A 202274-nucleotide genomic window follows, 5' to 3' on the forward strand; every position below is an offset into this window, starting at 1 on the left:
CCCCATCTCCAGGCAACCCCTCCATCAGCACTCACGTCACCGTGCGCCCGAGCCGCGCGGTTGCCCGGCAACCCGTGCCTTGCGCTCGGGCCCGGCCTCGCCTTGCACCCGGCTCGGAGCTCTGACGCGGGTGTGACGTAAATAAGGTGGGTATCAATTTGTTATGGTGGCGGAGGGAGGAGGAGGAGGAGCAGGAGCAGGAGGGAGGAGGAGGAGGAGTTCCCCCTGTGAGTGCCGAAGCCCTGTGGTCTGCATTCCGGCGGAGCTCACAGGCACACACCGGCCGCAGCCTCAGTCCCGGGCCGAGAGACTTGTTGTAAAAAGTCACCACAAAGTTGCGCCTCACGGGTTTTTCTACAGTTTTCCCTCCGCGTTGTGTTGGTGAAGCGTCGCTCCGGTCGTGTAATGGTTTACTTTCCCTCTGAGAGCTGTGTGAACAGAGAGAGACGGTGGTTTATGTCCGCTCTTTGAGGTAAGACGAGCCTCTTCTCTCCACCGGACTCACGTCTCCTTTACATCTCCTTTACGGCAATGTTGTAATTATCTCAGGGCGATCTTTGGGTTTTAGTCCAGCCGATTTATCGTGTATTTTACTTTCTATTTAATCGGTTCTGTTAACAGTCAAAATACCTACATTTTATAATTGAATTATTGCTATGGAATTAAAATTATGATTATTAAAATGTAATTCAGTTTTCAAGCCTTACTAAGATTTTGATTGCATCGCACTCAGTCCAGACTAGTAAGCTTGCACTTTCCCTGAACTGAACTCATTTGTTGAAAGAGAAAGTTTTCACACTGCTGCACCATACTGTACATATATACACAAAAGCACCTGTCAAATTAATGTCATGTAAATGTAAAGTATATCTGTTGATACAGACTGAAATTTAAAGCGGTTACATATTCGGCTGTCTTTCTCTCTGCAGGTATCAGCCTTAAACTATTCCGTCGCTGTCACTCCAGACTGTTGCTGCACCATGGTGATCATGACTGAGAACTGCAGGGGGGCTCAGTCCAGCCCTACCCAGGGGAGGCCCCTGCAGGTCGGCTTCTACGAGATCATCCGCACCCTGGGGAAGGGAAACTTTGCAGTGGTGAAACTGGCTAAACATAAAGTCACCAAAACACAGGTCAGCAGCTCTCCTCCTAATTATGTGACTCTATTTGCAGGCTTTTTCAGATGCATATCTTAAAAATTATATTTTTTATATTTTTTTCAATTAACACCCTACCTTTGGTTTCCCAGGTGGCCATTAAAATCATTGACAAGACCAGACTGAACCCCTCCAACCTGGAGAAAATTTACAGAGAGGTGCAGATTATGAAGCTGCTAAACCACCCCCATATCATCAAACTTTACCAGGTGTGTATTATCTGTCATCTCCCTGCAGAGTTGCTGTTGGCCGTGCATGTGTTTGTATGTGTGCAGAGTGGTGTGTGTGTGTGTGTGTAGCAGTGGGTTATTCAGAGTGTATTACGGCTTCACTGTGCAGCCTGCTCTGTGCAGGGAGCCAGTCTGAACACATGCATGAATCCACAAGTAAAATGCAATGGCGTGGAAAACCTTGCAAAACACGGACGCATTTATTTCCCTCAGTAACAATGTTGTGGTGCAGAGCATTGTGCCTTATTATTGTTGATATGTGGATGCAGCAGTGCCATTATATGTGGAAAAAATAAGGGGAATTTGTTATCTAAGTGGTTTGTACCAGCTTGAGGTGAGCTGCTGACTCTCAGAACACATTGAGTCATAAGTACAGCACAACAGCATTAGTGCAATCCCTTTTGACCTCCTTCTGTGTTTGTCTGCATGTGTGTGCGTTTATGAGACTGAGAATAATCACGGGTGCCAGTCAGTGCCGGGAACGGTGCATTTCTCAGATATTTTCAGTTATATAATGGTAGAAGTGGTTGCAGAGATGTGGCAAACAGAGAACAGGTTAAAGCTGCACCCACAGGTCAGAACGTTAAGCCCAATTAGCATCTGTTGAAGCCATGTGCAATGTGTCTGCGCTTCACGTGAAGGCTGCCCCTGCAAAGCGCTGCTTTACTCCTAATCAAATTGAAGACTTAGTGGAAAGAATCCGCTTTTTTCCCCTCAGCTGGCCTTTGGAGGGCTGTGGCACGCGTCTGGCAACCAACACACAAACACACACCCACGCAAACAAACACACAATGCCCTTTCTTTTTCCTTTACTGTGAACTTTCTCCGCCCTTTGTTTAGCTTTGTGCTGTTTTGCTACTTTTGTAGATTACTTCACGTCCGGTTTTAAGCAGCTGAGCGGCGTTTTCTGAGAAATCAACTGCATGAATAAGGGCATGACATTATTGCTAGAAAGCCCCTACAGTGTCACCTATCAGAAACTGTAGAGTGAGAAAAGATGACATATTCCAACAACTCCGAAGATAATCAGCATTTCCAATCGGGGTTTACAGCCTTGTTAGAACAAACCACCGTGGAAATTGAGTGATAGTAATATTTAATTTTACACTTGGACACCAAGTTTGATTAAGGAACCATTGAAATGTTTCTCCCACAGAGTCAAATGTCAAATATATTTGTTGAATAGAAATAATTTTCAAAAACAAATATAGAAGATCGCACATTGTAACAGCTTTTTCACAGTTTTATCTTAATATAAAAACTGGATAATGTGCTTTAAGGTCTAACTTGGATGACCTTTGTCTGCATCCTGCATGTGATGTATCCTCCTTAATTTTTCCATGCCCTTGAGGTGCTGCTAGTCAGATGGTTGGTACTCGATGATGGTGAGCAACCATCTTCAGCGCTGCAGCCCCTCTTCCCCTCTTTGCTGTACAAAGGGAGGATAGTGGCGTAACCGTCTTGTGATTCAAGGGGTTACATCCTCCGAGACTTCTGGCCTGACAGATCTGCTGCTGCTGCTGCTGCTGCTGCTGCTTGTGTTGTTTTTGTTCATGAGATCAAAATGCGTTTCTCCCATAGTCGAGGATCATTGACGGCTCGTCCTTTCTCTTTGTCTCAGCCTCTCTTTGACCTTGTATCAGTCACACATCCCCCTCTTACTCTCCCACCGTCAATACAAACCCTGCTCATCTGCCATGCTGTGAGGACCAAATTTATTGAAACCCAAAGAAATGCTTTTTAAATTTTAGGTCCATAGTTACCAAATATGTCAGGCTGAATTTAAGGAAATGTATATAAAATGCTGCATAAGATATCAAAAATATTTGGATTTGATGGAAAAGGTGCAACCATAAAATGCATGGAGTGTTGAATTGAAATATTTCCGTATGTTTAAACATCATTAAGCTTCAACAACCTTTAAGCTACTTTATGACAAATAAAAGGGGAAATATGAATGTTAAGCGGTTAATCTTCCTTCTGGGATGGTTTGAGGGCCCTTGATGTGTCGTGCTTGTTCTTCAAAGCCGTGACGTCAGCTGCACCTGAAGGTGACAGAGCCCCGGAGAGCTGCCCTATCTCACAGATAAAGACTACTCCCCACTCTGAGGCATCTGTGTATTGAATCTGTCTTTTCTTGGTTTTCTAAAGGGGAAAAGAAATGAAAAGAGTTAAGCTCCACCATACAGTGGAATTTAGTGACATTTAATTCAAAGCCAGCCAGCAGTGTTACCCAGACAGGGCTTTGTCATCTGACGAAAATGGCTTTGTTGTGCAACTTTTCTGCGCTGTCCCCGAGGGCTCCGCTGGGAAATGGAAACTTTCTATGAGCTTCAGGAAAGGATTGGGAATTGCGTCTTTCCGGCCCACATAGCGCACTGGGCATTGAGTGATTGCACTTATGGTGTTTTTGATACACTAGGTGGGACCGTGTGAATTTGTCTCTTTGTTTCCCAGCAATAAAGAGATAGAGGTAGCTTGAAATTCAACACTTGCATCTGTTGCCAACTTGTGGCAGCCTCAGGGAGAATATTTCCAACCACTAGATATTTGTTTGTGTGTGAATGTTTTGCACTTAACACGTTTCCCCTTGGGTTTGTGTTATGTGTAGAAATCTGTTTAAAAAAGATTATATAAATACAAGCAGGAAGTCATTGATGGCTGGCTTATGCAACAGGCCGTATCATGGAAAGCCAGGGTGTTGGTGTTTTGTGTTTGTGGAACATGTATATGGAGAAGTATGAGCAGGGGATTTTTGTGGTTAGAAAATGTCTCTTGCCTGGAGGTGCCTGGAGCGGGCTGCACTGAAGGACTTGGAACAGGTTTTACTCCTTCGTCATCACCAGCTGCTCGTGACCCAGTTGGTTTAAATGCTGTCTTTCTTTCTCTTAGGTCATGGAGACCAAAGACATGCTCTACATTGTGACAGAGTATGCAAAGAACGGAGAAATGTTTGGTGAGTTCAGCTTTTGAATTTGTTTTTAATCTGAAAAATAAATGTAGGCTAAATCTGTTGATCTTGATACTAAAATATCGTCCCTCCCTCCAGACCATCTGACCTCAAATGGCCGTATGAGTGAAGATGAGGCACGGAAGAAGTTTTGGCAGATTCTTACAGCCGTGGACTACTGCCATCGACACCACATCGTTCATCGTGACCTAAAAACCGAGAACCTGCTGCTGGATGCCAATATGAATATCAAACTGGCTGGTAAGTCTGCCATATGCCGTTTATTGTCACCATGAGCTGGTTTCCCAGCAGGAAGATGTTGTACAATGTGAGATAAGAGTGTTTATTTATTTTAATCAAAAATGAATGTTTTGAATCTTTACCTCCCTGCTGTTTTTGTATTCTGTTCATTTTTCCCTAAAGGAAGTATTCACAGCTTTGGGATTCTTAAACCACTCTAATTAAATCACTGTTGTGCTGTCTCTGTGCTAATTAAGTGTGAATAATTCAGTCATTTACCAAGGCTAATATCAACCAGAGGACATGACTTCAGCCCACAAACAGACACACATTATCGCACAAGTGTCAGACTCCAGAGCAAGACAACTAGTCTTTTGTGTGAGAGATGATGTGTTAATGTTAGTTTGATACGATCTGGTCTAGGAATGTCATATTACATAGATACAGTTCCTGAACTCCTCAGGCTTGAATGTAGAGAAAACAAACAAGTTTTAATAACAGTTTCATTGTGTGTGTGTGTCTCCATGTGTCTTGCAGACTTTGGATTTGGAAACTTCTACAATGCAGGGGAGCCTCTGTCTACCTGGTGTGGCAGCCCGCCTTACGCTGCCCCTGAAGTGTTTGAAGGGAAAGAGTATGAGGGGCCTCAGCTGGACATTTGGGTAAGATTATACAAGGAAAATATAGATTGAATTATTTAATCTGGCATTATTTTTCTGTGCTTATGTTCTCATATTTGCTATTTTCTCCACAGAGCCTTGGTGTAGTGCTTTATGTTCTCGTCTGCGGCTCTCTTCCATTTGATGGACCAAGCCTTCCTGCACTCCGACAGAGAGTCACAGAGGGACGATTCAGAATCCCTTTCTTCATGTCCCAAGGTATAATGACAACAAATCATGACAATTACTGCTAGTTACCAGCTCTGTCTGAATATTGAGTGCTCAAAATCAAAGACTCACTCCTTGTTTACATCCTCCAGACTGTGAAAACCTGATCCGTAAGATGCTGGTGGTGGACCCAGCCAGGAGGATCAGCGTGGCCCAGATCAAGCAGCACCGCTGGATGCTGGCAGACCCGACAGCAGCCCACCAGACCCTTAGCCATTCCCTGACAGAGTACAACTCAAACCTGGGGGACTACAGTGAACCTGTGCTGGGCATCATGAACACACTGGGCATCGACCGCCAGAGGACTATCGAGGTGAGTGAACACGAAACATTTTTTTGGTGAAGTTGTATGTTATTTGTCAGATGTGAGTAGATAAAATACATTAAAACTACATAGTTTACAGTTTAAGGAGGTTTATATTTAAGGTGTAGTAGCGTGGAAGTGGCAGCTCAAGACAATTACTCGTGTTTAGCATCACATTCCAGTTTGTCGGGAGAATTAGAGTTTAATTCTAGCTCTGTCGTCTCCAAAGAGATTATACTTAACAGGAGCAGTAAGACTGAACACATAGTCACATCTCTTTCATTCAAAGACGTATATAGAGAGGAAGAGCTAAAGAAAGCTACAGAGAGAGGAGGAGATGGATGTAAGCTGGCCTTAAGAGCCACACAGGTAAACAAATCGGCAAAACGGCTAATCTACTGTCTGCCCTTTTGCTCAGTCTCTGCAGAGTAGCAGCTACAATCATTTCTCTGCTATCTACTACCTGCTGCTGGAGAGAGTGAGAGAGCATCGTACCCAGCAGCTGAGCCGCCAGTGTGGATCCTGGAGCCAGAGATCAAGGAGCACTTCCGACTCCACCGGCCCAGAGGTGAGCACTCCAGCTGAGTGTCTTGACCCTAATGTTGCACTTCGTCCTGATCTGACGTGCAGCTTGTACTATAACACTAAAACGCAGGGTGCTTCCTTCTTGTTTTTAGGTGATCATGGAGTCCACCGACAGCTTTAGAACCACAACATTTCCAATTCAAGCCAAAAGCACTCCTCCGGTGTACTCAGAGAAGGAGTATGACCAAGGTGGATTGTTCCAGGTAAACATTTTGATCAAACATGACAGACTTCACCCTCCACCCTGACAGTTATGTTTGATAGATCAGAAGCAAATCCTACACCCCCTGTGTCTGCTGTCAGTCAGTGGCTAACAGTCCAACTCCTTCTGTTTCAGCGGGTGGTGTTTCCAGTGGAGGCCAGTCTGAACAGACTGCTCTGGAACCGCTCCATTTCACCCAACAGCCTGCTGGAGACGAGCATCAGTGAAGAGGTGCGGCCCAGGGACCTGGAGGAGGAGGAGGCAACACAAACCCTCGGGCCCCTCCTCCCTCCATCCACCACTTCCCGTAGACACACTCTGGCTGAAGTTTCGGCCCGTTTCCACCAGTGCAACCCTCCATGTTAGTATGCCATGCACATGCAAAATAGCACATGCTAGTCCACTCTCTGACGCATATACAGAGTCTAACGCCGTCCGTGTTCTGTTTCTCCAGGTATTGTGGTCAGTCCCTCAGATGGTGCCTCCTCTGACAGCTGTCTGAAGTCCTCGTCCAGTCCAGCCCCCAGTTTGCAGGCTGCTATGGGTGAAATGTCAACACTTCTGGCCTCTGGGGCTGAAGGTGGAGCTCTGCCGCCTGCCGGAGCCCCCCTGGCCCTCTCCTCCCATCTCCTGCCTCAGGCTCAGGGCAGCCTCCCCCCTGCCAGTTTCCAGGAGGGCCGCAGAGCCTCTGACACTTCCCTCACACAAGGTACAGGGGCATGACCATAAAATCAAGTGTCATTCATCCACTCTGATTTTCATTCTTGTCATGTCTAATGTGTCACATTATAGCATCAAAGGAGTATTGTGTAACATTTTCCCATGCCTTTCCACAGGCCTCAAAGCTTTCCGCCAGCAGCTGAGGAAAAACACACGCACTAAAGGGCTTCTGGGATTAAATAAGATCAAGGGTCTGACGAGGCAGGTTGTTCCTCCACCCTCCTGCAACCGCGGCAGCCGTGGGTCATTGGGTCCAGCCCTGTCTGAGCACCGCAGCATGCTGGAGGAGGTGCTGCACCAGCAAAGGTGAGACACACAGTTACATGAAAACACACTGTTATTAAAATCCATTTATTACATCATCTAGATCGTAAATTTTCAAATTGAGATGTGAAAATACCGCATGAGGTGAATAGGATTCATAATTCAGTCAAGTTAAAACACACAGGCAAGATACAAATATTGTTAGATTCAATGTGACTTCGATTTTCTGTCACTTATGTCCAACATGAGTAAACAGCCATAATTCCACTCAATCACAGAGAACACTAGAACATGGTGTACATTCATGGGTGAACTGCTAATAACATGGCTCAAGTCGTAGCCCACAGCTAACTAACTGACTCCATGGCAGCATTATACTTCTGTTTACATCCCACATTGCATTATTGGTACTGTTGATCCAAAACTTAGAGCATGTTTATTCCCCAAATAGACATAAGATATGATGCCATATACATTATTATTTATGTGGACCTAGAGGCAAAACGCTCCTCATGTGAATGAAGAGTCTGATCTTCTGTCTCTGTTTTCCAGGATGCTACAGATCCAACACCAACCCCAGCCTCAGGTCCAAGCTGCTCAGACAGGACCTACTCAGAATCCCCTGCTCTTTCTGGCCCAGCAGCAGTCGCCCTCTCCTCCACCTACTACCGTGTTTGCTTCCTCCTCCATGTTTGACACCCCCACCCCCTCCGTCCTGCCTCCTCAGCAAACTTCAGTGGGTCTACAGCACGGCTCCTGGCAACAAACCCTGGAGACGTCCTCCTCTGGATGCTCCTCATCCTGCTACTCCTCCCTGTCCCCCGTGGCCTCCGCTGCTTACCTTCTTGAGGCTCGTCTGCACATCAGCCAGCAAACACATCCCCACACCGGCCTCCAACAGCAGCCCCAGTCTGCAACACATGGTACCTTCCCCATCATGTCCAAACCAGCGGTATGGAACATGGGCTCGGCCTCCAGCACAGATCCTGACATCCAGGAGTTGGGCCTGGCTGCACAGCAGCAGCGCAGCAGCTGTGTGATGGTGAAGTAAAACATCAGCCATGGAGACCAGCGACTGCTCTCTGTAGAAGAAGCTCACAGCCAAAATCTTTACTAGATTTTGAGCTGAGACGAGAGAAGTGTGGACAAAGAACAAAAAGAAGATGCAAGCAACAATTTTACACTTTAACGACATGCGGTACACATGTAAGAATGTGTCCACAAACATGCGCATGTTGTGTATGCTTTTGATATCATATAAGCTAAAGACCGAGCAATAACCAAACTCTGGACAAGGTGTTAAACCCGTATCAGCCAGCCAGAGAAGCAATAATAGACTGAAAGACTCTCATCCAGCTCCCTGATGGACTCACTTGAATGAAATGAGACCTGATGTTAGCTGGTACAATTATCTCACGTTTTTGCTGTCTAAGTAAACTTTTTGAGGTTTTTTTTTAAATACAGGAATGATCCCTCTTCCTCATTCTTTTTATGTAATTTCCTGTTTTTCACATGACTGGACAGAAGACCAAAATTCTCTTTTTGTTTTCATTTTTCCCACTTTGGTCGCCTTTTTAAAGAGACATTTCTCTGTAGCAGTGCAATGGACATACAGTATAGTGCCCTAAGCTTACAAACGTTCACTGAAGGAGTTGACTTTGATTTGTATGGAAACTGTGATTTTTTTTTTTTTTTTCTGTGCAAGATTATTATAGCTACGCAAAAGCTGCTTTTACCTCAAGCTGCAAAAAGACTGCTACATCCTCATCAGCCAAAAACTGAAGAAAGATAGTGTTTTGCTGATTGAGTAAAGCACAACAGGTACATCAGTCAGCTTGGTAGCACTTTACATGTGTGGATACATCGATCCGTATTCCCTTCCTTTGATGAGCACCTTCTTGTTAGATGCTTTTACTACCTCCTTAGGCAAGAATTTGGAAACAGAAAAACCTGTAAAAATCCAACAACAGCACGTCGGCAAACCCAGAATATCAGAAGACTGACAATTTTCACATGGACAGAGCAAAGACTGTGGGAACAGTGCAATATTTCACATTGAAATATAAAGGAAAGGCTCCACGTAGGATGATCAAAATGTACATGCATATTTGCCTGAGGTTTTTTTGTTCTTACTTTCAATTTGTCTGTTTGCTGTGTTCGCTAGCTGACTAGAACAGGTACTAGTTGCGTGACATAATAACATGATACTGTAGTAATCGAGAGGAAAGACTCAAGGCATTTCAAAATGTTGTTTCTTCACACAGCATGCTTGTAGTTCTTTAACTGAAAGGAAGAATTTGGGTTTTACCAAAGAGCGAACAGCATACAGTGAGAGATGGGTGATCTATCACAGATACACTACTGACGTTTGACTTTGAACGCTGTCTCACAATGTAGCACCGCGGTAGGCTAGCATTTTTCACACGATCTCCTTAGCTTTTTCTGTGAGAAAACACCCGCTACTACCAAATCCTAATGCTACATGTGTTGTTGATATCACAAGCTTTTACTATCAGGGCCATGGTGGTATTCATTTTTGTACTTTTCTAGAAAAGAAGAAGAAAAAAAGAAAACCAAAAAAATCAACATAGCAATACCATGTTGTGCTGGAAGTTGAACTTTCTCCAGTTAGTGGCTAGAAATTGGTAGAAATTACCTGCAACAAGCTGATTTGTTAGTGCAGTCAGTTGAGGCGACGTATTAGAAAGCTGCACGAGACGTGTAATACTGTAAGCTTAGTTAGTTCTCTCATATCTGTGAAACATCTTGTAGAAGAGCAGTGTTTTTCCAAACCCAGTTCTATGTTGGAAACATGCAGTGTTGATATTTCTATCCAACGATTTTTGGTTGGTTGCACTCTCTACCAACACTTGTGCCTTTATCTGAACAAACCCACGATCAGACGGCTCCACCTCTGATCGCTAAACTGAAGAAAGAAAGAGGAATGCCTCCGTTACTGGCCATTCACTCAGAAGCCCCGTTTGTAATCTTCCTTGACCTCCCTCCACTCTCTGAATCTGACCTTTGAACTTGCTGTGTAAACAGAGGCAAGAATTGCACTTTATTCATATTTCTTATTACTGATTTTTTTTTTTTCTCATGATGAAAAACTTCACAAAACTATCCAAACACTAAGACGAGCGGTTTTGATAAACTTGGGATAATATGACGTATTTCTTTTTTTTTTCTGATTTGTTACTTGACTGTGTGAGCATGTGTGTGTGTGTGTGTGTGTGTGTGTGTGTGTGTGTGTGTGTGTGTGTGCATGTGTGAGTGTGAGTGTGTGTGGAGGGGGGAAGAGAAAGGAAAGAGGAGAGAACATTAGTTCAAGAAAGTTTGTTTATTTATGTGGCTATTTATTTAAATAAAGTTCACTTCCTAAACTGTCTGTTGCTTGTTTTTTTTATATCAGAAGTTGGATAATTTACTGACATGATAACTGGCTTTACTTGACTTTAACAACTTTTTCATGTGCAATTTCACATCAGCGTTCACATCATCAAGATGGTTGTATGATTACAGATGACAGTTCACTGTATGTGGATTAAGCAATATAACACCATACCCCTTAGATTAGGACTGAATTACACTGAATGACTGATGTCTCCGGCTGATCCACATTTGTTTTGTTCACACACGCTCCCACATCAGTAAGTGCCAAGTCACATATATCTAAGCTTAGCTGAGTCGTAATTGGATGTTTTATATTTGACAAGCTGGGAAGTCATAACTACAACACCCCAAATGTGACTTGAATCCTTCATCAGCAAACACCTTGTCCAACACACAAAGACTCAGAGCGTTTCTTCCCTCATCAGGATGGTGACCTCTGACCTCTGACCTCTGCATATCCTCGTCCAGCACATTGTTCTCTGCGAATCCTTTGCATTGCCCTGCAAAATGCATGTTTGCATATCAGTGTGTACAAACTTGCTTTACAACTGCTATTTATGTACATATTTAATTTTCACTGCATTGTTTTCCTTTAGCGTAATTATTATTTTTCGTCATTCAGCACAGTCTTGTGCAAATCTGCATTTCTCTGCTTCATGTGCTGAATCTGCAGTATATAAGTCTACAACACTACAGTGGCTGTCTAGTAATGAACATACTAATGCTGTCTACTAAATGGGCATTAACATATGTCAGTATTACTGTAATCATCAATGACGAGAGATTACTGCCATACTGTTTTATTCATCATGCAATCTGCGGTCCAGATTTTATAATGAACATAAGAACTGGCTAGTCTTATGAAAAGTCTATAGAAGCAGAAAATACTGGCACTAACGGACAGTATTTTCATGGACAAAACATTTTTTATTACTCATCATCTTCTACTAGCTGATGACGAGGCTGATGATGATGATGATGATGATGATGATGCACTGGCACCCTATGATAATGCCGTGATGCAGAGTGATGATGCGTCAGACCCCGATGACCCCCCTGCTGGCCGGTTACTCATAAAACTGAGAACGGACAGGTGTCTGACGTTCGACAGGAAAGGGTATGTGGGAGTCAAGTGACGCAATGGCAGAGTGAGGAGAGAAGTGAACTGCTCTGTTCTCCTCTCGCTGCTCGCTCATCATCTCCAGTTAGACAAGAGAAAGACGTCAAACTCCATTTAAACTCCCACGGGACTGAACGGAGAGCTACCTGCTTCAAACATGTAAATGTGCTCATTTGCTGCTTGCTACATGTGCACTGTGAATGGGCACTTTATTAACTCACACACACACACACACACAGATATTTACATATGTAAACATATGGCTTGATATTTGGCTCATGACCTTTGGGGAGTTGTTCATGAGGGTTCAGTATGAGAGGAACACTGTGCATTTGACATCCAGCCGCTACAAACGCCTGCTGCAGACATGACCTTCCATTACAACCAGCAAGCTCTCTGTAACATGCTCTCAACAAGACGGAGTGACCATCTGATTTATAGACTCCTGTACAGTTTAAATGCAGGGAAACTTAATTTACTTTACATACAGATTAAAGTTCCCATATTCTGCTTCACATTTGTGTTTGGAGGTCCTACAAGAACAGGTTTACATGGTTTAATGTTCGAAAAATTATTCTTCTCATAGAGACACACGGCTGCTGCTGCAGCTGTTTTCAGCCTCTGTCTGAACGCTTCGTTTTAGAATAAACAGAAACAATCTGCTGCTCCACTCTCAACGTCGACATCTTCGTGTTACCAGGAGCTGGAGTTGGTGAGGAACAGCGAGGTGCATTCAGATCCCAACAGATCCCCTTATGACATCATAAAGGGAGCCAAATCTTAACGGAGCGTTTTCACACATATTTACAGACAGATGAGAGAGAGGGTGGTCCTTTTAAATTCAAACGTGGATATTGATATCAGCCTCATCAGTCAGGCTGTAGTATTTACAGCAGAGCTTTTTCAAGGTGAGCTGAGAATTGAAACCAGCTCGGCTGTCCGCTTTTTAATTCTACTACCAACTAAAACTTCAGAAAATTGTTTTGTCCCCACTCTTACTCTATGAAAACACACATGGCGTGATCTTTAATTTGCTCTGGTTAACACTATCAGCTCTGTGAGTGATTGTTTTACAAACTGTTCAACAGACCTGAGAACGGTGCAGTAAAGTGATCTAAGTCTATCTCCATGTTCCTGCGTATCATTTTCCATTTCATTTTTATTCCTTGCATGTACATTTCTTCACCATGACTCTCTGTTTGCTTCATTGAGCCAAAACTTGACTAAAAAGGTTTATGCACACCTTGAGTTTTTTGTGGACAGGTGCGTAGGAGAAAATGTTCAAACGCAAGAGAGGAAAAAAGAAGAAAACTCCCACACACTGTCTTCTTACTTGCAAAAACCTTAATTGAGAAAATAATTTTCCTCTTTCTTCTTCTTAGTTTTTCTTGTTTTTCCTCTTTTGCTTCCTTGAGTCAGTAATTACCTGTGACATGTTGTGACATGCAATGAAGCAAACTTTACATATAAGTGGCTTGGGGAGCATTTATACACTGACACCTGCAGAGACATCATCATACTTGGAGGGGGCTGGTATACTGCTGTGTCTAATCACATAGTAGAGACAATCCTTCCCACTGTACTTCCTCTTGGGCTCCAGCCTTACTTAATCGCCCTTGGACAAGTCAGTATCAGCCCGTGGTGGACTCAGTATCCATCTCAGCGACAAATATAGAAGCAAATCTGTTTATAACTCTGCGAGGTTTGTTGTGTATCTGTCCGTGTAAACTGAGCTTGACAGTCTGGATAGTTGTGTGCGGGTCACCCAGTGCAGAGACACACAGGACTCCGTGTGGGCAGTACAGGTTGTCCCTGATTTCCCAGTATGGTACAGCGTGCATGAACAGAACAGGAGGAGCAGAGAGGAGGAAATTAAGGCTCAGAGATGGTATGAGCGGTGAAGGAAGAAGTATTAAGATTGTTTACTTTAACAGGAGCAGCAATACAACAAAAGTATTATCAGGAAAATTTACTTAAAGCACCAAAAATAAAAATACTATCGTAGAAAAACAGCTAATATGAGTGTTACTATACTGTAAGATATCAAATAATTGGATTGTTTTCAATGATGAATGAATGTAGCATTTTAGTGTTAGCTAATTGTAACCATTTTATATGCGAGTGTGGGTAACAATATACTTTGAACTCCATTTAGCATTTATAACCACTATTAACAATTAATAAATGGTTTATAACACATCATAATGCAGTTGTGTGCAGACATAAGGACATTTTAAGTGCTTATCAACATTGGTGTCTAACTTCTCCAATTAAGTAATTTTACATTATTACAACTGTACTGTGCCACTATATTACTATATTCATTATCTGTGTATACACCAGCCTCCACTCATGGATGCCCACATGCTCACAAATATGTTAATATCTACTAATATCTAGATTATGGTGTGCCACAAACTATTTAAGTTTTAATATAGTGCTACTAAATGCTAAATAGGAGGTTAAAGTAAAGTACTAATCAGTTGGGATGTTTAATCTGTAACAATACCTCTTATTTTAATTCACTGTTTGATTGGATGTTTTGTGTGGAAAACCTTAATCTACAAAGTAACTACAGCTGTCAGATAAATGTAGTAAACATTTTATACTAAGCACAAGTACCTGGTGTCATTCTGTGTTTTCCTTGTAGCCAAATTAGTTGTATAAACAATTATTCTGTTCTGTTTTTCTCACAGTCAACAAATACCATGAAAATAAGCCACGTTTGTCCGTCTCTCAGCATTTTACAACTTCCTGACCCTATTCTTGGCACTCAGCCCCAAGCACGTTCATTTCCACTGAAGACATATATATTTGGAAATGTTACTCAGATTTATCCAAAAGTGAATGTATAATGTCCTAAAACAGCTGGGCACTGTCATTTTTAATAAACAGTTCTCAAATATAAATAGTAAATATTGCATCTGTTGGGGACTTTTTTTCACCTGTGAATGAATACACTGATTTACAGCAGCAGGAAGGTGTATGTGAAATAGTTTTTAATCGTTTTTGGACAACAATGGAGCTCTAAGACTCATGTGTTATCAGGATCTGGATACACATGCAAAATGTTGTTGGTTGTGGACATTTCATGGGATTTTTTTCTGGTAAGAACACATTTTAGTATTTCCAGCCTTGTATTTGAGGTAAAGTACCTGTACTTGTATTTGTACTTTCACCGCAGTGCAAGAGGAAAGTTCCCATCCAGAGCTCAGAGTAAAGTGGAACGTGCAAGGCATTTTGGGAAGTGAAAAGAATCCACGGTTCCACACAGAGACAGCTCGCCATAAAACATTCAGTGTTTTGAATAAGTAACTCAGATATCAAAAGGGAAAGTGCATTGAGCAGAGAGGTTTGCCAGAATCTCTTTGTGTGAACAAAAGCAGAACGAAGAGAAGATTTAAAAAAAAAAGAAGAAAAACAAAAGCAGATGCTGGAGATAAAAGTGTAATTGCAACAGATGAGAGAGAAACTTAAAGCCTGATGACGACAAGGAAGTTGAGACTCATAAGGTCAATTATACTGTATCAGCCACGAGGACTGTTGCATCTGAAACTATAAAGTGACACAGTGGCTGCACACAAAAAGCCCACTGTCCTGAATGTGACTCAAAGCATAATAAAACTCTCAGGAATATTCTCAGAAGGCGGCCGTTGGATCCCTCTCCTCTCTGTGAGATTAGCACCCTCCTAATTGTGTGTACGTGAGTGAGAAACTGTGCACATGCGTCACTGCCAATAATCAAGCTCTCTGGCAGGACGAGCATGAATACCAGAGGATTTGTGGAGCTCGTGGGGGTTCAGAGCAAAGTAAATAAACAACTTTCGGAAGTGCACGACAGGACTCTGCCTGGCGGAGTTTGCTGTTACATCAGTCGGCTCACTGATCCGTCTGGGAGCAGCAGCGGCTACAGGACGACATTACCACAACTGAGTTACTGCTGCTCAAGAGTCACCTAGAAAAAAAAACCTACAACGAAAAAGTATCGTAAAAGTCGTATTAGTGCTAGATTGTAGCTGTAAAAACCCACTGTACACTACCTGCTGTGCACCAAACAACAGACAGACACCATTAGCATTTAGCTGGTGAACACAGTGGATCATGTAGCAGCTAAAGAGCCAAATTTTCCTTCAAGAGTTGGTGGAGACCAAAAACAGAGTATATTAGTCTAACATTCTTCAGGTGGCCTGAAACATGATTCCAAATGAACGATAATGTTGCTCCGTAACTGCTGGATGTTTAAATAAGCAACTGTTTGCCACATCGTCTTAAAAGGTGACATGTCAGTGTTGTTCACAACTTGTTTCCGCTGTCCACAAATTGCAGACAAAATCAGTTGTGGCAGGTTTAAAGTCACATTTAATGGATCCAAAGTATCATGTGACTCAATCATATTTGGCAGGCGCCTGAGCTCATTCACTGGTGTCTCACATGAACTGAGATTTTCTTATTTAAATCAAAAGATTAAGGAAAGAAAAATAGTGTAAGAACTGAGTATCGAATGCTGTTGACATGAAAAAAGTGAATAATAAAGGCGAGGAATTATCCCCTCTGTTTGTTTTAGTTAACAGCCTGAACATGTTGTTAATCATGTGGCATTACAGAGAAATGGAAGTGTGACACTATTTGTCAGTTGTCATGAGCTGAAACAAAATGTCACAACTCGCTCTGTAAACTCAGAGTATCAGGGAACTTGGCAAAGTTTTTCGCAGGGTGACTTAGCCGTCAGGTGTTTGAGCAACTTTCTGGTAATTTTGTAGTTCCTTTCTTGATGAGGGACAGATGAACACACAAGTAGTTTTGGTTTCTGTGGAGCAGGTTCAGCCTGACCTTTAGATCAGCACACACCGTTAACGACTGTAGCTGGGCAGCATCATGGTGTTGGAGTTGGAACAAAGCATTAATAAACACTACTGGAAACAGCAGAAAAACTATGAGCTGTAAGCTAAATCAAGTCTTATACAGATGGCCATTTTTGTCTAGCCACCAACCAAACTCCATTCAATTTTCTGCATATTTAAGAAAAAGAAAATATAATTTTTTTTTTTACTTGTTTCACTGCTCAGTTGTATTGCCAGTAAAATTATCTCCCTATATCATTGTCAGATGTCAGGTATGTAATTTTAGTGGGGAATACCTAAAAATTTCCATTTTAATCAATTGTTTCCCTTTTTCTTTTCTTTTTTTTTGGTGAAAACACAATCAAATATTGACATGAAGATGTAACCTCCTTTTCATGTTACTATCCCCAACCCCATCAAACATTCTCAGTGTGTGCCTGTGGCCCTGGTGGTGATAACCTGAATAAGTGTGAAGAAATAAGAACGAGTAATAAATTGTCATATAGTTAAAAATTAACTAGAAGCTCTTACCTGCTAAATTAGGCCTGAGGAGCAGAAGCACAGTTCACTACCTCACGCTGCATTCATAGCTCTAATCTCTTCACATAGCACTCACACTCGCGCTGCCATTGTTCTGTCACTGTGGCGACACCACCCAGGACTTTAATTTGAAAGCTCATACATCAGCACAAGGCTGGTGTGGCACTACAGTAGACAGAGATTAAAGGGAAGCGCATAACACAGATACACAGTCAGTCGAACACAAACGCTGTCAGCTGTGAGAGCTATGACGCACTTGGGGCTCTGTTAATATTGTACAGCAGGCTCTGGCGTCTGTGTGAGCATTCCATTACAGGCATTACATTCCATTACTCGCTCATACTGAGTCCGCTAAGCCGCTGTGGGCTGAATTAGACTCTCAGCCTCTCTGTCACAAACACACATGCAAACCAAAACTCTCCATTGCTCAACTCTTAGTTATCCCTGTCATCTTTTTCAAGTTCTTGGGAAAGTAATGTTGTGTTGTGTGCTCTCTTTCTCTGACGGATGTGTCGAGTGATATCTTGTGTTTTTCTGGATGAGCGAATCGGGTTATTGACAAATAAAAGCATTGTCTGTGCAGCCAAAGCCAAATAACTGTGCCATTGTTGTCCAATGACACTAAGAGTCTAGAGCCAACTCTGCGAGGCTGCACTTTGGTACAGTACAATGCTAATATCAAGGTATTGAGGTTTATATATAGGTTTGCACAACAAAATTAAAGTTGTAGCCCTTCATGCTACACAAACACAAGGAATAATTGCATTTAGAATATAATAAGATTTCTTGAAACATAAACAGCAGCAACAAGGTAGAGATGATGATATGATCTTCGCCTTCTCATTAAAAGGTCAACATCTAGGGAACACTGTCCATTATCTTTGCACTGAGCGTCATTGATGTAAACACAGTGTTTGGCTCTTGTGTTCTGTCGGCTTTGAACACAGTCCACCTTACGAGTGCAATACCTTAATCCAGGACGTTGTGATGGAGCCGTGTATCTCTAAAGATGTGGGCACAAACAGTTTCTGATTTCCCGTTGCTGGGCCAACCTGGGTCCCATTTCATCCTTTTAATTTTCCTGTGACCGGACATTAGCCAGGACCGGCCATTTGTCCAAGTTGGCTTAGCTTAGCTTAGCTTCTATCCCGGCTCGCTTCCCTCTCCTTCTGGGATGGTCGCACCACCTGTTGCACCATTTGGTCCTGCTGGTCTGGCTGGATGGTCAAAAGATGTCATGGGCAGTGATCATTTCAAGGTCCGCTGCTCTGAAAAGTTCACTGAGTAGAACTTAGGGGGGCCTATTAGCAAATGTGGAATATAATATACCAAACTATGTTTTCAGTATTGTATAATAACCTGAAATTAGGAGTGGTTGTGTTTTTGTCACCTTAGAATGAGCATATCTGCATGGGGAGATTTTTACAGAGAATGCAATATTGCAACACCATGTTTTGACAGCAGTCCAGAACAGACAAACAAGACATTTGTCAGTGCCTGTGGTGTTGCATGTTAACAAGCTCACAATAACAATGTCACATTCTCTTGTTAATCAGTTATAATGTTTACCATTTTCTCCATCTTAGTTTAGCATGCTAACATCTGCTAACAAGCACTAAACACAAACTAGAGCTAAGGCTGATGGGAATGTTATCAGTATTTCACCAAAAACTCAAACTGCTCAAATTCAATTGATAAATTTCAGATCAAAAAATGTTAGTCAGTGAACTTAAAGTAGGGCTGAGGCTGCGGGGAATGCTATTAGTTTTGCAGATATTAGTCATAAACCAAAATATTGGACAACTGAAAATTTTGATGAAGATGCTAGAACAAATGTAAGAGTCATCTCGTCATCATCATCTGAGAACTATGAATGTCTGTACAAATTTTTGTGGCAATCCATCCAATAGCGGTTGAGATATTTCCATCTGGACCAAAATGATAGACGTCTGGCCAACATTTCCATCCGTGGAGCCATGACACAAGCATCGCCAAAAAAATGCCAACCACAGCATTGTAGCCTGTTTCCAGACCTCTGGATCACCAACCAACATTCAGTGATTCAGATTGGTGAGGTGCCGTGCCTGTTGATGGATGTTTCTGTTTCCTGTAGGTGAGATTACGTCCGGGGATGTCACCTTCCCATATAGTTAGCCAGCTACTTCAGCTTCTAACGTAGCTGTAGAAGTTGAAAGTCTATTCAACTCCTAAATCTGACATATTCCTTGATCAATGAGAAAACCGGTAACTGTTGGCTCAGAGCACCAATATTCATACATACAATCTGAGAGAGCCGCTGCTGAGGCTGAAATCTCTTGGCCTCTATTTTGTGCTTGTTCCAACAACCAGCTGCAGGTATATGAATATGCATACATGACATGAATTTTTAAACTTGTGCAACTTTTTATGCTCACTCACCCCAAGTTCCACTGAGCAATTGCTACCACAGCTTCTGTGCTGACAGAAAATGATGGGATGGATATAAACCTTGCTACTGATTTGTTACGGCAAAATAAATTACTTTGAAGAAGAGCATTGTCCTGCTGCTGTGAATACTCACTAGCACACAAAATTTGTGTCTGAAAATATTCTCCAACAATTTCTTGAAGTCATTTAATCTACTTTAAACATGAAGCATGTGTTTGTGGAACCTCCCCCTTTTTTAAAAATGATTTATATCTCCACTGGGAAGACTCTGGACTTGGGAAGCTGGAAAGTATTGACAGACCAACTAACACTGTTAGTTTTTGTCTTTTTATGGGGTTTTTTGGACATAAATACAGAGTATTGCTGGCGTTACTCTTCAACTCTCTATGTCCTCCTTACAAGTGTTGTAATGGAGCTAGATTGGCAGCAGAGCAGCCCCACTCTGTCTTCTTCCTATCTAATCTCTCAGTTTATCACATCTTTGTCTGCAGGGACTTTGTACAAATGCATAAAAGAACTGATGAAGCAAAAGAGGAACAATAATCAGAGGGAGAGTCAGAGTTCCTCGTTGCACCACGTGGTCGGATCATGACACAGGAGTGTCAGAAGTTGTGTCTCTGTGGAAACTTGGAGGACTTGAAGTTAGACGAGGGAGTGCGTCAGTGAGCCTGACTCCTGGGCCTCCAGCTCCTGTTACAGTTGGCTTGTGACACCAGAGATAGTGCTACTACTTTGTTGCTACGTGACCACATGTTGCAGGTGGGTATCATGGGTATCACAAACGCCTGTCACCTGGCTCCTTCCTGAACCACAAAGAGGAATGAGTTTAGTAACTGGGACTTTCTAAGAGGAAATTCTCTGATATCACTGATGCCTCTAACTTATAACTGAGAAGCCTTAAACCTCTCAAACCTTCCCTTAATATTTCTTAAAAATTATTTGTTTTTAAACCACGCCACCAGAGTGGTTGTAGTTCGTCTGTCGGTTGGTTGGTCCACCTCAACTACTGGACCTGAAATTTTTTACAAACGTTCATGGATCCCAAACAATGTGGCCTAATGGCTTTTCTGACTTTTCCTCTGGTGCCACCATGAGGTTGATATTTGTGATATTGAGAGAGGTGTCGACGGCTGCACCATTACATCAAATTAAAATATTAATGTCTTATACGATAGACATTTCTACCCGACTTATTAGAGGGTTTTTTTTAGAAAATTGGGGATCTCCAGAAGGATTTAAAATAAATTTATGTGGGTTAGAACGATGTCCGGCCAGGTAAAGTTTTTGAAAAGGTTAATAGAGCTGCTAAGGAGGCAAAACATGAACAGTTTCTATCAGGTGTCATTGGTACAGACACACTGAATGCACATACAGGCAGCCTCATCCCTCACACGGTGGTTTGTGTGTCCGTGTGTGAGGTAAGAGTGCCGCAGCTGAGTTGTGATGTAATGGTGTGTTTTAGCACTCTTAACAGCATTAATAACACAACAATGAGCATTTGCCCTTTCCAGGATACACACACACACAGGCACATAAACTGCTGCTTGTTTGTTTATCTGTGTCACCTTTCTGTCTGTCTGTCACTTCTCCATCCTGCAGTGGACACATGAAGTCATCAGCCTGCATTGACGTCAGTCAGCCACTCCAGCACCACAATACAGCCGACAGTCTGCAAGATGTTTACAAGTCTGTTTTCAATCCTCAGAACTGTTGGTTATACAAGATTGCCAAGAGATTGTGTGCATGTGTGTGTGTGTGTGTGTGTGTGTGTGTGTGTGTGTGTGTGTGTGCGCGCGCTTGTCTAAATGGGTCATGTGTGTTGGCACAACCCGGCAGGGAAATGGGTTGAGTATGAGGGCAAGGGCTGGCATCAGTGGAGCAGATTGTTTGAGACAAGAAGCAATATTTTGTTCCAGCCCAGCAGTCATGAGGCTCTGTTGACTTTGTCAAGGTAATTAAGTGTCTCGTCTAAGTGATTTGTGCTTCTTGCTCTTTTTTTCCTTTCTTTTGCTCCGTTGTTTCCACTGCTGTTATCTATAATGTTCTGAGTCACATACTTACTCCCTTTCAGGCTCTTCGTCCGTCACTCTGTAAATCCTCTGCTTGGCCGTGTATCTGTTAATTTACGAGACTCGGCCTGCACTCCCAAGCCGCTCGGTTATATCAGTCATTTCCCTTTTCTGTTGCACAAAGTTTTTGCATGACCTTAAGTCAAACAGCAGGAACAAGCACTCTGTTCAAAGGAAGTGAGCGCACATCCTGTTGACGTCATGATCTTGTGTTCATTTCACAGACGGAAAAAATTGCAAATTGGTTTACTATGTCGCTGGACAAACACCTGTTTGGAAAATACAGGGGAACTAACAAAGCAGACAAGGAAGTTGGGGGATTAGCCAGGAAGTTTATTCAGTATTTCCACTGAAGTTTTCTCTCCAGTTTGGACGGAAACCCATCGGCCTGTAAAAGTGCAGGGCCTACAATAATAAAGCAGGGCTGGCAGCCGCTCTCAGGGGGCATTGAGCGGGAAAACCCTTTCAGTCACTGACAGTGTGGAGGCACTGACGTAAGAGATGTAAAAAACAGACGGGAGGACGGGAGCTCCCAGAATGGAAAAGCTCCTGAATCAGAACAACAATATGCATCCCTCCCATCATCTGGCACAAACACATAAACAAACACCTTCACTCGATCACTAAAACGTACACTTGAGCACGTACGCACTTTTCATGGGGTCGTCTGTTTGTCTCTCGCTGGTATTTGAAAATTTGCTGCATTAAATCAAACACACACACCACATAATTTTCCACCTAGCTGCTCTAAACTGATCGAAACGCTGTGTTTGATAGCAGCTGTGTGAGAAGCAACACATGCTTCGGAGTGATCTCACTCACAAACACTATATGGTGCGTATGAGCTCCTGTGTCGGAGCTCGTGTTCCACGCCTGTGAAAACAGAGAGCGTTATAGTTACATAAGCCTGTGGTATGTGAGGTCACTGGAGTACGTAAGATGGTACAAAATTAGGTCTGTGATAAGAATTAAGAGCCACTGGAGCCAATACCAAGGCTGCTGATATTTTAATGTCAGCGTCCAGCAAATGTTATGACATAAAGTCCACTGCAGACAACAGCACAAGCAATAAAGAGTCGTTATCTTCAAAAGCTATCGTTTTCTTCTAAACTTTATGAGTTTATTCTCCCTGTAAAAAGGTCCTGTGGTACCCATTTAGCTGGAGAACAAATGCCAGGAACATATTTTTAGAAATATTACAAAGAAAAAATCAATCCTTAGACTAGTTAGACACTTCTCTGAGGGATTATAAAAAGATCTATTTACTGTATTGTGTTTTGAATATTAGTAAGAACTTGCTGATATTTGAACAGTAATTTGCTAATAATATAGCTAAACTAAATGAATTAGGATGCTGCAGATCTATTAGGACAAGCTCTCCACTCAACAGTTTGACCAAAGGACTGCAGATGAAAATGAGCCTTTCGGCCCAATGTGACACATTTACGTCACATTGATGTTAATTAATGTGTGTTGCCAAATACTTATCATGACTCGGGGATATATTGGACTTTGCAGAAATTTGATGGTTACAGCTTTGTCTGCCCGTCTAATTTTAATGGAAAGCCAGGAGGTTGGCACTGAAGAGGACTTAGCTCAGCCATTGCTGACTCACTGATCGTTACAATTAGAAATCCAATAAATTATGCACAAATCATTGATGTTTCAGGGGGCAAACATCAGCAGGTTGCATTAAACGGTGTCTGTGCAAAGACCTAATGACTGAACAAAATAATCTATGAATCCAAACTAATTAACTAACACAGACTAAAATGCTTATTGTTGATGTATCCTGTAATGAGTCCTTCTAAAGCAGCGAGGGCCACAGATAATCTGTTAATGGATGCTCTGATTTAAAAACATTTTATTCTGAAGCGCTGTGACCCTCAGATGAAGTGCTCCGCTGTGTTACTAGGCTTGCATGTCATGAAGTATTGAAAAGCTGCAGCGCCTACTGGCCTGAGCTGCGGGTTTCGTAACAGAAAAGCCCGACTGTCCCCTGAGAGACACCTACACACAGCCTGGAGAGCAGTGTCTGTCTGGACGAGCTGACACGGCAGCACAGCCTGACTCACAGCAGCTCTACACGCCATCTAATGCACCACCTCTGCCTTTCACTGCACATCAGCATCAAACTCTTCTCAGAGGCACGAGTGTGTTTGCGTGTTTGTGTATGTGTGGGTCTGTGTGCGATCTTATTGTGCACTTGTTGTTTCTTTGCCCCAGTAATCTTTTTTCTTTAGGCTCTCAGTACACTCCTCACACTGTTGGATTATTAGCACACGAAAAGTGCCGTAAATTTCCAGATCCCTGTCTGTCTGGCAGCTGGTGGCTGTGTGCTTGACCTCAAAGAACATGACAGTACAGGTTTGTGTGTGCGTGGCTGCTTCCTCCTTTTGGCTCACAATGTTAATACTGGCTGCGTCCAGAGAAGAGCAGGTCAGGAGAGGTTTTCCTCTCCTGACGTGCAGGCGCTCCCTACATTAGTGTTCTCCAGGGGGCTTGAATTTTAACAGATCGACGGTGTTGGTGCTGTAAGTTGAATGGTGCAGAATTTGTGGCCGCACACTGACAGTAGTTGTCAAAGGCAGTGCCTTTAACCTGCTTCCTAGCTTGTTAGGAGCAACTCTTGCCAGTGCTGTGAAAGTGCAGTGAGTGTTCCTGCAGAGTCCACACAGGCACGTTAATTCAGCCCGCATGAAAGGATTCGACAGGTTTACCACAGATACCAATTTTTTTTTCTATGTCATACCATTTGATTGCTGTTGGGCTATTATGAGGATTTCATATGGCAAATATGCCATTTAATATCTGCCTTTAATATCATATCAATTTCAACAGTGACATCAGTCACATCTGTGATGTGAGGACTCAATATGTTACTCTGTGTCATGATTTGAATAATGAATTACTTACTAGTCGTAGAAAAAGTATGTTAGTAATTACTTAGCAGGCTCCTATAATCACGTGCATGTTCATGTTAATACATGTATAAATTTAATAGAAACACTGGTTTAACGAGCAGCCAGCCTTCGTTTTGGAGCAATTTATTGATCAGCAGGTTGGAACCCTCCATCAAGAAAGAGCAAACAAGCTGACCTCCAAACTGTCAAAGTAACTGAACGGGATGACTGGGATTTATCACTGAACCTTTAAATGTTACTGTACCAGTTACCAAGTGATGCGTCTTGTGTGATGAGGTTACACGAGATTACACTAGCTATTTTTTAATGCAAAATGGTGGATGAATCTTGTTGAGCGTCACAACCCCAGCGAAATGACTCGTTTTACTGATCCATTCAGTCCAATAACATTTGGAAAGTCTAGAAGAGCTGCACAATTAAATCTTTTCATCCCCAGTCAAGTTAGCGGAGGGCTAAACTGGATGTTAGCCAGCTATGCTAACTCTATGGGGCCCACTGAGCATGCACAGTATGTTTCATTGGCTTTTTTGGCTTTGTGGGCCACTGAGCTTAAATCATTAATACATACTAATCTTGTATGAATGTGTGCTCCAGTCAGTAGAGCAGCACAGACATCTCCTTGCAACATCAGTCCAGCTGCAGTATTATTATGACTTCTATTTACACAAAAGAGAATTAGAATTTCAGTTTGACTTAATTTTAACACCGAAGGTCTTACTGAAAGCTCCTCAACAGGCCGAGACAACCCAGCGTGTGTTTTCCATTAGAGCAGTTTAACACTTGGCTGACATCTGGAGTGAAGACAGAGATCAGAGCAAAAATAAAGACATGAGTATTCAGCATTCGGCCTCTCCAGAGGGACACTCTAAGAAAATGTGGGAAACAATAAACACATTTTGGCAACCAACACAAGTGTAGACTGTGCCCCCCTCCGCCCCTCCCAATAAAGTGCAAAGGTTAGTTTCAAACTGCTGTGCTCCCCCTGAGGGGCCTGAGAATGACGCAAAAGAGAAATCAGAGCAAACAGCTGCTTTGCCCTCCGTCCGTCTGACTTTTTTCTGTCTCTAATTCAATAATTTAATCACATACTCTCTTTGCACGCGTGTCTGTCAATCTGTATTCACTCCATCCATCTGTGTCTGCTGCTGACAAAAATTACTTTTCTTTTATCTATATTGTTGTGTAACTACCGGGGAACACTGTGATAAAAGCCGCAGAGGACATGAAGCAGAGAGGAGATGAGAGCTGACAGGGGCCGGACTCTCTTCGTTTCATGATACGACATGCTTGTGATTTATACGTTTTGAAGGAGAAATGACGCAAAATGAGAAAATTAAAACCAGGACGCGTTCCTCCTCTCCGCTGCCTCCTGCCCCCACATCTCAGCCCTATAAAACCCTGTGATTCCTCACAATGTTCTCCATTGTGCTGTGTTCCTGTCGGCTAAAGAGGCATTTCCTATCACGAATCAACCCAGGACCCCCTGGACTCCTTCTCAGAGACTGTATGTTCTTTAGGGAAAAGTCATCTGAGCGACAATCAGAGTCGATCTGGGATCTGACCAGCACCAGATGTAGTTACGCAGAGAAAAATTACTCACTCCGTTCAAAAGGAAAGCAGTTGAGTGCAAACGCACAAAAAGCTCTTTCTTGATGTGATGCACCTTTGGAAAGAGGTAATAGAGGGTGTGGGGTGGGAACATGGTGAAAAGGTCAAGATAATAACAGAAGAGTTGTTTCGCTTTCACTCTCCACTAAGATCACTTAAATATTTAAGTCTTCATGGAGCACACAGCTGCGTATGTGTTCACTGTGGTCACACAGGAGCCCCACAAGAAGAGAAAGACCAGAAAAGTTGGTAAGTGGGTCAAATAGAAGAGGATGCTGCAGGATCTCCTCTACTTACACTCTTATAATATATGTATGAAAGCAAAGACAGACTGCAATGACTGAATAAACTACAAACTTCGCTGCAGAAATTTAAATAATACAAAAAGTAGATCATTTTGAATTTGTGTAATTGCAAAAATCTGCTTTAAAGCACAAATTAAAATAAAGAACTCAACATTGTACCAAGCTGCCAGGAACAGCGCTGTCCAAAAATCACATGCACATACTGTCACGTACACAGTGATCACACAGATACAACTGTGAAATGATGACTACATGTTTCTGAGTGTCACCAAACTGCCTGAACGACTCTTTGTATGATACAAATCTGATCCATTTGATCCAATAAAATTAGAAAAGTGCAGAGGAATCAGATCAGTAAATTATCCCGTGCCATTCATGTGCACAAGGAGCTAACAGGAAGCAGATCATGAACTTCATGCTCTTAATGGGTGATCCAAACACATCCAAAAGTTCCAATTAGCTTTGAGCTAAATGCTAACATTAGCATGCTAGATGCAAGATGATGGGGTGTCATTAGTTTTCCAAAGCAACTTAAAATATGGTGGTGCAACAGGAAGAGTCGGGATCAACAAAGACAGGAGTTCATCCTCTGGGAACCATGAACCATTTATGGCAAGCCACCTAAAATTTCTTGGCATATTTCAATCTGGACATAAATGGTGGGCTGACCAGCCGACACTAGCTTAGCCGCACAACTATATTCAGTTTCTTAGTAAAATCCAGACACCAAATTTGTCAGAAAAATCCAAACAATGTGAATGGAACCAGTCAGATCGATCGATCAGGTCAGGTTTTGATCCATGAAAAGAGACGTCACACTAGAAACTTCAAAAAGGGGAATTCAAGCCACTTAACTTAAGACTTTTCTAAGTAAAACATTTGACATTTGTTGTGTTGTAAATGTTTGAATTGTGTGTCTCTACATTAGATAGATATTGTATTGTGAGGGGTTTAATGGTGCTGTTTGTGTGTGGATGGATGTGAACGTGTGACTTGAGTCATCTTCCTGTGATCGCACAAATAATAAGAGAAAAGGTTCAGTTTTCAGCTTCGAACTGGAACAACTTGATGATTAAAAAAAGGTGGAAACTTAATAGTTCCTCAGAGAACATTTCATAAAAAGCTTCTTTCAACCATTAACGACATAGTTTATAAACTGTTCTCTTTATCTCCTTTAATGACTCCTCAGGGCAAAACCAGTTCGTCTACAGCCGACACACAAACACATCAAAGGCTCCATTCACAAAACATTTCTTCTTTTCTTTGAAATTTTCCAAGAAAGATTTTGTTTACATTCTGCAGTTTTTTGTTCACAGCCTTTAAAGCCGTTTTTATGCGGCACTAAAAACCTGTGGGAATTTCAGTCCAGAACAACACAGTTTATTGTTCAGTACGCAGATGATACAGACGCTGTAGGCCCACTGGACAGAGTGTATTCTTCGTCATTGAACTCTGGACTGTGCTATTTTCTACCCTATTGATTTCCCAGAGAGGAATGGCAATGATAATAGCTCAGAGCTTGAACCATTTAGAGTGCTGACGCAAGTGTAACTTTCTAGGCAAAGGGTTGTGACTGCAGGTGCTATGACCCAGTGACTCGACTCAAGTGAGTTAGATAATGGTGGCCGGGAGGCGTGATGGGCTGCACCAGCAGGGCTGTTACTGACACCAGCAGTGGCACCGAGGGATAAGAGGCCTCAGTCCAACTCGGTGGCACAAACGAAGGCAACATCCCAGTGACGAGGGTCCTCTGTCACTGCCAGTAGCTGTGCACTGGCTTGGAAACCGATGGGGTTCAATTTGTGCCACTTAGGCAGGGACATGTCATTCACACCACAGTGTGTGTGTGTGTGTGTGTGTGTGTCAGTGTCCATCGAGCGTTGACAGGCACATCTATTACGTCTTTCCTGCGGATCTCAGCAGCCGTCATCTGATTTCATGCACACTAACAGGAACTGTTTTCTAACAACTGTACAATCTTTTCGCAAGTTAGGACTTTTTGTCATGAAGCATTAAAACTGAGTCACAATGCAGGAAGAAAATGTCACATCCAGTATAAAGAATTAAGTGTGACCTCACACGTGTAAATATCCTGTATGTTTATGTTATCGTGACTCAATGAGATTACCGAACAGTGTTTTGTGGAACAATTCCAGAGCGTGTGTTTACACTGTGAGGTCTGTCTGTTTAAAGCATACAGACTACGGTTCAAACAGGGTCGTGTGTATTAATGTTGTCACTTGAAGACTGAACGGTGGCTGCATGTGCTGGTTATGTGGTCGGGCAGCCGTAAGGGTCAGACTCAGGGTTTCCCACAGTACATGGACTGAGGGTTGATGGCCAAACAAGGAGGAGGAGGAGAAAGAAAGACCGGGATGGAAAATGAGAAAAGAGATAAAGGCACTGCAGACATGTTACAGCTATGGGAAAACTGAATGTGGTGTTTTCCAAAAACAGAGAGTCCTGCGTAAATGTCACGAGGTGATTTGGTCATATTTAGAAATGTTAAGTGAAGCTGAGCTAAGTTTCCATGAGCATATTTTTCTATTGTATTCTTATTGTTTTTTTTGGGCTCCACTGAAGTAAAAACTACAATTCGTCATTTTATAAAAGGGATTCTGTCACATCCTGGAAACAAAAAACAAACAAAACTCATAAGCCCACAATGTGTGTTTTTCCAGTTTGGTTTTTGTACAGATTTAACAAAACAGAAATATAATACGTTGCCTATTGAGCTTTAGAGGAGCTGGTAGGAGTACAGTCAGGCTAGCTCTTTCCTCCTGTTCCCAGTCTTTGTGCTAAGCTAAGCTAAGCTAAGCTAAGCTAAGCTAAGCTAGCAGGCTGCTGGTTGCGGCGTCTCATTAATCAATCTTCAGCGGTGGAAAGTCACCTTTACTTAAGTTTGTACTGTATTTTATGCCACTTTATACTTGTGCACGACCACATTGCCGATGTAAGTATGCAGTAACTCATTTACGGGTCTGAGAGACCCCTCTGCCTGTGCTGTGACATTCAATCACTGGTTGGTTTTAAACTGCTTTTTTAGTGCTCAAACATTCACCCTCCTTGATTCGTATGTTCAGGGCCTCGGGCCTGTGGCTAACAATTAACCTCTAATTTTGCTGTTATTCTCAGTAGGCAAGAGAAGCATTAAAAGGGCTCAGAAAACTGAACTGGATGTGCGTCATACTTAATTTTCACCCCCCCTCCTCCCTCCCCACTGTTTTCAGTTGCCAGTCACATATTGGCAGCAATTTGAAACTGAAAACAGTTTTATTCTCTCATTACGACAAGAAGCAGCCAGAGCTGAGGATTTGTCCGGCCAAACTAAAACAGACCTGATCACTGACCAAATGAGAACAATTATTCTGTATTCATGTACCTTTTCGATAATTACACATTAAAGTAGATACAAGAAACTCACCAGGTTATTGTTTACAGTAATATTATTTTTTTCATTATATTATAATTCTAGTTTTAGGTATTTCCTTAAAATGTCTGAAGAATGCCCTCATCTGTTTGCTATGTCTGATGGATGTAGACTCCAGTGCCAAAGTGTTTCACCAAGCTCAGTTTGTGTGTTTGTGCATCCAAGGGTGCTTTATGTTTGGTGTGTTAAAGGCACAGTCGGCACCTCAGTTATGTTTAGTAGCTGTGATGTATAAAGGAAGAGGACTGTATTCACATTTGGTTTGACACTGACATGTTATTTCTCGTTTGTAGTGTTCTGCAGCCTTTGGTGCGCTACACTTGGAAAAATAAATGACCTGCTTTCTATTCACTGTACAGAAACAATCTGAAAAGTCAACATCTCTCTTTGGTTGCAACATTATTCAGCCTGCGACACATTAAAGGGGTAAAGGGGTCGTCACTTATTCAAAAGGTCTCAATAATAAGATTTTATGCAACTTATCAGGAGCACCCGATGAAAAGAGGCATACTCGAGATTTTCCTCGCTGATTTTTTTATTATTTATGTCATATGCCAGTTATACTAAAAATCAAATCATGACTAATGTATCGTTTCAGGACTTTAAATACCAAAAGGTTTCCAAAGCAGTGGTCATGTGAGCGTCACAATTCATGTGATTGTTGCCACAACAAAGGAAACAGTTGCCTACTGAGTTGTGTACTGTTGTTTCCCCCCCTCAGACAGAAAAGTACCATTAAAGGCCTGTACATATTCCACAAACACAGAGAAATTTGTTCTGTCTTTCAGGGCTGCGAGAAAAAAATGACGTCATTCTTTTCTCGCGGCTCTGGTTTGGGAGTTCTTGCTGCTTGTTCTCGACACATCATCTGGGCAGAACTTTGTTCTTGTGTGGTGTCCAAGAACTATTGTGTGATTGGTCAGAAATTTTAAGGGGGCGTGGTTAATGCAGAAAAGCAGAAATGTTGTCATTCCCTATGAGGACTTCCCAGGAGTTCTGCACTCGAGTTTCTCGTGAAGTATGAAATGTCCTGGCCAGAACGAACTTTGTTCTTGTTCTTTCCACCTCGAGAAAATGAACACATTCCTCTGTGTTAATAAAATCTCCAGGCCTCTCTTGGCGTTTGTGGTCTGTGTAGGATCTTTGTCAGATCAACACATGCTTGGATGGGAAGCTTCAAGGAGATGTGACTAATCTGCATTTCAAATTTTATCTGAAGATTTTAAGATAATTTCTAAATCTAAACATTCACTGTGACAGATCTAGTAGATGTTTGGACTCAGGATTTATGGGACAGAGTGGGAAATGTTAAAATGCTCAGACTCTATATAAACAGATGGACAGGAAACCACCAAAGACAAACTAATCCAAGAAGGCAGGAAACAAGCAGGTTTACAAGAACTGAGGCTGAGCCGCTGAGGGAACAAGGGCGCAGCAGACAAACCGGGCAGATGACTGCTGCTTATGAGCAGGTACATGCAGGACATGTACACGCCACGTGGCTGATTAGGAAATGAGGGGCAGGTGATTGCAGGTGAGGATCTGCTGAGTGGAAAGTTAGAGGCAGACAGAGACCACCGCAGATGTAGAAGCAACAAGAACAGGAGAAAAATGTTATTTATTCTCCAGACTTTGGTTACAGGCAGATGAAGGTAAAAACATAACTGGCTGACTTGAAACACGATGAGCAGAAACAAGAGTTGCAAATATCAGGATACACTGACCAGACACTGGCAAGGCACCATGGGAAACACATGGGGATTCATTCAAAGATAACTAATCACAAGAACAAGACACAGCTGGAGAAGGCAGACGCGGACATAAGGGGGGAAACACAATGGGAGAGCAAACGAGACAAATATAAGACAGGTGTGCAGAGGGAAAAAACCCAGAAATAACTGAACCAAGTAGCATCGCAATGTCCACAGACAAAACATACCTGTATTAAATCTATTATATCTATAATAAAAAAAAAATTTGTACACAGATCTAGAAAAAAAAATCAAGGGTTTTGCTCGCAGCCAATCACTGCAAGTGTTCTTGATTTAAAAAAGAATAAATGAAAAAAAAAAAGCAAAATCTTCCTATTAAGTGACAAAAATCAGTTATTGGACAATATTATGTCGGTTTGTCAATATGGGGAACATCTTTCCTATACAAGTAATCATGTGATCCATTTCTCACCTACAAATATGGACTACAGCTGCGTTAATTTACACATTTGATGTTTTCTTTCCACCACAGGAGTCTACTCAACAGCATCTAAAAAAAAACAATGTGTCAGATGATGAAAGCCCTGCGTTGACGACTGGGACAGACCGGTGTCATCCTTGGATGTTGTCTCCGCCTGCTGATGTTGACAGATTAGATGTCTACGCGCAGAGGACAGTCAAGGACAGTGTGACGTGTTCGTACTGTCTGTGGTTTTCCATCTGCTGTTATGGTGGTTGTGCTATATGACGAGTTTGCCCCTTTGGAGTGGACCTGTTTAATAATGGAGTTGATGGTTCCAGTTTCCAGTTCAGTGTCACCTCCACGAGAGGTCAATATTCAGTGACACTGGAGCTGTGGCGGTTGCCATTTTTTCCTCATCAGTAGTGATGGTGTAACGAAAAAACAATCTTCTCAAACCTCATGTATTTGCGGCAAGGAATAACTGAGCAATGTAAACCAATGGACACAGAGAAAACGCTGTTTAGTTAATAGATTTAGAGAAATCTCAACGATCAGTGAGGGGGTTATTTTCTTAATCTTTATTTTCGTATATGCATCATAAAGAAAACACAACTACAGTGATTTTTAAAAAACCAGGTGAGGCTGAAGCAGCAGCAGTGAATTGAATAAGCGTTTGTGTTATTGCTCACTTTCCATTTATACAAGGAATATATGTTCACTACTTCGTCAACAGTTACATAAACTCTAAATTCCCTAACGAACACGCGTTATCTGTGTCTTGTTAACAGGGTTTAATGTGAAAACAGCATAATTAAGAAAAAGTAAAAGGTTTGTGGAAGGAAAATAAAATATTGCCATATAAAAGGACCAATAAAGGAAACCAAATTGCAGATATTTTGGATATTTTGTGCCTGAAAAAGTTTAACACTGAGCTAAATTGACAGATGTTCACAGGAAGAGGAATTTTTACAAAATCTTCAAAAACTACATTTGGCGAAATATTCACAAAAAATAAACAACAAAATCAACAAATCTAGTTCACCAAATCATCTAATGATATGTTATGAGGCCATGCTGGGATGTGACAGTATAGGTGAGGTATTTTGTATTTGCGATAAGACCAGAAAACAAATTAAGAAACTTTTTTTTTTAACATTTTTGTTCATTAAATGTGTTTTCTTGTGGGAATATTTTAAGGCTTTGTGTCTGTTTTATTTATTTGGACAATAAGACTTTAAGAATCTCCATAGTTATATAAAGTTTTATGAAGAATCTTTGATTTTAGTTTCTGTATCGGCTTCGAGTTGTCGGCTATTTGAATGAAGAATAACTGTGATCACTGTCTGAAGATAATGAGGCTCTTTAAGTGCCACTGAACCAAGTAGACACACACACACACACACACACACTTATGTCCGTCTAGTGTGACAGTACTGCCTCCCTCTGGTCTATTGAGACACTACACAGACTATATGAGTCAATGAGAACAAGTGATCGGGATTTTAGGGCATTTAAGGGCATTTTTGAACATATTACTTTTCTGTCATACTGCATTTACATACAAATCCACTCCAGATGTTTTTAAGGCATAAAAAAGCTTCTGCTTTAAATGATAATTTGGGTCTGATGTCTCCCTCTCTCTGAAAATATTCCAGATTTTTTACAGTTGGACTAAAATGTCTCCTACTTCACTGAGAAGTTCAGGTTTCCACATCACAGTCATGTGCGTGAGCTGCATGTTGAATAATGATTGACTTGATTTAAGGTGAGAGCACATGGAAACTTTCTCCCTTCAGCAGATGAATGTAAAAAAAAGGGGGTTAGGGTTAGGGTACGATACGACAGTCTGCACGGTGAAGGTCAAACATCCCTGTGAAGTTTTTGAGTGAAGGGTGACTTTAAATGAAAAAGTCTGACCCAAAATTGTCCACATGCAGATTTTTTAAAAAGACGCAAATATTTTCTGCAACAAAATTGGGGCAACAGTTTCCCGTGATTTGAAAAAGAGTTACAGGTTTGTGTGGTTTCAGATTTTCAGCCACTAGGTGGAGGGCTTCATCTGTACTGAGCTGCAGAAAAGCAACAAGCTAAAGCATAAAATATAAAAATGAAAAACTAGGTTTCCAGCAAATCCATAAAAAAGCGGTAAATGTAAAGCTCATGGACAAACATCAGACCAAAACCAATCGCGGCATTGACTGGGAAGGGATCAAAATCATCGATCGCAGATCAGTAACAGCTGCAGTGAGATCACATTTTACACTGGAGGCCATCCGCTAAAAGTTAGTAAGAGGACGCTACTAGAGTTAAGATTTTAATAAGTCAAATCTTCCTTCAGTTTGGCCTTACTTTACCCATTAGAGCTACCTGGTTAACAGAATGTAAAACCATAACACTTACAAGGCATTTTTAATGATCAATAACCAAAAATTCATGTACTTGTGGTAACCTAATTACATTGAGTAAGAATAATCATGTCTGGAGAAAGTAGGTCTATAAAAGGGTAAAGCTGGTGTTTTTCTATATTGTCTTGATATAATATGGTCAACAAATCCTGCTGGTCTCTGTTCATCTTTCACATGTACAGTAGGCCTATTGATATACTCTGTTAACTGTGTCAAAATAGAATCATTCAGTTATGTTTAATGCAGTGAAGCAAAGTAAGTTTGTCGTGTAATTTCAGCTAATTTAGACTAAACCGCAGGTGTTCACGTGCTGCCTCTTGGTGTTTTCTTCCACTTCTTCGAAGGGAGTCGGTCACAAAGACTTTGGGTCGGACTGCGGACATTCGGACGATGAGCGACGCCGCCTCTCATCTGTGGTGATGTAGTTGAGGAGGTCAATCGCTGTGGCGACTCCGAACACCGTCTGCCTCCGACAAGCCGACCCATCTGCCTTATCTGGACAGAGACAGGAGACTGTGGTTACACTGAAGGAGATCAGGATGAACATTCACGACAGCTCTTTTCAGAGACTGTAATTCACTGTAATTCATGGACAAAGAGAAAAATGTGTTTATCTTGATTTGTTAGAATGAGTTTCCTAAAGATAAAAGATCTTTTTGCACTATAATGAAACAGCTGAAATGCTTTAAATTAGGCCAGTGTTTCCTGGAGCCCCACTGCCCTTCCTGGTTTAGACGTTTCACTGCTCCAGCACACCTGATTCAAATGAATGCGTCATCATCAGGCCTCTGTGGAGCTGGATGACGAGCTGTTCGTGTGAATCAGGTGTGTTGGAGCAGGGAAACATCTAACACATGCAGAGCGCTGGGCCTCCAGGACCAGGGTTGGGAAGCAGTGATTGATGCTGCGTTCACACGGATTCAGGCAGATGGTAGATGGCTTATCATTTCAGTGGACGAGAGCAGGACGGTAAAATTGTGCAAGACCGTCAGAGAATATCGGCAATGGTGATGGTAGAAGGCATTACTGCCCTAAATTAAGATATTTTAACTTTTTGCCGTCCTATGTGACAGAATTCCCAGCTGGATGTTAAATAGTCCCTCAAAGAGAAAACATAAATAATGAATAATATACTGAAAAACAGCTAATGTGATTTTATTTCACATATTTTACTCCATTTTTTGTCAAACTGTCAGTTTGTTTGATGTTAGATTGCCTGAATCCATGTGAATGCAGCACTGAGATTTTTAGCAACATGCGTGGCTACCACAGCAATGATTTATGTCCTTCATTACTTTAAGTTTAAATTTCAAATGTCTACTACCAGAAATGATATATTATTACAAAAATATTACAAAAGTATTGTTGTTTTTAAGCACAGATAAGGCTAAGAAGTTAGATCAGCAGAGCATCTATGATCCCGACCACGTTCCCTCTCCTCACTTCCTGACACATAAGTCCTGTCTTCAGTTAAATAAATAAAAATAGCCAAAGAAAAAAAGTAGTTTCTTACACTGGGTGTGATCGTGCACCACCAGGGCAAAGTTTTCTGCTTCGAGGATCCGTGACAGCTTCCCCAGGTTGTCTCTCAGGTGAACCTTAGAGCATTAGATTAGATTAGACAAGCGTGTAAACATCCTAACTTTGAATCCACATACAGTTTGTATATATTCTGTACATGCGACCAAGCACTGTGTCTGTTTCTACTGACTGACCTGTTTGAAATGCTTGCAGAGCACCTTGACGACAGCATCTGAGGGTTCGACCTTCGCCGCCAGTACAGAGGACAGAATGGTTCCCAGAGTCACCATCCCCAGGATCTCACTGTGAAAACACACACAGAGGCAGCAAACACCTCATCACCTGCTGATCCTCTACTATCCGTACTAAAGTATCTATGTTTGGATAGTGGAAATGTCACTGCTTGTCCCTCCACTGTCATTCATCCTCCTCATGCACATATATACAACAAAATATACAAAAGAACACAACATTTTAACTATGCACTACTAAACAATTAACAATAAAGTTTAAACTGAGTCTAAAGAAAAACTGTAAAACTGTTAATGATAGAAATGAACAGCACACATAAACCTGGAAAATACAAGTCAGTCATATTATCTGTCTTTAAAAAAGAAAGGTTCTGTGTATAATTGGAGGGGGTCCAAGTGAAACTAAAACTGTTCTGAACAAAATCTGAAAAGTTCTGTCGGCCATTTTGCATGCACTTTTGAGACGGTCTTTAACTTCAGCTCCTTAGTTTCTTGTCTTCTATCAAACGAGGCTTCAGTGTCGGATTATGAGGTAGAAATAACACCTGCCGAGCTTTAACCCACACAACAAATTTGGTGACACCAGGCACAGACAGTTACAGATACTGAAGATGTACTAATAGACATGATTTCCTGTGGAGATATACCCCGACTCGTCGACGACTGGGGCCTGGTCGAACGCTTTCTCCTTCAGGATCTCGATGGTTTTCTGGCAGGACACGGACGGAGACACAGTGAGGGGGGCAGACAGGCGCAGACACTGCACAGTCATGTCCCACCACCTTAAAGACAGAGTGAGCCATTAGGTCATTTAACTCTAATCTATGGTCCGGATTAGATGCCCTGTTACACCCTCAGGGACTTTCTCACCATGGTTTGACGTCCATCGGCTCCTCCAGGCTGAGGAAGCCCTTCTCACACATCCACTTGTCATTCAGGAACTTTGACCTGGAGGAAAAATAGACAGAAATGAGCTTGTACAGATGACAAAACAGAGAGGGGGTGTCAACATTTGTCAGCTTCTACAAATTTGTGGAGATAATCACTTGGCAAAAAAAAAACATTTGAGCCCGAGAGCAAAAAGCGAGACAGCCGCAATTTGTCCATTCACGCCTGTTTCAGTCACGCAGTATAAATGATGATAAATTCACTTTCGGGCCAACGTGGATGTGGTGGCTGAATGTTTATGGTAATGTGCTTTTACACATGAGAGGTAAAAATAATCAAGATTATTTTTCTTATATATTTCAGTTTTCTTTTATTATTAGCAGTTTTTGGTCACAGGTTGGTTAGACTCAGGTACCTAAACTACGTTGTTAGGCTTAGGAAAGGATAGTGGTTTGGTTTAAAATGATTAGTCACATATAAATATAAGCGGCACGGTATATTAGACACAAAATACACTCTTTGAACATACACCCAGGTGCAAAAAGCATCTACAAAAAAATAAATTGGAGAATATTTGAAGTCAAAGCAAAGTGGTTGATGTATAGTATTTTTTTCAACTTCTATTTTTTATCTTAAATATTGATAATAATAATAATAATAATATATTAAATATTGTTTGAATAGTTCAGCAGATCTGTCTCTTACATGTAGTTGCGGACAGAGTCGGCCAGGATGATCACACAGCGCTGTCCCTCCTCAAGCGTCTGAGCCATCTTCATTGCTGCCGCCACGGCTGAGCCAGAGCTGCCGCCTGCGGTGAAACAGGCAAATTATTAGACACAGAATTCCAGTGAAGTAATACAGACGCTGTTCAAACAACCGCATGACCGGCGCGTTAAAATTTACAATATAAAGAAAACCTGAACTGTAACACTTGGTAAGTGAACTCACCGCACAGAAGACCCTCCTCTCTGATCAGCTTGCGTGACATGGTGAACGTCTCCATATCAGTTGATTTGTACCACATGTCAACGAGCTGCATGGATTTGTAACAAATGATTATGGATCAATCACAACAGGCTCTGTGCGCAGATAAAAACTTATTTTACATGTTCAAATGTACGCATGCACAAACGCACTCACAGATCTGTCCAACACTGTGGGGATGAAGTCATATCCGATGCCCTCCACTTCGAACGGAGTCTTCTTTTCGTTCGTCTCTTTTGATTCAAGCAGAACGGAGCCCTCAGGGTCTACGGCAACTATCTAAAAACAAACAGCACAACAGAGTTAAGACTGGAAACGCTGCTGCATGAGGATTAAAACAGCACCACCAAGCTTAGTAATGTTTGAATGAGCAGAAAATACATGCATGGCTGCTGTTAGGAAGAAACACTAATAGTTTATGAGCTGGAGGTGAAATAATCCACTCCCTGACTTCAAATAGACTGCCCTGAAACACAAGTACCTTCACCTGTACATTGCATGTTCTCTCTCTCTCTAACCATGTCCACAGACTCATCAAAATAAAACACATTCACAGAGGTTCTTTATCCCAATCGGGTGTGTGTCTTGCCTTGACATTGGGGCACCTCTCCTTCAACTTCCGAGCAACGCCGGTAAGTGTACCGCCTGTGCCAGCTCCAGCCACAAACATGTCCAGTTTACCTGCAAGGAGGAGCACATTTTCTTTTCTCATCTGGAAACGGAGATTCATTATTGGATAGCAGCAAACAGTTATTGGATGCACACAGCACGCACTTTGGAGTCAAGCCATGAATATAAATGTAAGTAAAAGTAAAATATTGCAGACAAAAACACAGTTCCTACAGCTGCTCATCTTCTCTAATTAGCACATTATCATGCTTACGTGCTAAACTAAGTCAGCGAACATGGTGAACATCTGTAAAACATGTTGGCATTGTTATTGTGGCAACAAGCCAATAATTTCAAATAACTTTAGTTAATTAACTAACTAAAGGGATGCTTCAGGGATTTGCTGTGCTTCAAATTCAAACTGAAACTTCCTCTCAAGTCAGTGTAACCACCTTCCAATAAAAGCTTAAAATATAGTACTTTAACTTCATTCTTACTGTTTTATTTCTACTCTAATGTGCAGGAGTAAAGAAGCTACAGTACATCGTATGGACAGCACTGTGTGTCAACAAATACACTTGAAATGTCAAAAAGAAAAAGAACCTTGAGCACAAACCATCACACTGCTCCAGTATCTCCTCTGCTGTGGTATCGTAGTGAGCCAGGGGGTTGCTGGCGTTACGATACTGGTCGAGGATGTGCGAGTTGGGGATCTCACTCTTCAGACGCCAAGCCACACGTACGTGAGATTCTGGTGAATCGAAAGCTGCAGAAGTGGGTGTGCGCACTATTTCTGCCCCGAGAGCTCTCAACACATCCACCTAAAAACACACACCAAAGATTTGACTTGGACAAGTGCTTCACGATAAACTGATGAGAAGGTGTGATCACTAAAGGAGCTGCGTACCTTCTCCATGCTCATCTTCTCAGGCATGGTAATGATGCAGCGGTAGCCTTTCACTGCAGCTGTCAGGGCGAGGCCGATCCCTGCAGGCAGCCACAGGAGGAGGATTTATGCAACTTACCATGTTTCTTTTTTCTGTTATTTTTATATATATATATATATTTCTCAGGGTGAAATTGCTCTGTGTTTCCCCCCCCCCCCCAAATGATTCCCTGTGAGGTACCTGTGTTGCCAGAGGTGGGCTCGATGATCGTGTCTCCTGGTTTGAGGATCCCGGCTCTCTCAGCATCCTCCACCATCCGCAGGCCAATCCTGTCTTTCACGCTTCCTCCTGCATTGAAGAACTCGCACTTGGCCACTGAACACAGTTGCACATCAGAAAATACTGTTAGTCACTGCTAGTTTTGTAAATAATAAATGTCATGACTTTCAGAGTCCTGGTGTTGTGCATGTTGGCTCACTGTCACACTGCCATGACTTAACTGGGACACTTGAATAGATCAGAGCCACTCTTAATGTTATTAGATACATCTGAGCTTTTCTTACAATGACAAGTCAAAATGTCTGCTGTGTTCAGGGTTATATAATGTGTGCACTGAACTACATTTTGGCAATTTCAGCCAATTAAAAGTGAAAGTGAAAAGAGACATGTGTAAAGTAGATTAGAAAAGAGGACCGAAATGAACTAATTGTGGACGTTTCATTTGGGAAGTGCAGGGTCGTCCAAAGGGCGTCCATACACAAACCCACAACTCTGCAGGTGCACCAACACACCTGCCAGCTACTACAAATTTAGGGCGGCTACAGTTAAATCTGGAGCGATTTAAGGGGGTAATCCCTGCCACGTGAAAACCGTGAAAGTATTGAGTATAAGGTCCTTTGTCTCATTAAGCCATGGGAACAACCCAGAATTTCTCTTTCATCGGCTGAAGTGCAAGAGGGCTTTTCTTAAAAAGCTTAAACTGATGCCTCTGACAGGTTTCATCCTCACTGAACCCAAAAACCTCACTGGGCTGCCAATACGAGACTGGAGGAAACACTGGGCAGAAATTAAATGAATGCTAAATGTAGCAGCACCCTAAATTATTTCATTTTCAAATGTTTCAAATGTTTAATTTTTCATTTTCATTTTAACTGTGATTTTGCTTTGCTCTGTTGGCAAAAAGAACAACAAGTCTTTCACCGTCCATGGGAGCCCAATGCCTGAGACAAAACCCCAATAGTCACACAGTTGGCAACATAAGGTCACAAGCTACACGATACCTTAATGTTCCCTTCTGAACAGCGTGTTTCTTTTTTGTAAGGAGGAAACCAATAGGGACACAGCCGGATCAACAGCCCTTAATAAAAGAAAAGACACCTCTTCCACTTGCACATATCAGTTTAATATGTTTGTCTGCATGCCTTATTCCTTGAAAGAAGTCTTTCTTAGCCTTGCACCCAAAGATGGTGTACCAGGTAAGACTTAGCTGCAGTCACATCCAGCCAACACTTTTCTCTGTCCCACTGAACACTGAACACTTCTCAACTTTCTGGCTTTTCCAGGAAGGCGAACAATAATGCTGTTGTTAGGATTGTCCCTCTTTTCCTGAAAGGGGGAAAACAAAATTTTACACTCAAGTCTCCTGTTCATCTTCACTGTGCCATTTGCGTCTTTAGTTTTCAGCATTAGAAGTATGCAGGCAAGATTCAATTTAGGATTAGTGTGTGACAGCTAGTCGCGCTTCTGCACAACCTGTGTGAGCAAAAGGTAGCAAACCATGTGCAGCTCAGAGCTGCAGGTGCCCTGTCCAACTCATGTCCACTATTACTATAAGTGCATGACACACAGATTAATACAAACTCATGGACAGTGAATTAGAAATAATGCCATAAGGAAAGCAAAAGCATTTCCTTTTTCAACTAGTTAGCAACTATAGTACCAACTTCCCATTTCTTTTTTGCAGGTCTTGAACTTCTCAAGGGTGTACCAAGCTCCCAAGAGGTGTGCTGGGATTTTAGGCCAATTTAACATAGTGGCCAAACCATGTAATTAAAATAATGGCATCATTCATGTGACATGGATATTTTTGTGTCACAGCCCTGGTGAAATGACCTGTTTCACCATCAAAATTTGATCCATTAGGTCTGGTAACATTTAGAAGGTATATTACACAATACATTATTAAATCGTAGTGGATGTTAGAGGTGCTAGTTTGTTTGCTCTATATGTCCAACAGTGCGGCAGGACGGACGCCCATGTCCAGAAAATCGGAGTCATTCTAAACCCACAAAGTGAACCTTTTTTGGCGTCATGCGCCATCGAGCAGCTTTTATAGGAAGGAACCAACCAACCACCAACCCTGTGTCAGACAGACAGTTGTCTGTCTACATCCATGGGGTGAATGTTCAAAAAGGCACAAAGCTAAAATAATTTTGTACAAAGATGTCGTTTCTCAACGATGCATCTTACTGTTGCTGATGTGAATATGATGTGTGGGCGTGTGTGTGTCACATATTAGCTTTGCAGGAATTACATGAAAGCTTTTACTCACATATTTCACACTTGAGTCCGAACTCCTTTGGGATTTTGTTCAAACGAACCAGAGGTGTGTGTCCAATTTTCCCAAGGATGTTGGGGAGGATGCTGGTGACCTTGGTGCTGTGATGGACGGAAGAAAAAAACACCCAAGAACAAACTCAACATCTGTAAATACAATACATGGTTACTTTTACCTCATAACAGTTTGGTCAAAACATGACTATTTACGCTAAAAGTTTCCTGTGAAGACTTTTTTTTAACCACGATTAAGGTTATGGAGCAATGTGTCTATGTTTCGATGTTTTATTTGCTCTTGTGCATGAGGGCTCGTGCAGGTGATACAACACACACTCCAGCTAAAGGTTCTGCACTATTTCACTGATCAACAGGTGGCGGCAACATGACACACAAATGCACCAGCACAGGCAGCGAAGAAGGAGAGTGCAATGAGTCTGACAGAAACCTCCACTACAGGATAGTTTTCTTGCACTCGATGCTTTCAGGCTTAACTGGAACACACATCAGACATGATGCATACTGAACAAATCATTGCTCACTCAACTGCATTTGTATTATCTGCTATTCAACCCTAACCCTAACCCAAAAGCACTTATAATGAGCCACAAATTAGTCAGTGCACTCTTTTTGGTAATTGATGTATGCAAATAAGGCAAGCTACTGAGTCCCAGCAAAGTGAATTCAAGGTGATGTTTTACTCCATCACCCTGATCTTTTAGGCTCGACCAGGTGGTGTAAGGTAATAAAATTTCTTGTTTAAATGTCACAGCTCAGTTAAAAGTAGAGACGTCCTGGGTGTGTTTGTTTTATATTTAACATCTGCAGCCACGTTATTTGTTGTCATTTGTGTCTCCCTCAGTTTAAATGCTGTCTGTGTCCAGGGGCCTATTGTCTCATAATTTGTTCAGACGTACATGTCACTGCTTCCGGCATTAATTAATTCAACAACAACCACTGATTAACTTTCCGAGCTGTCATTAAATTGACTCTTACCGTGCTGGGTGGCTATGAGGTGACTCTGAAATAGGTGCACCCAGCCTCCAGGTACATCTGCTGGGCAAATCAGGACGGATCCAGTTCATCTGATCAGCACTCACTTCTTCGTTCTCCAGATCCCTGTCACCGGTTTCACCACTCTCCACCTTGAGACAGTCATGTTTTCCATTTGCAGATAACCTGTGACCACTGGTGACAGCTACAGCGTCCCCAATCACACTGGAAGACTTTTGACACTGACCGATGTCGGCACTTATCGGGGTAGCTGTGTGCGGGCAAAGAGTAGGAACATCTTCCAAATGTGTTGTTTCAGAAACAGAAGGCATGGCTCACCTGCAGGGAGATGAGACAGGAAAACATAATAGAAACCATCAAATGGTCATTTCCAAGTGGTTATGTTCAATTTTCACTGTTGGTTAAAAAAAGAGGAAATTGCAAAAGCAACAGAAAAAAACATGTTGTGGCTAAAACTGGATTTTTATTGATGTTTTGCCGATTTGGGGGCCACAGGGCAATTCTTAAGCACAACATGGCCATGTTAGCGTCATATAAAACAGGCAACGGGCACTGAGCAACATTATCATTCATTTGAAGCCTTTTTCCTGTCCAAATCCAATATTCACTCTTGTTTAAGCTCTGTTTTGGTCTCTTTGCTGTGTATATATGACTGTGGCATTTAACATAGTTATTTATTTGTTAGACTGAAAGGAACAAACAATAGGCCGCAGAGCCGGTCTCCTCATCACCATCATGAACTCACCCTCCAGCACTAACGTTAGTCAAGCAGCGAGATCATGTGCTGTGGGGGAGTTGCCCTGGAGCAAAGCTTTAAGGGAGGGCGTGGGGTATTTAGGGTTGGCTACTAATCTAGCTTCTCCTGCTAATTTCTTCTGTGTTACAGACACTGCCTTTAAGTAAAAGTGCTAATACCACAATGTGAAAATACTCAGTTACAAGTAAAAGTATCATAGGTCAGTGCTGTCCCCACCAGGGGGGTCACAAGATAAATCTAAAAGGTCACAAGAGGATAAATGGAAGAAGAAACAAGTAAAAACTCAAATCAGTTTTCATTCTTCTGACTTTTGTGTAATCTCTACTTCTTTGTGAAATATTGGATAATTTTAGACCTCGAACAGAAACGTCTCTTTGCTGGAACTGCCAACATCTGAAATGTGACGAGGAGCTGCGACTTCACACTGGTTTCTCATGAGAGGCCACAAGCCAGAAAGGTTTGAATCCATCTTTGGAAATGGATTCTATGAGCTTATCAGCTGTTTTTAATGAAAAATTCTAATATAATAAAGTAATTACTGACTACTGCTGTTGAATAAATGTAGTGGAGTAAAAAGCAGAATGTTTTCCTTTAAGTTGTGGTGGGGTAGATGTATGAGGTAGCCAAAAATGGAAATATTCAAGGAAAATACCTTGAAATTGTATTTAATTGTATTGTTGTGACTGCACGATCTTTGTCTTTGGGTGCCAAACTGGCAGGCCATCACACAGCGCCCACTAACGGCAGCAGCTGCCTCCAGTCTGGTGGGACGTATGTGCAAACAGACTGAGATACCATTTACGAGTCTAGTAATGAAAGAAGCAGCTGATTTCATGCAGCAGCGTCGGTTTATAGCCACTATTCATCAGCCACGGTCCTTTTCCTTACATGAGGTGCTCACAGATATCACAGCTCGTCACTCAGGGTGGGTGAGTCCTGCTACAGATAAGCTACCTCATAAACGTGGCTGATCAGCGCTGCCTGAAACGCTCAAGGCTTGGTGGGCGAATCACTCAGGAGCCACAGAGGGGATCCACTGTGGTGAGATAAAATGAGATGCGTTATCTGTCAGTCTAGCACTCGGACAGATAACACGATAAAGACTCACAGAGGCAGGGCTACTGAAAGACATTAAATAATCAGGAGATAGGAACCCACTTACCAATGAACAACAAACAATGGGTGAATAATAATGATCAAAAATAATCAAATAAAAAGTTACCAGCTCTGGCAGAACGAACGCTGAACAGAATTTAAAGTTTTTTGTTTGGTGTCCTGTAGGTAGGTTAACTTTGATGGAACCAGTATCTAATGAATGTGTCAGGAGATTAGTACAATGACACTATCTGGTTCAGAGGTACTGCTAAAGTACATTATTACTCATTAGTTCTTGTTCTTATCTTCTCACAGAGAGAGCTGGTGTTCAGAGGTCTTAAATGCAGGAGCACAGCTGCTCTTTTTTCTCTCTGTCTTTATTTTTCCACTGGATTTGTTACCAGACGTTAGCGGACCGCCTTCAACAGGGCAGGGAGACACGAGGGAGTCCCAGTAATATCCTGTTTTAGAGGTCTTGTGCCTGATATACAGGGAAATATAATGGGCTGTTTTCACAGCAGACTTTTTGACTTGTCACCAGTAGGAAAAGCACAGGTGTAAGTGTCCCGCACACTAAACAGAAATGGCACTAAATAGCACTCAAATTAGTTAGTAGTATCAAAGGGGAAGCACTTTTGGTGCTATGCAGAACCTTTATTTAAAGTAATACATTTAAAGGTGCTATATAGTACCTTTGTCCAATGAAAACCAACTAAACTTAACTAAGCTGAAGAACCAGTACGGATTCTCCTAAGAACCATATGAGGGATTAACATGTTCTCTGTATGCAGTGGTGCCATAAAGAACCTCAGCCATCGCTAACAACCACTGAAGCTCGGCTGAAGAACCACCATTCTTTGTCCAGCCATCATAAATTCAATTTAATCATTTACATCTGTGATTTTCTAATCGTGACAAAATGTCATTGATGTTGATCAATCAATTTGGTTATCACCAAGAATTAATCAGCAACTATTTAACTACAAGATCAATCACCTTTAATTATCAACAAATACCAAAAACTGTCCAGTTTCAGCTTTGAATCAAACTATTTGAGTTTGTCACCTTTATGGACCAAACGACAAATCAAGTAAATAATTCTAATTAGTTTACCTGTACAGTCATTACATTCAGCCCCAGAGTGAACATGGGAGTCATTAAAGCCCACGAATGATTATTTTATTCGGTAAATTATTACTTTTATGTAAATTAACATTGTTTGACAGATGGAACTAATCCAAGCAAACTTCCTGTTCATTAGTTCCTTATGTAACACGTTTTTAATTTCATATGCATTCGGAAAAGTCAGTCATAACTGAACTGCGACATTGATGAATAGAAATTTAATTAAAAGCGAATGAACAGGTCTGTCGGTGGGTCAATACTGACGCACTTTACAGCCGCTCAGCCCTTATTTCCGCTTCTTTAAACACAATAAAAGTTAGTTATAAAAGACTTATAAATAAATAAAATAACAACAATTTGAATTCACATTAGAATCCAAGCGACGCAGCAAAGGTGAATTTCTTTTGACTCACCTGTCTGTCAGACAGCAGCAGCTGAGCTCAGCACCGACCTGGATCCCACCCGGACAGACAGACAGACCGGACCAGCCCACTCCTCAGTTTAAATAACCTGTGCCAGGCCCCCACCTCCGGACCAGCTCTCTTTAATAAGAGCCTGAGTTACAGACAAACCGTCCGTTTGTTCCTTCACTGAATAAACACCAACTACAGAGTAAAACAGTACTCACAGCGCATAATGTTTTCTACATGTGTCAACTGGTTCATTATCACAGAGGGATTTACATGTATGCAGCTTTTTAATGTAGCTGATTAAGGTCCAGCCAGTTGGAGGTATTTTTCTATATCTGCTACTGGGCAGTGTAGGAGCTATTTATTTTCTTTATTTAGATGGTATTCATTACTGCTAGTGCTTGGTTTTGTTCTGTAAGAATTGGACAGCACCTCAGGTGCTTATAGGTGGGCGGTATAGGACCAGCATGCACCTTGTCTGACCTTTGGTAACTTTTTTTTCTCTCTGTGGACAGTGGGCGTCTTCTGCCTGCTTACAGTTAATTACCAAAAGTGCATCTGTGGCCTTTTGACTTCAAGTTTTAGCTGTAGGATTAATAAAACGAGGTTAAAAGTGAAACGTGTACGTCTGAAACATGAAGGTGCAGATAATTAAAGTAGTAGTACACTTGTTATTTGAACCTGGATTGTGTCGTGTTAACAAAAAAAAATACGTGGTTGTTTCCAAAAGTGCAAAGACCGACAGAAATTAATCTTTTTGTTCCCTTCTGTTTCGGGTGACCGTGTGGTCAAAGTCCAGGAAGGCTTCCTGCTGTTATCTGTATCTGCTGAAGTAGTCAAGATGTTCCTCTGTAATAGCAACCTGTGACAACTGTTAAACTTAATGTGGAGTTTGTTATTCAACTAATTTCAGTGCTCAGTGTGTGCGTTTAGTTCTTACGGTATTTCATCAGGAGAAGGAAGCCCGAGGGTGACAAAAGCTAATGCTATGTAATAAGACAGATTCAGTCACGTTAAGTAAAAATGTTAAATTTAATGAGGTGAGTCACTTTCAGAAATCAAGAAAAAAAAACAAGTTCATCAATGCTGTCACAGCTTCAACATCGGGTACCTTAACAATATGTCCTAGAATAGATCTGAAGGGTACGAACTTAAAAAAAGACTGGGGGTGGTTACAGGGAAGGAAGGACAAGTAGTCATGGCTTGTGTTTCAGAATCGTCCTGAACGCTCTCTGTCTCTGGAGCGACGTCTCTCGTGGTCACGGCCGCCTCCGCCTCCGCCACCTCCTCCTCCTCCTCCTCCGCCTCCTCGACCTCTGTCCCTCGAGCGAGATCGCCTGTCTCTCGATCGAGACCGAGACCTGTGACGGCTGTGGAGGCGAGGAAGGAGAGATGGTGAATCGTTATAAAACACTTAAAACACTGGCAGGCTTGGTCGAGCACCAGAGTGTAAAGGTAGCGGATGTGTGTCTGTACCTCTTCCTCCGACGCCCGTAGAGCTCTCTCCTCAGCTCACGCGAGATGGGCTTCAGATGCATGAAGTTGCAGAAGCCACCACGGGTGCATTCCCTGCGGAGAGAGAGAGGGCGACTCAGGGCAGTTAGAGCAGAGCGAGAGAAGACAGAGTGGCAGAAGAATCACATCACACACAGCTGCAACAGCCAAGCTTAGGTGTACTCATATGGAGAGATCATCTTAGAAACAAAGATGTGCAACATACTGTAGATACTGTTAACAGCTGAGACTTTGGTCAAAAGCTTTACGTTGGAACCTATAAATCACAGGAGATATGATAACAGCCGTGTTTGAGCCTGGGCTGAGTCTGGGACAAAAAACAATATTGTATAAGCTGTAAAACCGGCGAGTGCTACATAATAATGTTAAGACAATATAAGATTTGATAATTAACATATTAGACATGGCTTATGTTTGTTTTTGATTACACATAACATTCATTAAGGTATTATAAAATCATATGAAAGAAAGTGATGAGTATTTCATCAGTATTTTAAGTCAACTTCAAAGTTCATCTGTACATAGACTGTATATAAAGATGGCTGACATGATGGCTCCCCAAAAGTGAAGCCAAAACCATAAACTGTGGAGGCCAAAACGTCTCCATCGCCCCCTGGTGTCTGGGTGCAGGATAGGTCGTCAAACCAACCCCCTCTATATTAGCCAATGGGACATGGGCCAAGCAAAAAATACAAAGTAGCTCCTATGACACTGATGGATGTTCAAGTGTTCATTTTTCTGATCAGTTTGGATTTAATTTGTTATTGGATGCAATAAAAAGAGGCTCCAAATCCAAACCAGCAAAAGATGGCAGCAGCTGTATCTGGGATATTCTGGCTTCATTCATGTACTGTGGAAGGAAGCGAAGACGCGTCGTTCATCTTTATACACAGTCGGTGGTAAAAAAAAAAAAACAGACCGATTTCCTGCAGATTCCATTTAACGACAATAACTTCATCATTGGAATATTTAAAATTACCCCCCCTCCTTTATTCTAACCATAACCATCAAAAGTAGCATATTAAGTAAGACTGTGTAGTTTTCTAACAAACTGCTGGTAAGTCACAGCTGACTGCTGCAAATATCAGACACCATCTAAAATGACCGTTAGCAGCTCTGTCTCCCTTTGGATAACATCAGAATTTAAATATACAGTATACACAATGTTAGCTGTGAGAAATCATTTTGGAGATTGACAAGCTGCTGCTGAATCCCTGACTAAAATGAATAAAATGTTAATTATCTATTATTATGTTGTGTGTTTTAAGTTTATATGCTCCATCCTATCCCGCAGCACTCACCCCATTTCATACTGGCGACAGCAGGCTTCTCTAAAGTCTGTGACGGGGGAAAGCTCCGCGTGGATGGGCTGTCCGTTAAACCACCGGTTGTTCAGGTCTATCACAGCCTTCTCAGCATCCTCTTCATAACGGAACTGCAAGGAGCCATCAAGAGACAGACAGAGCGTATTGGAAGAGAAAATCTCAGGCTCGGGATCCAGGCTGGAAACTATGGGATGTAAGTAGCAGTGACGCATGCGGCTTTTAGACCTGAGACCCACCTTCACATACACATTCCCTACTAGGTGGTCCCCGAGGTTGTCGCATACGTTCATTTCCTCCACCTCACCGTACTTTTCTTCCATCTCTGTGAAGACCTCCTGTGAGGATGGGAGAGGAAAACGAAGAGTGCTGTCATGTATTTGAGTACTCATTGCAATGTTATGTTATAGTCAATTATAATAATTGTTTCACATTTTGGGAAATTTGCTTACCTGCTTTCTGTTGTACAGTTATATGAGAATATTGATATCGCTCACAATAAATATGAAGGTACAGCCAGCAGCCAGTTAGCTTAGCACAAAGACTGGAAACGGGGGGAAACAGCTAGCCTGGCTCTGCTAAATGGTCACAAAATCCATCTACAGTACCACCACCTTTAAAGCTCGCTAATCATTGGTTAATTATTCATTATTACAATCTATTCATCTAATTCTCTACCTGTTAGGAAATCAGCATATTTCCCAAAATGTCAAACTATTCATTTAGCTATGTATATTGTGAGAAATTGCTTTTGGAGAATAAAGCACAAATCAACACAGTGGACTAGCAGTGACAAACACAGGCACTTTTACCCACATGCTGATTAGCTAGAGACTTCAAAAGCAAAAGCCATGCCATGGGCAACACGCCGTTCATTGATCTTGACTGATTAAACCACATCTGATTACATATATTATTCTTATTTCGTTTCTACCACTTCATGGCTGACATTTCCTTGAATCTTTTTAGTACTCACGTTAAAGAAAAGTAAATAACATTTGGTGCATTCACATACACAAAATAGCACCACCACCTAAATGTGTTGTTTTAAAAGACACAATATGTACGTATGTATGTATATATATGTTAAATTACCCAATTTTTATCATATCATCAACAGCTATGTTCGTTTTATCTGATTTTGAGGAGGAATTCTTGAACTATTTTCTCAAAATGTACCAGTGGCAAAGTGGTGTGGTTGTGGTTTGAGGCAGAGCAGCACTACATAAGACAATCCTCAGAGAGGCATGAGTTACCTCAAAAAACTCATCATAGTGCTCCTGCATCTCCATGTCACTGATGGCACCTGGTGGTTAAAACAGAGAATGATGTCAGGAAAAACAAGACAACTGTCATGGATACAGTTCATCACTTCTGCACTGAATTCTCAAATACAGCTTCAAATACAGTTTTTTTTGCTTTCAGTAGGCAACATTTACATTTTTTACTGTACAATAAATAAAAAAGCCCCCACTCCGTTTAAGCTCTGATGCTGCCTAAACAGGGGGCTGATGGGGGAAAGAAAACACTTACAGGTCAGGCCATCAGCAGACTGGGCGCTGTTCTGAGGGTTACGGTAAATGTTCAGCAGGGCAATTGTCTGAAACACAAAAATGTTAATTTTAGGGGTGATTTGTTTTGATTTGACCTGGGTATTCAACCTTAGCGCTTTCTGATAGACCAACATGCATCAATGGCACAGATAATGAACACCTGTCAAATACCAATAATTACAAGAAAATAACTTTGTACGGTACAAAATTCAGATTTCAAATTCAGACATTCAACAGATAACACGCTAATTACATGTTTATCTGTACATTATGTCACAATGGTATACAGTAACTTTCTAAAATAAGCAGGAAACCTAATAATAAAACCCCACCTATGTCATTTATTTCTTAAATTAGCATCTACTTTCTTGAAACTATATTTGCAGACCCAACACAAACTAGTACACACAAATTGTAAATAATAAAGGTAACCAGAAAAAGCACAAAGTTTTCAGTGATTATTTTATTGTAAATGCTACTGTGATGTGAAATCTGAGTTTCTTCCCTGCACTACTGTCTGTGTGGTATTATTAATCGGATTCAAAGATGGGTATGAGATATAACCAGGGTGTGTGGATCAGTTAAACCTACAGCTAGTTCAAGTGAGGTCAAGTAAAATTTAATTGCAGAGCCCAAACACAGAACATTAAATGGCAGACGTAAAATATATCGTCTTCCAGCATCTTTATTAGGAATCTTTGGAACAAACAAAAAAAATCATTCAAATCATCATCATTACCTGACTGAATGTCGGCTTATTGTGTAGTCTGGAGCAGCGGTCGCCATGTCGACAGGCACCAATTTTAAAATAAAAAGAGCAGTTGACCCTGGAGAAAAAGAGATAATAAAGCAGATGTGATACACATAAAGTTCTGTAGTTCTGTCTAAGGTCTCCTCCTATTGTAATAAACAATTATTTTCAGAATTGATTCCCCCTCTAGGCATTTTCTCAATTAAATCAATTACCAGTTTTGTTAATAAAATGTTAAAAGATGGTGAAATATGCTGATCAAAACTCTCCATGGCATATTCCTTTTGCAGAAATAGTTGGGTTGAGCTAGACCAACATTTATGCTTTTTAAACCAGTGAAGCAAAGAAAAATAACTATAATAATTTAATTAAAAGGATGACCAGTACAATAAAGCACTATACTATGACCCAGACTAGGGCGTTAGGTAGTTAGTTTTAAGGTTTAGTGTCTAGATTTATAGTGTAAACTAGACTTTAGTGGGAACACATTATGAACTGTTGCCTAGATTGAGCTGGAGTTAGTGAAAGGATAATGAAAAGTCCAGGTGTTAAAGTAGTAACAGCACAACGAGTTTACCGGATGTACTGAGCTACAGATGGTCTCATTCATTACCGTTACTTTGAATTCACTTCTCCACACTATAATTATTTCATTGATATTAAACGTTTTGGGTTAGGGGACAGCTTCCTTATTTAATCACAAAGAGCTGAGCTTGTCTCGCCGTCTATCCGAGCATTTCCCACTGAAACAAAGACTTCTGTGGGTCTCGGAGAATAACTAGCATTAGCTAACTCGAGGGTGGATGGTAGTTAGTTTGTAAATCATGGGTTTGATTAGGCAAGCGGTTCTGTTTAAGTCCGAAAAATAAGAGGTTGTGACTGTGATTTTCTGGCCACCCCCGTACTGTTGAGCAGCCAGACACATGCATGAGCTAGCATCGCAGCGCGGTATTTCAGAGCCGTTAGCTAGCTAGCATTAGCATTAGCTGTTAGCCAGTTGCTAAAGCCAGTGTAACGTTACCAGCTACAGACTTAAAGACCCCGGTATCTGTGCTACACGTTAAAGCGGAGTTCAGGGTGACATTGGTGACTACAAATGCTTAACAATCGACTGAATTACGTTAACTACTTACTTATCTTTCTCTGTCCCAAAAATGGACGCCAGGTACTCTGCCATCTTGGCTCGCCTGTGTTGAACCAGCAGCAGCAACAACGACTACACTTCCGCCCAACTCCTTCACAATAAATGTATAATCCTCACATCAAACCTGCAGCTACTAACACAATCTGAATATTTGCACAAAAACTGCACGAATTACATTAATATTTGACAGTTAATTAGATTGGGCATTCTAATGTTATCAAATACGATAACCTTGGAGTAAACATGTAAATTAATTATATCTAACATACAGTACTGAAACATTGTTAACAATGAAGCTTTTGTTGCCACTATTGAAATTATGTATTCAGCTGTGTTGAGTCCATAGTTTGCTGTTATCCTGTGCTGTAAAAATACTTATGTTAGTGTACTGTTGCCCATTTACACTGTCATTAATTTTTTTTTTTAAATAAAGGCCCTGAAAATCAACCATACCTTGTACAGTGGTGAAATCTTATATGGTTAATTAAAATATTTCTATTAGCCTGCTCTGCCCTACTATTATCATTTTAGCTGTAATTATTTTAGAAAATAAGCTATCAAAGCTAAACTTTAAATTCATCTATGAAAGTTGTTCTGCGTCAGTTATTCCCAAACTATCATTAAGATTATGACAATTTAGAAGAAGATATCGATTGATATTCTTTCATGTGCAGACTAATGGGTTAAAGGTGTCAAGTATTTCTCAGATATCCTATTCAACTTTTTAAATAATGCTTTAAAAATTCCTTTATTTTGAAGGCAGAGAAAGCGGAAATAATCGATCAATCCGGTCATTTCCGCCGCGACACTTTAGAAATAAGAGCCTTTCATACTGTACACACTTTCGGTCAAACAGCACACACAATTACATTTGACCAAAGGCCTGTTTGCTCAAGTTAAAAGGAGAGCCAAGAAAATCTAACTTTTAATTAATCCACGTTGAAATATATTTTAATATAAGTGTATAATTAAGTTACACCATGCAGGAAATTATTGGTTATAATTCTGCATTTTAACATGGTTATTTGTCCGAGATGAAGTATTTATGTTGGCTGCTGCCATTCATTGACTGTAGGGGTGTGCTGTAAAGGAGTGGCACCAAAACAAGGTCCATTTTCTTATTACATTAATTGTTCCTTTGTTAAACTGAGAAAACTGTAACCTGAGTGACGTGGCAGCTACACTGTCAGCATTTTTTCATTAAAACATTAATTACACACATTTTCTTAAGATCAACATGGTATTTCTAAAATTACTTTAAATTTTCATTTCATGAGTGTAGTTTGTTTTATTAAAAAAATAAAACTAGTGATCTCCATTAGCAACATTTTGAAAGAGAAGTCATACCTGACATGCAGTTATTAAAGACACAAACAAGACCACTTTGGTTTCACTGAGATATGTTTATTTAGTAAACTTGACATATTTGTGTATTCAATTCAAAGGAAATGTGCTTAAGAGTTAGAAAAATGACTGCAAATCATTTACAAAATAACATCATCACATGTACAGACATTGGTTTGTGCTTCAGATGACATTTAATATCAGATTAACAGAAATGCGACAATACAAACCTACCAATAAGTTCAGCAGTCGGAATAGAGCAAGTCAAGAGAAATGAAGAGCTTCGTGGCAGACAAGCAATGCTTGTTTTGTCTTTATTAAGAACTTGTTTCACTGAATATCACTGTTTGCTTAGGCTATCCTTTAGAAATGACCGGCCACAATAAAGTGCATTAACATAACCATCACATAGTCTTTACTCAACACAATTAGCCTTATTGCAAACCAGGGCTCCACACCTTCACCCCATAGGGACCAGGCTGTCTGTGTCTGACAGGCATGCACTGAAATAGTAGGGGTCCTGCTGCATTTTCAACGTATACTAAGGTTCTGTATTGTTTTAATACCTTTAAAATGTTATGCACGCATGGTGCATATTCTTTAATAAGAGGAAAACCGGCTGCTTGAATAGAGCAACACAGCCTGATTTTGGTCCAGGACCCCTTTACAGTTCTCTGGTAAATATCTAAAATTGCTTGTTTCAAACTACTTACCTAGTTTTACACATCTTTCTCACGTTGGTTTTTACTCATTTACTGGGCTTTCATTAGACTTCCAAAGCTTGGAGGAAACACAAAATAAAAATCACTTGTTACTTGAGATTTTTTTTTTTCCACAATAAAGAACTTGAGTGTGGATGATCAACTTAGATGGATGGCTAACACGACATTTACAGCTGATGGGAAGCCACGTAGGCCTTACGTTGTTAAAACACCAAAGTCAATCTGCTGGACACGCATTTGCACTGAGAATAAGACTATTACACCAAAGACATCAAGTCCAGGCTAAAATAATGACAAAGTGTCGCAGGGATCTAAATCTTCCTGTATTTTCCAAACAAGTTTCAGTGTTACTGTCTTGCCAGTTAGTCTCCGCCCCTCCTGAGTGAGTCTAGTTGACCAAAAACTTGCATGATACGACTCGACTGTGTGTGAAATTTGGCTGCTTGTCTACCACAGTTGAACATACCCCAGCATCTTTCGAGGCCTGGCTTTAAAGAGGTACGGATATTTAGTAGATAGACGCGTTTAAACACTAGAAAACTGACTAGATTGTGGTTATAGTAGGGGTCTGGTTTGTCGTGCTTGGACTCTTCCCGCTATTTTGTAGCTCACCAGCTAGCTAGCTAGCTTAGTGGGAAGAGGCCGCCTACCTTGAAGCCAGCCATAAAAACACACTCAGAGCATTAGCCAGCTTCCGCTAAAGCTAGGCTAACGCTGGCTAGCACAGCTCCGATAGCCACTTCTCTGGAAAGTAGAAATAACAATTAGTTTTTACGGGACAAACTCGGTTAAAATAATACTATTAGCAGTGCAGTGTTAGCTTGGTTGCTAACAGTAAAGCTGGAGAGGAGAGACTGTCGCGGCGCTGATCACCGTCCAGCCACGAAAACACAGTGCGTATACATCCAAGAGCGATAAAAATGCATTTTTTTAAAAGTCTATACTTATCTGTGGAGCTGCAGTTTGGGTTTAACCGAGCGTTTTTCCGGTGTATATGCTTCACCGGAGCCGCTGTGTGGTGTTTATTTGCTCCTCTAGCTTGTGTCGTATTTAATCGCGGCTGCTCTCGGAAGTCTTGCAGCGCTGTAAACCTTTAGCCAGGATTTCCGGCTCCTTTCCATTTGCCCTATGCTGTTTTGTTTCCGTTTATTCTATTTCCGTTTTAAAAGTTTTCTACGCGCAGAGTTAAAGTGTGCTTTAACAAATAATTGTTTGAGTTATGACGCGCGGTGCGTTTGTGGGATATTTTTACCGTTGTTTAGCACCGCGGGGACCAACCGTTGTGTAACCGGCTGCCTCGCCCCGCGGTGCATTCACGGACTAAATTTGTAGCTAACTTGCTTCACTGTTGACCAGCTTCAGTGTATCGATGCGCTCAGTCTGGCGTGTAAATCTTACTCTTTTGTGTTTCCCTAACATGTGTGGTAATGTTTGGTCCCCGTTTTCATCACTAATGGCCTACCATTTGGCCTTTAGACGCCAAAGCCTCGCCCTCGAGTTAGCTAACGTTAGCATTTGGGGCAGTCAGTGAACTGTTCCAGGCGGCCAATGAGGAGTCGAGGCTGAGAGGCCTTTCTATGATGAACCCCCAGACTGCTGTCTGATGTTCACACATGGACCCTCAACCTGCTGCTGCTGCACATGCTGCAACACAAATGCTCCACATCACTGGGACGGCACTTATCAAAACTTATCGCCTTTCAGTTGTTTGTGCTACTAAACTTTCAAATCACAGAATAATAAATGAAAACATGCAGCTTGTCTGTAGCGGTGAGCTGCACTCCTTAGAGTCCATAGTTTGGTGCTGTCAAAATGGTCTGTGCTGTAAAATCTTGATGATGAAAAGAGCTGCAACAATTCGTTAATTGATTAGTTGATCATGTTTGTCTTTTTTTTTTTTTCAACCAGAAATGTCTTTGCAGGCATTTCAAATAAGCTTTTCTTACATTATTTAAATGTAATGTTTCAGGGTTTTGAGATGTTGGTTGGACAACACAAGAAACAACATTTGATGGTGCCAATTTTGAAAAATATGAAACTTTTATGGGAGAGAAGAAACACATACTCTATTATTGAGACATCTGTTATTAAAACTTTTTGTCTTGTAGTTATTTGTGCTATTACACTTTCAACTCGTATAAGAATAATAATAATAATAATAAATGAAAAGTCACAAACGTTTTGCCTGTTTCAGTGAGCTATAGTGTATCTGTACTATTTAGTTAAACTACACTGTTACCATTTTAAAGACTAAGGCATTATGAAAAGAGCTGCAACAATTAGTTAATTGATTAGTTTCAGCAGTTTTTTCAAGAAAAAAATGCCTTTGATGCCATCTAAAATTTGACAGTTTCCTTAAATTATTGTAGATGTAATAACAAGAAACATTTGATGATGTGACATACTTTTATGGTAAATAAAATGTATTGTAATACTAAGTATTAAAGAGATAAAGGGGGCTGTATTTTCATCCACCTGTAAACAGCGCAGTACAGTGCAGTTGAACTGAGTTTCTCCTGGTTCTGACAGACAAAGCGACAAAAGGATGAATCGTGAAGCAAACATTCAGACTACATATAAGGTGCAGAGTACTAACTTACTAAAAGGGTACACACAGTTTCAAGCAAACTCTACATCTAAACAGCCCTACAATTTTGGACTGAAACTAACATTTATCATTTAGAATCATTACAAGTTAATCCATTGTTTAACTTTAATATTTTTTTATTAATCGCTTGGGCTCATTAATAGTCTGAATATAGTGAAAATCGTCACAAAAATATAAAACATATATGACAGACAAGAACACGATAATGTATGGTATTGTTTGATAAATTGCTTAAATGATCAATTGATAGACAAGATAGATATTGACTCATTTCAACACCACTGCAATTAATGCTGCCTTTATGAATGTGTTGTCCAATGTTTTGATCATGTTTTTTCAGGCCATTTTTATTGTGTTTCCTTTTTTGTGAAGCATTTAATGAAGTTATACAGTGTATTTGTTTCTGTCTTGTATGTATTTGGCCCTTTTAATATGTTGTATCATATGTGTGAATTATAGCATCAGTTTGTTTACTTTCCTGCAGCTTGGCTCTCTTTGCATTGAACAGAATGTCTAAAAGTGAATCAGAAGAGATGATAGAGATTGAGATCGATGAGCGGGAGAAGCAGGCATGTCTGGAGGAAGGGTAAGAAAAATGATGCTAATTTGAGCTGCGTTCTCTAACACATGCAGCAGCTACACACTGACAGTTCTCATTTCTCTCTCTCCAGCGTTGAGGAGCAGACCATCACCGCATCCGATCTGATTCAACAAGATATCGACATCAATGAGCCCATTGGCAATTTGAAGAAGCTTTTGGAGCCACGTCTTCAGATAGCACTGGATCCATATGAGATCTGCTTGCAGGACATTCAGGTAACAATGTACATAAATAGAGCACATCAAGGTGTCTTTATGCTTCTGTAATTGTATTTCTGTGATTCTAGTGTGCTTATCGCTTGTGCTCTTCTTGTTAGCTTCACCCTGATCACAGCCTCTTCGATCAGGGAGTAAAGACGGATGGCACCGTGCAGCTCAGCCTGCAGATTGTAACCAAACCAGGTATTGATGAGATGCTTCAAAGATCAGAAAATATTCAGTCAAATTTTTGCACATCACACACATCAACCTCGTTGTCTCGTGTTTTTTCTGCTCAGGCGAGGAGAAGTTGAACATTTTGGAGATTGTGAAGCCGGTAGAAACTGTAGAGGTGGTGATCGATCCAGATGCCGCAGGAGAGGAGGGAGCTCTGGTGGAGGAGGGTCAGCTCATCGCCGTGGAGCGATCTGCTCTATCTGATGAGACGTCGGAGCAGGTTACACGCTGGGCCGCAGCACTTGAGGGCTACCGCAAAGAGCAGGTCCGCCTGGGAATTCCATACGGTGAGGAACACTTTGATAAGATAAAATACACGCTGTGGGAAAACCATCCGTAATGTGGTGACAAATTATTGTGGTTTTAAGTGTATGAAGTTTCTCTCTCTCTCCACAGACCCTGTGCTCTGGACAGCTGACCAGGTGATCCACTGGGCTGTGTGGGTAATGAAAGAGTTTAACATCGATGAGATGGAAATAGGCAGCATTCACATCCCAGGACGAGACCTCTGCTCATTCAGCCAGGAGGAGTTCCTTCAGAAAGTGCCCAATGGAGAAATACTCTGGAGTCACCTGGAACTCCTACGCAAATGTAAGTTAGATGGAGTTGATGGAGGAAGGGCTGTGATGATAACGGCATTATAGACCATTACTGTCTTTGGCTTTTTCACTGTACTTTACTTTTTCACAGTACAAAAAACATGCCATCACAGCCCCATTAGTAGTTGTAGGTTGAAGGAGTGCACGTGTCCAGTTTGAACCCACAGGTTGACAATATGTTTTGAGGAGTCAACACAGAATTTGCTTTAATGCCTTGATGTATTTCAGATGTGTTGGCAAGCCAAGACCAGTCTGGAGCTGATGCCACTGTCACCATCGATCAGCGTAAGTGTTTCGTTAAAAAATCTGCCAAAAGGGCATTTAAAAGTCTTGAAACTGTTTACACCTAACTGCGTTAAGGCTGAAAATTATCCTCGGCTATGAAGAAGATAATTTGTTGCTCTGGTTATCTGGTCTAATGACGTAGTTGACGCGGTCACTTGCACACAGGGCAGCGAGGTGATCTAAAAGTCTAGTTAGAACAAAGTGTATTCAAAAGGGGAAATGGTCCTTTTCTTTCACACAGAATAGAGCTACTCACAACATAGTGGACAACCTCTGTGTATTTTACAAGAAATGAAAAATCATTCTGGTCGTTCTGATCATCAATAATCTGTTAATCTCTAATTTTTCTGTCTGTCTCTCCAGCTGTGCAGATAATCCCGGCTCAAGTGAGCACACCCACCGCCATCAAGGTACTGAAGCAGAGCCGCGGCCCCAGAACTCCCCGTATCTCAGGAGGGGAGGAGCGCAGCTCACCTGGCAACCGCACAGGTAGTGCTCACCACAACAGTAATGTCTGACAGTAATGCTGCTTTGCATAACGATTGGCCAGGTGTGTTCACAGGTGAAAATAGGCAGAGCTCAGAACTGTAACAGTTCATCTATTAATTGCATTTAGAATATCTATTAATAGAATTTAGAATAGCATTTAGAAGATGTCTAGAGTTTATGAATATTGTAAGACTTTTCACAGAATTTTCTGACATTTTATAGACCTAACAATCGATTTATTGACAAAATGACAGAGATTAATCAATAATGAAATTGTTTGTTGCAGATGTATTCCATGTGCTCCATAAATGTCTGATTCCACATTCTTCAGTGCTTTTGTATGTAAATGCTTCTATTGTTAAATCATTGTTTTTCCTCTGGCACCAGGCAACAACGGGCAGATCCAGCTGTGGCAGTTCCTGCTCGAGCTGCTGACAGACAAGGATGCTAGAGACTGCATCTCCTGGGTGGGCGAGGAGGGCGAGTTCAAACTCAACCAGCCAGAGCTTGTGGCACAGAAATGGGGCCAGCGCAAGAACAAGCCCACCATGAACTATGAGAAACTTAGCAGAGCCCTCAGGTTTGTTTCTTCTGTTTCTCTTTTTAAAGGGTTAAATGGCTTAGTGACAAACTTCCATTAAATTGTGAAAAAATGGTCCAGCAGAGGCAGAAGGTTCCTACTTTGTAGTTCCTCGTGGGATTAAGCTCCAGAAACAGTCCTACATTTCCCACAAAGCATCTGTCAACCTTGGTGAACACCCTCATCTTTCAACCTGCACTTTTAACACTTTCTGTTAAAAATCAAGCCCAGACCAACATGATGATGATGATGATGAAGAAGATGGTGGTGATGATGATGATGATGATGATAAAAACAAAGCTCCTTCAGGGCCACAAAAGACATTAAAGTGTTTACCCAGGTTTTGTGGTACTGAATAAGATATTGATGTGTTAAAACGGCGCTATGCCCCTTTTAATGCGTGTGTGTGTATAATGGTATTGTTGGAAACACGACAGCTTATTTTTATTTGACTTTTTCAGGTATTACTACGATGGGGACATGATCAGCAAAGTGCAGGGCAAGCGCTTTGTCTACAAGTTTGTGTGCGACCTGAGAACTCTGATCGGCTACAGCGCAGCCGAGCTCAACAACCTGGTGACCGAGTGTGAGCAGAAGAAACTGGCCCGTATGCAGATGCACGGCATCGGCCAGCCCATCACTACAGTGACCCTGGCCGCCACGACACTAGACAAAGACAGCTGAAGGAGGCCACATTACGGCGCTCCGCAGCTGCCACGGGAAAACTTTGCTCTCCACAGCTGATTGGAAATCAAATCAACTTCCTTCTTTTTTTTTTGTGACACGACTGTGTTCATTAGACACAGAAATGCAAGGCTGACTGCTGATCAGTGTGGCTTAACTTGTTGTTGTCTTAACCGTTTGAATCAAGTTAGGCTGAGCCAGGAAAGGTTTCTTTTTTGCTTTTCTTTAGCTCTAACCAAGAGAAGCTCGTTCAGGATGAGAAGGTGAATGTCTGTGTGATTATTGAGAAATGCTGTTTGTGCGTGTGTGAATGCTTGACTGTGACTGAAAACCCACTTACGAGCTTAAAGTGTTCCTCATCTGTAGTTTAGGATCATTTCCACTGTATATACCGGTACTTCATGTTTTTGATAGCCACAAGGTCAAGTGTATTTTCATATTTTCCATTTATAGAGGACCTGTTTTGTATTTTATTTAGTGTTTGCTTCCTAAATTGTTGGACCATTTTTCGTCCAGCAGGGGGAATAAAGTGGCAAGCATTTTTTTCAACGTTTGTGCTTCAGTCATTTCATCTCTGAGCTTCAAAATGTAAATATTTATATTTTCATTGCTGTATGAAAGACAAAACACCCAGAAACTTCTATGTACATTCAAAATTTTATTCATGGTATAGTGAATGTAGAAAGCTTTTTCTTACTCTAAGCAAATGGTTCATTTAACTACACACAGAAGAAGGTCACCGAATCGATTAGGAGAAAGAAAAAAAAAAAAAGCATAATTTAAACACGAGCCTCTGAAGACACCCAGAGTGAGCATCAATACAAATTTTAAACATTCACCTGATTAAGAGCTTCAGTTGGTGTGTTTGTGCATGTGTGGATACAATGTGTAGAGGTGTGTGATATGTGTTGTATTTCTATGGTATAAATGCACAATATGCATGTCACATTCATGTTTACTGGAGGTGGCGTTAACGACTTAACAGAGAGGGAACGGTGTCTCTATGCTGATGTGAGTTGTGGTCGTCCTCCCAGTGTTGACGGGGAAAATCTTCACCTCGAGGATTAGAGGCGTCTCGACCAACAGACATGCAAGCAAAGCAATATCCACCACAAATGGAAGCATTATACATGTATACACAGGAAATGTAGAAAAATAGAACATGTGTGTATGTGAGATCTGGTGAAGGAATGTGTGGAGACGAGGGAGAAAACTGTCCAACAAATACTCCCAAAGTGCTGCACTGTACAGTATTGCTGACACAGCCGGAAAGAGAGGGTAAACAGAACAAATGGGGACAGAAAAAAAACGACAGAAGAACACATGAACAACGGGAAAAGACTGAGAAGTGGAGCTTGATAATGAAACTGGGCTATTAAGAGCCGGATCTCTATCTTCCAATATTTACAATCGAGAGAGCGGAATGATAAACCTGGAATGATACACTATCAGAAAACCTCCTTCCTTAGGTTTGACCTATAAGCTCATTTTAATAAAAACCCAATGTGCAGCGACAGTGTTATTGGCATCAGGGACTCAACAGCAATAATATTTGGTGATGATAATCAAGACTTCCAAAATGACAGAGTGCATAGAACGCAAACAGTAACAAATCGTCTTCCTTTCGGATACTATTACACTTCATATATTACATATAGAGCATTTTGCCCATGCAGCTAACACAACAGTGAAGCATGGAGATGAGCGTAACGAGCCAAGATTCAGTTAAAGCAAGTCTGTGTGACAACAAAGCAGACCAGAATCTGAATACTCTTTTTCTTCTTCATATCACAAGATCACAAAGAAGACACTAGAAATGTACAATCCTGCTAAAATATCTAGTAAGAGGACCGCTCCCGAGGACCTCAACATACAGTTTACTGTATCTGTCATCAATATTGCCATGCACTACATATACTTACAGCTAATCTCTGTCTTAATATATTACACATAAAAAAATCAGAAATCAAAACATTCAGTATTTTTCAACTTTTACATATTTTGATTATGTATAATTTTTCTGCGCTTTTTTTCTCCTTTTTTGAAAAACAAACCTGAAACACTTTAATCGTGCGGAGAGGCGCTCTGAGAGCCCCTCCTCCCATCGGCAGCTCTAAGAGCTGTTATGTCATCAAACACAGCACAGCTGTCATTGGAGAGCGGGGGAGCGGGGACGTTGTGGGGCAGTTTGATGGAGAATGGAAAAACAGGGTGGCTTCAGTACTGCAGAGACTTCATTTAAATCGTCAACAGGGTTTTTTGGTACAAACACTATGAAGTTTTGGTTGTGATTGGCTGAAATGTGCAGGTGAAACCCTTGTCTGACAAATTGCAGATAAAATCTAAGCTCAAGTGTGGGACTAAGAAGGCTTTGTTCCATGTCATTTTCCTTTGGCCCAACCCCCCTGACCGATACATAAACTTTCGCTTTCTCTTATGTGTTCTTAACTTTCAAACAAGCCTTTGCAGGACCTTTCCTTTTCCTTCCCCCTCAGCAGGGTGAGAAAGTGAGGGTGACGGGGCTGAGGGCAAGGGACCAGAATGGAACAGACCTTACGAGTGAGAGTGTGGGGTCGGGATGCGCCTGAAGTAAAATGTTGGTGAGCAGTTCTTTAGTTCTGCATCTGCTCAAAGAATTTGTAGGTGGGGTTCTCGTAGCCGTTCTGCTGCATCTTAGCCAGGTGACGCTCCTCTGGTGTCACTGCTGCATCCACCTGCCAACACGGACAAACATGGTTAGTAAAACAAAACCTAAAAAAGGTGTTTAATGTAGAAAAACAAACAACCACACATACTGGGAAACACTGGGATTTTCGCGCTGCATCTTAGCCTTTCTTTACCTCAATTACACCGTGATGGATAGAAGTGTACTGTTTCTTCCTCAGCATCACCAAGGTAATGACGATGACAGTTGCTATGACGACCCCTCCAACCATAAGTCCAATGATGGCACCTTTATTGGACCCCACATCCTCAGCGAAAAATACCTGCCATTAAAAAAAAGGACACTATTTGTGTGCAGAGGCCTCTGCAGGACAAAAATACACACGTCACTACATGATAGTGTGTGTGTGTGTGTGTGTGTGTGTGTGTGTGTGTGTGGTGTTATTTTCGTACCAGTTTTTGATGGTAAACTTCATAACCAGCACTTTGCCTCTCTTCAGTCTCCATCCGCACCTCTGGCATCTCCTCTGGCTTCAGAGCAGACACTGAGACATAAAGGAGCATAAGCAGAATAAGAATGTAATAAAGACACATACATGTGTAAAGACATACGGTAACTCTTTGTCTGACATACAATGCCATATTAAGTGTTTGTATAATACACCAGGGATTTCAAACTTCAAATTAATACTGCAGTAATGATCACAGCCTTATCTTGGTATCAAGATTTACTTACTATTCAAAATCACATTGTAAAAGTTAAAGTGCTGTTATGCTCCATTGAGTCAGATTGGTTTTTACAGTTTTACTGAACAAAATCCTTTCAACATTCATTACACGCTCCACTGATTAAAAGTATCCAATGGAGTTTTATAACTAATAGTAGCAGTAAAGTGAAACCATAGACTGCATAAAAAAAGTGGACGTAGCTTCCAAGTCTGAAAAGTGAAGCCAATTCCTAAGAGCCTTAAACCTGCATTGTTCCTAATGGGGATGACTCCACTGGCTCAAATATAAATCCAATTATATGGAAGTCTGTGAGAAAATGCTCTCTCACTAGATTTATCACTTCAGTAAACATTTTCCTAATGAGTTTATGGTCTTAATTGCTTGTTTCAAGTCTTCTTCAACACAGCAGGATGTCCATTTAGTAAATTATGGTCCCATTTAGAGGAAAATAAGGGTATGCTTTCAGGGAATACTACCTTATGACTAACAGTCTTCTGGCTCCAAAGAAACTAGTGACGGCCAAAATACCAAACTTGAGGCTTAAAAATGACGGTCGACAAAACAAAAGGTGATGTCACTGTGGCCACGTCCAATTCGACACTTTTTTATACTGTATATGTTCATTTTTATGAGAAAGAAAATGCATTCAGCACATTTGTTACAGCTCAGTAATTCAGTGCACTAAATATGATTTGACCTTTAAGATCTCTTGCTCCAACAGTTAATTAATTATTATTCTTGTATGAGAATTGTGTTATTAAGCAATTACATGCAGACATGATCAAATTAAATACTTATTAAGCGCTCAGTCCTTTGTGAAGTACTTCTTAGCAGCCGTACCGGACTAAGAAATGAACACAAACACACACTCACCAGGCCGTGTGGGGAGTCCTCTGTCCGGAATCGGACGAGCATCAACAGGCTCGACTGCACATAAAAAATAAAGGGAAATAAAAAAAGGGGATAAAATGTCGAACAGTAAAGTCAAATCCACGCGTATTATCTTATGAGTGACTCAGTTTCTCACATTATAGCTTACAACAACTTTACAATTTAAGGGGTAACTACATCTGAGCATCTGAGTGAGGGAGCAACGGACTGAAGGAGGTGTGACCTCATGCCACATGTAATGGAGCTGCAACCGTCACTGGAGCCACATTTATGGCCCTTTGAGAGAGCCACTGTGTGGGCAACTGTGTTGTGGGGGCTACAGGATTCAACTGAACCAAACATTTGAACAGGAGCAGACACATACAAGCTGATTTTGAGGAGAAAATACGTTTTTTAAATGGAGATCTTGTGTCTGTGGAGTTCCTCTTTGAGACGTAATAGTTGTTGCTGTTCCACTACTGGTAGTATCTTATTTTCTGGTGTTAATAAAATGATGTTTGTCTATACGATGTTGTGGTGTGTGTGTGTGAATTACCGTGGTTCTCTGTGTTGGGCTGATTGAAGCTCTCAGGGTGGATGAAGCCCAGTCCGTCCAGGCCGGCGTCCATAGGAGCAGAGCTGTAGGCCTGATCAGGCATCAGCGCGTCGTTACCATAACTCACCCTGCCGTCCACCTGCAAACACAGAGGGATATTAATCTGGACGAGTCGGTGTGGGCGGTCGGGGAGGCTGTAATCCAATCCCAATAATTATCTGCCAAAAGGTCAAAGGTCTGACATCACACACAGACTTCAACTCAGTGATATAATTAGATGGCCAAAATTAATCATCCCTACAACAGGGTGTCTACATGTATCAGCAAGTTCAATTTATGGCTTTAAGACTTTTAATACCACTGTTTAGTTAGATATGAGGCAACGAAAATTAAACATTACATGGAAATATAGGCGTACACTTCTGAATAAATACAAATACGTAAATATAAGTGTAAATATATGTGTTAATTTTATTTTATCCAAATATTGGTGGAGTTGGACACTTATTTACCGGACAGAGGAACACTAAATAATGTTTCATATACATTATTTAGTGTTCCTCTTATTCATATTTTGAATGTGCGAGGGATCGTGCGATGCAAATCCCCAGTTCAAGCTGACGGGTGCAACAACATGAACTACACTCCGTTTGAAATAATGGATGAACTAAAGAGCTGGAGAAAGGGTTAAATGTATGGAGAAATTAGACCAAGACAAAGTAGAGAGTCTGCAAGTTAGCTAACTAGCTGGCTCCTCCATGCCATCCAGACAGACCCCACAGTGGTCACAAGGGGACAAACTTTTGTGAATATGAATAGAAAAAAATGTTTTAAAAAGCCACACATTCTGCGGCACATCAGCTTTGTGAGCGGACTGCATACATTACATGTTCAATACAGCCAAACCATAGCAGGATAACAGGCATTAAACATGTAATCTGAACTGATTTCATCAGTGGTTAAATGCTCAGGCATACAGCTTCACACTAATAAATATTCAAGACCTTCCCAAACATAATGTCAGACAATTGAATACTTTCAGTTTTTACTTTTTTATCAGTTAATGTGAATTTAATACTTTTTAAAAAGTCCACTCTGCTACAACTTCAGTCTCATGATGATTTCTCTACTTTCATTCAGTTCCTGTGATAAGCTTACTGTGCTCTTTCTGCAGTACCACCACCATTCCCCCACCAACACTGCATCTAAATATCTCTCCGTGCATGGCTATGTTGTGTGTGACTGTATCATGGTGCAGAGGTGATTCTATTTATATATGTGAGGGCGCAGTTTCTACAGGACAGACTCCATGCATATGTGAGTGGGTGCAGCTCGACTCACCCGCCCATCGCTCTGCAGGGAGGAGACTTGCTGAGACAGCTCCGACTGAACCCTCTGCACTATAATGGCTGGGAAGAAAAAGGAGAAAGAGAGCATGAGAGAGAGAAGGACACACACACACACACACACACACTTTCTATCATACACTTGATTTTATGAATACGCCTTTGTACAATGATAAGTGGGAGGGAGTTTGGTTTAAAAATGCACGTCTGGTTAAGTCCATACAGCGTCCTCAGTCCTGATTACTTAGGACAAACTAACAGTAGAGATGATGCGGTATCAGCACACCATGCAACACTGGACTTCAGACATGCTGTTAAACTCGTTTTCACCCCCACTCAGCACTACAAGAGGCTGTGGGGCTACTTAATTAAGTCTGTCTGTAGTCCCACTGCATGTAGAGGGTGGTAACATTTAGGCCGCTTTAGTTAGACGTTATTCCAGTGTGAGCTCATCTCTCTTGATTTGAAACATTAGCTATCTAGAAGTTAGGAGAAATTTAAAAATGTGGGAAAAATGGGACACTTACAGACTTGGTTCTGGATCTCATTAGCCACACTGGGCACTTTGTAGAGCAGACCCAAAGACTGATTCGTCCTCTCATCAATCACGCGAAGGTGGGTCAAAACCTACAGGGCAGAGAAAAGTGAAGAATTCCCAGTCCAAAGATTAATATGGTAAAACCTACAAGAATATATCATTTCAGTTTTCACCATACTGGTACTGGTTTTGATTGTATGTGTGTGTGAAGTAGAGTACCTGAGGTCGGATCTGTGCAGCCTTCTTGGGGTCGACTGTGCGGACGTGCTCGTAGTGTTTGAGCGTGTGCTGCCTGTCCTTCTGCTCTGCACGGACATACTTCCTCAGCAGGCTCAACACCTGACGAGGCTGTCAGTGGCAGCGTAGTGTGGTGTTAGTGACATTATCAGAAAACATATGTGCTGTTCTCTTTTAACTTTATATACACTCCATTGTATTTCTTGACGGTTACACTTGCATAATACTTTGACACTTAGTAGCTTTGTCAGTATATTTCACCTATTTCAACTAAACTCTAAACTCTGTGAACACATCCATGATTTCATGTAACAGCTCTGCTTTTGTTGAAAAGTGCAGCGAAAGGTGTGTGTGGACATGTGTGAGTATGTGCGTACCCGTGGAGGGTTGGCCTGGAGGGCACTGAGGTAATTTTCCAGAGCGAGGCGTCGGCGGCTGTTGAGCAGAGCCTCCACCCGGGCCATGTGGGTTTCCACCAACTGCTGCCTCTCTCCCGCTGCCTCCCGCTCTAGAGCCTCCACCTTCTCCTGGAAGTGCTGCACATATGGCACATTTTACATGCTAGAGTTTGGCCAGTAGCCCGCTTTTACTATATATCTGATCATAAATACCCTCAGTTATAGTATAGTTATAGTTTTTATAGGGGTTCCTCACCACATATAGCAACGTGCTGGAAATACACATTTACCACCAAGGACGGTGGAGTCAGTCATGCTGCTATTATCATTCAAGTGTTTCTTTTTTGTTTTTTACTCAAGTAAGTTTAACATTTCCTTTCTGCCACATTATTCTGGTATCCTTTTAATGTTTTTCTTTAATAGAAAAAAAAAAAAGTGATTTTTTTTTGTTGTCATGTTGTCCTTTTAGGTTTTTAGGTCTTGTTTTAGTAATTATCAAGTTGTGATATAGTATGAAGTAAAAAATACAAGTTTAATCACAAAAGCCTTTGACAATTACATATGATGTTACATAAATATAAAAGAACTGGTGTGTGTCCTACCTGGATGACAGCTTTCTTGTCAGCCCGAGGAAGGCTCTTAGCCTGTATCTCAGCCTCTTCCCACTCCCTCATCACCTGGACATAAGGAGTGTCACGTCAGGGACAAAAGCTACCATTACACACTGACAAAGTGAGCCTTTGTCTTGTCAGATCAGACATTTGGACACCTTGGCAGGACAAAGCCGCAGACAGAATCGCTTAGGATGTACAACCTGACACATAAATGTACCTGGGACATCCGTTCACGGTGTTTGGCTTCCAGGCTTTCCTTGGCCTTCTGGAAGTCAGCGTGTTCATTGTCATCTCCAGGAGATTCGAGGTACCGATCCACTGCGTCTGGAGGACTGGGGGCCATGGTGGGCACTGGAGGAGAATGAAGAGGGAGGAATCAAATGTAAAGCGGGGGGGACACAGCATGAAACGAGGCGGAGCAACTCAGAGGATGAAGAGAGTACAACTACAGAGGATGCGTGAAAGGTAAATGCTGGAAAAACACTGATCCCACTGTGACACACACACAGTGCTTTACATAGAGGCAACGTTCAGGTTTTCAGTATTTCAGCTTAAAACAAACACACACATAAGAGTCATCAATGAAATTTAAAAGACAGCAAGAACAAGTTTAAAGAGGTGTGTTAAAGACATTCAGCAGGTTAGGTAAATACAGGGAATTGTTTCAATACAAACGTAAATAATGGTTGTTACAGCTCTATGTGTCCCCTGTGCTGTTTGTCCCTTTTCAGGAAGTGGATAAATGTTACAGGGTCAGTTAGCAGAGAGGAGGACTCTGGTTTGTGGACTGCTGGTCTCGCTTCCTCTGTGCCTGGGACCGTCTTTAGGTTTTAATCTCAGTCTTGGTTATTTTATGTCATGGTCTCAGTAAATCTCATAGCTTAGGTCTTTTTAAAGGTGGTGTTGGAGTAATATTACGGGTCAGTGGTGAAGTGTTGGTCCCATTGGGCTGATCTAGAGTGGGGCGGGACAGCGGTATAAAATACACACAGGTTATCAAGGGACAGAGGGTGATTGGTTTCCCAGCACAAGTGCTGTGCGTATGTCTTTATTTGATGTGGGAGCCTGAAGATAAGAGGAAATGTGCAGAGTCAGGGTGAGGGCAAACGCTGCACCACTGATGAATGCGTAGCTTCACTGCGTGGAAACAACAAATAAACCCATTAACCTTTAAAAACACCACCCCACCATTCACACACATAGGGACACACTATGACTACAACACACTGCAACACTCAGCTGGTTGAGACGTATTGATGACACTGTTAGAGACCCACAACTGCCAGGTCAGACTGCTACGGAGCTGCAGCAGCAAACATAAGACCTTGCAACTGCTGGGCATGCAAACACACGTGTGTAGAAATGCATGCAGACATTCAGAGTTCAGTATTCACGCGGGCTCGTCCACATGCTGTAAAAAGTATCAGTTAGTGTGACTGGTTAGAAAATGATGAGTAATTAAATGGCATGAATGAAATGAGAGACTATTAAAGCGTCATGGCTGCTTTCCAACAGGGACACTCATTTGATCCGCTTGCCTTTACATTATTTCCTTTAATCATCCTTTCATTAAAATGTTCAATCTTCATCGATTAAACTACTGACTGATGTAAAATGGCTGGACCTAAATTTTCTTAGAAGCATTCACCTGATTGTATTCTAGATGTATCCTATTGTCAACAAATCACAAGAGACTAAAACCATCAATGCATTAATCTGAATAACGAGTACCATCTGTGTAGTCAAAGTCTTATATCTAATATAGCTTATTCCTCTGTGTCATAGGCCTCCATTGTTTTCCAAAAACACATCAATGAGCCACACGTTCCTTTTTCATGTTGAACATGAGCTCTGTTGTTACTAACTAGAGAACCAAATGTGCTTTAATCTGTGGCTGAAAATAGCCCCCAACAGATGCTCTGTTTACTCCTGTTTGAGTAACATTAGCTAAAAACTACAGTGTAAACATGTTTTAGGAAAGCATTTTAAAACAATAAAACTATATATTTTAAGGATTTACATCTTCTGCAGGAAGAAATGGTCATCTCTGGGCCACAGACAGGGTAGGATTTGAAAGTATTAAGAGACAGACTAATACATTATTGGTTTTAGTCCGCTCATTTGATTTGTTGACAATAAGACAAATATAGAAAGTCATTGGCCTCATCATCTAAGCCAAGGACCACCAGTTTGCTTCATCTTTACTACAAATGTAAAAATGTTTTCTGCTTTGCTTTCTACAGAAACAAAAATATGTTACTCCAGGGAGATGGGTGATTTAATTATCTTTTTCACATTTTCACATCTCTACTTTTCCTTTCCAATTAAAGACATCTTTTTATCTTGCTGAGAAAATAATCATACAACACTCAAACTAGAGGACGAGCAACCGAATCCACTTGTCAGTGCTCCGAGTGGTTAAGCGCCATCAGACACTCAGGACAGGGAGAGACAGAGACGTTCGATGAGACAGACAGACAATCTGCAGCAGCCTGAGGACAGGAATCAGGCTCGTGGTGTGGACACTTCAGGTTTTAGGCGGCTCCGATCCTCGGACTTACACGAGCTGCTGCAGACGGCTAGGCAGTACTCCTCCGAATCAAAGTTATTCCTGTTGCCCCCACAGCCCCCAAACAAGAAGGGAACACAGCTGCCCTTCTCAGGCACGAAGTACCAGCGCTCCAGCATGGCATGACATGGGCCCGACTCAGCCTGAGCCCAACAAACGGCTGAGATGTGTACACACAGGCAGACGTGAATTAAATATCAAATAAATATGATAATCTAAATTTGATGGAAAACATAAAAGTCAACACTTGTGTGATCAACAAAAACAAATGATGAAAAACGACCAAGAATTGAATACATGAAATCAGGAAGTGTGTATATTACCTCGCACGACTTCCTCAACTGATTCGGTGGTGGTGGTGGTGGTGGTTGTCATGGCAATGTTGGCACTGCGCTCATCGCTATCCCGTTCATCCGTCACGTCGTCTTCATCCTCCTCTTCCTCCTCCTCCTCATCGTCTTCGCCATCTCCGTTCTCATCCCTTTCAAAATTGTCCGCCTCTTCATCCTCGTCTTCGTCATCCTCAGTGGTGACGGGCTCAGTGTCCGCCGGACGGGACATGCTGCGGGGAGAACAGTTGGTTCAGATTATGTATCAATGTGTGTGTGTGTGTGTGTGTGTGTGTGTGTGCGCGCGTGTGTGTGCGTTATCAGACTGGACATGACACCTGTTGTCAGAGTATTCGGCCTCAGCTCCGCCCCACCAGACATCTGACTCCTCCCCTTCAAGCTCCATGCTGTCTGACTCTCGTTCCGCCTCAGCCGGACAGCAGACAAACTCCACTCCTCGGAAACGGTCGATACCACATGGCAACAGCATCCCGTAGTCATGGAGATTCATGGAGCGGTCTCCGCAGGACTAGTTTTAATAACAAAACATTAATCATAACATCCTACGGCGCTCGAGTGGCTTCTTACACTCGTGTATAAACAACCGTAATGAAACCAGACAGCATTCAATTGTTTAATAAGAATAAGCTCATAAGGATATGAGAGCTTATTGTGGTACACCTTTATGACTGGAGATAAACAGCGCAGCCAAACACTCATAATTCAGCTCTGACGCAGAGATAATTCATTATAACAGAGGTTAGAGAAATCAGCGTTTGTCAAACAATTGTCTCTGTGGTTGACTGCACAATAATGAACAATCAGAAAGGAACGAAGATAAAAGCAACACAAATCAGGAAAAGGTGGCAGAGAAGGTTGACAGCAGAGTGGGGAGAGGATGAGATGAAATGAGTGCCGAGTCATGCGGCAGGAGCCAACAGAAGACCAGACAGAGAAGGAAGAAGTACAAAAGGAAAAAGTCACCAACAAATATCACGACAAAAGGAGCATAACATACAGTATGAGGCTCATACAGTGACACTGAATGCTGTCTAATTGGCTGCACTCACCTCTTTGGCTACAGTGTGCCAGTGCAGGTGGCTCTCACACTGGTCCATACGCTCCTGGTGAAGGAACTTACACTTGTCGGGAACGAGCAGGGCATCACTCACAAACTCCCCAACTGCAACATAGAAACGCCTTCGGTCATCACAGGTAGTCAGTATATCCAGTCACACACGCAACCGTGCACAAACACGCTAAATAACGTACGCCTGTGTCGTTAAAACTGCTTACCGAGGCAGCGGTATGGCACCACAATATGTGTGTGGCTGCGGCATTGCTTGCGGCCTTTCTTGCACCAGTTCTGGATGCTGACGGGCTGGTTGGCCTCCACAACATTTGTGATCTGCAACTCTGGGTACACCTGGAGAGAAATGACAGATTGGTATGTTCTTTCTTACGACATTAGTCTTCTGTCTTCCTGCTGTCTCTTCCCTTGTCTGTTTCTCTGTCTTTGTACTGCTGTCTCACTCTGTTTAAATACCTCTTGGCAGTACTGCAGGATGCCCTCCTTGGTGCCAATGCAGCTCTTGGTGCCGGAGGGGTCAGACTCCCATTTGCCACTCTGCACATTGATGTGCATGTTGAGCTTCCCGCAGAACATGGCGACCTGGGGCTCAGTTAGCAAACCCACAGAATCATCAGCGGGCACCTGAACAAACAAGGGGAAAAAGAGGACCAACAATAAAGACTGAGTATATCACACTGGTTAAAGTATAGCTTAGCCATAAATATCTCCTGATGCAGCTTATGTGCATTTAGTTCTATCTGCTACTCTATGCAGTACTGGGATTAATGAAGCATACAAATAAAGGCCTCTTTAAATGAATCTATAACATCACTGTGTATTTGTTATATAAATAAATAAATAAATAAAGTTACAACAGGTTTAAGCCTAAGCCAAGTAAGATACTCTGTTTCATCCCTTTGAGCCCATAAGCCAGAGAGCTAAGCATTACAGCCACAGGGCAGCACATGTGCCCTTCGTTAGCCAGGCTTATGAGTTTCTGTTCATTTCCTATATTAGAGAAAGTGTCATGAGAGCATAGGGAAGGCCGCAAAGCCTATCATATCAAAGAGAAGAGAAACCTATTGAACCACAGGCCACCAATATCAAGCTGTGAGCAAATATGAAGTGCAAGCAACCTCTTTTTTCAACTGAGCCAGCTTTCCGCTGTCCAATAGGACATAGCTATGTGCACTTAATGATTTTCCTGTCTTTGTTTTTGGGGAAACAATTGGAGGAAGTCTGTTTCGTATTCTGGGCCCTCTATGTTTCTGGTAGACATCAGAAAAGACTGATGCTGCAAGCTGTCAATACTCTAGTCACTAAGCCATCTGCTGCTGGTCTTTAAAGACTAATTCCAACTTGATGCCAGGTTTGCTTGAGAAGACCTGCATATTAGTCCCCCTTGAGTCAGGGTGGGAGAGCCTATTGTTCCTTTCTTCTCACCGTATCAGCCCGCTGCACAATGTTATCCATCATTTATTTAGATGTACAATTTATTACGTCCTATTTGGTTGCCTTGCACAATATGACACACTCGCTCATTTTATTTGAACCAAAACAGGAAAATACAAACTGCAACAGTAGGCAGTAGATACATGAACCAACGCCCAGCTGAACAGAGGGGGTGTTACAGGCTGCAGAATAGGAAACAAAAGGGTGTTAATATATACAATAAGTGGATGGAATGAGATGCCAACTCAGAAAGGTAGACCAAACATCTGACATGTGTGCTTCAAATCACCAAGTCTTACTGTATTAGCACGTGTGCAGTTGTTTGCCGCACATATCAATGGCTAAATGTCCTTGAAATCATGTTTATTCTAAAAACATCTAAGCCACAAGGCATGGTTATATCAAGTAATGAGCTACATGTAAATTGTTCCTGTGCCTAACAGTCTGGGATTACACCAAGATAACCAGTCTAACCTGGTCTTACATCAAAGACAAGGCTCAACAACACTCCTGTGTGACTGTAGGTGGACAGATAGGGAGTGTGGCAGCAGGCCATGACGGTGCACATAGGTTATCAGATTTAGGTATCACTGCTCCAGGGTCTGTGTGACCCTTTCTACCATGACTCAGCCTGCAAGCTAAAAAAACATGCAACACAGACATGGAAAACATTGCAACACAATGCGTGGATTTAACAGCATTGAAAAGGCTATAAAACAAATCCCACCGGGGATAGTTTATAAACCCTGTGACAAAATATTTCAAACATATGCCATAAGATATAGTGATACCTATAATCACATGATAAGATTTCCCACCCAAATAGTACTACAGCTATAGCATCTCAGGGTGGAGGTACGGCATATTAGTTGAGGAAGGTTCTTGAATGCAACATGAAATAGTGTGCACTGTATAATTCCTCTACATTTTTCACTGCAGCACACAGAGGTTTACTTTGAGTGGAAAGCTACAGTAGGTGTGTTATTATATAGTCTGTAAAAACACTCCCAAAGTTACTTGCACCCATAAATGCAGGATGTTAATGAGAAAACAGCAGATTTGCATAAAGTAATTTGCCAGGCCCTGCTCGTCCTATTTCCAGCTGTGCACTTCTCTGTGGTCCAACAGCAGCAGCAGCAGCAGCAGGAGCAGGAGCAGGCTGCAGGCGCCATCTTGCTTGTGTCTAACTAAAAAAAGCTGCATCCTTTTTCCATTCTCCTCAGCAATAACACCACCCTGCAGCTGCAGCGCTGCTGGACTGGACCGACCGGGCAACGCCGACGCAGCAGCAGCACCACCACCACCACCACCACCACCACGTACCGCTGCACATTAGCATCCATAACAACCTCAGGCTGCACTGATTGTTAAAGCTTATAAAGAGCTGCTGTATCCGTCAGGTACAGCTGGTGACCTGATGGGTTTGTCTGAAAGATTTTAATCAGGACAGACGGACCGGACAGAAACACGACGCTATGTTAGCTCACAGTGGTTGCCATGCCAATCCGTGTATTTTTCTGGAAAAAGCTAGCTAACGTTAGCTCTCTATTCACAGCACTAGCTAGGCACATTAACATAGCTATCTACTTAACTAGAAATAAAAACATAACAGTGACTGACTGCATTAAACAGAGCAGAGTAAAAAAAACAGACACACCAAAACATGTCCAACATGGCAGGACCAAGCTGTCAATCACTGACATCTAACGGTAGGCCTCGGCTGCATTACTGACTTTATTTGCTTTGCTAATTCTACGCAGTAAATCTATGTACAATATAAAGCTGGAATATCGATGGAAACACAACACAAGATGTTAAAACACACAACAATGTACCGAGTTTGACAAAGGGTGGGCCTCAGCAGAGCGCACTAAGTGTTATGTTGTAGCTGCAATAACCTCCATTTACAGTTTAAACCGTTTTAATGCGTCGTTAGTGACGCGGCGGTTGAAGCCGTGGTGCGTTTTGGGTCCGCTGTAACGTTAGCCCCGGGCCCGACGAGCAGAACCGGGAGACGGGCTCACCGACGCTTTCCCCCGGCCTGAGATTTCTCCCCCGTTGTGCACTCACCTCGGATGAAAGCGTCAAGGTCGCCACCAGTAACACCAGAAACGCCGTGTGCTCTCCCATGCCGTCTCTCCGGTATCCAGCACCCCCGTTATGCTCGCGTTTTTGGCGTCCGTCGGGAGAAATGTTAGCTGAGGCAGGCGGTGGGTTATGGCGACGCCGCGGCGGCTGAAGTGTTGATCCCGATCCCGGTGATCCCTCCCCGTTTGGCTCCCGATGGTGGCGGTGTGAGGCTGGAGGGATGTGTGTGTGTGTGTGGATAGAGTGGGGGCGGGGGAGCGGGTCTGACCCCGTGCGTGCGTGTGTGTGTGTGTGTGTGTGTGCTTTAAAAACAAGGAAAACACTTATTTGACATGCAGCCTCCACTGATCTGACTGATAAGATTGTGCACATAGAAACTCCTAACAAAATGCATGCTCCATACTACGTAAAATACTACGGATTAACACCTATTTATGCTCTGTGATACATTCGCCATGCAGTGGTAGTTTAACTCTGGTGAATGTGGTCTGAAGTGACCTCAGTGGGAGGTCGATTTCTCCATATCTGTGAAGTCATTTCCTTACTTTTGCACTTTGGTTTCACTCAGACTCTATGCAGATTGGAGACGGACGGGATCTCTGGATCTCTGACGTGTGCTGGGATTTTAACCACCTACATTAGGCCGATTTAATCACAAACGCGGAATAGAGTAACAACCCTCTTAGAGGTCGTTTCACCGGTTTAGCAGCGTGTTCATTAGACAGTTTTACCTTTTTCAACCGTAACATGAGGACTTTCCTGGGAGTGTTGATGGTACTAATTGTCTCTGGTAAGCTTTCAGATCACTCACCAGTAGTCTAATGTGGGAATAATGTAATGGTGTGGGTGCTAAAATAATGCATAATAATAATTACACATATAACTGCTTGTTACTCTTATACATGAGCCTTTGTGGGATTAACAGTGTCAATCACTCTCCACAAAAGCTTCACTCCTCAGTCACATAGCTGAGAGGACAACGCTCTATGTTTGAATGCTCTGTCATGCTTTTAGATTATAGAAAGCCTTCTTTACAAATAGATGTCATTTGTGCATGAATGGTTTACAATTAAGAAGTGCATTTTTGTAGAATGGTTAAAAGAGACAGACAGACAGACAGACTACTGACAGGGCAGACAGATCCTTCACAGCAACAATTTAATAAGAAGAAATCACCAGAAATTGGAAGCCCTGCAGCAAAATTTGTGCAGTTTTAAATAGGAACAAGTTCCTGTGTCAGTGTCCAGCTCCCTATAGTACCTCAAACAGTTGCTTTAGCAAAGCTATTCTCAAACTTCAGATTAGAAATTGGAGGTAAGGCGAGGGTTAGCACCTTTAGTCATATATCATATAAGTGAGGGTACTTGGGGAAAAATATTCACAATAGTATTTTCCCCTGTCTTGCAACACTGCACCAAATTGAAGTTTTAATGATTTAATTATTCTTCTTTTGGGGCCAAAGATTTGTATGTAATACATGCGGTGTTTGAATTTTACTGTTAAATACCCATTAATGATGGAAAGAAAAGAAACATCAATATAACAGGTGGTACATTTACTCAGGTGCTGTACTTCAGTACAGATTTGAGGTATTTGTAGTTGAGTCTTTGGTTTCGTGCCATATTCTACCTCTGCTCTGCTACATCTCAGAGGGAAATATTATTAATTATATAAGCGTGCGTTTTACTTCTCCACAGTTCCCAGCTTTAGTTACTCGTTACTTTACAGATTAAGATGTTTGCATGAAAAACACAACAGGCTCATAAAATATTATCTTTTGTTACAAGTTAAACTACCCAAAAGTCATACAGCTGAAATGTTTGGTCGATTAATTGATTAGATAGATGACAGAAAATGAATTTGTATCTCTTTAGATGATAATTTGAGTCATTTTTAAGCAAAAATGCCAAAACATTTTGTAGTTCTTTTGTGAGGATTTTTGCTTTTCCCTTTTAGTTATTTGAATGTATTTTTTTTTTAATATTTTAGTTTGGACTAAACAAGAATTGTGAAGGTGCCACTTTGGGCTCTGGGTCATGATCTCATGATATGTAATAGTATAAGAGTCACTGGAGACACTTTTCTGCATTTAGTACATAAACTTTAACACTTCAGACACACTTTCCACTTTACCTGTATTTTTAGTGGGGTTTTTTTTATAGGTCTAGTAGTACTTTTACTTAAGGGATCCAACTGCTTCCTCCTCCACCGGTTGTACTGCCAGTATGTGGACTCTGTTGCAATGAAGTTGTTCTGTGACTAACATTCCTGTCTGATTGATCACTTGCATATGGAGCCAAACCACCAACATTTACAATAGAATAGGGACTTTTAGAAGTCAGGTCAGAGCTTATCTGTGAGGTAAGGTAAGTGAAAGTTATTTGATACAACACTTGACTACTTATTGGTCGCAATTTTCCTGTAAAACACAGCTTTGGTTACAAGCTGAATCATAATTCAGGACATTTATGTTAATACATGTAGAAAATTGATTTATATTTCTTATTTTAATCTACTTAAACGTGCTTGGCAGAGTTTTTTTTTTCAGTGCAAAGTTTCAGTCACAAAGCCTGTAGAGGATCATTATACATGATTATTATGAATTATTTACTTAATGACACCAAAACATGACTTTCCCTGTAGTGTGAAACCAAACCACTGTATTTGTTGGAGTTCAGCGGGTCTGGAGAAGCATGTAGCTGAATACTTTGACTGTGGTCTTGGTCTCGATGATAAACAACCCTCTTCATTTGGTTTCTGTCTTCACACACTTGGAGAGAAATATAAACAAACACTGTTCAGCGTGGCGGAACAGTCGTGTTTGAATGAGAACAAAGAATACGTTGGGAGTTATTACAGATAACAGACATACAGAAAGGTGAGATGGAAAGATAAGGGGAAGATGAGGCATACAACGAAAAACTTTTTTAGTTTCATGAATTTCAAGTTTATTGAATTTAAAATGTCTGGTTCACTTCAGATCATGTAAACGTAAGTTCCTCTGACTCTCAAGTCTTCAAGTTCTCTCAACTATTTCTACAGATTGATTTTTTTATTTTCGTGTACCCTCACACCAGAACTACAGTTGCAGCATTTGAATACTTTTCATTTATTTATTTAAGTGCAACTCAGTCTTAAACATTACCTTATTAGACCATTGATGCTGTGTAAAAGAAGCATTTTACTACAGCAGGTGACGCTGGAGTCACAGTTTTCCCAACCTGCAGGTCACAAGATAAATCGTGGGAGGAAACAAGTAAAAGCAAAGTTCTGATACACAAATCTGTTTTTCATTAGCAGGACTTTTATCTAATCTTTGCTTTTTTGTGAAATATTGGATAATTTTACCCATTTGAGCCTCAAACAGTTATTTAAATGAGACCATGTGAGATGTTTAAAGGGGAAATGTGTCTTTGGTGGAAGTGATAAGAACTCATAGACGTCAGCTGTGACAGTTTCAGGTCCTTTTGTGCATGACCTCGAAGACGGGGGCAGCATATAAAACTGAAATGTAAGCTTTTTTTCAGTTCTTATTCTGGGAACCAATATCTGCAAAATAAAAAAAAAATGTATCAAATAAAAAAAGAATAATACGTATATATAAAGAAAAAATGTAAGAATAAGTCAAACTATATGAAGAATATGAGGTAATGAGGTATGACAGTGATGAAAGGTATAAATGTAATAAACATATGTGTGTGTATGTCTATGAATATGAAAATATAAAACAGCCTAACATCATAGATAAAACAAATTTTGGGGACCAACGTCTACAGGATATTGTGAGAGTGTAGGCTGTATTGACTTTGATTTTTACACATGAAGGTACACAGGGACACCTGGAAATTGTACTAAATTGTACATGAGTAAATATACCTAGTTACTTTCAAACACTGGGATCATTATATTAGCAGATGATAACTCTCCAGAGACAACATACATTATGGAAACTTGCTGTGTGTCTTTAATACCTGTCCAGTCACGGTTGTGTCTTGTTTTCTGAAATTTGGTGAACTTTCAGTAACAAATTTTTTATATTGTGTTTGTGTTTTATGTTTTATATTTCATATATTTAACTGAGGAGCCCATTTTTTAACTTAGCATTCAAGTCCTACTTAATTAACTCACATTTTTAAGGTTTCAGAGAAGCTTGCGTTTTTAATGTTTTGTAATCTATGTGCTGAGAAATTGTCAATAAAAACAAATATCTTGATGAGAGTTTGAGTAACTGGACAAATCCCAATATAACTTTTTCTATCGTAGGTGACGACAGGACTATTAGAGGTGTCTTAAAAGGCAGTGTCCTTCTGCCCTGCAACTGCTCAGGGAGAGATTTGGAGTTTAAGTGGCAGATGGACAAACCTGAGCTGGTGTTAAGATACAACAGGACCTTCTTGAACTATGGCAGATTCAAGGGCAGGACCAAAATATTTGTGGAGGAGGACAGCAACAACTGCTCTTTTCTGCTAACCAACATCACAGCGGATGACCATGGGGAATACAAATGCATTTTTCACAGTAAAGACATATACCAGAGATTAGCATGGAATCTAAACGTTTCTGGTGAGTCATTCATTCTTTATCTAGAGTATTTGATCACTCATTCACTCATCAATTTGCTGTAGAAGTGGTAAAATCTTTAACTTGAGTCTTCCCTCACCAGTGATCTACAGTGTTTGTCAGAAGAACAGCAGTTCTTCAGTGTTCCAGTGTGAAGTACAAGGACGCTACGCAGATGCCGAAATACAGTGGAAGCTGGATGAGCGGCTTCTTACAAATTCACCCACAATTCAAATAAACCACTCATCCTCCCTGGACACTCCTCCTGACATCTACCTTTTCAAGAGCGAACTCATCAGTAAACTCAACATGACCTCAGTGCCTACATGTTACATCGAGGCCAAAGGAATATCAGCTATCATGAACTATGAGTGCGGGGGAGTGACTGGTAACTACTGGTCTTAAAGGTCCCATATTATGCAAAATGCACTGTCTAGAAACTGGCAAACGCTGAGAAAAGACCGCCCTCTGTCTTCTTCTCCTACTCCATATTTCTGTAAATTTGTGTAAAAACACTCCGTTTAGATTTGGCTCCCCTTATGATGTCATGAGGGGATCTGTTGATCATGTGACTTCCTCCTGCCCTTCAGCAGGCTGACTGTCCTCGTCCGCTGAAAACTTCCTGAATCCACCTTCTCGAAGTTCAGAATGAAGCAGCAGATTGTTTCTGTGCCTCTAAAACGAAGCGTTCAGACAGAGGCTGAAAACAGCTGCAGCAGCAGCCGTGTCTGTTATGAGGGAAATGTTTTTGAACATTAAACCATGCAAACCTTTTCTTGTACGACCTCCAAATACAAGGATGAATTTTAAAATGAGCATAATATGGGATCTTCAATATATTTCACAAAAGGATGGGACTTTACTGCTTAACACCAAAATGTTGTTATGTAATGTAAAGCATCCTTAAAAGTCTTGTTTAGGATGTGACATCATTATGTAAAGCAAATAGTTTTTTACACACTGATTTTTTTATATTTTTCATTTTCCACAGACTCTATCAAAACAGACCCCCGCCGTGATTGCTCCATGAGGTACCTGAAAATCATTCCCGTTGTGTTGGCGCTTGGATTGTTCCTGGTCTTGTGGCGCCATCGGAAATTCTCACAGTAGGTTCTACAAGAATTTTCATAAAAAGATTCCAAAGATCTTTATTCATGGGTGACTTGTCACGCTGTATGTGAGCTCTACTGGTTACACTAGAGTTGCACAACACTTGTGGCGGTTGCTGAATCATGCCGTTACCAGGATTCAAGAGGCAAGATGTTTACTGCGGTTACTCCGGTTGTGCCAGTACACTGGCACTGCTACATTCTTTGGTTGAGAGCCCCATTACAAAAAGATGCATATAAAGAAAAAAAAATCTAAACCTAAACTTAGACATATGAAGATATAGAGAGCAACCATAAAAACACTGAATATGAGATGATTTAAAAGGTGCCAGTTGTTTCTGGGTCTCTCAGTGGAATTTGTCTTTCCATATCTTTTGTCTTTGATAAAGGGGCAAGAAGACAAGAGATCCGATTGATGAGAGACCAGAAGGGGAGGCTATGATGCCAAACGGTGGTTAATCACGAACGGCGTCATGCCAACACAGAAACTGTTAACAGGCAGGGTACATCTTGTGCTCATGCCACACATGGAGTTTTTTGTTTATGAAAAGGTTGTTCATTTTGTGAGCTTGTATGGATGTTTTCAGGTGGGTGATCATATTCTTTCCTTTGAATTCAAGAACTGTGAAAGATGAAGAGGTAAATTTACACCTCAGTGTGAATACATGATGAAGATAAACTGATTCAGATATACTCATATATGCTTAAAGCAGGTTATGACCACCCTGAGCAAAGTTAGTTCCTATAAACTATAAATCCCACAAGAATAAAGCCTAGTTTTTAAAGGTCCTTCTTTATAGAAATACAGCATAAAACTGAGCCTTTTATTAATTTAATATATTCTACCTTGTTGGTTTGGTTCATATACTGCAAGTCAGTTAATTTCAGTGTAACAAAAGAATGTAATTGAGAAAGACAGTTTGATATGTATATAACACAATAGTACTATCCACTATTAATGTCCATTTTCCACTCCAATTTAATGCATGTGATGCAGATATTTATGGGAGGTGTATAAAATGTTTGATAAAATGTTAAAATGACTTTCTTGTAAAGGTCCTTGTAAAGGTCCTGATATTCGAGTGTGTTGAATGTATCTGTTCTTCTGTAATTGCCTGTGTGATACAGCGGTTTACTGATTGTGTTAGTTTACCAGATTTGTTTTACTGATGTAAACAAACAGGTTAAGGTCATCGTATGTAATATCCAGGTTTGGAGGGAAACCCGAGTTTTCTGGCATTCAAGAGGTGTAACAGTGTAACGTGATGCCTCCGAATGATCCTTACCTCGACAACCTGAGAGTTTTTACTCTTTCCAGTCTAAAATGGCCCGTCCACCACTGGTCCGGGCTGGTTTTGTCTGCGGCCTTACGTTTGGAGCTGCAAACGGGAGCACAAAAAATCTGAAGTGAGTCGGAGGAGAGGGAATTGCAGTAATATGCTTTGAGTCAGAAGGTTGAAACCTACCCTGAAAATACATTGCTGAAGGAATACTGAACAACCCTTTAACCCGCATACTCCAAATTAGCCCATGTGTCTTCAAGTACCATTGTTTTTTTTATGTTGTTTTTTTATCCTACCATCTCTGTCACTTGGTACACCACATTCTTGGCTACAGGGTACCAGTATTAATAACAAGATTTCCAGCATGTTGAGACTGGTTAATGGAGCTCAGGCAGATAAAAGTAAAATGCAATGTTGCTTTAGGGAGAGCTGGCAGTTAGAAATACCTTAAGGAAATGTGTTTGTTTAAGTCCTCCTTATCAGACATTTTGCAGTGCATTTCTACATTTGTCAACATTTTCAAGTTTGAGTAAATGCAGAACACATTTTGAAATGTCTCGTTTCCCCTTTTTGAACCGTAAAAAACACATTGCAGACCTTTTTTTTTAGCACATTTGGTTCATCCTGTCTATTCTTGATGTTAAATTATATCCAAAAGCCATTTATGTTGAAGGAAGACATGAAAACGGTCCTTTGTCTGTGATAAACCCTGACAGAGTATAAGATTTACAATAAAACACAGAGTTCATGTTTGATTCACATTTCTAAATCACGTCTTTGTCCGCCACAAAAGCCAACAGATGGCTCCATTGTGCGTCATTGCGTCACTGTGACGTATCACCAGGAAGTGATATAGGCTAACTGGCTAGCTCAGGGCTATCGGGTAGAAATGAACCCACATCTGAAAAATAGTTCTGTGTTTCTCCACCGGCTGAAACAAGACTGACATTTTGTCCAAGGTAAGGCAATTCGGACAGGGAAAACTATCTGCTCAATTGTCTGTCAATTGGTTAAATATGAACAAAGTTTGTTAGCTTGATGCTAATGAATAATGAAATGGATTGGCTTGGAAAGCGTGAATGTAGCTTGTAAGAATTGGCCAAAAGTCGCCTTATATTTTCCTACCAGCCTGTCCCCGAAGGGTTTGTAAATACTTGGTTTGATCCTGACAGTCCCACCACAGTTAAACGGGTGGCAGCGGCACGTTAAAGGGACAACTCGCTCTAAAATGTGTGTAGGGACGTCAGATGAGACAGGTGCAGCACTATGACAGTACCAAAGGTGGTTTTACTGAGATGAGGCGAGGCTTACTACTGGTACTTAAAACATAAAAAGACGTAAAATGTTCATGATTAATTAAAAAGGTTATTAAAACTCATGACAGTTTGTTCGGCTGGAACATTATTCAACAACACTTTAGATGAATACCTGAGTGTCATGTCAAAGCTGAGTAGTTGGTGCCGGCTGATGTTTGTATATGAGACCAAATACTGTCCATGAAGTATCATGCTAAGGTGAAATATATAGCTGATTTAGCCACAGTTTTGTACTCATTGAGATGAGAGATCATTGGCAAATATTTTGGCTATTGATTAACAATTTAAGTCCTTCATCAAACAATAAAACCAACAGTTTGCTGATTCCATGTTCTGAAATGTGACGTTTGTTGAAATGTGACTAATTTTTATCTAATATTTGTAATCTAACTATTTTAGAGGCTTAGAGTTCTGGTTGAATAAGAGGAAGAAATTGAAGATGTCACCTTGAGCTCTGAGGAAACTTGACGAGCACCAAATTTGAATAGCTAATGTAAAGGTTTTTTTACTATAATATTATTTAACTCTTCCTGATTATTGAAATACTTTAACCAATTATTAACCATTATTTCAGCACTAGTGAGGCACACAGCCGCGCAAAGAACCCCACAATGGGCCAACGAAGGAGAGCGGCCGTGAATAACCCTCCACCTCCAAGAGTCTCTGGAGCTCCTGCAGAGGCTACCAGGGTCCCCGGCAGGAAGCACAACATCTGCATGGTGTCCGACTTCTTCTATCCAAACATGGGAGGAGTAGAAAGTCACATTTACCAGCTTTCGCAGTGTTTGATTGAAAAGGGACACAAAGTGGTCATTGCGACCCATGCCTATGGCAGGAGGAAGGGTGTGAGGTACCTGACCAACGGACTGAAGGTCTACTACCTCCCCCTGCAGGTGATGTACAACCAGTCCACAATCACCTCTTTCTTCCACAGCCTCCCGCTGCTGCGCTGTGTGTTTGTGAGGGAGCGCATCACCGTGGTGCATGCACACAGCTCGTTCTCTGCCATGGCCCACGATGCACTGTTCCACGCTAAGACTATGGGCCTCAACACGGTATATGTCTAATTATAGTCTCAAAATCATAAAATGCGTTCATGCAACTTGCTAGCATGAACCTAAAGTGTATCATCATTTACAGGTGTTCACTGACCACTCACTCTTCGGCTTTGCTGACGTGAGCTCCGTGCTGACCAACAAGCTCCTGACTGTGTCGCTGTGTGACACCAACCACATTGTGTGTGTGTCGTACACCAGCAAGGAGAACACAGTGCTGCGTGCAGCGCTCAACCCAGAGATAGTGTCTGTTATTCCCAATGCTGTCGACCCCACGGACTTCACCCCTGACCCCTCCCAGCGCCAAAACGAGAGAATCACTATTGTTGTGATCAGCCGCCTTGTCTACCGCAAAGGTAGGGAGAAGCTGTTGTGTCTGCTGATCAGTGTAGACGGTAATTGTATGCGGCAGGATGTCATGGTCGAATTGCTCATCAATATCACTTCTTACAGTAGTAATTCCTACATTCAAAGAAAGTTTAAGGTCTTGGGTCTCATACCTTATTTTAACAGCAAGTTGTTAACCATCAAAGATCCATTGTGACAACCAACCCCGTCACAGGGTTGGTTTTCCCCATAGTTATCAATGGGATTTCAGTAAAAATGTGTTATGAAAAAAACATTTGTAACTATTATATTTTTAAGCTAGAGACACCAAATCAGTTTAAAATCATTTCCATTGTATTTGTCCAATTATTTGAACAATGAAGTGAATCCTGATTGTTTGTTTGGAAAAATGCCTGTAATGACACTAAAAATGAAGGAATTTTTACATTGTTGAAAAACGTTCCTGCTTTTATTGAAGCCATAGTTTCAAAACTTAATATGAATGTAAGATCTAATGGATGTCACAGAGCAGTGAGACAACCAACCCCACCTGCCCCCCGACAAAGGTTTTATGCTAACTCCCACATCAGCTACTTTAGCCACTTCAGCCCATAAAAAAACACCAAACTTCTGCTCAACTCAGTCTCACAAAATGGCTGTCATAGAAATAAGCATGACATCACACCGATGTTTGATATCAACATGATATCAAATGTCAACTAAAAAAAAGTCAGCTAATACAAATATCTGACTTTTGAACACTCAAATATCAGTTTTGGTATCAGCCACACATTCTAACAAGTGGTAGGGCTATAATAAGCATTAATTGAGTATTGCATGATCTTCTTTGTCAAAGCAAGTGTTGACAACCTCTTCCTGTGTTAAGGAATTGATCTTCTTGGTGGAATAATCCCAGAGCTCTGCCTCAAACATCCAGATCTGCATTTCCTGATTGGTGGAGAGGGACCGAAGAGAATAGTGCTGGAGGAAGTGAGAGAGAAATACCAGCTACATGACAGGTACTGCCGGGTGCTCACATTTCCTCTGAATATCTGGCATTGCCTATTTGTACGATGTGATTACGATACGATTGCAATTAAGCAGTAATGAGTATGGAAATAGTGTGTGTGTGAGGGTGGTTTTACTTGGGACTTACTTCTTTGACCTGGGTCACCACAGGGTGCGTCTGCTGGGAGCTTTGGAGCATAAAGATGTTTGTGGAGTTCTGGTGCAGGGTCACATCTTCCTCAATACATCTCTGACCGAGGCGTTCTGCATGGCCATTGTGGAAGCAGCCAGCTGTGGTCTGCAGGTTAGTTGCCATTCTTACAACGATTCAAGGACAGGAGACTGTAGGCCATAAAAGCCAAAGAGTCTGCTGGATTTCAGCCCAAAGATGCAATAACCAGGTGATTTTACTGACAACGCCTCCCATTGTAGAGAAGTAAATTCATTCAAATCCCCTCATGTATCATGGTGAAGTGAAAACCGACCAACACGGTTTGTCATACATGGTGCAGCATTTCCTACATGAACGTAAAAGCAAACACATATGATATATGATATATAAAGTATAATTTGTACAATATATAATGTATAATACAAATTGAGCTACCAATGGTTATAAAACAGTTACAAATAAGACATTTCCTAGTCTCAAACAAACCAGCTTTACAAAAACAACTGTTCAAGCCTGTTGAACTGAATAGAATTGGTGGCTGCTCAACTCCATCTCATAGCAGCACATTAGTGTATAAGGAGTTTAGTTGCAGGCAGAAATCAGCTGACGAGCCAGACACTGGAATGTGACAGAGTTGGTTCTAGTGTGTCTCCAGAGGAAGAGAAAAAAGAAAGTGTTACCAAGAACTGTGTACAGAGTAATGTGACGTAATACTACGAGGACCCTTAGTGGTCAGTGTGGTGCACCATCCACTAAAGGAAGGATATATCCTATTTGAATTTATTAAGTTATTTACACGTGTTGAGCAGAGAAAATAAATAATGATAAATGTGTGTCACCCTCCTTGACAGCAGCATGAATCTCCTGCAGAACAGCTTACACACAGCATGTGAGCTAATAAGAATTAAACAAGAATCCCATTTTAATGCCTTGTCATTCAGATGCAACAGAGCGCTCACGTTTGACCACACCCAACAGTGACACAGGGTGTGGTCAGAGGTCAAGCACACTCGAAACTTTTAGCCATAAGAGTAAACTGAAGTTCTGTTGTTTTACTCTCACGCTGTGGGTGATTTATACTTGTGTGTGTTTGCATACAATGTGCGCATCCGGTGCTTTGTGTTATTTTCAAGGTGGTTAGCACTCGTGTGGGGGGCATTCCTGAGGTGTTACCTGAGGACCTGATTACCCTGTGTGAGCCCACTGTGCGGTCGTTATGTGCTGGTCTGGAGACTGTCATCGCTCGGCAGCGCTCAGGGTCTGTCCCCTCCCCCGCCTCTATCCACACCCGAGTGCAAAACCTCTACACCTGGAGAAACGTTGCAGAGAGGACTGAAAAGGTAAGTTAACCAATACCAAAACCTGCAGTTTCATTCAGCTCTGCTCAGTGAGTATGTTGTTATATTGTTATAAGACCTTCTTGTTTCAGCATTTATTCTTTTACAGACCAAAACTAGCTACAGCCGAAGCTTCAGACAGCTTCATAATATTTAATTAAAATGTGGATTTTAGGTGTAAGGGGGCCTTTTAGCTTCTTGCATCACCCGATCTGGCTTCATTTTGCAACAATGACTGGGTCACTATACGTTATCCTGTTTATTACATGGCCCCTTACTAAAGAGATCAATAACTTTGATTTAGAAATTATTTTATTGATTTAAGAATGATTTAATTGGAACTGTAAAATGCCGTAAAATTATCAGTCAGAATCAAGTATTCAACAAAGCCATGTTATGAAGTTTATACTGGATCGTTGAGGCCAGTGCCACCTCTAGAAGTCAAATAAGTTTTCACAGATTGGTAAAATTCAGAAAAAAAAATTTCTCGCTTGCAAACATCAGCCCTCCAACACACACACTCACAAAAGAAATAAAAATCAGACAGCTCTTGTCTCACTAATAGTGCTACAGTAAGGAGTAGTCTGATTACTGTCCTGATAAATCTAGACTAAAGTGCATGTACATGTTTTATGATTCCCTTTTTAACTGGTTTTCTAAATGTGAATCTACTTACAGTTCACACAGCTGGGCTGCAGTGACGGAGCTTCACACTTGCTGCTAGGTGGTGACCTGCTTGTCATCGTTGTGTCGTCCCTCTCAGGTGTACGGCCGAGTGGCTGGAGAGGAGGTGCTTCCCCTGGACAGGCGGTTACGGAGGCTGAGGGCTCACTGCGGCCCCGTGGCAGGTTCCATCTTTGCCTTTGTGGCTGTTTTGGACTTCCTCTTCCTGCTGCTTCTGCAGTGGTTGGTGCCAGATCAGGTCATGGACGTCGCCGTGGACGCCACCGGCCCTCACAGACTCTGGAGACAGGCGCCAAGCAGCAAAGTCAGTGCCATGAAACGACCAATAGAAGCAGAAATGTCATCATAGCAGTCTCTCCATACCGCTTCCTCATTTCTTGGTGCTTACATGGTGTTATATGTCGCACACTGACAAAAGGGACCTTGTGCGACAGCATTTTATGTAAAAATGAAAGAAAACTGTGGCCCTTCTTGGAGCTTTAATAGCACTTTCTTGATTTATCATGCACTGTATAGCATTACACTAAACAGAGAGAGTAAAAGGGCTGGTTGATTGCACATTTAAAGGGAAACTAAACCACAGTAACCTATTTTCAGTTAGATGCATACCTCATTTAGTATCTCACTAATTCATTTGTAAAAATTCACTGTTTGTGCAAAGGTGTACATCAGTGTCAGCTGCTTCATTTGTCTCATTTTGATATCATGAATGCCACTACTTTATTAAATAATTCTAGATGTTACATGTTTATATGAAAGCTGGGATATCGTTCCCAGAAAAACCACTCTGGGAAATAAAATGTACTTTCTAATGTTTCATCTCTTTCCGAGTCATTTAACTTTTAATGTTTACAGCGTTGTGGTGTTTTTTTTTCTTCTAGTCTTTATCTTTTCACCATTACTAGACAGTCCACCTAGACAGATATTAGAAGACTACTTCCTCAGAATTTGTTTTACAAAAGAGATGGCTTTGTGGAATCAAGAGTGCCAGACAAAACACAGAGTAGCTGTGAAACAGGAGGCGATACGGACGGGACGGCATGGCTTTTCAAGGCTAACAATGGGGATTCGTGCAGCGTCGTGATTAGAGGCTGAACATTATATCATGTCTGCAAAAAATCTTGGTACATGACGTTATGTAAAGAGAGGAGAGACTAAAAATGTAGAACTGTGTAATGTGTTTAGTGTATTTTTAGAGTATAAGATGTGGAGGAAGCAGATGTGTTTGATTTGTTTTTAAAGTAATAATTACATTTTACCCTGCAACCCTTAAGGATAAGCAGTATAGGCGATGGATGGAATTATCTTTTTATTCCTGTAACAACAGAATATTTCAAACACATAACATTTGATAGTAACATCTTCTGCACCTCCAGCAGAAAATATGGTGTCATAACAGTCGATGGTGTACTTCTACACTTAACAGAGGAAACACAGCACACTGATCCTGTAACCCTAACCCCAAATATCTACAGTGTGAAGCTCATCCAAGCCTGTGTCCCTCTGCGTGGAGCTGTCTGCATGCACATTTCTAAGTGCTGTATTCAAGGTGTATTATCAGTACAGGCCCATCCTAACCACCATTGTTATGCTCATGCTGTAGACTATATCCATGGACTGGGAAGAGGGTGGGCGTGAGGTGGCAACGTGGGGGAGGTGGCCAAAGGCCCAGATAAGAGGGGGAGGAAGGCCGACTTCAGGTTTGTGTATCCAACTGAGCGAGCTTGAGTCCTGAACAGTAGCGGAGAGGTCTTCTGCTGTTTCATTTCCATCATGGCTGCTGTTCAAACTGAGGTTTCCCTCTGCGCACAACCTTGGCAGAGGTCCTTGTACATCTATGGGGGGTTGGCATGCAACTCACTGATGGCTGGTAAGTTTCTTCTTTGTCTTTTTGGTAAATTCAATTTTTTTGTTGTGTGGTGAGACGAAAGTCATGTAGCTGGATTACATTTGTTATTTCCACAGCAAATTTAGCGAGTGATCTCACGAAGTGTGGTTTAGCTTTGTAGTAAGCAGAAATTATTTTGTCACTACAGTTTTTGGTTATTAAAAGTTACATTTTTTGTAATCAGGATTATGGGTTTGTTTAAAAACTTGACATTTAAAGATTGTTTACTGGACTGTATTAGCCAACAACACCCTGTACTTTTCACTGAGTTTGGTGTTTTGGGTTGGGATGACCCTGAAAAACCAGATAAACACGTATTCAAATCAGGTCTTCTTCACAGTACTATGGACGGGGAGCTAGATCAGTTGGCCATGACCGTATCTGTGTGTTTTCTGACTGTGGAGACCTTCCTGATCTAATTCTCTGTGTCTCAGACTCCTGGTCGGACAGGACTCCTCTCCATGAAGCTGCCTATCAAGGTAGACTGCTACACCTGAGAAGCCTCATCGCTCAGGTAAATTCAAAATAGGCCCTTTCTTTCTGTGTACAAGAAATTCACACAATGCACAGCACATAAATGGTTGTTTCTGACAGAGTTATCCTTTCTGATCCCCTCTGCAGGGCTTCCACGTGGACACACTCACCATGGACAGAGTCTCTCCTCTCCATGAAGCTTGCCTTGGCGGCCATTACGCTTGTGCCAAGTTCCTGCTGGATAATGGTGCAAATGTGAGAACAAGGAATATTTTGAGTCAAGACAGGCTTGTTATCAGAGTGTGTATGATCTATTTTTAGAAAAAATCAGATTTGTGTGTTAAAGCTGAGGTATTTGTTTAGGGAGAGAAACTAAATGTTTTACATGAGCTCACATGTTTAGAAAATCATAGAAATTCACAAACTTACTGTAAAAACTAAAAAAAAAGTATCTAATAAAAAAGTTGTGAATAGAGTAATGTGAAACTTTAGATCTATCAGAAAAAACATTTGACTACAGACGGAGAAAAATTATCCATGAGTCTCCCCTGAGAGCACGAACTAATCCTGATCACAACAACCAAAGTTAGTGAACAGCTGGTCAAATGAACAAAATGACAAATTCATTGATTTCTGGGAAACCAAGTGACATGGTATATAAGCAAGCTTTAAGGTCCAAATCATCACCTTTATTGTGACTTTTGATTAGAATATGAACTTTTAAGCTGGGATAGTAACATACTTAGTTGTTTTGTCTGTCTTGTCCTTTCATAGGTGGAGGCAGTATCAATAGATGGCGCCACACCTCTCTTTAACTCTTGCAGCAGCAGCAGTGCTGCATGTGTCAGGCTCATGTTGCAGCACAGCGCCTCCATCCACACCCCCCACCAGCTCGCCTCACCCATCCACGAGGCCGCTAAGAAAGGTGTGTGTGTGTGTGTGTGTGTGTGCAAAGTGTGTGAGTGTAAAGATGTGGTGCGTCAGTGCACAGACTCTGATGCTGAACTGTTTCCCCATCAGGTCACGTTGAGTGTGTGGAGCTGCTGCTGTCATATGGAGCTCATATCGACATGGAGCTGCCAGTGGTGGGGACGCCGCTGTATTCAGCCTGCATGGCCCGAGCTGCAGCCTGTGTGACGGTGCTGCTACACTCAGGTAACGTGATCCGCAAGCTATGCAGTGTGAGGTAACATTCAGAAGTGACAGAGAGCTGTTTAAAAAAAAAGTGAAAAAGTTGTTGGTCTTCACTCCGATTTCTAACAATAATAATACATTTCATTTATAGAGTACTTTACACAAGTTTAATAAAATATCAACACCAATAAACACACTAAAGATACAAGGTGGAATGAGACATTAAATCAGTAATAAGGAGCATTATAGAGGCTATGAATTCATGAATCATTTCAACAGAATAATTTACAGCTCTAGTAATGAGTCAATTAATCCATTTGCCAATCATCAGAACATTAAACAATGACTATTCTGATTCTTTAAAGCAAAATACTTAACATTTGCTTCTCAAATGTGAGGATTTGATGCTTTTTTTCATTTGATTGTATGATAGTAAACTAAATATCTTGAATATGTTTGAAGATGTCATGCTTGGCTGTTGGAAATTTTAACATTTTTTACACTTTTCTGACATTTTATAGACAAAACAACTAATCAGACATTTCAGAAAATTATCTGCAGATTAATCTATAATGAAAATAAACTTGAGCTGCTGTCTTCTTCAGGTACATATTTGTCTTGCCATCACTTTTTCAATCAATTTTCCATGGAAACAGGAAAACAGTATTTCACAGTTCAGAGCAGCTCTAGATTTATCCATCTAATTTATTATTCATAGCATCTTTTCACATTTGGATTGGTCCCCAGTTTTCACTCTATAGTTTCCTAATCATTGGAATTAGGGAGACTGGATCAAACAGTCTGCTAAGACACGTGAATGGTTTTGATGTCCTAATAATTTGGCTGTTTATTTGAATCATCTCAATTTTTTCCTCACGCAGGAGCAGATGTTCAAATAGGGTGTGGAAAGGACAGTCCTCTACATGCTGCAGTACGAGGTGGAGGAGCCAACATAGTGGATCTTCTGCTGGACTTTGGGGCTGATGGGTGTTGTAGGAATGCAGAAGGAAAGACTCCTCTGGATCTGTCATCACCAAACAGCGCAGTGAGAATAGCACTGCAGAAAAAAGGTGTGTTGTGGACTGTCACTTCCACACTCAGGCATGTTACACTAACACCCAAAACCTAATGTGTTTATTTACTAGAAGGTATAACCACTGTGCCCACTGTCTCTGCTGCCTGTCCAGATCCCTGCTCTCTGTCTCAGCTGTGTCGCTTCTGCATTCGCCGAAGTCTGGGAAGGAGTCGTCTCCACAGAGCCTCCAGCCTCTTCCTTCCTCACAGTATCAAAGACTTCCTCCTCTACCGATGAGACGTCTCTGCCCTGCGTCTGCGGCGCTTTGTCCTTCACGTTTGTGCCTTGTCACTGACTATTAAGGCAAGTGGAAAAAATTGACATCCACATTGAGCTAATGGGAGTAAGTCAGTCATCTGCATTTTATAACATGGTTATTTTTATATTATAACAGTTGCTATTTGCATATTACCCAAAACAAAATATTTTGGATACACGTGCAGGATGTTCAAAGATAAGTTGTTTTAATATTGCAGTGACTGAAATATATCGGGTATTGTATTTTTATATTTTAAAAGAAGTGTTTTTCATTTCTTGTCCATTATTTTTTACTTTACTCAAAAATGTCTTTAAAGGGGTATTCCACTGATTTTACTAATGAAGGTCTATTACAGGTCTTGGGGAGTACTTCTGTATATATGATGATGTTGTATAAAGTGTTTTGTGGCTCCAGAGGGAGTTTACACTGAGAGTCCTCATTACATTCAAAGAGAAGCTACAAGCTATTATTAAACTTGTACCTCAAGTTTGAGCTCCATTCACTTGCAATACTCCACGGGAAAAGGTCAGATATGCTGCAGTCTTTCACTCTGCACAGTTGTATATCTGACAAGCCCCCACCTGTGATACAAATCCACTCAGCCTAAGGTTTTATAGTTTTATTCAGTGAGTTTTAACAGTTTATAGTTCATGATCACAAAACTGTCTAATAACAACAACGAACACAGAGGGTTATACAACTCATATAAAATGTTATTGTATACAAACATTAAAATATTGTCAGCTCATATACATGGTGAACAATACAAAACGGCAACAGATTTACACTGCAGGTCTGTAAAGTTGTTTGACACCTTGTGACCACACGGTTTAACTACAAGTTAGCAAAGCAAAGAAGTAAGTTTACCAGCCCTCTGTAGCCCGCTGCCCGGCTCTGCTTAAGGCTACATCAGACGCTATTCACAAACACACCTGAATCACCGAAGTGAACGATCAGTGCCCCACTGCGTTGCATTGTGGGTAATGCAGTCACCAGGTTCTGCTTAGGTCCTCAGGCCAAAATGTATTTGTCCAGCACTCAATCATGAGACAAGATGTGGCTGCAAAATAGTGGACAAAGTTATTTGAGCATCACAACCCCCTTGAAATTACTTGTTTAACTACCTGAATGCAATACATTTGGTACAATAACTTTTAAAATGTCCAGAGGACCCCCACAATTAAATCATTTTCCCCCTCCAACTTAGCAGAGGGGTAACCAGAAGTTAGCTTCATGCACCACTGAGCAACTTCCATAGAAATGAGCAGGGCTCCTCCAACACGGTGTCCAGCTGTCTTTAGACATCCACAGTGCTGCAGCTTTGGTCTTTTAAAACTGTCGACAGTGTTTTAGATGTGCATTGATAAATCGGAGGAATACTTGTTAACAGTGATACTTAGTTATGGATATTAAGTCTCAATCTCAATATCCACTAAGAGTAAATACTGTATTTGTAGAAAAAGAAAAAGAAAGAAAAAAGGATTTTAAATAGGTGATAGTAATGTTGTTGTGTATTCTTTATCTTTTTGCAAAATGTGATATGTGAGAAAGCTGGCCAATACTGTTAGTGAGCTGTGCTGTCATGGTTGTCAGTGTCTGCTTTCACTTCATGGATTGAAAGTAGTGATTTCATCCAGCAATTATGGCTGATTATATATTTTTTTCAGAGACTCCTTTAGCCACAATTTGCTCCTTAATATCCTTAAATAGCCTTAAGTATTTGATGGACTAGAACAAGATCAGTCAGGAAAATGACCATCTTGTGTAGCAGTGTCAAAGCCGTATGATTAAGGATTAAGGGACAAGGCAAAGCTGAAAAACACACTGGTACATGGGAAATATTGAAAACTGCAGTAAGAGAGAAGGACCTGAAGAGGATGGGCTGAAATTTATAGCTGGTGTCACTCAAGGGGAGTTCATCTCCCGTATTCAAATGCCAACCTAAAAGGTCAACTCCGCAGAGACCTGAAAAATCTCGATTGAGCTGATTGAACATGACGTTTCTTTACCTAAACAACAAAGAAAAAGCCTCAACCTGAAGCAAAAGCTCTGAAAGAGGGATATATGTTGTGATTAGTGTATTTGTGTGTGTGTGCTAGTGTGCTGATGGATGTACTGCTGCTCGTGCTCAGATTCAGTTGTCTCATGCTATACCTGTGAGAAAATAATACCACTAAGGACGAAATGTCCAGTCTTTTCAGTGAAGCCGACTTCTGAAGGTGTTGAACACAGAGGGCATATTAGATTAAACAGCTTGGGTGTTTCTGTGAAACCACAGTTTGCAGCAGGTTCACAGGGTTCAGGATAAAAAGACAAGTTCCAGTACAATAAAATGAAAAATGCAAGGAATAGAATTAAATTAATACCTCAGCATTAGCTCTGTGCACTTGTGTTGCTCTGTGGGAAAAGGTCAGATTATGACTCCTTCACACTGCGCTACATATCTGACAAGCTCTCTGTGATACAAATCAGAGGTTTTATAGTTTTATTCATTAAGTTTTTACATTTAATAGTTCAGTCACAAAACTTTCTCATAAAAAGGGCAACAAGATGGGGCCATACAACTCAAATAAACTTTAATTGTGAATAAACATTAAGATATTGTCATATTCATATTCAAGACGATACAAAAACCACTACAAATTTACACTGCAGTTCTGCAAATCACATGATTATTTTCATGCCTTGTGACTACGCTGCTGAACTGTGTTCACCAGTATGTAACTAGAGCTTCAACGATTTGTCAGAACTGACAGAAAATAAATGATCAATAATGAAAATAATCTTTCAACCAATTTATTTAGAAAAAAGCCATGCTAGCTGCTCTGTGAGGGTGCATGTGCGCACAGGGGTGCTTAAGCTAAATGCTGATATCAGCATGCTGACATTCTCACATTCAATGTGTTTGCACAAACTTAAGTAACCAGGTCACTAAGATAAACAGCACTGACATACTGATGTTTAGCAGGTATGAATTTATCATGTTCATTATCTTAGATTAGCTTGTTAGCATGCTAGCATGTGAACGCGTCACCTTTGGCTTTAGGAAATTATGATTATATTTTCTGACATTTTTAGACTAAACAATTAATTCAATATTTACAAAAATCAATAGATGTATCAATAATGAAAATACTCCCTAGTTGCAGCCCTGTATGTTACACACCCACGTTAAAAAAAATTAAACACATTAAGTTTTAAAAACTAGCTTCATATATATATATATATATATATATATATATATATATATATATATATATATATATATATATATATGTACACAGATATATATTTTTTTACAGTATACAGAAATGAAGTCAACCAACACAATAACATAGAATTTAACAGAAATACCTTTATGTTCCTAATATGTCACATTAGACAATTCTAATAAATTAACATTTAACAAACATTCTTATGTGGCAATAACACTTAGTCTTCTTTCTTAGATAGTGCAGATAAAAACATGCTTTTTTAAGATGACATCTTGTTTTTCATGCATGGCTTCCAATGCAAACGACAGCTAATCAAGTGTATTCGCTCTAGTCATTTAACACCATAAGTGATACACGATCATACGTCTTTATGGCTTTACTTCTAACACCAAAACACACAACACATAGAAAAACCCACCAACCATCAAGATTTGATAGATTGTTCTGTTACATTTATTTATCAGGTAACATGCACATCTCAAGCAGTGAGAGAAGATGTTTTGAACGTTACAGTGATTCTACAGAGTCTTGGATTTTCAAGCAACAGTTAAAGCAGAGATTAAATGTTTCTCAGTTGTTTGATACCTAAGATATTAAAGATATATTTTTAAAAAACCCAATAATAGATGATAAATAATTTGGGAGTGAAATGGCTCCACAAGGACAAATCACTGCAGCAGTGTCCATTCATTAACCTGAAGTTGATGTGTGATTAAAGGGGATCAACAGTCCTGCTGAAGCACAGGTGTTATGAAGTTCATGAAGACACGCGTGCTTTCAGACGGTGGTTATATTTGTGCTCCGACTGCTCTGACTGTTCAGCCGTGTGGGAGAAGTGCAGCACGGGAGCTGCTTGTTGAAGTGTTTGCTGAAGCTTTTGCTCATCAGGTAGAGGGCGAATGGGTTCACACAGGAGTTGGTGAAGGCCAAAATTCGAGCACACACGCTGGCGATGAAGTGGCCCAGCGAGGTGTCCACCTGGTCGTAGTGGTAGGAGCGGTAGAGGTAGATCACATGACTGGGCAGCCAACAGACAGCAAACAAGCCAACAAATACCAGCACGGATTTAGCCAGACGCTTTCTGGACTTGATCTGACAGGAGGAAGACAAGAAATCAGTTTTTACAGACAAATAAAACCATGTAATAATATGACGCATCATCTGAAGCACCAGCCATCGGCAGGCCATTATTTAAATGTGCCCAGTACTTTTGTTTATTCCCATCAGCCTCAGCTTTACTTCATGTTACGTGTTAATTAACTGTTGGCTCACTAACAACGTGATACCATAGACCTATCATAAGAACTGGATACAAAAGGCATAGTTGGTGCCTACTCAGTCCAGTAAGAGTAAAGTTTCTGGTTCTGGGTTATGCAGCTCACTGAATGTGCGCAGTAGTGTTCATCCCATCATGCCTCTGGCCCAGCCGCGCTGGTGATTGGCTCATACAACAGCAGTGACATCATTCAGGAAAAATAAAAAGAATAAACCGCACAATAGAGATAAGAACAATAACAGTAATAATATAAAACCAGTAAGACATGTTGGAAAAAAACAGTGGTGGAAGTATTAATAAAAGTTTTTAAAAAGATGAGTTTTAAGAAGTGATATAAAAAGAAATCACAAATTCTGAAGGTTTAATCAGAGGGCTTTGTTCATATATCATTCACAGCCTGGTTAATATGACAATTCATCCCTAAAAACATGGTGCCAATATTGTTTTTATGGCTGTTGCTAGTATTTTCTAATTTGTGGAGTGATTAAAAAGATATCCAAACTTCCCTCTGTGAAAACGTTTGTCTACAAAAGAAAACTGGCTTCATCCAGTGTTCAGATTTCTGTCATGGAAATGAATGCAAATGAGTGAATTTTTAATTAGATAATGCATCATTTGCATATTTAAGTGATAGATGATCCTACTTCTCTATGGCTTTACTTTAAACACCAAAACAGACAACACAAAGAAAAACCTACCAACTATCAAGATTTGATAGATTTTTGCTCTATTACATTTATTTATCAGGTAACATCAAATATTTATCTCAAGCAGTGAGAGAAGATGTTTTGAACTTTACAACTGCTTTGATAACCTCAGTAATCAACTAATGAAGTTTCATGGTGACAACATTAGTTTTCTATAAATTTTTATTAGTTCTATTAATATTTTTTGCCCATTTTCCTGAAGTGGCTCTTTTTAAGTGTTTTCTTTTATGGGAAACGTGCATTTGGCAGTAAGTTAAACAAGCAGAGGACCACACCTGTTTCTGGAGGCGCACATGTCCCTCAGCAGGGATGTCCACAGAGCTCTTGACCAGACTGCGAGCGATGAAGACATAGTAGACAGATATGATGAAGAGCGGGATGATGTAGAAGATGAGGAAGGAGGCGGTGGAGTGTATTTTTGGGTGCAGCTCCCCGGCGTGGGGGTAGGGGGCACAGGTCACGAAGGTCTCATTGGTGTGGCTGGTGGTGAAGGTGTGCAGGTCAGAGAAGACGGCCTCAGGAATCGCCAGAGTCACAGAGAAGAGCCAGATCGCCCCCACTCGTAAGCAGACGCTGAGTCTAGCACTGGATCTGTGGCTGTCCAGCGGTTTGACGATGGCTTTGTACCTGAACAGGTAAAAACACGTGCAGAAATTCACTACAACCTAAATGACATCTAATTTCATCTCTTATGTGGAGGGACTGTTCCTCGAGATAGCTTCTTCATTATGCATGTAATAAAAAACAACTGCAGGTTGCACTCAATAATGTTATTTTATCTCACCACTGATTCAAAGTAGCACTCCATCACTCCCCACAGAGGGAGACTCTATTTCCTCTTTTAATCAAAGAAACATAAGCTTTGATTTATATGTCACTGTAGATTGTTGCTGGGAAAATTTAATTAGGCTGTAAAGGCAACTGGAATGAGACTGAACAGCCGCAGTAGATAGTATTAACTCTGCAGAGGATGAGTTACAGATCAAGGATGCGGTTTGTTAATCAGCGGGTATAAATGCTCCTCTGCTCCCCGGAGCAAAGACATTTGACAAAGACAAAGACAAGGTCAAAGCTGCTGAAAGAGCGGCTGGCAGCTCCCAGCACATTTTTAGACAACTTTTCCCGTGGAAAAGCTAAATCTGGACCCATAAATCGAACTAATATTTATTCTGTTTGCAGTGGTTTCCTCCAGTACTTGATATGTCAGGTCAGGCTGTTCCTGGCACTGGCAATGAAGGAATATAGTAGCGACCCAACGTCACTGGCTGCACATGTCTGGTTTGGCTAGTGAACCTAAAGAGAGATTTATTTCTTTGTGTTATATAAAGATGTAAAACCATTCTCAATCAATCTCAATCAATCAATCTTTATTTATATAGCGCCAATTCATAACAAATGTTATCTCAACACACTTTGCATAAAAGAGCAGATCAAGACCAAACGATTCATTAGAACGATTCAAGAATTCAAAACTTAATTATGACAAAATAAACATTTGACGTTGTATGACTATTTTCTGCTTTCTTGTTCTGTTAATCATCTTGCGACCCCTCAGATATCTGCCGTGACCCCATGCAGGGGTCCCGACCCACCAGTTGGGAAACACTGAATACAATCAGTTTAACTCAACAACACATGAAATCACTTTTCTGCTGCACTGTTTATCCGACATACTGTATCATTCTGATCGAACTGGTTATTTAACTGTTGGCTCTGGTTTACAGACTCATGTTGTGTGGACAAATACTGTTCAAACCCACAGAACTTTATTTAAAATTATACAGGAGGACACACATTTTTACACCAAATATATCTGCAGATACACTGAGGCTGGTGTGGTTGTGTCCTAGTTGTTCATGGGAATTTAGAGTCTTAAACCACTTGAGGGTAAAAGTACGTAGTAAATGGACTTTGAGTTTGAGATTTTTTTTTTTGCCATCTTATGTTTCAGTAGCCAAGAATGAACTTTCAAGGTCAACATACTCAGAAAATCATAAAGTTTTAAAGTCTACAGCTCCCAGACAAGTGGGAAAAGTCAGTCCATTATTCTATTATCTACTTATCTACTAATCTAATGGGTGATGTGGTCGAAAGCACCACAACAAGCGAGTAAGTGGAGCTGAGAGCATCTCGTCTGTGGCTTTACTTTCTGTAATCAGCCTTCACATATTACTCAAATTGAAGATGGTAGTAAATTGAATCATTTCTAGACCAAAAAAAAACAAAACAAGTGCTACAATAATTCAGAACTCAGAAACTGATCAGAATTTAGACCATCATGTCAGGAAATAACGTACAGAATCTAAATGTTAATGTAATGTGGAAAAATCCTATTTTTCATCATCATATTAAGTATTTTAATTAAAGTATTTAATTGAGATGGCTTTGAAACACGTTTAGACTTTTTCCTAATAATCTTTTTAAGTTTCCTTAAAATAACTACAATAATCTGTTACTATTTATTGGGGGAAAAAAATCTAAATTGTGAGACAGTTACTTTGGTTTGATTAGGAACGTATGAATATCCATTGATCTCCACAGCTATTCTAAATCAAAATACAGTCAGCAGAAAATATAATTGTGCAGCCAACTTGATTAATACTTTTACAAGCTTTCTTTTGTGGTGTCTTTTGCATAAAATGGTGCAAAACTTGAAAAACCTAAAATCCTCCAGTCATGCATTTAAAAAAACACGACTTTGCAGCCAGTTCGGCAGCAGATGAAGTGTCATTGATCCTATGTGTGTGTTTTTATTCTTCCTAAAGAAACAGAAACTGACTGCATGAGGCGCACCGGTCAGCGGAGAGAGCGGTGAGGGTGAACACGGAGACTCCCACGGAGGTGAGCTGGATGAACGGGATCAGTTTGCATCCGACGCGGCCGAAGAGCCACTCGTCCACCAGGTAGCGGCTGGCGTCCACCGGGGCGCAGGTGACCAGCAGCAGCAGGTCCCCCAGAGCCAGACTGGACAGGAACAGGTTGGGTACCGTCCGCATGGACTTCACCGACAGACACGTCTTCATCAAAGTCACATTTCCCACCAGACCCACGACGATGATGATCCCGTAGACAGCAGCGATTCCGATGCCGGGGAGCCAGAAGTTGTACTGGTGCTGCTCTGCTGTGGAGTCTCCAAACACTCCGGACACATTCAAGGCCAAAGCCCTGCTCTCCTGTGGGCTTATTACGAGTGGATCCTCCACAGACATCGCAGGGAGAAGACAGAGGTGCTCAACAGGGGAGCAGGCTGTGGTGTCCTCAGACTTTATAAACTACTTGTCCTCCTGCTGTGCCGTGCGTCATTTTACGCGCCACGGGCTGAATGCTGCTGGATGAGGGTGAACAAACAGGGAATATAATTATATAGGCTGAACTGTTTCAACACCCTGAACATACAGTAAGTCCCCTTAGTGGTGGGCTCTGGGGGGGCAGGGGCCAAAACAAGTAAAAACTGCACCAGCTGCAAGTGGTGGGGCAAAAACTACAGAAACTCATGCTGCTCTAAATCCTGGTTAAAAGTGGAATTAATTTATTATATGACTCAGATTTAAAGTAAACTACAACAATTCTGTTATAAACCTGGAGGGCACTTTTTTCAAATCATGGCGGCATTCTTTACTTGAGTAAAAACAACAACATTTATTTATTATTTGTGTGCCAATATATGTACTTCACTGTATATACTAACTAACTAACTAACTAACTAACTATATATATATATTTGTTCTTATAATAAAATGTTGAAACAGGAAAAAAAGAAACAGTGCCACGGTGTAAAAATACTTAACGTAGACAGTGTTACCAGCAAAACATTAAAAGTACTCACAATGTAAAATGGCTTCTTTCAGAAAATTAGATTGTGAAGCCTTCAAGGTCCTGAAAGATGCCAAATATTTTTCATCTTATGCACACAAGAAAAGGATTCATACACACAAGAACTTAATGTAAACCAGTATTTATTGGTGATGGACAGCTGCAGCACACGTTCTGGTCAGCTTGTTTGGATGTGTTTTGGAGTCACCTCCTGTGTGTCAAGAGGTAAAATTTTTCCCAGGTTACAGTTTATATTTGTAAAATCAGTGCATCAGTACCGATAAACGTGTGTAGGTACAAAAGAGGGGAACTATCTGGGAAGTGAAAATTCCTCGAGCTGCATGCAGGTCATTAATGAGCATCCACCACACTGAGTGGCAGCTGAGTCTTTTCTGTGCTCGATGGGTCAAAAAGTTGGAGAAAAGTCTCGGCCTGCCTGGTTGACTGAAGGGGACGGTTGAGCTGTAAATCCGCTTGTACTCATTTTTGGGGGTTGCAGGGATGTCATAAACTGTTGTTGTTTTTGCAGAATTCATCCTCATCCATGCATCGCTGACTGTGTTTAGTATCCTCTTAAATGGACCAGAGCCGCAACGATCAAGAAGCTGTAGCTTATGGGAGTTGGGCTGCCTGGTTAGCTGAGGTGGAGAGTTGGATTGCTGATGAACTGGGAGGAGGCCATCTGTCACTTGTGATGACACATATCACTACCTTGGAAAATGTGTGGAGTGAGAGGCCTGATGTCTGTACATCTAAAACTGGTATGTACCTGTAACTTGAGGTTGAAGCGCTGATGATGTCGTCCTTTTTGGGATTAGGATGTTGTAGATCTTTTTCTTTTTTTTAATTCTTGTCGCTGGCTATGTTTAAATGAACCATAGACGCTACAATCAAGGGGCTGTAGGGTTAGAACGTCACTTCTGCCAAGAAAAAACCAAGAAGGGGACGACCAAGATGGCCATAAAGCGAAACAGTGGGTGACGTCATGGTGGCCACGTCCACTTCTTACATACAGTCTTACATGCAGCATGCAGCAAGGACAAAAAGGAGTCATCATTTTCAGTCAACAGTTACAACAACCCCCATAGCTTAACTGTTTGTGCATGTCTGTTTAAAGTTAGCATGAATGCAAAGCACCAAACTGAAATAGAGAAACTGCTGCTTTTGGTTGTGTCAAAGTCAAACCATTGTGTCTACAATACAATGAACGCAAGGCAAAAATAATCTTCATAAAAAATGAGTCTTTCTCAGGAGAAAATCTTTTTTTTGTTGCTCGTAAAATACAGAATCATTCTCAGACATGCCACTTCTCCTCTGAGCTCAAAAAGGAAATAGATATTGATAACATCACTGCAGCTTTTCTCTGATTGGTCAAACTGACAGTGGTACAACTAAGCGGGTGTTACAACACTCCCCAGTCTCCTCTACTCCATAACATCAACATGAACTGCACTCTGTGCAACAACAGCGGCATCAAACACATACAGTAACGTGGAGGCTGTGACAATAAAGGACACGAGCTGGTGCCGCCGACCTTCAGTGATCAAAAAATTACAGGAAGTGAGATGAAGATCAAATCTTACAAACCTTAATGTTCTTTTATTCAAAATGCCTTTAGTCTCCTTTGAACTTTTAACCTACACATTAGTCAAGGTTCCCACATCTCATACTGGACACGCTATAGATTATTTGCTAGTGCATCAAACCATTTTCCAATATAAATGCAAATTGAGTTTTCTTGAGTGAATGCAATAGATAAGACAGATTCAAATAATTCTTCTCTGATCACGACTTGAACCATTTTGACTTTTTCACACTCTTCTGTTGTTCACATCTCAGAACGTCAGTCAAAATTGCCGAATATGTTTTTAAGGAACAAAGTGGCTGCATGCTTGATAATTCTCTAAATGTTTACCCCCCAAAATGTGTATAATTTGTTTCCTCCCATTTCTATAAGACTGACAGAATAGCTGCCATCAAAGTAGAATGGCTGCCTGGATGCGAACCAGGCTTTTATCTGAACTCACAAACAGAAGCACAACACAAAAGCTGATACTGAATCGACTGCCTGATATTTCAAGTAATAACAAGATGGACCAAATTGAACCTAATTATGTTTTTCAGAGCTCTCAGTGCAACTGCGTTCACTTCTGTTCTCACTTGATGTCAAGGCAACCTCCTAGCCAACTCCCTCTATTATCCTCAGCCTCCGTGTCGCTTCATTTCAAAATGAATACACAGAACAGTCTCTGTTCAATTTGCATTTATTTTACTTCATTTGAAGTTTTTGAAGAGGACCGTTGCCTTTTTTTTAGTGGTCAGAAATATTATTAGTTCAGAGGATAACCTTTTGCTTCCACATTCATATCTCCATGGCATTCAGTGTCTTTTCACACTCTAAGTCATTTCTAATTAAAAAGTGATTGAAAGCTTCTCTCACATAATCTGGCTACAGATAACCACTTCAGTCATCTTGGAAATGGCACGTAGTGTGATAAAGCTGTAATGACCACAGCTGACACCTGTTACCTGTGATAAATCTGAATAATTCATGTGTTTGGTGGTTTAACATAGAGCCATGTGTTATTTATTCTATGAGATTATTCTGTGGTTTGGGAGTGAAACAAATATGTATACATATACTATGACATAAACTAGGTTTAGTTTTAAGGCACTTACATTTTACTTGATTTTCTATCTCATTGCATTAAGTTGCACATTTGATTTTTAAGATTTCACACCTAAAACACACAATAATCTCCTAGATTAAAGCATGTTGCATTGCTCCACTTTAAACCACCACAAGCAGCTTTGACCCTTAACCCTGACCTACCCCTTCCCCAAGGGTCTTCCTCTAAATTCAACTATACAGGCAGAATAACTCCGAACAGTATGTTGCAAAGTAAATAAGGTGACAAAATAAGAATAAAATTGATATTATGGTTATATTATGGTGTGTTGAACGCCTCCTCAGTAGCCTCGGTTCATCCTCACAACGGAGAGTTCCTTTGATAAAATCTATCCATCCATCCATCCATCCATCCATCCATCCATCCATTGTGCGGTGAAACTTGTTTTTATCTGTACATATGGCAATAAACTATTGAATTGAATTGAATTTGCCTTCAGCACCGTGGACAGCAGCCAGTTGTGCCTGCGGGCTTCTGTCGCCATCTGGTGGCCAAAATGAGAAACTGAAAGCAGAAAAACCAAGAATGAGTTGACGTCATGTGATTGACTCTTTGATTTATTGGGGAAAATCGTAGTTGTTGTATTGGCGCAGTAGTTTTTCAGCTAAAGATAAACGGCACCAACCACTGTAACAATGAAACATAATAATAGCTGCTGAGCATGTGCACGGTCGTCGCCGTTTAAAAGTTCTGACGTCAGCAGGTGATTTCTCCCCAACGCTCTGTTGCTAGTAGCAACCATTACTGTCACCGTTCCGTGAGAGTTTAACTGACATTGTTACATCCGCCATTTTGTCAGAAACAAGTATTAACAAGTTATCTACTCCTCAAAAGCCCTTGATGGAGCACTATCAGTAGGAACTCCCTTTATCGCAGCTATTTTGTGATCGTTTATTTGTGATTTAGCAGAATTTAGTTTAACTGCTAACCAAGCTAGCCATGTAGCATTAGCTGTCTAAAGATAATGTGTTGCTAATGTTAGCCTACATTACTGTTGGGCCTCCACTGCTATTGTGGACTTTATGTGTAGGTTTATATAAGTGTAAGTCCGATTTTTCTTCCTGTTTCGTTCCATTGTCATGTTGTTTTCATAGTTTTGAACACTTTTGGCGCTGCTTTGTCAGACCATTCATGGTGACCACCTGTTTTGGTGTGCTGTTGTCCTCCTGTCCCACTTTTATTTATTCTTTTTCTTTAATTGTTTTCTTCCTATTTGTCCTTACATTTCACATTTCACACTGTACTGTGCTTTGCAGTCATAGCTGCATATTTTTGGTAATAATGGACATAGGGTGACCTGATTCTTTAAATAGTACTGAATGTGTGAAAGTAGATGACAACATGACACTGAATCCACTGTTGTTAACAAGAGAGATCAATGAATCCTTTACAGAGGGCCACTCCAACCATTGCACTGTGATGTACCCTACCAAAAAGTACCTGCACAAAACATTGAATGAAGGACTTTAACTTGTGTAGAGCAGTTTAATGTTGTGGCATCGCTACTTTTAATGAGGAAAATGATCCCTTCACCTATTCCTCTGACTACCAGACATTAAAATGCAAACTGTGCAGGTCCCATCAGCCAATATGAGGCTCAACCATCACTGCTGACATCCAATCAGCTGATGGCTGATGGGATTGGATGAGCAATCAAAGTGTGTTTTCCTCCCGCATCCTGTCTGGATCTCTGGAGGCGAACACACATAATCATTAGCGTGATCCTGCACGTCCCGCTGTTTCTGCTGTGATTTGTTCGGTGATGGAAAACACCCGCTGCTTTGCAAACCGCTTCTCCGACTACAAAGGTGCGCTGCTCCCGGGTCAGGGCGTCCAGGCCGCCGTCGTCGCCACCGTCGAGAAAGTCCTGAAAAAGGTTCCCAAAGACGTCGGGGACTATGACGGAGGGCTGTACGATGGTCCTGCCGGGGTGGCTTACATGCTGTACCATGTCAGCGAGTGTCCGCTCTTCTCCGAGTACCGGGAGGTCTACCTGAAGACGGCCAAGCAGATCATCGACGTGTCGGTCAGATACGTGGATGCTGAGCCGGACAAAAACATGCGCGCAGCCTTCCTGCTCGGCGGGGCGGGCATCTACGCGGTGGCCGCTCTGATATATAAATCCCTGGGCTTGGCTGATTTCGTCAAGCCGCTGACCAAATTTCGTAACCTGTGGGAGGTGTGTGCGCCCATCAGCTTCCTGGAGTGCGGCTCGGATGAGCTGTTTGTCGGGCGGGCCGGGTACCTGTGCGCCGCCCTGGTCCTCAAACAGAAGCTGGGCATAGAGGTGAGCTCCCGGACAAGTGCACCCCAGGGTGACCCATCTCACCTCCACTCAGACAGTTGCTGACAGGTCTTTATCTACTCTACTCTGATCTTATTAAAGGTTAATTAGCACAAGGATTAATGTTTGTTAACATGTATGCAAGTGATGATCACTTATTCATCTGTTAATGCACTAGATTATTTATTCTAAATAGAAAGTGAACTGCTCATCACAATTTTCCCACATGTCATCAAATGGTCTTAACTCTGTATGTCCCTTTCCACACACACTGGAGAAGCTGAAACCAGCAAACATTCATGTTTTAGCTCAACAGCTGACTTAAGAAATTGATTGTTAACAAATGAGTTGATCGACTGAACGTTTCAGCTTCAAAATCAAACCTGTATTTTAAAATTATGACAAGATGAGGAACGAACAAAACTGATGATGCAACAGGTTTACATCTCTTCAATCACGTGTGTGTATGTACAGCTAGTTTACAAGGTTTGTTTATATCTTAAACATGTGTGTCCTGTGACGATTAACTTAACTCTCTTTAATTCTGCAGATTCTGAGCAAGGATCAATTCAAATCTATTTGTCAGGCCATCATCGAGTCAGGAAAACAGTACGCCAGGAGGAAGAGGAAGCCTTTTCCCCTCATGTACTCGTACTATGGAACTGAGTATCTCGGTAAGTTAATTCACTGATTCAGAAGTACGTCAGCCTCCTTTCAGTCTTTAATGTCTCTCTGAGTTATCAAGTGTGAACTACCATCTGGAAATTAAGATGTTTAGTCTAACTCTCACTTTCACAGCTGCTGTCTTCTGACTATAGGAGGAGTTTCTGTTATCACACAGTGACGATATGCAGACGCAGATGTAGAGTTGGTGTGTTGACATGTGTGAAGCTAACCTTCCTTTCCTTGACTGCATCAGATGAAGGCAGCCGTCAGGGTTGGAGCTCCTCAGTAACTTTCAGACCAACACACAGTTCATAGTAAGCATAGCCTCGCTGGCCACTTCTGCATGGATACAACGGGAACTTTGAGGATAATGAGGAGGTGAAATAAATGACACGTTTTTAAACTCACACCTGGTTGCAGGTGCTGCATGTGTTACGGTTTGCCTGAAGCATTTTGCTCGTGGAGGGGATCTTTCATTTGATGAGCTCAACATGAATAAGCTGCAGAGAAAAAAAAAGGAATTCACAGACACTGGCTGCCCCGCCTCAGAGAGCTGTGTTTTCCCTGCATGTGTCCAACTTTATTTAGGACGACTCGGCCCAATGTCCCAATGAAGTATGTCCACATTTGAGGATTCTGCCGCTCACAGTTTACGTCCAATCCCAGCGTTTAGTGTTGTTTCTGGGTTGAGGAGGATGTAAGGGTGTGGAGGTCAGGGTTTGTAGTGCATTTGACTTTCATGTAGGAGTTTTTGTGTCTTCACAGACCTGAAATTAATGTTATTAGCATAACCAGCCTAATCCTTCCTGAACCATAACCAAGTGTTTCAGATCCCTAACCTTGAAGGAAATGTTTGTTTCTGCACTTCTCCTATTTGCTTTCTTGTCGAGAGTTAGATGAGAAAATTGATACCACTCTCATGTCTGTAAGCTAAAGATGAAGCTGCCACCAGCAGGTGGCTAACTTAGCTTAGCATAATGACTTGAAACAAGGGTAAACAGCTACCTTTGCTCTGTCCGAAGATGAACACAGTCGGCCTACCAACACTGATAAAGCTCACTAATTAATAAGTTATATGTCCATATGTAACAGACAGATACGAGAGTGGTATCAATCTTCTCATTTACCTTTTGGCAAGAAAGCAAATCAGCACATTTTCCAAAATCTTGATTTCTTTCCTTTAACCATAACTTAGTCATATTTGCCATAACCATGATCTTCCCCTAACCTTTCTGTAGTTACCATTCACAGATATGATAGAAAACTAGAATTTTAACAACGTTGGCATTGGACGTAAAAAAAAAAAATCACCTTAGGGTTGGGCGATATGGCTTTTGAATAATATCTCAATGTTTTTAGGCTATACCTCAATATACCATATAAATATCTATATATGCTTTTTCTCTAAAATAACATACAGCAAATTCTCAAAAAGTGGCTGATTGAGGAGCCCATGTCTTAATTTTGAGGCCTATAAAGGTAAACAAACACTAAATAATTATATGAATTAAGTTATATATATATATTAGTTAGATTATAAAGTGTTTCATTATTATTAAGTGCTTTCAGTGACTGTAGCAACCAGACAGTAAGCTAGGCTAGCACAACTGGTACGATGTAACTAATCTGTATGATGCTATAGGTGAAGCTACCCCACAGAATTTAAAGTAGCTTTAACATCTACAGCAGTAAAATTCATCCATCTGATATCTTTACCTCTGATCCTTAGAAGATGTCGGGGGGGGGCCAACCCCAGCTGACAATCACAGGGCAAACACACAGACTGATGACCATTCACACTGACATCTCACATTCACACCTACAGACAGTTTAGAGTCACCAAGTATCCTAACCTGCATGTAGGAGGACTGTGGGAGGAAGCTAGATACCCTGAGAGAACCCACACAAGCACAGAGAGCTCTCAAACTCTTGGTAAAATGCAAAATACATTTCTTTTTTATTTGTATCTTTTTAAAAAAAGACTGAACACTTATCTGCCATATCACACTCAAATTGGTAATCGAATATCGGCCAGCCCTAACACCTTTAACTTAATCTGTGGTTTTGCAGAATCATCTAATATCGACTTACTTGTCTGGGGCTAGGATTGCAAGACTACAAAAAATACTCAATTTTCTCAACTTTACGCATGTATGTTACCTGATTAGATGAATATCTCGTCTTTGACACCTCATGATTACTGGACTAAAACAGGAGCTCAACTGTGGTACAAACAATCAAGTTTAAGTTACAATTTTTTTTACATGTAGACGACTTCCTTAGTGCTGGAAATCAAAATATTTCCAAAACTGTGAAGTATGCATAGCAGGATACAGTTTATAAGGTACAGCGTACATAGAAAAAACAAGTCCTCCTGTAGTCCTTTGTGAATGTTTGTGCTTGTATGCTTCGGGTTGTGTCTGTCTGCGTGCCCGGCATGGTGCTTCCCTGCATGCCTGGCTTGTTGGGTGCTTGTGTACGATCCCCTCCCCTCCACTCCCGTCAGGTGCAGCCCACGGCCTTTCGTCGGTGCTGCAGATGCTGCTGAGCTACCAGGACATGCTCAGTGGGGCAGAGAGGGACCTGGTGTGGCAGAGCGTCAATTTCCTCATGAACCAGGAGCAGAACTGTAACTGGCCTGCCGAGCTGGGCGCCGTCATCGAGAGAGAGAACGAGCTGGTGCACTGGTGCCACGGAGCCCCAGGTACACCCCAGGTGTCACTATGAGCGTGCTCAGGTGGTCATGCATGGCTTCTCAGTTGTTGTTTGCACTGTTACACTGATGACTCCGTCCTCTCATGCAGGCGTGGCATATCTTTTTGCTAAAGCCTACCTGATCAATAAGAAGCCCCAGTATCTGGACACGTGCATCCGTAGTGGGGAGCTTGTGTGGCAGAAAGGTCTGCTGAAGAAGGGACCTGGGATTTGTCACGGAGTTGCAGGCAGCGCTTACGTCTTCCTCCTGCTTTATCGGCTCACAGGCAACTCCAAATACATCTACCGTGCTCAGAGGCAAGAAATCCCTCCCTCTGTTTCCCGCAGGGCTGCAGGCTGGGTCATGAGGTGAAACGCCACCGGTTAAACTCACACCAAGCTGCAATGTGTGACTCGCCACCACCTTCATTTTTAGCCTGCTGCGTGGCTCTAGGGGTGGCAGTTTTGGTCTGACTTCACCACTGTGGTCAAGACTGAAATATCTCAACTGGCAGACAGATCGCTGTGAAATTTTGTTCGTATATTCATGGATGGGTCACATTGTTTTGAACGATCCTCTGATGTTTCTCTCAGCAAGTAGACATTTGTGGTTTATAGTGACCTATTTCAATAACTTATTAAATTTACACGAAATTTGCAACAGGTTTGCCCTATTGTGGAAGAATTTGATTAACTTTGGTGATTGTTACACTTTTCATCTAGCGCCTTCACAAATTTGTTTTACGACCAAATACCTGCAAAACTAATATTCTCCTCAGTGTCAGCTGTATGTTTTGATTAGTGCTAATCAGCATGCTAACATTAGCTAAACTTACTGGTGACCATGGTAAGCATTACACCTGCTGCACAACAAAGCTGCTTGTGTGGCTCCCAAAAATATTGAGTCCTAAATAGTATCAGACTCAGTCTTAAATACGCCATCATGTATAATTTATCTATATTTGTTGAGGTTAAAACTCTCATCTGACCCAGAAATTCGCTGAGGAAAATCAGACATGACCTCACTGTCCTCAGTGGTGCAGTAGCCATGGCCCTGCCTCCCCATCAGCGGTAATCTGTTCACTTAAAATGTCGCTTTCCATTAATGTCTCTCAACTCTTCTTTCCTCCCCAAAGGTTCGCAGAGTTTCTCTTCACTGAGGAGTTTAAGATGGGCTCCCACTCAGTGACCAGTGTCTACAGTCTATTTGAAGGTCTGTCGGGGACCGTTTGTTTCCTGGTCGACCTGCTGCAGCCGGAGCAGTCAGAGTTCCCTCTGTTTAGTGTCTTTGTGTGAATGGACCCCGGGTTACTGCTGTTTACTGACCTGAACAAACACCACTCCTTCCCTCTGAAATCCCTCAAAAACAGGATTGGTAGAAGCAGAGTCTTTAAGAACCTGGATTAAAACTGTGGTCAAAGTGGGAGCGTAGGGAGGGACGGTGTTTGTTTGGGATTTAGAAAATCTCATTTGAGTACAGCTGCAGTAGAAAAACGGTCTGTTGTCTAGTTTTGTGTCTGTACCAAAATGGATGTTCAACTTCCAGGCTTTGCCAGACCTGTTCCACTTACTGTAACATGCCTCATCTCAATCTACAATGTAGTCAACTGCACTAGAGCAGAGGTTTTCAAACTGTGGGGGGGGCAAAACTCCTGCATGAGGTGAATTTTAGTCAAAAATTGTGCTCCTCATAACCCACTATGTCATAACTCAACATTTTAGATTCAGTGTGATTTACACTTCCTGACAAAATAATGACGAATAAAGATCCGAATAAAGATCCGCGAATCCATTTGGAAATCATACAAAAAAGACTATAACTACAGAATTTGCTTGAGAATCATGAGTTTTTTTGTCTAGTAAGTAATCTGGTGATAGTTGTCTGTAAATCTATGGGTGCATTGCAAAAAGGAACTGCTAATAGCTATTTAGGCATAGTTTTAATGGTGCCAATGTATCAAAATATTCGCCAAAAATAGTTGTAAGCCAGGGGGGCGCAGTTGTAGCAACTTTGTCTGGGGGGTTTCAGACTCTGAACACTCCTGCAGTACGCTGTTTGAAAATGCAGCATCGTCTGCAAAGATGCTGCTCTCAGGTGAGAAAACACACATGCACATCTTCCTTTGGCACACGGCAATCACACCCACGTCACACAAAAGGTGTCACATAATGCCTTTGAAATTTTTCTACCACTCCACCAGCTCAGCGTCACGTCTCGCAGACCTTTCAGTTTGTATGTAGTGTACGCAATTTCTGAAAATTATTGCTGTCACAACCTTTAATGATGAATATAATAGAGGCATTTTGAGAGAGGCACAACCAACAGATGCTGTGGGAATTAACTGTAGATTATTGTCCTATTAATAGTGTGCAATATCAGACTCACCTGTTCGAACAGAGGTTGTGTAGCAGTGTGACAGCTGTTTGTATATTTGATGTTTCAAACTGTGAAATGTTAAATATGTTGTGATTTGTTACAACTTTTACCCAGGGTGAAAAAAAAAAGTTTGTAATGGAGAACAGAAGAGTAAGTAATGTCTCAGTGTGAGACTTTCATTTTCTTTTCAATGCAATCAGATTAAGATGCTACTCAGATGTGTAAACATCCACAGTCAATGGAGGATTTCTTCACATAAATGTGATAATGAAGCCTTAAAAACAAATTTCTAGAATTTGGATATGATCACATCTCTCATAGTGAATAAGGATTGTCAACATTTGAAAGTGAAAGTGAAAATGCTTTGGGCAGCGTTCTGGACATGTGGCTCGAACCAAAGCAGTTCCCTAGTGCTAACTGTGCCTGTTGTGGAACATGTATAAGCTGCATGTATGTGTGTGTGTGTGCTGTTTTTGTATTTGCAATCCAAGCTGTCCACAAACAGTCTGAAGGATCATTGTTAGTAATAAAGTGTCCACATGAAAAAAAGAAAGTTTTAGTTGTAGTTTTATGAAACGTTGTCCTTAAGTGCCCTCACAGCGGAAACACTGACATAATGAATCACATCTGATTTGTATGAAGACAAGAAGAAAATTCATTATGATGTTTACTGTTGAGTAACTGATTACTTTTCACCACATCACACTATTTTATTGTGATTTAAATGTTTCGAGGATGGCCTTGTTTACAATGTGACACCAGAGAAGGAAGAAAACATGATCACTCACATATGAAATAGATGCCTTGCCTAAAAATCTGAGTATATAAGTAAATCCCTTAGAGGTCATGAGTCTAAAAAAAAGAAAAAGAGAGAAAATGAAAGACTCATTACAAATTCTCTAATGAATTCTCTAGTATGAAACTGACCCAATAATGTGAGTAAATTAACATTAACTTGAATTATTTTCTGGGTCTTATTTCCACTGTAACGTTCTCCACCTCCCCTCTGTGCCTCATTTTGTCTTAAGTCTTATTCACCCTTTATTTTACAGGGTACTTTGTGTAAAAAAACAAAAAACAAAACCAAAAGAATCAGGATTTGATGTCTCCTCCATCACGCTGTGGTGTCTGAGTCTGCAGGGCGTTTCTCTCTGTGGACTCTGGAGGGCGCAGCGCCTCTTGCGCCCTCCGCAGACTCTCTGCGGGACAACACTTGCGGACGTCCTGCCTTCCTCAGTAAACACACGGCGTCTCCTCCGGACCGTCCGACCGGCCGCCCGGTGGTTATGGACGTGCGGACCCTGAGCCAAGCCGCGCTCCCCTCATGGCGCAGTGAGTGAGGATGCGCCTCCCCAGTTCCATCTTTGTGTCGGTGTCTCTGTTCACGGCCGAGACCACGGCAGCGCTCTACCTCAGCTCCACGTACCGCTCCGCTGGAGACCAAATCTGGCAAGGGCTCACGCTCCTCTTCACGCTCGTGCCGTCCGTGCTCGTGCAGCTGACCCTCACCTTCATCCACCGGGACCTGAGCAGGGACAGACCTCTGGTTCTGCTGCTGCACATCCTGCAGCTCGGACCCATCGTCAGGTCAGTGGCTGGCTTGTTTATCTCAGTGTTTGGCCCCACGAAGGAGCCCTGGATGCCATTGTGCTCCTCATCTCCGCTATGTCACACCACCAAACATCTATTATTACCCACAGGTGTCGCGTGCACGGGTGGTTTTCCCCGTTAAAAACATGTCTGACCTGCCTGCACATAAGCTGCTTACGGATGGTTTGGTGAAAGCATTGCGCACATGCTGTTGTTTTCATTTTCTCCGGCCTTTTGTCTCTTGGTGGCTGCTTACATGCTGCTGCTGCTGCTGCTGCTGCTGCAGTGGTCAATGTATCTCTGTGCCATGTAGCCTGATCAATACACCCACTGCTCATCGATATGGCCCATATACGCACACAGCTGCCAGCCAAAGATCACCTCCCTGTCACAGTTTGATCATCTTCAGCCATGCTCTCACAGACCGAGCTGTGTCTAATTTATTCATGACTGCTCCATCTGAAAGGACATTAAATCCCCCACCACGAGGAAGCTGACATAACCTACAGATTGTGGCTGTTTCTCATTGATGAAGGAACCCGAAAACATCTACACGCAAGTGCTTTAAACCATAATAGGCCTGATGTTTCTCTGAGTAAACCCTGACCTGACCTGACTGGACCATCTGCCTCAGCTATAGGAATCTGAGCCTAATCCTGCATGTGTGCTGCCTCCCTACTGTACACACAGACCTACAGTATGATAGTGTTAGCACATGTACTCTATCTGACAATTAAACCAAAGCTCTTTAGGTTTATGGGATTTTAATTAAAAGAGAGCTTGGACTCCAGGAAATTTTGATGAGTAAATGATTAATCGAATAAAGGATAGATGCTTTTATGATTAAATGAAATAATCGGTAGTTCCAGCTGTGGTAGTAATGGAAAGCCATTATAAAAGTAGAAGCAATTAGGAGTTTTAGCTCCCAAAAACGGTGTCTGACTCAACGTTTCACCCTCGTCTTCGCCAGGCAAATAGGCAACAGGATAAAGAGCGAGGTATGCGCAGTATATGGATGCCAAACTGGCTGCATCGTGCTGCTGCTGATGTTTGTATAATTTCTGATACTCAGTCAAGATGAAAAACATCATCAGTGCCCGAAGATCTGACAGAAAACATCTCACAAAATATATCCAAAATACCTTTTAATTCAGTGTCAGTAATATGTCCAGTTTTCCAAATTGCCTTTTAATTTACTGAGCAGAGGATTGTGGGTTGTAATTTCTGCTCCTGCATCCTTCAAATTTGGATTTTTAGCTGTTTTAGAGTCACTTATGAAGCAAAAGGCCCTAATATTCTTTGGTTCAAGCTGCTCAAATGGAAATATTTACTGGGGAAAATGAGTATGTTTAATGTATTGATTTGTAAATAGCTTTGACTATTTTCAGACGTTTCATACTCCATGAAAATAGTAGATTCTGAAAGTCAACTAACAGAAAATGGAGCAGATGTTTTGATGATTTGATTGCTCATTTAAGTCGGATCATTTGTGTAAAATGCCACTTATTCACTTGATCCAGCTCCTCAAATGTCTGTTTCACCCTCACAGATGAAATATCTTTTTGTTACGGACTGTTGTTTGGAGACGTCACTCCAGGTTCTGGATTAATTGATCAATTGATGAATCTAGAAAACAACAGTTAGCTGCACTCATGTGTTGTAACTGTTCAGTGAACCTTCAGCTCGTCAATACAAACTAACAGAGACAGCTATATTCATGACAACCCGATAACATCCACACTTTAGTCTTTCCCTCGGTCGACCAGTTGAGCAGAGCTCGCTCACACACATGTTGATTCCCCAGCGGTGGCCTCAGTGGGTCTGACCCTGCCTGGCCCGTTTCCCCTTCAGAGTGCATTCAGATGATTACTGCTCAGACTCCCACATCTGTCCTCAGTGAAGAGCACATCTAAGAATAGCACATGTCACCGCTGGCTCCTTATCTCTGACAAGCACAACCGGAGAGGGTCCGTTTCTACTTCCTCTTCTCAGAGAGGCATCAGCCGCCCCAAAACAACACTTCTATTATCACATGCCTCTTATTGTTTTGTGGAAGAGCAGCAATGACGCTTGTTGTGCTGTTGAGCAACTTTTCATTCTAACTCCTCCTGAGTTGTACATTGTGCGCGTGTGATCATTTCTTCTTTCACTGCTGTTTACAGAAGTAGAGTTTAGTCTGTTAAGACTGCGAGTTGACTGAAGACTGAAAGTTTCTAGCCTGACTCAAGGTCCACATACTGTCCTGTTCTGCAGCTTTTATACCGCCAATGCCTTTTTAATGTTTTCATTAATCAAGAGTGAAAGTCGAAGGTTTATGTGGTGCTCCAATGGATTTCTGTAACAATACAGAGTGATGTATGTGCAGAGTTTGACACTAGAAGGCTGTTTTCACATTCATCACCTCATTTTGTCATTAATTTGGAAGTCAATGATGTAGCGTACATAAATGAAATGTGAAAACGTGAACCTCCAGGTCAGAATCCCTACAGAGACAAAAACAGTAACTTTACACAGTAGTTGCTGGCCAATCGCTGTCGCAGTTAGTTAGTTTGTTTATATTATTGTGTGAGTTTGGTGGTTTAAAGGGTTAGTTTGGGTTCAGCACAATGTTGTCTAACACACTGTAACAAAAAACAAACCAATTGACCAAGGCAGCAGTAAACCAGCAGCTCCTGTTCTCTGCAAGGTAAAAATGACTGTTTTTTCTCAATGCAGTCTGGTGGGTGATACAACAGCTGTTTCTGGTCAAACAAAAGGGATTTTACAGTTCTGTCTCTGCAGGGATCCTTTCCACGATGTTGTCAGATACTTAGAATAACAATCTCAGCCTGTTCAAGCACTTTTAGTACTCGGCTGTTGACAGAGGCAATCTATTGTACCGATTATACAGGTTTTTGTACCTACCATTTATTTAGAATCCAAAATATGTAGAAACCATATCCAGGTTTATTAATATGAGACTTATCCTTTAAAGCATCTTTAAATCTGCAATCACTGATCATTTGGCTCCCACACCATAAACAAGCTGTGAACACATCATTGACACTTTTAAGTGGACATGATGAGCTTGTTAGCATGCTGCTGCTTATTTACACCTCTAGGAGTCACAGAGCAACGTTGGCGCTCATTTGGAGTCGTGTTTCTGGCCATCAGATGAAAATTCACTGTCTTTTAGCTCTGTTTTTGGTCTCTACCGGCTCCTGAGGGAAATGTCTGGCTCTTTAGCAGCTAAATCCTCCTCTATGTTCCTCAGTTTGCTGCTAACTTCGTGTGTCTGGTGCCGGGCAGGTCGTGCATAGTGGATTTTTAGAGCTGCTTAGCCGAAAACAGTTGCCATCACGTCATCCTCCAATGAGATTTTGGTAATTTGTTTAACATCTGAAAAGCTGCTTACAGACTCAACCTGTACAGTTTTATTTATTCATATTTTTTCAATCCAATCAGTGATGTGTTCACTGGACACGCCACTCCAGTGGAGTTCAGACTGATAAACAGTCAGCACCCCTGTGGCTTAAATCTCCCTGCCTTGCTGTTTTACTGGCACCATTTATCAGCTCTGCTCTTTACCAACACAGACCTCTGAACCGCAGCCAGCGCTTCAGTGCTTTTGGTGTTTCACTGACAGGTTCCTGTCTGTTACTGACATCGCTTTACACATCCATAACAACAGAGAGCTAAATGCTGCTGCACATCCACCAATAGACATTTATCTGGGGGCTTCTCCAGCTGCTCACATTTATTGTTTTGGTTACACCGACTTAGTGCTGAATCAGTAAGTCAGCATATGGACCTTTACTAAAGCTCTGTTAGTGATCAAAGTTAGCACTGCAACGGTTTCTCTAATTACTCAATAGTCAACTGTCAAGCAAAAAATGTCAATCTGTCTCAAGTTACAGCTTCTTAAATGTGATTTGTATTTGCTTTGCTTGCTTTTATTTTCATCATAGCGTTTTACACTGAATTATCTTTTGGTTACAGACTGTTGGCTCAACAAAACAAATGATTTGAAGATGTCACATTGGGCATTTTTCACAATTTTCTATAATTTTGTTGCTAAACCATTCATAATCTAATCCACAAAAAAAAAAAAAAGAATCAGTGGACTGATCGGTAATGGGAATAAGCACGAGCTGCAGCCCTGCATTGCTTCAACTTTCTTAAATTAAAACAAGAAGAGCAGAGGACATATGTAGTTAAAAGTATGCAAGCACAGAAAACAAACAAACAAAAGAAAGATAAGAGATCCACGAATTAATAATAAAAGCACAGCCCTGCTCAGTGAACCACCACAGGCCATTCTTTAAAGGGCTGTCTGACAGAGTGAAGCTCACAAGAAAAGCCATCAAGGGAGATCAAATGTTCATGAAATCATCACGATGGAGGATACATGACACGTCATTTGGCTGCAGCTCTTCTGCTCTGCTGTATTTCAGATGCTTTGCTTGGTTTAAGTAGAAGAGGTTCTTTGCTGTTACAGGGTGAAAGAAATAAACTATCTTTGATTTGAGGGATTTGAGGGACGCTCAGTGTGTCTGACACGATGTGTGTAAATGACATTTTTCACGCTGTGCTGACACGTAGAGAAAAAAAATGCAGTGATGGTTACTTTTTCCCCTGTTTTGATGATTTAATCAATTAGAGCATTGACCAAACAACAAGAATAAGAGTCGCTTACCGAATTTTGTAGCAGATGTTCATGTTTCCCTCAGGATGCATTGCAGTTAGTAACTTTTGCTTTTACAACCTATTACCTGCAAAGCAAAAAAACATCCCCATCAGCCTCAGGTGTAGGGCTTACTACTGTGCTGATTGTTTGATGTTAGCATGCTAACACACTACACTACGATTCTGTACACAGATTACACCATTATACCTTTGAAACATCAGCAAATAAGCATTGGGAGTATGTTACTGTAGCATGCTGGTGTCAGCATTTAGATACTTCACATAGATGCTACCGTGGCAGTCCCTTTCATTTTGTCTGGTTTTGTTTATTGTGAGTTGCTGTAATGGTGTGTGTGAATGTGATTTTTGAGTTTTCAGTTAATGTGGACACCAGAAGGAAAAGTCTCTGTGTTAAATAACCCGGTGTTTCCCACCTTTAGTCCTGGTCCGAGGGCTCCACTGCTCTGCATGTGTTAGATGTTTCCCTCTTCAAAGGCGCCGGATTCAAATGAGTGGGTCGTTATCAGGCCACTGCAGACACTTGATGATGAGTTGATGATTTAAATTTGGTGTGTTTGATGAGGGAACCATCTGAAACATGCAGGGAGCAGGACCAGTGCTGGGAAACACCGGGTTAAGTGTTTGCTGTTGTTGTGTTGCAGGTGTCTGGAGGCGTTCTGTATCTACGGCAGCGTGGGCCGTGTGGAGGAGCCTTATGTCAGCATCACCAGGAAGAAGCAGATGCCTCGCGGGGGTCAGTCTGAGGAGGTGGAGCGGCAGGTGGGGCAGGCGGAGGGGAAACTGTTTACACACCGAGCAGCCTTCGCCCGCACCTCTGTCATTCAGGCCTTCCTGGGATCTGCCCCCCAGCTCACCCTGCAGCTCTACATCTGCGTCCTGCAGCAGGGGGTCTCCATCGGAAGAGGTGAGGAGGCAGGGTACAGGTACTCTACAGGTGTGCGTGTGTGTGTGTGTGTGTGAGACTGTGGACTGTTTGATTCCATGGTCACGTGTACCTTAAATCCATCCAACTCCACTGAGAGCACAGTCTGTCCTCCCCCCGTCACCAGTCCACAATCTATTATGATGTGGGATGATCAGCTAAGTGCCATATTAGAAATAAGAGGATGCTGTTTTTGTGAGTCAAAGTGGCGTTATGTAACTGCCTCTCTGGTGTCGAGGATGGAAAATGTTGATTCTCTCCGTCAGTGGGTGCAGATCTGGAGTCAGGCTGTCCTCAGAGATTTAACAAAGGTTCATGCAAAGTCAAACAAGGACATCTGGTATTTAAATCAGGCCCAACTCAACGATGCAATAAATTCACAGACCTTATTTCCTCTGCTCCTGGTGGTCTGACACTTCTATTTCACGCTCTCTGATCCAACAGCCTGAACGTGATGAACATGAGCTGAAGTTCAGGACCTTAAAGGAAAAGTCTGTCAGAAGCTCATATGGACATTGAAACAGCTTTTGCTTGTTGTAATTATTCCTTCTGTTTGTTCTGGCAATTAAAAGATCCCTTCATCATGTGTTTCCAGTGTAAGTAATGGAAGACGAACGATTTCGTACCAAGACTAAGATTGATTGATCAGACCTCATATTAACTTGAAATAATCTCTGGAATCAGTTAAACTGGGAGCATGTTTGTCAAACAGGACGAAAGATTACAGCAACAAACCTGTTCCAGTGTTCATATGAGCGCCTGAATGTTGTTTTACCCTCTGCAGCTCATGTATTCATCAGTGATTTCACACAGTGTTTTTATAGTAACATAACTTTATTTATGTATCAGAGAGACAAGCTGTTGGAAACCAGCTGAAGGGGCTGATGTGGGGCTTTCACACAGCTTCTCATGCACGTCTGTAGACCTTAGAAAAGTAAAATATATATATATGTAATGAATATTTTCAGTGATTTACTGACATGACGTGGACTTTCAGAGAAAGACACAGGCACAAAACAAGTTGGGATGAAATAATTAGATGTAAATAGATTGTTGTAATAGAGATAATTGCAGATTTGCAGTCTGAAGGCACTATTGACATTTTCCATGTATTTGGTTTCCAGACATCCTCACACTTTGATAAATTAACTAAATAAGAAGTTAGAAGTTATGTAGCTGATAACCTGCTCTTTAACTAACTCTTTGTTTTCCGATGTCAGGCACACTGATGGTGATCTCCCTCCTGTCCATTGTGTACGGAGCGCTGCGCTGCAACATCCTGGCCATTAAGATCAAATATGACGACTATGAAGTGGACGTGCGGCCCCTCGCTTATCTTTGCATTTTCCTGTGGAGAAGCTTTGAGATCGCCACTCGTGTGGTGGTTCTGGTTCTGTTCAGCTCTGTGCTGCAGCTCTGGGTCCTGCCCGTGGTTCTGCTTAACTTCCTCGTTTTCTTCCTCTACCCCTGGATCCTGTTCTGGCAGAGCCACTCACCGTTCCCGGAGAACATAGAAAAAACTCTGACCAGGGTGGGGACCACCATCGTGCTCTGCCTGCTCACGTTCCTCTACGCCGGCATCAACATGTTCTGCTGGTCAGCCGTGCAGGTGAAACTCAATGACCCAGACCTCATCAACAAGTCCCAGAACTGGTATCGCATGGCTGTGTACTACATGCTGCGTTTTGTGGAGAACGCCTCGCTGCTTCTGCTGTGGTACATCTATAAAACGGATTTCTACAAGTTCATCTGTGCCCCGCTGCTGGTGCTGCAGCTGCTGGTAGCCTACGCCATCGCCATCTTCTTCATGCTGGTCTTCTACCAGTTCTGCCATCCATGTCGGAAGCTCTTCTCCTCCAGCATGACCCATGGCCTTTGGAACTGCTCCTCTCTTCTCTGTCTCATGTGCAGCTCGACTTCGCCACAGAACAGGCCGATGGGAAAGTCTGTCCTGGAGCCACCCAGCCCCATCGCACGCAAACCGGCGGCTAAGGACAAGGCCCACGACACGGCCAGTGACGGCACAGACGACCTGCCTAACGACACAACCTATGACATGCTCAATGATACAATCTATGACACTCCTAATGAAACGGGCAATAATATAAGTGGTGGGATCAATGGTGACATTGGCCACAGTGTATCCTGCAATGCCTAAAGCATTACAATTATTCAGCGTGCCATTCGGAGGACTCTGACAGTCATCATACCCTCTGTAACCTTTGAAGTGCCACATGAATCCCTGTGTGAGTTGAGTTTACACTTAAATCTTGATTTCATACATCCATCTCAGCTCTGTTTTCTGCCACTGTCTCTTCCTCCTACATGAAGCAAATGTGTCCTTATCTGGAGCTCTGTTCCGGCTACAAACGTGTATAGCGCTCACTTGTGTTAACCAGTGTGCAGAAACACAGCAGAGGTGATGCCGTCACCTGCTTCATCAGCCAGCCTGTCGTTCTGCAGCCTTTAGTGAAGATAAAAACCAATGGACACCACCTTTAGTTCCTTAGTTTTGGAGACTGTGTCCACTTATATGCTGCATTACTGATCACAAGGAGCCATGCATTTGAATTGATTGTATTAAGTGTCTGTCTTCGGCATGGAGGTGTGCATGTGTGGAGCCTCAGATGTTAATCCTGCAGGGGGGGCTGAGTCTGTTTTGTACAGTTTTTTTGTGTGGACCCCCCCCCATAGTTTTATGGCTGCAAGCAATCAGCTTTTTTACCCCTTGATAAGAGCTTTATCATTACTACGCGCTGCTTCTGTGATGTATTTGTGCTTGACGGTGAGATGTGACATTACACACGTTGTTAAAGAGCCTGTTCGATCACCCATCACATCACTGTAGAGCACACACGTCCCCACACGTCACGGCTTTTGCACGTTTACAAAACGGATGAGAGTGGCTGATGGATAAGTGGCTTCGGTCCAGCTGTTGAGCAGCAACAGCTGTGCTGATGTGAAACACATCGTTTGGATGCATCTGCATTTTTCAAATTCACGCTTGTTACGTCTGTATCTCATTAGAATACTTACACACAAAAATTTAGTATATCCAGTTGAAAAATATTTTGATGTACAGTTGTGTGTGTGTGTGTGTGAGAGAGAGAATGTCAGTGTTGTCTGTTTTTGCACTGAACTTCTTTTTGCAATGTACCTGCAGAGGGAGAACAACCCTGCTATCACATGAATGCTCCTAATGTTTGTACAAATGAGACAAGCAACCTTTGAAGCCAAAAAAAGAAAAAAAAAATCTGAAAAGCCTGTACATCAAACAGTCTCACACAGAGAAAGAGAAAATGATTTTAACAGATGAAAATCCCACTGGAAAAGTTAAATAAATTTATATTTATGTGAAAATTGTCAGAACTGTTTGCTGAGATGTTTTGCTGAGAAGCAGTGACTACACGGTCCTGTGCTGATCTCTAGTGGACGAAGGCGCAACCTGCACTTCCCCCTCGAGTCAAACAAATCCTTTCTCACATTCTGGTTTGTAGAGATCAACAGAATCAGACACAAAAACCATGGATACTTTTTATTGACTGCACTGATCAACAAATGTCTTCACTAAACAGACTATAACTCAACAGCTTTACAGATGAAGTCCAGGATTTCTACTAAGAAAATCTAGAAAAAAAAGTGCGCTGATCGCTGGAACTGACTGGAAATACACTCATATCTGCTCAGTTACAGATATACAATTTCAGTCATTAAAATATGAATGCAGTACACTTTATACAAGTTGCCAGGCATCTATTAAAACAACAGTCAGACTTTTCTTAAATACTAAACTTTTCATTACAGAAACACTTCAGTGTGTTTCATGTGTGAATGTCTTGAAGAAGAGTTTACGACCATGCTAGCAGCTTTGGGAGGCTGTACCAAAGAGGTCTGAGCTAAATGCTAACATGCTCACATTGACGACGCTAACATACTGAAGTTCAGCAAGTATAATGTTAAATTGTATTTACCATCTTAGTGTAGCGTGTTAGCATGATAACATTTGATAATTAGCACTAAACAAGGAACAGCTGTGGTTCTTAATGTCATTATTTCTGCAGGTATCTGGTCATAAACCAAATCGTTGGACACACTGAAACTTAACCTAATGGTGGCGCTAGATGAAAAGTCAGAGATTCACCAAAGTTATTTCTATTAATCCTGAGGGGGACTTCAATGTGTGTAGCAAATTTCATGCTAATCCATTGAAAAGTTGTTGAGATATTTCAGCCTGGACCATCCTCAGAGCCTTGCTGCTAGCATGGCTAAACATGCATCAAGTTCATTATTGGGTACATTATGCACACATTACCACATTTGAGACAACTTATGGAGAGAGGATGTTTAGTTTTGTCGCAATAACATGTGTCTGATGTTTAAGTACTGCTTCAGGGTTGCATTCTGACCACGACTTTGGTCCCTACGCGGCAACATTTGCTCACAGCCGCACGTTAAAACGCAGGCCGTCGACTCACAAACCACAACTCTCATCCTGAAGTTACGTTGTTCAAGCCTGTGGGGAGAAAAGAGTTACGTGTACATGAGCTTCTACCAGAGGGTGTCGTCAGAGGATCTTCACGGCCTCTCGGTCACGGCGCCATTTCAAGCACAGCTTCAGACATGACGGTGTTCGGAGAGGGAGCGCGGCGAAGCTCCGTGCTGCCGTCACAGAGTCACGGCGACAGCGAACACGCTGACCACGCAGTACATGGTGCGATTCTCCCACCTGACTGTGCAGCTTCCTGAAAGACACAAACAAGCAGGAGAAACGATTTCCGGTTATAGAACACATTTCTGTATCATCATACTGTATCGTACATGACAAAAACATGAGATAAAAACATATGAAATAAGAAGCTTTTACAATGACAAGGGAAGAAGATAAAAAAGTATTACTGTTGCTATTAAAAAGGGAATAATAATAATACTCTTCTATCTAGAAGCTTGCGAAAAAAGACAAGCTGTAGGTCTGCTTTTAAAAGAAGAAACTGTCACACCAGATCTTAGTTCATTTGGTAGGACTACAGCGACCATAAGCTGATTTTACTGTAGGTTTAGTGAGGAGACCTTTAACTGATCATCTACAGCATTTGTTCGGTGTGTTAACTACGTGGGAAGGCAGCTGAGCCATTAATACATTTATAAACAATCAGCTGTATCTTAAAATCAGTTCTTTGTTTTACTGGGAGCCTGTGAAGTTAAAATAGGAGTGATGTGTTCAGAGTTTTTTGGTTTTAGTTCTAGTTCATACATAAAGAGTTCATTTAACAGCCTCTCTGTCAGTCCAGCAAAAAGTGCATCACAGTCATCTGGTCCAGAGGAAATAAATGCATGAACGAGCTTTTCAGAATCTGACTGTGAGGATGCATCTACAATAACAACAACAGTTTTTTGGTACTGACAGAAATGTGCCAAGTACCAAAAACTGTCAGTAAATGTCTGGTCAGGTCAATAATTTTGTCACTTGTTTTTCAAGGATTCAAGGAACTTTATTGTCATACCAGCACACATTTACACATGGGATGGTACGAAATTTCGCTCTCAGGTCCCGGACAAACAGATAGTCCCTAACTTAAATAGTAATTTTGGAAATTTAAAATAATTTTATTGAGGAAAAGTTCTGGCATGACTGCTGTGTTTAAACAAAATTTAATAGAGAATTTTGACTCCTCTTATCTAATAAACATTTTTTAAGAGGAATATCTCAGTATAATATAACAATATAATAAAATTGTAGCTCTAATTGTGCGTAATCTCTCACCGTCCGTGGCAGTGTCCCAGTAGCAGGAGTTGGCTGTGTGGAGACCGGCGCCGCTCTTCTGCATGATCGTACAGTTTACTGCAAAACATCAGAGATCAGTGATGCTCGGTCACATGTGAGCTCTACGTTTCAACATCATGTCCCGGGGCCTCATGTTACTGTGCATGACGGCTGGTCAGCTCACCGATGTATTTGAACGGCCGTCCCTGCTTCACCAGGTGAGTCAGAGAGTGCTCCACTATACTGGCCGTCCACTGGTTCACTTTACTCTGGTTATACTCTGTTCCACCAATAACACCTTCAACACACTGAGAGAGACACACACACACACACACACACACACACACACACAGTCACATTAACCATTAACTGTCCTCACATTTTATATGGATTTGCAATAAAATACAGTAAAATAATGTTTCCAGGAATTAAAAGGTACCTCTTTAATGGAGATACTGGCCTCATCAGCACTGAAGACAACCTGCAGGGACGTTAAAAATGGAAAAACGTGGTTAGTTGGTGGCATCTCTCTGGTTTACTTCCTTTTTTTTTTTTATTGCATGAGGAAACTTCCTTATAGACTCAGAGTTCGCACGGCTTTTTAAGATTAAACTCAAGCACTTTCAAAGTAGCTGAATAAAATGAAAAAGGATCATATTAACAAAATGGTCAAATTAACTTTTTTTTATGATGATGTATGTATAATGAAGTACAACAGTTTGTGTCATTAGTCTGTGCTTAGTAGTACAGTAAATTATTATTATTAGTAATTTAGGATTTTGCATGTTTATTGGTGTCCACCAGGGTGGAAATTTGTCTTCAGCTCGCCAGACACAAGCAACATCAGCATAAGAAGCAACAACAGAGTAAAAAAAGAGACAACAGCATAAAAAAAAACACAGCAGCCTAAGAAGCAAGTGGACAACTGGTAAGAAAACAAGCACATAGAAATTACACACTCAGTTCATGTCAATGTCAGCACTCAGATCTCATCAGTCACCTGCTGAACTGAGGATACTGATTGCCCTTGGGATAAAGGACCTCTTAGATATATTTTTAGTTGCTAGAGGGGCTCTACAGTGTCTCCCAGAGCTCAAGAGCTCAAACTGGCCAAAGAGGGGATGGGAGCTGCCAGGATGCTTCTCGCCTTCTTCCTCATCCTCTCTGTAAACAGCTGGGTCAAGAGCTTCTGGGGTTTGCCCAAGATTTTTCTCGCCAGTGAGACAATCCTGGATAATTTGTTCTTAGATCTACAGTTGAGGTGTCTGTACCACACAATAGTTTTATGCACTGTCTCTAAAATCTGCTGACTGACACCAAGACCACAGAGTTTCCTGATAAGATAAAGTCGCTGTGAGCATCTCTTGAAGACAACCTGAGAGTCCAGGACTACACCGAGGTATTTAAAATGTTCCACATTTTCAACATGATGGCCGCTGAGAGAAACAGGCTCTGTTTTACGATTTAAATACTATTCAGGGTTTACTTGGCTACCTTCATGTTCATAAATCAACTTCACTAAATTCCAGAGGGAAATAATGGACTTTTAACCTTGAATTAATTGCAAATTGAAATGTTAGAAATCATACAGAGTATATAAAATACTACGCAGTGTTATACAGTTACTTTGGATATCTAAAGTACATTTTTGATGACAGCTCTGTAGTTTTGATTAAGATTTTCACCATAGACTAGATAACAATAAATACAATATAATCCACAGGCTTTGATTTTTGCATGTAATGCAGTATTTAATAGATTATGTGCCTGAGGATTTCTGCCCCCACTGCTCCACAGAAAGCCACTTCATCATCAACCAAACGTAAGACAAACGTGTGGGGTTAAACTATTTAATAATACCGTTTCTGCCGTGAATATTTTAAAGTAAATCTGATGCTGTGACCACACCCCGCCGGACACACCGTTAGCCTCGGCTAACTGACCAAGCTAGCTCATTTTAGCTAACACCAGCTAACCGTGGCGCCTTTTTAGTGTTAACTTCAGACAGGTAAATTCAATGCAATTCAGAATATCATCACCTCATCTCCAGAGTTATACTCCTCCATCGTTGCTGAGCCTGACAGAGTGGTGTGTGTTTTCTTTGTTACCGCCGGTGTCTCCGTCTGTGTGTGTGTCAGTGGTGGTGGGTTGTTGTTCCGGTTTACTTCCGGTTATTTAGAGTCAAAGAGTTCACACAAGAAGGTCCTCACCGCTTGCAGCTGATCACTGCGCCGCCCTCTGTTGCCTCTCTGTGGTTTAATTTAGTCACTACAAAGCCAGAGCAGGAACATCAGAGGGCGGTTTTTTTTTTTTACAAACCAATAAATCAACTGATTAATGGAGAAAGAATACAAAACTGCTAAAATGAGCTCCAACTCAACCAACTCCAACAGTAAAATCCTGCTTTAACATTAGCAGGTGGGTAATAATGAGCTAATGTTAGTATAAGAGCCACCAGGGGCATTTTTTCTGCTTGGATGTAATACTTCCTCCATCAGTGGTGCAGCCTGTCAGAGAAGCAGAGGTCCTCACATCTTCATAAATCCAGTTTTATCCAGTTAAATCTTCTAATTATGGGCTGGGCTCAGACTTCCACATGATTGAAAATAATGTTCTTAATATCTGGAAACTTTATGTTCTACCCAACTGGTAATATTGTTAATACAAAACAAGTCATTGAGTCTAAATTCTCTCTTTGGATGAGCTCTGAAATATTTGACAACGTGAGCTGAAAACTGACATCTTAAGAATCACACAATGAATACATGTTGAATTAATTTGAGAAATAGTGTGTTACAAGTGAAATATCAGAAACAAACAAACACATGTTTATTTAGGAGCTTTAGTAAAATACTGCTGAATTAAATTTTTGACAAACTTAATGATCTTGAATGTGAAATATGTGGCTTGTGTTTGCACATATGATACCATAATGTTTTCACATTTGTTCTTCTTTTTTCTCATAATTTCTCATAAGCACACAAGTAAGTGTGACGTGTGACAGGGTTTTCCACATGTGATAATGTGTTTGCTATGATGCAATGTAAAGGACATATGTATTATATTCTTTATTTTATTGGTTTATTGGACAGATATTACTCATACAGTGACCCCAACAGAGGAAATACAGATGGAGATAAGATAAGATATTCCTTTATTCACAGTGTTACAGCAGCAAGTAAGCAAAAGTAAAAGAACAGCACAAACCGAACTTCAACAACAATAAATTCATTGTTTTTACTGCTGCTTGTCCACCATCACGACCGCAACCTCAGAGGATTAGTCACACATCAGTGGGACCAGACAACCCACTTCCCACTTCCACTAGTTTATTATAATGTATTATTTATAATAAACCAGTGGACAGAGATGTACTCTATAAAAGTATGTAACTATATAAGATATCCAACACACTATCAAAAATATAAACAGGCAAAAGGACAATAACTTTCTCAGATCTCAGTTACTGCTGTGATGGAGGACAAATAAAATAGGACATCTGCAGAGGAATAAGACAAAGGGAACATAAAGTAGGAGGAGGAGATGCAGGACGTCATTATACAACGTTGGCAGGTGCTTTACATGCAGCACAGAAGTGTTTAACACAGAGAGCAACACAAGAACAAAAATGTATGCCTAATTCAAGACAAGAGACATAAAGTCAGGTACACACTGACTGTTTCCCCCCATTTCAAGTCCAATGTGAGCAGCCCCTTTTCTTCCAGCCTCACGCAGCACTGTGAAAAAACCTGTCAGTTTGGTCCCAGAGGACCTCGGCAGGGAAATCCATAACACACAATGTAACCTGAGTGACAACACGGAGTTTCCCTGAACCTGTTCAGAGCGCAGCGCTGCAGCACGAAAACACACTTAATGACCCAGTTGTGGTGAAAATGCATGAAAACAGCAGGAGGCTGTGCAGAAACAACTGTCGCATTGTCAGAAATAAGCCTATTTGTGAGGATTGCGCACACACGCGCGCGCGCGCGCGCACACAGACACACACACACACACACACACACACACACACACACACACACACACACACACACACCACGCCCCCTCCTGTCGGGAACACCCTGGCTCTGGATGTCTGCCGTCAGACGGTGCCGAGGCGCACCGACACTCTCACGCCTGGTCCCCGATCCCCGGACCGCCTGACTCGGACTCTGCCGCCCTGCCGGTCCCCCCTCCCCGCCGCTGTCCGCAGCCTCCAGGTAAGACACCGCCGCTCTGCAGGTCAGCCGGCTCCGCTCCGGGACACCGCTCACCGCCGCGTTTCCTCCGGCATATGGCACGGTCAGCCGCCACCACTAGCCACGCCGCTCGTTTCCAGTTCACACCGTTTCTCTGGTGTCTTTTCCTTTGTGGAGGGTGGCAGGTGGAGGGAGGGGGTGTGCTTGCTGCCTGTCCACCATCACGACCGCGACCTCGGAGGATTAGTCACACATCAGTGGGACCAGACAACCCACTTCCCGGATAAAGTTAGGCGCGTTTGTGCAGGTGCAATGCAGCAAAAAGCTCCTTTTCTTGTTTCTCGGTTGCAGATTAACCTGCAGACAACTCAGGTGGATTTAATATGCTGCATTTATTAACTTGCTCCAAAAACCCAACATGCACTCAGACAAGGAGGAGTTAAAGATCGACTGATCACCTGGTCAGATGTGACATTAAACCTCTCAAGGCAATGACAAGGAGAGAAATGACTTTAGTGGTCCTACAATACCATTTGTTTTCATTGTTGATTATTTCTCGATTAATTGCTCAGTTGTTTGGTCTATAAAATGTCAGAAAATTATTAATAATGTCCTCACATGTATTGTTTTATCCACAACCATAAGACATTCAGTTCACTGCCACACAGGAGGAAAGAAACAAGAACATATTCACGTGATCAGCAGGAATCAGAGAATTTTGACTTTTTCTCCCCTAAAAATGACTCAAAACGATTCATCGATTATCAAAATAGCTGCCGATTAGTTAACTAGATAATGGATTAGTGGATGCAGCTCTTTGCCTCTGGTGATGACCTTGTCTGAGGTAGTGACCAGGATGTCCCAGGGCTTCTCTCTCAGGTCTGAGCGGCGCCCCTGAAGAGGTGACAGACGCAGTGATAGTCTCAGGATGCTGCTAAATGTCTGCAGGGCCGCTCGGTCGTCTGGCTCAGTGATCGGGAGCACGACTGGAGAGGTGTGAGGTGCTGTGGCTGATGAAGACACATGCTGACCTCAGTAGCGTATTTATTGTTTGGTCTTCAAAATGGCCAAAAAAAAAGAAAAAAAAACCCCAAAATAAGAAATCGTTTAGCTTTAAAGCAAAATTCAACATGTAATTTTGTCCAAAACTGGAGCATCTTTGGTTTATTATCAAATAAGACAAACAAGAGAAGTAAATCCTTTCAATTTAGAGGATATTTAGAGAATAATCAATTCTCAGTATAGTTGCTGAATAATCTTCTAATCAACTAATCCTCTCAGCTCTTAATCAGTTAATCGATTGGAAGTTAATGTGGGATAATTGTGGGTAAATGACGCTTAAAATCACGTGTTTTAACTGACTGCTGATTTAAAATGAAAAGATTTTCCAGTCGCACTGATATAAATGAGAGAAAAGCAGCAAATCCTCTCATTTAAGAGGCTGAAACCTGCAAAAGTTTTGGCATTTTTGTTGTCTGATAAATGACTCAGAGGGATAATCGACCTTTTTGGAAAATGCGCCTCTTTGCTTTGCTGCTGACAGTTAAGATAAAAAGATCAATACCTCTCTCGTACCCGACCAGCATCGATCTTCTCCTCGAACTGTTGAGAGCAAACGAGCTGCTTTCGATTTATTGCTTCAAACGATTATTCAGTTGTCAAAGTTACTGTCGACTACTTGCTAACGTACGTGTGATATTTAGTGAAATTCTGTTTTCTTGAAGCTCAGATTGATTTTAGGTGCAAACGTGTGGATCATTTCTAATTCCTAATCTATATTTACTGTATTTATTGGACATCAGTTGTTAGTGAGCAGGTCAAGCAGCCAGTGCAGTCTGAGGAAAGAAAAGGCCAGTTCGACTGACCAAAGTGGTGAGTAAACCTGTCAGACAGACAGCGTTTAGCTGTCAGCCGTCAGTCCTGAGCCGGGCTGGCAGACATTTAGGTCTTTGTGTGAAAGTCTGAGCTGTAAATAAGAACAAAGCAGTCGTACCAATGAGTTCATACATGATCATTAGTGTCATTATGAAGCTGTCTTATGTCGTATATGTCTCACTCTAGTGTCAAAGTGACCAAAAAAAGACAAACTTCTCTGACACTGTATATTGCACAGCTGTTTTTCCTCCATGAACAAGCAGCCTTTGCTGTGTAAGATATTTTGCCGTACTATAATTTGTCATAGCGACGCCTCCCCAAATTGGTTCATTTGGCTTCTATGAGCAATAGATGCAGTATCTGCTGAGGCGGTTTTATCATTGTCACAGGGAGAATGCCTCCCTAATGATAACCAAGCTTTTATACAGCTCACACACATACGCTCACACACACACACACAAGGCTGGAGGGGGAGTAGATGGGTGAATAAAGGAGGAGAGAAGCCAGGGAATGCAGGGATTCCCTGATTCTGTAGTCGCAGGGAGCAGAGCTCATCCAGTGGAGCAGAAAGAAGCCCTGGGGAGTGCAGTCACACAGAATTAGAGGTCTGCGCCTCCAAGATCTGGCAAGACAGAATAGAAGAGTGTGTGTGTGTGTGTGTGTGCGCACGCATGTGTGTGTGTCTGTGTGTGTGTGTGTTTGTGTGTGTGTGTGTTTGTGGAGGCACATACAATCACACATGTATTCATTACTATAGCAGGTATTTCTGTGATGAGCTGCAGCTCACGGTGCCAGACTGATGTGCTCGGCCCTATGTGACCTCCTACCACACACACACACACACACACACACACACACACACACACACACACACACACACTCACACACGCTCACACTCACACACTCGGGGGCTGGTCTTACAGGGTGTTAAAACTGGTCCATGTGCTCACTCCCCCCTGCACATGTTGGAATAGATGACGTTGGTGTAAGCTCCCTGAATAAGATATTTTCATGAATTATATAGTAATTCATTTATGAAATTGATTTGAATACAAATAGTAGTGTGGGCAGATAGATACATTTTATGCCTTTTAAACAATAAGGCTGAGAAAAAAAAGGATTTCTCCCTGTATTTTCCTAAAAAGACATACAATTACAGTTACAATTGCAGTCTTATCCGTCATCTACTTTTCCGTCCAGCCTGAAAACTTCACTGTGTCTGTGTCTGTTTATCGGGCGATACTGCTGGCACCTCTCTGCCTGTGCCCTCTCACATAAAACCCTATTTACATTGTCTACTCCCTTGTATTCTCACACACAGTGAGCAGCAACAGGACAAGTGTTATGGAGATGCACATACAGTCTGCCTTTGAAACGTGAGCCACGTTGAGTATTAGCTTGTTAAGCCTGCTGTAATTTCTGATCATCACACATGATTATATCCAGATTAACTAAATGACCTAAACTGCTGGAACAAATCTCGTCTGTGCTGCTGCGCTGGATAACGTCTGATCTCTGTTGTGCCGTGTTGTGCCGGGTTTCCCTTCCTCCCACTCACTGATGCCTCTGATATCCACGGCTCTCCAGTGCGTGCTGCCCGGCAGCTTGGTATGCAGCCTATAGCCCCAGAGATACATCCCGTCCCCATTCAATCACGGCCTCGGCGAGGCAATCAGTGGAAGCCTGTCCACACACCAACGCTGCAGATGTGGGAGGGGAGAAAACATCTCAAAAGCAGAAATGTAATTTGGAGGCAGCGCTGAGAGGAATGACTCACATGAGTAATAGATTGCTGGTCAGGGAGCGATGCCTCTTCGTCGCCCTCCCTGAACGTCTAATGTGTACGGACACATGACTCTGTGGGCGCTCTGTGTGGCGGACGTTGAACCGAACCTCTGAGGGGGACGCTGGGCTGTGATGGGATGATGGGACACTTCAACCTGCCCTTTTCATCTAAAATTACATAATTATTTTATTATTTTAGCACGTCGGCCAGGGCGTGCTGTGTGGAAAAGTCAACACAGCCGAGTGCACATCAAACACAGACATTAATTAGATTCATTGTGAACAAGTCATGCACATCACGGTGTTTGATCAATAAATATATTTGAACAGATTAAGGTCGGCTGTAATGACAAAGAATAAACTGAAACCAGAGTCACAGCCTCAATGTTATGCAATAATAAACATTGAAAATAAACCAGAAGTGTGAAAATTGACCCAGTAGAATATTTTTGCAATGATTCATATTCAACATGTATTTAAAACCTCTTACAGAAGATTTAAATGAAAATCATTTGGATTTGAATTAGAAAGTTCATTCCCAGTATTGGGAATAGTTTGACAAAACAATTTTAATTCAACATTTACTTAGTGGCTCTTTCCAGGACTGTCAAGGGTGAAATGTAAACATACCTTCAGTTAAAAATATTTAAATAATTTTGTCATCATACAGTATTATAATGATGTGTAGAAATAAAAAAGTCACTGAAAATGCTCTGAACTTTTTTCCATTTCTAATTTAGGCTTGAAAATGTAACTTATTCATTTACAAATTATAATTAACAAACAAACATGACAGTGAAGTTCCTAAAAAATCTCAAACTGCCATTTTAAGTCCATGTTTATCTTCTACTTAAGCATCAGATGATGTCAGTCAGGTGTGGGATTAAAATGTAGCTCTTAACCGCATAATCTTGAGCATTAATCATGAGTTTCAGTAGATTTTCCTCTCGACCTCACCTATATTTGTTGTAAAGGGCAAAGTCCACACTGAAATGCCTGTTTTCACTGTGTTGGTTCAAACCACATGTGACAGTTTCTCCTCCTGAGACACAGATGATCTGTTTTACTCAACTTCGTCGCCTTCGACAGGTTCTATGTGTCTGTATTTTGTTTTCTCCTCAGTGTTCTGGTTTTCGCCGCTCAAACCAAACCACCAGGACATTTCATTCATTTGAGAGCCAGTAGTTGTCTGTTTCATTCCCTCTGTTTGAGCTGAGCTGCTTTATGTACCTGAGTGTACCTGAGTCATCTGGACTGTTGCTTGAAAATGTCTCATTTGGTTGCTGCTGTTAAAGTTTCTTTGTTTATTGGGGAAAACTCAAAGTGGGTTTATAACCTACAATTATTGGTTTTGTTAATGGTTAATAAATCATTTATTAATGCTTTACAGATCCGTTATAACTCGTTATTAAGAAGGGGTTTTAGGGTTGCCAGGTTGTGAAAAAGTCTTGTGTTAATTCCTCTCTAGTGTTATGTTAGCTTTGTCTGGTTCGTCAGGAAGTCCCCTTCAGACCTGATAGATCAGTGTATGAACTCTTTATTAATGACGTTTCTAATTATGGGTGGCTTACGATGTTTTATTATTGGTTATTAGAAGTAAGTAACAGCTATGTTACCCTTATTTAATCACTCACTAACATTTATACCTGCAGACAGGACGACTTGTTAGAAAGTGGGAAACTGTGAGTATCTGTTATCGGTTTACAAATGATTCAAAGGATTGGCATGAAAGATGATGCCAGATGATGTATCTGTCCGCCTCTTCTAGCGCCACCGTGAGGTTGAAATTTGTGGTTTTGAGTGAAATGTCCCAACAACTGTTGGATGGATTGGTATGACATTTGGTTTGTTCCCCTGCAGATGAATAATCACAACTTTGGTGATGCCGCAACTTTCAATCTTGTGACTTTCAATCCAGCGATCAAAATTTAAGTGTATCCAATACTTTGACTTATGACCAAATAGCTGTAAGACTAATATCACTCCCATCAGCCTCATCTGTACTTTTATGCTAATTAGCATGTTGAGAGCTTGGCCACATAACATGACCTTCAAAGTTGTCAGATTGCTGTATTGTTCATGCTACTCAGCTTTCTGTCATGTAATCAGGAGACGTCGTGGTTTGCACATTACATGACTGGGCGTCACATGAGTAGAACTACATTTCTTGGGTCCAATATGTCTGCGGTACTTTACTTGTAGCCGTGCTGCCGTTGTTGTTGTGATGCAAGTGGTTTCTGGGCTCTGCTCCGGTGCTCTTCCATCTCTTCTTCTCGATTCCTCCCCTCCCCAAGTCCATGTCTGCTCTCATTGGCTGCAGCTCTGCTCTTGCATGACTCCCCGACCCAGACACAGCGACCATAATCTGACATCAGAAAAGTGTAGACAGGTTATAAGACTGTCTGGCGAAGCAATCTAACAGCATTAGTTTTCCTTTAACGGCAGCCAACCTTGAATTCACTATCAGTTATGGCTTGAAACTGACCTACAGAGCGTTATTAAATTGCTTGTTATCAATAGTAAAGCCTTTACTTACAGCTTTTTATAATTGTTAACGTAGTAGAGAGGAGTACTGAGGAAGCAGCTAATTGCAGAGTCGAAGTTTCTGGAGCATCTGTGACCTTTAAACAGAGACTTTTCCCTACGTGAGAATTCACTAATTGTCTCTGTCTGTGCTCAAACAAACATCAGGATGCCCCTTCTGTCAAAATGTTGTTTGCTCCAAATATTGGTCGCCTTGCGTGGTCCATTTCACAAATGTCGTCGTTTTGGATCACAGACAGGATTTTCCTCAAGTGTGTGAGGTGCTGAGAGCTCGTATGTAGACCTGGATGTGCTTTGTTGTTTGTTGAGTTTTAGTATCATAAGTACTGTATTTAAGTGTCACGACAGCTTGAAATTCACTCATCGCCATGATCCTCAGCCAATAAACTCCCTTGACATTTGAAAAGAGAAAAAAAACAGTAAAAAGAGAGATCAAAAGCGTGGCTACTGATCAGAGTGGAAAAAGGTTGTTAAGTGGACGGTGCTTTTGATGATGCTTTTTCAGGCTTGATACTGTAGATCCACTCTTTATTAATATAATGCTCTTTTTAGTGATCCAGGAGTTCTCTAAACCTGGAGGGTTCAGTCCACCTGTCTAGATCAGCAGTTCGTCTCTGCTGTGAAATCTTTATTCCTCGACTCAGACACCTTTCATTCCTCCATACGCTGAATTTTATTGTGCATTTGTCAACTGGATGTTCCTGAAATGCTGAAATGTGCCGGCATACAGAGGAATAAAACAAAAATGACACAAGGCTAATATTAAAAAGAAGTCATAATCCATTAGCATCCACTCTTTAAATTACGCATGTTGATCAGGTGTTACACTCTGATTAATTATAAAACAGCTCTGAACACACACACACGCACACACACACACACACACACACACACACACACACACACACACACACACACACACGCGCGCGCACACGCACACACACAAACAGATTTTCCTTCTCTCCATTAGCCGGTAGTGCATTGAAGAGACAAAGTGCAGTCAAAGTGGCAGGGAAGCAGCAGTTAAACAAGGATGAGTGTTATGAAATATTCAGCCATGCTGGTGAAAAGAGATGGAGCTGTTTATAACCCGAACGTCTCTCCCTGCCTCCGTCTCTGTGAAGAAGCGGCAGGCCACAGCTGAAACTGGGTTAATGAGATCCAGCCTCGATCTACAAACCTCTCATCTCTGGTTCTTTAAGTGTGCATGGAAACAACACGGAAATCTTCAACACATCTGACTGAAAAACAAAAGGGTTTCTCTGTGGAAAGTTATAACAGATCAACAGCACATACAGTCTTTAGCTATTGATTATCTCTGACAGAGTTCGTTAAAGATCTGTGTCCCCACATCTTCCCTGTTTTTCTTCAGGGGGAATCTTCATTTGATTCCCGATAGTTAGAGATTTCAGATACTCTGCTCAGAATATGCGTGTGTTTATCCAACAACCAGACTGCCTGCACTTGAATCGTCTCACAGTTTCTGTCATGAACCTAAACAGTGCCAGATCTGTGGAGCAGGCAGCAGACTGTGGCTTGAAATCTGGACCATCTCACTCCTGTTTTGAGTTTTGGCCGAGTAAATTCGGCTGTTTCACACAGCAAACATGGGAACAGCTGATTATACTGAAGACTGAGGGAGCAGGGGTCACTGCTGGTCCTTGGCACTGGTGGAGGAAGTATTCAGATCCTTTACTTCAGTAGAAGTACTAATACGACACTGTAAAAACACTCTGTTGCAAGTAAATGTCCTGCATTACTTAAGTAAAAGTATTTAAGTATAATCAGGAAAATACACCTAAAGTATTACAAGTATAAGAACTCAATGCAGAAAAATGTCCCGTGACTCTTGTACTATTTTATTGCATTAGATGACTCATGCATTAATGTCAAAGCAGGATTTTACTGTTGTAGTTTGTTTGTGCTCATTTTAATAATTAAAAGGGAAATCATCACATTTGTGGCACTGAAACCATGAAATATTTGCCAATTCACTTTCTATTAATTGATCAGTTGACACTATTAAAACAACATTTTATAAGCCCCTCATATGATTTATTTGCAAAAAACCTAATTTGTAAAGTCAGTAAGTAAAGCTGTCACATAATTATGAGATAATTTCCCAGTGAGACGTAACGGAGTAGAGGTAGAAAGTGGAAAGAACATGAAACATGTCACAATTCACAGTAGAAGGCTGAACATTAAGGCTGAAGCTAAGTTATTTGAGAATGTGCACAATGCACTACAACCAACATATTTAAGATGCTAAAAAAGATTTTGATAGAGGCCCCTTATACAAAACAGGCTCAATAGTGGGTAAAAATGTAGGAGAGTAATTGTTTGTTCACTATTTTTAGTTTATGACCAAACACCTCGAGAACCACCAACATACCCATCAGCCTCAGCTGTACTTTGTGTTTCGTGCTAATTATCAAACGTTAGTATGCAACACATTAAACTAAAACCACTGATGTAGAAAATGAACTGGATACACTGTGGGATTTCAGGTTAGCCTTCCGCTAACTTGAAAGGGAATAAAATGATTAAATCGTGAGGCTCTTCTAGACTTCCCCAAATGTTCTCAGACTGAATAGACCATTTCTGATGGTGAAACTATTCGTTTTGCAGGAGTTGTGAATGTATGTATAAATGTATGTGCTGATTTACAGACATCTCTTTCACAATGTCGATGGAAAAAAGTCTTTTTGGGCCCGAAGGCATGAGGTGACGGACGCCACTGTTGTAATTACACGGTTTGACTAAGACCATGCTAATCATCAGCGTGTTGGCATCGTCACTGTTGCCATGTTAGCATTCCCAGGTTAGCATTCAGCTCATTCAGCTGTGACTAAACCAGCTGCTAGTTGACCCCCAGTGGACTAATTTTATAACTGAGGAATTTAAGGATTTAAGCCACGTCGGTTGTTGTTTGTTTGAGGGGTGCTTGTTAGTCTTGTTTTTCTCTGAGCTCCATCCAGTGTAAGGCTACACAATGTGGAGGTTATGTTTTGAGTCAAGACATTTTGTTTGTCAGACTCCACTGGCTTCAGACTTCACAGCTCAGGAAGTCATCTGAGGCCTTTTTTTTCTCCCCCCATTTTTGGTGATGCAATTCTAACGTAATAGCTCCAAGAGCGTTTTATAAGACAGCATCAAGTAACAAAGAAATGTTCCTCAAAGAAGTCATTAAGATTTTTAATGTAATTCCAGAAAATATTCATGCAACACTGATCACAACACTGCTGCTCTGGGTCTTATCTGCTTTATGAGGAGGAGAAAAGTCTTTTTTGTATTTCTCACACGTCGAGGTTTGTTTTAAGATGCACTGTGACTTCCACATGGAGGAAAAACAAAGATTTCAAGGTCAGAGCACTTAACCTGCATTGAAGTCATCGATGCTGAGCACCTGATGTATCTGTTTTTCTGCGTTCAGAACTTTTACTTTTGATATTTTGAGAACATTTTGCTAATAACACTTGTGTACTTTTACTTAAATAACATTTTCAATGCAGGAATTATTTACAATGTATTTTTATATTGCAATGTTTCTGCCGGTACTAGTGAATGACCTCGTTATTTCCTTCATCGCTTGTTTTTAGCATACACGCCTCTGTATTTCCTAAAACAAAGTCCAGATGCTTTGCTTTGATTCCACCAGTCACACCCAACAACACAAACCAAACCAATCATCTATTTTCGACATCTGGTGGCTCTGTGCTTTCGCTGCCGGTCTGTTGGGAGGAGTGGCAGCCTTTTCCTGACCACACACTGACCCTTCCTCTTAATTAGCCGGCGGAATGACACAAACAACCCATCAATGCGAGGACAATAAGTGGAATTCAGATAAGAAAGAGGCAGGAGAGCTCAGTGAAGGTGAAAACGGGCGAGCAGGAAGTGGAAGGAGGAGTGCAGGGAGTAAAGAGAGGACAGCTGACAGGGAGGGGGGCTCTGGATAACGTTTTTAGAGGCACTAACTCTGTTGGTTTGTTTTTCTTATTTTCTGCTCCATTGAGCCCTGCAGGGAACTGTGGAGGCCTGCAGGCCTGATAGGTCATTACTGATGACGGCTCCTCTGAGAGTTTTAATGTTACGGTGGCCGTGACATGTGTGCTTCATGGCTGCAAGGGCAACATTTTAAATGTTAGTCATGGTTGGGCAAGAAGTGTGGTGGTGGTCAAACAAAGAGGCTTGTATGCTAAAAACAACTCTGAAAAGCAGCGGTGGAGGAAGTAAAAGCAGCAATACTGTAATATAGAAATACACTGCAAATAATTCCTGCATTGACATGTTAAAGTGAGTGTTATTACTTACGTTAACATTTCACAAGTGTTATTAGCAAAATAAACACAACATAATACAAACTATTGTATAAAGGCTACTGTAGATGGTAACCAGTAACTAAAGCTGTCAGATGAATGTAGTGGAACAAATACTCAAGTAAAGTGCCACAAAGCTGTTTTTAAGTATATTGAAGTTTTACCATCTCACCATTTTTCTTAAGGTGTGAGTTTGTTTTAAGTACCGGTTGGGTCGTAGAATGGCGTCTGACATTTTTGAACCTGTCAATCCTACAATTACACCCTCTCTGTGCAGTGATTGGCCACGTGGGTGAAGGTGAGAAAAAGAACCATTTCTAGTTCTGTCACTGTTCGCATCTACAGACGAGTGCAGCACCAGGAATGCCTTTGAGGAGAGACTGTCAGAAAATGTGTGATGTTTACCCCCTTTCGAGCAGTTATCGTCCCTCTCTGTGACAGCCAGCTTCCCCCCCCGGGCTTCCTGTGTGCCTGTTCAGAACAGCTCAACCCGGCCCTCACAAAGTCGTCCTTTTCTCCTGAGCTAACACTCAGTTCAAGCATGAATATTTGTAGACAGCCAGTGTAGAGATTAGATCAAAGGACTGGCTGCTGCTCTGGTGCAAGCTATCTTTCTTTCAGCTGCAATTTGACAACACCGGCCTCGCTGTAGACTTATAATCAGAGACAAAAGGTCGAATCTGGCGACGGCAGGATGCTAGTCACCGCTATGCAAAGTGTCAGGCTTGATGGAGGTGAGTTATTCATATCGTTGTCTAATGTCGCTTCATTACCTTTGAGCCAACCAAGTAATTATGGTTTCAAATTGGATTTTGATTGACAGAGCATGATGAGCTGCGCTTCAGCAGAGTTACTGACACGCAGAAAGACCAGAGGATGAAAAGGGGAGTGATGGGAATGTTTGCAGACAGGTCCCTGCTTGATTAGCAGTGACATGGACAGTGTGTCTGACAGATTTCCAGGCTGTGAGAGAGGGTCATTAGTGCACTGCAGTGGTGCGGATATGTTATCTGCCCTGAGGTGTTGTCTATGTGTGTGTGTGTGTGTGTGTGTGTGTGTGTGTATCAGAGAGAGACAAAGCAAGAGAAAGAAAAAGAGAGTCAGGCAGAGAGGTCACCACTTAAATGAAAAGTACACACAGGCAGGGATACTTTCCACTCGGACAAACACGTCATGTATCATTGAATGTGCCGTGTCTTCCTCGCCCAGACCCATCCCGCGCCTCCCCCCTGAAGCCTCTCCTCTCTCCTCCAGCATGCCAGATCTCATCTGCAGCTTTCTGTGAAGGCGATGGCTTCGTATTGATTTCACCTCGCTGTGAACACAGGTCCACATCCGGTCTCAGGAAGTGGATTACATGCAGGGAGATACACAGCTTAGATAATGTTATAAGTCTTATTTGCTTCATTTCCTCTAAGTTGAGATAAGCTGCGCGAGCTGGAAACCATTTTGCGATACAACAGCATCCATAAGGGTCTTTGACAGAATCTGCATAGCGCTCTGTTGTAACACACACAGAGTATGAGGAAGACACTGCGTGCTTGCTAACTGAGCCTCCTGACACGCTGCTATAAACTCACTTCTGCTAAACTTGATTGGCCGACTCTCTGGGTTTTATGAGCAGAAATTTATCTCAAGAGCTTTGTGCTTCATCTTGTCCTCCTACTCATACGATCAATTGTGTTTTATGTCTGCTCGCCGTGCTTTCACCATCACCACATCTGTTATGGCCGGGATATTTCCCCCCAGAATTAGTGAAGCCATTTAACACCCTGACTGGCTTTAAAGTCCTTTTTGTCCTGCTGTCTCATGTGTTTAGTCCTTCCACTGAAGGCTGCGGAGAAGTAGCGGTCACTTTTTCCTTAAGAATTAATGTTTAGACATTAAAATGGTGGCGTAGGCTCATAGATTTTTGGATTGCACACGCAAATGCAGGGGATTCTGAAGCTCTTCCAAATCCAACAACTTTATTTTGAAGGGAGGGTTTTGATTTTGCATGAAAAGGAAAATATTAGAAATCAGAATACTAGCAGTACACAAAGAATTAAATTAATAAAGTGAAGCAGGTCTTGATTATTATTATTATTGTTATTAAAGGTCTTCTAGTGGGTTCTGTGTTGGTACTCGGCTTCCTCCTTCAGTCCAAACAAATCAATATTAAAGCTGTACTAATCAATATTTATGTATTAATGATGGACCAAATGACAATGTGAAAGGTTTCACTTGCAGTCATGAACCCACAGGGAATTATTATCTGACCCTTCAGTAGCCCTCAGCTCTACGGAGCATTTTAGCTCTCTCAAGCTTTTTGTTTTGGTTTTATGATCCCACAAAAAGAATGAAAGCATTTCACATCACAATTCATGTGATGTGGGATTAATGGTAGAGATGGGAGAGGTTCCCATGTTTTATGACTTACAAGCGTTCACATCATCAAACAACTCAAAAATACTGTGCACTGACAGCACAACACTATATTCCTTGAATTTGGGTTTAAGTTATAAGTCTGGTGATATGAAACATTGAGAAGATGAAAAGCAACATGTCGGTCCTACGCTTGATACTTTCTGACTTCTCTTCCTGGTTGATGGCTCCCAGCCTGAAAGCACACATATGTAAATATGTAAATACATACTTTGATTTCTGTAAAAGGCTCAGTCATTTTCTAAAAACAGCTGGGCACTTTAGTTTAAGTAACCACTGCATTTGTTGGGGACTATTTTTACCTGCCGACTATTTTTACCTGCAATAAGAGACATAAGCCACATCAGTCTTTGGTTACACAGACAATACTCTTTGGTAGGTTCAATTATTAGGATACATAAGAAAAATATAGAGTATCACCAGAGTTTGGATGATTTATGGCTTCCAGCACTTCCATATTATTAAGCATGTAGTTGGATATATTTGGAGGTTTCCCAATCATAACCACAGCTTGGATGCTGATGAGTATATACACAAATCAGAAACTAATTGAAGTAACTCCCATATGGGTGGATGAGGCATATGCATGGATGCTGGGTGGTGATTAAAGAGGTCAGGAATCCAGAAAACAGCCCTAGCTTGTTAAAGCAGAAAGTACAAAAGCGGAGATGCAGTGTGTCATGGCCCTGGTGTAAGCAGCAGAGAACTGTGTCATTATTGACCTTTGATAATGAATAAATAATGTTTCCTACTTGGAGCATGCCTCCCATTACATATATAAATATATGTATGTGTGTGTGTGTGTGTGTTTGTGTGTGTGTGTTGGCCGGCAGAAAGAGGACGGACTTAGTTGAAGTGACGTGCTGTTTAATGGTCACCAGGGACGCTTCCTGCCAGTTATCATCACTGTCTACCACCTTCTATGTGACATCAATGATTCAGGAGGAAAACATACAGCATCCTGTAAATGACCACAACTGCATTTGGGGGCTGCGCATTAAGACAAAAGATGAGAGCTGAGCCATGGTGCATTAAAGAAAGTAGCTTCCTTTTAACGTCCACCCTGAAGAAAACCATCTAGTTAGAATAAGGCTTAATAGACTCATGCAGCTGTCTGTTACATGGAAATGGCAATTTGTCTAATTTATTAATGATGTGGCCACGCTGCCGCCACCTCTGTCAACACTGTCATAGTGTGCATGCTAGGAAACGTAGCGCCTGTGGAAATGATTTGGGAAGACCTCAGCTTTCTCAGGAGATGAGGAATCTGCTGATACAAGGTGAAAGAGGTTCTGTATGATTTATTCACTATCAAAGGAAAAAAGGATGTCTGGAGACCTGTGCTGCTCCTCGCTGAAATAACAAGGCTAAAGCTGAAGTCAAAGCTGATGAATTTCCAGTTTGAAGCGGACGGCGGATGGAAACACAGCTCATAATATATAATGTCCTCTCGACTATATTCATCCTACTTTAACTCTCACACAGAGAGCGAGAGGCGTGTGATGAATTTAGATGAAGTTCAGTGTTTTTAGCAAAACTTAATCTTACTTTTAAGCTTTTGTTTGACATATAAAGAATTCACTCTTGCACAACAATCAGACATCAGCTTAATTGAGGCTGAGTAAACAATTTCATCACTACGTCCATTGACAAGCTGTTCTGGAGCTTTTGATCATGTTACATGAACCTCATCAACAGATACCCAGCTGTCAGGAATTTTTCCATGAAGTTCTTACGGCACACTGGCCAAACCCTATCTGTCGCTGAAGTTTATGTGAAATGATCGAAAGCCCCAGAGCAGCTACTAAATTAGTTAATTGTCAATTTCTTGACTGCTAAAGATACTTAATTAGTTAGTAAAACATTTATTATTTGCCCAGATGTTATAAAGTTGTAGGTGTTCAAATGTCGAAAGGAAAAAACAAAACAAAACAGCTCAATCTGCTAATGAAGATCATGTGATTTGATAAAAAAGTATATTGAGATATAAATCCATAAAGGACAGTATCTTAAATTGTTTTTTATGTTTTTCTCATAATTTTCTAAGTAGTTTGGAACACAGAATGAAACAGAGAGAGAGTCCTCTGTTTCTCTCATTTCCTGCTTAACTTAATGAGTTAGCTCAGATGTGGGTGTAAATATTATATTATGTGCAATTTAATGCTCAACCAACCAAATCACATTCACAAAGAGTCAGGTAGTCTGACCATCACTGCGTCTACTTACATTTTATTGTATTATGTCACTGATATAATGAACAAAACAATATGACTGGAGGGGGAAACGTTTGGGTGTCACTGCTGAGACGCTGAAGTGCAGCATGATAACAGTACAATGGCCGTGAAAGGATCACAGAGGAAATTAACACCTCTGAATGAAGCTACATTTCTAAAGCACAAAGCCTGGGCTGTTTGATGTTTTTCTTATTTTAAACAAATCCTGTGAAAAACAAATGTGTTTGTCATTTTCCTGCACTGTGTGCAGTTCTAAGCTCCAAGTCCATCACTTCTCACTGAAGAATCTGCCCGAAGGCTCACAAGTGTAGTTTCCTTTTTAAAAAAAGGAAAAAATGCACAGTAACATCCTAAAGCAGCTGGACACTATTTAGCAAACTTAAACAGGAGTAAATGTGTATTTGTTGTTTTCAGCCACAGACTTGGTGCTTCAGAGAGTGTTTACAGCGGCAGCATGTGTGTGTTTGAATGAATAAAAATAAACCACAGTGCCCATGTTCATTTTAATGAAGGAACATGTCAGCCAGGCTCATTGGTGTCTTCAAGCTACGTCAGGCTTTGGATACACAGACAACACTTGGTAGTAGGATGTATTCATTGTTGGATTTAATTTGTAGAGGGGATTTGTTGACTCTGTTGTTTAAAATATCACCAGTCGTGTCTCGCTGAGCTGTTACTGACAGGCTGCTATTTGTAAAGAGCCTCAGTGGACTTTTCCCCATTAAACTATTTACATGAGGAGGTTTTCCTTTTGGAAGAATAGTCCAGTATTGAACTTCAGTTTTTGACTTCAAAGTCATATTCACCCCGGTATTTCTATTCCTGTCCACCCACTGCATGCTCACTAATAACTGTAGTTTATGTTTGTTCCATGTTCATTTCTCATCTCACGTCTATTTAGCTTCTCTGCCAACTGGAGCCCAGCTGCTCCCAGCACACCTGCGGTCTTTAATTGGCAGATTGATTCTGCTGTCTGTGAGCCCGGCCACATGCAGAAAACACCAGACTGATGGGTGGGGAAATGCCACAGAGTTGCAAAACAACAAGTAGACCACAATGTGGCTTTATGGCCAGACGTCGCCAGTGGAGCATTGACTCAGTGACAAATGATCCATTATAAGTTTGAACAATATGAATTTTGAATGGTGGAAAAGATGAAAACCTTCCTCACGCTGTGTTGTGAAAGCGATGAGTCACAACGCTTTCCTCCGAGCTACGTTGTGAGGGCAGAGCTGGGAAGTGAGTGCATTTCCTCTGCTCAGAGTTTAACTGTCTCCTCACTCGTGTTTACTCAGGACGGAGAGAGCAGCAGCGGGAATGTGTGCCGTGTGTACTCAGGGAGGGCTGCATCAGGACACCACGCCTACTGCAGCACACAATTCAAACTCCGAGATAGTGTTGTGCTTCCACGGCACGACTATGAAATGATAGAGGCTCAGATAAATATTAGTTTCGCTTTATTGTTGCTGTTGACCAAGTATTAGTCATGTGTACCCAGTACGTCAGGAGAATCATGAGGCACAGTTGCCTGGATGCCAGAATTTTTCTCTGTTGTTATAATCTGCAATTTTTCCTTCCTGCTTTACTTACAGTCATTTGCTAGTTTATTAGGACACTTAGTTAAGACCAATGCAGTCTAAAACAAAAGTCCTGCAATAAATCCCACTATGTTATAATGTTCTGTTTTGTTGAAATTGTTTAGGTCATTTTGTTGTGTTTCCAATATTTTGTCCATCACATTTATATCAATGAAGGCACGTTAAATATGAGAAACACCTCCCACCAAAACAACACAATATAGCACCACAAACTACATTTGGCTTCCAAATGGGTATACAGTTGAATCACCACCTCTGTAACACAGTACAACTGAGTGTACATTTAGAGAATAGATCTGTGGTGAAAATGCTAACCAGCAGTCTGTGCATGTGTGCGGTGTGGTGTGTGTAGTAGGTCGGAGCACAAAGTCAGCAAGTCATAAAAACAGTAAGTAAGATAAATGCGGTCGTTAAATCCACTGCTTTGGTTCAGACTTAAATATCTCTGCGACGATTGGTTGGTTTACAATGAATTTTGTTGCAGGCATTCATGATCCCCAGAGGACGAAACCTGCTGCCTTTGTTGATCCCCTGGCTTTTCGTCCAGCGGCACCATGACGTTGACCTTTGTTGCTTTGAGTGAAATGTGGACAGCTGTTGGATGGATTGCAATTAATTAGTAGATATTTTAGCATGCTGATGTTAGTATGTAGTTCAAAGCACCTCTGTGCCTAAATGCCACCTCACAGAGCTGCTAGATTAGTCTTTTTCCAAGAGAAGTCACAGTTAGTGAATATTTCACATCAACATTCAGCAGTTTGAATCTGTTAATCGTCATTTTTTTCCTCTATTAAATCCCCCCCTGGCATCTTAAAGGTCTCCTCATTGGTTGCACTGCAGCTGCAGTTTAGCTGTAGATGCTATAATCACTGATGCCGTGATGTGCCTTTGGTTTCAAATGAAGCGAGATGGCGTCTCCCATTAGTGCTAATTCATGTTAAGTGAAGGGAAGAGGCGAGAGAAGAAAGGACAGCGATGAAAGAGGCGGAAATGAATAAAGGCTGAGGGAGGCTGGTGTGGGCTTATGTAGATCCCTCCACTCCATTCAGTTTTTATTCCTCAACTTCATTTACAAGCACCGGCAAAATTTTGTCCCTCTCCTCGATGGCCCATATAACCTTGTATGTTGTATATCAGCTTCTAATCTTCTTGGCTGGTTTTATTGACAGCATGAAAAGCTATTTTTGTGCAAATCAGGTTATTCACAGCAGTTTATTTGATGAGGCACTGCAGCTAGGTTGAGACTCTGTGTGTGTGTGTGTCTGTGTGTGTTCATTTATAGAATTCAAATCACATCACTTCTCTGAGTAACAGTGACATCAGAAGAAATCTGAGCCACTTAGCATTTCCACGGCACAGTTAGGAGTGACATTCTCACTGCTTTACACTGTTCCCTGTGGACCATTCATCATAACCAAGGCAGCCGTAGCTCATGTGGCTCCTCTCGTCCCTGTTTCATAGTGTGTTTTAGCAGGATAGCGTACTCCAAACTGCTTACAATGAGTGTGTTTGCACACTGGGGAAAACAAGAGTTTACAGCCATGCTGGCTGCTTTAAGCACAGAGGTGTTTTGAGTTAGATATTCACATCAGGATGCTAATATGCAGGGAATGTCTAACATCCCCTTAATCTAGTGTGTAAACATGCTAACATTTGCTAATTATCACTTAACACAGAGCATAGCTGAGTCTGATTAATGTCATTCATTTCTCAATAATAGAGTCATAAACTAAAGCATTGGACAAATTGAAATTTTGACCTGATGGTAGCACTAGATGAAAAGGTCAGGGATCACCATCATGGATATCTGTAACATGACAACACATCTGGTAATTGTTTACATATTTTATAGTGGCACCTAAAAAAAGACTCAGGGGGACCCAAGGTTTATAGTCACCATCGTCTGAGAACAATGAATATCTGCACCAGTTTAACGAATTTTGACATAAAAGTGGTGGACAGACGAGAGCCACGGCACTCGCATGACTAAGTTTCTCTGCACAAAAGCGTCTGCAAGGTGAAGGTTTTGTAGCTAAGTACAATTCCTTTTGTGAATTTCAGGGGAAGATACAGCTTTGGTAATAGAAGTTGAGAAATGTGGGTGTTGTGCTCTGAATGTCAGGCTTGGAGCCTAATTGGGAGGTTGTTAAGCTGCTGCTGAGCTGTCAAATGTCTACCAATTACTTGTGCTTCCCCTTGTAATCCTGAAAATCATTGTCCTATTTTAATGAATGCATTTTACACTGGTCAAAAGACAAGCACATTAACCAGGACTTTTACTGCCTACGTAATTATTTTGTGTTTTTTCTAGTTATTAATGGCAGCCATATTTTACTGACGTTCCCTTTGTGTCTGTTTGACCTTATCTAGGTTTCAACTCTGTGCTCACCTTTTATCAGCTTCTCCAAGAAACAGAAGATTAGGAAACACTGGAGGGACACCGGTAAGTTCAAACTATGGTAGAGACAAAAGAACGACAACCCAATCTTTTACCAGCACATTACAGAAAGATGTTTGCAGCCTAATGCAGTTAATTCTATCTACTTCAATGCAACGTCTTTGCTTGGCTGATCTTATGGTTCGAGCGTAGACTGAGGCACCAATGGATCAGGTCGAGGAGGATTTGAACCTCTCCTTTCTGCTGGAACATGAGAGAGAGATGATCCTGAAGGTGCTGCAGAAAGACGAAAAACTGAGGAAACGAGAGGAGAAGAGGATACGGTGAGGACTTCAGTATCACAGTTTGAACTCGTTTTCATATCTCTATAAGTTTTCTTAATATCCCTTTATGTGCTTCTCTTTCTCTCCAACAGGAAGCTGAAGAATGAGCTGCTGGAGATCAAGCGAAAAGGCTCCCGTCGGCCCCGGGAGTCGGGGGAGCGACAGTGCGGTCGCTGCCTGAAGTCTTTGGGCCTGATTTTCGACCGTGGAGATCTCTGCGAGGAGTGTCAGCTGCGCGTCTGCAACGACTGCCGTGTCAAACCTCCCAACGCACGCCACTGGAGGTGTAATGTTTGTGCCAAGATGCTGTAAGTGCGATGCCTGCAGGGACTGAAACAGGAATGGTTTGGACTGATTAGTGACACCACGTCTGTCTCTGTTTGTCTGTGAGGGCCTCAGGTGTTTCACTGCTTAAAAGACTGATCCACTAAAAGTTGGATACATTTAAAAACATAAATATAAAAGAATAGATACAAAATGGAAATAAATCATTTATTATATTCATTAACTCTGTTCTGTTCTCCAGTCACCCACTTTGGGGGTCACTGGTTTATTTTCTATGAAGTGATGAAAGATATTTACAGCTCTGCTAACATGCACAGTAAGGAACTAATCAAGTAATTACTGATAAACATCATGGATTGGTTCCTCAGAATCAGTTAGCAGTGAGTTCTGTCTGCAGTCACATTCACACAATAAAAAAATCAATACCAGAGGTACCAAGTTTTCCACCGCCGCTGGTCTGAATAATCACACCGTGGCCATAAGATTGTTAGGTTGTTTTTGAATAACTGTGAGAAGTAAAACTTTTCTCAACTCTTGCTCTCTTGCTTATTGTTTGCAAATGCTTGTGCTCTCTCCACCTACACGTATAACAAAGTTCACATGCAGAGAATCACTGACTGAGACACAAGCAGACAAAGCAGAAGGAGAAAAAGTGACCATTTTTCTAACAGAGTATCTGCAGAATAGTCTTTAAATGCACTGATTTTAGTTTCCCCCAAAGGCTTCAGAAGATATTAAAATGTCGCTATAATTCATTTACAGAGATCATGAAGGCAGTTCTGATGGTTATTATAGTATTTAAGTAGTAGTATGTATGTTGAGGCACTGAGTTCCCAGTAAAATATGAACACTGTGTTTTGCAGGGAGCTGAAGGTTGTGACAGGAGAGTGGTTCTTGGAGGAGCGGTCCAAGCGCTTTGAGAAGGGAGTACCGAGCAGTGACGTGATCAAACAGACAATCATGAGTAGCCCGATCAGTGAGTTTCACGAATAATGTCCTGAAAACTGTAAAGCTGTTATCCAAACCATAATGATTGGAGGAGACGGTATGTTAGGTGGTGAAGTAGTGTAGGATATTCAGTATTCTGGTTTATTAATGGATTCTTGGTGTGTTTGATCACCAGCCACAGACAAAAAGTCTACAGAAAACATCGTCTCCGAGTCAGAGAGATCCGACACCCCGAGATCCAACAGAAGTGCAATACACAATATTGTGGATGGTGCCAGGAGGAAAGGGTAAGTAGTGGAAATAGAGCAGCTCAATTTATATTCACGCAAACACATTTGTATTAAATAGGGCTTACTCGATAAATTACACAACACGAAGACATGAAATATGCAAGATGTGCGGTAAGCAGAGAGCTGACAGGATACAATCATCTCAAACCACATTTGAAAGAAATGTGCAGCATGTTGAGCACTCACATCCGGACAAAGGCTGAGAAAAGATCGAGTGGGTTCTCATTTGATTTAGAGACCCTGAAAGCATTTTAAGACACATTTGGTAAAGCAACACGGCAGTAATTGGATTGTGCCAGCTCGCATCACTCCTCATCTTGGCTGCACTGCAGTGGTTCCTGAAGGCATCACAGTGATTCAGACAAAGAGCCACATAGACACACAGCAAACCAGCTCTGATAAACAATTGATACGAGCGCTGCTCTGTTAACAAAAAATGAGCTACTTTAATTTCAAATTCACAGAAAGCTTCGATTATTTAATCAGTGTGGTGGCTGCTGAGGACTCTCTGACTAATAAATTAAATATTCCATTATTAAAAGACACAATTTAATCAAACAAAAGACATATAAAGTTAAACTAGTTTTTATTGAATACGTGCATCATTAGCAGGGATGCTTGATGTTAGAAATTGTGTTCCTGCATCCTGTACACAAACAAGGAATTACTCAGAGAGTGAAACAGGTGGTTTGGATCGTCATGGGACTGTATGCAACAAATGCAAAAAGTAATCAAGCGAGTATAGTAGGAAAAAAAAAATCAGAAATATTAAGAAATACTTTTTTAAAATAAGACAAAACAGCCACAGGACCTCTATGAGGCTGTACTTAATGTCCGTACCTTCATTCACATGTATCCTCCCCACAAGTTTTCATCAAAATCTTTCATACTTTGGCCAATATGAATGTGGAACAGGCAACAAATTACATTCTGTATTCTGTATTTGATATTAAAAAGGTCTTAAAATGTCTTTAGCGTAGCATTCAGGTGGATTTTTCTTTTAAAGAAACCCTTGAAAATATGTTCTGCCATTGAATTCCCAGTAACTGGTGGACGATTAAAATCATCCTCTTTATCAAATTTCATGGCAATGAATGTCCAGTAAATCCAGTAAACGCTGAATTATTTCAGTCTGGACCAAAGTGGTGGACAGATGGACTGAGAGCCACTAAAATCTATCAGGAAGGTCTTTTTTTGTCCAGCCAACTAACAGAAAGAGAAACAAACAGGCAAATGATTAATCAAAGTAGTTTCAATATAATAACGTACAGAGTTGTTCATCCCTAATTAGAGCGTATTTCCACTGCAGGATGTAAACTGTACAGTTTAGGCGACTGTGAACCTCGATGAAATGACTGTAATGACACTACAGGAACAGGACAGGAAAGTCTCCAATATACAGTAGATAACAGACTCCCTGTGTGTGTGTGTGTGTGTGTGTGTAGAAGGATGAAGATGGATAAAAAAGCCAACCGACACACCTTGAAACCAGAGAACGGAGTGGACACCGCCAGTCTCAAGTCTGTTTCGGATGGAGACGCTCAGAGCGTACGAAGTGTTCGCTCTGCTCCGAGTCCTCGATCAAACAGGTGTCCGTCCACACTGCCTGTAAACACACTGAGCTATGAACTGCATACCATGTCATATGTCATAGGTATTCATATCATATCATAATTTTGGAGGCTGTTTTTAGCTCTAAAAATACTTTATTGATGGATATCCTTTCTCTCAGCTCTGCTGCTGCCCTTTATGATATCTGATATCTGATATCTACAGTTTGAAACCTCAAAATGTGAATAGAGACGTTGCTGACATTCAGCACATTTAGGCATCCAGGTTAAAACCCGGTTATATGCATCGAGGCCACATGGCTGCTTTGAAACAAACATTATCAAGTGAGATGGCAGTGACAGTTATTAAGGCACAGACACGTTGAGGCATCTATTAAACTGATATTTGAGTAAATCTTTATGCAGCCAAAGAGCTTCAGGCAGGTTGTTTGCCACAAGTGTTACTTAAGTATGCAGGACTTAAACTAATGTTATGTCATGATGAAAGATGAAGGGAATGTCATGGGTGTTGAACTGGTTTTCTGTCTGGTTTTCAGGGGCGGCGCGGTGGCCTTGGAGTCCACAGGGATGCCCACGGTCCCCAACAACCTGCGCTCCCAAACTCTGGACAGATCCTCCACTACCGGCGACAACCGGAGGGTCAGGGTCAGCAACTGATACACACAAACACAAACGCACACGTACAGCAACACTCTGGGAGGAACCGTCCTGATTAAATTGGTATTTTAACAGCTCTGGTGTGTGTGTTTGTGTTTGCAGCCGGACGGAGCCGAGAGCGTCGCCAGTTTACGCTCCAGCGACAGCGTGCCTGAGAAAAAAGCTGCCGGCCATCACAGGACAGATTCGGGCACTCCAACCATTTCTGTGTCCAGGGCCTCTGTCTCGTCAGGTACATCCATTACAACCCGCACCCCCGTGACTCCTGCTGTCGTCTTACGGCTTCACAGCTCACACACAAACATTTCGATATCTGAGCCACAGCTTGGAGACGTGGTAGCGGCAGCAGCATCAAATCAAAGGCAATGATAGGACAGCCAAAAACACTCAGCTGCTCGCCACCTCAGACTGTTAAGTACCTCGTAAAGGACAGAATTACTCCGTACTCCATATCACGTCCGCACAAATTGCACTATTAACTTGCGTCTCTGTCACTCTCTGCTGCTCTTCTTTGTATCTTGAGCTCTCTCCTTTTTTAAGTATAATCTCCTTCACTTCTCTCTCTGTGTCAAACCCTTTATCTCCGAAATTAACAGCTGCGTAGAGGTGCGTCAAGATTTTAAAATGGCTCCGATTAATGTTGTTAACTGGAGAAGAGCTGCTGGATGTGTCAGACCATATATTCAGTATACATGTATGTTACCATTTTGTGTTGTAGCATTGTATTTGCACTTTTAGGATGGATTTTTAAGGTCTTACTACTTTTATTTATTTGTATTCATAGGCTTGGGTCTGACTTTATGGTTGATGTGCTCCAAAGATACAGTGTGTCCCTGGCGACGTCTTCAGATCCTCAGACTCTGATGCTCTGATGTTGTTTCAAAATCTCAGATAAGATTTAGGGTAAAGCTGCCTCCTGATGACCCAGTTTTGCAGTGTTACCACCTAATTTACACTTCTAATCAATTTTAAATGTCAAAATCCCAACTTCCAGCTTTCTCTGTTTTGCCCGTACGTGTATTTAAAGGAATTTTTCAGTATTTTTGGAAATACTCACTTTCTCTCTAAGAGATGAAAAGATCCGTATCAATCCAGACGTCTGCTGTAAGTATTGAGCTGGAGCTGGGAAGCCATTATTCGCATAGCATGTCTTTAAGGTTCAAGTACGCCCTCCAGCTCTGAAGCTTAACAACTGACATCTATTTTTTCTCTGTACACAAAAAGTATTTGATACGTTTCTTTTAGAATCACCTTTTTGCAATGCTGTCTTAAATCAGGGACGCGATGATTGAAAAATTACTGGTAATCTGCAAGAATCAACCAAAATGGAAAGTCTGACAAGCGTGGCCACCTGACACTAGCCCCATAATTAGAAAAAAAGACATGAGAGATGGTTCCTGTCATTTCATCTTAACTCTCTGCAGGAAAACTAAAGACCATGTATTAGTGTTGAACTGTTCCTTTAAAGTATCAGCTCTTTCTTTCTAAGCATTCTCAGTTTGCTATAAATGTAAAACACTTTGAGCTGCATTTCTTGCACATTAGGTACAAAAGTCTTTTTATCAATACTACTATATGGAGGGTGAATTTCATGTCCAAGCAGATAACGTGGTGATAATCATTCGTTTCTGCTCTTTATGGTACTGTCTGCTTCTATTACTCAGCGTTTGCCTTCCAGTCCCAAACTCCCTTCAAACAGCATCTTTGAAACTACTTTTTTTCCCCTCACTCCTGTACTCCTGTATCACCCGTCTCCCTCTCCTCCCTCCCTGCACCAGATCACAGTCGTTCAGAGATGGACCTGTCAGCTCCCGCTTCTGAACCCAGTGACGAGGCCATCAGTCTCAGGAGCCGCTCAGTCCCTGGGCTCAACGAAACAGTAAGTGGCATCAGTCTGTCCCTTCCTCCTCCTCATCCTCCTCCTCCTCCTGCTCTATCCCCACATACGGATCTTTTACAAATTCACCACGGGCCACAATCACGGCAAAAGAGTGAAATTCACACTGCCGGTTAGATTTTTCAGTCCATGGCCACTTTTAAATCCATATGTCCACTATACTCTCACCACTCTCGGGATCTGTGGGCTGATGAACTCAACGTGATGCGTCAGACATGGGGCTGAATGTTAATTTCACTTCAGAGCTCACTTCAAAGAGCATGACAAGCATCTAAACTGCTGTAGGCTGAAAACAGGTGGAGGATCTGATGGTCAGTATAGAGCTGCTTTGTCTCTCTGCTTACTGGGTCTTCATTTGCATTTAAAGTGCTTCACAGAAAACCAGGCACTCAGAGACACACATCATTTTGCTTTCTACCCACTCATCCATTCATGCTCACAACTTTACTGTAAACCTAACAACATTGTATTTTTGCGTGTGAAAACCAAGTAAACAATTTACCACACTGTCCTGACTTGTCTTATTAAATTTATAGAGGTTGGCTGCAGCCGCCCACACAGAGCTGCTGTGTGGAAAACTGTGCAACGTACAAAGACACGTTGGCCAGCTTCCCAGATGCCATCTCCCTTTTGATTAAATCTGAATGCTGTCACCCGCAGGAGTTCTCTGATGAGGATGCGGAGGAAGACATCGATGCCCTGATGTCGGCTCATAGCAAGACTGCCGGCCGACGCCTCAGCAACGCAGTGTCAACGGTAACACCCATGTTAAAGCTAGTGCAAACACGACGGTATAAAAAGCAGATTCTGGGAAGTCATGTATGCTCACATAGTGTACAAACACGTACACCACCTGATGCGTGAGTCAGGTGCGTAGTGTATATTTTATTGTTGACAGTGTAAACATGGAGCTTTGGGGCCAGGGCGCAGCTTATGTCACGAACCCCTTCCAGTGCTGCACGCTTAGGAAGCCTGCTGCATTTACATAAACTAACTTGACTTGTAGTATGGTAATGTAAGCGTTATGGTTACACAATATGAAACATGTTTGAATGTAGGTTAATCTACTTTGTAGTATTGATCTTATTACAGAGTGGAGCACTGAGCAGCGAAAGAACCAGATATTCCTCTCAGTTAGTGAAGACCATAACCAGAGCTAAAAGGAGAGTGAATATTCAACTTGGATGTGTGGCTTGATAAAAATGTTAACATCTTTTCCCAGAATCAGTGTTGCTCTGGATCATCCACAGACTTCACTGTGCACAGTTTAGTTTTTACTCTTTTCCCTTTTACAGGAGAAATAGTTCCAGTCAAAACTCGTAATGGTGTTTTCTGTTTATTGTGAAGAGTAACAGGGACACTGATTCTGGAAAGAGATGAACAATGCCCTCAACACATTGAAATCTATTGTACTGGCGGGGAGGCAGAGATGATGGGTAGCTCAAAACATGGGCAAACTGGTTAAACTTAACTTTCTGAAATACTTGGCTTGTCTTCCCAGTCTATACAGTCTGGCAGACATTTCAGTCATTGAGATAAATTATAGGCTTATTGACTCACACCGTGTTCACTGCTGTGTGTGTGTGTGTGTGTGTGTGTAATGTGCTTAGGTAAACAGGCGAGGCAGACGTCCCGCCAGTCTGACATTTATCATGTCATCTCTTATATGACTAAAAGCTGTCACTGAGCTGCTGTTGGCCATATGAATGGAAGTGGAAGGAGGTGATGAGGGACATTATGCAGATAGTTGGGTCTGTCATTGAATGGAGCTTTAATATACTCTCCCCACTGTTACATGATTCGCTCATAATGAAAGCACCACTGAAGCAGCATCAGTGCCATTATATAACAGACATTTCTATTACTGGTTCGATTGTGTTTTCAAGTTTAAGAGAAAAACCTCTATGTTGATTTTATTAACTCGGTTTTGTTGATGAATCAAAATAAGCAACAAATATGCACTCACTTGGCAGTTTATTAGGTACACGTAGCTTAGACTAATGTCTAACTGTCTAATGAGTTTGTGTTTATGAAGATTAAAACATGCAGTTTTTGTTTAGAGAGGCGCTGATTCATCTGTATGGTCACTTTGCAGGATGTAGTTTGTGGTGCTGTTGAACTGTTGTTGCATTATACAGACAGTCGTTTCTATTATTTAGCCAACCCGAATTGATATGGATGAGGTGGACAAGATAATCAATCAATCGATCAATCTTTGTTGATATAGCACCAATTCATAACAAACGTTATCTCAAGACACTTTCCATAAAAAAGCAGGTCAAGGCCAAACTCTTTAATTAAGAGAGACCCAACGATTCAAGAATTCAAGAATCCCGACATGAATAGCAAACAATAATCTATCAATAATCTATTGATAATGATTATATTACTGATAATAGGAATTTGACTAATAATGAGCAATATGACAGCGGTGAATAACATGACAATAATGAATATCAACAAATATCAGTATAACACCGAGGCTGGCTTCATATTTTTCCCAGTGGAGTATTGCAACAAAAATCTGCTGCAGCCCAAAAAGCAGTTTCTCTACAGACTGTCATGTGCTGCTGAGTGTTACATTGTGAGTATGTCAGCATTTATGTATGAACCACATTTCATCCTTTCAATAGTTGTCAGTACATTTGACCTAAATCCACAAATATCAACCTGCAGGTGGCGCTAGATGAAAAGTCAGGGGATCACCAAAGTCAGTAGGACTCATCCTCAGGGAACCATGAACATCTGTACAAAATTTCATGGCAGTTGAACCAATAGTTGATGAGATATTTTAGTCTGTATGATCCCATGAGCCAGGACTACTTAATTTGAATATATAAATATGTAAAACATTTCATAGACTTGGTAAACATCACGGGGAATCTACACCTCTAACTCATTCTGACTGTTGGCCTGCGTGTGTGTGTCCACGCTGATTTCACTGCATTGTAATCTCTGTGGTTTCATCTGATAATCACCATGGTAACCGTGTGTAATGTGGTTTCTGGCTGTGCTGCTGTGGACGGGGTTTCTGCAGCTCCTCCTCGGGGGCCGGGGGTCTGTGTTGGGGGGCTGCCTCTATCACTAACACATCAAAGAGCTCAGATCTCTCTCCTTCTCCTCTTTTTCCTTCTTCCTCCCCCCGCTTATCGGCTCTTAGTCTTCCACTCCGGTCTCAGAGAGAAGGTGGGGGTACCTCAATGTCCCTGACTCGGATGCTGAGACTGTAAGTCTCCCCTATCACGCTTGTGCATGCGTTCATATTCACCACTGCATTATAGAACAGTGAAGGTGCCGCAGCAAAGCACCACAGCACAAACATTACATGTGACATTCAGTAATATATACTGTATATCCTGACTATACCTGCATGTTCAGTATGGATTTTAGCTCATATTTGCTTTTTAATTTCATGCTAACTCCGTCTATTTCCATGAAGTCTGAGCTCCTCACATTAAACCAGTCATTTATCACACTGGCTCGCTGCAGGAAGTAAGTGAGTCTCCAGTAGAAGAGGCACAGTGTGTGGTTAAATTCCTGTCGGCGCTCTTCAAACAGCAATATTATCATCAGTGGCTTATACCTCTTATATTATATATTTATATAGTTATGTCCTCTCCAAGCCTCATGTTTGCCTGCTTCCCAAGAAATGTTCCCGGCCAAAATTACCTGCTGTCGTTGTCTTTTGTTCGTGAAATTGGTTTTGCAGGTACACAATAAGGAGGCAAAATGTGGTCTTGAAGCTCTAGTTTGTCGTGTGAGACTTGTTTCTTTTTCATCTGGCAATCTATGAAACTCAGGAGGTGCAGCCACACAGATCAATACACTCACAGTGTTTAGCAGTCAGTGTAAAGGTAACTATGTGGCCACATGAGTGGCAGCTTTCACTCTTCTTACAAACACTGGAGATTATTTGACTTTTAATTTTATTCTTTATGCCTCTGGCTACACATTTACTGTCTATTCCACGTTCCAAATCTGCCTGCTATCAGGCCGAGCTTTTTGCTTGTGTTTTATTTTTTTATGACTCGCAATAGGAGCTGAAATGACTGGGCAATTAATTCAGTTGTTAATCAACAGACAATGAATAGCACTAGCTATAGCAATGTCATTTAGCTTCTCAGTTATCGGGATTTTCTGTGTCTTTTGTGATAGTAAATTGAAAGTTTTTTGGATTGTTGGTCAGGCAAAAACTTGAAGATGTCACCTTTGGCCTTTGGAAAACTGTGACAGGCATTTTCACTATTTCCTGACTTTTGTAAAGACGATTCGTCTCTGAAGTAGGTTGAAATAAATAAAAAATAATAATTTCCATGTTCAGCGGGGGATAATCGTTAGTTGCAGTTCTACTATTTTTTTGTAATATAACCAAAACATCAACAGTGGCCATTAGATGGAAAAAACTATTTTTAAATCCACAGCTTCACTGAGAGCAGCGCTCTGTTTTCCTTGATATCTCCTCCACACTTGAGTACCTTCATCTCCTCTGTGTGCCCAGCAGGCCACTGAAGCTTTTCAAGTCTGAAGCCCACTGTATTCGACCTTGTGGGAGTGCTGCTGTAGTAATGTCAAAGTGTGATTGACATGAATCTTACCCTTAACAGTTCCATGTATCGCCACAGATTTGATTCCATTCAGTTTCAGGGACTGTTTCACCTGTTTCATCAGCCTTCTGTACTGCTGTAGATGCTGCTGTTGTTTTCTTTGTCAGCCCTCCTTCTCTCTTTTATGCTTCATATGTCATGTTTTCTTTCCTGACCTCTTCATCCCTCCTGTCTCCCGTCTCTGCCCTAACCCTAACAGAGTAGCATAAACAGCATGATGAGCATGTACAGTGAGACTGGTGACTATGGCAACGCCAATGTGAGCGGCGAGATCCTGCTGAACATCAGCTACAGCTACAAAACCGGTGCTCTCAATGTCCTGGTGAAAGAGTGTCACAACCTGGCAACCGGAGACGAGAGGAGGCAACGCACAGACGCGTAAGAGGACACACACAGACACACAGATACTGACACGTGTCTGCTACATCACCAGATAATAATATTCTCCATGAATCGGCTGAAAGTTTGGTTTGAACACACACATATTCACAAAGCCTGTTCTGTCTAATAAATAGTACAAACCTCAAAATTATTGAAAATAAATAAACATTATGAAAAGAAAAAGCAGCAGATAGTCACAGTTGTAAAGATCCATGAATTGTTTGTTAAACTGCAAAATAGCTTCCTTTTAATTTTCTGTTAATCTATTAATTAATCCCCTAATCATTTCAGCTGTACTTGTATTTACTGTTGGGTAACTAAAGCTGTCAAATAATAAAAGGTAAATAAAAGGTTTCCTTCTGAGATGTAATGGAGTAGAAACAGAAAGTGACAAAAACTTAAATACTTCGATCATTATCTCATATCTTTGCTAATACATCCACGAGTCACCTGAGTTTTGAGCAAAGTCACTATGACATCAATCCTTTAAGATGTGTGCAGTCAGTGAACTCAGCGTTTATTGAACAGATTATTATTCTTTATTCTTCTCTTTATTTATGACCTTGGAAACTGTAGCTCGACAGAAACAATCCCAGCTCAACAGTGTCACTCTTTTCTCTCAGTCTGAGCAGCTGAATGCTGTTTCATCCACAGCACCGTTAGATTTGACTGGTCCATGTCAGCCTAAAGGTTCAGCATTAAAGTTCAATTGTTTTTCTTAACTGTTCTTTTATTATTTTCAGTTAAATTAGTTTATTATTTTTCAGTGTTGATTTATATGTTTACTGATGCTTTTACAAGCCATCAATAACAACAAGCCTTTGTTGTGAATCTCTCTTGCTGGTGAGTCATTTATAGTTCAGGAATTAAATGGAAAGGAATTAGATACGATTTTCTAGTAAGTCTGCAGTTGTAAATGTTACTAATGCCACTAATGAAGGATCCTCTGTTTGTCTGCAGAGGTAAATGTCAATAAGTTGTTAATAAACAAATGAGCTATTTTCTTTGTGGCGAAGAGCCAACATGGTCCTTCAGTTACAGCTTATAAAACACTTCACAAAGCAGAGGCACAATAACTGACCTGCTCATGAAATGACAAGGTCTCATTTTCTATATCTGCACATTAAATACACAAGACAGAAAGTGTAAAAAACTGGACAACATTTTGAACACACAGAGATTAAATTACATTATTAATATTAGTATTATTAATTATTTTCATCTAAATCCCATTAAAAAGACAAAAAAGCACATTTAACTCAAGTTCATTCCAGTGTTTTTTGGTTAATTAATTAATATCATATTATTTAACATTTATTCTCCAGTAATTTTACTCTTACTGTGTGTTTACTGGCCCACAGCTTTTCAGATGATTATCTGCTTTAATAAATCAGAGGCTCATATTTCATGTTTGTCTAAGCAAGGACAAATACTCTCATTTCTATGGAGCCGGAGTGAGTCAGTCTGTCTTTTTTATGGCAGTTACGTGAAGACTTACCTGCTGCCAGATACGTCACGGCAGAGCAAGAGGAAGACGAGCATCAAGGCCAACACCATTAGTCCCATTTTCAATGAGAATCTGAGGGTCAGTGGCCGAAAAACTCAACAAGCACAATCTTGTTTTGTGAGCTCAAGTTGCTGAATTCAGAAACTTTTATCATTAAGCTCATGTCCTCCCTGTGTTGCGTAGTATGTGATCAGCCACTCACAGCTGGAGACACGAACCCTGCAGGTCTCTGTGTGGCACCACGACCGGTTCGGACACAACAGCTTCCTGGGAGAGGTCGAGCTGACGTTCGACTCCTGGGAGTTTGATTCCCAAACAGAGGAGTGGTACGCTCTGCAGCCAAGGGTAGGAACCAGCATCAGCATGTCATTACGCATCTGGTCTTTTTTTCTTCTGCATTATACAAACACGCTAGACAAATGTCTGAGGGGAATGTGACTGATGTCTGTGTAGGTGGAGAGCAGTATAGACTCCACAATGCAGTACAAAGGAGAGCTGACAGTCGTGTTGAAGTACATACCTGCGGAGAAGAACCTCGTGCTGCCTCTAGACCAAGTACAAGGTACATTCATAACTCTGATGACTATTCTATAGTATATTAAACATCATGCTCTGTGATAAATGTGTTAGAGGGCAAACAAACTGCTCAAATAATCTTAAATTCTGTTAATTTTCCTCCTTTGTTTTCCTTTAAGTAACTAGAATTTTATCTATATTGCACCTTTAAAAACTTCGAAAAATTGAACTAATAGATATCACCATGAAACTTCCCAGCTTACTTGCAGTAAGACTAATGGTTTTTTGTATTCCAAGTTTTCTGAAATGTTATGTTTAGATATGAAAATGATGCAATCTCTAATTAAATATGTGCTAATTTTCACGTATTTCCAGAACAGAAATCTGAACATTGGATAAAACCAGGTTCAAAATTTTTACAGAGGACATTTTTGATATCTTCTTTTGTCACTGGATAAATCAGAATCATGAATCATACATGTTACAGAAGCACAACAGCCCATTGATCAACAACTATCAAAGGCATCACAAATCAATATGTGTGTGCAAAAACACTTAAAACACGCTTAAACAAGCGCACAGTCCCCTCTGTGTTTTCAGTCTAGACCAGCAGGCCCTGATCAGAGGACCTGAGGGGCCGAGCAGAGGTATAAGACGTTAGTGGTGAATTGAATTCTGAATTTAATCCAGTGTAGTGACAGGAGAACCGGGGTGGTGTGAGAGCGATATGAGGCTTTAGACAGTAATCCTGCTGCAGAGTTTCTGGACTGAATGTAGCAGGAGGACACAAAGGTACTGATAACCATTTCCAGCAGCTGGAAAGGTAACAGTGGGCGTAGTTTTGCATTGTTCCTTAGATAGAAGCAGCAGGACTAAACTGACTTCACTTGCTTATTAGTGCTGAATGCTGGTGCTGAACTGGAGGCTAGATGTAAAAAAATAAACCATATAATACGAAACCTTGGTTCTACGCACTTACCTCAAAGACATTTGTGCTGCAAAAATGTCTTTATCCTTTTCAGATCCTCCTATGATTTTTCTGTACTGCTCTTTAATAAGGCACGTTTCGTAAAGGCCCTTTAAGTCGCAACTAACAAATTGATTAAATTTTAACAAATGATTACTTTCCAGGTGAGCGATTAGCCATTATTGATAACAGATTTTGTCATGCCAGCTTGTGAAAAATCCCTTTGACCGGTTAAAATATTATTTCTGGAAAAATCCATTTATGAACAACTTCTCAACACTCACAACTTAATAATTTAAACCCTTTAGCAATTACTTATCAACATGTCCAAGGGCAGACTAGATGGTTTATTAGAAATGAGCATTATTTCATTATTACCAAATAGAAAGTCTAAACACTGACCAGTGGATTTTTTTCCCAACATCAAAATCCAACATTTTCTTATGAACTACTTAATGAACTTATCTATAAGCGTCAGTAAATAATTTATTGTCTAAGTTACAACTTATAAACCGTTTATAAAGGGAGACTTTTTAGGAAGTGGTATCCTTTTTTCTTCTTTTTTTTCTTTAGACCACCAAAAATATTCAGGTTAACAAACACTCACCGGTTGTTTGTTCTGATTATAATCAGTAGACATGACGAGTGATGATGAGACAAGTAGACATTGTTTTGTCTCAAGCAGGTTATTATACGATACAGTCTGCTGTAATTATCATAAATAAATGTCCCGAGTGTTTGTGCTTGGTTATGTACATACACGGTGCATGTTTATGTCTGTGAGCACTTTCCTCATGTCTAAAGCACTTTACCACAAACGTTTTACTGTTGTATAAATAAACCTGCACCTTTGAAGTGAAGATTGTTTTCTGTTCTTCTGTTCTCTGTTTGCCCCCCCACAGTGAAGAAGGGGTTCCTGAAAAACAAGAAGACGAACAGCTTCACTCTGCCCAAAGGGGGCATGGTTGAGCTTCTAGTCAAAGGAGCCAAAAATCTCACTGCTGTCAAGTCTGGAGGCACTTCTGATGCCTTTGTGAAAGGGTGAGACGCTCCCTGCGGGGGCTCAGGAACTTTTGAAAAGGAAGCGGTTTTAAAGCACATTTGAAAAATGAGTAAAATTATGTTAAGATTCACTTGTGACGCCACAATTATTGTAGATAATAAACTCAACACTATTGAACTGAGTCTCTCCAACTGAGTCTCTTGGCCCCTGGGTGTGTACCTGGTTGGCCTGTTCAGTGATCCATCCATGACACTGACAGGCCTATAACCCCCTGACTCTGACCTTTAGGGTGGTCTGTGCCACCTCTTGTCACCCTTCTGGTCCCACCACCTGACTTCCTGGTTACGTGAGATGTGATTTTGAAAAACACAGCCTGATAATCATAAAGTAAGTTATATTCTTTTCCCACAGATACCTCCTCCCTGACAGCAACAAGTCAACCAAGCACAAGACTGTGGTGGAGCGACGCACTGTGAACCCGCAGTGGAACCACACCTTCACCTACTGCGGCCTGCAGCCCGGAGACCTCAACAACGTCTGCCTGGAGCTCACTGTGTGGGACAAAGAAGCCCTGGCAAGCAATGTCTTCCTGGGGGGTGTCCGGCTCGGAGCTGGCACAGGTGTGTGTGTGTGTGAAGAAATGTGTGTGAAGAGATGTACCTGACTTTGTTAGTATGTGAGACAAGACATTTCCACGCATTTTTTTCCCTCAAAGTCTTGTGCAGTATTTTAAATAAGGTGGTTTAAACCTCTGAAACATTGCACAGTTCTCTGTGGACTAAAGAGCTTTACTGGAATTTGTGTTTTAATGCTTACTCCGTAAAGAAAGTTTTTACTCAAGTTCAAAGAAAAATGTCTGGTAAACAGCTTAAAAACCTAACTTAAGCACATATTTGGTATGCTGGTATTCTTCCTTTGGCTACTGAGGTTGGTACTTTGAAATATATTCAAAGGGAAAACAGATTGTGTGAAGTTTTTGATTTGGGAGAAAAACTGAGGATCATTTTCTTTTGTTTTGTACAAATTACGATTTAAGAGCGTCTTGTTTCCACTAAACGGCTCGACGAAATACTCTGGTGTACAGATAATGAAACATTGGCATGGCTGCTAAATTCCTCTGTGTTTGATGGAATACTTTAACATTTTTGATATCCTATCGTAATGATAAATGGATGCAAGTTATAACACTGTGCCGTGCATACAACCTGCTTGGGCTGACTAGATACAGATCCTCCTGCTTCTGCTCTTTAAGCTAAGTTGTCTTGTAGGTTGATCTGGGCTGGTTGTAGCTGACACAGTTATAAAAACTTCATCAAATGAGTGTTGAGAATGTGTTTCTGTCCTCAGGGCTCTCTAGTAGTTCTAACTAAGTAAAACAAATATTCACGTGTTTGTCTCTCTTCCCCTCAAGGAAAAAGCTACGGGAACGAGGTGGACTGGATGGACTCATTTGGGGATGAACAGCGGCTGTGGCAACGCATGATTGAAAACCCAGAAGTCCCTCAGGAGTGTACTCTGATGCTGAGATCGAGCATGAGACGCAACACATGAGCCGGACCGAAGCACAGACAGAGAGGATAAAAAAGAGAAAAACAGAGGGAGAGGGCAAAGACTTGAAGTGATGTGAAGGCGTGAGGAGAGAGCTGAAGAAGTGGGACGGTCGGGAAAAACAGAAAAAGCGAAGGGTTCAGGACATGAAGGAACAGAGACCGTCCCTCTCCCTGCGTCTTTCCCCCTGTTCAGATCCTTTCTCCTGTCCAGAGCAGCCACTCATGCCTTACACACTCATCCACATGCCCCCGTGCCCTCCAAAGCATTTGGTCTTGAACAAGCACTGCTGTTTACTGCTGTATATGGAGAAAAAAAACATGTTGTATGTATTTAACTGTACCTACAGAATAAGCACACGGTGTTTCTGTCCTCCTCTCTGTGATTTATGTACCAGAGTCATATCTGCATGTAGTTACAGCCGACGGAGACCATTTCTAACGCATTGGAGGAGGCACCGATCAATAACGTAGAGACTTAGACATTCCCTTTATAAGCAACCTCATCTGAAGCACAAGATGATGCTGAGATTCATCCCCGTATAAACAGTTGTGTGAAGAGGTGGAAAGTGACTAGTTCTTAGGCTAGGCTCTTACTCAAGTAGCAGGATTATAATCACTGGTGAGGAAATTACAATAGTAGCACTTTTGAAGACTTCTCAGGGTAGATACAAATTGTGAGATCAGTGTGGATTTTAATATCAACCACCAGCTAATTTCTGATTCTCTCCAAAGCTTTTTTTTTTTTTTTTTTTATTCAAAAGCTTTCGGTTGGATCACTTTAAGAGGGAAATTATTATAAACCTAAAATGAAATATCCTATAATTTGTTATTCTGTCCTGCCAAAAAGAAGCTGAACACAACAAAATAACACTTAATTTTAGAATAAATTAAAAAGAAGGACTGCAACTAACTTTTTGTCACTTTCTTCAATTACTCTACTGATTGTTTTGGATAATTTGTGAATCATCAGATTTCCTCGAGCTGTAGACGATGGCCTTAAATTTCAAACGCTTGTGTTGTGTGACAGTCTAAAACCCAAAGACATTTTAGCCATGCTGGCTAGTGTAAGTTTGTTTTTTGGTTGGTCCACCACTTTGATCATGACTGAAATATCTCAACAACTGTTTGATGTATCATCATGAAATTTTTTACAAACATTCATGATCCCCAGAGGATGAGCCCTTGTTAGACCAATGCTTGTGAAAATTTTCACCTTTCTGGTGAATTATCTCAACATTTACTTGATGGATTGACACAACATTTAGTACATTGACATTTATGGTCACTTAGTGGCTCTGGCTTACCTGACTTCTCTCTCAGCACTTCAAAACAGTGTAAGGTTTTCAAAAATGTACTTGCAGTAACAAAAGCACTAAGTAGTTAGTTTCTTTCCACCTCCGTTTGTCAGAAAAAAAAATCTATTACACAATTTAGACTAGCTTCAATGTAAATTTACATAGCACTGTATCAGTGGGATAATAGAACCTGCATGGTATTAGATAAAACAGAGGTAGAAGAACAAAATAAAAGTTTAGCAAAGCACTGATAACGACATTACTTTAAACGGAAAAGAAAGTGTGTTTTTAAGTGCGAACCCAGGAACCCCAAAACGGGGATTATGTGTTAAAGAATGAGTCAGCACTGAGACGAGCTGCCTTCATCTCAGGGGGAGGCTAATAATGAGTCAGTCACCTTGGCCCTGTCGCCCTGGGCTCTGCGATCCGCCGTCATGTGGTGAATCACACAAGTCACAAAAAACGATTCTCAAGCTAAACCCTGTACAACCATTTTTCCTGCTTGTCCTTGGCAAACCGTCTACTCTGAACTCCCAGAGCGAAACAGTTTCTCACTGCGCGGTTATAGTAATAATACACATTGTTCACTGTACAACATATGTTAGATGAGAGGCTTGTGCAATACCTGATTACTGAAGAAACTCTTGATGTGCAGCATGTGCTTTCTCTATTGTGTCTGGTTTCCAAGCACCAAACTCACCGTATTCAAGAATATTTTGTTCCAAATGTGTTACAGGAATATTTTGAAATAAACACATCTTTCCATAGAGTGACAGTTTGCCTTTTTGTTGGGAGAATATTTCCAATATTAAATCAGTTATATGACTGATAAAGTGCCGTCTGTGTAAGTGTGCAGGTAGAGAACAGGTTGTGCTTTTGACTGTAGATTTATAAAAGCCGGAGAAGAGAAAACTCCCACGCACTTTATTGAAAATACAACATTTCTAGACCTTCATCAGGTAAAACAGAGGAACAAAGGCCATTCCAGGTAGATATAGCAAACACCTGCTCAGGTGAGGCCAATTAGGGATGACCATTGAGACGTGACGCTTCTGGATCTTCACACTGCAGACATTGTCTCCCAAAGGTATAAATGATGAGCTGTTGTGATGATCTTATGAGATGAACGTATTCAGTTTTGTTACTAGATTTAGAGTTTTATCCAGTAATGATACATTTTCCACTGTTGTCCAGGTTTTGAAGCCCTGTTTGGATAATCACATTGTCTTTATCGTCCCTATTGCTAGATTCTATTGATCTATACATTTTTTCTTTTTTCCTGTTTCCTGTTTTTACCACCATGATTGTATGTGGCTTTGCTTTGTAGTTACATACTGGATGGATAGTTTTGAATGAATAGATTTTTAACTATTACCACCAATGTTTGTATATGAATTGTTGCTATTTGAGGTCCATTGTTATTGGTGGTCTGACCTGTTGCCATTATGGGAGGTGCCCTTTGATTGGTTAAATGCATCCAGACGGTAGGACGAAGGATTCACCTGAACAGGTCTTGGCTACATCTACCTGGAATGTTTCTCTGTTTTACCTGATGAAGTTTTCTGTTCTTTTGCTTTTTAACATTTTCTCCTATGCACCTGTCTACAAGAAACTAAAGGTTTGCATAAACTTTTTAGTCAAGTTTTGACTGTTTTAGACATACTACAAAAATATCCATCTCTACAAGCCTTTTTTTGTCCAAAAAGTCCCAAAAGTATGAATTTAATTGTTGGCATGAAAGACAGAAAAATACATTTAAAATTATTCTTAATGCAACAATATACTCTGACCTGAGTGAGTAAATCATTCATGTTATGGAACATATATTTCAATAACTGCTTAACCTTTATTTTCTGTTTCTATTTTATTATTTCCTTTGTAAATATTTGAGTTTGGGGGAAGTACTTTGTGGAGTTTTCTTCCACCTGTTGTCCCAATTATCCAATCAGGACACCTGTGAATTAACACATGAAAAGGTCAGGCTCTGATATTATGTCCTAACTGGCACACTTGGTGTAGACCTGTCAAGGTTTTTTATTGTTTCATGAACAAGCCCAGTAACCAGTGTTTTATCAAGAGTCTGCATTACATCCTGCCTCTCTACACGAGAGATTTGCTCAGAGTTGCTGAGGAGCACTGAGTTCATCCCAAGATTTACCCATTCAGCACACCGCTGTGTTATTGGCAAAACAAGAGAAAACATCTGCCAGAGAAACAAGTTTGTTTGCAGAAAACATCTGTCTCTATGTTGAAACAAGACATGTTTGACTTACAAACTGGAATTAAATGTGAAAGGCCAATCTGTGCTACATGAAGGATGAGGTCAAGATGATTGATGACGCTTCTCATATCTTTGCCTTCAGTATGAAGCTACTGCCAATGGCAAGTTAGCTTAGCTAAGCCAACCTTTAGCACAAGGGTAATAAATCCTCCTACCAGGATCTATGAGGCTTACTAACTTCACCCCCTTCTTCTGTTTCTCTCTTGACTTGTCCTCAGACAACCGAGCATGTCTCTCCCACTAAGTGACACACTGAAGATCACGTCCTCAATGACAGACATATTTAATCAGTGTCTTGTAAATTCAGATGTAGATGTACATACAGCGTACTAACAGAGCAGCGCCACTGTCCTGTACATAAAACACACACGCAGTATTACATCATTATTAGAGATGTGAGACATAAATACTAGACAGGTGAAGAGTTTTTCAGTTCATACAGTAAAAAGACTTTTTGTACAAAAAAGTAAAACATATTTCTGCTTTGAAAACATTAATAATAATAAAACATACCGATAGAGAAGACACAGGAATCAATATGATTGTGATGTACTATATGACCCATTTTCATTGTGGTAACCTCTTTCAATAAATCTGCTCTCTTCAGATCAGCACAGTGACTGACGTCTTGATCTTTGGCACACACACACACACACACACACACACACACACACACACACACACACACACACACACACACACACTCACACACACACACAGACGCACTCACACCTCCTGGCTACAGGACAGATTGGGTTCAGGTAGGAGTGTGTGACATGTGGATAGAAACAGAAGGTCTGAGTAGGTCTTGTCTGCTGTGACTCAGGAGGAAAAGGGCCAAAGATGGCGGAGAGTCTGTGGACGTGTTTTATGATTGACAGGTCTGGCCCGCTTCCTGCTGTTGCACCATCTCGTCCTTGCGGAGGGGGAAGGTGTCAATGGTGGTGAATAATTCAGCTGCTGTGATGGGGAACGGGTAGCGTTGCTTGTCCATGCCCTGCTTGTCCATCAGCACCATTTGGAAAGACCGTTGAGGAATCTGGAGCAGTAACCTAGGAAACGCAAATCAGCTCAGTAAGCTGCTGGAGCGACCCAAACACGCGTTATAAGTGTGTTTGTGTGTGTGTGTGTGTGTGTGAGTACCTAATCTGCAGGGCCAGCGCTGGGGGCAACAGCGTGTGCCGAATTCGGCCAATCTGTGCTGGGTAAGTCCCGACCACTTCAATTACTGTCACATGCCTCAGGTCCAGTCCACACTGAGCGTGCTGTTCCCACAGAAAGATACAGAGAGAGAGAGAGAGAGAGAGAGAGAGAGAGGCTGATCTATAACTTCTGTAGTTTTAACACTTTGTTATTGATTCCTATGCAGCACAGTCTATATTACAGAGGATATAAAACTCTTGCCAAAGCTGGCTTAGATAGCACTAGGGCTGCAACTACCGATTCATTTTATGGTTATTTAAAGTCCCACACCACTCAAAAATGTGTGTTTTGTTTATTTTTACTTCACTTGGATGTTTGAGTTTCACTGTGCCAAATACTTTCTGTGGGAGCGTCAGAGTTTGGCACTAAAAGGCTGTATTTTACGTCTTCAAACATGATTCATTTAATGAGCTCATTATTTTCTAATGAATTGTTTATTCAATAAAATGTCTGACTTTAGAGAAAAAAATGCCCATCAGTATTTCCCAGGTTCACACAAAAAACCCTGATTGCTGAAGACACTCGTGATGTTCAGCTTCTTTTGTCTCTTTTCGTGTCTGTCCACCATCACACTCACACTCACTGTATTCAAACGTATATTTTCTCAAATCTGTTACAGGATTGTTTTAAATGAAACACACAGTCCACAGACTGACAGTTTGCCTTCTTTGTTTGAATCTTTTCAATATTAGATCAACCACATGGGGTGCCCTGGTGGCATGTGGGGTTGAATTGAATTTTTTTATATTATTTAACACTAATATCGATATTATATATAGCATATAGTGTGTACTCTTACAATGTTTTTTCACACAAGACGTAAGTGTCCGGTGAATTTTTAGGCTTGTTTGTCTCAGTAGGTTTGGTCAAGTTTGCATTTGTAGTTTCCACACACTTGCATGTGGTGTTCAGGCGCTGTTTTCGGGCGTTAACTCAAATTGGTGGAAAGGATCCAGTCAGCCTGTTGTAGCCGGTATTTTATTGGTTCATGTGGTTTCAATATACTGGAGATCAACCTCCCACCTTCCTTCCCAGATACATTATATATTTATACTAAATCATAAAAGTCTATCATTTCAAATTAGCTGAGCTACTCCACAGTATTTCCAGAAGTACCCACTGGGGTCCACACATCCCTGGTTGTGAATCATTGATGTACAAGTGCAGCACAACCACAGTTTTCTGCTTTATTGGGCCCACGGGGGATATTTGTTTCCACACAGTGTGCTCAGCGTAAAAAAATCCTCTTTAATCAATTGTTTCTGTTTATAACTGAGTCCAAAAAGTTTTATGTTCATAAAACAAGAGAAAATAAAGTCTGCCACTGCAAGAAAATGATTTCATTTGCAGCAAATATTTTCTCTGAAAAACAAATTGCCTCAGTAAATGTAAGACACTGAATACTAGATATGCTTGAACAAGCTGTTTGAAAAAGTAAAACGCTTCAACTAATCTTATAGTGGCAGTTTTTTCTTGTTATTTTCAGAAATGAACAACAATATAGTTTCCCAGAGTTTGAGGGGATTTGTCTAAAAAAAATAGACCAAAACCCAAAAATATTCTATTGAATTGTAATAAAGCAGAGAAGAGCAGCAGATCCTCACATTGATAAAGCTCGAGCCAGAGAATATTTGGCATTTTTGCAAATTACCAAAATAATTCCACATTTTTTTGCACAAATGACACAAACTCTTCACAAACTGACCGTGTTTGAACATAATCCTGTCTTTTGGCTGATAACCGGTCATTCACACAGACAGCTCTGACCTAATGGTTTCTGACAAGTCGGGGAAACAATCCAGGACCAGAATAACCTTATCAAAGCCGGTGTCAGTATAGATCATTCATCCCCTTGACATTTTTTGTTAATCTGAGCACCCAGCCTCCTATTTATTTGTGTCACCGCTTTGTCCCACTTAGGCAGCTAAGCGAGAAACAACAGCAAGCACACAAACACACTGCGGTCCTGTTTGAGAGCAGCAGTGGAGGCACAAATCACAGCAATATTGACCCCCTTCACTTCCTCAGTCCTTCTCTTCGCCCCCACAAACAACTCATGCTCTCTCCCTGTGAGTCATGCCTCACCTGTAAGTTAGTCATCTGGAAGCGGTAATTGTGATTGGCAGCCGTTGGGGCCGAGATAATGAGGAGCCGTCTTTTCTCATAGAACTGGTCCAGCAGTGCAGCAGCTGTACGCACTCCCACGTTAATATTCATGGCTGTGATGACATTGAATATAAAATCAAGTGATGTGATGAGATACAACAGTGCAAGACTTAACACAACACAGTATTACAGTGGGATGCTGCATAAATTGAGTTATTTTGGGCTCTTGAGAAGATGGAAGCAAATAAACTCACTGAAGTTTACTGAGCAGCGAAGTGAGCATGCAGCACTGCGTATAAATTGCTGATGGTCAGTTGCACAGGAGCTGCAACTAAGTCTCTCCAATCCGCTGCTTTTTCACAGATACAGACATAGAGAGGCGTCCAGTATTGATTCTACTAATCAATGGGTGGCAGGGGAGGCCATTTTCTCCTACACTGAGATCCCTAGTGTAGGAGTCTGTGCCAATTTAGCACAGACAGAAAAACTTATTTACTCTGTTTTATTAGTGAAGTTAGGGCAACCTAGATGATCTCCAACAACATTACATTCAACGGTACAAGTTTGATGGAGACACTTTCATCATAGACCTGCATTTGAGAAGTTAAAAAAAGTTTCAGCCTAGTTGTAATTAACATAACCATCATATTTGGTTTTATCTGTCATCTCAGTCACTGTATGTTGAGGCCATTGCCCCATCAGACTTAGCGAAATCCTTGCAAATGAATCCCAAGGCTGCAGTATTGCGAATAATATCTGAAGGTTATAATATAACATTAATAATGACATTAATACTTATTATCAAATATGGTTACAGCAAAGAGGCCCCTTCCACAAGAGGATGGGCAGCTTTGAATAACATGTATAAATTGTAAAAATGTACTTACAGACTGGAATTACAGACAAAAACATTTGAACAAAAATGGCATCTTCTCATTAGAAGTTATATTTTAGATATTAGTGTTGTGTTATATTGTAACACATTTGCTCTTGTTATCTACCAACCATTCATTCTTTTTTTCCTCTTTTACCTTTTTTGTTTATTCCTCCAACCGCATTTTAAGGCTAATTTTAGCAAATTACAAAGAAATAAATAATGAGTTTTAAAAAAGAAAAGATTGTTATGTCTGTGTTACCTGCACAGGTTGTGTCTGTGCCGGACCAGGTGAGTCCGTACTGACACACTCTGGCGGCGCTGCCCCGCAGCTCGTAGCCGCCCGTGCAGGTGAACTCACAAGTGGCGCCGTAGTTGTCTCCATCACTGTCACACTTCATATAGCCGTTGTCAGGAGGAAACAGTGGGCTGCAGCGGCGCACTGCACAGAGGGAGAAGCACAAAACATCAGGAAGCAGAAAGGCGGCATGAAATAACTAATAGCTTAAACAATTCTAATTTGGTTGGAAGAAATACATTTGTTTTCAGCCATGCTAAAACAGGTATCAGTGTTATGTCTCGACAAGTTAATTAAAGTTAGTTCATGCGTTTCCTGCTCCTGTAATTATCTGGCCTGATTGTTTCTACCTGTGCTCCCTTCCCAGGTGTTTATATTATCTGAGTCTTCCCCGTTCTGTGCCAGATCGTGTTGTACCCTTGTGTCCAGCGGTCCAGCATCTTAATCAGTATCTTGTTGAGAGTGTGAGTCTAGTCAGGTTTGTATTTGTCAGTATGTATGTTTGGGATTTTTGGTCTGATTTTGGTGCCTTGTCTTTGTCGGCCTTTTTCAACAATAAACTGTACATTTTTACCATCTGTTTGCCTCGTGTTGAGCATTTGAGCCCATTTTGTCGTGTGTGTGCCTGTGGTCGTAAAAATCAGTTAATCCTGGAAAATGTGGTGCTGTTTTATTTCATGGGGCCATAATTTCTAATTTCCTTGGAAGTTTCCTTTAAAAACCCTAACCCTAACCCTAACTTGGTACTAATTACAGGGGTTTCCTTGAGAGAAAAGCTCGATTTTAAAATCTAATTTCGTACTGAAAATTGTATTCTCTATATACGTTGAATTGCACTCTTGCCTGTAGACTATTCACAGATTTGCCTGTTCTGTTGACCTGCTGTGCACCAACATACGACGGTTACACTACCAATTCATTTGATATATTTAGAACTGAGATTTATATCACAGTTTTGTGTTTTATAGTCTCTATATTTCCCATTATTAGTACAAGGTTACATAGCATATTGTAAGGATACTTCTAAATAAAACCCCTATAGAACAAAGTGTTCCTGCTCCACACAGATTTGCACAAAGCGTCGTCCCTTATTCTGCTTTAGAAGCTCACCTCGCACTCTAACAGAGAAGCGGCAGGATCCTTTGTTCCCTGCACGGTCAAACACTGTGTAGGACATCTTATGGAGCCCCTCTGGGAAGTCTGATTTTGAAGGTTTCCCTTTGAGGATAACGCTGCAAAAGACGAGCTCTGTTCAATATTTCACTGTGATCACCCTGTTCAGAGCGGAATAACCAACAGAACGAAAACAGACTGAGGTGCACTGAAGCAAAATGGCTCAAAAAGCTTAAAAGGGCTGTGGAGATGCGACTGACTCTGTAAGGATGCCATCTGCAGTGTCTACGCCCTCTGGTGTGTCCCAGGTCACCCTCGCTGTCAGTTTTCCTGGTTCGGCCCACTTATCCTTCAGAGTAGGACACTTGATTTTTGGAGCATCCATGTCTACAGACAGAGAGAGAAACAGATGGTTTGACCAAAGCAAAGACAAAGCACCACATTATCCAGATTTAAATGTACATATTAAAACACTGGCCTCAAATGAAGAATAGGAAACATCTTTATTGCCCAGAGCAGAAAGTGGAGCACTTGAGTGGCATTTTTAGTTATTGTTGAAGCCACGTGTGCTTGATTTCAGACAAGCAGCTTCCCATTTCTAGCCGGCAACTGTCACTATAATCAGCTGAAATGACAGCTGTCACTGGCAGCAACAGAACCGCCTTCAACACAATGAAGAATTACTACACAGTGGATGTGCTAGTCCTGTCGTATTAATATAAACACTAAAGTGAACTGAAGTGACCACTGTTAAAAGAACAGCCTCCCTTCAAACAGCATTCATGTGGCACCATTTTCCAACAAAACACCTGAGCTTTCTATTCTCAGATAGCGTTAAAAGTCTAATAATCAAATCACATCGGTTATAGTGACAACAAAATATGTCAAGTGAATGAAATTATGAGGGTGAACGTGAAACAGCTTTGCAAGGACCTGACAGCTGTGGTGCAGTGAAATCTGGACGAGTTTTTTGCACATTAGATGAGTCTGATTGTTCACCGTTACCGTGGTCACATGACTGTTCAGCCATTCATATGATGACCTACAGTAAGCGCAGGCTCTATAACTCAGCTTTTCATGAAAAACATTCCTTTTCAGGCTCAGACATGAAAAACATTTATCATGATGAAGGACAAACCACAATATGTTTTTGTGTGTATTGATATATGCATGTCTACGGGCAAGTTTTTCTCTAAACATCAATCATATAGGAATAATCTTTTTATTCAGTAGTGTGCAGCTGATGTTGCGCCTTAAGCAGATAATTACCTCTTTAGATATTCAGTTCACTGCAGGAGATGAAACTGAGCACAAAAGAAGAACACACAGTCTTACCAACACAGGTGGGCACTCCGGCGCTCCACACCTTGTTGTACTGGCAGGTCGCTGTCTTCTGGCCCTTTAGACTGAATCCAGGTGAGCAGAAAAACTCACAGCGAGAGTTGAAGTAGGAGCCATCTGAACACTTGTAGCCGCCATTAGCGGGCATGTTCAGCTTGGGACAGCGGATTTCTGTCGGAATGAGAGCTCAGAGTTGATGGAGGGCTTGATTTCAGTTAAGGAATGATTTGTTCTGTTTAATATGGTTCAGCTTCAAGTAAGTTTAGGCTGAGCCACCTATTAAATAATACAGTACAGTGGTCGATCCTAGCCTTTTATTAAAACTCATATATCAGCCACTCGTTGTTGGTCTTCTTTAATATGTTGCAATGTTTTTAATCACACAGGTATAATTAATTAATCAACATTAAAGTGTCATATTAATACAATTATCTCATCTCTGTCCTCCCCATAATGGTGAGCTTTTGAACAAGCCTTCAAGTAGGCCATTCAGAACAGCTATAAATATTTTTGCTTTCAGACACTGGATGAACTTGCTTTTTCGAGCACTACCCCACCTTGATTACAGTTGTAGTAGTGGTAGTAGTGATAGTATTTTCCATTAGTATTAAAGAAGCTTTCACACCGTACCCAGAATAGACTTCAGGGAGATTAAATTGATCCATGTAATTACAAATTTGCTGTACAAACATGAACCAATTTTAAAAAATCATGAACCTCAGCTAAAGGCGGTTTTAATTAATCAAAAATTTAATATCCATAGCAAAAAAAATCTGAGAAGGGGGTAAAACCTGTGGGAAAAAAGTGAACTAGGCCATGAATGAACTTGCCGAAAAATGTAAAGAATATTATCAGGAATCCACATGAGCCAAACCTATTATCCAGGTGTGTGTTCTGTGTGTGTATGTTAACGTGTGTGTTCAGATGCATGTCAGTTGTTACCTCGGCAGGCGTAGTTAGAGGACCAGTGTTTGCTGGCCATACACACCACCTCTGTGCTCTGGGCCTCGTAGCCCTGCTTGCAGCGGATTTTACAGCGCGTCCCCATCGCATTCCTGTAGTGCTCTCCCCTGGGCGTGCGACAGCTCACGTCACCATGTTTCACCTTAATGGGTGCGCACCACGGTGTCCCTAAACATGGAGGAAAGATAACTGTGCTGACCTTTACCTCACTGCATCAAAGCAATTATGTTTTTTTTATGGTGCAGCCCTGGAGTGGGAGAGACTGTTGTTAATGTCAGCATTAAATAATAAGCACTTACCTTAAGACTATTAAAGCTTAGACAGACCTCCTTCATATGTATGAAAATGTGAAAGTCCACCCATCATCTGATTTCAGACTGATGCAGTGGATTTCTCATTACCTTATATGTGCCTTCCCATAATCCAACAGTGCCTCTTGAGGGAAAAAAGATACTCTCACTTGAGGAAAAGACAGATAATGATGTGTGGAGAGAACTTAAGTTAAAGAGCAGATAAAGGTCTGTCGAGAGTGCAGCTCTTTATTGATACTTATCACACCACTCGAAGAATCATCTGTTTTTTCTGGTATCCCTGGACCCATTTCCACCTGACAAAGATTTAGTCTGTCCAAAACGTGGTGTTAATTAGAATGAAGATGTGTCTGTGCAACTCTAGAAAAATAAAATCCTAATTAAAGGAATGGATGAGATGGGAAGTTTGATACCAATTTCATGTCTGTGTGGTGAAGCCAGTTATCTTATCTTAACTTAAGGACTGGAAACAGCTTTGTCTGATGGTAACAAAAACCACCTTCTCGCCCCTCTAAACTCATCAACACTTAATAACTTGTTTATTTAATCAGTACAAAATGTGCAAAGTGTAAAATATTACATGTTACAATTTTCAGGCTAAATATTGAGTAGATTTAGAGATGCTGGAAGACAGGTTTTTCTTACCTTTGGACAGTCCCAGGCTAGTTGTTTCCCCTGTTTCCAGTCCTTATGCTGAGCTAAACTAAACTTTTGGTTGTACTAACAGATATGAGAGTGGTACTGATCTTCTCATCTAACTCTTGTCAAGAAAGCAAATAAGCACATTTCCCAAATGTCAAGCTGTTCCTTTAAGACCCATTTACTGCATTTGTTTTGAGCTTTTCTCCTCCTGTGTTGGATATCTCTACCCATCTCTACAACGCTTGCGTAAAAATTCCTTGTTTGAGGCCAAGTTTTGGGGCCGCAAGGCTCCTATTCCAATACGGGGAAATCAAAATCCGCAGTTTATTTCCTGCTGGTTCAGGACGAACACTCTGTGGACCGACACACACATGCACACACTTGGAGAGGCGAACACACACCAGATTAGGCTAATTTCCAGTTGGAATAAAAACGAGTATTCATTACAAAGCAACTCCATCTCTCTCTGCATGTGTGTCTGTTGGCAAAGTCTCCCCAACCACTGACTTAGAGAAAATAATTCTACATTTGAGCTTTTACACAAGGGGAGAGTTTGGTTTGGCCTGGACGATAATGTTCCGCGTCTAACTGACCCCAAGTCTGAAGCTGGAAGCTACTTTGACGTAACTGAGTCAATTTACAAAACTGGCTGCCATTGAATTAAGTCTATTTAAAGACACAGTGCAACAAAAGAACACATTTTTCTTATTCTAATCTCTGCTAATTCCTCACTTATCTTTTATTATACTGCAAATATATGTAAAAAAAAAAGGTGCGTTTAAGATATGTCGAAAAATCATTTTTGATAATCTAAATCCCTCTCTTTTCTGTTCCTGTAAAACATAAAAGCATTACTGATAACACAGGTTGAACTTGGAGGAAATGTACATAAATATATCCAACCGCATGTGATTTGAGGGTACCACTACACACTCACCCATTAGTTAGTGGATCATAGTAGCTAGCAGAGCAGGATAGGTCAGAGGTGTGTGTCCTGTGTGGATGTCTGGTGGTAACACTGTGTTTATGGTTTTACTCTAATTAATGTATTTCTCCTTTGCTGCTCTCCTCCTGCTGAAACATATAATCTGCAATATTCAGCATGTAATCTGAAATATATCATGTTAGATAGTGATACTCAAACAGTCATCTCTCTGTGACTAATTCAGAAAAATACATTCACTTTGATCTCAACATAAGCAGTCCCTAAATTAAAATGTGTCACCTCTGAGAACGCACTGTGTGCATGCATCTATGAATTGGAAGTGTCAAATTGAGCATGCAGTCACCTTTATGTCTACGAGAATACCAGTCCTCATCGTCTCCATAGGCATACTGTCCTGACCCTGGGGATGAAAGAAGAGAAGAAAAAGCAACTAACGACGGAAAGAGCAGCATCCAAGATGTTAGGCAATGTTTGAAAGCATCGTCCTTGGCTGACCTGTTCTGAGCGCAGAACAGCAACAAGAACAGGCTTAAAAATATTGCTTAACTTTTCATCTGAACCAGACTTTAGGGGGGATCTGGATCTTTTGGACTGACCGCATGCACAATGAATAAATCTCAAAAGATCCTTGTTTCCAGCTGGTTTGGAAAAATGAATGTTTAACACAAAGATTCATTCTGCTCAATTCCGGTGTGAATTATTTTGAAACTTTTTGTTCCAAAACAGCTCCCATAGATTTTACTTACCATTTTAAGTCAGCTTTAACAGTGAACAGGTCACGCAGACAGAGGAAAAAAACAGCAGCACCCAAGAAGAACTGAAATATTTCTGAGTGGTGGCTGCAGAGCTGGTGGAGGACACAGCTGAGTGGCACTTGTAAAAGACAAATGTGAGGGGAATTGTGATGAGCAAGGAGGATTATTTTAAGAAAGAGGAAGAAGGGACCTGGGGAGCGAGTCAGGAAACAGTAAAAACAGACAGAGGAAAGAGGAAATTGGCGACTGAGGGGTTAAAGTAAAGGGGAGGGGGTTCAACCTTGGCCCCGGGATGTTATGAACCCGGGTGTGAATGTGTCCACTGTTCGGGATCCACAAGGGAGAACTGTTCCACCCTCCTCCAGCTTCATATATCTGCAGCATGTTGGTCAATGAACCTGATACTGTGAGCACATCCTGCATCCCGTTCCCCATTCCTCATCATGGCTTTTCTGTCAGTTTAATAAAAGCTGTCTGGACCAAAATGCTGCCATCTAAGTCATCTAATACACACACACACACATAGACACACACAAACACACACAACAAGCTCTGAGGTTTTAGCAGTCAGATCACACAGCATGGATTGCACAGAGCAAACCCACATACTGAGTGAGTCAGATTTAGCTGTCTAATGGGAAAACTTAAGTGCCTGCTTCTTAATGGGGGGAAGGAGGTAGGCAGAGAAAGGTATGGAAAACTAATTACAGGTGTGTGTGTGTGTGTGTGTGTGTGTGTGTGTGTGTGTGTGTGTGTGTGTGTGTGTGTGTGTGTGTGTGTGTATGTATGTGTCTCAACTTCAAAGTGAACATTAGTTAAAGCCAGATGCACCAGAAAAATGATCAGTTCTTTAACATCAAGCAAACAGGATACAACCATTTACATCACGGCAGAGTGGAGCTACTTGTTTCTGATTGGCTAGCAGTTGTTCCTATAAACAATGATTTACTTATTCTCTCTTCTTCAGACTTAAATTATCTAGTGGAACCGAGTTTTCAAGTTATAATCCTTGAGATTTTTTGATACTATTGATGTCCTTAATGTATTTATAATCTGTACATACATGGCAGAATTCACCATTCCTGTTCTGGAGTTGCCCTAACATGCATGAGGGATTCACAGGAAAAACAGCCTCACTTTTACATTTACTGTCCAGAGTCTTTACACAGTGCAAAGCAAATATTCAGCTTCAAATTAAAAACATTCAACTAGCAAAACATGAGGTGGGTTTTTTTTGTGAAGCAGCACCACAAACAGCTACCAAGGAAGTGTAATTTCTTTCTTACTGCTGTTCGCCCTCACTGCCATCATACATCAACAAATCATTTTTAGCATCTCAAGGGAGTCATGGAGCAAGAAGTGGAGCAACAGTGAACAGTGCTGGTAACAACTTTACTGTGTCCTGCTGCTGGGTGGAAAATTACTAATGCTGTGTGTACCATAAAATCAGATCATAGTTGCTCGTGGCATGATGAAATATGGGCAATTTTTGATGGATGGATAACTTTATTACAGCAACATCAGTTGTTTGGCTGCACTGTAAACAGATACAGAAGCTGCTCTTCTGTTGTTCTTCCTGAGAAAGCAGCTATTCAAGGGGTGTTTTCCTTAGTTTTAAATATCATAGTGGAAAACCAGTAGTAACCATGGACCTGCACCAGTAGAAAACCAGCAGTAAAAACAGTAACAGCAGCAGCAGTTTACATCTGCATGTAGCTGCCTCTAACAGGCATAAAAAAGAAGAGGCTTTGAATAGTGGCTCCACCTGCAGACAAGGAGTGTAACAGCAGCATTTTCTTTCTCTATTAAAAGATGCTTGAGAGAGTGTGTTCGTGTGTTCATGTACTTATAACATAGTGAGGACCAGAACACACATTTTACCAGCACAGTGAGGACTTGTTTGGGGGTGAAGACTTAGTTTTAAGGTTAAGGATAGAATTAGGTTTAGGTTAAGGTTATAGTTTTGAAATAGCCTGTAATCACCATTTAACTTGACAACACTGTATAACCTGACAGACTTACACGAACATTCCCAATAAACACTAAAGAACCAAAATCTATCATGACTGAGACAGAGATACAGAGATAACTAACGAGACTTGAGCCTCTTTGTGCCACACGAGCCTCCAGTGGATATAATAACACAATAACAGACAGAACTTCAGACAGAACAGTGTTACAGTCATTGCTAATATGACAGTTATTGGTAACTGTCTTGAATTGTTCTCTTTTGGCCTCTGCATCCCTATTTTTTGGTTGTGGTGTTCTCCCTTTTCAAAGTAACCAGGAAGATGTACGAGGGCACTCAGAGCAGTGTGAACTGGTGTGTGAAACTAGCCTGCAGGGCAAGAAAACATGCATCTGTTACACATGTTAGTTGTTGATTGTAAATAAATAGAATATATTTTTGGTGTACGCTCTACATGTCAAGTTAGTTATGAAATGGATAATATTTCCACTTCATGGTTGCTGTTACCTTTCTGGCACAGGTTGGCCTGGATATGCAGGTCTGTAACTTCTACCACTGCAGCCTCACATTTGGATTAAACTGGCAGAGCCTGGGTCATCCTTTTTAATGAAAGCATGTGATCTGAATTCATGTCTGATAAATCTGTCAATATGATTAAGTGAGAGCAGCAGTGAGCATCACATTCCTGTTTCTCTCTCTAACTTCAAAGGAGTTCTTAGTGAGAAAGATGTCAAATTGTTGTCACAAAGTAGTGCAGGAAGCATAGAGGCTTGTCTTCCTGGCAAACCTCTTTACATTTCAGAGCCTGATATTCCAATTAGTTTCCTCTGCTGGGCTGCAATGCCGTCTTATGGAAGAATTATAGCTACAGGGTAACGGAGCAGAAAGAGCAGAAAATAAAATGGGATGCCATTTTTATATCGCTCAATTCAACACGCCATGATTAGAGAGTTACATAATCTGTTTTGGAGCACTAATGATTTCTGTCCCATTTAAACTGTGTACAACAAGTCTGCTGGTGGTTTCCTAGTCGCATCAACAGTTTCTAATTCTGAGGAACAAACTGCTGCAACTACTTTTATCTCCACCATAATATATAGTATCATATTATTATTAATAGAATGTATATTTACTAATGATATGGTTAGCATCTAGTGTGGCTGTTTTAATAATAATAACTGTTTAAATCATGATTACTGTTTAATATTCACTATATTTAATTGTAAACATGTTTTGCATAATGTTTAAAAATTGTTTTTGCAGTATCTGTTTTGCGTCATTCCTTAACTAATGATGAACTAATTTCTGTCTCAATAGCTACTTGTCAGTTGCATGAGATGCAGGGTTACATTACCTGAGAGACACAAAAATCAATAACAGTTGTTAACTGCAGAATGAATTATCAATAACTCATTTAGAAAGTGTTCAGTCTGCAGATTATATCTGAAAACTTTTGTCAATTAATCAATTAGTCAATTGACAGAAAATTATTCAGCAGCTATTTTGAAAATTACTGTTCAAGCAGATTGGGCCAAACAATTCTAGTTGCAGCTCCTTAAATGTGAGAATTTTCTGCTTTTCTATGTTTTGTATCATTGTAAATCAAATATTTTTGCACTGTTGATTGAACAAAACAAGACCACAATTTGAGCTCTGGGAATAGATAGACATTTTTTGGACCAAACAAGTAATTGACAATCAAGAAAAGAAAAAAAGAAAACTCTAAATCGCTGTCAGACAAAAACTGATTGCGTTCTGAGATTGAATTTTGGCCCCTGCTTTCCACCTCTTTTGCTCTGTTGCTCAAAGGTGACCACTCAGACTACAAATGGAAACCAGAACTCTTCCAATACCAAAGTCATGCCTCTTGCCTACAGATATCGTATTCATATTCTGTATTCATTGCACTGTTTTATTAATATGGGATTTATCCATCTGTTCTTAAAGCTGCACTAATAAATATTTTGTATCATCATTGGATCAAATGACTATGTGCCAAAAATAATCTATTAAAGGTTCTCTATATGACACATATACATCTCTATATGTCTATATGACATTCAGAACATTAACATGGCATTAAACAGCTATTTGTGATGTAATGATACAGCGGACCAATGGTGACTTGAGCAGAGAATTAAGACACATTCACTCTGTATGTGTTGTAACCTTCTCTGTCCTTTGTTTTGGTCGTCCACACGTCCACATGTCAGTGCGTGTGAGCTGCTGAATCGTTCAGAGAGCAAACCCATGAAAACGACTCAGAGCTGCTGCCCAGCGACAGACTCAGCTAAGCTACCGAGCTGACACAGTAGCACACAAGCTAAGAGATGTTGTCAGTCAGCAGTTGTGTACAGAGCGAACAAGAATGAACGAGACAGCTGGCCACATTACTGCAGCAGGAGGGAGGGTGAGGATAAGGCGGACATTTTTGTTTTAATCTGAATAATATTGTATAAAGAACCTTTATGGCTATTCAGCACCACCTGCTGGACATCGCAGGTGCAGAGCTGCATGTTCCTGAATCTTCTAGTCTTGCCTTCACCGTTCAAGTATTTTTGCTCATAACTAAGCGTAAGTAATTTGCATTTGGTGATATAATTTGTTGATTGATTGATTGATTGACTGGATAGGTGAACATTAATGTTCACTTTCATCCTATAGTATCGTATAGTATCTATAATTATAATGTTCTGAATGTTTTTGGAAAGTTTTGTGACATTTCATTTTTTATTCTAATTATGTCGTGGCTCTGGATGGATAGATTGACATAAAATGTTGTACAAACATTGATGGTCCATGGAAAATGTATCCTAATAACTTTAATGACTGACATTTCCTCTAGCGCCACCATGAGGTTAACGTGTTGTTACTTTCTCGGTGGAAAGTAACGGTGGTGAATGGACGGTGTCTCTTTTTCTGAGCAGATATGCTGTATCTGTAGTGTAAGTTTGAACCGAACACAGAACAGTAACTACTTCATAGGTATTTATTAAGTAATGTTAGTTTCCTGATTTATTTCTTGGGCTGCCCTTTGTAACTCTTCATTTTCTAGTTAAGTTTTGCTGTTTTTTTTCTGGCAGAGACACAACTGAGCTATTATTGGAGAGAGTGCTCTCCAGTGATGTTGCCTGCTGGCATTTCCCCAAGTTACTCCCTGTGCATGGAGGACGTATCTGCCCCAGACTCACATCAGCACAAGAATCATCATGGAAACTATGATCAGGCTTTTACGAATATTTCCAGTACACGAGTTTAACTGTAAGAAGTGCTGTAAAGCACAAACTTAAAGGTTTCCATTGTTAAATAGAGCCCAAAAGGTGCAAAAATAGTTTTAAAAACTCCATATCTGAAGCATTTTATTCTGGTGAACTGCAACCCAATTTTAAGGCATGCAGTCACTCAACTGATAAATGGCTTAATTGACCACCAGAACAAACAAGAACACTCCCCTGTAAAATAAACTCCTCATAAAAGCACACACACACACAAGTACAGGCCAGCGTCCTCACTGTCAGCTCGGCAGGCAGTTTTTAGTCTGTCAGTGTAAATCTGCTCTGCAGCTTGTGTTCATGTTTCAGCCTGTGTGATCATACAGCAGCGGTGAGCCACTCTCAAACCATCTACAGACACATAGCCACTGTGACTGCACACACACACACACACACACACACACACACACACACACGAACACACACACACAGACACACAAAATACTCCATCCAGACTTGAGCTTTGAAGTCCTTTCAGCTCCTCACTGCAGGCTACAGGCCCTGCTCTGTCTGGTTTAATCTATCCAGACACTCTTTTCTTATGTTGGATGCTCTGCTACAGTGTAGGGCTGTAACTAACCATTACTTTCAGTAGTAATTAATCTGCCGGTTATATTTTCCAACTAATCGGTTCATTGATTCATCTATAAAAGCTGAGAAAATGTTGAAAAACCTCCTTCACATTTTCTTAGATGGCATCAAATGTATTGTTTCAACCAACCATGAGTCCAAACCCTGAAGATACTGAAATATCAATGATATAAAGCAAAGCAAAAAGAGCAACTTATTCTGACTTAAAGTCAGAATCAGATAATATTTGGGATTCTTTCTCGAAAATGTAGTAACAACAATGTATGGGTTAATTTTCTGCCAATCTACTCATTGATTAATCAACTAATGCTGCAGCTCTGCCTCAGTATGTGTGTCATATAGAGGAGGAGAGAGTGCCTCTGTGTTTGCTCAACACCAGGTCTGAAACCCATCGGCAAAGCAGTGTGAATACTTCCACACAGACCAAGACTCACAAGATGTGGAAGTTCTTTGCAGAAGTTTAATTGAAAGATGATTAAAAAGTCGCTTTTGGTATAAAAACATAAAAATGGGGGGAGCTGGGGGGGGAAAGTGAAGTTTTAACTCACAGTGCAGTGCAGTTGCAGGGCTTTCAGTGCCACAGACTGAGCTCTGTGCAGAGAAACGTCCCCCAGATGCACACTGCACTCCCCCCGCTTTCCACCCCCTCCACGTAAACACAACCGCGGATCACCATAAATCAGGAATGAGGACAAGAAGCCTCAAATGCATGCACACAAGTTACCAACAAACCCTTCTCCCAACGCAGAGCGCTTGTTCTAAATAAAGCCTCAAACCACCCATTTATCCCTCTTTTTGACCAGTTTTAGAGATGAACTGTTCGATTATCTCATCCCTCTGGTCCCTGCAGGGTCCACGCTGCCAAAGACGTGAATGAGGGCCTTTGTCTGTCCTTACCTTCATAACCGGAGCAGAAGCAGAGCTGCACAAACACGAGCACCAGCGGCCACATGTCCATATTGAGACGCGGGACGGACGCTCTTCAGCATGTGAAGGGGAGCCTGCAGGAAAACTTCCAGCGCATTCCTGCTTTCCAAAGGCCCGCCTCTTGCTCCAGAAACAAGGAGGACTCTCCTGAAAAAAGGCCCGGCCACCGGCGTGAGGCGAGCCAGACAGAGGAGGCTGTGCCAGTCCCTGTGGGTCAGCTGTCACATGTTCAACATTTTCATCACAAGAGACTGAGAGAAACTTAGAAATCAGCACAATTCTCCTCAAAAAAAGTCTCTGACCTCATATTCTCTGCAGGGGCAACTAAGTGCATTTGTTCAAGCACAGTTTTGAGGTATTTCTACTTAACTTCTTTATGTCTATACTTTGCTATCCATGTACTCAACATACTTAACATGAACTGCTTGTAGAGTACCATGCAGTGTTAAAAATTAAACCAGTGTTCTCAACCTGGGGGCCTGGACCACTAGAAGGAGTGAGGGCTGCATATTAAAATGAAGTAATGTCTCCCTACGAAGGTGTCAGGTACACAGAGTACACAGTAGTACACAGAGTACACAGTAGTACACAGTAGTACCACTACCCAAACTACCCAACAGAATACAGTGTAGTAAAAATGAAACTGCTTCCAAGTTAATGTGTCAGTAATCTAATGCTAAAACCTGCTGACTGAGCTGCTTCATTGGCTGTACATTTACTTTTGATACTACGTGTACTATATCTATGTAATACTTTTGCGGTTGTACTTGAGTAAAACTACCAGTGCTGGACTTATAATGGAGTATTTTTACATCGAGGTGCGTTATGTGTCTTGTCCTCAAGTTTGTAAGTGTTTTATGTTTGGATATAAATCCATCTTCTCTTTGACAATCAAGTTAAAGTCTAAAATATCAAATGTATTATGGCCTTAACCCTTTAACCTTCCGCTCAACCATATGGTAGAGCACATTTTGACTCACTATATCTTATTGAAAACATGTTTTACTTATGACATCTCAACCGTTTGGTAGAGGCCAATATTTCAAAAAATGTGGGTCTGTTCATAAAAAAACATAGATTTTTGTAATTAGTGCCCCAAGGAAATAAAATATATAAAGAATACATTTTTCCATCACTTTTTTCTTGGTGCGGACCTTAAAGGGTTAAAGTCATATAAAATATAAATATATGTTGATTTTTATACGAGGGATAATGTTCAGCGAGCCGGTCATTATTGTAAAATGAACCCAAAATATTGATTTAATAATATTTTATTCATTTAAAAATGTTTTTTATTGAATGCGCTATAAGAACTGAGCCTGTAGCAACTATCTGCTATACAGACATAACAGATGGTGAAATGCCATAATTGACCAATCAGGATCGAGCATTCAACAAATCTGTGTAATAACAGCAACTGAATAATGTTGTGAAAACGAGCAGCAAAAGAAACCAGGTTGAACTTAACTGAAATAACATGATTACAAACCTAAACTGTTTCTTTTCATGCGTCTTCCTTTTCAGCTTGATGAGCATCACCACTTTTTCTTTCTTCGCCCTCTAAAGTGAATAATTCTAGCTGACCTGAATCTTGATCACCTCACGGGCATCAGAGCACTTTTGTTTCTTTGTTGTTCTCAAATTAATTAGTTGGTGAGTTGTAAAAAAGGTCCTTTGTCTCAGGGGTCATGGAGAATTACTGGACTCCAAAAGACCTTAATCTGCATTTTTTTTGTTAATCACTTTTAATCAGGAGGGAATTGGACACATTAACTAGTCATTTTGATATAAAATAACTGTGCAGGTCATTATGAGCATTTGATGCCATCAAAATACAATACATGGTCCATGCTGCACCTATCAGGGCGTCACTAATGAGTGGGTCTGCTGTATTTGGACTGACGTGCATAGAGACTCCAGTATCTACTTTCAGTGTCTTCTTTTTCACACACACACACCAATATCAATGAAAACCAGCAATAACACAGTAGATTTTCATAAAAATTTACTTCTCAGTTTCACATTTTATAGGAAGTCGAATGCTGAATCTGAGTTGTTTCCTAGCAACACTATTCAGAGGAAAAGTTTTATAGTAACCACGTTACAACCATCATTTTGTTGTTCTTTGCAGGTCTTTTTAGTGTCCTGCATCACTTGTATCAGTTCATTAAGAAGATTCAAAAGATTTGTTCACCATATTGTTCATTGACCGGAGATCCGAGTCCCACTCGCTGAACTTAAACATGGCTGACTAATGAGCTAATAGAATTGGAAGTGCTGTTGCTTTGACAAACTTGCCAAACTCCATTTACAAATCTTGATATTTTAAAATTTTCTAAGCTAAACATCAGAAATGAGCACTGGTTTTTAGGGACTTTTCAGTTTTCTTAACTGATCTACAGTTCGGCGTTACTCTTAAACTTGCTGGGCCTAATTGTGGCAGTTTGGGCTGCTCAGTGCTCACATTCACTGTGCAGTACATTCAGTGAACAAATCAACATGCACTATTCGCTCGCTGTAACAAGAGCAGACACTCTTCATCCACCTGTTTATTCATATTGCAGGTTTCACCATGCTTTGGAAACTGAACTCAGAAATGACCAGATCGTTTTAGGAAAAGATTCAGTTCAGTTTGTTCACCCAAAGGATTTGGTCGTTTGAGCGAATGGTTTGTGAACTACACAACACTGGTTTTTGCATAATACAGTGCATCAATTCTTGGTTGAGATTTGCATGTTGATTATTACTTTGCTTCGAACAAGCCACACACACACACACAGCAGGGCAGCTGGGTGAAAGTCGCTGTTGAAAGAATATAATCAGTGCTCTCCTCCGCAAACATGAGGTTTGGTGGTAGCACTTGTGTAAGTGAGCCAGAAGGCGAGTCCACACACGAAGGTGTTCAAGTGTTCTTTATCTTGGTGGGGAACAGGAAAGGGCGGCGTGCGGTGCAGCGCCTGTGAGAGGATCTCCAGAGCTGTAATTACATGTGGGTTAGGCCAGTCGTTCATATATCTCTCTCAGGTCAGGTGAAGAAAGAGTTAACCGACTCCATGTTTGTTCCCGTGGCTCTGGAGGACTGATCTGACTCTTTGGTTTTACAGCCAATGATTTTGGATTAAGACATAAGTCTCTGGGTTTGTTTTGCTGTGTTTAACTGCTGCACAGACTCACACTTAGTTTGTGTTCTCTGTATGAGTATATTTTTGATAGTTTTTTTAAGGTTTAACCATTAAAGAACTCCCAGCTACACAGTACGTTATTATTGCAGGGATTCTGTCATCATCATAAAGGCAGAGGTAGATGGAGAGAAATCTGTAATAAGGCGCTCTCAAAAATACAAATACTAACACATTTATGAGAGAATGAAAAACAGCAGTTGAGTTGTGGGTAATGCAGGCACCGGGTTTTGACAAATTTATGAAAAAGAAATGTATGTTTGGTTCTGCTAAATCGCTTTTGATCCTTTTTTATTAAACTGTATATATATGTGTGTGTGTGTGTGTGTGTGTGAGTGTAACAGTGTATAATAATATATAAAGGACCTTTTTCACAGCACACATTTTTACTTGTCATAATAGGAAAAGCACAGGTGCTACTAATAGCATAAACGATGGCTCTGTCCCAGTATTCACAGTGTCAGCACCCTGAAACTACAGCAGCTAAATGGAACTCAGCCATTATTAGATATTCGATTATTTACGCCTGTGCTCTCCCTACTGTCCGCCATGAGAAAGGCCCATGCTATTGGAGCATCATGCTGAATCGATGAGTACACATCAGGGACAGGCTCCTTCATATTATCAACATGGACACTGTCGTTTATTTTGCGTCAATCCCGCATCCACGATTCTACTGCGTGTATTAATCCACGCTGAAAATAGTCCCCAACAAATTCACTGTCTTCTATTTAGAGAGTCTATTTACAAAATGACACAGAATAATGCATCACTGGTTTTGGTCATTTAATGGGATTTACTGACAGTAAGGAGATTATATTTTAAACTGAGTCCTCTCAGTCACACGTCATGTGATAACTTCATTGCAGGTTGAGGTACTGCGGCAGGACGTCGTCCCAGAACTGCTGAGACTCGTCTGGTTTCTTCGTCCTCGGTGCTGGTTTGGGTCTTTCTTTCTGTTGTTGTTGTTGTTTCTCTTTTCTGTCTGAGGAAGAAACTTCGGGACGCAGCTTCTGTGTGTCCACTTTTTTTGTATTTGTTGATTTGACCTTTTCGTCCTCCTCCTCCTCCTCCTCCTCCCCCTCCTCTTCTTCTTCCTCCTCTTCCTCACTCTGATTTACCTTTTGTCTTGTCTCTGTTTTTGGTTTAATCTTTGTTTCATCCTCCTCTTCCTCATCTCCCTCTTCTTCTTCTTCTTCTTCCTCCTCCTCCTCCTCATCACTGTCTACCATCACCTTTTTAGCAGCCTCAATTCTCTTCTCTTTTCTCTTTATTTTTTCCTCCTCCCCCTCCTCCCCCTCCTCCTCCTCCTCCTCTTCCTCCTCCTCCGCCTCCTCCTCCTCACCTTCACTCCCTTCCTCTTCATCTTCTACGTCCTCCTCTGCAGCATCTTCCTTACCCTCGTCTTCCTCCTCCTCACCCTCCTCTTCTTTGTCCTCCTCTGCAGTGTCTCCCTCCTCCTGATTATGTTGTTCTTCCTCCTCTGCAGTCTCATCCTCAGATTCGCCCTCATCTGAAGGTGCCTCGTCCTCACCGTCTTCTTCTTCTTCCTCCTCTGCATCATCTTCCTCACCCTCTTCTTCCTCCTCTGCAGTCTCTTCCTCAATTCCTCCCTCATCCTCTTCCTCCTCACCTTCTTTTTCTTCCTCCTCTGCGGTCTCGTCCTTATCTTCCCCCTCATCTAACAAAGCTCCCTCCTTACCCTCTTCTTCCTCCTCCTCTACATCTTCCTCACCCACCTCTTCCTCTGTACTCTTCTCCTCGCTCTCTTCCTCTTCTTCCTCCTCTTCACCATGATTTCCCTCCTCCTCTGCAGTCTCATCCTCAGCTTTCCCCTCATCTAAAGATGCTTCTTCTTCACCCCCCTCTTCTTCCTCCTCATTTTCTTTATAGCTCTTTTCATCTTGTTCTTCCTCCTCTTCATCATCTTCACTCACATCTGCCTTCTCCTCATCATTCTCAACTCTTGCTTCATCCTGTGTCTCCTCTTCCTCCTCTCCTTCACTCTTGTCTGGATCTTCATCTTCTCCTGAATCTGTCTCCTCATCCTCACTTTCGGTTGAATGTTGATCATCTTTTTGTTCCTCTTCCTCTCCGTCTTCCTCGGTTTCTTCTTCTTCGTTGTCTTCTTCTTCAGAATCAGACTCTGCTGTGTCGCTTCCTTCCTCCTCCTCTGACTCTTTGCTCCCGCTGCTCACTGCACTCCCAGATTCTTCACCGCTTTCATCCTCTTCATCCTCACTCTCCCCATGTTCCTCTTCCTCTGCTGCTCCACTTACCTCAGAGTCTCTCCCTCCTTCACCTGTTCCCTCCTTGCTTTCTTCCTCCTCCTCTTCAGCCTCTGTAGCATCGCTCTTCTCTCTTCCTTCATCCTCTTCCTCACTGCTGGAGCCTGTTTCCTCCTCACCTTCTTCTTCTGAAGTTTCACTGTCTTGCTCTTCCTCACCCTCTCCAGAAAAACTCCCCTTATCCCCTTCTATGTCAATGCTACTTTCACTTCCGTCCTCTTCTTCTTTCTCTTCAACACTGCTTCCACTCTCTCCCTCTTCCTCATTTCCCTCATCTTCAGATTCTGTTTCTTCTCCCTCGTTATCCTCTTCCTCTTCGGAAGCTTTGTCGGTTTTCTCATCTTCTCCATGATCTTGTTGGGAAGTTTCCATGTCTGTGTCCATGTCTTCAACCCCGATCTGCTCAGATGTGTCACTTTTCACCTGTGACTCATCATGAGTGGCATCATTACTTTCTGTTTCTTGGGTTTCATGCTGTGACTTTGACAGAACGCTGGCCTGTTTCTCTTCACTGCCTTCTGGTGGATTTGGTGCTTCTAAGGAAATTGAGGAAAGGGAAGGTTGCATGATTGCACTCTGCTTTGTGAATTGCTTCACTCGACTGGGCGTTACAGGTGGCGTAGAGGTGACGGTGTCGCTGTCAGAACGGAAACCCTTTACACCCATCACTGCATCACTCAGGATCCCCACAGCTGCACCTGCTACCCCGACAGCAGGAAGAAGAGAGGCAGCGCTACTGAGAATTTCCCCCCACCTTGGCTTTTCTTCCTGAGGATCCTCGCTGTTTGTTTCAGAGAGCAAATTCCCATCAACAGGTTTGGGGCCTTGCAGGGATTTGGCACCGCTGACAGAAGCCACCTCTGTTCTCTTAGGGCTTTGTGAGGAAATGGGGCTACACTGCACTTTAATGGGTGTATCCTGCTGCGATATCAGCGGGCTGGAGGCTTCATTCTGCTTAGTCCTCGGCTTGGCCCTCGTTCTGCCTTCAAAGGCTACATCAGTTCCTCCTTTAACTTCCATTTCCTCTCCTCCTTCATCCCCTGGCTCTGTTTTTGCCTTCAGTTTAGATTCTTGTGCCCTCTTTTTGTCCTCCACTTTAACATCAGGTATCTTCTGCTTATCTGCAGTTCTGCCTGTCATTCTTTGCGCTTTGTTTTTGGCTAAGTTTGACTCACTTTCCACAACTTTTCCTCCGTTTTTACTTTTAACTGATGTATTTTCTGCAGATTTACTTTGATCGGATTTGGCTGGTGTGAATTTGAACTCTTGCTTTTTCCCTTTAACTTTCACAGGTGTAGATTTCACTTTCAGGGATTTCTTAGCATCAATCCGAGCAAGTGTGGTTTCTTTTGTCACTTGTGGTGAACTTACATCCAGTGCTTTGCTTTGACCTTTTCCTGGTGCAGATTTAGCGTTGTACAAATCTTTTGTTGGAGTCAATTTGATTTGCTGTGTCTCCTGTTGCATCCCTATTTCCACGGGCTTGACGTCAGTGGTTTTACTTATTTCTGCATCTTCCATGGGAGCATTTTCTAGGGATGTTGAACTTTCTCTTTGGACAGACATGTTGGTTATTTCATTTCCTTTAGTGACCTTGATAACAGGAGACGTCTTTTCCAAAGCTGGTGATTGATTTTTCTTTCTTTGTGCCCTTATCAAGTCCTTCTTAAAAGTGCTGGCTTTTATGTCCTCTGTATTACTTTCTTTCACATTTCTATTACTCCTGGCGTTTTCCTTCACTTCAATCAGTCTCTTCTGTGCTTCAGCCAGTGTCTGCTGGACAGGTTTTGGTGTTTTTTCTGACAGTTTGCTTTCATCACGTTTTGGTGACTTAAAACAGGAGGGTTCCTTTCCAGCTTGTCTGTGTTCATGAGTTTTGATTTTATTGGACTTCTTAGTAATGTTCTCTTTGCCTTTAGATGTGACTTTAGGGTTTTTCAGAGTCTTTGAGCTCTGTAGTGGAGACATTTCTTTCTTTACGGAGCCAGAGCCTTTCAGGAGCCCTGTGGGTAAGGCCTTGTGAGGATTTTGATCTGCCTTCCCACTGGACCGGAGCTGCTCGGCAAACGCCTCTGCCTCTTTAGTAGTTCTTCTAAGAACTCGGCCCTTTCTCTTTTCCTACAGTAAATCACAGAAAATGTAGGCATTTAGTCAGATGTAAAAATAAACATAAAACAGGCAGAGAAAGGTCACGTTCACAATACTATCTTGTAAAAAAAGTAAAGTTTTATAGGCACAGCAGCTGACCTGCAGTCAATATGACAGCACATGTAGTTTTATGTGTTTTTTTACTGCTAAGCGCATGTCATCACTAGCTCAAGGATGTAGTTTCTTGTTCAGTAGCACACTAAAATGACTCTCATGGGACAAACTTAATGTTTTACCAAAGCAGAATGAGGATATCCGAATTAATTTGGGGATATGTTCAGTAGTTTTTGTGGGTGTAGATTTCGTAAATTCTTTTGAAGATGATTGAAAATATACATCACTATTAGAGGATATATATTGCCAGTAGCCAGTATACAGTCTATCGTCAGCATCATGTATAAATTCTTTTTGGTACATTTTTGTACAGCTTCGTATGAAACATAAAAAAGAGAAAAATAAATAAATCATATTGAAAACGATGTTTTTTTAAGAATGGATGGTTTCTATTTCTGATACCAAGAAGATCATAGGATGTATCTGCATGGTGGGCACACATTACCAATCAGTCATTATAAAAATCTGTCATCAGGTTTAATTATAGATGCGGGTGGGAGGTAAAGAGAACAACGGTCATGACTAAGAGAAGATGAGGAATCTTTATTTTTCCATCTGTGGTGGAGATAAACAGACGGTGGTTAATTGGGGGTCAGCAAGGTGTGATTCTGAAAACAGCCTTATTTATTCACTGTCACAGCAGCCTGTCTGGCATAATAAGGCGTTCAGAGAAAGTTCAATAAAGCATAAGCGTGCTTTAGAATACGGCAAATTGATTTATTTCATATACCGTCATGTGGTGTGTGCTTAAGAGTAATGTAGTGTATTGATCTCTGTCACACTTTAAAGCCCACACACATGTGAGCGCACTCACAAACAGAAGTGGAAAGTAAATTCATTTAAGTACTTAAGTAAAGTTCTTGATTTGAGTATTTTATCTTTGAGTGATAAAATCCAAACTGTTTGCTGCTTCTTTCAAGTATTTCAAAGTACATTTGTCATTATTCTGGTGTAGGAAACAGTCTGTTTCTTTCTAGTTTCAAGCTACAGAGCATTTTAAAACAAGCTGAAATTTAGTTTAAATTGAAAACAGATTTTTTTCAGTTGCTTTAAGAAAATTAGATTTGAAGGAATCATATAATATATAAACTAAAACACCTTCAGATAAGCAGTTTGTTTGCATAATGAATATGTTTTTATACTTTAAGTACATTTTACTTGACCTTATTTCACGTTTTGAACGCAGGACTTTAACTTGTAATTAAGTACTTTTATTGTGTAGTATTAGCAGTTTTACTTATGTAAAGGCTCTGAATACTTTTTCCACCTCTACACATGAATGAACACACAGACACAAACCCCTTTAACATTACAAATAAAATAGGGACAGGTTACTGAGCAGCACATTGCACCATGACACACAACAACGTATGAGACTCCCTCACAGCTTCCTTCATCACTGGCTGTGGAAACACTGATGAAATGTGGCAGGGCTCCTGCCAAATTTCCCAGTGCATTGTATATGTGTTTGTGTATCTGAGGCTGGAGCCCAAACACATTTGTGCATTAGCAGAAGAAATGCTAATCTCTGGATGTGCTTTGAAGAGATTCATTACGCACATTCAAGCAAATTAATGCGAAAAACTAAGAGACCAAAACACAAAATTCACTTTCATGTTTGGAAGTGGAAAATGTCCTCACAGACACAGACACTCACACACATCTGCTTGCAAGAACACAGACACACACGCATACAATATGTATGCTGAGCTCTGCACATTTCCTGGAAAAGTCAGTGAGTGTTCAACATTGCTGTTTCCTGCCCTGGAGTGCACATAATCTCTAGACCACAACCAAGACGCCTAAAGCGGAAAATAACTTTCAACTATGTTTAAGACTGTGTGGACAGTGTAATGTACTGTATCTCTCTATTCAAACCACTGCAAAAGGAGCCATTAAACATCACTTTTCTCACCGTATTTGGCAAACAGTCAGAGTCGACTCTCCTCTCTGAGACACTCTCCTCCACATCTTCTGAAACATTTTCTCCTTCTGAAAGAATACACAATAATTAGGTCAAACAGATGAAAACTAGAGCACATGCTGCTATAATTTAATGGATTTGCAAGATAAAACCCAGCTCAGCACATTCCAGCCAGTTGTTTCAATTATAGGTTGAGAGTACCTGTTTGTGGGGAGGCAGGGTGCTCCTCCTCACTGAGATGTTTACTGGAGATATCACTGGAGGGTCTGGTGGGGCTACAGGGTTCTTTAGGTGGTAAAGGAGATGATACTTTCTCAGTTGAGGCCTTTTTAGCGGCTGCCACTCCATTCAGTCTCTTTTTTGCAGTCCTTTTAGGAGATACTGGGATGTTAGGGTTGTATTTAGGTATAGACTTTGGTGACAGTAACCGAGAGGGCAACTCTCTGGATTTAGACTCAAAGGAAGCAGCAGCAGAGGATTTACTCTGAAACACGTTTGATGATTGAGACTGTGGGCTCCACGGCTTAGAGGATAACAGTGGACTCTGAGGGGAATTGGACAGAGATCTGGGGGAGAGTGGTGGGGTTGGTGTGACTTCTGACAGCGCTTTGGGGGACGGTGAAGAGGTATTGATGTCCTTTGAATGTGTTTTAGGGGTTGGGATGTTTCTGGACGTTTGCCAGGAGGTGTTGAGAAAGTCAGAATTCAGTCGTGGGAGGTTGTGAAACATCTCCCCAAACAGCCCCACAGAGCTTCCCTAATAGAGAAGAGAGGAAAAAACAGCAAAAACATCACTGAGTAAGAAGGTTTGAAACACATCAATGGAGCTCCCCCAACCAGTTAGTTAGTGGCACTACAGCAGAGCTACAACTTGATATAACACTGCTCTCTACTGGAGGTAAACAGTAACTACAATTTTCTTAAGATGAGATTTTAAAACAAAAAATACATTTAAGACTGTTTAAGAATTTTAGGCCTTTTAATACCACATAGCATGCAGTTTAAGACTTGTTTCACAATGATATTGGTTAAAGTAGGAAGGTCTGATGGAAAACCAGTCGGGGCAATAATAGACTAGAATAGATTAGGCACTCGGAAAAAAAAAACTTAATTGCCAACTATTTTGATATTAATTTAACATAATTAATAATAATAATAAAAAACAAAAACATTTTAAAAGTTTAGAATATTACTGACTATAGCGAGCGAGAGAAAATATCTATGAGTTTAGTAAATTAAAAGACTTCGTAGTCTTCTAATTAAACGATTGTTTAATACCTTATTTTTTGAGAAAAATGAATTAAGATTTTTCAAAAGCAGAGGCCCTGTTTTCTGGGGTCAGATACAGCTGCTTAGAGTAAAAATTAAGGACTATTTAGTTGTAGAAGTCTGGTAAGAACCTGGATTGGTCTTGAAAATAAGTACCAAAGGGTAACCTCTCACTTTTTCTCTGTGGCGGGCTCGAGCAGAGAGGGCAGAGAGTGGGACTTGTGAATTGGGATCAATCAAAGTGTCCAGCAGGAGAATTTCTGTGTAACTTGACTCCAACCGGTTCTTTGTGATTGTGGCATGCTTCTCTGGCACCACCTCTTGGCTCTCTGGTGGTCTGGGTGCAGCCAGTACCAGCATGTGGTTACTGCCACAGGACACCTAAATGTGAGAAAACACAGAAGACTCAATGTAGTTTATTATATTTTTCTCTAAAGCTGCTGAGAGTTTGGAGGTTTAGTGTTTTGGACATTTTGGGATGGGATGACACAGTGTGACCAAGCTGCTCAACCACCTTGAGCTTTTTCATCACATTCACTTACTAACTGAACGTTATACTTGAGAAAACGTGTACAGAGCGTCGGGCTGAACTGGTTGATGAAGTTCTCCTCTCCTAACCCCAGTTTTCCATGACGATCATCACCAAATGTGTAGAGAAGCCCGCTGTCTGTGACGGAGGAGGACAAATGCATTATATAAAAGGTGTATTTAGTTACTGCTGCAACACTCAGGTATAATAATCTTCTGCTGTAATTATTGCATTGCACTGTAAATGGCATTAATGGAGGATGAAAATGCTACTAATGAGATTAAAAGATTGCTTACTCGTGATCACAGCGGTGTGGTTCTCTCCACAGGCGATATGCTTGATGTCACTGTTACAAAAGTGCTCCAGTGGTTTTGGCAAATCAGCTCCAAACAGAAATGTTCCATGTCCCAGCTGACCGTACTGACCCCTGCCGAACGTGTACATGTTCTCCTCTGGCACAGAAAAACAGACACAATGAATCTACTTTGATTAACAGTGGTGGAAATCAAATGAGTAGACAAAATTCAAAGCTGTTTTACTAAAAGTCAGCCGGTTTCATGACATTTTTCACAAAGAAGTACGTTTTTCTTTCCCACTCTCTTGAAGTGAACACAACATCTTGAATTGAGATGGTTTCTGTCAGAAAGGTAGAAACTACAGACAATTTTGCAATTGGATCACACCACAGGCCAGAAAAGAGTTTGGTGAAACAGGGGAACTTGATGAGCCAAAAATAGTTTGTGATTAAACTTAAACAAAAATCATGCTCCCTAATTTTATTTTAGCCACTGAAAAATCAACAATAATCATGTTAGTTGCTGTTGTTGGTTGTTAGAATGAAGGTTAAATGCTGTCTAGATTACACTGGATCAGTGGATGTGAATGATTGATTAAAACTGGGATACAGTCCATGACTGATCCGCATCTTACAATGACTGTGAGTCGGTTCCAGCGCCCTTCCTCTGACTACACCCATCTCTCTGAACTGTGATCTCAACTACACACCTGTGTTGACTGCATTTTGCACGATTGTGCGTCTTTCACAGTGACAAAAAGTGTTCTCAGACACGAGGTGACAGATTTCACTCATTTTGAAAAAGATGGTCACTACTTGTGTAGTGCTTATCTCCACTCAGAGCACTTTTACACTACATTCCCTCTGATCCATGAGGAATCATAGTTGGAGGAGACTATTTTTTCACACACACACAGTCGGGGTCACATTGATATGCGGACTGGAGGAGTCGGGTATTGAACCACTGATCTTGCAATTGATGGACACAGACACAACATGATCATCATACAGTTAAAATCAGCTCAATTTATATGTTAAAGCATAAATGATACAAATTCAATATAAACGCAGTGTTGCATAATCAATACTTGTGATGTACTTTTACTTAAGAAACACTGTAGATGAATGACTTTTACTTGTTATGGAGTATTTTCACACAGTAGCATTGATAATTTTACTTAAGTAAAGGATCTGACTACTTCTTCCACCACTTATTAACAGGCTAATGATTTAATGTAATATGTAAAATGTCTAGTATGTAAAACAAAATGTCAATAGATGTGTGTTAGTATTTTGCTGTGATGACGTGAGGGTTTTACACTGTTAACCTACCTGTGAGAGCCACAGTGTGCTCCCCTCCACATGACACCTGGGTGACACGACCCAGAATGCCTTGCACCCGCTGAGGGACTCTGTGATTGGACAGCTGCTCCACCTGGAGGCCGAGCCTTCCATTCGCGCTCTCACCAAACGTGTAGAGATCTCCATCCTCTAAAACAACATTCTCAGCATGATAGATGACATTCATGTGACATTCATGGTATCTGACGTTTGGCTGGATTGTGTTGTACCTGTGACAAATGCTGAGTGGTGGTGCCCACAGGAGACCCACACCACCGCCTCCCCAGCGCTCACCTCTCTGGGCTCTGCTGCAAATCCCTCGTCCCCTAAACCAAGCTGACCCACAGAGTTGTCCCCCCACATGAACAGCCTCCCGTCCTCTGCCAACACACACAAACAAGAGTGTAGACAATCATACACACACACACACACACAGTCTGGACCTCGGTCACAGCGTCTCGGCTAACAGAGACATTTGATACAATATTACTTGTCACTGTTCGGACCTGTTATGGCAGCTGAGGTGTTGCATCCTGCAGAGAGCATTTTGATTGGTGAGTGGCCACAGAAGGGAGGCAGCAGGTGAAAAGATGTTGTGTTGAGGCAGTGGCCCAAACCGAGCTGCCCGTCCTGGTTACTGCCAGCACAGTACACACTACCCCGCCCTAGAAATATACAAAACCTGAATTAAATACAGGAAAAAACAATCGTGGGCTCCAACGTTCTGTGCTCAATTTATCGTCTTACATGTGCAGACAATTGTGTGATCCCTCCCACAAGCTACGAGCTTCACCTTCTCAGACTTTAAGGCTGAAAGGAAAATACATCCATTATAGCAACTTAGCATGATCCCAAAATACCAAAAGTAACAGCTCTTCAATCTATATTTAAATCAGAAATGAGACCATTAGATTATTAATTGATTGATCCATCGGCAGAACACTTCTCAGCATCTACTTTGATAATTAAGTGTTCTTAAAGCAAAAATGTCAAAAAAGGTCTAGTTTCAGCTTCTCAGTCCTGAAGATTTCCTGCTCTTCTTCACCTTATGTGATAGTAAATAGGATATATTTGGGTTTTGGGGCAAAACAAGTGATTTGAAG

General features: G+C 41.2%; 13 protein-coding genes across 17 annotated transcripts; 7 read left to right on the forward strand and 6 right to left on the reverse strand.

The window, feature by feature from the left end:
- Window positions 1–268: 268 nt before the first annotated feature.
- Window positions 269–10927, forward strand: sik1 (salt-inducible kinase 1). The gene is made up of 14 exons (XM_070837848.1): window positions 269–472; window positions 930–1133; window positions 1250–1366; window positions 4280–4343; window positions 4437–4598; window positions 5115–5239; window positions 5332–5455; window positions 5557–5777; window positions 6187–6336; window positions 6446–6556; window positions 6691–6916; window positions 7010–7264; window positions 7392–7581; window positions 8092–10927. Exons 2-14 carry the CDS (start codon window positions 981–983, stop codon window positions 8588–8590), a joined length of 2397 nt encoding a protein of 798 aa, XP_070693949.1. The 5' UTR covers window positions 269–472; window positions 930–980; the 3' UTR covers window positions 8591–10927.
- A 23851-nt stretch (window positions 10928–34778) lies between these two features.
- On the reverse strand, window positions 34779–43797 carry cbsb (cystathionine beta-synthase b). The gene is made up of 14 exons (XM_070838054.1): window positions 43469–43797; window positions 42471–42577; window positions 40160–40294; window positions 39940–40019; window positions 39649–39853; window positions 39013–39104; window positions 38580–38702; window positions 38388–38472; window positions 38142–38247; window positions 37419–37496; window positions 37196–37330; window positions 36492–36600; window positions 36290–36374; window positions 34779–35271 (listed from the first exon to the last, which is right to left on the reverse strand). The coding sequence occupies exons 1-14, from the start codon at window positions 43795–43797 to the stop codon at window positions 35129–35131; spliced, it is 1812 nt and encodes a 603-aa protein (XP_070694155.1). The 3' UTR covers window positions 34779–35128.
- Window positions 43798–47886: 4089 nt separating this feature from the next.
- u2af1 (U2 small nuclear RNA auxiliary factor 1) lies at window positions 47887–53213 on the reverse strand. Its single transcript, XM_070838035.1, has 8 exons — window positions 53148–53213; window positions 52003–52090; window positions 51244–51310; window positions 50967–51016; window positions 49950–50048; window positions 49690–49823; window positions 48350–48442; window positions 47887–48243 (listed from the first exon to the last, which is right to left on the reverse strand). The coding sequence occupies exons 1-8, from the start codon at window positions 53189–53191 to the stop codon at window positions 48084–48086; spliced, it is 735 nt and encodes a 244-aa protein (XP_070694136.1). The 5' UTR covers window positions 53192–53213; the 3' UTR covers window positions 47887–48083.
- A 2423-nt stretch (window positions 53214–55636) lies between these two features.
- Window positions 55637–62048, forward strand: gabpa (GA binding protein transcription factor subunit alpha). The gene is made up of 10 exons (XM_070838311.1): window positions 55637–55722; window positions 58317–58418; window positions 58504–58648; window positions 58750–58834; window positions 58930–59154; window positions 59264–59458; window positions 59695–59751; window positions 60115–60240; window positions 60628–60820; window positions 61282–62048. Exons 2-10 carry the CDS (start codon window positions 58342–58344, stop codon window positions 61502–61504), a joined length of 1326 nt encoding a protein of 441 aa, XP_070694412.1. The 5' UTR covers window positions 55637–55722; window positions 58317–58341; the 3' UTR covers window positions 61505–62048.
- Window positions 62049–62142: 94 nt separating this feature from the next.
- appb (amyloid beta (A4) precursor protein b) lies at window positions 62143–77168 on the reverse strand. 2 transcript variants are annotated; one of them, XM_070838309.1, is made up of 18 exons: window positions 76949–77168; window positions 73901–74068; window positions 73651–73780; window positions 73425–73537; window positions 72693–72883; window positions 72349–72587; window positions 72018–72185; window positions 69674–69807; window positions 69445–69519; window positions 68822–68980; window positions 68427–68555; window positions 68197–68296; window positions 67665–67732; window positions 66324–66462; window positions 65771–65824; window positions 64622–64713; window positions 64345–64491; window positions 62143–64218 (listed from the first exon to the last, which is right to left on the reverse strand). In XM_070838309.1, exons 1-18 carry the CDS (start codon window positions 77006–77008, stop codon window positions 64117–64119), a joined length of 2268 nt encoding a protein of 755 aa, XP_070694410.1. In that variant the 5' UTR covers window positions 77009–77168; the 3' UTR covers window positions 62143–64116. The 2 variants fall into 2 exon arrangements, with proteins under 2 accessions (XP_070694410.1, XP_070694411.1); XM_070838310.1 differs by lacking the exon at window positions 72018–72185 and having other exon boundaries at window positions 76949–77166.
- A 6391-nt stretch (window positions 77169–83559) lies between these two features.
- piga (phosphatidylinositol glycan anchor biosynthesis, class A) lies at window positions 83560–90634 on the forward strand. Of its 3 annotated transcripts, none has more exons than XM_070838688.1 (7): window positions 83560–84877; window positions 85809–86289; window positions 86375–86645; window positions 87503–87635; window positions 87796–87928; window positions 88930–89136; window positions 89897–90634. In XM_070838688.1, the coding sequence occupies exons 2-7, from the start codon at window positions 85846–85848 to the stop codon at window positions 90164–90166; spliced, it is 1458 nt and encodes a 485-aa protein (XP_070694789.1). In that variant the 5' UTR covers window positions 83560–84877; window positions 85809–85845; the 3' UTR covers window positions 90167–90634. The 3 variants fall into 3 exon arrangements, with proteins under 3 accessions (XP_070694789.1, XP_070694791.1, XP_070694790.1); XM_070838690.1 differs by having other exon boundaries at window positions 87554–87635; XM_070838689.1 differs by lacking the exon at window positions 83560–84877 and adding an exon at window positions 85639–85727.
- A 1381-nt stretch (window positions 90635–92015) lies between these two features.
- asb11 (ankyrin repeat and SOCS box containing 11) lies at window positions 92016–94725 on the forward strand (the record flags this gene model as incomplete). Its single annotated transcript, XM_070838405.1, has 6 exons — window positions 92016–92219; window positions 92327–92434; window positions 92954–93104; window positions 93200–93334; window positions 94195–94383; window positions 94501–94725. Coding segments are annotated over 6 exons (912 nt in total), but the record flags the coding sequence as incomplete, so codon positions are not given.
- Window positions 94726–98639: 3914 nt separating this feature from the next.
- Window positions 98640–103054, reverse strand: LOC139208834 (gastrin-releasing peptide receptor-like). The gene is made up of 3 exons (XM_070838589.1): window positions 102639–103054; window positions 100121–100472; window positions 98640–98954 (listed from the first exon to the last, which is right to left on the reverse strand). The coding sequence occupies exons 1-3, from the start codon at window positions 103052–103054 to the stop codon at window positions 98640–98642; spliced, it is 1083 nt and encodes a 360-aa protein (XP_070694690.1).
- A 5056-nt stretch (window positions 103055–108110) lies between these two features.
- Window positions 108111–113288, forward strand: LOC139208902 (lanC-like protein 3). The gene is made up of 5 exons (XM_070838673.1): window positions 108111–108635; window positions 109183–109306; window positions 111805–112002; window positions 112103–112310; window positions 113129–113288. Exons 1-5 carry the CDS (start codon window positions 108111–108113, stop codon window positions 113286–113288), a joined length of 1215 nt encoding a protein of 404 aa, XP_070694774.1.
- A 2328-nt stretch (window positions 113289–115616) lies between these two features.
- xk (X-linked Kx blood group (McLeod syndrome)) lies at window positions 115617–124886 on the forward strand. The gene is made up of 3 exons (XM_070838112.1): window positions 115617–115956; window positions 121287–121549; window positions 122788–124886. The coding sequence occupies exons 1-3, from the start codon at window positions 115712–115714 to the stop codon at window positions 123723–123725; spliced, it is 1446 nt and encodes a 481-aa protein (XP_070694213.1). The 5' UTR covers window positions 115617–115711; the 3' UTR covers window positions 123726–124886.
- A 218-nt stretch (window positions 124887–125104) lies between these two features.
- LOC139208432 (dynein light chain Tctex-type 3-like) lies at window positions 125105–129462 on the reverse strand. 2 transcript variants are annotated; one of them, XR_011585181.1, is made up of 6 exons: window positions 129368–129462; window positions 127768–127809; window positions 127513–127636; window positions 127329–127406; window positions 125503–126309; window positions 125105–125470 (listed from the first exon to the last, which is right to left on the reverse strand). XR_011585181.1 is itself a non-coding variant. In XM_070838113.1 (5 exons), exons 1-5 carry the CDS (start codon window positions 129392–129394, stop codon window positions 126233–126235), a joined length of 348 nt encoding a protein of 115 aa, XP_070694214.1. In that variant the 5' UTR covers window positions 129395–129462; the 3' UTR covers window positions 125105–126232. The 2 variants fall into 2 exon arrangements, 1 of the variants encoding a protein (XP_070694214.1); XM_070838113.1 differs by having other exon boundaries at window positions 125105–126309.
- A 21440-nt stretch (window positions 129463–150902) lies between these two features.
- sytl5 (synaptotagmin-like 5) lies at window positions 150903–167753 on the forward strand. The gene is made up of 16 exons (XM_070838111.1): window positions 150903–151021; window positions 151114–151329; window positions 152170–152282; window positions 152430–152541; window positions 153990–154133; window positions 154652–154760; window positions 154875–155004; window positions 156551–156651; window positions 157330–157425; window positions 161473–161651; window positions 163137–163239; window positions 163345–163506; window positions 163615–163723; window positions 165547–165685; window positions 166059–166267; window positions 167059–167753. The coding sequence occupies exons 1-16, from the start codon at window positions 150903–150905 to the stop codon at window positions 167196–167198; spliced, it is 2181 nt and encodes a 726-aa protein (XP_070694212.1). The 3' UTR covers window positions 167199–167753.
- Window positions 167754–171416: 3663 nt separating this feature from the next.
- srpx (sushi-repeat containing protein X-linked) lies at window positions 171417–188162 on the reverse strand. The gene is made up of 10 exons (XM_070838172.1): window positions 188055–188162; window positions 180914–180970; window positions 178651–178839; window positions 177703–177879; window positions 176628–176754; window positions 176365–176486; window positions 175219–175398; window positions 174062–174195; window positions 171917–172038; window positions 171417–171825 (listed from the first exon to the last, which is right to left on the reverse strand). The coding sequence occupies exons 1-10, from the start codon at window positions 188113–188115 to the stop codon at window positions 171642–171644; spliced, it is 1353 nt and encodes a 450-aa protein (XP_070694273.1). The 5' UTR covers window positions 188116–188162; the 3' UTR covers window positions 171417–171641.
- Between the last annotated feature and the right edge of the window lie 14112 nt (window positions 188163–202274).

Source organism: Pempheris klunzingeri, chromosome 10 (assembly GCF_042242105.1).
Source record: "Pempheris klunzingeri isolate RE-2024b chromosome 10, fPemKlu1.hap1, whole genome shotgun sequence".
In the NCBI taxonomy this organism is placed as follows: Eukaryota; Metazoa; Chordata; class Actinopteri; order Acropomatiformes; family Pempheridae; genus Pempheris; species Pempheris klunzingeri.

Coding starts and splice junctions, on each gene's coding strand:
- sik1 (XM_070837848.1), top strand. CDS start 981: ATGGTGATCATGACTGAGAACTGCAGGGGGGCTCAGTCCAGCCCTACC. Junction 4,344..4,436: donor AAAGAACGGAGAAATGTTTG/GTGAGTTCAGCT, acceptor CCCTCCCTCCAG/ACCATCTGACCTCAAATGGC. Junction 6,557..6,690: donor ACCAAGGTGGATTGTTCCAG/GTAAACATTTTG, acceptor CTTCTGTTTCAG/CGGGTGGTGTTTCCAGTGGA.
- cbsb (XM_070838054.1), bottom strand. CDS start 43,797: ATGCCTTCTGTTTCTGAAACAACACATTTGGAAGATGTTCCTACTCTT. Junction 38,248..38,387: donor AGAGGAGGGTCTTCTGTGCG/GTGAGTTCACTT, acceptor GTTTCACCGCAG/GCGGCAGCTCTGGCTCAGCC. Junction 36,375..36,491: donor TCTGCAAGCATTTCAAACAG/GTCAGTCAGTAG, acceptor TAATGCTCTAAG/GTTCACCTGAGAGACAACCT.
- u2af1 (XM_070838035.1), bottom strand. CDS start 53,191: ATGGCAGAGTACCTGGCGTCCATTTTTGGGACAGAGAAAGATAA. Junction 49,824..49,949: donor TAGGGAATGTGTATGTGAAG/GTGGGTCTCAGG, acceptor GGCTCCTTGCAG/TTCCGTTATGAAGAGGATGC. Junction 48,244..48,349: donor TACGGGCGTCGGAGGAAGAG/GTACAGACACAC, acceptor TCGCCTCCACAG/CCGTCACAGGTCTCGGTCTC.
- gabpa (XM_070838311.1), top strand. CDS start 58,342: ATGTCTAAAAGTGAATCAGAAGAGATGATAGAGATTGAGATCGATGAG. Junction 60,241..60,627: donor CTCACCTGGCAACCGCACAG/GTAGTGCTCACC, acceptor CTCTGGCACCAG/GCAACAACGGGCAGATCCAG. Junction 60,821..61,281: donor AAACTTAGCAGAGCCCTCAG/GTTTGTTTCTTC, acceptor TGACTTTTTCAG/GTATTACTACGATGGGGACA.
- appb (XM_070838309.1), bottom strand. CDS start 77,008: ATGGGAGAGCACACGGCGTTTCTGGTGTTACTGGTGGCGACCTTGACG. Junction 72,884..73,424: donor GGCACACTGTAGCCAAAGAG/GTGAGTGCAGCC, acceptor TATTAAAACTAG/TCCTGCGGAGACCGCTCCAT. Junction 69,520..69,673: donor ACCGTGAACGGATGTCCCAG/GTACATTTATGT, acceptor CCTTATGTCCAG/GTGATGAGGGAGTGGGAAGA.
- piga (XM_070838688.1), top strand. CDS start 85,846: ATGGGCCAACGAAGGAGAGCGGCCGTGAATAACCCTCCACCTCCAAGA. Junction 86,290..86,374: donor AGACTATGGGCCTCAACACG/GTATATGTCTAA, acceptor CATCATTTACAG/GTGTTCACTGACCACTCACT. Junction 89,137..89,896: donor TTGCAGAGAGGACTGAAAAG/GTAAGTTAACCA, acceptor CGTCCCTCTCAG/GTGTACGGCCGAGTGGCTGG.
- LOC139208834 (XM_070838589.1), bottom strand. CDS start 103,054: ATGTCTGTGGAGGATCCACTCGTAATAAGCCCACAGGAGAGCAGGGCT. Junction 100,473..102,638: donor ACCGCTCTCTCCGCTGACCG/GTGCGCCTCATG, acceptor TTACCTGTTCAG/GTACAAAGCCATCGTCAAAC. Junction 98,955..100,120: donor ATGTGCGCCTCCAGAAACAG/GTGTGGTCCTCT, acceptor TCCTCCTGTCAG/ATCAAGTCCAGAAAGCGTCT.
- LOC139208902 (XM_070838673.1), top strand. CDS start 108,111: ATGGAAAACACCCGCTGCTTTGCAAACCGCTTCTCCGACTACAAAGGT. Junction 112,003..112,102: donor CTGGTGCCACGGAGCCCCAG/GTACACCCCAGG, acceptor CCTCTCATGCAG/GCGTGGCATATCTTTTTGCT. Junction 112,311..113,128: donor TACATCTACCGTGCTCAGAG/GCAAGAAATCCC, acceptor TCCTCCCCAAAG/GTTCGCAGAGTTTCTCTTCA.
- xk (XM_070838112.1), top strand. CDS start 115,712: ATGCGCCTCCCCAGTTCCATCTTTGTGTCGGTGTCTCTGTTCACGGCC. Junction 115,957..121,286: donor CAGCTCGGACCCATCGTCAG/GTCAGTGGCTGG, acceptor GTTGTGTTGCAG/GTGTCTGGAGGCGTTCTGTA. Junction 121,550..122,787: donor GGGGGTCTCCATCGGAAGAG/GTGAGGAGGCAG, acceptor TTCCGATGTCAG/GCACACTGATGGTGATCTCC.
- LOC139208432 (XM_070838113.1), bottom strand. CDS start 129,394: ATGGAGGAGTATAACTCTGGAGATGAG. Junction 127,810..129,367: donor AGTATAACTCTGGAGATGAG/GTGATGATATTC, acceptor ACGTCCCTGCAG/GTTGTCTTCAGTGCTGATGA. Junction 126,310..127,328: donor CTGGGACACTGCCACGGACG/GTGAGAGATTAC, acceptor TGTGTCTTTCAG/GAAGCTGCACAGTCAGGTGG.
- sytl5 (XM_070838111.1), top strand. CDS start 150,903: ATGGATCAGGTCGAGGAGGATTTGAACCTCTCCTTTCTGCTGGAACAT. Junction 151,330..152,169: donor AATGTTTGTGCCAAGATGCT/GTAAGTGCGATG, acceptor TGTGTTTTGCAG/GGAGCTGAAGGTTGTGACAG. Junction 163,724..165,546: donor GCCTCTAGACCAAGTACAAG/GTACATTCATAA, acceptor GCCCCCCCACAG/TGAAGAAGGGGTTCCTGAAA.
- srpx (XM_070838172.1), bottom strand. CDS start 188,115: ATGGACATGTGGCCGCTGGTGCTCGTGTTTGTGCAGCTCTGCTTCTGC. Junction 177,880..178,650: donor CTCTAACTACGCCTGCCGAG/GTAACAACTGAC, acceptor TCATTCCGACAG/AAATCCGCTGTCCCAAGCTG. Junction 171,826..171,916: donor GCGCTGGCCCTGCAGATTAG/GTACTCACACAC, acceptor TGCGTTTCCTAG/GTTACTGCTCCAGATTCCTC.